Below are 257,733 nucleotides of genomic sequence, written 5' to 3'. Positions count from 1 at the left end.
CAGGAGGTTGGGACGTAAACACACAATCCAGTTAAAATGGTGATGAATGTTTTTTTAGTAGTCCAAAAGGGATGATTTACAGATTAACCCAGTCATGAACAGTGGTGATACAAATGATCTTGGTGGAGGATTGCTTCACCGGCACACGTCAGGAGGGCTCCTGGCTCGTGCCTGTCTGAAAGTACCTCCCTCTTTTAAGGGCCCTCACAGGAGTCGTCTGCCCTCTTCGTCCACTTATATATTCGACCTCTGACACTGCAGAGTAAAGAGAGGAATAGAGGAGAGACAGAGTAAAAACTGATAAGGGGGGGGCTCACAAATTACAAATGGCTCACAAATGACTGTAACAATACTTTTATAGCCTCGCTACTGTATATAGCCTGTCTTTTTACTGTTGTTTTATTTCTTTACTTACCTATTGTTCACCTAACACCTTTTTTGCACTATTGGTTAGAGCCTGTAAGTAAGCATTTCACTGTAAGGTCTACACCTGTTGTATTCGGCGCACATGTCAAATAAACTTTGATTTAATTTGATTCAAAAGGTTGAAAAAGCATGTTATTCATGATCATACCTATCAAGTTGATATTATTATGATTCCCTCTTATACAGAAATAATTACACTTGACCTTACAGATACTGATCAGGAATGATTGGCCATGCGTTTTACCCTTACTGTATGCTCCAACATATCAACATGCTAAGCTAAATCATAACATTGTCTTTTTACAGGAATATGGTTCCTTCCAATCTTATTGAGGCGACATTTCAACAGGTAACACCAGACCAATGCTAATGTACAGTATGACACATATAGAGTGACTTCAGGAAGTATTCACACCCCCTGACTTTTTCTACATTTTATTGTGCTATTGTTGATGATTAGTTATTTGAGAAGGAGACCAAGTCAAGATGTTGGACCGGGTGGATTCAGTTTATAGTAAGGCAGTTTATTATGAGACAAAGATATTTGGCAAAGCGTGCACGGACTCCTTCGTTTAGCTCATAGGGAACTAGCAGAAGAGAGCCCCGAAACATAGTGTACATCCAATTTATACAATGAAATAACAGTGTGTTGACGTTGAGTCTAGTAGGTCCGCTCTCCTGACTGGTCGATGAGTGGAGGGACGGTCCACTCTCCAGGTGGTGTCGACTTCCCATTGGCCCTTGGCAGTGTCCTTTGTCCTCGGAGTCCAACACACCTAAGTGTGTGTGTGTGTGTGTATTTCTGGTAATTCGTGTCTGGGTGCTTGCGATATTCATGGAATGTTGTTCTTTACACCAGTGGTCAGTTCGTGTGGCTAGGGTGCTTTCATGTCTTGACATTTTTGTGTGAGTGCTTAGTCCGCCATCAGTCTCTGGGTGTGGTCGTGATTGGTATCAGTTGGTTGCTCAATATGTCTCTGGAGTTTTGTTGTGTGCTGTTGTGAAACATGTTGTGCAAATGCCCTCCTTATATATCATTAGGTAAAACGTTAGATTATCTTTATTACACTATAGCCTGAATTTTAAATATATTAAATTAAGATTTTGTGTCACCATACCTCATAATGTCAAAGTGGAATTATGTTTTTAGACATTTTTAGAAATTCATTAAAAATGAAAAGCTGAAATGTCTTTAGTCAATAAGTATTCAACCCCTTTGTTATGGCAAGCCTAAATAAGTTCAGGAGGAAAGATTCGTTGAATAGAGCAATACAATCGACATGTACATGCTTGTGAGAGTCTCACCTTTCCACAGAGTGTGTTAGTGTGTATCCCAAACGGTTCGTACGCTGCACACAGAAGTTGGCAGAGGCCGTACCAACTTCAGATGAGTCCCGTGACGCTTGTTGGGGTCGCAGAGAACATCCACCACCGTGTTCGTGAGAGTTTGTAGGCCAAACAGTTCGGACGTTACAGACTTTTTGTGAGAAGACCGATTTTCGGGAGGTCTCATGGTCTGACAAACACCGCTCTAGCTCTGCCACTTTTCACCGTAGATGCGGAAGGGCGATATCGGCAGATGCGATGGATTGAGCACATGGCAGATATCGATAGTTTAAACAGACGGATTTTGATGGGGATTTTTGAATTAGGTTTCCGCGGGGCCGTAGAATTGTACGCTAACTGTTAACATGAATTTTGGATGATTACCTCATTCTGTACCCCAAACATAAAATGATCTGTAAGGTCCCTCAGTCGAGCAGTGAATTTCAACACAGATTCAACTACAAAGACCAGGGAGGTTTTCCAATGCCTCGCAAAGAAGGGCACCTATAGGTAGATGGGTAAAAATAAAATAAAAAGCAGCCATTGAATATCACTTTGAGTATGGTGAAGTTATTAATTACACTTTGGGTGGTGTATAAATAAACCCAGTCACTACAAAGATGCAGGTGTTTTTCCTAACTCAGTTTCCGGAAAGGAAGGAAACTTTTAATGGCTGTTATACGAGAAAACTGGGGATGGATCAACAACATTGTAGTTACACCACAATACGAACCCAAATGACAGTGAAAAGAAGGAAGCCTCCACAGAATAACAAATATTCCAAAACATGCATCCTATTTGCAATGAGGCACTAAAGTAAAACTGCAAAAAATGTGGCCAAGAAATTAACTTTATATCCTGAATACAAAGCGTTATGTTTTGGGAAAATCCAACACAACACATCACTGAGTGCCACTCTTCATATTTTCAAGCATGGTGATGGATGCATCATGTTATGGATATGCTTGTAATCGGCAAGGACTAGGGAGATTTTTAAGATAAAAAGAAACCGAATAGAGCTAAGCGCAGGCAAAATTTTAGAGGAAAAGCTTTCTCAGTGTGCTTTCCAACAGACACTGATAGACAAATTCACCTTTCAGCTGGACAATAACCTAAAATACAAGGCCAAATATACATAGGAGTTGCTTACCAAGACGTCATTGAATGTTCTTGAGTGGCCTAGTTACAGTTTTGACTTAAATCGGCTTGAAAGCCTATGGCAAGACTTGAAAATGGCAGTCTAGCAATGATCAACAACCAACTTGACAGAGCTTGAAGAATTTTTTTAAGAATAATGTGCAAATATTGTACAATTTAGGTGTGCAAAGCTCTTAGAGACTTACCTCTTAAAAGACTCACAGCTGTAATCGCTGCAAAAAGGTGATTCTAACATGTATTGACTCAGGGGTGTGAATACTTATGTAAATGAGATATTTCTGTATTTCATTTTCAATAAATTTGCAAACATTTCAAAAAACTGGTTTTCACTTTGTTATGGGGTATTGTGTAGATGGGTGAGATTTTTTATTTATCTAATTCATTTTGAATTCAAGTTGTAACACAAGAAAATGTGCAACACGTCAAGGGGTATGAATACTTTCTATAGGCACTGTACCATTGTTTATTTAATAATATGCCAGACATAGAAGATCCTCCATTAGTAGTGATTAACAAGTCAAGACAAATCCCTACAGCTCATGGGTATTGGACTTTAAATCACCTTCCTCATCTGTAATGTTCTTATTGATCCAGTACAAAACAGATCTGGTCCGTATCCTGAAAGTCCCCAGGGTCACAGTGCAGCCCAACTTTGTGTACATCATGCCTGACGATAGTGGTCCCACTGGTCGGACCGTGTTCCTGGAGCTAACTCCACCCCCTGACATTCACTACAAGACCAGAGCTGGCAGCAACCAACAGATGAACGTGCTGGGGATCGTCATCTTCTCTGCCACCATGGGTAAAGACAGTTTATCTTCTGTTTTCTTTTTTCTTCTTTTCTGTATCAATGCTACAGTTGAAGTCGGGAGTTTACATACACCTTAGCCAAATACATTTAAACTCAGTTTTTCACAATTCCTGACATTTAATCCTAGTAGAAATTCCCTGTTTTAGGTCAGTTAGGATCACCACTTTATGTTAAGAATGTAAATAGTAGAGAGAATGATTTATTTCAGCTTTTATTTCTTTCATCACATTCCCAGTGGGTCAGAAGTTAACATATACTCAATTAGTATTTGGTAGCATTGCCTTTAAATTGTTTAACTTGGGTCAAACGTTTTGGGTAGCCTTCCACAAGCTTCCCACATTAAGTTGGGTGAATTTGGGCCCATTCCTCCTGACAGAGCTGGTGTAACTGAGTCAGGTTTGTAGGCCTCATTGCTCGCACACGTTTTTTCAGTTTTGCCCACAAATTTTTTATAGGATTGAGATCAGGGCTTTGTGATGGCCACTCCAGTACCTTGACTTTGTTGTCCTTAAGCCATTTTACCACAACTTTGAAAGTATGCTTGGCGTCATTGTCCATTTGGAAGACCCATTTGCGACCAAGCTTTAACTTCCTGATTGATGTCTTGAGATGTTGCTTCAATATATCCACATAATTTTACTTCCTCATGATGCCATCTATTTTGTGAAGTACACCAGTCCCTCCTACAGCAAAGCACCCCCACAACATGATGCTGCCACCCCCATGCTTCACGGTTGGGATGGTGTTCTTCGGCTTGGAAACCTCCCCCTTTTTCCTCCAAACATAATGATGGTCATTATGACCAAATAGTTCTATTTTTGTTTCATCAGACCAGAGGACATTTCTCCAAAAAGTACGATCTTTGTCCCCATGTGCAGTTGCAAACCGTAGTCTGGCTTTTTTATGGCGGTTTTGGAGCAGTGGCTTCTTCCTTGCTGAGTGGCCTTTCAGGTTTTGTCGATATAGGACTCGTTTTACTGTGGATATAGATACTTTTGTACCTGTTTCCTCCAGCATCTTCACAAGGTCCTTTGCTGTTGTCCTGGGATTGATTTGCACTTTTCGCACCAAAGTATGTTCATCTCCAGGAGACAGAACGCGTTTCCTTCCTGAGTGGTATGACGGCTGCGTGGTCTCATGGTGTTTATACTTGCGTACTGTTGTTTGTACAGATGAACGTGGTACCTTCAGGCATTTGGAAATTGCTCCCAAGGATGAACCAGACTTGTGGAGGTCTACAATTTTTTTTCTGAGGTCTTGGCTGATTTCTTTTGATTTCCCCATGAAGCAAAGAGGCACTGATTTTGAAGGTAGGCCTTGAAATACATCCACAGGTACACCTCCAATTAACTGAAATTATGTCAGTTAGCCTATCAGAAGCTTCTAAAGCTATGACATATTTTTCTGGAATTTTACAAGTTGTTTAAAGGCACAGTCAACTTAGTGTATGTAAACTTCTGACCCACTGGAATTGTGATACAGTGATTTATAAGTGAAAGGAAGGAAAAATTCCTTGTGTCATGCACAAAGTAGATGTCCTAACCGACTTGTCAAAGCAATAGTTTGTTAACAACAAATTTGTGGAGTGGTTGTAAAACGAGTTTTAATGACTCCAACCTAAGTGTATGTAAACTTCCGACTTCAACTGTATATGTATCCATCTCTATCTAAATCATTTTAATTTTGCTTTTTTAGGGCTGTTACTGGGGAAAATAGGCGAGAGAGGAGCACCACTAGTTAACTTGTGTCAGTGTATCAACGAATGTGTCATGAAAATCATCAACACTGCTGTTTGGTAAGTGGGGGACGAGCTTTGTAAATAGTTTACATTATCATGGTTCCACTGGCTCAGTGGGTTAGAGAATGGCAACACCAGGTTTGTGGATTTGATGTCCATTCAGTGTGATTTTCTGAGGTTACGACCTGTACACGGGCATGTGGTGAGAAAGGGGTCATTGTCTTGTGGTCAAGCTGTGGTGGAGAAGTCAGGCGACAGTCTTGCTTCGTTCCACCCAGCAGCGAACTGCACATGCCGAGGATTAGTCGAGCAGGAGTAGCTCACCCTGTGCTCAGGGTCAACAGTGACCTATCCCAGGGACCTCGGGCACCACCAGGGCAGAATGACTGGCCCCTCTCATGGAAGCCACAGCGGTTCAAGGTCGACCGCGGTACTGCAGGCATTGTTTGCAGAAAACAGGATCCCCCATTATAGTGTCTCGAAAAAATGACAATGTTCGGGGTCAATCTTTGGGTAAAATCGAATACAACCATGGTACCAATAATTGATCATTTAGTTGCTAATGGCAGCTTGCAGTACCCCAGTCGGCGTTCAACTTGAGTAACTCAATGAAAGGGGGCAGCACTAAAGCTAGCCTGCAACGTCACTTCCTTGAGTATTTCAAACTGTGCCGTCACTAGTTACCACAGCCACATAGTCAGAATTATGGCTAAACCCTGCCTATTTCTAAAATGTATCTTCTTAAAATCAGATTTTAAACCTAACCTTAACCACAATGTTTAACCATAACCTTAAATTAGAATCAAAAAGCAACAAAATAAATCATGAATTTTTATGATATAGCCAGTTTTGACTTTGTGGCTGTGGTAACTAGTGACAACAATATTATGTCTCCATGAGACGCCATCTTAACCAATTTCATTTGGCTTCAATGCGCTATTGAGTCTTCACATAAGTGAATGGTGTCATGTGATCGATGGCTTTGTCCATTTTTATATTTATACGGCTCAAAAAAATAAAGGGAACACTTAAACAACACAATGTAACTCCAAGTCAATCACACTTCTGTGAAATCAAACTGTCCACTTAGGAAGCAACACTGATTGACAATAAATGTCACATGCTATTGTGCAAATGGAATAGACAACAGGTGGAAATTATAAGCAATTAGCAAGACACCCCCAATAAAGGAGTGGTTCTGCAGGTGGTGACCACAGACCACTTCTCAGTTCCTATGCTTCCTGGCTGATGTTTTGGTCACTTTTGAATGCTGGCGGTGCTTTCACTCTAGTGGTAGCATGAGACGGAGTCTACAACCCACACAAGTGGCTCAGGTAGTGCAGCTCATCCAGGATGGCACATCAATGCGAGCTGTGGCAAGAAGGTTTGCTGTGTCTGTCAGCGTAGTGTCCAGAGCATGGAGGTGCTACCAGGAGACAGGCCAGTAACATCAGGCGACGTGGAGGGGCAACAACCCAGCAGCAGGACCGCTACCTCCGCCTTTGTGCAAGGAGGAGCAGGAGGAGCACTGCCAGAGTCCTGCAAAATGACCTCCAGCAGGCCACAAATGTGCATGTGTCTGCTCAAATGGTCAGAAACAGACTCCATGAGGGTGGTATGAGGGCCCGACGTCCACAGGTGGGGGTTGTGCTTACAGCCCAACACCGTGCAAGACGTTTGGCATTTGCCAGAGAACACCAAGATTGGCAAATTCGCCACTGGCGCCCTGTGCTCTTCACAGATGAAAGCAGGTTCACACTGAGCACATGTGACAGTCTGGAGACGCCGTGGAGAACGTTCTGCTGCCTGCAACATTCTTCAGCATGACCGGTTTGACGGAGGGTCAGTCATGGTGTGGGGTGGCATTTCTTTGGGGGGCCGCACAGCCCTCCATGTGCTCGCCAGAGGTAGCCTGACTGCCATTAGGTACCGAGATGAGATCCTCAGACCCCTTGTGAGACCATATGCTGGTGCGGTTGGCCCTGGGTTCCTCCTAATGCAAGACAATGCTAGACCTCATGTGGCTGGAGTGTGTCAGTAGTTCCTGCAAGAGGAAGGCATTGATGCTATGGACTGGCCCGCCCGTTCCCCAGACCTGAATCCAATTGAGCACATCTGGGACATCATGTCTCGCTCCATCCACCAACGCCACGTTGCACCACAGACTGTCCAGGAGTTGGCGGATGCTTTAGTCCAGGTCTGGGAGGAGATCCCTCAGGAGACCATCCGCCACCTCATCAGGAGCATGCCCAGGCATTGTAGGGAGGTCATACAGGCACGTGGAGGCCACACACACTACTGAGCCTCATTTTGACTTGTTTTGAGGACATTACATCAAAGTTGGATCAGCCTGTAGTGTGATTCTCCATTTTAATTTTGAGTGTGACTCCAAATCCAGACCTCCATGGGTTGATAAATTGGATTTCCATTGATTATTTTTGTGTGATTTTGTTGTCAGCACATTCAACTATGTAAAGATAAAAGTATTTAATAAGATTATTTCATTCATTCAGATCTAGGATGTGTTATTTTTGTGTTCCCTTTATTTTTTTGAGCAGTGTATATAGGCACATTGCATGCAGCTCAGGTTTACCTGAAACTGGCCCGGCCATATTGGATGATATCACTTACCACAGAGGTTCTGCTGATATAGGACCGACCTCAAAGACTTGAATGGCTCTTGGCTCTGACATGTTTTTAGAAGCAGGAATAAACTCACATGAGACAACAGGGCAATTTTAGTTTTCTTTTTTTTTGTGAATACAGTTTTCACAATACATAGCATAATATAAATTACAATTTATTTATTTTTATTCTGTTTTACTGGGTGGAAACGGCTCATTAGGAAAAACACATTTGACCTATAGGTAACTGCCCAAATAAGGGAAACACTTGAGTAAATGAGGGATAAAAAGTATATTGAAAGCAGGTGCTTCCACACAGGTGTGGTTTCTGAGTTAATTAAGCAGTTAACATCCCTTCAAGCTTAGTGTGTATAAATAGTATAAAAATGCTGGGCAGGCCACTATTTTGTCTATCATGGCTATGACCCCATAGGATGACAGTGCCCCCATCCCCAGGCCACGAGTGGTCACTGAATGGTTTGATGAGCATTTAAACGATATAAACCATATGCCATGGCCACCTACGTCACCAGCTCTTAACCCAATTGAACCCTTATGGGAGATTCTTTAATAGCGCCTGAGATATCCTTTTCCACCACCATCAACAAAACACAAAATTATGGAATTTCTTGTGGAAGAATGGTGTTACATCCGTCCAATAGAATCTATGCTAAGGTGCATTGAAGCTATTCTGGCTCATGGTGGCCCAACGCCCTATTAAGACACTTTATGTTGGTGTTTCCTTTATTTTGGCAGTTACATGTAGGTTGTATAGAAAGTCTTTGGAGGTGTTTCTTGACCAACAGTGAAACACAGTTCTTCCTTTTTTAATTTCCGGACAGGTATTTTCCATTTGGGATCATATTCCTCGTAGCTGGAAAAATCCTGGACATGCAGGACCCATCTACTCTTGGGAAGAAGCTGGGCTGGTACACCATCACTGTTCTTGCCGGGCTTTTTGTCCACGGCCTCATCCTCCTCCCCTTCTTCTACCTCATCCTGACTCGGAAAAACCCTTTCACTTTCATCAGAGGCCTGCTTCAAGCCTTGGTCATAGCACTGGCCACCTCCTCAAGGTCTGTCTGTGTCCTATTTTCTCATTAAACAATGACCTTTTTCACTGTCCTGGAGGGCTGCAGTGTGCAGGGCTGCAGTGTGCAACCAACAACCAGGGTTGGGGTCAATTCCTTTCTTAATTCAGTCAGTTCAGCAGGAAATGAATTGACATTAAACTCATGTTGAATAGGAAATTGACTTTTTTCAATTTGTGATTAGAATTTCAGTTCACCCCCTGATTTGAAATTAAAGTGACCCCCCCCCCCCCATTCAGCTGAGTCATATAACACCTGATTCATTTGATTCAGGTGTGTTAGTGCTGGGTTGGGACAAAAGCTTGCAAACACTGTGGCCCTCTAGGTCTAGGTGTGAAGAACACTGTCCCAGAGGGTTGAGCTGAATGCATGAAAAAGGTTCCTTATAAACATTGTAATGTTTGATTGATCATCTCCAGTTTCAAACACTTTCTTTGAAACTCTTAAAACTTACTCAAATGCATCTGCATCATGTTGCTATTGATCGACGGTATGGTGTTTAGAGGCGAACAGTCTAGAACAGAAATGCATTAAGAGAATAATAGCCTAAATGTACAAAAAAAAGTATGAAAGCTGATTGTTGTAATTAAGTACCGGTAGTGTAAACGAAACTATTCCCAAAGGAGAATGGTAAAAGTCCTTTAACTCAACTCTCTCTCTCTCTTAAGTTCTGCCACTCTGCCCATTACTATGAAGTGCTTGCTGGAGAACTGCAATGTGGATCGGCAGATAGCGCGTTTCGTGCTGCCTGTGGGCGCCACCATTAACATGGACGGAACAGCTCTTTACGAGGCCGTGGCGGCCATCTTTATCGCCCAGGTCAACGATTATGAGCTGGACTTTAGCCAGCTGGTCACCATTAGGTATGTATGGGGTTTCAAATCACTCCAATTCTCATGTAAACATTCTCAAAGCTACCCAGTCCATATACTGGGTGAAACTTTGAGTCCTAACTCAAAAGCAGTAACCGTTCGGTGTAGTCTTGGTTCTGGGTGCCATCATTATAAGCATTTCACAAAAAGTAACATCCTGACATGACCTGTTTCACACAACTAAATGGGAATGTCACTGTACAAAATGAATGTGATGTTTTTCATGATGAGATTTGGTCACTGTTTTTGAACTTTTTAAAGGGTATAGCTCATATCATATTAACCATAGCAGGACAATATTGTAATACACCTTCTTAGCTGAGTAATTGATTGTGTTGGTCTCTGTTCGAAGTATAACAGCTACAGCTGCCAGCATAGGTGCTGCTGGGATCCCCCAGGCCGGCCTCGTCACCATGGTGATTGTGCTGACATCAGTGGGTCTGCCACCTGATGACATCACTCTCATTGTGACCATCGACTGGGTACTGTAAGTTCACTATGACAACAATTAGTCATTCAATATCTACATAGTGGAACAAATACCACATGTTAATAGTGACTGAAACAGCAGAACATTTTATGTTTAAAAAGTGAATTCATTCATATGTCAAAGGAAACCTTAAATGATTTCTGCATTCAGAAGCAAACGTTTTTTGGTTGGAGTGAGAGGGTTACCTCTGGAGCCTTTGTATTCCCTGTCCTCTCAGAGACAGATTCCGAACCATGATCAACGTGCTGGGAGACGCCCTGGCAGCAGGAATCATCGGCCACTTATGTCAGAAAGACTTTCCTCGCAGACCTACTGGCAAGGTAGGCAGCTGTCACTGTCTAGCCACAACCACATCATAACAATTGAGCTATAGTCCTAAGCTAATGTCGAACTGTTTTCATGTGAGGTATCAGAGGCCCTACACATTTGAGGCCCTGCACACAATAATGATTGTCTTAAATTGATTTAATGTGTCTGCCAGCCAGGGTTACACATTTAACAGTCTGAAATCAATATGTCATGTGAATCTAGACCTCAATGTCTGCAGTTTGTCACTTATTACAGAGATACTGATCTGTGTGTGTGTGTGTGTGTGTGTGTGTGTGTGTGTGTGTGTGTGTGTGTGTGTGTGTGTGTGTGTGTGTGTGTGTGTGTGTGTGTGTGTGTGTTCCTCCCTAGTCACAACCTTCATATGGCACACAGAACTCTCACGACATGCAGAACGGTGTGCCTATGACCGAGCTGCCTCTGCACAAGCAGGACTGCTGCTATGATGTGATGGGGGACACAGTCAATGAGAGGCCTACCATCTACTACAACATCTGTCAAGTTTAACTCCTGGAAAGACATTAACCTCAAATGATGGACAAATTTGGTGTACTTTTCCCCTACTCGTGCCATGAAACGGTACTGAAAGTACCTGCTCCTGCTGTCACCTATCCAGTCTTTTTGGGACAAACTTTTTGGGACTGAACATTTTCGCTTTGTCGGTGACACACTGCAATGGACAAATCAGGGTTTTCCACTAAGACCTTTTATTAAAAAAAATGTTTTAAACAGTGATGAGTTAGGAATCGCCCAAATGTACTACTACGATCTTGTCTATGTGGTATTGACTCTTGCTATTAACTCGAGTCGTCCAACGTCCTGTGGATTCACTGGATGTTTTTTTTCCACTGTTCCTCACCATGGTTTCTGTGGTCCATGTGACAGTCATAATAACAGCATGCAGGTATGCATTTTGAACAACTTGTTTGGCTTGATTTTATTTTTTTGCATGCAAAGGAAGTAGGTCTACTGTCGGGTCATAATGGACATTCTGGGTCAATGGCAATAAACTCATTTCACTCAACTTCGTCTTCTATTTAATGCGCCTAACATTTATTGGCAGTTTCAACAATCTAAAGGGAAAGTACAAGGGGGGGGGGAATGTTGTAGAATTCAAAACACGTCCTCTGATGATCTTTTTTTGTAGTTGACCCCGCTTTTTTTTGTATTCAAAAACCTAAATGTAACGTTGCCTTAAATAAAAAATGTCACTTGTCCGCAAGATTAAGTCATTTATCTACACAGACACCAACCATTTTGTTTGCCAATGCACACAGACGAACTACCATATCATTCTTCCCTTAATCATAGCAACATAGTACTCAAGGAATTACATTGTTTCTTCAGACTCATTTATTGTAGTTATTTGAAAAATAATTTGTTTGTTTTAAGTTGCTTGATTTCTGGTGTATTTATATTCTGTAATCAAATACAACGTCATGGATGTGACTTCCTTTCAGTGATTAATCCAGTTAGTTAGGACATGAGGAAGCCATGAGTATGAAGCCCTTGAACGGCATGCACACGCATGTGCCTCCGGTGTTAGTGAGAGATTAAGTCACGGTGAAGACTTGGACAAAGAAGAAGGATTACGGAGGAGGGTCTTTTGGCTTTAAGTGCTTGAGATTACAGTGTTTGAGATTACAGTGCTTGAGTTTACAGTGCCTTTGTCATCCACAAGGACATTACTGACCTACTAGCCATTTGGGTATGGAATATAAACTTGTTGTAAATGGCATGCTTTTGACTGGTTTGCAAATCTTGTTTGGTTATCTAACAAGGCTGAGGGTTGCCTAAAACTGTCTCAGATTGACCTATCAGGTAGGCATAAAACCTTCTCTCCTACTTTTTGAATTTGTTTTATTTTATTTCACCTTTATTTAACCAGGTAGGCCATTTGAGAACAAGTTCTCATTTACAACTGCAACCTGGCCAAGATAAAGCAAAGCAGTGCGACAAAAACAACAACAGAGTTACACATGGGATAAACAAACGTACAGTCAATAACACAATAGGAAATTTCAGCAAGCCATGACACTCACCATCTCAGATCGTTCTGAAATGGTTTCTGTAGTTAGAGACAGATAAGCATTTCTGCCAAATTATTTTGTTGGAAAGCAATTTAAACTCTGAGAAAATAAGCTTATTGATTGCACCCAAATTTGCCATTTCAATTTATATTATTCATATAATATTCATACCCAAATACCTCATACCCCTGCACATTGTACTGGTACTCCCTGATTGTAGGTCCATTTTTGTGTACTTTATTCCTCGTGTTATTATTTGTCTTTTTAGTATTATTTTATTGTTGATTAGGGCTCGTAAGCAAGCATTTCACGGTAAAGTCTACACCTGTTGTATTTGGCGCATGTGATTCATATAGTTTGATTTGAACCTAACCACTTAACAATGGCTCAGATGTGAGGAATCCAAATAAATGGTGAAAAGCCACCCATGGACTCCACATACCCCACACCAAGCCCACCCCAAAAGTCAGTATACAGTATCAGTTCTCTATGTTTGACAAGTAGTATGAAGCTGCGGCTTAGAGTATTGTTTATTCATTCTATGCCATGTATTCTCAGTGAATTTGGTGATGATTTTGTTCCCTTGTTCAGAGAAGTTAGCCTTTGAAGTCGCTTGCGTTTTCTTCTATAAATTAGTGTTATCCACATTGCTGGTGTCCTGTGTTTATTAAATGGACCCTTTTGCAACTAATTGGAAAGCCCAATAGCTTTTGCTCATGATGAAAATAAAGGATGTGGCCATCCTTTCAATTCAAGCCAGTCCTCAATGAAACCACCATTGGGGAGTGGTCGGGCTCACTTGAACATTCCGTTGGCCCAGCTACAAATCTTTTTAAAAACCTGTTCTAGCTGTGTGTGTACAATCAAATGTATTTATAAAGCCCTTCTTACATCAGCTGTGTGTCACAAAGTGCTGTACTGTACAGAAACCCAGCCTAAAACCCCAAACAGCAAGCAATGCAGTATAAATTGGTGCTTCTATCAGCAAAGTTACAATCCCACAACATGGAATTCTATCGCTAAACTTCCAACATTCTAATGTCAATATGGGTGATTAACAATTGTTTACTTAACTAGGTAAGTCAGTTAAGAACACATTCTTATTTACAATGACAGCCAAACCCTAACAACACATACCAATTGTGCACCGTCCTATGGGACTCCCTACATACCAATTGTGCACCGTCCTATGGGACTCCCTATCACAGCTAGTTGTTATACAGCCTGGAACTGAACCAGGAACCCCAGTGACAGCCCTGAGATGCAGTGCCTTAGACCGCTGCGCCACTCAGGAGCCAGTAGTTGTAGCTGGTGCTTTCAAAGTTGGTTATATTATATATCATTTGAAAAGGTAATGTCATGACTATTCAGAACCACTTGTCAAACAAAGTTTCAAATGTAACAATGTTTCCTTTTTAAAGCAATTTATACTGGTAATTCTGTTACAGTATGTACCCTAGAGGTCAAAGATCTATTGACCTGAACATACCCAAAATGTGTCTGATGGATATCTGTGAATCTAACTTGATGGTTAGTCGAACTGAATAGAAATGAAGAGCGGGCTGGCATGGCTGAGAGTTTTACTTTATGCACAGATTGGTTTCATACAACCGATCTCAACCACCAGCTCCAAAAGTATTGGGACACTAACCACGCTTCCATACACAGTTTATGTGAGTAAAGTCATACAGTATAAAAAACAACCATGACAGCTGTTTTTATTTTTTATTTTTTAAACTTTATTTAACTATGCAAATCAGTTAAGAACAAATTCTTATTTTCAATGACGGCCTATCGGGGAACAGTGGGTTAACTGCCTTGTTCAGGGGCAGAAAGACAGATGTTTTACCTTGTCAGCACTGGGATTCAATTTTGCAAACTTTCGGTTACGCTCTAACCACTAGGCTACCTGCCGCCCCTGTGATGGAAACAGGAAGTTTCAATACAATTGTATAAATGCAGACAGATCACTTTGACATGGTGGAATCTTGTTGTGTAGGTAAAATTAATGAAGTGAGAAATGGCAGTGGAAACGCCTTCATGCGCAAATATTGATATAACTACCATCATCATATCAAAGTAAACTTGGAGTCACCCGAAAACATGGTGTGTAGTCCTCCCACTACAGACTCGGGGGAACCATGCCGTTCATTAGGCTACAGATTAAATAAATGATGATGAACTTCACAGGGTGGTGAAAGTGCACGTGATCTTGATGCTCCTATTCAAGGGTCTTATTCTGGTAACATGATGATCGATGCTTGAATGCAGTTTGACAAATACACATATTCTTATCTATAATAATCTCATCGTGTAGACTAGCCTATCTGCACTGTCTCTGCGATCTGTTGGCTAGAGTGCACATGCCAAGACCAGAGTAGGCACATTTGCTATTTAGCGCAACAGTTTTATGACAAATCTATAGGTAGAGTTGAAAATGCGATGGCATTTTAGATTTTTATTCGGTACATGAAAACTTAAGGGAAAAGGTACATTTTCAGGACTACGTCATCACGCGCTGATTTTTATCTGCAACAAGACAGTTATGTGGAAACACACCACTGGTGGGGAAAGGCACTTGTTTTCTTTACATGGATTTTAGAATATTCGTATGAAAATCTCCCGCCAATTAGATGGAAACCTAGCTACAGAAATGTTTTGTTGTTGTTTTGGCTCTGCACTCCACCACTTTGGATTTGAAATGATACAATGACTGAGTTTAAAGTGCAGACTGTCAGCTTTAATTTGAGGGGATTTTCATCTATGTTGGGTGAACCATTTAGAAAGTTCATTTTTTTTAAACCTTTATTTAACTAGGCAAGTCAGTTAAGAACAAATTCTTATTTTCAATGACGGTTCTACGGGGGAACAGTGGGTTAACTGCCTTGTTCAGGGGAAGAACGACAGATTTGTACCTTGGTCAGCTCGGGGATTCGAAACTTGTGAACAGGGTGCTCCATGGTGGCAGTGGGGTTAAGATACAGACAACGACCATAAGCTACGGACAATGAACACAATTGCATTTTATTGATGGCAATTTGTTTGCACAGAGGTACCGTGACGAGATCCTGAGTCTCATTGTTGTGCCATTCATCCGCCGCCATCAACTCATGTTTCAGCAATATAATGCACGGCCCCATGTTGCAAGGATCTGTACACAATTCCTGGAAGCTGAAAATGTCCCAGTTCTATGGCCTGTATACTCACCAGACATGTCACCCATTGAGCATGTTTAGGTATGCTCTGGATCGACATGTACGACAGAGTGTTCCAGTTCCCACCAATATCCAGAAACTTCACACAGCCATTGAAGAGGAGTAGGACACCAATCCACAGGCCACTATCAACAGTCTGATCAACTCTATGCGAAGGAGATGTGTCGCGCTGCATGAGGCAAATGGTGGTCACAACAGATACCGACTGGTTTTCTGATCCACTTTCCTACATCTTTTTAAGGTATCTGTGACCAACAGATGCATATCTGTATTCCAAGTCATATGAAATCCATAGATTAGGGGCTAATGAATTTACACTACATGACCAAAAGTATATGGACACCTGCTCGTCGATCATCTCATTCCAAAATCATGGGCATTAATATGGAGTTGGTCCCCCCTTTGCTGCTATAACAGCCTCCACTCTTCTGGGAAGGCTTTCCACTAGATGTTGGAACATTGCTGCGGGAACTTGCTTCCATTCATCCACAAGAGCATTAGTGAGGTCGGGCACTGATGTTGGGCGATTAGGCTTGGGTCGCAGTCGGTGTTCCAATTCAACCCAAAGCTGTTCGATGGGGTTGAGGTCAGGGCTCTGTGCAGGCCAGTCAAGTTCTTCCAAACCAATCTTTACAAACCATTTCTGTATGGACCTCGCTTTGTGCATGTGGGCATTGTCATGCTGAAACAGCAAATGGCCTTCCCCAAACTTTTGCCACAAAGTTGGAAGCACAGAATCATCTAGAATGTCATTGTATTAAGATTTCCCTTCATTGGAACTAAGGGGCCTAGCACGAACCATGAAAAATAGCCCAATACCATTATTCCTCCTCCACCAAACTTTACAGGTGGCACTATGCATTGGGGCAGGTAGTGTTCTCCTGGCATCCATGTAACCCAGATTCGTCCGTCAGACTGCCAGATCGTGAAGCGTGATTCATCACTCCATAGAATGCGTTTCCACTGCAGAGTCCAAAGGCAACGAGCTTTACACTACTCCAGCCGACGCGTGGCATTGCACATGGTGATCTTAGGCTTGTGTGCTGCTGCTCGGCCATGGAAACTAATTTCATGAAGCTCCTGAAGAACAATTATTGTACTTACGTTGCTTCCAGAGGTTGTTTGGAACTCGGTAGTGAGTGTTGCAACCGAGGACAGACAATTTTTATGTGCTACACGCTTCAGCACTCACCAGTCATGTTTTGTGAGCTTGTGTGGCGGCCTACTACTTTGTGGCTGAGCCGTTGTTGCTCCTAGACGTTTCCTCTTCACAACATCAGCACTTACAGTTGACCGGGGCACCTCTAGCAGGGCAGAAATTTGACAAACTGACTTGTTGGAAAGGTGGCATCCTATGACGGTGCCCCCTTGTAAGTCACTGAGCTCTTCAGTAAGGCTAATGTTTGTCTTTGGAGATTGCATGGCTGTGTGCTCAATTTTATACACCTGTCTGCAACGGGTGTAGCTGAAATAGCCAAATCCACAAATTTGAAAGGTTGTCCACATACTTTTGTGTATATGTAGTGTATCTACACAGTATAAAACACAATAAGCATGAGTGATCTACGACAGAAAATAGCCTAGTAGCACCACAGAAAAAAAACGAATCGCTAATAATCATGCTAAATTGTAATGGCTTCCGGATGGCAATGTTAATGCTAGCGCTAACGCTAGCGGGAGTATGCAAGCTAGCATACAGACACCATTTGACTCCAAACAACAAGACACCAAATATGGTGATGAATGGAAGCCCAGTGGCCAGCAGTTGGAGAAGCTAGAGGGAGACGGATTTTGGACCAGACTCTGCACATTTTCTAATCAATGAAACATTTGATCTCATTACAACTTTTCCCAAATCTTGAATCTGTTATAAAGAGTGGACACATTTTGGGGTAGACTTGAACCTTTGCCAAAGTTTATAAAAATGGCATTGTTTAGAAGGAGTACAAGTAGGTGTTCCCTAACGGAATAAAAAAAAAAGTTATTTGTCACATGCTTCGTAGACAAGCCGTGTAGACTAAGAGTGAAACGCTTGCTTCTGGGTGATTTTCCAACAATACAGAGTTAAAGATAATATAGAAATAAAACAGAAATAGTTGACACGAGGATTAAATACACAGTGAATAATGAATAGAAATAACAAGTAAAAATAACATGGCTATACACAGGGAGTAGAAAATAACATGGCTATACACAGGGAGTAGAAAATAACATGGCCATATATAGGAAGTCAATGTGCAGGGGTACGAGGTAATTGAGGTAACTATGTACTGTACATATAGGTAGGGATAAAGTGACAAGGCAACATAATAGATTATAGACAGTAGCAGCAGCAAAAAAATGGTCAATGTATATAGTACGGGTAGCCATTTGATTAGCTACTTAGCAATCTTGTTTAGAAATCTTATGGCTTAGGGGTAGAAGCTGTTCAGGGTCCTGTTGGGTCCAGACTTGGTGCATTTGTACCGCTTGCTATGCGGTATCAGATGGAACAGTCTGGCTTGGGTGGCTGCAGTCTTTGACAATATTTAGTGCCTCCCACTGACACCACCTGATATAGAGGTCCTGGATGGCAGGGAGCGCAGCCCAGTGATGTACTGGGCCATACGCACTGATCTCTGTAGCGGCTTGTGGTCAGATGCCAAGCAGTTGCCTTAGCAAGCGGTGATGCAGACAGTCAAGATGATCTCAATGGTGCAGCTGTAGAACTTTTTAAGGATCTGAGGCCCCAATTGTCTCAAGGCTTAAAAATTCTTCTTTAACATGTCTCCCCCCGTTCATCTAAACTGATTGAAGTGGATTTAACAAGTGACATCAATAAGGGATCAAAGCATTCACCTGGATTCACCTGGTCAGTTAATGTCATGGAAAGAGCTTTTTTTGTACACTCAGTGTACATGTGTGTGTGTCTATGTCTGTGTGGGTATGGACATGAGTGAGTGCATGTGTGCTAAGGTGTGGTGAATCAGAGCAGGTGGTCAGTCCAGTTCAAGTGTTCAGCAGTCTGATGGCTTGTAGATAGAAACTGTCTCTGAGCCTGTTGGTATCAGACTTCATGCTCCGATACGTCTCACCGACGGTAAGGGGGAAAACAACTCGTGGCTGGGGTGTGTGGGGTCCTTGATGATGCTGAGTGCCTTCCCAGGCACCATTTCGAGTAGATGTTCTGTGTGGCCTTCATATAATCTCATCATTATATACAGTATCTCTGAGAAGTGTAAATTAGTTAGTAGGCGAATGGAGGAGTGTCCTCGCCTCCTCAATAGCCTTCTCCCACCGAGGAAGAACAAGAGTATCCTACCTGAGACCTTCGTGGAAGAGTTTTGAGATACGCCACACCCCCTTTGAATCAGCTGTTGTTTACTCAGAGGAGGAAAGCATACACATATTTAAAAACATTATGCTACTTATCCTTTTATCTATAAATGTCACAACTAGCTAAATGTCTTTTTACAACTTTACACATTTAATTTGGGATTCCACCCCTATAAACGTAATTTGCATGAGTGAGTCTCATTTCATACATTTGTTTCCACATTTCCTCTCCTCCCCTCCCCGGTTACCTTTGACCTTTTTCAATAGGAGGCGAGGAGAGAACGGAAGATGAATTTTAGTATACCAATTGAGAATCTCCCATTTAAAGGGCAGCAGCCATACTGACAGTGTTCCCCAACCCCTCTCTGTTTTTTAACTGGTCGTTCAGAACAGCACCGATTCTGTGTAATTGAAGGTTAAACACAGTTTTTTTGTACTGAACGCAGCTCAGGCTGAAGTGCATTGGCAGGTCACTGAAACAGTTACTTGCTGCCTTTTCCACATGCCAGGACAAAACAGCTCTGTTTTTACTGCAATCTGACTTTTTTTAATGCTGCATCTGTCAGAGGCCTGGGCTTTTGGGATAGGTAGTTCATCTCTCGTTTCTGGATTGCTGGATCATCAGATGCCTTGAGATGCATCCACCTGCAGTCTCGGAGGCAAGCCGCCTGTCACTAAAACCTGCCTGTCACTAAACGTATTATTCTGTACGTAAATCCGTGCCACTCCATTTAGCATTATACAGTATGTTATGTTATGTTGGCCAAAACTTGTACACACTTAACTACCTTTTGTCATTTCATTATTTTTGGGCTCATAACCAATGACGGTACTAGCAAAGAGGATTTAAATAACTTAGTGTGAAAACTCTGTGATACTAGCACATTTCACGGGTAAGACTTTTTTAGATGGTTGATTTATTGATAATGGCAGCCTTCAATTTGATCATTATTTTCCAGCTCTCCAGGTAGCTGGCTAAAAGGTGTGCATTTTTACTATGTGACTTTTTGCATGTGTGTGTGTGTGCTCACAGACTGTTCTTTCTCCCCAGTACCAGTGGTGAGGCGTCCATGGAGAGTCCATCCTCTACCAACAAGGAGCCCATCTCCAGCTCTGCTGGTTAGTACAGCTGTCACACATGTGGACACATCATTCTCTAATCTTATATATATCTCATAGTCTCTTTCATGGCCTCTCCCAAACACACACATTCTCTTTCACGGTCTGTGTAATGTATTATTCCTCTGTTTTTCTGTTCCTGTCTTTCTATCTCTACCTCCTGCTACTCATTCTCTTTCCTTCTGTCTCCTTTTCTCCTCTGACATCAATAGTAGCATGCAGCTCAAAGTAGTAGCATGCATCAGGCCGCCCCATGCCAATGTTTTAAGAGGCTTAGGCCAGCAATCTAAATGCCTGATCAAGGGAGCGTTATCCATGGTTTTTAGACTGTACTTTTAATTTTCCAACTTAATAACATTGTAATTTTTCTTTGTTATTCCCAGTGCTATATCAATAGTTTTGTCAAGAGGTGGCCCCAATCCCGTTGGATGACAGTCCCCCATCCCATTTACACCCCCTATAGATCCCTCCCTGTAGATCCCTACTCTGTTTAACATATATCCTGATGCCTAGTCACCTTACCCCTATACATATCTAACCCTACCACTCTAGTATCCCTGCACATTGTAAATATGGGTATTGGCACTGACCCTGCAACTGACCCTGTATATAGCTTACTTACTTTCTCGTGTGTTTTTGTTCTACTTGTCTTTTTATTATTTTTTTATTGTACAACTGATATAGATCACTGAATTGTTGGGATTGCGCAAGCAAGAAAGGCATTTCACTGTACATGTGAACGTGACAATAAAAACCTGATTACCTTTTTGAATTTTGTTAATGCTACAACCCTTACATTTTTCATACACAGTTAACTTTGTATATCACATTTTTGTTTATGCTGAATAATTTCAAATTGCCTATTCAGTCTTATCAGTTGAGATTGCTCTCAGGTACGGTATACATCCTGTACAAATATAACCCAAACACAACTACTGACTTATTAAGTCAGAGCCACAGTATGTAGTTTGTGTCACTTGTTGTATCATACTATGGATTAGGCAGAAATGACTCTTGATTGTCGTGTAACTAGTATATACATCATGCATTGCTTTATTCAATTTGTTCTAAGTATTTGTATGTGTGAAATCAAGATGTAGGATACTGTATATCCTACAATTAGTTTGTTATTGTATGACCGCAGCTCACTTGGTAGCCTAATGTGATCTAACGTAAGGTATCATATCATACTAAAGCAGTCGAACTTAATATATTATAAATGGGCCAAAGCATACTGGTGCAATCAAGACTTTGGATACTATACGTCTTACAATTTGGATTATATTGTACGACAGCTATTCCATCAATAGCCTAATGTAATGTAACCTAACGTAAGGTAGCATATCATACTAAATGGAGTGACACGGATTTACGTACAGAATAATATATTTAGTGACAGATACTACTGCAGTGTTGGAGCTAGGAACACTAAGCATTTCGCTACATCCGCAATAACATCGGCTAAATATGTGTATGTGACCAATAAAATGTGATTTGATAGGCGGGTTTTAGTGCCAGGAGGCTCGACTCCAGAGCTGCAGCTAGATACTAGGATAGGATGTATAGGATGTAGTACGGGATGCATTCAGGGCCTTTCAGGAAGATCCTGTGACACCTATGGGGTCTTTGTTCGTGGACGGTTCTAGAGTGAGAGGGAATACTGTAGTGCTTAATACATGAGAGTAAAGTAGAAATGTAATGCAGACATGGTTCGCAGATTTTTCTACTATTCTCTAATTAAATGTATACTGAGATGTAGTAACTGTTCAAAAAAGAGGTCATACCAGTACCCGTCCTAGCAGGTACACGGATGTCAGAAAGAATATCGTATGATGTGACGTCATTACGTTGTAATAATGTTTTTGCAAAGATGGCGGTGGTTGAGTGAATGGGACGAAACAGACCTTTTAGTTTGAAAAATAGATTTATTCTAAGGTATTTCAGTTTTTTTTCCGACAATCTGATTTAAATAGTTTATTTTCTGAAATTCCTTAATAAATAGATTCTTATTAAACGAAGAACTAGAATGGTAATATGACACAGAGCAAAAAGAAGAAACGGGCGAATCGCAGTCTCCTGCTGGCGAAAAAAATTATTATCAAGGATGGAGGAACGGTGAGTTTCCACCTAAATGACAGTATTTGCCATCGTATTTCTTGAGATTAACTAGCAGCATGTGGTATGTCTACAATATGTCACATTTCGCGAGCTAGCTAGCTCCTGCTTGCGGGCGTCCGGGAAGTTCATCATATGCCTCTTCATAGTCCTCTCAAATAACAACATAGCTAACGTTAGCTAGTTGGCTGGCTAGCACCAGATGTGTGGCACTAGCTAGCTAAGTTGGCTAGCATATCAGTATCTTAGACAGTAATTTAGCTAGATGCCATCTGAGATGGACAAGTATTAGCTAGCTGACTACCTAGTGAAGTAACTTAACACTATTGTTAAAAAGGTGGCTAGGCTAATAGGGTTCCATAACTATGGGCAAGCTTTCGTTTGTTTAGTTCGATGATGTTATAGTTATTCAGCAATATGGTAGCTAGCTAAATTCCTACTTACTAAAATCAACAACAACTAAAGTGAAATTTGCCAAGACTACAACACCGCTACTGGTTCTAGTGTCAATTAAGAATTCTGTGTAAGCAGGAAGATGCCCCACTGTGTATTATGGTGAATTATTGCTGAGTTGACCTTTTTAATGTGTCTTCTTTGAAAGTAAGACAGTTGAGTATTACTTGTTTCTTGTTGACATACTTACATAGATATTCCACTCTGTTCACCAGGCACAAGGTTTCGGAGCTCCCAGCGTGTACCATGCTGTAATTGTCATCTTTTTGGAATTTTTTGCCTGGGGCCTGCTTACAGCGCCCACTTTGGTGGTATGTTGTCTTGTTTATGACCTATTATTTAATATAGTTTCATCAGCTGCCAACAAATCATACTATGTTGAAGACCTTCTCCAATGAACAGTCTCAACTCTCTGTCCCTGTCCCCTTCCAATCCAGGTCCTACATGAGACGTTTCCGAAGCATACGTTTCTGATGAATGGCTTGATCCAGGGGGTAAAGGTATGGTGTTTGAACATGTGCTATTATTTTTGAACAGTTCTCTTTCAATTCTGTTACAAATTCTGTGGGTGTGTCTTGTTGTATTACAGGGCCTGCTGTCTTTCCTGAGTGCTCCGCTGATTGGTGCCCTGTCTGATGTGTGGGGTCGGAAGTCTTTTCTCCTGCTCACCGTTTTCTTCACCTGCGCTCCCATTCCACTGATGAAGATAAGCCCGTGGTACGATGGCTCCCAACCTGAGAGAGTTCATAGTTACTGAGAACACCATTTTAAAAGCTGAATCAAGTGTATTATTAACTGAGTGCCATATCCTGCCTCGGGTTTCAGGTGGTACTTTGCAGTTATCTCGGTGTCTGGTGTGTTCGCTGTTACATTCTCTGTGGTCTTTGCCTATGTGGCTGACATCACGCAGGAGCATGAGCGCAGCATGGCCTATGGACTGGTGTGTATCGAACCTTACCTCCACAGTTTCTTCTAATCTTGTTTACCACAGCACCTTTTTTGATTCAGGGATTTGTGGTTCAGTGCTAAAATAGTACATAATTCAAAACCTATTTGCAGATTTGTCCTACTTAAACAAAGCAGAAATTATGCGCCAAAAAAAGGGAAACTACAATTTCATTCAAAGAGTAGTAGTAGCAGAGCTTGGCAGTAGTAAACCTTGTCTACTCTTGTTCGTTAGGTGTCGGCCACCTTTGCTGCTAGCCTGGTGACGAGCCCGGCCATTGGCGCCTACTTGGGCCGTGTGTACGGGGACGGCCTGGTGGTGGTGCTGGCCTCGGCCATCGCTATGCTGGACATCTGCTTTATCCTGGTGGCCGTGCCTGAGTCTCTGCCTGAGAAGATGAGGCCAGCGTCCTGGGGGGCTCCCATCTCCTGGGAACAAGCCGACCCCTTTGCTGTGAGTACCTGTCCACCTCTAAAGGCTCAGCCAGTCGGTGTTATTATTTTGTGTAGCCATTATTAGTGTGCTTTCAGAACGGAAAATGATTTGGATTAGGCAGATGAGATGACCTTCTCTTCAGAGTGCAGGCTTAGCGTAGGCTAAGCTGTATGGCAAATTACATTTGAATTCAAGAAGTGAAGGGTTAGTCTACCAATATACAAATATATTGGCTTGTTAGGGAAACATTCTCAAACCACTTGAAAATGTGTGCTTCACTTTGGCACTATGATCAGTGGTAGCAGCTAGAAATTTGGTGGGTCTCAGAGAGACGGAGGCGGAATATGGACATTTTGATTTCTGTTGCATCATAGTCCTTCTGACTGCTGATGTTGGGGTCATTTTAGAAATCCAAAAGGTTATAGGGGTAATGTGTGTCTGTTTTCAAATGCTGGAAGGGACAATGGTATCAACGTAATTGTTGGCGGGGGGTGGAGGCAGGTATTGTTTATGATTTTAAAGAGGGCTTAGGAATAGAATGTGGTGAGAATGGCTGTGCTGCAAGACCTCGCCCCCCCCTGGCTGACGCCCATGGTTCCCCTTAGGGAAACATTATAGCATCTGTTTTTGTGTTGACACTTTCAACTAGCTACTCATGTTACAAGTGGTCCTCTTCAGTCTTCCCATTTCCCTATGATAGCTCTATCACTTAGGCTACTGTTTTCATTCGATTTCGTAAAAGAACAAGGCCACCTGAGATGTCGTATGCATTTGGGAAGAGAAACTTGACAAGTTCTAATGTGGTTAGTTGTAAATGTAACGATTCGTGTATTCGGACCAACTTGTTTGGTACAGGCCATGTTAGTGTACCTCGTCTTTAATTTATGCGCACTGTTTTCATAATTCCTCTATAGTAGGCTTTCAGCGAGTGGTGGTGGCTCTAATTGCGCATTGAAACCAACGGGGCCCAAAACAGTGCAGGAATAGTACACAAAAAAGAATATTTGAAAAAACACAATTGGATTTACCCAGCATAAGGAACAAACATTCATGCCGCATTTTGACCAGGATGTGGTCTTTGTCAGCCAAATCTGAACTTCCCCTAAGGCGGTTGTTTGAAGGGGCCAAGGTGGTATGTTAGACAGAGGCCAAATAGGGGAACAATTAATTTTTTTTCATAATTTTCTATATTGCTGAGGGGCTGTACAACAACCGTTAAAGCTACATGACACAATGTACAGCAGCTACTCGTGGCACAACGAAACCGGTCTCCCTCAGGCAATGTTGAGGGGGAAGGCTGACGTGTCGCTGAAATACATCAACATCACATGATATAGCAATGATGATTGCAGGGTACTTACAGTGTCTTCAGAAAATATTCACACCCCTTGACTTTTTCCATATTTTCTTATTACAGCCTGAATTTAAAATGGATTCAATTGAGATTATTTTTGTCACTGTCCTGTACATAATGTCAACGTGGAATTATGTTTTTCTACATTTTTACAGAAATGTAAAGATGCAATATGTAGAACTTGCTCCACCATTTCCTGGTTGCAAAAATTCGAATAGTTTGTCTAATTTCAGTTTGTGACAAAACAAGTAGTCATTGTGTAGAGAATCAGAATGACAGATTTATAACACAGATTTCTATGTGAATTTGGTCGGGTCGCCCCAAAAATGACATATTGTAGCTTTAAAGCTGAAATGTCTTGAGTCATTAAGTATTCAACCCCTTTGTTATGGCAAGCCTAAATAGGTTAAGGAGTAAAAATGTGCTTAATAAGTCAAATGATAAGTTGCATGGACTCTGTGTGCAATGATAGTGTTTAACATGACTACCTCATCTCTGTACCCCACACATACAATTATCTGTAAGGTCCCTCAGTCGAGCAGTGAATTTCAAACACAGATTCAACCACAAAGACCAGGGGGAGTTTCAAGTGCCTCGCAAAGAAGAGCACCTATTGGTAGATGGGTAAACAATTTAAAAGCAGACATTGAATGTCCTTTGAGCATGGTAAAGTTGTTAAACTTTGGATGGTGTATCAATACACCCAGTCACTTCAAAGATGCAGGCATCAGGGATTTCACCATGAGGCCAATGGTGACTTAAAAAAACACTTAGAGTTTAATGACTGTGATAGGAGAAAACTGAGGATGAATCAACAACATTGTAGTTACTCCACAATACTAATGTCATTGACAGAATGAAAAGAAGGAAGCCTGTACAGAATATGCATCCTGTTTTTGACAATGCTCTGAAGTGATACTGGGAATAAATGTGGCAAAGAAATCTACTTTTTGTCCTGAATAGAAAGTGTTATGTTTGGGGGAAAATACAACTCATTACTGAGTACAACTCTCCGTATTTGCAAGCATAGTGGTGGCTGCATCATGTTATAGGTATGCTTGTAAACGTTAAAGACTGGGGAGTTTTTCAGGTTATAAAATAAACAGAATTGAGCTAAGCACAGGCAAAACCTAGAGGAAAACCTGGTTCCACCAGACACTGGAAGATGAATTCACCTTTTCAGCAGGACAATAACTTAAAACACAAGGCTAAATCTACACCGGAGGTGCTTACCAAGGAGACAGTGGATGTTCCTGGGTGGCCGAGTTACAGTTATGACTTAAATCTACTTGAAAATCTATGGCAAGACCTTTAAAATGGTTGTCTAGCAATGATCAACAACAAATTTGACAGAGCTTGGAGAATTTTGTTAAAGAATAATGGGCGAATGTTGCTCAATCCAGGTGTGGAAAGCTCTTAAAGACATACCCAGAAAGACTGTAATTGCTGCCAAAGGTACTCCTACAAAGTATTGACTCAGGGGTGTAAATACTTATGTAAATGAGATATTTCTGTATTTCATTTTCGAAGAATTTGCTACAAATTCCAAAAACATGTTTTTACTTTGTCATTGTGGGGTATTGCATCAATTTAATCAATTTTGAATTCAGGCTGTAACACAACAAAATGTGGAATAAGTCGAGGGGTATGTATAGTTTCTGAAGGCGCTGCGAAGATAATATCAAGATTGTGTAAATAAATGTAAGTGTGTTATGATGATCGATCCAGGGAAATAAGCATCATCAAACGATTGACCTACAAAACTTATGCTAACTGAGTATTTATTTTGAGTCCGAGTGAAGTCTCTCTTCTTTTGCTCTTAACACAATCATCACGATTGACGCTGTATAACGCTGAAGGCCCTAGTCACTGATATTGTAGCATAACAATACAGTATGGGGTGTTTGCAGGTCAGGGGCTCCCAAACTTTGTTCCCCAGTGCCACCTTTTTCACATAGAAAAAAAGTTGTTTATTTATTTATTATTGTTTATTAAGGTGGCCTATATTAAATACAACACCAGCTTGACATTGTTTAATTTGAGAGACCTAAGAAAAGTGTTGTTTTGAAGCTAATTTCCTGCAATTCTACGTAGTTTTAACAAGACTCATGAGTTAGGCTATTTAATTATGATAATAATGGATAAGGAAAATATTGGTTTATTGTAATGTATATGAACCCTCAGTGTAATTCTACATAATATACATTTTTTTCGGAAAGTGATTCGATCAGTTGATAGCAACAGTCACGCATTGTATGAGATTACATCCCGAGCACTTTAGGTCGTAGCTCAGCTTATGAACGTCATAGAGACAAACCAACAATATTCCCACGTGCACCAGAATTGCATCTTACTCTTGCATTTCACCACTTGTTTCTATCCTAAAGCATCGCGGATTTATGCGTAGTTTTAGATCTGTATAAACAATCGCGAATTGTACAAAAATGATCCCCCCCCCCCCCCCCCCAAATCAAGGAAGGTCCCGCACACCGCCACGAAACGTTGGCGCCCCATATGGGGGGTGTGTGGGAACCCCTGTTGTAGGCAGTTATGTGTTGGTTTAATTGTAGGTCTCCTGATTCTCCGAAGCGGACCACAGCTGTTTTGTAACTCTACTTCTCTAGTTTACTCTCTTGGGTTGTGGCCCAGTTCTCACAATAGGCCTCCTTTTCGCCACGAGGAGTGGTTGGGTCTTCTTGCACATCCATATCGTTAACACTTGTTATCACCTACCGTCCTAACCCTTTTTCTTTCTGTCTCCAAGTCTCTAAGGAAAGTGGGCCAGGATTCCACTGTTCTGCTCATCTGTATAACAGTGTTCCTGTCCTACCTCCCCGAGGCTGGCCAGTACTCCAGCTTCTTCCTCTACTTACGACAGGTCGGTTATGCATACTGTCAAATATAGAAACAGACGTGTGAGATGCGCGTCAGATGTCAGCCCATCCCCCTATTTCCATTATCAATGTAACTGAGGTCAAGTCCCCTTCATAGTCAGAATATCATTTGGTGGACTTGTCGAGGGGGTTTGACTATGTAGCTCATTCGAAGTATACAACCAAGTTATCATATTTTGCTTGGACCCCTGCTCTTTGCTGCTCATAGCTAGGCCTGTATATAGCTAAATCATTGTCTTTCCTTGATGATAGGCATACTCATTTTGTCTCACGGGCAGTACGATCACATTTCCGCTCTCCCTTTTTTCAGATTATGGGATTTTCACCTGAAAATGTTGCAGCTTTCATAGCTGTTCTAGGACTGCTTTCAATCATTGCACAGGTTAGTTGTCATTACATTTAATTATATATATATATATATGCATGCATATACACACACACACACACAAAAGTATATGGACACCCCTTCAAATTAGTGGATTCGGCTATTTCAGCCACACCCGTTGCTGACAGGTGTATAATATCGAGCACACAGCCATGCAATTGCCGTAGACAAACATTGGCAGTAGAATGGCCGTACTGAAGATCTCAGTGACATTCAACGTGGCACCGTCATAGGATGCCACCTTTCCAACAAGTCAGTTCGTCAAATTTCTGCCCTGCTAGAGCTGCTGTTTCTGCTGTTATTGTGAAGTGGTAACGTCTAGGAGCAACAACGTCTCAGCCGCGAAGTGGTAGGCCACGCAAGCTCACAGAACAGGACCACCAAGCGCTGTAGCACGTAAACATAGTCTTTCCTCGATTGCAACACTCACTACCGAGTTCCAAACTGCCTCTGGAAGCAACGTCAGCACAAGAACTGTTCTTTGGGAGCTTCATGAAGTGGGTTTCCATGGCCGAGCAGCCGCACACAAGCCTACAATCACCATGCGCAATGCCAACCGTCGGTTGGAGTGGTGTAAAGCTCGCCGCCATTGGACTCTGGAGCAGTGGAAACTCGTTCTCTGGAGTGATGAATCACGCTTCACTATCTGGCAGTCTGACGGACAAATTTGGGTTTTGCGGATGCCAGGAGAACACTACCTACCCCAATGCATAGTTCCAACTGTAAAGTTTGGTGGAGGGGGAATAATGGTCTGGGGCTGTTTTTCATGGTTCGGGCTAGGCCCCTTAGTTCCAGTGAAGGGAAATCTTAACGCTACAATGACATTCTAGATGATTCTGTGCTCCCAACTTTGTGGCAACAGTTTGGTGAAGGCCCTTTGCTGTTTCAACATGACAATGCCCCCCGTGCACAAAGTGAGGTCCATACAGAAATGGTTTGTTGAGATTGGTGTGGAAGAACTTGACTGGCTTGTACAGAGCCCTGACCTCAACTCCATCGAACACCTTTGGGATGAATTGGAACGCCGACTGCGAAGCCAGGCCTAATCGCCCAACATCAGTGCCCGACCACACTAATGCTCTTGTGGCTGAGTGGAAGCAAGTCCCCACAGCAATGTTCCAACATCCTAGTGGAAAGCCTTCCCAGAAGAGTGGAGGCTGTTATAATATATTAATGCCCATGATTTTGGAATGAGATGTTAGACAAGCAGGTGTCCACATACTTTTGGTCATGTATCTATATAGTTATTCCATTCTCTGACATGTTATAACGACCTTTGGTTTGGCCATATAACAAGAACTTTCATTATAGCCACTATGAACATTCCAATAAAGTGTTTCTAATTCTGTTATTTTTTGTTCCCTTTGTAAGACTGTAGTATTGAGTTTACTCATGCGTTCCATCGGGAATAAAAACACCATCTTGCTCGGCCTCGGGTTCCAGATACTGCAGCTCGCCTGGTATGGGTTTGGCTCCGAGCCATGGTAAGCTTTTTCAAGGCGACTCAAACCATGAACGCATCTGATCATTCAGTTCAGTGATAGTCACTTTAAAGAGTATCTATCTGTTTTCTCTCATCTCTCTACAGGATGATGTGGGCAGCAGGGGCTGTAGCAGCCATGTCAAGCATCACTTTCCCAGCAATCAGTGCGTTGGTTTCCCGCACCGCTGAGCCAGACCAACAAGGTTTGTACTTAGTTATAACTTTATTTTGCAACTTTCTTTGATTTGTCTTTTGGCCGGGTCATAAATGCAAATGAGAAATGGTTCTGTTAAAGGGGCAGTTAATCAAAATGACTTATTTTTTCCCTTACCTTGAAACCAGTTAATTCTTAGCCATAGACCGCTCTTCAAGGTAAGGAAATAAATATGTACTTTTGCAGAACTATCCCTTGGGAATTAAAAGTTGAATAAAATCCAACTAATACGAAATAAATGTTGGCGCTCATCCCACAGGGGTGGGCCAGGGGATGGTGACGGGGATCCGGGGTCTGTGTAACGGCCTGGGGCCGGCGCTCTACGGCTTCATCTTCTACATCTTCCACGTGGAGCTGGATGCGCCCCCAGACGGCAGCCAGGACACTCCGGTCCACACTCAACCCCACCTTCAGCACCTCCCACAGGTTAGCCCCCAACCCCAACCTTTTCTCCTCCTCATAGTTTTGATACGCAGCCTGAACCCGACGAGGCTTGAATGTGGGTGGAGTTCAACAGCCAGTATACCTCCTCAAAAGTGACCAAGCAGTTCAACAAGGCTCTATCGCTGTCTTAAAAGTGGCTATCATTATTTAGGCACTATGCAATCTTAGAGGTTTGTGGCCACTATTTAACGTTAACTAGTTACCAAGTAGTTCCGTGACTGTTTTTGAATATGCTTTGTACAAGTGTAACCCTAATTTGTTAAGCATTTTCCTAATTTAGTCAAATTCTCTTGTACCTTTTTATTCCCGCCTCCTCTCCTCAGACGTCCATCATTCCTGGCCCACCCTTTCTCTTCGGAGCATGCTCAGTGCTGCTAGCACTCTTGGTGGCCCTCTTCATACCAGAGCACCCCCACCTGGGCCCCCGGCCTGGCAGCTGGAAGAAGCACAGCTCGCCCCACGGGCACCCCCACAGCCCGCAGCCGCCCGGGGAGGCCAAAGAGCCCCTACTGCAGGACACAAATGTGTAACACGGACCTGGCTACTCGGACCTGACTCCCCCCTCTTCAAAACCACACAAAGCAAGAGAGCTCATGTGTAGGTGTAGTAAACAATCAAAAAGCTATATTAAGAGTTACCACTATATATGTATACATAGGAGTATGTTTTTTTTAAAGAAAGTTCTATCCAAAGGCACTATTTGCAATGGCTTATTTATTCATTTTTGTTTTTCCTCAAACTTTGACTTTTTGTTTTTCTTCAACCGTTGTTTTGATGATATTGGACAGGGCAAAGCTCAACTCAGGGACATACCTGTTGGGCTGTTTCTGAACACAGTGTGTTCCACAATCAGAAGAGGGAGTCTCTGCACAATAAAAACAACCTAGAAAGAAAAAGAAGCATCAAAAAGACTGGTTAGTCCTCTAGAGTTGGGCCTTCAGCTTTACGGAACTGTGTGTGAGAAAATGACAATGCGGGGCTGAATCGGAAATCCAGTTTAAATTTCCCCAGATCTCTGCATAAAAAAGCCTTAATCCACAAACTAACCACGGAATGTGAAGACGCGATGGACTTGGAATGGTACAGCTGAATTTTTAAAGCACCTTTGTTTTGACGCTTATATCAAACTGCTGCCTATATGAATTCCTACTACCACTTCTTCAGACTGACTGGTGCCTCAATTGGGGTGGGATACTTTTTGGCGGGACCACAAGGAGATATTGTATCAACCCCTGCTTACTCTTTGACATCACAGAATGTGACAGATTGGCTTGATATTTTGTCTTTTGTTCTCATTTGTTCATGTACACGGCCAAGTCCCTGACATGTATGGATCGTACAGTTACAGAAAATGATCATACAAGAAGGGTTTGCCTTTAAAAAAAAGATCTAATTTACACGAAGGACATCCTATGTCAGACATGTTGCATAGTTACGGAATCCGTAGATCCATCTCGTGGCCTTCTAAAAACCTTTTCACTTGTACAAACAAATTATGTTCTTGTTTTAACTTGCTTATTGACCAAATACCAAAAGTACATATTGAATCATGAAAGTTGTGAAAGTGTGCTCTAGCTATTTATGAGTTGGTGTTGTGTAAAACAGCAATTTTCTTGAAATACTGTATGCAGTTTTCTTTTCCATGTATTGTCATTGTTTTGCTGCCTTTTTATTTTCAATATTACATTTGTTGACTGACCTTGTAAATATACAGTAAGTATACAACCATGCATTTCAATAAAGTGGAATATTTTGATGGATGGTGGAAACTTAGGTAAAGGGAACATGAGCTACCAGTATGATGAATCTCGTAGTCAACACATTTTAGGGTTCCACCCAGAGCCTTTTATTGTATATGATAGGGTACACACTTATCAATATAGTTTTGCTGTAATTGACGACCGGTGAGATGGACAGTTATTTCACCAAGAAAAAGTTCAACGTCAAGCTATATTTCTAGTTTGTCTTCAAATGGTTCTGTAAGCTTGATTTGGTAATGCAACGTCTGTTTAAAGACGACAAACCAACAGATTTAATTGCAGTTGATCAGAGGCTTGACCACTGACATTTTCGGAAAACAAAACTTTAATACAGAGAATAAATATATACATACAATGATTTATTTCGTACAGTTTTTACACAGCAAAACACTTCAGTAGCAATCATATTGACATTCAAATGGCGCAATAACCATAGTAAAAGGTGTTAAGACTTCATCAATGAGCTGGTGATTAGCACGTTAACCAATGAAAAGGGTAACTTCTCAAATGGTTGCACAATGTAAACAAATGGCAGCTTTTCTTGGGAAACACTATTAGGAATGTTTTCACACTGGTTCAAGTGTCATTTGGACCAGGGCTTGAGTATTTTTTTTACATTTTATTTAACCAGGAAGGGCTCATTGAGATTTGGAATCTCATTTTCAAGAGATTCCTGGCTAAGATAGGCAGCACCAAGTCATTAAACAATTAGACAGACATGAACAACTACAGGTAATCTAGTAAAAAAAACTGAATTCACAGGAGAATAACAAAATCATAAAACAGCAAATTAAAAATATTGACAGGTCAAGGAATAAGCCTCAAAATCCTTCATCAATGTTTTAAAAACACCAATCGGAACAAGTTCTTCCAGTTTAAAAGTATTTTGTAAGGCATTCCAAGCTGATGGCGCAGAGTACATAAAAGCCCTTTTGCCAAATTCCGTTCGGACATTTGGAACAGTTAGCAGGATAGAGTCCTGCGGACGAAGAGTACCCACCACATTTCTGAACAATAAAAATGGCCAAATAAAATGGTAGTAAACCCAAAATGGTTTTGTAAATAAAAGTATACCAGTGACTGAGCCTGTGATTAACTAGACAAGGCCAGCCAACCCTGGTATACAAAGTGCAGTGGTGCGTAAGGGTTTTGCAGTTTAAAATAAATCTCAGTGCTCCATTGTAAAGGGTGTCAATTGATCCCAAACACTGAGCGGAAGCATTCATATTCTTTGGTACCTTTCCGCAGATCTATGCCTTGACACAATCCTGTCTCGGCGCTCTATGGACAATTCCTTTGTCCTCATGGCTTGATTTTTGCACTGACATGTACTGTCAACAGTGGGACCTTATATAGACAGGTGTGTGTTTTTCCAAATCATGTCCAACCAATTGAATTTACCACAGGTGGACTCCAATCAAGTTGTAGAAACATCTCAAGGATGATCAATGGAAACAGGATGCACCTGAGCTCAATTTCGAGTCTCATAGCAAAGGGTCTGAATACTTAAGGTATTTTTCTGCTTTTAATATATTTGCAAAAATGTCTAAACATGTTTTCGCTTTGTCATTATGGGTTATTGTGTGTAGATTGCTGAAGATTTTTTTAAATCCATTTTAGAATAAGTCTGTGATGTAACAAAATGTGGAAAAAGTCGAAGGGTCTGAATACTGTCCGAAGGCACAATTGGGTACTTACATTCCAGGGTCTTACATTCCAGGGTACTTACATTCCAGGTTAATGTGCTGTTTTTCCAGGTATTTATTAAAAGGGATCGTTATCAAGCCACTTGATTGGTTTGCCAAAAATGTGGTTTGTTGGTTGGTTAAAAAAAAATCACTTACCACATTTTACTTGCAATTACACTCAATTCTCTGGGTTGGGTTAAATGCAGAAGACACATTTCAGTTGAAGGCATTCAGTTGTACAACTGACTAGGTATCCCCCTTTCCCTTACATATCTATTCAATTCAACCCTGGAATGTAACGAAATTCCAAAGATCTGGAAATCAGCATTTGTCCTAGGATATTTTTTAATCCATTTTAGAATAAGGCTGTAATGTAACAAAAGGTGGAAAAAGTCAAGGGGTCTGAATACCTTCCGAAGGCACTGTATCTACTAGCATGCTAGCAGATACCATAGACTTCCCGTCATTGCTCGTATGCAAGTTAGCAACTTCCTTCAAGTTGCACGCAGACATAAAAATGGTATCTACAAGTTCATCTGACTCTGGGGAAGTAGATAAAGGTCTTCATTGCCAAAATCCTGAAATATCCCTTTAAGCCTATTGGGTTTTGAACCTATTCAATATTCCATAAAATTATCAAGGATAAACATCACTCACCTACCTACACCAGCCCTTTGATCTTGTTGCTTCTGCATATATTGTTTAGTTTTCTTAATTCTAGTCTCCCAAAGGGACTTGATAGAGGTGACGGTGCCACTGCCACCCCAGTCATGGTGACCCTGATCAAATGCAGCTCCCAAAACAATCTTAACTCAAAACGGGACTGGAGTCTGCCTGCTCACTGCTTCCTCAATTAGACAGATAGGGCTTGTCAAGGACAGAGGCAGGAACATGTCTGCTTAGATTTCTTCACTGCAGAAGGAAACGCATTGGTCCTCATAATGATTGACAACATGATTAGCCTTTTTTCCATTTGGACCTCAATTCTTATTCTTTATCAAGCCAAACTGCATGTAGTAAATAACTTTCACATAATTGACAAAAAGGATTAAATACATCTCACCCCAAATAGACTGTAAAGTTCATGGAAGCACCAACAGTCAATGTATATGTTCAAAACAGATGGGAGCACAGCTGTAGTAGTCCTGTAACAAATGGTCAAATCCTGTTGCCGGGCGGTCGCAGCCAAATTAAATAGTACCTTCTAAATTGGACTACTTTGCATGAAGTAAACCCATGTGCTAAATTCCTGAGACATGTCCTCAGTGTATGTTATTGTGTTGATGGAATAGCTTCTTTGCTTTGAAAATCTTGTAACAGAGTAGCAATAGAGCTCATACCTTGTCAGTAGTGTTCCTAGATGAAGCGTGACTCCAGAGGTTTCATTTTAGTCAGGGGTGGAACGCTGAAAATAGTGGTGGTCACAAGCTAAACTTGCCACATGGACTACAGTCCCCCTGACAACACATACCTTCAGAAGACAGTAGGAAAAATGTGAAATAGGGGTGGAAAACATTCAATGGTCATACAACATGTTTGTCCTCTGTTTAACGGGGTGGGAAATTAGAAGCATTTTAGGACTGGCTCTATTCATTCCAAGTCCTGGAGACAAAAACATTGAGCAATGGTCAATGGAAAGATGGTTACTCAGTTAACTAAATATTTTAAATTAACTTTAGGGATATATATTACAGACCTTAAATGTCACCATTAAAATAATTCCCATGGGAAAAATGACTGGGAATTTCCAACATGAACCTGTATCTCTCCCATACTTCCAGGTGACGACAATTATTTAGCTCCTATAGACTGAAGGCTTTATTTTGCCAAGAGTGTCAGAATTCTTGGGGAACATAACCCACAACACTCAGCAAAGCCAATAAATCTTTACACCTCAAATTTATTAAAACTTGTTTTCAGGATCCACACAATATCAGAAACGGTGATTAAGTCAGACAGGCAGTTCTCACACATCTTCAAATAGTACAATCTCCCTAAAATACAGAGACCACAGTACGCATTCCCAAAATCTTACACTAAGGTTGTGTTCGAATACTCATACTAACCACACTATTTGTGACGTAGGTAGTATACGGTATGTTAGTATGGGTATTCGAACACAGCTTAAGTGTTCACTTCCACCCATAACTTAATATTTTCCTTTAAAAAAAAAAAACATTATCAAAACAGCAAGAAAAGCAGCAACTTCGTAACACAAATTGATCAAACTAACAATTGGGGAACCATTGGAGTGTTTTGTCCAGTAGCTGCTGACATCATACAGTGCCTTCAGAAAGTATTCATACCCCTTGACTTTTTCCACATTTTGTTGTGTTACAGCCTGAATTTAAAATTGAGATTTGTTATCACTGGCCTACACACAATACACACTCATAATGTCAAAGTTTTTTTTACAAATTAAAACTGAAAAACTGAAATATCTTGAGTCAATAAGTATTCAACCCCCTTTTTTATGGCAAGCCTAAATAAGTTCAGGAGTAAAAATGTACTGAACAAGTCACATAATAAGGTACATGGACTCATTGTGTGCAAAAATCACATTTAACATGATTTTTGAATGACTACCTCACCTCTGTACCCCACACATACAGATAATTGTAAGGTCCCTCAGTCGAGCAGTGAATTTAAAATCGTTTCAACCAAAACACCTGGGAGGTTTTCCAATGCCTCACAAAGGGCACCCATTGGTGGATGGGTAAAAACAAAAAGCAGACATTGAATATCCCTTTGAACATGAAGTTATTAATTACACTTTGGATGGTGTATCAATACACTCAGTCACTACAAAGATACAGGTGTCCTTCCTAAAGCAGTTGCCGGAGAGGAAGGAAACCGCTCAGGGATTTCACCATGAGGCCAATGGTGACTTTAAAACAGAGTTTAATGGCTGTGATAGAAAACTGAAGATGGATCAACATTGTAGTTACTCCACAATAATAACCTAATTGACAGTGTGAAAAGGAAGCCTGTACCGAATAAATAATTTTCAAAACATGCCTCCTGTTTGCAGCAAAGCACTCAAGTAATACTGCAAAAGATGTGGCAAAGTAATTCACTTTTTGTCCTGAATACAAAGTGTTATGTTTGGGGCAAATCCAATGCAACACATTGAGTACCACTCTCCATATTTTCAAGCATAGTGGTGGCTGCATCATGTTATGCTTGTAATTGTTAAGGACTGAGAAGTTTTTCAGGATAAAAATAAAATGGAATGGCGCTCAGCACAGGCAAAATTCTAGAGGAAAACATGGTTTAGTCTGCTTTCCACCAGACACAGGATAATAACCTAAAACACAAGGCCAAAATCTACACTGGAGTTCCTTACCATGAAGACAGTTTTGACTTAAATCTACTGCAAGACCTGGAAATGGTTGTCTAGCTTCGATCAACGACCAATTTCAGTTTGGAGAATTTTGACAAGAGTAATGGGCAAATGTTGCACAATGCTGGTGTGGAAAGTTCTTAGAGACTTACCCAGAAAGATTAACAGCTGAAATTCCTGCCAAAACGTTGCTACAAAGTATTGACTCAATGGTGTGAATACTTACATAAATGAGATCTGTATTTCATTTTCAATACATTCTAAAAACCTGTTTTCACTTTGTCATTGTAGGGTATTGCATCGATTTAATCAATTTTGAATTCAGGCTGTAACACAACAAAATGTGGAATAAGTCGAGGGGTATGAATACTTTGAAGGCACTATAGCTGATATGAACACTAACAAGCGCATGCTGTGCAATGACACTTTTCATAGGGAATCACTAAACCGCACATTCTCTTGAAAATAGATTTCTAGCATTGATGAGGGAATGTGTGGGGCTGTAAAACTAAAAAAAAGGTGCGAAGAATTTTTTTTTTACAGGGTTATACAGTATTTCAGAAATACAACACGTTTACTAAAAAGGTTTGTTTTCCAACATTCTGCTCTTCAGGAGAAAGCGCTACTGTTCATACCCATCCTATGTCAGTAAGGCAACCAGAAGAGAGCAATCAAACTAAGGCCACACACACAAATAAAAACAGCCAGCAACTAGAGATTAGTTTTACAACGTCGAGTAGTAGGGAACTTGTGGTGTCCGTGGCGTGTGCAGCCATCCATGTTCGGAGGAAGAAAGGTTTGGAAGGCCAAGGGGGCAGGAGTAGTATGGTGACCAGTAACACCCAGTCAAAGTGACTACCCAAAGAGTCAGAGTACAATAGACCAACTTCACATCATCATGGGGGCTGGTTTTGCGTCGCTGGGCCAGGGTACTGCAGGCTCATTTCAGATCCAGGACCATGGAGGCCGGGTTCTCCAAGTAGTCCCTCCACAGGTTGGAAAACCGCGCCATGGTGGCCCCGTCGATGATCCGGTGGTCTGCCGACCAGCTGACGTTCATGACGTGAGCTTTCACCACCTCGTCCCTCGAGTTAAACCTTGGCAGGACCTGGACGGGGCATAAACATGTCAGGAGATGATTATTCATAAAGCAATCCAGACATCCATAACTATCAAATAAATGTAACAAGTCCAGACAACGTCATGAGGCTCAGTCAGGCGTCTGTATCGTGTTGACACCTCCCAGTCAGCTGGCCACATGCCCACTGAGCTGAGAACTAGCACCAACACTCAGCTCCCATTATCAGCTGAGGTCCGTACCCCTGCGCCACTCATCATAGCCAGCATTGACAACACAGCTGATAATGTTAAAGTAATATACATTTTCACAAACCTGGATCTTTCCAAGAGCGCCAATCGCCACCTCAGGAGGCAGAATTACTGGCTTTGCATAAGTGCCTCCAATCTGATTCAATGGAAAACACAAATACATGACATGTAAAGACTGAACAAGCGGCTTAAGCAAGCATAGGTCCCAAATAATGCAACCGCTAGCTGTCAATTACTATTCAAGTTAGCATTAGATGGCTACTAAAATAGCATTCGATGGCTACTAAAAAATGCCAACACGGCTTTTAATTATGAAAACGGCAACATTATCAAATCACACAAGGTTTAAAAAAATATATATAAATCTGTTTGATTTATCAGTATCACTTTAAGCTCATCCTCCCAGCCACTAGTTTCCCCTCCCCAGCTCACCGAGCCGATGTTGGAGAGGGTGAAGGTGCCTCCTGTGAGGTCAGCCGTGCCCAGCTGGCCCGTGGCGCCCAGGGTCTGCATGCGGTTGAGCTCCACTGCGATCTCAAACACACTCAGCAACTGCACATTCTTCACATTGGGCACCAGCAGGCCCTGGCTCGTGTCCATGGCCAGGCCAATATTATGGGATGCCTGGTGGTGGAGGAGGAGATAAAGCAGCACATCTCAGAACCAGCTCGGGTTCTCAATCACTTTGAAGAAAGGATGAGAGAAATGTCATGTCCGTGTTAATGAGTCATTCTATTTCTACGTCCAGCATTCTGCTCGATGTGAGCAAGTATCCCATCTATTTGAATATACACTACATGACCAAATGTATGTGGACACCTGCTCGTCAATCATCTCATTCCAAAACCATGGGCATTAATATAGACAGTTGGTCCCCCTTTGCTTCTATAACAACCACCACTCTTCTGGGAAGGCTTTCCACTAGGATGTTGGAACATTGCTGCGGGGACTTGCTTCCATTCAGCCACAAAAGCATTAGTGAGGTCGGGCACTGATGTTGGGGCGATTAGGCCTGGCTTTGCAGTTGACGTTCCAATTCACCCCAAAGGTGTTCGATTGGGTTGAGGTCAGGGCTTCTGTGCAGGCTAGTCAAAGTCTTCCACACTGTTCACGACAAACCATTTTTGTATGGACCTCGCTTTGTGCACGAGTGCATTGTCATGCTGATACAGGGAAGGGCCTTCCCCAAACTGTTGCCACAAAGTTGGAAACACAGAATGTCATTGTATGCCGTAGCGTTTAGATTTCCCTTCACTGGAACTAAGGGGACTAGGATGAACAATGAAATTCAAGATGTAGGATGGGACAAACCTAAACTTTAAATTAGTAATTTCTCTGAATGGGGGGGACAACCAAATTCACTGAGAACACATTACATAGGATGAAGAAACAATACTCAGAGCTGCACCTCTTAACTACTTGTTAAACATAGAATTGATACTGTATACTCATTGTTGGGGTGGTCCGTGGATGGCTTTATACCATTTCTATGGATCCCTCATGTCCTACTCTTCTTAGAATAATTTTGTTTTTAAACTTTTTTTAAAACTTTTTTTTTTTAAAGGCCAACTTGGGTACAATCAATTAGCTTACATTTCTCACAGATTTAAATTATATTTCAACAAAATAATGGTTGCGGGAATTCTAATCTTATCCGTGTCTAACTACAGGAACAATTTCAGAACAAAATCAGGTTGTGGGTGTTATGGCTTGTTGAAATGACATGGAACAACCCAGCTGTAACCACACTGGGAGCAGTGACAGCCAACCTATGAAACCTCACAAAAGTGTTTGGCGTAGCCCAATACCCCCTACAGTCAACCCTTTAAATAACACCCAAGACGTTGCCAGACCCCTGGTGGAGTTGGCGCGTACACCGCTAGATAAACACACTGAATCTCTGAAAGGCTAACAGTCACATGTACAGGGTTGCAGGTGTGATTGCAGGGTACAGTGAAAATCTTAAGCTCCGACATGCAGGACTAAGTGAAATAAAATGAAAATGCTAATAAAAGAAAACGATAGAACTATATACACATAACTGTAGCAGTGATTAATACATGTCTATTAGGGTGGAGGCAGAGTATAGACTTGAGGTGGTGGGGGGGGACCAAGTGAAATAAAAACAAACATAAAATGAGAAAGAAAACACTAGAAAACAAAGTAGAAATCTGCAATGTTTTATCGGAGCTTGAGGCGAGGCGCCCTCATTAGCTTGCTGCTACATGCCAGGTTGATAGCGTCTCTCCCACTGGATTGTGGAGGCTGCTTAGAGAGCGCCCTGCCACAAAATGGATTAGCAAAACAGACAAAAAGTTGGTCGGATATCCCGTTCAATGTACGTGCGTAAAGCTGGCACCGGACACAGGGCATGCAAACTATGTTGCTAATCAGAAACAAAAGGAGGCCAAAAATAGAAAATAGCAACAAAAAAATAAGGACCTGTAGGACATAGCCATTACTTTCGTTGCGAAGACTGCATTTGGACGCGACGTCACCTCAGAATCGCCTTGGGCAAACTAAGTACCGGAAGGGTGTATGGATAACTTGGAGGTCCTCAACATGTTTAGCCGAGGCTAAAGCCACGAGAAAGGAGGTGTCACAGGAGAGGGTCTTCAGATCCAGACTCCAGTGATTCAAAAGGAGGCCTCTCACAGAGCATTCAAAACCAAATCCCAAGTGGGCGCAATAGGTTGAGAAACCGTAATCTAATTCCTAGGAAAGAAAAGCGTTGAGCTGGAAAGAGACAGCTCATTTTGGGGTTAATTTGAACCAGAGACCGTGTGTTGGATAATGGACACAACCGTGCTAACGCAGCTTGTTCCCTCGACTCTGCTTCCAACCACCAACCGCCTAAGGGCCCATAACCTGTATCACTAGACACCTCATTAGGTACTAGTGAACTACAGACAGGAAGCAGCAATGAATCCCAGTAATGCACAACCTATGGGAGGGGTGCCCCCTTGTGGAATCATCATATTGTTTGGTTTCAATACTTCAAAACCAAATGGTCGGTCCAGGTAGTCACAAAAATAGATGGTGATTTTAATGAATGGAGCGAATTTGGAGCGGCAGTTTAAGAGAGCGGTTGGAAAGGACGTGGAGCGCTGGGAATTTTGAACGCTCAACTCCACTCATATACTCTGCTCCCACCCTGGGGAGATTCAGATGCCCCTCGTTCAAGGGGTACCAGAGGGGCATTAAACATGGAAAGCTTCCAATACACGTTATGCTTCCGTGAGATCGCATGACGCCCGGCCCCCTTATGGGCACAGAAGGCTCCTGAAATGGCTGACGTAGTACTCCGTTTGCTGTAACAAAACATAGGGGCACGGTCGTACCAGTAATGTTTTCGTGGAGCGGCGCACTAGTCAACCAGACCCGTGCTAAGGCCCTCCTAACCCAAACTAGATGCTCGGGGGCTGCTTCCTCAGAGGAGCATACAGTGTGCCCACAGAGAGGGAATTCCTTATCCAAAACAGAGTAAATACGGTCTCAAGAGCACGCCTTCTTGAGGACAAAGTAACAAAGCTGATGCGCATCGCAAGCTGCTCCAAGGAGTTGTACAGTTTTGACTTCCCAACCGCAGCGGCTCACTTTGAGCAGGCCAAGGTCCGCCGCAAACAAGTAAATTAGAGGCAAATTGTGTTCGTCACGCCTGGTCTAAGCAGCTCTGCTGCCGCCCTAGGCAAGATCAACATATGCCGCCCGTGTCTTGTATAGTATAAAGATTTGGAATGGATTGACAGAGTAGAGTAATGATGTGTATCTGGTGCATTTCAGTTGAGCCTACTCAGTAGCACTTGGAAACAAAACATAGTTGTCAACTATTCACATCAGAGAGTTACAATGATGCAATCACTAGGCAGCCAACTGTCTATAGTAGGAAACAGAGTTGGTGTCAATAAGCCACACGACACGATTCACGACCTCATAGTTCAAATTACAATAAACATAATCCAGAAGAACTGTAAAAATGGATATCATTTGAGTTTTGGAAACAAGTGCTTTCATAAAATGCATGACGCGTGCCTCGTTTCACAGGAGCATTGTAAAAATAAGCCTTAACTCAATGAACCAGCCTTAACGAATGTTGTTTACTTACGTTTGATTGTCCAACATCAGTTTTATAATTTATTCATTTTGTGGCCACCTAGTGTCCTCTTTCCACTGCTGTGGTGCTGAATCGCAGCGGGAATGGTGAGTGGGGCGGGCCTGCCCGGTCATGCCTAGAAGGAATCCAGCTTTTGTCAAATTAAGACCAAGTTCAATTTTAGCTAACACAAACCCTTTTCCTAAGCTTAACCTAATTCTCCTAAACTGCTACAAAAAGTCAAATCTGACATTATATTTGACAAATGCTGGATCCCTTCTAGCCATGACCGGCTGGCCCTGGTGTTCGTAGACAGCCATGTTTTGTTAATTATTCCTCCTAATTAAAACGTTCATGCCTAGGCTAAATTAAATTACAGAGGCCGGAAAACAGCTGTGTTTCGTTCTTTATTCATTTAAAATGTTCATACAAATAGCCTATTGGACAGGTCGCTCGCAAATTATATAAATATACTTCGGCATTGTGTTTTATTACTGTGTAGGTGACTTGTTCAAGGCAAAATGTTTCTTTAAAAAAATATATATATATATCCGTTTAAGCATGGTGAAGTTATTAATTACACTTTGGATGGTGTATCAATACACCAAGTCACTAAAGATACAGGCGTCCTTCCTAACTCAGTTGCCAGAAAGGAAGGAAACTGTTCAGGTATTTCAAAATGAGGCCAATGGTGACTTCAAAAACAGTTAGGAGTTTAATGGCTGTGATAACCACATTGAATTTTTCTACTTACCCGGACGGAAAAGGGATACCTAATGCATTCAACCGAAACGTGTCTTCCATATTTAACCCAACCTCTGAATCAGAGGAGGTGAGGGGGGGTGCCTTAAATCAACGTCATCAGCGACTGGGAGCAAGTCTTGTGGGGGTCAACTGCTTGCTCAAGGGCAGAACCGACAATTTCTTTCCCGCCTCGCCGGCTCGGGGATTCGAACAAGCAACCTTTCAGTCGAATTAACTCATGATGTGCAACTGTGTATTTCTCCGCTTGCATCTGAGGAAATGACCTTTTTTTTTTTTTTTTATTGGTTTTTAATAAGCAAATTACATTAGGCCTCACTCCAGAACTTCACTACCATTCCTGTTCCCGTGTCAACCTCTGACTTACACAAAGACAACAAACCTGAGTATCTCTTTATTCATTTGGGCATGGTTATGAACCCAAACCCAGCTTAGCCGTCGTCATCTAGGTCGCATTTTTAGCAATCTTAACTCAGTGCTATAGCCAGGCCAAACAATCCGAAGAATAACAAAACTATTTGTGATTAGGAAACTAGAAGAACCATACAAACTCCAGCACACAACGTCCAGGGGTGAGCACGCTCTACCACAAAGGGGCAGTTCAGTTGGCTCAACGTAAGACAGACAGTCTCGTGTTCCAATTGTTTGTTTTAGTAGCGCGAATCGTTCCTGTCCACACCGAGATGAAGAGCGGAATAATGGAAGGTATTCATTCTAGCCTCACACTTATCACCTGTGGAAGGCGGGGCTTCCAGTGAGGAAAGGATTTCATTGGCCTTGTCAGGAGTGATTTTAGATTGTCAACCGAAGATGTGAGAGCGCAACTCCCCATAGTATGTTGTACCGACGTTGACTGACTGAAAGGGAAGCAATGTCTCCCCAAAACCACCACCCCCTTCCTGCAGCCTTACCTTGTAGGTGATGTTCTGAACAGCCTCGTCCACCGAGGCGTTGAGGATAGGGAAATGGAGAAGGCCCAGTGAAGCAGCCTGCTCAAACAGAGAAGATTATGATCATCTTCAAATAACATTTTATTTGTCACATGCGCTGAATACAACAGGTGTAGGCCTTACCGTGTAATGCTTACTTACAAGCCCTTAACCAACAATGCAGTTAGAGTGAAGACAATATTTATTAAATAAACTAAAGTTAAAATAATAATAACACAAAATACCAATAACGAGGCTATATACAGGGGGTACCGGTACGGAGTCAGTGTGCAGGGGAACAGGTTAGTCGAGGTAATTTGTACATGTAGGTAGGGGTAAAGTCACTATGCATTGATAAACAGCGAGTAGCAGCAGTGTAAAAACGAAGGGGGGTGTCAATGCAAATCATCCGGGTAGCCATTTGATTAATTGTTCAGCAGTCTTACGGCTTGGGGTAGAAGCTGTTAAGGAGCCTTTTGGACCTAGATTTGGAACTCCGGTACTGCTTGCCGAGAACAGTCTATGACTTGGGTGACTAGAGTCTTTGACAATTTTTTGGGCCTTCCTCCGACACTGCCTAGTATATAGGTCCTGGATGGCAGGAAGCTTGGCCCCAGTGATGTACTGGGCCGCACGCACTACCCTCTGTAGCACCTTACGGTCGGATGCAGAACAGTTTCCATACCAGCCGATGATGCAACCAGTCAGGATGCTCTCGACGGTGCAGCTGTAGAACTTTGAGGATCCGGGGACCCATGCCAAATCTTTTCAGTCTCCTGAGGGGGAAAAGGCGTTGTCGTGCCCGGAACTTGGAACTTGAAACTCTCAACCTGCTCCACTACAACCCCATCGATGTGAATGGGGGCGTGCTCGGCCCTCCTTTTCCTGTAGTCCACGATCAGCTCCTTTGTCTTGAGCACGTTGAAGGAGTTGTTGTCCTGGCACCACACTGCCAGGTCTCTGAAGCCCTCCCTATAGGCGGTCTCATCGTTGTCGGTGATCAGGCCTACCACTGTTGTGACGACAGCAAATGTAATGATGGTGTTGGAGTCGTGCTTGGCCACACAGTCGTGGTTGAACAGGGAGTACACGAGGGGCCAACGTGTTGAGGATCAGCGTAGCAGATGTGTTGTTGCCTACCCTTACCACCTGGGGACGGCCCGTCAGGAAGTCCAGGATCCAGTTGCAGAGGGAGGTGTTTAGTCCCAGGATCCTTAGCTTAGTGATGAGCTTTGTGGGCACTATGGTGTTGAACGCTGAGCTGTAGTCAATGAACAGCATTCTCACATAAGGTTACTTTTGTCCAGGTGGGGGAAGGGCAGTGTGAAGTGCAATTGAGATTGCGTCATCTGTGGATCTGTTGGGGCGGTATGCAAACTGGAGTGGGTCTAGGGTTTCCGAGATGATGGCGCTGATGTAAGCCATGACCAGCCTTTCAAAGTACTTCCTGGCTACCGATGTGAGTGCTAAGGGGTGTTAAGTCAGTTACCTTCGCTTTCTTGGGCACAGGGACAATGGTGTGATCCAAACCGCAGCCAGCATGCTATTTACCCAAATCCTCTGGCATAGTACTTCAGGTATGATGTGCAATGATTCTTTCATGACACCCCTGTAATAATGAAGTTTCTGTGCAGGGCATTATAACACTTCAGTCACATAACACAAGCTGCTACCTCTGTCATAACAACAGTACATGATCTGGCATGAGCGTATAACGCTGACATTTCAACGTCATAACGAACACTTCTTATTAGGTGTTACCCCATGCATATTGGCAATAGCGTCACTTTGCCACTAGACATGTCACCTCACAACTTCATATTACATCATGTCAGGAGTCAAAGGTCACCTTGATGAAGAAGGGCATGTAGCTGAGCTTGACCCCGCGACCCTCTGACAGGCCCTTCAGCTCCTTGCGCAGCTGCACCAGCCTCGTCAAATCCACTTCATCTTTATAACCAAAGTGGGGGATCTTCAAAGCTGCAGTCATGGTCTTCACCATTGCTTTGTGGAAACCTGGTCGTTCAGAAGAACACGTTGGAAAAAAAATAGATATGTTTTGATGAAGCTAGTACTATATTGCTAAGTTAACACCTGTCCAGTCAGGTCACTTTAGGCTGTTGCAAACAAAGCCAGAAGGAAGTTGTTTGGAACCTGGACTGAACATAGATTGGGAATTTAAATACAGTGACTAGCTTTTTGAAACCCGTTCAAAACATCACTGCTACTCTAATTATAATAGACTATATTTAACCTGTCTAGCTAATACTATGGGTTATTCTCTGAATCAGAAATGTATCCCAGAAAGCAAACACATTTATTGGAACCATTAACCATCTCTGTAATGCTCCCTCTACCTTTCAGGGGCTCAGTGCTGTCCTTGCCCGTGAAGACGGGCCTGGAGATGACAGGGAGCGGGACACTTGGTGGGGGCTTCATCTTGGGCATGGAGGCCGAGGAGGGGGCGGATGCTGCGGGAGGGGGTGGCTGGATCTCATGGAATGGGGTCGGGGGTAAGATGGCCCCTGTCTGTTTGGCCAGGAAGTTGAGGATGTCTTCTTTGAGGATCCGTTCGTCTCTCCCGGTACCGACCACTTCACTCAGCTTGATCTAAGTAGGAATGGAAAGTAAGCGGCAAAGAGGTAAATAGACTGAATCATCACAAAAGCCTGGACACCCAGTAGTTGGCCATTCCAGGTTTAAAGGGGTGGTGCTCAATCTTGTGCTATAGTGCCATCTTGCAGTGAATGCATGCTTGCATGTGTATGTGTCTGTCTTTTAATAACAACTCACATTGTTCTCCATGGCTAAACGACGGACTGCAGGTGTGGCCTGGGTCTTGTGTCCCTTGATTTCCTGGTGTGTGTGCTCATCGTTTGACATCGCCGGGGTCTCCACAACATCCTCCTCATGGGCCACCTCTGAAAGATCGACCAAAGTCACTATCCCCACCTTCCAACAGAAGCCAGCGTTGTTTTTGAACTTAGATATTTTGGTGTGTTCCAATTTTTCTTTATTATAAACGTGACCCAGGTAATATGAACTGGCTTCAAGTGTCAGTTCTATTGTTCTACACATTTGATACATAAAAAGTTGGGAGATTTCCATTACGCCATTGTTGGTGCTTTGGCGGCATACCTACCCGGACCGGGCTCGGTCTCAATATCCACCAGGGGTGAGCCCACTAAGGCTGTGGCATCAACCTCATAGTAGAGCTTTTTAATGACACCGTCATAGCGACTTGTGATGGTGACAGATGCCTTGTCACTCTGTACCTCACAGATGCTGTCAAACTGGGAGACTTTGTCTCCTTCCTTCACATACCTATGGGAACAGAAAGACAACCTTAACATCTTTCTCTTGGAGTAGCTATGCTTAGTAATCATTGAACTTGTGTGGGCTCTAGTGGCAACTCTTTTAACAAAACGGAATTCATATACAGCTTTGCATGTTGCTGTACTATATTTTGAAATCATACCATTCCTTCACCGTCACCTCCATGATGCCCTCGCCAATATCTGAGAGTTTGAATGGCACAATTGGTCCTGATGTGACTAAAGAAAGCAAATGGTCATTAAAAATGACACATCCATTCTTCAACCTATAACTTCCACATAGCCTTCCGTGCATTTAAGATTGTTTAGTTTACTGTCTGTACGGAGTGTACACTGTCAGCAGTAGCATCTTCCTCATTCCACATCCCTGTGCGCCGATTCCGAAGCCTACTTACCATAACTGGTGTGGAAAAACCTCGAGCTGCACAGCTGAGGGATGAAGAGAGTGTGGGGACGACGGGTGTAGTCTGGTCGGCCAGTTTGGACCCTGGAGCAGCAACGCTTGTACCGATGTGCCAAGAGCTGCGATGATAAACGAGAAATAGATCCATGTCATGATCAGTCATTAGATGGGGTCGCGTTTCAGGACTAGGCTTCGTTAATGGATATACCGTTTCAGCATCTAAAGATATAGCTAGCATGACTTCGTAGCTTTCAACAGTTGACTCGCTGCAGAGCAAGTTTAGTTTAACAATCTAAATGTTACACACACACACACACACACACCAGTACCAGTCAAAAGTTGACGCCTTCTCATTCAAGGGTTTTTCTTTATTTTGACTATTTTCTACATTGTAGAATAATAGTTAGGACATCAAAACTATGAAATAACACATATGGAATCGTGTAGTAACCAAAAAGATGTGTTAAACAAATCTAAATATATTTTATATTTGTGATTCTTCAAAGTAGCCACCCTTTGCCTTGATGACAGCTTTGCACACTCTTGGCATTTTCTCACTCTTGTATTTGTTATAATTATTTGTGTATACATGTTATTTTCATGTACACATATTTGGATAAAGCCCAAAAAGCACACTATCAGATTAATCCAAAATTACTAAACGTATACATTTTATTTTTCCTAATATATCCTAAATATTGGTGCATTATGGTAATGAAAAGCATGTTTCAGTAATGTGTGTTTCATAGTTTGCCATTGGAAAACTGTACTGAGCTCTATTAAAAATTCAGTAACCCAATACATGAAACTGTCATTTCTTAATGCCAAATGACTTGCATAAAACAACCCTTATTTTACCACAAGTACTGTAATTACGTGCATGCATTTTAAAAAGTGGATTTTTTTTTAAACATTTAACATTGGTGTATTAGGATACAGATGTGTGGTTCTAAGATATTTTAGATGTATTACTAAATTGAATGGGATTCTATGCGCAAATGGCATAACATGATATGCATATGAAGTACCTAAATATGTCGGATATGGACCAAAAACTTTGTTGGGATATCAAACAGTATAGCTAAAACAGGTACATGTCAAAAATGGGGGATATCCTCTTTTAAGTGGCGGTTGCTCTTTGCTGAAAAACAAACTCCAGATTGTCACTTAGTAAATTAAATGGGGTTTATAAAGCCATATTTCATGACAACCCTGCTTAGTGAAATACCAGATTTTTACAAAATAATCTATACAAAAAGGTGAAAGCAGTGATCCTAGTAATTAATTAAAGTCACCAGCACAGCACACCCATTGAATATACATTAGAATTAGCTTATTATCATTGCCTTATTTAAGGATCTCATTACCGAAACTGACATAAAATGTGGTAATGATTAGGGCTGTTGCGGTGACCGTATTACCGCCACATCGGAGGTCATTAGTCATGAAGGCAGTCAAATTCCACTTGGCCGTTCAGTCACGGTAATTAGGCTTCTCCAAGCTCTGATGCTGCTTCTGGTCATTAGTAGTCTACCAAACCTGCCAACTGCCTGGCACTCAGCACTCTATTGTCCCTCTAATCACTCTGACATCAATGCAAATGTAATCAGAAATCTAATCAAACACTTCATGAGAGCCCATGAGCTCATGTTGTGCAACATTTCTATAGGCTATGCAATTGCGGGAGAAAACAGAGTGATGGCTGCTAATAAAAAGAGGAGGATCCCATCAGCTTTCTATAGGCTAGGCCTACTATATTTATTTCTCAACTTTCCTAATATTAAGCACATTGCTTATATTTACAACAGGAGAATACCCTACCTGGCTGGCATGAAAATGAACCACGGGGAAAAGCGTCCTCCATTCGCTATTTAAGTGCATAGATGACATGTTTCAATACAGGTGCATGATAAATGTCCATTCTAAATCAAAACAAATGTGTCACATATTATTTAGTATATGTAAAGACAAGATTAAATCAAGAATAGTCCGATGGGTGATAATATTAGCCTATCACTTGTGAATTATGTATTAATCACTTGTGAATGATGCCCAGCATAAGAAACAATACCTGTTTTTTTTTTGTCTTTTTCCAATCAGTTGCACACCTCATGTAGCCCAGCCCATAGAAACCTTATTAAAACATATAGGCCTATTAAGCAAATTAATTCGCTTTACAAGTGGTGTAGAGCCTAACTGGCACATATAAGCAACGAGTAAGTTTCAAGTTTGGGGAAGATCATTTTCACCATAAAAATTCACCTTCATAATAAAAGCATTACATGCATAATTGCATTTGAGGTCACTTTTGATAAATGGTGTTTTCCGCTAATGGAACATTTGCGCTTATAGCCTACTACCATGTGCGCATTGCTGCGCTTATAATGTGAAGAAATAGCCTAATAGTTTATCAACATGTTAAGCTAAACGTTCTGATCTGTTGCGTCAGCCACATTGCATAAAAAAAATGGGTTTTTGATGCTAGTGGTTGTATTCATTTGGGATCTCTCATCCCACAACTGTCCCAGACAGACTATGTATGGAATATTTATTTTACAGAATAGGTTTACTTTTGTACTATGGGGGATAATAGATTGACATAGGCTAGTGCTTTTGCTGTTTGTTAGGCCTACTAAGTAACTGATGAAAAGTAAATGTGGAGAGTTCTTCCAATATCTTCAATATGCACCTCGGAATTGTAAAGGACGCACGCAGTTGCGTCCCCGATGTGTCCGTCTTCACTTGTAGCCTGTGAGAAAGACCTCATCACGTGACTGAGAGCCGAGCCGTGTGAGTGAGTGAGAGATGCTTCGGATTGTGCAGCACACTCGGGGAGAAAGGCACAACGCAGCACTCCGGGCCGCAAAAGGCATGGACTTTTTTAGGGTGCATTACAGCCACAAAGGGGATGTCGCCGTGAAATTCGAGGCATTATCAAGTGCTTGTCAAATTGTGAATGAGAGACTAATGAAGTGTGTACAGCCTGCGCAAAAAAAACAAAGCAGAGCTCATGCCTTTCTAGCGTCTTTTTTCAAATCATCATTGGAGTCACATCATGCAGCCTTAGAGTGTATTAAAAATCAAAACATATAGCCCAACGTTTGTAGAACAACTAAAGTTACATTAATAACTCTAAATTAAGCATATAGGAATACCCATTGCTTTGTTAACCGCTCAGAATAGCCGCATGTGCACTCTCCCTCAAATTGTTTGGAGGAAAATATTTATATTTTATTCAGCTTTGTTCAATTGTATTCTTTATTACTATAAAATAATGCCACGGAATTCTAAGCAAATCTTGTCTGCTAAATTAACTAGTGTAGCCCACAGCCATATGGCATAGCCAGATCAGGACCTAACATAAGGACAACTCAGAGTATGCTATAGACTACATTTTCTTCATATCATGCTTCTTTAGACCTGTCTAAAATACATCATGGATTAATGGTGAAGGTGTAGGCTATATTACATGGATTTAGTAGACTTTTTTAAATGGCTTCTTGGCTATGAATGTAAAATCCAGGAGAAGCTAAATGTGTTTGTTAATTAACGGTCAATTACTGTGAGACCGACAGTTATTTGCTTGACAATCATCGGCTGACGAAATTCTGTGACCGCCACAGCCCTAGTTAATGACACATTTGCGTTTCGGTAATGAGAGGCCCTTAGCTCACTGTGCAAGTAATAGGAGACAGCCATTATGAATTAGCAAATAATTGACCCCATCACTAATGTCCATTCATGCCTTCAAGATGGTAAGTTAATGGTTCTAAGTTCTTCTCAATTTGAGGTTTAGTCATATCGGTGATGAGAACGCTAAGTGTCGTAAAGGGGGTGTTTGAGAATAAGACCCTCATTCTGAAGGCATATAAGTGAAGAAATTAAATTAACTTGTGCTCGTCTAAAGGCGTCCCTGCATGCTTCCGAGCTGAAACAGTTCAGAGGAGTTTGTGCATATATTACGATGAAATGTTGTGATGTTTTTGTTCGTTTTGGACTTCAGTAAGGGTTTTTCAATTCGGGCACACATTTTTTTCCTTTGAGGCCAGCTGAAGTTCGGGAGACAAAGTCTACGCCCCTTCATCCGTGATTGGTCAACAGTAAAAACTCTTCAATAAAAAGTCTGTTGTCATTCAACGAGAAACTACTTGTTTTCATGCACATTTTTTCATTGAGAAATACTGCAAACATCTTAGTTAGTTGTAAAATTGTGTGACTAAGATCTTGGAAAAAACGTTAAAATTAATTACAGATTTCTTGAGTTATCTTGGATTAATTCTGACTATTTTGTGGAAGTGTATACTGGCTACGGCATCTCAAAATGGACAAACAGTACTATTGCAGCCTTTTTGTTGTTTTTCAAGTGAAGGTCTTAATGGAGTATGCGAGCACATTTGTTCATTAGCCGCCCGCCGAACTGAAGCATGCTGACGCCTTAAGGACTGCTCCTTTAGATGATGCATCATGGGTGAATAAAACTATTTTTTTTTTTTTAAATGAGTTACTACACCAACTTGAAAACGTGTTACAGTAACGAGAAACATGTCCACGAAGTGTTTTTACTAATAAATATTAAGTAAACTTCAACTAGTATACAACTTGTATGATTTACTCACCAACTACAGCAACAGAGTGTTTTCTTCAAATAAGTTAGGTTTTTCTAAAGTAAAAATTGTATAAAATGATTCAAGAAATTCATCCAGATACATTTCATTAATGAGAATTTGGGGAGAAAATGTATAAAAATTCTGGCAAAAATGTAAAATGTATTTAAAATGAGACATTGCTATAAACTAAGCATTGTAGTCTTCAGAATGATAGTTGAAGGTGCATTATGTTTTTTTAACTCAATTTTCTACTGCCATGGTTTCATGAGAATCACCCATCCATTTGTGGCAAAGTTGTTTAGCTATTTAACTTATTTAAAGTGGAAACTTTTGTTGCAAAGTAGGGCTGGGCAATACGGCCAAAATATCATATGGTATTTTTCAAATTTTATACAGTATTTTATGTTTTTGATTAATAAAAGTTCTAAATTTGCTTTATGAGTAGTGCGTGACCGTAGGGTGGCAAAACACATTCTAAATGATTTCAATGGGTCTTTCTCCATTCTGATTGTTTTATACTGTTCAATTCAACTTCAACCTAAAATAATTTCCTGCATTTCCATAAATTTCTGCATTCATTTGAGATCATTTCCACACTGCCATGATATAGCTAGCCAGCTAATTAGCGATTAGCATTAGTGCCTAACCTGATTTAGCTTAACTTGCTAAGAAAATACAAAGTAGCTGTTTGCAGATGTAAGAAACACAAACTAATAACGTTGTAATTATAGAACGCTTGTGGATTTATATTAAGATCAAATTGGAAACATTGTTGTCATCAACATTGTTGCATTAACCATGCAGACTGAATGAAAGTGTCTCGTGGTCAAGCAACAACAAATGCGCTGTGTGTGACAGGGGGGTGGGAATAGGTCTGTGTGGAACGCACAAAATGAGTATCAGCCATTGAAAAGTGTAAATTTACTCAATTGTAGCTGGTCCCATCAGATAACATGGCACACGTTAGCCCTATGCTAACCTCAACAGGTCGTACCGATTATAACTTCTTCAGCCTATGAAAGATTTTAGACTTTATATCCACCAATCAATAGCATTTCTTAAAATTAGGGATCCACGAAACAGTAAAAAAAATATAAGAAAAATATAATAATAAATTGGTGAACATAACGGAATCTGCTGATATTTGCGTAAAATGCCAACATTGGTATCGGCCGGTGTCTAATTTAACGGCGATGTTAAAAACCGATGTCAAAGCTACCGTGCATACCTATATAACGTAGGTACATGACGTAATAACGCCACGTAAAATGTTGCGCTACACGTGCAACACAGCATTCCTAACCTAGCCACACAATGTCTGCTGTGTGAATCGAGCAGTCAACAAGTCGAGTAGTGATTTGAAAGAGTAAGAACTTCAGCGACACAACTCAAAGGCGAAATCCATTAAAGCCAAGATAATGGAATTCATTGCCCTTGACAATCAACCGTTCTGTCGTAGGTGATGTTGGCTTTCGCTGACTGGTCGAGCACCGGTACACACTACCAAATGCGCTATTTTTCAGATGTTGCCTTACCGGAGTTACACAGTAATAGTGTCACTGCTATTAGCTTCACGGCATACATACTATGGAACACCGTTTGCATCTTTGTGTGTCAAAAAAGATACAGTAGCACTGTCAAAGCTGTACAAAAAAAAAAAAGTCTGCAAACAAGCAAACACTGGCCACGAACGATGTGTTTACAATACCGCGTTGGTAATAAAGCATCATTTGTTCAACCGCAACTTCTGGGGTTGCTAGCTTTAGCTTGGTACCTAACTAGCACCAATACAACCAGCAGAAGCTGCAGTTATTTTCATTATTCTTAGCAATGATTTAGGAATCCTTGTGAGTAAGTATTAGCTAGGTTGCCACTTGTTTGCCTATTGAAATTGAACTTCAGTTCATGAAAATAAATAGCTAGCCAGCTACTTAACCCTGTTGCTCAAAGCTAACGTTATAAGCAGCCAGCTAGCTTTATCTGGCTAGTGAGGCTCGACCGGACCGGGTTATGTGTTGTGAAGCTAGCCACAATAAGGATTAGGCAAAATAGTGAAATTTGCAGTTTGCCTTCAAAATTAGTGTCATTGACAGTGATGCAAATTAATACTAATAGTAGAATTATGCCATACCTTTATTTTGAAGGCTAACCGCAAAGTCCACTATTGTGGCTAATCCTTAGTGGCTAGCTTCACATAGATAGGTCTGACCATCATTAATCAAATAAGAACTGTCTCATAAATTAGGGTTATTTTAGATGATGACACCTAGCTATAGAGTTAGCTGGCTAACTATAGCTACTGAAACAGATTATGTCGTGTTATTTGACGTGCATCTTTTTTGACACGCAAAGACCCAAACGGCGTTCCATAGAAATCCTGGTTGAGAATGACACGACTGAACTTAATGAACAATGAAACAGCACAGCAAGTAAGTAAAAGAAATTGGTTTTGATTATGGTTTACTGGTAATGGGGACATAAGTAAATGGCAACAAAAGTTTTTGGTAAGTGTGGTGTGTGTGTGTGTGTAACCTTTATTTAACTAGGCAAGTCATTTAAGAAATTCTTATTTACAATGATGGCATACCCTGGCCAAATCCGGACGACCCTGGGCCAATTGTGCGCCGCCCTATGGGACTCCCGATCACGGCCGGATGTGATACAGCCTGGATTCAAACCAGGGACTGTAGTGACGCCTCTTGCACTGAGATGCAGTGCCTTAGACCGCTGCGCCCATGTGTGTGTGTTAACTATTTAACTGTACTAGAATGCTTAAAAGGCCGCTAAAATTGTAAATATCGGTATCGTTTTTTAAGCAAGGAAAATATCGGATATCGGCCAAAAACGTCATATCAGTGCATCACGACTTAAAATAGGTCAACACTGGCCACTAGAAGGATATTTTGAACCTACAAATTCAAGGTTAACTTGTTTCGTTGGTCTGTAACAAAATGTGAGTCAACATTGCACTGATGCATCCTTGACTAGGCAACTAGCTACTACTGTTAAACATTTTCAGTTCTTCATATACATGACAAAATCCCACATTATCAGTTTCACACACACATCCATGTGCTTTTAATGGGGAAAATAAGGTCCTTACATGTAAGTTCATCGTAAAAAAAAAAGCAAAGAGCCTTATGGAAATAGCAGTCTTGTACTGTGGGCCATCATCGCTTCTCAGTGGCAGACACTGCTAAAGCGGTTGACTAGCAATTGATGGTGCACTTTAACCATGGGTTTGAGCCAACTTGGCAGCAAGCTTTTTTAAATGACGGGGGATAAAAAAAAATCTGTTCACTGCCCGTCCTTAATGCTCGATTCAAAACGCATGTGACGAGCTGGATGATTATAATAACGCATAGCCTACAAAACCTTGTAGCACTACATTTTGGCATACACAATGTAATATAGCCTCTGCAATATGATTAATAGGCAAAAGTGTGTGTGCTAGGCTGAAGAAAGAGAAAGCTCCTTATTAAATTCATTCATAATTTTCATTTTCAAGCTGTTGGCTGTAGGCGTCCCTTTTCAACACCTTTAACAGTGCTGGACTTGGGCAGGCGCTCACCAGAACGGAGTTTCTGCACCTCTTATAAAATATTAGCTCAAAAGTATTGTACAGTTCCTGCACCTAAATAAACAGTACCGGCACCCAAAATGAGTACTGATACCTATTTTATTCCAAGTCTAGCACTGCACAGTGTCTTATTTACTTTGAAGAACTACTAAAATAGTGATTGTCAGACAACAGCTCTATAGAGATGAAATGACTTGGAATTAAATAATAAAGTCATCATATAAAACAAATGTAATATACACAACTGAAATATTTTATTAATTTGAATAACTGATGGGCAGTCACTACCATCATGTGACTTTTAATCATTTATTGTTACAGCATTCAACCCGCATAATGCATAGTCCATTTAATTAAAAAATAACATTTAATAATCGTATTTTTTTTTATTCAATCGGACCGACCTCAAAATGTTATCACCAATGTGATTCCGACGTTCACCAAAAAGATCATCACTAGTGAAACCCCTTTAACTTTAAAATGTTTGCAAGTATGGCCCCATTTTTTACCAAGGTATGATGACATTGCTCTCGAAAGCTCTTAAAATCCATAGGTTTTTAAGCGGCTACGGTTGGCTGCGTGTGAACTACAATTCCGACACAGTTTTCGAAACGTCAATAATCACGTACTGATATGCCCCTTGACTTTCATATGAATGAGAAAGAATCTTTCAAATAAAAGATAAACTGCTACAGTAAGTGTTGCACAAATCCATACGCAAGTGTATACCTCCAGTTGACGAACTACACTTCCTCCCCAGTTAAGTTTACACACAGGTGTTCGGAGAACGCTAAATAGCCAATTAGTCTTCCGTAAACAAACGTTGTAATATAACATAGAGATGGCCGTATGGGAACCCTGTCACAAACCCTAATCCTATAAAAAGTGTGTCGTAATTTAACCTTTTGATTTTAGAAATGTATTTGTCGCTGATATGAAAAAAAACGTACCTTGATTCCAAAACCATACCGCAAGCGATGCGTAGAAACTCAACAAAATATTACAGTACTATCGTCGGGCGCTAAAGGTAACGTTAGTTACAGTGGTCTATGAATGGGTTAGGGATGACATTGTATTGGCATTCAAGTTCAATTATTTCAGACACACACATCGTCAACCGTTTGAGTCAAATAAACAGTTGACTATCTGGGTAGTAGTAACCAACAGATAGCAATTATTCATAACTACAAAACAATTAGGAAATAATGTCAATTTCAATCCCACTTCACTGTAACATAGACTAAAATTAGCTTGTTTGCTAGTCAGGCTAGCAGCTGCATGGGAAACGTCTCTAGATTGATGTACAGTAGCAGTATTTCTAAATGCATGATCCTTGTGCATCATCAACTATCTCGCAAAGCTTTCACGTCGGTATACACATTTGGAAAAACTTTAACAAACCTACCAAGCGTCTCATAAATGTGAATGAGCCTCTGGTAACTGCCGCCATCTTTGTTTCTCTTCGTCCGGATCCAACGCACGCCCCTTTCAATGGCCAATCAGAGATCAGTCACTATAGAGATTTTACTGCGTTCATGAGCCAGTCGGAACTAGGAAACACGTGCCATGTTCAACCAGTTAGCAAGTCAGAATATCCGAGTTTCCTAGTTTCAACGGGGTTGTGAACGCGGCATAAATCCACTATATGAGCCAGACATACTTTTGAGGAGATGGGAGCAAGTACCCCTGACTGAGAATAAATAATATTTCCCGTCGGGTGGGAAAGGTGTCACATTGTTACAGGTCAGACAGGTAAAATGGTAGAAGTGAATGCTGAGTTCGAAACAAGCAGCACGTTGAACAAAGTTGGTGAAGATGCATGTCCTGAATGGACAACAGTAGTGTCGAAAACTGGAACAAAAAGGAAATTGTCTGAAATTGGAGTGGAGGAAACGTCTATGAATGATAATGAATCGCTTCTTGTTGAGTAAGAATGCATGTGTGGGAAACGCATTTGAGGTGTCAAATGGTGATGTACACGCTGGGAAAAGTGGAGTGTCAGTGACCAGGAGTGGTTTTATTTTCATTCATTGTATTTCTGAAGAACAAAGGAAGATTGCAGTGGGCCTCAACAGACCCACTGGGTGAATGGAGAAAAACAATAAAGTCTGTTCCACTTATGCCGCTACCATGAGCCGTCTTCCCCAATTAAGGTGCAACTAACCTCCTGTACTACGCATGTGAAGCTTGGTTATGTAAGACACGCTGCGAGAGCTTTAGTCCCCAAACCACTGCTGTGTAAGAACTATAAAGGATTTGTTTCAAGTGTGGGCAGACGGACGGAGTATACTGAATAAAAACAGTGTTGTACTTGTGGGGATCATGATCCTGATTTCCTGGAGTGCCTGGTAAGGGTGAAGGAGATTGAGGTGGCAAAATAATTTAGAAAACAAGTGATGCTCGTGAAGATATGGTAGTGGATGCACCACATGCTGAAGTAAATGTTTGCTACGAGTCAAAAGATAACCCACATTTTTAACACACAGGGTTTGTGGCATTCATTGCCACAGTTCTAAACAGTACAACTCAAGCCTCAAAGAAACGGGACATTGTGGTTGCGGCAGAAAAGTTGTTGGGACTTGTAAAAACGTTTTACTGGCGCTGGAAGACGGCCCACCCTCCCAGGTTCCCCTTGAGCATGTGTAGTGATCAAATCGGTTTATTTTTAAATAGTAAAGTTGTTTGGTTTATTTTATTTTGGTCGTCTATACAATAGAAGAAGTAGATCAGACGGGGAGGGGAAACTCGTATTAACGTGTGTTCTTTGACCATGCGTCGTCGATGGACCGCGCAGTGCATCCTGGACGTTTCTAGGACAAGAGCTCTCCTTCAAGGGGTGAATGAGAGTCATTTGGGCGCTAGCTCAAAAACCCAACATTAGCATACATTTCGTCAACATTACAAATCTTTTCCGAGAATTAATTGGTTATCTGTTATATCGTATAGCTGGGGAATCGTGACGACGTACTTTCGAGGGAAATATGCAGGTTTCTCGACTCATACCCTGATTTTGAGACGGGATTTTGTGACGATTAGTTTAGCAACCGCGTGACGCAGCATGACAACGGGAACGCGATTGGTCGACAATCTGCTGTGTGAGGCGTGACACGATCTTCAATTCATTGCCTAATGGCATTCCGATATCCTCCTTTCTCTGGTTTTTATGTATAGCGTGACCACATCTCCCGGATTGTGCAGGACAGTCTTGCGTTTTTGCCCTTTGTCCCGCAACCAAACAATCAAGTCCCGCATTTTATCAACAAATTCAAACACCACTAATACCAAATAATAAAAAAAAATGTTAAATGTGTTCCGTATTTCAGTCAGACATTCCAACCTGTCTCTTGGAGTCACGTTGCGCTTATGAAAATAAATAAGGATGTGGCAGCCTAAGCCTGCTGGTGACAAAGCCGCTGAGAGTAGTTAGGGGGTGGGGCTGCTGTAATTTTTTTCGCCAAAGGGTGGCTCTCCATGCTCATTAGTTTCTCATGTAACGTACACTACATGACCAAAAGTATGTGGACACCTGCTCGTCAAACATCTCATTCCAAAATCATGGGCATAGAGCTGGCAGCAAGTGTATAGGTCTGCTGTTAGAACCAGTAAATGCCACTTTATCAATCTTGGGTAGCGGAATTACTTTGGCTTCCCTCCAGGCCTGAGGACAAAGTCTTTCCTCTAGATATATGACAGATAGGAGTGGCTATAGAGTCAGCTACCATCCTCAGTAGCTCTCCATCTATATTGTCAATGGCAGGAGGTTTGTCATTATTTATCGATAACAATCATTTTTCCACCTCTCCCACATCAACTTTACAAAATACAAACTTGCAATGCTTTTCTTTCATTATTTGTTTTTTTTTATGCATGAATTTGATGGCTCATTGTTCGTTGTTGGCAATTCCTGCCTAAGTTTGCCCACTTTGCCAGTGAAGTAATCATTAAAATAATTGGCAGCATCAAATGGTTTTGTGATGAATAAGCCATCTGATTCAATGGAAGATGGAGTTAAATTTGTCTTTCTGCCCATAATTTCATTTAAAGTACTCCAATCTTTATATCATTAATCTTGTCTTCATAATACAATTTCTTCTTTTTGTTGAGTTTAGTCACATAATTTCTCAATTCGCAGTAAATCAGCCAGTCAGATATGTAACCAGACTTATTAGCCACTCCTTTTGCCCCATCTTTCGATCATACAGTTTTTAAATTCCTCATCAATCCATGGAGCCTTAACAGTTCTAACAGTCAGTTTCTTTACAGGTGCATGTTTATCAATGATTGGAAGAAGCAATTTCATAAATGCATCAAGTGCAGCATCTGAATGCTCCTTATTAATCACATCAGGCCAACAAATATTTTTAACATCATCCACACGGGTCACAGCAAAATCTTTTGTATGATCTCTTATACACTATTTTAGGCCCAGCGGTTGGAACTGTGGCTTTCCTGGATATAGCCACTATATTGTGATCACTGCATCCAATGGGTACGGATACAGCTTTAGAACAAAGTTCTACAGTATTAGTAAAAATGTGATCGATACATGTGCATGATCTTGTTCCTGTAGTGTTTGTAAACACACTGGTAGGTTAATTAATAACCTGAACCAGATTTCAGGCACTGGTTACAGTAAGAAGCTTCCTCTTGAGTGGACAGCTTGATGAAAACCAGTCAATATTCAGGTCCCCAAGAAAGTAGACCTCTTTGTTTACACCACATACACTCAAGCATTTCAAACATATTATTTAGATGCTGACTGTTAGCACTTGGTGGCCTATAGCAACGCCCCAAAAGAAAAGGCTTTAGATGTGCCAAGTGAACCTGCAACCACAACACTTAAATAACACATGACATAAGATCTTCTCTAAGCATTACAGAGATATGGCTATATACAGAAGTATATACAGCAACACCTCCCCCATAAGCATTCCTGTATCTTCTATAGATGTTATATCCTTGTATTGCTACTGCTGTATCATCAAATGAATTATCTAGATGAGTCTCAGAAATGGCTAATATATGAATGTTAGCAAGTTATTAATTTCATGAGCCTTATTTCTAAGGCTACACATATATGAATATGTGCTATTTTCAGCCCTTTCCTGGGTAGCTTATCAGAGATAGACATAATATAGAAAAGAGCAAACAAAGCAAGATTTAAAAAATCTACATTCAGCAGTCCATTAATCAATTGGTGTGTGTGTGTGTTCTGCGGGGTTGAAGCAACAAACCCATAGGCTTGGTTTGCTCATCCCTTCCAGTCTTCTGGGAGGAAGGGTGGAAAATGAGCCTGTCATAGCAGATGTAAGCAATGTCCCCACTCACTCTGGCAGCTTTCATGGCTGGGATAAGTTATTTCCTCTTTTGGCGCACAGCTTCTGGATAGTCCTCGTTGAGGAAGATATACGTTTCTCAAGTTATTGGCTCGTTCCAGAACATCTATCGTGTCCTTGAACCTCAGGAACTTGACCACTATCGGCCTGGGCCTGTCACCTGGGCCAGTGGTGGGTTTTCCAGTCCTGTGGGCGCTCTCCACCTAAATCTTCCTGTGGTGCATCTTCAATTTCTCAGAGATAATTTCCCTCACTTTGTCCTCAGACTCTGTCCAGGTCTCATGTGGAGATTCTGCATGGAGGCATTGTCAGGCTGAAACAGTAAAGGACTTTCCTCAAACTGTTGCCACAAAGTTGGAAGCACAGAATCGTCTAGAATGTCATTGAATGCTGTAGCGTTAAGATTTCCCTTCACTGCAACTAAGGGGCCTAGCTAGAACCATGAAAAACAGCTCCAGACCATTATTCCTCCTCCACCAAACATGTCAGTATGCATTGGGGCAGGTAGTGTTCTCCTGGAATCCGCCAAACCAAGATTCATCCATCGGACTGCCAGATGGTGAAGCGTGGTTCGTCACGCCAGGGAGTCCAATGGCGGCGAGCTTTATACCATTCCAGCCGATGCTTGGCATTGCGCATGGTAATTTTAGGCTTGTGTGTGGCTGCTCGGCAATGGAAACCCATTTCATGAAGCTCCCAACAAACATTTCTTGTGCTGAAGTTCCTTCCAGAGGCAGTTTGGAACTCTGTAGTTAGTGTTGCAACCGAGGACAGACAATTTTTTACATGCTACGTGCTTCAGCACTCAGCAGTCTAGTTCTGTGAGCTTGTGTGGCCTATCACATCCTGGCTGAGCCGTTGTTGCTCCTAGAAGTTTTCTCTTCACAATAACAGCACAGTTGACCGGTGCAGCTCTAGCAGGGCAGAAATTTGACAAACTGACTTGTTGGAAAGCTGGCATCCTATGACGGTGCCACATTGAAAGTCACTGAGCTCTTCAGTAAGGCCATTCTACAGCCAACGTTTGTCTGTGGAGATTGCATGGCTGTGTGCTCGATTTTATACACCTGTCAGCAACGGGTGTGGCTGAAATAGCCGAATCCACTAATTTGAAAGGTTGTCCACATACTTTTGTATATATAGTGTATTTGCTGCTACTTCATTTAAAAGTCCCTTCCAGTGGAGGCTGGTGAGGAGAGAACGGCTCATAATAATGGCCACAACAGAGCAAATGGAATGGCATCAAACACCTGGAAACTATGTGTTTGATGTATTTGATACCGTTACACTGATTACGCTCCAGCCATTATGGTGCCACCAACCTCCTGTGTTTAATACACATATAACTGAATTTGTCCCAATACCTTTTCTCCCCTAAAATGGGGGGGACTATGTACAAAATGTGCTGTAATTTCTAAACGGTCCACCTGGAAATCATGTGTTTGATGTACAGTACTAGTCAAAAGTTTGGACAGACCTACTCATTCAAGGGATTTTCTTTATTTTTATAGTACATTTTTTTATAGTAAAAATAAAGAAAAACCCTGGAATGAGTAGGTGTGTCCAAACTTGTATATATACATATTAGCTGAACAGGTGGGGCTCAAAACAGCCCCACCTGCCCTGAATGATGGGTCGCCACTGTCCAAGACATTGATTCAGCTTTGATCTAAACTTTACTAAAGGAGCACCATTGTAAGAAGTGGCGGAGGTGCTACGACACCCCTGCAGCCTATGCACCTAATGAGCAATTGAAGTGCACCCAGCCTGCTCCTTTGCCTGTGCAAAATTTGGCGATGCAGAAACGAGAGAGCACAACATCTGGGAATATTTGGCCTAGGAATATTTTCTGGTTGGTCTCAGGGAATGTAAAACAGTTAGGAAGGGTGCACTGGAGGTTGGTGGCACCTTAATTGGGGAGAACAGGCTTGTGGTAATGACTGGAGCGGAATCAGTGAAATGGTATCAAATACAGTACCAGTCAAAAGTTTGGACACACCTACTCATTCCAGGGTTTTTCTGTATTTTGCTATTTTCTACACTGTAGAATAATAGTGAAGACATCAAAACTATGAAATAACACATATGGAATCATGTAGTAACCAAAAAAAGTGTTAAACAAATCTAAATATATTTGAGATTCTTCAAAGTAGCCACCCTTTGCCTTGATGACAGCTTTGCACACTGTTGGCATTCTCTCAACCAGCTTCATGAGGTATTCACCTGTAATGCTTTTAAATTAGCAGGTGTGTCTTGTTAAAAGTCAATTTGTGGAATTTCTTTCCTTCAATGCATTTGAGCCAATCAGTTGTGTTGTGACAAGGTAGGGGTAGTATACAGAAGATAGCCCTATTTCGTAAAAGACCATGTCTTGTGGCAAGAACAGTTCAAATAAGCAAAGAGAAACGACAGTCCATCATTACTTTAAGACATGAAGGTCAGTCAATTCGGAGCATTTCAAGATCTTTGAAAGCTTCTTCAAGTGCAGTCGCAAAAACCATCAAGCCCTATGATGAAACTGGCTCCTCTCATGAGGACCGCTACTGGAAAGGAAGACCCAGAGTTACCTCTGCTGCAGAGGATAAGTTCATTAGAGTTACCATCCTCTGTAATAAGGGTTGTCTAAAGGAGACCAAAATGCGGCGTGTGAAGTGCTCATATTTACTTTTAATGAAAACACTTTGCAAATTAACAAAACGACCAACAACAGTCCCGTCAGGTACAAACAACGAAACGGAAAACAACCACCCACAAAACCCCATGAAAAACAGGCTGCCTAAGTATGGCTTCCAATTAGAGACAACGAAAAACACCTGCCTCTGATTGGAAACCATACCCGGCCACAACATAGAAAATACAACATAGAACGACAATCTAGACAACCCACATAGAAAACAGAAAACCCAAAATACATAGACAATAAACACCCCCCTGTCACCAATCTACTATGGAAAAATGACCTCATACTAAGGTCAGAACGTGACATCCTCAGAAATTGCAGCCCAAATAAATGCTTCATAGAGTTCAAGTAACAGACACATCTCAACTGTTCAGAGGAGACTGCTTGAATCAGGCCTTCATGGTCGAATTGCGGCAAAGAAACCACTACTAAAGGACACCAATAATAAGAAGAGACTCGCTTGGGCCAAGAAACACGACTAATGGACATTAGACTGGTGTAAATCTGTTTTTTGGTCTGATGAGTCCAAATTTGAGATTTTTGGTTCCAAGCGCTGTGTCTTTGTGAGACGCAGAGTAGTTGAACGGATGATCTCCCCATGTGTGGTTCCCACCATGAAGCATGGAGGAGGTGTGATGGTACTTTGCTGGTGACACTGTCAGTGATTTATTTACAATTCAAGGCACACTTAACCAGCATGGCTATCACAGCATTCTGCAGCGATACACGATCCCATCTGGTTTGCGCTTCGTGGGACTATCATTTGTTTTTCAACAGGACGATGACCCAACACACCTCCAGGCTGTATAAGGGCTGTAAGACCAAGAAGGAGAGTGATGGAGTGCTGCATCAGATGTCCTGGCCTCCACAATCACCCGACCTCAACCCAATTGAGATGGTTTGGGATGAGTTGGACCGCAGAGTGAAGGAAAAGCAGCCAACAAGTGCTCAGCATGTGGGAACTCCTTCAAGACTGGAAAAGCATTCCAGGTGAAGCTGGCTGAGAGAATGCCAAGAGTGTGCAAAGCTGTCATAAGGGGTGGTTACTTTGAAGAATCTAATCTAGGTAAAATGTTTGTTTCATACTTTTTTGGTTACTACATTGTACATTAATTATACTGTCATAGCCTAAATGAACAACTCATAATACTTTTATTTCCCTTTTGACCCACATTTTAATCGCATAGACAAGTAGGGGAAATCCAGAATATAAAAAGTGTCACTTAAACACAAGCCACATGCAGGAACCAATGGGATGCTTGAGGAGGGGCGTTCTTGCTGATTCATGAATGGCCACATGCAGGAACATCCAAATTGAGGGCCACAATCAGTCACTATTGGAGAGGTCCGGACATTCGGAATTCAATCAGGGTCTCAACTTACTGTGAGAATGCTGTTCATAGACTACAGCTCAGCGTTCAATATCATAGTCCCCTCCAAGCTCATCACCAAGCTAGGGACCCTAGGACTGAACCCCTCCCTCTCCATCTATTAGGGCTGAGCGTTTAGTGCTTTTTGAGGTTGGTTCGATTTTGGTTCGATTATTAAAAAATAATCACAGTTTTTCGATTATTTTTTTAAACATTAAAATGCACTATGCATTATGTGGGTTGAATGCTGTAACAACACCAAATTAAACAATTCATAAAAGTCCCATGATGGTAGTGGCTGTCCAGTACTTCTTATCACTTATCATTATTTATTTATCATTTATTCACATTACTTTACTTTAATAAAATATTTGTTTTATTTGATGACTTTATTATTTCCTTCCAAGTCATCATCTCATCTCTATAGAACTGTTGCTTATGCTGTCTGACAAAATCACGATTTTAATAGTTCTTCAAAGTCAATAAGGCATACATTTATGACTGTTGAGTACCAACTATCAATCACTTAGATCATGTATTTTCAGGCTTGCGAAGCAACGGCTTTCTATCCCTCTCCATCGTGCATGCTCTCTTCTCTCAGTCTCCATGTCTGCTCCGCACAGACCTGACAAGTTTAAGTGGGCGCGCAATGGATTATGGTCAATGTAGTTAATTACCATGTTTTCTGAGCTAAACTATGTAGAATATTGGCCTGTTGGAAACTACAACTTCCTACTACATTGCACAGTTCAGGCTCTACAGAAACTGCTCATCGAGCTCACATAAAAAAATGAACGAACTGGAATAATTAATAATTTAACCAACTGTGGTCAATTAGTTATTTAAAAAATGAAAAATAACCAACATTTCGGTTAATTGCTCAGCACTAGCAACTGGATCCTGGACTTCCTGACGGTCTGGCCCCAGGTGGTGAGGGTAGGCAACAACACCTCCGCCACGCTGACCCTCAACATGGGGGCTTTTCAGGGATGTGTGCTTAGTTCCATCTTGTACTCCCTGTTCACTCACGACTGCGTGGCCATGCACGACTCCAACACCATCATCAAGTTTGCTGGCGACACAACGGTGATAGGCCTGATCACCGACGGCGATGAGACCGTGTACAGGAAGGAGGTCAGAGACTTAGCAGTGTGGTGTCAGGACAACAACGTCTCCCTCAATGTCAGTAAGACCAGAGAGCTGATCGTGGACTATAGGAGAAAGAGGGGAGAGCACACCCCCATCCACATCGACTGGGCCGTTGTGGAGCGGGTCAAGAGCTTCAAGTTCTTTGGCGTCCACATCACTAAGGACCTAACATGGTCCGCACACACCCGCAGTCGTGAAAATGGCACCTCTTCCCCCTTTAGGCTGAAAAGATTTGGCAGTGACCCTCAGATACTCAAAACATTATACAGCTGCACCATTGAGAGCATCTTGGTATAGCAAATGCACCGCCCTCGACCGAAAAGCACTATAGGGGGTGGTGCGGAAAGCCCAGTACATCACTGGGGCCGAGCTCCCTGCCATCCAGGTCCTGTCAGAGGAAGGCCTGGAGAAATGGCGAAAAAATCCAGCCACCCAAGCCATACACTGGTCACTCGGCTTAAAGTCCGGCAAATGGTACGGGAGCATCAGCTCTCGGACCAACAGGTTCCAAGACTACTTTTACCCCCAAGCCATAGCCAGACTTCTAAATACTCAATTAATGGTACCCAAAGGATCTGCACTGACCCTACACACACTCACTAGACTAAACAGTACACACTATATACACACTCACTCACACACATAACATTTACACACATTCACATACAGGTACACTACATACGCACACACAACGCAGGCATTCCGACACAACACAAACGCACACACATACATGCACATTACATGCAAACACAAACAAAAACACTTTAACACGTATCATTTGCTGCTGCTACTCTGTTCTTTATTTTACTCGTATTATCTATCCTGATGCCTAGTCACTTTACCCTGCCTTCATGTACATACAGTATCTACCTGAAATACCTGGCGACATTGATCTGGTACTGGTACTTCCTGTATACAGCTCCATTCTTGTGTATTTTATTTTATTCCTATTGTTACTATTTAATTTTACCCTGCATCATTGGGAAGGACTCATAAGCAAGCATTTCACAGTAAAGTCTACACCAGTTGAATTCGGCGCATGTGACAAATAACATTTGATTCAATTTGAGTTAGAATAGCAGAATACACAAGGTGCAATTTCCAAACGTGGTTGGGCATCAGCAGTTTTCCTCTTCTAATGTCACTCAATGACAGTTACTCAATTAGCCCATGTCAACAACAAAAAATGTTGATTGGTAAATTAGCTAGCTAGACAAACACTAAACTATCTAAACTTGTACAGTAGTGGCCAAAAGTTTTGAGAATGACACAAATATACATTTTCACAAAGTCTGCTGCCTCAGTTTGTATGATGGCAATTTGCATATGCTCCAGAATGTTATGAAGAGTGATCAGATGAATTGCAAAGTCCCTCTTTGCCATGCAAATGAACTGAATCCCCCAAAAACATTTCCACTGCATTTCAGCCCTGCCACAAAAGGACCAGCTGATATCATCTCAGTGATTCTCTCGTTAACACAGGTGTGAGTGTTGATGAGGACAAGGCTGGAGATCACGCTGTCATGCTGATTGAGTTTGAATAACAGACTGGAAGCTTCAAAAGGAGGTTGGTGCTTGGAATCATTGTTCTTCCTCTGTCAACCATGGTTACCTGGAAGGAAACACGTGCCGTCATCATTGCTTTGCACAAAAAGGGCTTCACAGGCAAGGATATTGCTGCCAGTAAGATTGCACCTAAATCAACCATTTATTGGATCATCAAGAACTTCAAGGAGAGCGGTTCAATTGTTGTAAAGAAGGCTTCAGGGCGCCCAAGAAAATCCAGCAAGTGCCAGGACAGTCTCCTAAAGTTGATTCAGCTGCGGGATCAGGGCACCACCAGTGCAGAACTTGCTCAGGAATGGCAGCAGGCAGGTGTGAGTGCATTTGAGGCGAAGACTTTTGGAGGATGGCCTGGTGTCAAGAAGGGCAGCAAAGAAGCCACTTTTCTCCAGGAAAAACATCAGGGACAGACTGATATTCTGTAAAAGGTACAGGGATTGGACTGCTGAGGACTGGGGTAAAGTCATTTTCTCTGATGAATCCCCTTTCCGATTGTTTGGGGCATCCGGATAAAAGCTTGTCCGGAGAAGACAATTTGAGCACTATCATCAGTCCTGTGTCATACCAACAGTAAAGCATCCTGAGACCATTCATGTGTGGGGTTGCTTCTCAGCCAAGGGAGTGGGCTCACTCACAATTTTGCCTAAGAACACAGCCATGAATAAAGAATGGTACCAACACATCCTCCGAGAGCAACTTCTTCCAACCATCCAGGAACAGTTTGGTGATGAACAATGCCTTTTCCAGCATGATGGAGCACCTTGCCATAAGGCAAAAGTGATAACTAAGTGGCTCGGGGAACAAAACATTGATATTTTGGGTCCATGGCCAGGAAACTCCCCAGACCTTAATCCATTTACATTTACATTTAAGTCATTTAGCAGACGCTCTTATCCAGAGCGACTTACAAAAATCCTATTGAGAACTTGTGGTCAATCCTCGGGTGGGTGGCAATCCTCAACAACCCACAAATTCTGACAAACTCCAAGCATTGATTATGCAAGAATGGGCTGCCATCAGTCAGGATGTGAACCAGAAGTTAATTGACAGCATGCCAGGGCGGATTGCAGAGGTCTTGAAAAAGAAGTGTCAACACTGCAAATATTGACTCTTTGCCTCAACTTCATGTAATTGTCAATAAAAGCCTTTGACACTTATGAAATGCTTGAAATTATACTTCAGTATTCCATAGTAACATCTGACAAAAATATCTAAAGACACTGAAGCAGCAAACTTTGTGAAAATTGATATTTGTGTCATTCTCAAAACTTTTGGCCACGACTGTAGTAATCATGGCCGAATTACCGACCAGGCACACAGGGCCCGTGCCCAGGTGCCCTGACCTCCACAGGGCCCCCATTTATTTTGTTAATCACTCTCGCTCAGATATCATATTAATATGACATAAACCATGGCAAAATGTGTAAAATTGCAGGAAATTAGCTGTAAAACTGCTACATTTTTCTCTCCGACCCATAGCAAAATATGTATAATTGCAAAAAATGTACTGTATTCGCCCTTGGATGACACGCCCTTAAAATCCCCCCCATCCAGGCCTCACTAAAACTCAGACCCTGGCTACGGCTCTGGCTGCAGCCCAATAAGGCGACCAGAGTATTGGCAAGTGGGCGTGTCAAAAAGAAAGTAGTGGACGTGAGGGAAGGAGTGAGTGTGTCGAAAAGAAAGTAGTGGATGTGAGGGAAGGAGTGGGTGTGTCAAAAGGAAAGGAGTAACCACGCAACTACCCTCCTGTTAGAATTTGTACTTCTGTTTTGAAGCCAGATTATGAGTCGGAGTCATAGTTCACTGTTAGTTTTACTCAAATAGTTGTACATTTTCAGTTATAAAACTTACAATTGTTTATTTTTTATTAAATGTACTGATGATGGATGTACTGTTGCTTGTATGCGTTGTATGTGTGGGCTTACTGTGTCTGTCACCCTGATATTGGCTACTAGGTAGCTACCTTCCCACGCCGTTGCGGGACAGTAGTGCTTGGCAACAGTGGCGGTTCTAGACCATTTCAACTGGGGGGGCCAAGCTGGGGCCAGTTGTACTGTTAGAGGGGCCAGTTACATTAGACGTTATTGTTGTCATATCGTTTTCTTCACTGCATTGCAGGAATTAGCAGGCAAAAGACCATGTTCCGCGTTGCCACTGTCTAATAACGGATGTAAAAAAAGAACGATAGCAAAAATGTGTTATGTAAAAATTATTTCATACTCCACATTTAGGGGGGCCACAAAGGGGTCCAAAATTGTTGTCACAGGGGCACAGGGGCACAAGCAGCTCTATACAACACTGGTGCACTAGTCATTTGCACTGGCAAATGGTGGCAACAAATCTGCTGAATTAACTGATTCGCTTTCCATACACTCACTCCTATCGACACACTGACTCGCCTATACTCCGGTCGCCATATTGGGCTGCAGCTACCCATACTTGCACCACAGATAAAACAGTGCCCTCTGTAATTATTGGGACAGTGAAGCATTTGTTATTCTCTTGGCTCTATACTCCACAAGTTTGGATTTGAAATTAAACATTTACTTTGAAGTTAAAGTGCATACTGTCAGTTTTAATTTTAGGGTATTTTCATCCACATCGGGTGAACCGTTTAAAAAGTACTGCACTTTTTGTACATAGTGTTAACATTACAGTAACGGGAGGTTAGCATTCTTTTTTGGGGGGGGGGGGGGGCGTTATGATATCTTTTGAGAGGAAGTCCATTGATGGGAAGTGGGAGAAGATAGAGCTTGATGAAACTTGGCCAACATTCTTCTATTTTTGTTATTGATGAAACATTCGATCTCAAAACAGTTTTCCGTTCCCAAAACTGTAATACGTTACTAACAGAATGCACTAAGTTTTGTAGACTTTACCCTTTCTAAAAGTTACCATTTTTGTTTAGAAGGGAAAGGGCAAACGGCGTTATTGCACACATGCGCATCACAGAGTAGGCGTTCCTAACGGAAATATGCAAATACTTGCTAGAACGCTAGCTCGTGTTGGCCCTGCCCACCTCCTTGCTTTTTCTTCCCACTCTGCTTAATTTGCTCCCATTGGAAATGACACCTTCTGGTCTATCTTGGGTTATTTAACAAAATCTTTGCTTGCACTGAGTGGCGAATCAAGTTCATTTGACTGGAGTTATTGGACTAGTGGTCCACTAGTATATTCAGACTGGGCTACTAGTCTGTAAATCCAGTCAAAATAACCAACTTGATTTGCCACTTACCTTGGCTGTTGATTCACCAAGAACGTTTGATTACACTTTATTTGACAATAAATTAATAACACATTCCCTACATAACGTAGTAACACACAGTACAACAATCGCACGTTGATAATTCCGATATGTCACTTGCGATGAGATAATTTCGTGCCACTTTTTTCTGGGACTCCCTAAAAACACGCCACTTCATTATAAGTTACTTTTCACTAACCCTTTCCCTAACCTTAACCTGTAGCTCCTAACCTTATACGTTAATTATCCTAACCTGCGACGAAAAAGTCGTAGCTGTATGGAAGTGGTTTGTTTTTCGGGAATCTCTTCTTTTCTAGGCTTTTTTTTCCCAGCCATGGCTAGAAGGCATCCTTTTGTCAAATTACGGTCAAAAGTGTATTATTTTTTTGCATTTTTGCTAACCCAAACTCTTTTCCCAACCTTAACGTAGCAGGTTATGAGAATTAGGTTAGGGCTAGGAAAAGGATTCGCTAAAATGCAAGAACAAAACAACAACTTTTGACCTTAATTTGACTAAAATTGGAATCCTTCTAGCCATGAGCCTTTCCCCCCCACTACCAAGTTTGAACAGGGAGAGTGGGGTTCATTGCGTTGCTTGCTGATCACGAGTGCGCATGTGCTAACTATCAACAGACTCAAGAGTAGCAGCTCTGTGGTGGCAGCCTATGCTGAGCAATATATTCCATGGACATTTTTGAATAACATGTGAACATCCCAGTTCAAATATAACCCGTTTTTGGGACCATTGCGGAAGTAACTTTTTTCTCAGTGATAAGAAATTGCTTTAATTGATTAGGCCTAAGTACTACCGCACTGCGCAGTGACTGTTGGGGGAAGTTCGCGGCTGGACTTGCTGTATTGTCTGCCCCAGACACCGCCGAGTGTCTTCTACAAGCGCTGTCCAAGGCTACTTCAGAGCAGACCATCCACATTGGCGTGTTTTCGCATCATTAAAGACCGCAATAATACATTTCGTAGAGCGGTGAAGTCATTGAAAAGTATACATATTTGTCTTATTTTTTCAAAAATGGCCGCAGCAGTGGAAATGGACGGAAGTATAATGGAGGGTGTGAGTATTTCACACGATTAAAATACACTTTCTACTACATATTTTATAAAAATGGTTTGACAGTAAACTTAGGATATGTATTTACTGTGTACATTGTCATGTTTTGTCCTCTTTCAGGGCGGGCAAATTTTGAGAGTAACCGCCGCACTGAGTTGCATCAACGGCGCATCCATCAGAATACACAAAATCCGCGCAGGTAGAAGTACACCAGGATTAAGGTAATTAATTTAATAAATCTTTGCCATAATATCATAGAGGTATGTATAACAACAAACGCCACATGTCATTACTAATAAATGAAAGCTTCACTCTAGTCGCAGTCTATAGCCCTGGGGCGATCCCCGGCGACCCGATAGAAGTTTAGTGAATCAGAAAACAAAGCAAAGTTGGTCTAAAGGACCTTTCTTCTCAAAGCAGATGTAGCATTAACGTACGTCTCCGATAAACAATTGATAACGGTTTTACAGCCTTTATTTGTAACTTGTCTAATTTGTTTTATATTTAACGGCAGATGCCCTCGTACATTTTTCATGTGATCCTTTGTTGGTTAATGCGCAAGCACATGGCTGTTCACTTATTCCTATCAACAACTGAGCTAGCCTACTCAAATTTTCCTTCATTCCCTATGTTATTCTGCACAGATAATATCAAAGCCTACATATTTTTCTAGTGAAATAAGACGTTTGTTCCTTTCATTGTTAACCCGCCGCCCCCCTTCCCCTTTTCACAAGACCACAACATCTGTCAGGGTTGGAGTTGGTGAGAGACATTTGTTGTGGAAATCTAGAGGGTGGCACAGTGGGATCTACTGAAGTCACACTCATCCCTGGGAAAATAAAGGCTGGGAAGCACACCGCAGACCCCCAAACAGCAGGGTAAATCATGTCAGGCTGCTTCTGTTTTTCCAAAGTACACATTCAAATGGAGTATGGGACAGACAGTTTGTGTTGAAAACCTTGTAGTTACTATCAACCTGACATATTTGATACCCGTAGAAACACTATCCAAAACAATATCTAGAAGTGTCTAGAGAATTCAATACTTAATTTCACCAAACAAATAGGGGGAAAAAGGTACTACATTAGTCTCCTATCTAACTCGTACTTCCGTGTCGCTCTGCGCCAGGAGTGTTGGGCTGCTGCTGCAGGTCTCTCTACCCTGTGCCCTGTATGCTGACGGACCCTCGGAGCTCTGTCTGAAGGGGGGCACCAACGCAGACATGGCCCCGCAGATTGACTACACCATAAAGGTATGGTTAACCTAACCTGTGTTTGTAGAGGTGGTTGTAATGGGGGCTTGTGTTCATGGGAAATCATGAATTGGACTTCTCTCAAGTTGTTATATACCCTGTGTCTATAGATAAGCCCGTAGATGGACGGCTTGGTATATGACTGTCACTCGACATCCTCTTATTTGCCATTCTCTTATTGTTGTTAAATGCCATTGGAAATACTGTAATACATACAAATGTCTTCCAGGTATTCAAGCCCATCGTGGAGAAGTTTGGAGTACATTTTGACTGTGATTTGAGAATGAGGTTAGTATCCCTTCCCGTGTTGGAGAGTTGTTGGTAGGATAATACTGCCTGGCCCCCCAGAAAAGGACTGTTCTTCTGTCTCGAATAGGGGCTACTACCCCAAAGGTGGAGGTGAGGTGGTGGCCAAGGTAAACCCAGTGAGTGAGCTGAGCCCCGTCACCATGACCGAACGAGGGACCATCACCAAGATATATGGCAGGTCCTTTGTTGCTGGGGTGCTACCCTATAAGGTACAGCACAAAGGAATGGCTTTGGGTTAGAATTGCCTAGGAATTTTACATTTCAGTTAATGTTTTACCTGTGTAATAATGTAGTACTCAAGTAATGGAGTTGAGTGGTTTTTCATCCTTATTCCACTTGTGTACTTACAAACAATGAATTAGATTTTTCTGGACAGGTGAAGTTTACGCCACGGAGCAGTTCCTTCCACCGATCCATGTGCTACCCTCTATGCACGTGGGAGAAAAAAAATTAAGTACATTTTGAGTGAGCTCATACTTGTTTCCCTCCAGCTCGCCAAGGACATGGCAACGACGGCGACAAGAGTTATCAGGAGAGAGATAAAGGACCTGTACATAAACATCCAAACGCTGCAGGAGAAGGACATGGCCTGTGGGAGCGGCAACGGCATCATGTGAGCTTATACCTGACGTTTTACCGTTACGTGAACCCTCTGACTGTAAACGCTGTCAAAAGACGCCAATACCCGTATGACCTCAGTAAACCTGTATCAGTCACTATGCCAATGTTTTCGGTGACGATCCTTATCAAACCACTTGCACTAGTAGAGGGTGTATTGATGGTGTCATCTGAAATAATGTTGTCCCTAGTTTGGTGGATAGACGAGAGAAGGGTACTTTTAAATTATTATTATAACTTTTTTTTTACTGCCATGGGCGATCTGCCGTCTTAAATGCTTTGCAGTTCTACCTCATTTTTGACATGTTGTCTACCCTCACCAGAATCATCGCAGAGTCTTCCACGGGCTGTATATTTGCAGGGTCAGCTCTTGGGAAGAAAGGTGAGAAATCCACTGTTCTTGTGCTTGCTTGGTCTGTTAAGTGTACAGTACACGATGTGCCACTAGTCGGCAACATCCGACAGAGAATGCCTAGCATGTTAGCTCGGATGTGAAACTGTAATATCTGATTGGATGGTGAGTGAAGTAGTGCTTCAACATGAACATTTCTAAGGCCATACAGGGAAGCTGTCAACGGTGGAGAAATAGGAAAATATAGAGAAAAGGGAAAATCTTGCTCATTGTATTTTGTTTGGCAATAGTGGCTACTATTTTCAAATTGCCATCAGCAGATGCATCCGTAGGTCGTTTTTTTTTAGATTGTCTGTTTCTGCAACAACAGTTTGTTCTCTTGGGAGCAGAGTTAGGAGGCGTGTGCAGTGCACCTGTTAAGGGAAACAAATGACTCAAGCTTAGAGTAAAGGCGTTGGCATGCTTTGAGCTAAGCGAACCGAACGAGTGTGCTCACATACTCCCTTAGGCAATATTACTGTTTGTCCGTTTTGACACGCAGTAGCCAGTATACACTTCCTGAAAATAGTCAGAATTAATCTAAGATGACTCAAGAAATCTGTCGGTTAATTTTGACGTTTTTGCAGAGATCTTAGTCGCACAATTTTACAGTAAACAAAGATGTTTGGTGCAATATTTCTCAATGAAAAAATTTGAATGAAAACGAGTTCTCTCGTTGAATGACAAGTGCTTTATTGAATAATCCCTACTGTGGACCAATCAGACGAAGGGGCGTAGCCATCGGCTTGCCTTGAGGGGAAAAATGTGTGTCCGGACAGACACCATTACCGAAGTCCAACGCTAACTAAAATGTCACAAAATCTTGTCATAATATATGCGCAAACTCTTCCGAACTGTTTTGTCTGGGAAGCATGCAGACGCCATAAGAGGCCTGCTGATCTGGGATCAGTTTTGCCTTTTAGATTATAATGAAAACAATTACAAGGGGGAACCTGATCCTAGATCCCACTTCTGCTCTATTAGACACCAAAAATACGGGTCCAGATCTAAAAAAATAAAAATGTAATTCAATTTGACAACTAATGCCTTTCTCCTATGCCTCAGGTGTGTATGCAGACAAAGTGGGCTTCGAGGCTGCAGAGATGCTGCTCAGGAATATAAGGCACAACGGCTGTGTGGATGAGTTTCTCCAGGACCAGGTTAGCAATGACACACACACCACACACACACCGGTATTTCACAACGCAATGTTAGGTGTCGTCCTGTAAGTGATCTATACTAATTGTAAGTAAAGTGAACTTCCAAGTTGAATAGGTGCTTGACCCCTGTCTTTGCCTTACTCTCCATCTAACAGCAGCCACTTGAACTTACTCTATTTAGTCATACTGAACTCTTTGTCTTACACTTTCTGGCAGCTCATCCTCTTCATGGCCTTGGCGAATGGCACCTCCAGAATCCGCACTGGCCCAGTCACCCTACACACACAGACTGCCATCCATGTGGCAGAGCAGCTCACCCAGGTGGGACCCAAATTTTTTTTTAATTTATTTCCAAAGACGCACATTTTTTAATGTTCATGGTTTTATAAACTTTTATAAAACCAGTCAACTTTTCAATAGAAAGTGTTGTCCTTATTCCCAGGCTAAGTTTACAGTGACCAAGGCAGAAGATGAGAATGCCAGCAATGACACCTACATCATCGAATGCCAAGGAGTGGGTGTCACCAACCCTCATTTCTAGCCACGCCCATGTGTTGTCTCCCCACCCCTTTTATGTTGACATCTCCACCTTCAGTCGTGGATAGAAGAAGAGGCACTGGAGAGACTTGAGGACTCATAGCCGATACACTACTGTGACGTCACTGAATAGTCTGACGCTGCTTCTATTTATATTATGATTTATGGCCCTTGTGGCTCGATATTCAAGCAAATTAATTATTGGTTTAGAAACATTCAGCCACATGAGTTGGTTATCGTTGTCCTTTTCCCCCTATTGCATTAACTATCATTACCCTCTTAGCTTGTATAACTCAGGGTATTAATGCCTTACACTGTTATAATAAAAACCTTCGATTTCTGCGTAGAAGTGGTGTATGTTTCAGCAGTTTGTTGAAGCGCCTTATAGTGCATACTGGCTTTTACGACAAACATATTTTCATGTTCTTTGTCCCTAGTTTATCGTTTTAGTTCCATGCTGCTGTCCTTTCTTAGGTCAATTAATTATATAATTTTTTGTTGATGGTCACTAAGGTAATGCAGACTAGACTGCAGAGGTTTGTTGGCTACTGTATTAGTCATAACATTAAAAAAATAATACAATTTGGAGATTTTTTGCAACTTTTTTTGTAAACATTTACAAATAAAAATCTTTCCCAGAACAGGAGATGATTTTGAGTAAAATATTTTTCACAGACCTGGATAAATTGAAATATGTAGCTAGAAGTTAGTCATCAGTGATAACTCTTATTTTTTAATATTTTTTACTTTTCAAATTTGTATTTATTTTTTACCCCCTTTTTCTCCTCAATTTTGTGATATCCAATTGCTATTTTGTCTCATCACTGCAACTCCCCAACAGGCTCAGGAGAGGCGAAGGTCAGAGTCATACGTCCTCTGAAACATGACCCACCAAACCGCGCTTTTTGACACCTGCCCGCTTAACCCGGGAAGCCAGCCACACCAATGTGTCAGAGGAAACACCGTTCAACTGATGACCGTTGTCAGCCTGCAGGCGCCTGGCCTGCCACAAGGAGTCTCTAGAGCGTGATGAGCCAAGTAAAGCCCCCCCGGCCAAACCCTCCCCTAACCCGGACAACACTCGGCCAATTGTGCACCACCCTATGGGACTCCCGGTCACGGCCGGTTGTGACATAGCCTGGGATCGAACCCAGGCCTGTAGTGACATGCCGTGTCTTGGACCACTGCGCCACTCGGGAGGCGCGACTCATCACTCTTAGTCTGTCATAATGCAAAATATCATTTGTGATTCAAACAAATATTTTAAGGACAGGTTGGCAACAATTTAATTCCAGTCAATAACTTGCTCCAAAAATCTAATTAGATGTGCTTGAGAGAAATTAAATAGACATCGCATGGAGTTGCCTATCAGATATTAATAACTATCTAGCTGACCCAGCTTGATAGCATGGTCTTGTTATACTTGCCACCTAATGATTTAACAGCAAGAAGAACCCTTTGGCACTACAAATGTTGAGGTGCTTAGGCTGTGTTTACGCAGTCATGGTGATCTTATTCCAGATAACTAGCAGAAATAGTTGCAGGTTTGTCTGACTGGAAAGCATGCAGTCTACACTTTCAGTGAAGTGTAGACCTATGGAAAACCTTATGTAACTGCTGGCAAAGCTGACCTTTTTTCCTTCCCGACTGCGGCAACTTGACAGAACCTTTTCAATAAACTCTAAGTAATGAAAATATAATGAGAAGGTAAACTATTGTATGTTTTAGCTTTGCTCATTGAGTGGTTATGCAAGTAAGTGGTGAATGTATGAGGGCTTAAGGGTTTATGGCAAGGCTTGTTGCTCAGCTCCTTTTGTGGCCTGTTCTAACCGCTTTGACTCACCACCCCCAGATGCAGGGACAATAGAGAGGAAAGAATGGGTCTAGCCCATGTGAATGACTATGCAGATCTCTTTGGTGAGGAGGTTGTGACCACTGAGCTTTATTCAATCTCTAGTTATTCACAACAGTCATGTGCATCTGTTGCTTATAGAAGTCACCAACTCCCTAATTTTACTCTCTTGTGTTTTAGATTGAAAACAATGCCGTTTTTATTGGAAGCTCACATACCGAGTTGTATACCAATTTACAGTACATCATAAAACACCCTCTCAAGACAAATCCCTTGGTCTAATACTCCTATGGCTGGGTGGTTCTTTAGAATATACTGTACAGATTAGAGGAAACTGCATGTACAACCATTCCCTTCTTTGAGTTCCGTGTTGAGCAGTGCAGGTAAGCCTTCTCCCTACAGCTACAGGTTCACTTGTCCTGTTTTTCCATGATGTCAGATGGGCAGAGTATCATGTCGTCTCCACATGACCCCAAATACAAACAAGACTCATCAATGCATGGTGTGTGAAATAATACACAGCACACCACTGCAATTAAATGAAAAATGACCAGCATTTATAGGGCAGATCGATATCTATCTATAGAGAGGAAATAAATTAGTGGCTGATAAATCTGAGAGAAACTTGAAATTCACACCGTGGCTGCATTGTAACAGGAACACCATGTGAGGGCCAATCACATTGCAGTAACCTGAGGCGGTTACCTGACCCCACCATCCCTAGCTTTGCGTTCCTCCGGCACACTCAGAGGTACAGTACTCACAAAGCCCCTCTATCGTTTGGTAAACATCGATCATATTCTGGGGTTGGAAGGGGCACAGTGATCCACAGAGTTGTCGCTGAGGCCCCGGGTGGCCCCCAAACCTTCCCTTTTGCTGTACTCCAATGTAGGCATGTCAGACGTTGTGTCCTGGAGGGCCCAAGAGCACAGTGACTGGAGCCAACCTGCAGCAGCAGCACCTCAGCAGGTCTGGATCTCTCTAATAGCAGGTGAGCGGGATCGATGGAAAACATATTCTCTATCTCATTGCTGCCAGATCAACCTTTACTAGCATCTGGGATTGGGATTTGTTTAATGTGGTATCTCTCATTAGCTCCAATTGATTGGCAATAACCATATTATGGGATTTTTTTCTGTGAGGGGAAAAGGTACAGTATTTATTGCAGTCTATGATTGAATGAAGTGAAACAAACAGCTGCTATGACAAATGACATTCTATCACAGATACATGATTGATGGATACAAGAGAAAAGAAAAGACGTGTGGTCAACAATGAAATTACTTGATTTTTAATGACCCGTGATCTGGGCAGGAAAAACTCTGGACGTTACTGAGGTAGCCTCTTTGAAGGACGGTTCACTAAAAACACAAATGTATATGATTTTGTGCTTACCTAAATAAAGTAACAAATAACCCTGAGTACGCACATAGGGTCAATACGTTGAATCAACGTTGAGTCAAGTCATTTGAATGAAATTACGTTGAACCAACATGGAATAGACGTTGATTTGGCGTCTGTGCCCAGTGGGTGTGCATGATGGCAATAAAACGGGTTTGCTTTCAGTCCACTCTCACTCACATCCTCTCATTGTGGGTGACCCACATAAACACTGGTACGAGAGGATGATACCTAATTCTAGTGTCACAGTTTACTTACTTGTGTTTCTATATAAAGATAAATTCCATGTTGAGGGTGAGATTAAGCTGAGATCAAGCTTGGTAGCGTATTGCATTGAGTTAATCAGATAAAACAAGCACCATCCCACATCTGAGACCAAGGGAGTGAATTCGGTTCATAGCCCCGACTCGATGATCCCAAGTCCAGCAAACAACATCTTAGCCATTACTCCAAGAGGTGCAAACTTCTTGACGAGGTTGCAAAGTAGGTGTTTGGCTAAGGTCGCTACAATATTATCTTAAGTTTCAGTTGCTCAACCTATATATTTATTTACTCCTATATACTGTAGTCCATGGGCCAGAGGGCCAAATTTAACATAATTGTCCACTTTGGGGTGAAAGAAAGAAATTAGAATAAATATTGTTATTTATCTTTTATTGTAAGTGCAAAATTGTCCTCCGTAGTGGTCATTGGGATGTAAATATGAACAAATATAACATTAAAGTCAATGGGTACAGTAGGTGAAAAACAGTTGCGACATCCGGGTGTCCGCTACAGAGGACATTTCTTGATAAGCTCTTATTTAATGGGGAAAAAAGTATTACACAGTGCTGACAACTCCCTTAACTATTCCTGAGATATTCACTTACCAGAAAGAATTTGAATATCAAACTCACAAAAATGTTAATTTCACACACTTCTTTTCAAATGTCCACAGAATGTGCTAATTTTGACCTCAGACATTTTTTTAAGAACCAGGAAGATGAAGCTTTCAAGGTCACACCCCCACACGTGATATCATTGAAAGCCTACAATGTCCTCTTAAAGGGACAACAGGACTTAATACAGTGACTGTATGGCCTCAGCGATACGTACCAAGAACTGATGTTCACTAGAGAGGACAAAAATGAATTGCTGGGTCTCAAGAGGCTATGGGCCCTTTAAAAAAGAAAAGCTGCACACTCTAGGAGCAATCATTTACTTCCAATGTTTCGACAGCCAAGCTGTTTTCATCAGGGTATAATCTCTATTGGCCGACCTTGGGGGTTCAAAGGCCATACATGGGGGTACATCAAGATAGAGCGCCACCCATTACAGCTCATTCTATCAACACATGGTACCCCAGCTGATAACTACACCAAATGTCATACAGAACAAGGAAACCCCATTGGGAAAGCTTTTTAGCTACACTGAACAAAAATATAAACGCAACATGCAACATGCAACAATTTCAAAGATTCTACTGAGTTACAGTTCATATAAGGAAAGCAGTCAATTGAAAAATGAATTATGCCCTGATCTCTGGATTTCATATGACTGGGAATACAGATATGCATCTTTTGGTCACAGATACCTTGGGAGAAAAAAAAGAAGAAAAAAGGTATGGGCGTGGATATGAAAATCTGTCAGTATCTGGTGTGACCACCATTTGTGCGACACATCTCCTTCGCATAGAGTTGATCAGGCTGTTGCTTGTGAATGTTGTCGCACTCCTTTTCAATGGCTGTGCGAAGTTGCTGGATATTGGCGGGAACTGGAACACGCTGTCGTACATGTCGATCCAGAGCATCCCAAACATGCTCAATGGGTGACATGTCTGGTGAGTATGCAGGCCATGGAAAAACTGGGACATTTTCAGCTTCCAGGAATTGTGTACAGATCCTTGTGACATGGGACCATGCATTTTCATGCTACAACATGACACGTCAATGGGTCTCAGGATCCTGTCACGATATCTCTATGCACTCAAATTGCCATCGACAAAATGCAATTGTGTTCATTGTTTGAAGTTTATGCCTGCCCATACCACCATGGGGCACTCTGTTCACAACGTTGACTATTGCAAACCGCTTGCCCATCTGCCCGGTACAGTTGAAACCTGGATTCAACTGTGAAAAGCACCCTTCTCCAGTGTGCCAGTGGCCATCGAAGGTGAGCATTATTTGCCCACTGAAGTCGGTTTTAATGCCGAACTGCAGTCATGTCAAGACCCTGGTGAGGACGACGAGCATGCAGATGAACTACCCTGAGACGGTTTCTGACAGTTGTGCAGAAATTCTTTGGTTGTCCAAACCCACAGTTTCATCAGCTGTTCGGGTGGCTGGTCTCAGACTATCATGCAGGTGAAGAAGTCGGATGTGGAGGTCCTCGGCTGGCGTGGTTACACGTGGTCTGCGGTTGTGAGGCCGGTTGGACAGCCAAATTCTCTAAAATGACATTGGAGGCGGCTTATGGTAGAGAAATGAACATTACATTATCTGGCAACAGCTCTGGTGGACATTCCTGCGGTCACTATGCCTATTGCATACTCCCTCAAAACTGTGGCATTCTGTAGTGTGACAAAACTGCACAACTTAGTGGCCTTTTATTGTCCCCAGCACAAGGTGTGCCTGTGTAATGATCATGTTGTGTAATCAGCTTCTTGATATGCCACACCTGTCACGTGGATGGATTATCTTGGCAAAGGAGAAATGCTCACTAACAGGGATGAAAAAAATGCGCAACATTTGAGAGAAATAAGCTTTTTGTGCATATGGAACATTTCTGGGATCTTTTATTTCAGCTCATGAAACATGGGACCAACACTTTACATTTTGAGTTTCTATTTTTGTTCGGTGCATATAGATTTAGTCTATAATCAGTCCCAGCAGCCCATTTTCAAAATGCCCAAGTATGTCTGTTATATGTGGGTGATTCCGCACGAAACTAGAATAAAACAGGACCATGATTTTGGGGATTTTCACAATTGTATCCATAGAAGGGTCCTTTGGAGGAAGGATTCTTGACATATATTTGACGTTTGCATCTTAAAACATAATTGAGAAATAATTAATTGACATTGGATCATTTGACATTTTGGGCTTACCCAGGCCTCCTTTAATAAGACACCATATAGTTCCATCTGTTGGTGCTACATAGCAAAAATTGGTGTCATGCGAAGCTTTACCACTTGCTCTAATATGAGTAGTGTTTTGATTTCAATAACAATTTCTTATATTGATTTATTATTATTGAAAAATATAAACATTAATATTGAAAGCATGCTGTTTTTGATATGGCAATTGTTTTATATACAGTACCAGTCAACAGTTTGGACACACCTACTCCTTCCAGGGTTTTTCTTAATTTAAAAAAAACTATTTTCTACATTGTAGAATAATAGTGAAGACATCAAAACTAGGAAATAACACATGGAATCATGTAGTAACCAAAAAAGTGTTAAACAAATCAAAATATATTTTATATTTGAGATTCTTCAAAGTAGCCATCCTTTGCCTTGATGACAGCTTTGCACACTTTTGTCATATACACTGCATTCTAACAAACTGCCGATAATGAGGGCATCAACTCACATAGCTAGTGAAGTATTAAAGCTTCAGCCTTTATAGATGATGTCTAGTTCCACTATTTATGGAAAAATTGTATATTTTAGTTTAGGGCTTCTGCAATATGTAATGGTTAGTGGCTGCTGAGGGTTGTCAAGGGCATCAGCAATAATCCAATTGCTGAAAGGCTGGCTTTTTTTCTAATCACCAGTTGCATAATTTCAATTAAATGTGTCAAGCAGCCACTGAACTAATGGCTACAAAATGATTAGGTAACATACTTCATTAAATAACATGTAAGGTTGAAGGTTACAGAGCATCGTTTTAAGGTGGTCAGGGACAGAAGAGCTTATGAAACACCAATGTTCCTTTTGTGTTTACCTAAATCTTTGCATTATCATGCTGAGACAACACAACAAATGGCAGAGCACACCTTTCAATTTGGAAACTTGGTTATTCACCAGCAGTTTTCCTCTTGTTATATGTCACTCACTGACAGTCACTCAATTAGCCCATGTCAGTTAACATTTTGAGATTGGTTACTTAGTCTAGCCAGCGATCTTAACTTGTAGTAATCATGGCCGAATTACCGACCGGGCACGCAGGGCACGTGCCCAGCGGCCCTGATCTCCAGGGAAACTGCAATGAATTTTGTTAGTCACTCTCATTCAGATATCATATTAACATGGCATAAGTTATGGCAAAATGTGTAGAATTGCAGGAAATTAGCTGTAAAACAACAACAAAAAGTTATGTAAAGCAAACATATTTATTTACCTTTTGTTAAAGAAGCACTTTCAAACTTTTAAAAAATAATTTCAGCCAGTAGTTTTGAGAGGTGCTCAGGAGCCAAAAGTTGTCCCTGTTTTATTTGTGTAAAATGTCATCAAATTGTGCAAGCTGATTCCGGTCATCAGTCGAGCGGTGTTTCCTCTGACACATTGGTGCATCTGACATTAGGGTTAAGAGAGCAGTGTGATAAGAAGTAGGCGGGCAGGCGTGTCATGTTTCGGAGGACTCTGGAGCAGTGGAAATGATGAAGTGATGAATTCCCCATCTGGCAGTCCAACGGACGAATCCGGGAGAAGGATATCATAAGGTGAATGCACCAATTTCTAAGTCGCTCTGGATAAGAGCGTCTGCTAACAGAGGAGAACGCTAACAGAGGAGAACACGGATGCCAGGAGACTATGCACTATGCTACCTGCCCGAATGCATAGTGCCAACTGTAAAGTTTGGTGGAGGAGGAATAATGGTTTGGGGCTGTTTTTCATGGTTTGGGCTTGGCCCCTTAGTTCCAGTGAAGGGAAATCTTACGCTACAGAATACAATTACATTCTAGACGATTCTGTGCTTCCAACTTTGTAGTAACAGTTTGGGGAAGGCCTTTTCCTGTTTCAGCATGACAATGCCTCTCCGCACAAAGCGAGGTCCATACAGAAATGGTTTGTAGAGATTGGTGTGGTAGAACTTGACTGGCCTGCACAAAGCCCTGACCTCAACTTCATTGAACACTTTTTGGATGAATTGGAATGCCGACTGTGAGCCAGGCCTGATCACCCGACCTTACTAATGTTCTTGTGGATGAATGGAAGCAAGTCCCCGCAGCAATGTTCCAACATCTAGTGGAAAGCCTTCCCAGAAGACTGGTGGCTGTTATAGCAGCAAAGGGGGGGACCAACTCCATATTAATGCCCATGATTTTGTAATGAGATGTTCGACGAGCAGGTGTCCACTTACTTTTGGTCATATAGTGTATGTAGAATGTTCTATTGTTGTTTAATAGTCATTTTCAATTAGTATGCGAACATTTTAATTTGTGTCAACATTATTTTATCAGCCGGCGAACATTCTATTGTAGCTACAACATATATAAATATGTGAAAAACATAGAAAGCTACTTTGTTGGAGAGGTTATCATATCAATTTGGTCAGGGGCTTGTGGGGAACAATTTAATACGATTAACCCTTTGCTACCCAAAAGTGTACAAATCTTTCTGCTTGCCATGGACCAATAGTTCTCGGCGGTTTACATAGCATTTTATAAACTGGGTGGTTCGAGCCCTGAATGCTGATTGGCTGAAAACCATGGTATATCAGACCGTATACCATGGGTATGACAAAACATTAATAATGTTGGTAACCAGTGGTGTAAAGTACTTAAGTAAAAATACTTTAAAGCACTACTTAAGTAGTTTTTGGGGGTATCTGTACTTTACTATTTCTATTTTTGACAATTTTTACTTTTACTTCACTACATTCCTACAGAAAATTCTGTACTTTTTACTCCATACATTTTCCCTGACACCCAAAAGCACTCGTTACATTTTGCATGCTTAGCAGGACAGAAAATGGTCCATTTCGCAAACTTATCAAGAAAACATCCCTGCTCATCCCTACTGCCTCTGAATTGGCTGATTAACTAAACACAAATGCCATGTTTCTAAATGATGTCTGAGTGTTGGAGTGTGATCCTGGCTATCCGTAAATAAATACAAAACAAGAAAATTGTGCCGTCTGGTTTGCTTAATATAAGGATTTTTTATTATTATTTGTACTTTTACTTTTGATACTTAAGTATATTTAAAACCAAATACTTTTAGACTTTTACTCAAGTTGTATTTTACTGGGTCATTTTCTAGTAAGGTATCTTTTACTTTTACTCAAGTATGAAAATTGAATACTTTTTCCACCACTGTTGGTAACCAGTTTAAAATAGCAGTAAGGCACATCGGGGTTTGTGATATATGGCCAATATACCACTGCTAAGGGCTGTGTCCTAGCACTCCGTCATGCCTTAGCACAACCCTTAGCCGTGGTATATTGACCATATACCACACCCCCTCGGGCCATATTGATTAATTAATCTTTGTTAACTCAGATGTAAAATATTGTGTAATTTGGTCAGTTGGATGCAGAATCTGCTCATGGGAAATCTAATAGCATCTCATTCTCATTATGTTATTTTGCATATCCTGTCAGCTATAACTTTGTCAATAATTCACTGGGCCATGCTGAACAGGCATACAAAGTGTGTTACTCATATAGGCCTGTTTATACAGTGTTACTTACACATACTGTTATAGAGTTTTTATTATACTGTTTACTGTGCCCTTAACTCCATTGTTGAGTATAGGCACAGTGATTTTGATCGCTGATTGGTTGAGGTAGACATGACCTGGCAACGTGCCTTTGTGTGGTGATTGGATGGTTACCATGTGACGTCCCGATCCGCAATCATGGCAGGGAAAAGATTTGTGCGGTGTCGGAAATAAGTGAAGAGGACGTCTGTTGTTTGTTGATATTTTCCTCCGTTGTTAACGCAGCGCGGAATGAAACCAAGAGGCATGCAAATATTTTTTGGTGCAGGGCTTCACTTTATCCTTGGGCATGGATTTCGAATTGGAATGTCCAAATGACGTCTAATTTATTCTTTCAGCCTAGACAGAGTAGAGCAAAGTGCGTGGCTAGCAACTAGGATAGCTTCTGTCTATCCAGCTAACTTCATTACTGTACTTTAAAAAAATATATATATCTATATATATATAGAATAGTCTGATACCGTTATCTAGCTAACTTTTTCCCAGTTTACTCGTTAACTTATTTGCAACTTGTGTCTGTGTCGATGCCTCTCGACAGTCTTAAACATTCTGCTATTCTTTCAACTTTGTTTAAAATGGCAGACGACATAGAATTGATAGGAGCTTCTGAATTTATAAAAGGTAAGTGGAAATCAGGTAGTTGTGTAAACTTGCTAACGTTAACTAACAGTTATCAAGTTTGCCAACTCAATAACGTTAGTATTTCGCCAACCTGGCTACTGACTAGTTAGCGCGAGCGAGCCTTTGCACCTCGCGAGCCAACGTACTGGTCAGGCTCCTCTCTGTCTGTGATTGACACATGTGTTCGAGAACTGCTAACTTGATTACTCATATTTTCAAAGTAAATGAAACTAGCGAATTAACCTCCATTTTGAGTTTAAAACTGACATTTGATTGAACGTAGCAAGCTTCGTACGGCAAGTCAGCTACTTTTTAATGACGGCTTGCGGGAAGCGAGTGATACAGTCGCATGAGTAAAAACAATGTTGCCATAAACGCATTCTTCCTTTGTAAAGTGTGTGGTGGATGGCGGTTTTTATGGTCCCGCAATGTTTGTTGTTAAATGTGTCCATGTTTTTTTCAGATCGATTATATTTTGCTACCCTAAGAAGCAAACCAAAAAGCACTGCAAACACGCACTACTTCTGCACGGATGACGAATTTATCTATGAAAAGTAAGTTTTGTCCTCCCTCCCAGAATCTCTTCTCACTTTCATTCGCTTCAGTGCATTTGATTAGCTACACTTTATTGCGCAGCGGCAACAAGTCGCTTGGGCTGTTGAGGAGCTTTCTTTGCAATTATGTAACAGCTTTTCATTATACGTTTTCCAATTCAGATTAATAAAACCATTGTGTTCCACTCTGCTTGGGGTTGACCAATGGTTTGCCTAAGTCTAACCCTCCCCGCTGAACAGAAAAGTAAAACCAACTAACTGTCTGTGGTTACAATATACATATATTTAATTGATAATACATATAACAGATGGGGTTAATTACTGAATAGGATAGCTTAGTCATCTCTGTATTAGACATTTCTATTTAGAATATCAAGAATTGAAATATGTTTAAGTAGTCTGACATTTTTAAATGTTCATTATATTTCAGCTTCTATGCAGATTTTGGACCCCTCAACCTAGCCATGCTGTATAGATACTGTTGTAAACTCAACAAAAAGCTGAAGGTAAGTCATGTGCCTCTATCTCAAGCATTACCTCCCTCAGTAAGAATGTACAATATGCATCTGCGACAACAAAACCACTTGTGGAATTCTACCTCCCACACCCTAATTGACAACTGCAAGGTTTGTGACATTTGAAAACATGGCAACGCATACAGTAGTGTGTTTTATGGGGTTAGTTATTAGATAATTACAAAAACCACACATTTTTCCCTCGCCTAGAGTTTAGTTACTTGCAAGGACAGTAATAAATTCATAGGCCCTCCCAAACATTTTTCTGTTTGGCAGTGCCTCGCATTGTAAAACTTGAAGGGTAGGAATGGAATGAATGGACAAAACAAAAGTCCTCAGACCGTGTAAATTAGGGCTTTGGCAAAGTTATTTGTGTTCTTTTTTTAGCCACCCTACACCTGTCCCAAAGCTGCGATGTCACTTTCCGTCGGACAGAGAGAGTCATTGGAGATGCCAGGATAAGCTGGTCCTCATTGCACCCAGTTGGTCAGCAGTTTTATTGGGCTGACACAACACCACAATCTAGTCCAACTTGTAGTATAAGCTACAGCTATATTCTTGTCTATTCTGGAGCCTCCAAAAAGACTGATTAGATAATACTGTTTGTCATGTTTGGTGCAAATGAAATCGGAGTGTTATCACTTTTGGTAACAGGAGAGGCATTTTGTTTATAGGTCTACCTTTGTTATTATTTGTTGATGTGCATTAGAATTCGAGTTCAATCAGGGCCTGGCTTTTATCCAGGAGTAATTACATTGTTGCGGTTTATGATTTATAACTCCATTTTATGCCAAGATTTTACATGAAGTTAGTTTGTTAGGCTAACCTGAGTATTTATGAGTTCTTATTGACATTCCGGGTACATCAATTCTCCAGATATGTTGCTTGTTCAGCCATCTCAATTATCTTCAAATTTAAGTGGGGTCTAGGAGATGTGAAGCACTAGCTAGGTCTACTCAATTTTAGTTTTCAATTGCCCTTTTAAGGCCAAAACCTTTACAAGACCCTAGTCAAGGGGAGGTCCCATCGCTTTTGTCTAACTTGGTTATTCTCAACTGAATGGGTCCAGGGTGTCTGAGTAATAAAAAAAACATGTATTTATTTTTATTAAAAACAAATACTCCAGTCTGACCTTAAATGACATAAACCAGGTAGAAATTGTGTAGAAATTCTGAATAATTAAAAAAATAATAATGTTACCTCAGACTTTTGTTCATTCTTCAGTCACAGTATCTTTAATATAGTGCTGTTAGCAGTGCTATTTTGGTTGATTTTGTGGTCTCAAACCAGAGTTTATTAACATTCTTCATCAAGAATATTAGTATAATTTAATTATTGAAAATGAAAGAGATGGGCATGTTGTTCCATTGACGTATAATTGCTACATTTACCATCAATTATAGCATAAAAAAATAGTTTTTCAGATTGTATTTTGGTGATTTATTTTTTGCGACTGAAACAACTTGGTACAATTTGGGTCCCGAGGCAAAACCAGTTGAGAACCACTTGTCTAACTCATGTCTTTCTACCACCTTGTGCATGTAACTCTCAGATAGTGTCATTAATAGAGGTTCTGCGTCTGTCTTTTTGTCCTGTCAATTTTCCGTCGATGCAGACAATCTGTAGGTCTGTCATATGTAGATGTTGGTCAATGTTGAAGGTAAAGTCTCAAGCAAGCATGATGTTTTTACCACTGTCATCCCCCCTATTTCTGTCCATGCCACCGCGCTTCGCCCTCCGGTGTTTGTTATGAACAGCTTGTTGCCTTAGGGACGGCATTCCTTTGAACCTCACTGGTTTGGATCTGCTGCATGACAAGCTGAGTATCGTCTGGAGAGAAAAAGACAAGGAAAAGTGGACAACCCTGATTGAGAAATGCTGAAATTGTACAGTTTGGAGGCTGAAATGTCCGAAATGAGTCAGGTTATCCCTTTGACAATTACGCTTTGACCATCCCACACCTGTTGGACCTGAGTCCATTTGATTTGTGTTTTTGCCCCCACTCACCTACCCTGTTTCCACATCCTCTCACCACTCATGCATGTGTCTGGCCTGGCCTCAGTTTCGTCTAACTTAACCTGTTTAGTGATGCATTTCAACAGTTTTTTTACCCTGACCGTTACCCAGAGAGGATCAAGGAAGTGTAAACATCTCTTGTGGTCACTGCTCACTACATTTGAAGTCAATAGATTCAATCCGTTTCCCAAATAATTTCATAAACATTACAAAACCATAAATCAAATCCATCCACGTGTATTGCTTCAATATCTTGGAGGTTTAGGCCTACTATTTTAGGTCTAGGCCTACATCTTCTAGCAAACCTTGTTAGATAGTCTGAAGTATTTTACATATGAAGTGAAAACATTACAGCAGATTAAGTCTGTTTTCCCCCGAATCCAATATAGGCTATGTTTTCGTGGTTACATTTCTCTGTCATATAGCAATTTACTTTCTCTATTAAGACTAGCATATTGGTGGCATGAATGCAACAAGTAGATCACTTCCCTCAGGCCTAGATGATGGTATTGATTCATGACCAGGCCCGATGTCTTTTGCTATGGTAAAATATTCCTCCCACACCGTCCAATGGAAGTTGCTGCCTCTGTTTTCCTCTGAGGAAAAGACTGAGGTCATCCTTACAAGCCTCTGCAGTTTCATTTCCATACCACACTTCAATTAGTATAGAGACTTGAGCATGGTGCTCCTCACATTTCTGGTTAGGCCTATATAGCACCGACTGGATGTGTGTCTATGGATGTGTCTATGGATGTGTGTCTTCTAGCTTGCCTTTGCTGCTTCCAAGTGCTTTGGCCCCCTCGGGCAGTGATTCTGAATGAAAACACTGACAGCGGCACAGACACTGTCACACACACCTGCAGCCCACCTGTCCTGCCAGCGGTGGCGACGTCCTGTCTGCATCAGTACATATCAGGGTTTTTCTGGATCAAAAAGGGGCTTAGGTGGTGGTCGCTGCAATGGGTGTGTGGCAATGGGTGTGTCGGCCCCCATCTTGCGGGATTTAGTGAATTCTTAAGCCAATTTCCTGCAATTCTACAAATTTCTCCATGGCGCTGAGAGATTTGTGCAGTTTTAAAGCAAATTTCCTGCAATTCTATGCATTTTGCCATGGCTAATGCTGTTCTTTTGCTGAAACATAAAATCAATACTGCGAAATTCATTGGTTTTGGATTTTTTTTTCAATTCTCCCTGACTGTCTAGCTAGTGATTGTTAGTTCTCAAAGATTTATAATTCTAAAACAAATTTACATCTGATTTTAGTCATTTTAAGTTTACACTGAAAGCCTTTTTCCATCCTGAAAATGACGTAAAAAAAAAAAGTTTTTTTCGTTTTTTTCCTCTATTTTTTTTACAGTTTGTCCTGGGCGGCCCGAAAACACTTAGGCGGCCCGCCCAATGATTTCAATGGCGGAAAAAACCTTTCATATAATGTAATATCATATACAAGCCAGAACTAGATGTGCTTTCAGGTCTATTAATTAGCTCCAAAACTGCCATGTTCTTGCATCTTTCTCTTGAGTAGAAAATAGGAAGCTGACGAGTTCATCGTTGTTGATTTCTATTTACTGCCACTAACTGTTTTATATAGGCCTAGCGTATGTTTATGCCACATATAAATACATGATCATGCATAGGTTGTACAGTACTATGGTCACCTAACCATTGTTGTTTAGACATGGTTTAGTAGAGTTTGACTCATCCAGTGTTTGAATATCTTGATCAATTGTTCTAATCTAAATGGCTTTAATGTGAAGTTTTAATCGTTTAGTTTTTTTCCTTACGTGTGTTTTCTCCTTTTTGTCTGCAGTCCTTCACACTGACCAGAAAGCGACTCGTACACTACACCAGCTTTGACCAGCGGAAAAGGGCCAACGCTGCTGTTTTAATCGGTGCCTATGCTGTGAGTATCCTCTCTCTCACTCTCTGCAGGGAAAGGAAGTTATGCAAGGGGAATAGTGTATTTTGGTGCATTACGTCATGCTGCACCTCCCTAAGTAATGCAGCTCAACTGCACATTTCCCCTAGTGTATTGTTTTTATTTTGTTTTGGCGCTATTGTTGTCAATCAAGGCCTTTTTTGAGTGCTTCTTTCAGCCAGTGCAGTTTTAACCATGCTAGCCAGGTCTGAGTCAGAACAGAAACGGATAGGAGCTGCTGATATATATAGTCAGTCCTATTGTCCTCAATGTCCTGCCATAATGGCCCTATCTTCCAGCCCTTTTGAATGCCCAGCAGCTCCTGTTGCACTAGGCCCTATTCATTTGGCCCCTTGCTGCCATCCATGGTTGAAGGCTGTCCTTTCGCTTCCAATCAGATACCAGCCTTGACTGTAATGTGTGACGGCATCCCCTGCCAGCTGGCTGCTCTGTCACGTGGCAGTAAACGAGGGGATTTATCTGGTGCTTCTGTTGCTGTGCTGTGATGATGACATGCCTTATGACAGATGCCGTAGATGACATGATGATTATCTCCGGCAATGTGGGTCAGTAGTGTTTCACTCAGTGGACTGTGCCCAGTCCTTACCCCAAGACGGAGGGGTCAGCGTCGGTCATGACAACCTTTGTATGTAACTTAAGGCCCTACTCAGAATATTTCCATTGTGATGCCCAGCATCTAGAAGCTTTAATAAACCTGGACTTGACCCTCCTCTAAGGTAAACACAATATAGGCTATATCAGGCTTCATTCTGGTTTCGGCCCTTAATGGCTAAACGCATGATTGATAAACCACAGTTGTTGTGTATCTCAACCATGTTTACAGTTTCTTAACTAGCTAGCCTATCTAAATCCTCAAGTAATATTATATTGCTGGCCTGGGTTAGATTGAATAGGGCCTTTTGTCTATAGCACTCTTTGTCTTGATAGCAGCCCAGGCAGGCCACATAGCTCTGGGAGGAGATATTAATAAGCAGCGTTGCAGCAGGGGGCATGCTGGATTATAATCTGGATTTGGCTTCCTGTCCTGGATAACAGTGGCAGGAGATGGTTGGTCCTCCCCAAACAACAGACACCCCTGAAGTGAACCCTGTATAACTTACTGTCCTATGCACAGCTGTACTTAAGGTTCCATGCTAGCTTTGTCCTCTCAGCATGTCTAGACACTAGCCATATTGATGCACACTAGCCATATTGACACATGGTCAGATGCTCTTCAATATTTATCCATGCTCGAAGGAATTTGATGTACAGCACTTTCTAACTACAAATAGGATTTGATCCACTCACCTTAAAGGATAAGTTTACCCAAAATCCACAAACTCCCAAGGGATTCCATACATAGTTAAGTGGAGTTATCCCTCTCCCCCCCCCTCTCTCCATGTAGTGCTGTACTGAAACAGCTGCAAAAAAGGGTCACGTGACTCGTGACGTTGCTGGATGCAGGCCTCGCACTGCTCCGTTGCTAGTGAATTGATGATTCAGAAATTGTGTACTGTTATATTTAAAGGTAAACAACAACCTACAAATCTGTCTGACGTCAAAATTAGGTATTTTTTTCAAAAGTATTAGCGGTTTTGAGTCAGGAAATGTGTACTTTTACACTTGAAACATTTGCCCTAATTGATATAATTGTTTTATGTTGGTGACTGCCACAGTAGCTGAGATGGATAACAACTGTGCATGTGTGCTCTCGGGGTAATCCCTGCTATGTAGAAACTTCACATTATGACCTTATTCCCAGATGTGTTTTTTTCTGAGAAGTGTAGACCGCGTTACACATTAGTTATACAAGGTAAACAACAACCTACAAATCTGTCTGACGACAAAATACTCGCAAGTTGTGAAGAACCCTACTGGAATGTCGCCGACGGTGTCGTCGAACCGTATTTATTTGAGCCTGAGTATTTGGATGTAGAATTGAGGCAAATTGAGCTTCAGTTGGCCGTCGCTGCCCTAGCTGCCGCAGCAGTAGCTGCACCACTGACCCAACCCATGCCCAGGATCAACACAGACTGGTGGTGCAGTTTTGGCAATTATGCTCCAATTCCTCGAATGAGGAATGTTTGTGCTGCAGAGATTTTGAATACGTTATGTTGAATACGTAATGATGAGGAGCAGTTAGTTTGCTTTTGCAATCACAGGGATTTTGATGCCCACAAACCCTGGTGTCCTGGATTATATATATTTTTCATATCTAATGAGTAAGTAGCTTAACTTTACTTTATTGAATGATTGTTTATCACAAACATCTGAGCGGGACCGTTACTTGGTTGCTGTTTTCATATTAGTCCAAAATATTAAATAGCCTATGTCTATTTATCGCAATGTAAGGTGGCACAATGTCGGTTGTCTCTCACCCTATTCATTTATGACGGGGGGTATGTGCATTCGGAAAGTAATCAGACCTCTGGACTTTTTCCACTTTTTTTTTAATTTTTTTAAGTTAGACTTATTCAAAAATGAATATAAAAAAAATATATATGTATGTATGTATGTATATGTATATATATGTGTATGCTAATCAATCTACACATAATACCCAATAATGAGGCAAAAACAGGTATTTAGATTTTTTTTGCAAATGTATAAAAAAAAGATACCTTATTTACGTAAGTATTCAAACCCTTTACTTAGTACTTTGAAACAACTTTGGCAGTGATTACAGCCTTGAGTCTTCTTGGGTATGACGCTACAAGCTTGGCACACCTGTATTTGGGGAGTTTCTCCCATTTCTTCTCTGCAGATCCTCTCAAGCTTAGTCAGGTTGGATGGGGAGCGTCGCTGCATAGCTATTTTCAGGTCTCTCCAGAGATGTTAGATCGGGTTCAAGTCTGGGCTCTAGCTGGGCCACTCAAGGACATTCAGAAACTTGTCCTGAAGCCACTCCTGCATTTTTGGCTTTTTTGCCCTCGGTCATTGTCCTGTTGGAAGGTGAACCTTTGCCCCAGTCTGAGTTCCTGAGTGCTCTGGAGCAGGTTTTCATCAAGGATTTCTTTGTACTTTGCTTCGTTCATCTTTCCCTCAATCCTGACTAGTTCCTGCCGCTGAAAAACATCCCCACAGCATGATGCTGCTACCACCATGCTTCACCGTAGGGATGGTGCCAGGTTTCCTCCAGACATGACACTTGGCATTCAGGCCAAAGAGTTCAATCTTGGTTTCATCAAACCAGAGAATCTTGTTTCTCATGGTCTGAGTCCTTTAGGTGGCTTTTGCCAAACTCCAAGTGGGCTGTCATGTGCCTTTTTACTGAGGACTGGCTTCCGTCTGGCACTCTAGAGCTCTGTCAGCGTGGCCATCAGGTTCTTGGTCACCTCCCTGACCAAGGCCCTTCTCCCCCGAGTGCTCAGTTTGGCTGGTCGGCCAGCTCTAAGAAGAATCTTGGTAATTCCAAACTTATTCCATTTAAGAAGGATGGAGTCCAGTGTGTTCTTCAATGCTATAAAACAATGTTGGTACCCTTCCCGATATCTGTGCCTCGACACAATCCTGTCTCAGAGCTCTACGGACAATACCTTTTTGACCTCATTGCTTGGTTTTTGCTCTGACATGTACTGCCAACTGTGGGACCTTATATAGACAGGTGTGTGCTTTTCCAAATCATGTCCAATCAATTGAATTTACCACAGGTGGACTACAGTCAAGTTGTAGAAACTTCTCAAGGATGATCAATGGAAACAGGATGCACCTGAGCTCAATTTTGAGTCTCATAGCAAAGGGTCTGAATACTTCTGTAAGTAAGGTAGTTGTGTTTTTTATTTAGAATTAATGTGCAGAAATTTTTTAACCTGTTTTTGCTTTGTCATTATGGGGTGTTCTGTGTAGATTGCTGAGAAACATTTTTTTATTTAATCCATTTTAGAATAAGGCTGTAGCGTAACAAAATGTGGAAAAAGTCGAGGGGTCTAACTACTTTCAGAGTGCACTGTATGCTAACCTGTAGAGCACCTAGGCCTTATGTTTACATTATATGGTGCAATGGTAATAACACCTCGAACTTCAAGAATTAAACTCCACTGAACTTGTTTTGACGTATGAAATCACTTGGGAGTTTCTGGATTTTGGGTAAACTTTCCTTTTAATGGGGATACAGCTATTTAAGGGATTTATAAATGAATGATATGTACCAATTTGATTCTTGAAGAATATAACTTATAAATGCCTCATGAGCTTAATTTAACTGTTGTACCCCATCAGAAGCCAAACTATATAAGTTGTTTTACTCTGTTTGTAAACAAAGCAGGGTTTGGAACGAAAATTATTTTTCAATAGTTTCGTTCTGAATGGAACAATACATTTTTTTCCCATCCATTCCACATTTCCAACAAGCAAAAAGTTCTGAACCAGTTCAAACCATAAAGTAACATTTTATATCATTCCTTTTTAAACCTGTTTTTATATCTAGCTCAACATTAATCAATCAGTGCTTCTAGAGCACCAATCAGTGACTTGCATCCTTCACAGCGTTGGCTTAACGTTGAACCAGAGATCGCTAACAAGCTTGTGTGTGCAGAGCGGCAGCAGAATACATTTCCTGTATTGGCCAATAGGAGACTGATAACGTTGTGGGAAGAGTATTGCACTGATGGTGTGTCTAATCTGTCACTCGGTGACCCTAATTAAAGCTGCTATCACTTATTCCTTCGTAGACAATCTCTCCAGGGTAGATGCACAAAACGAAGCGCTGAGCTAAATTTTGCCTGAACCTTGACCGATGCCCAAGATGAACTTTTCATTCATTGACACTGAAATATCACGTTCTTTCACAACCAGGCCATATAGTTTCTCCCAGCTGCACGAGTCATTAGCTCTCAAATGCACACTGAAGACATAGCATTCAGAAATCAATATAGTTCCTGATGAACTGCGTTTAACCAATTTAGATGGGATACGGGATGTGATGTTTGTCTGCGTTGTTATAACCTCTGTAGCTACATCATGTGGATTGTGTTGACTTTAATAAGGAGAGAATGTGCTGGGAACACGGCAGGGCGGTCTGCTACTCCCTGTGTTTTCTTTCCAAGTGGGTCTCCATTGATCCGGTCACATGATTGTGTGGGCTCTGTTGAGCCCTCCTGGCCCTGCTCTCATTACAGAAGTTTGGTGCTGCGCTTTAATACAAATGACCCGCTTTCAACCCGAGAGGATTATATGTGGGACAAACAGCTGGCCCACATTCTGTATGATGGATCACGTGGGACAACACACTCCCACACCAGCAGAATAGTTTAATCTGGTGCGTTTTTGATGGATCCGATTGTCTGACTGGTGAATATTTCATGAAGCGGGAGCAGGAATAACAAAGCTCTGTTCTACTTGCTGAGAAGACGCCGGCTTCATGCACTGTTTGGCCTCCATGTCACCAGACCCACTGACACACAAGCTGCATTCACAAGCCCACTCTCCCATACATGCCCCCTAGTCGAGACTAATCATCCAGTCAACCTTTGAAAATTGGCACTCTAGGCCAGATTTGCTAATTGTTCACGCCAGGGTCCTGTTACAGCAGTTGGGTGTAAGAAAGTTGGTCTTAAATGCGAGGTCGGTGGCGTAGCTACGTCTGACTTTGGGATCAGAATTGACACCTGTTGCACCAACCAAAAACAAGACTAGTCGTAGCTAAGTCCGGCGTAAGCAATGCATGCTAGGCAGCGGCCGTTACTAGGCTGTTACCATCCTCGTGGCAGTTCTAAACTTTGCGAGGCATGTCCCATCACTTCGTAAAGCCCACCACAATGCATGACTTTTCTTAACCACAACTGTACGGATCAATCAGTAATTACCATGGTAATGACTATCACTGAATTCCGAAAATAAGTAGACTGCCATTAAAGGCATTTATCGTGTTGCTTACTGAAACTCCCAAAGTCATCCAACCGTTTTAGATACTTTAAAGCAACAGCCGTGTGTTGTCAACCGTAATTTCAGCACTGTTATGATTGGGACAGCGTTATCGCGCTGCTTTGAGACAACCGTGGGGGGACTTTTCACAGAATCTTCATTTTGAGTATTTGGTTCCAATTAGGCTGGGAAAATGTTAGCCAAATTCAGGAGCGCGGTCATGATGATAATCTAGTTTGCTTGTCTATCAGTTGTCAGAACATTTTGCTAGCATGTAATGTAGCCTATGCTAGCCTAGTATAACAGGTGGATCGTTTTGCTCTTCACTCATGTAGTAGCCTGGGCTATATTCCGAGTAAAAACCCTTGTCTGATGATCAATCAACGTGATTCTGTTTCACTGAATCTCCGTCTGTATTTGGTTATTGGATCTATTAGTTTGCTGATATCTGATCAGACACATTTAGCGTGCTGTAATATAGCGTATAAATCAAGTGTGTTATTTTTGTGATTGACTCGCGTATAGGCAACTCAAAAAGCCCACAGAGGTTGTGAAATATGAATACGAAACTCGCGTCCTTTTGAAAATATAGATTGCTATTTTCTGTGCGTGTCATGAAAGATTGTCCCAGTTGAATGCCCTATGCCTTCTCTCTACTAGACATAGAATGTACGCCCCAGGCGTAGCACGTAGACGGGCTAACGCCCAGGTTGTGCAACAGCTTTCATTTTTATGTCTGCCGTAGAACACATTTTACGTCGGACTCTACGTCGGACGTAGAGTTACGACCAACCGGTCCCAGGGCAGTTTTCACCGGTTGTTTCCAGAGGAATGTTCACATTGTCTTTATTTACTTTGTCCAGAGTTATTTTTTTGCAAGCCTCTACATTTTTTTTTTGTACATGTAATAATTAGCTAAATCTGGTCCTCTACATCCAAATGTTATGAACACACCTTGTACTGACGTGCTGCTCCACTCTGTCGTTGCTACTCCTTGTATGGATGTGGGACGCTGAGGTGTTGAGTTCCGCGGTGTTTCATTTTTAGCGTTGGTTCAGATGAGCTACCTGCTTTGCTGACACGGCTGGGAGAGCAACACGTTCATGAATGGATGACTTACCTAGCGTGTGCTTTTTATGTCCTCCATTTGGAGAACCCCTGGTGCTGAGACGTGGCCTACTGACCCCTATGCTGTTGCCTGTGGAATCTCATCTGTGTGACACATTCTGTGTCCTTGTCTCCCGTCCATGTTATGTTAGTGCTTTAACCTGAATAAATCGGGAAGCTGGAGGATTACCAAAATCCTGGAATGAAAGCTGTGTGGTTTCAGTAATTCAGTCATGGTTTATGAACTGCTTCCCCATCTCTCCCTCTCTCTCCCTCTCTCAGGTCATCTACCTGAAGAAGACTCCAGAGGAGGCCTACAGGGCTCTGATCTCAGGCTCCAATTCTTCATACCTTCCCTTCAGGTAAGACCAGCCATGTCCACACTATCACACAGCAGCATGGTTTCTTACCACCGAAACCATCATTGGATATTTGCCTTGGAAGCACATCTTGGCTAATTGCCTTACCTTTTGTATCATGGTTGAGCTTACAGAGGTGTTTTTGTTTTACATTGTGTCTCTGCAGTCGTTATTGTTGGGCTTTAAGCAGCTCGCGTACCTTTCGTACTGTGCTTGCTCTGCCTAGTGTATGGGACTGGTTCATTGGTCTGTTTCCCTGCCTTGTCTGGTTTCCACCTCCAGAGGCTTCCCCAGTTTTTGTTTGTGTCACCTGAAACTGTGACGCCCCGTCTGTCCCTGGGACATCTGATACTCTGTAATAACTCTGTCATGCAACCCGACAGCACAGACATGGGTCACAGCTCCACAGTATAATCAGTCCTCTGTGACGCCTCTCTCTCTGTCATCCTCATCGTCATTTTCCCTTAATCCTCTTATTAACAGGGTGCATGTCTTCCAATAGATTGGGCCTATTTGTATATGTATGACGCATGACATGTGAGGCTAAAATAACTTCCGGAGTTTCTCGTGTCCATCAAAACCAGTTATTAGACCTGGAAAAAGCAGACGAATTGGTGTGCTCTCGGATTGTAATAATACTTCATATAGTAAGGTCTTTTGGTAGTCCCAGGCTTGTGGCATTGACCCAAAAAAATCTAGATTCTACAAGTTTAGCCTCCAATTGTTTTTAGTCAGTTATTATGCCTGCCTTCTCCAAAACAGAACTCGTATTTGTTTTACTCTGCATATTCCACCCACTCCATGAACATACACATCCTCTCTCTCCCCAGCATAACATGTAGTTAATCTGCTTTCTCGTGGCATAAGATATCTGTGCCTGTTGTGGATCAGCGGACTCACTCTTTAAAAGGATTGTGCTACATTTTTAGAGTGGGCGTGACAAAAATTGAATAAACAAATCTTTTCCCATCACTCGCCATTGTTAGGTGTGTAAAATGGTTTAATCTTTGTTAGCCTGGTTGGTTTCACTTGTCATATAACACAAACAAACAAGCAGTTTTCATGCATCTGGAGGGAGTGTACGGTTTAGAATGGATAGCTGGATTAGATTTTGCCTGGCTACCCAGACTCCTTGCTCAGGCCAAACGCTAAACCACGCCCATGGACATTAGCAGCTTCTCCGCAATAAGTCTGGATCAGAGTACGTCCCTGACCCTTCACCGAATGCGAACGCGAATTGATACTTTGATTGGTTAGAGACAATCCAATCGCTGATGACTGTTTTGTAAAATGCCCCTCTTCACCTCAGTCAGACTGCCTTAATTGAAGTAATTTGAAGTGTGTAGTGAACCCGCAGAGCAGTGGAAGAATTTAGTGTGAGTTGTCAGGCTAGATTAGATTAGCGCCGCTGCTTTAATTTGGTACTATTATTTATTATTTTATTTACCTTTTTATTTAACTAGGCAAGTCAGTTAAGAACAAATTCTTATTTTTAATGACAGTCTAGGAACAGTGGTTTAACTGCCTTGTTCAGGGGCAGAATGACAGATTTTTACCTTGTCAGCTCAGGGATTTGATCTTGCAACCTTTCGGTTACTAGACCAACGCTCTAACCACTAGGCTACCTGCTGCCCCATAGTGGGTCTGGTGGGGCTTCTGTAATCCCAGCTGGTCATTTGGGGTCAGTCGACGTGGTCACGGTTTGTTGATGGAATTGTCCATTGTTTGATCGTCTATGCATTGAACAGGCCACAGATAACAGGAACAAGGCTATAGTCGTGTGTGTGTGTGTGTGTGTGTGTGTGTACGTGCTCGGTAGCGAATAGCCTTACCTCATCAGCTCCTTCCTATTGAACTGTGGAGTGAGTCACACCCTCATGATCAGTCCCATCCGCATTCCAACTCAATTTCACATGGTGGCGAGGAATTAGTGATGGGGTTGGGGATATATAGATGTGATGTGTGGGAGCAGGAACGGGACAGAGGGTGGGTAAGTAAAGTGAAGGCATGTCAAGAGCTGTTGTATCTGCTCTCTGCCCCTACATTGACCTGTAATTGCATTCTGTACCTGTCTTGTACACATGGTCTGTGATTCATTGCTTTGTGACATGGGTCAGCAGCCAGGCTCTATGGTCGATTTTGGGCATTGTTGGCCTGAGTTATGATTGTGACAGATATCCACCCTTAGGGCTTGTCTCAACCTGTCAGTGTGTTTGGTGAGTTGAAGCTGAATAATATCATATAGTCCCATGGACTCCCCCTATGTTGGTAGCAAACAGATGCGAGATTAGGATATCTCACTGAACCTAGTTGTCCTTGCTGACTTCTCTCTCTTGTCAGTGCTCGGTTACAATTTAGGCCTATCGTCACGACATTCCTATGTTCTCCGACTACCCTTCCACTCCTTTATTTACTCACTAACTTACCACGAAGCATTGTGTCTATCCACCAAAAGAAAATACCGATCTGAATACAATGTGTACGACTTTGGAGAGTCTTCCTGGCCATAGAAGAATCATAGGCGCTGCAGTGTTTGCAGTTAGCCCCGTTATCTCCTGTCTGTGGCGATGCCTCTATTGGCGCTCTCTGGTTTAATTGGGGCCTTGTGTCGCCCACAAAGATGGCCTTCTTGCCGGGGCCACGGGGCTGTGTGAATGGAGAAGAATGGAGCTTTGTCAGTTTACTTGACCAGCTCTAATGGCCCCTAGCTAAAGGGATGGCACTTATGTAACTTGTTGTGTTGGGTGGAGAATGAACGAGTAGAGATTGGCGAAGAGGGGAGATGGTGTTCTCATTCGATAATTATGCTCTCTTGTCCCGCACTTTAGTTGGGAGCATTCCCAGCTCCGCTACAGCCCTATTTCTACGTACTTGTGTAATGAAGGCTGGACCAATCCTCCTCCCACCACTCTGCGTTGCCAGCACAATTTAGTTTCCTTTGAACTTGATTTGATGGGTATCGCTGGGCTACTTTTAGAAAGTCTATTTCTAACTGGGCCTTTGACCTTATTCCTCCCACCTCTCCCCAGTGGCTCCCTCCAGAGGTGTGTGTGTGTGTGTGTGTGTGTGTGTGTGTGTGTGTGGTGTGTGTGTGTGTGTGTGTGTGTGTGTGTGTGTGTGTGTGTGTGTGTGTGTGTGTGTGTGTGTGTGTGTGTGTGTGGAGAACAGTGGGACACAGATGCTCCACTGATCCTCACCTCCCATAGTTAGTAGCTGACTGTGCGGACTGGAGTTTGGTTTTTGGATGGGGTTGTTACAATGTTATGAGAGGGAAATGGACGGACCTACACACACTCACAGTAGTACATAGACACACATTACGTCAGGGGTCGCCAACATTTTGTAGCATGAGTTACTTAAAAAAAAAATTAAACATGTCGCAAGCTACAAATGTATTTTTCTAGCTTTCAAATAGGCACGTTCTTCTCTTCTCCCCTGCAACTCTTCCCTTGGTCCTTAGTGCACTACTTTCTCTTGTATGCTGTTTTCTGTCAATAAACCTGGTAAAATAATGGTTAATAAACCACTCTAAGGGGTATTTTTCATTTTTTTCTTCAAAATTTTATTTTCTCAGTTGTAGATTTCCTGGTTTAAGATTTTTTTTTCCAATTACAATTGTTCGTAAAGGAACAATGAAATTGGATGTTCTTAGGCCATGTCAATTATTAAATCACAATCTTTTTTTTTTCTGGGCTGGGGTCTGGGAAAAAAACAAAAATAGATGTTTTTTGTGTGTAATCTCCCTTTTTAAAATTTTTTTTTTAAATTGCCAATCTAGCGAGTGAGCAATGTGCCTGTCTAGCGACGGTTCTGTACTGCTGCTGCCTATTTCATGGCAGAGTTTGCAAATAATAGATACAAATGATATACTTACTCATGATATACTTCTGCTAGGTAAGCCTACTTTGCAGTTAACATTTAATTTGAAAGGTTTTGGGGAAAGTATTTCTGTCAACCCACAAGACAGTTATCACATCAACTGGCTTCACACGGTGTGATAGACAAATGCACGCACCATGTGTAGACGGACGGGGGCAATGTTGCTGGAAATGAATTTGCAGATATTGTGTTAGGTCTGGCTTTTTAAGCCAATAGTGGCTAACCAGGGGTGGGATAAAGTCAATATTGTGTTGATTACACGGTAGCTTGCGGTGTCTGATAGTTGTGATATTTGTTTGACAGTTTGCGATGGAACACATGAAAAATGTAGTATACTTTCGGAGTTGTTTGGCGAGCTACTCATAGGTGGGTTGCGAGCTACTGGTAGCTTGCAATCGACCTGTTGGAGACCCCTGCATTACGGTTTGTAGGCACACATTATGGCAGGGGTCTCCAACCTTTTCTAGCATGAGAGCTACTTAATTTTTTAAAAAACTTCGCAAGCTACTAGTTTTTTTGACTTTCAAATAGGCACACTCTTCTCTTCTACCCTGCAATTTTCCCGTGTCCTTGGTGTACAACAGATGTTTTCTGTCAGTATTCGGTGCCTTCAGAAAGTATTTATACCCCTTAACTTTTTCAACATTTTGTTCTTCCAGCCTGAATTCAAAATGGATGAAATATATATTTTTTAAATCTCACCAATCTACACATAATACCCCATAATGACAAAGTTAAAACATATCTAATTTGCATAAGTATTCACACCACTTTGGAAGTGATTACAGCTGTGTTTTTCTGGGTATGTCTCTAAGAGCTTTGCACACCTGGATTGTACAATATTTGCCAATTTAAAAAAAAAAAAAATAGTGTTTTCTTTAGCACTGTCAGGTTGGTTGTTGATCATTGCTAGACAGCCATTTTCAAGTTTTGCCGTAGATTTGAAGTCAAAACTGTTACTCGGCCACTCAGGAACATTCACTGTCTTGGTAAGCAACTCCAGTCTTGTATATTTGGCCTTGTGTTTAAGGTTATTGTCCTGCTGAAAAGTGAATTTGTCTTCCAGTGTTGGTTGGAAAGCAGACTGAACCAGATTTTCCTCTAGGATTTTGCCTGTGCTTAGCTCCGTTCCTTTTCTTTTTTTAACCTGAATCTCCCTAGTCATTGCCGATGACAAGCATATCCATAACATGATGCATCCATCACCATGCTTGAAAATACAGTATGAAGAGTGGTACTCAATGATGTGTTGGATTTGCCCCAAACAATGCTTTGTATTCAGGATATAAAGTTCATTTCTTTGCCACATTTTTTTGCAGTCTTACTTTAGTGCCTTGTTGCAAACAGGATGCATGTTTTGGAATATTTGTGTTCTGTACAGGCTTCCTTTTCACTCTGTCAATTAGGTTAGTATTGTGGAGTAACAACAATGTTGTTGATCCATCCTCAGTTTTCTCCTATCACAGCCATTAAACTCTAACTGTTTTAAAGTCACCATTGGCCTCATGGTGAAATTCCTGAGTGGTTTCCTTCCTCTCCGGCAACTGCTTTAGGAAGGACGCCTGTATGTTAGTAGTGACTGGGTGTATTGATACACCATCCAAAGTGTAATTAATAACTTCACCATGTTCAAAGGGATATTGAATGTCTGCATTTTTATTTTTACCCATCTACCAATAAGTCCTCTTCTTTGCGATGCGTAGGAAAACCTCACTGGTCTGTGGTTGAATCTGTGTTTTGAAATTCACTTCTCGACTGTGGGACCTTACAATTATGTCGGGTACAGAGATGAGGTATTCATTCAAAGATAATGTTGACTATTATTGCACACAGAGCGAGTCCATGCAACTTATTATGTGACTTGTTAAGCAAATGTATTACCAATTTGGGCTTGCAGTAATAAAGGGGTTGAATACTTATTGATTAAAGACATTTCAGCTTTTCTTTTTTAATGAATTTGTAGAAATGTCTAAAACATAAAGTAGATTTAACATTATGGGCTATTGTGTGTAGGACAGTGACACAATCTAAATGTAATCCATTTTAAATTAATGCTCTAACACAAAATTGCTAATTTTCTTTTTTTTTCCAGTTAGCTTTCTCCTGTTCTGGGATTTTTCTCCATTTTTCTTTTTTTGTTTTACACTCAAGATTACAATTCTTCATAGAGAACAACAAATTGATGTTTTTTAGGTCTGTTTTAAATTGTTATTCCCCATCTAGTGAGAGTGGAATGTGTCGGTCTAGCAATGTTTCTGCTGTTATGCCTACTGCTGCAGCACATGTTATGGCAAAACAAACATGTTATGCAAAAACATCGCCACCCAGTTGATACCAATAATCACGATATACACTACCAGTCAAATGTTTGGGCACACCTACTCATTCCAGGGTTTTTCTTAATATTTACTGTTTTCTACATTGTAGAATAATAGTGAAGACATCAAAACTATGAAATAATACACATGTAGTAACCAAAAAATTGTTAAATCAAATTATATTTTAGATTCTTCGAAGTAGCCACCCCTTTGCGCCGATGAAAGCTTTGCACGCTCTTGGCATTCTCCTTCGAATGAGTAGGTGTCCAAACTTTTGACTGACACTGTAGTTCTGTCAGGTAAGCCCACTTTGCAGTTAACACTTAATTGAGAAAGTTTTAGGGAATGTCTTTGTACCAACAAGACGTATCATTTAGCATCACTAATTGGCTACACACAGAGTGATAGACAAATGCGTGCACCAAACAGACAGACGGGGGCAATATTGCTGGCAGATATTATGTTTAGGTTTTTAAGCCAGTGGGGGCTAACCAGGGGAGTGATAATGTCAGTGTGGCTTTGATTGGGTAGTAGCCAGGAGCATGAGGTGTCTAATACTTGTGAGATTTGTTTGACAGTTGGCAATGGAAACCATGAAAAAAAATGCATGTACTTTCAGAATGATTTGGTGAGCTACTCATAGGTGGGCTGCGAGCAACTGGTAGCTCTCCATCTACCAGTTGGAGACCCCTGCAGTACGGCATATAATCACATACACAAACAGTTTCAGCCTTTTGTGTCTGAAACGCCTTGTTTTGTGTTGTGAGTGGTGTCACGGTAACTGAACTCCTCGTGTCTCTGACACACCACTTTGTGTAGGTGGCCTCTTGAAGGCTCTTGGTTGAACCTTTGCTATTCACTTTGATGCTCCTGTCAGTAACAGAGCGCTCCCAGCCTGCAGCAGCACTCCGACCTAGAGAGAGGAACGAGAACAAACAGCTGAATTTGACCCAGATTCTTCTGCCAGCTACAATATGCCTATGAAATGAGGAATTAAGTACATGCGCGCATAATGTGCTATTTGAGATTTTGTGCGTGCGAAATTGTGTGTTTGTGAAACAAGGAAGCTGTGTTTTATAGATTAATACATTTTTTTTTTTGTCAGCATTGGAGAATGCCAAATGAGCTGAGGCCGCAATGCAAGTGCTTTGATTTCGTGAAAAGCTGTCTCTAGAAAGATATGTCTTCCCATATTCACTGGTCTCCTTTCTTAGGGCCAATTTTCTGCACGCAACATCTCCTTAAGAACGTGACGAACGTCTTACGTTTTCAGTTTTCACCATGAATATATACATTGATCTCCTCATTGCCCTGTCTCAAGCGTTCTTTCCCAAAGTAATGTCTTTTTGTTCTCCTTTGTCGTTGGCCTATCTAGTATCCAAGGTCACTGTGTCACCTGAGAAGTGGATGGTGACATCACTTGTCCTGGCTCAAGGACTTATTCAATTGGAGCATTCCTCTTGATGCCCATGTCCCACAAAAGATGAGATGATGAAATGTTTGGATTTTATGTTCAGATATGGACCAGTGGTTTCTGATTTGTGTGTGTGCAATGGGGATGTTTGCTGTGTTTTGATAGGGGTGAGTACTAGCTAAAGTTTGGGGTCACCTAAAAAATGTCCTTGTTTTTGAAAGAAAAACAAACATTTTTGTCCATTAAAATAACATGAAATTGTTCAGAAACAGTGTAGAGTGTTAATGTTGTAAATGACTTGCAGCTGGAAACAGCAGATTTTATTTATGAAATAGAAAACGTAGGCGTACAGAGGCCCATTATCAGCGACCATCACTCCTGTGTTCCAATGGCACGTTGTGTTAGCTAATCCAAGTTGATCATTTTAAAAGGCTAATTGATCATTAGAAAACCCTTTTGCAATTATGTTAGCACAGCTGAAACTGTTGTTCTGATTTAAAGAAGCAATAAAACTGGCCTTCTTTAGACTAGTTGAGTATCTGGAGCATCAGCATTTGTGGGTTCGATTACAGGCTCAAAATGGCCAGAAACCAATAACTTTCTACTGAAGCTCGTCAGTCTATTCTTGTTCTGAGAAATGAAGGCTATTCCATGCGAGAAATTGCCAAGAAACTGAAGATCTCGTACAGTGCTGTGTACTACTCCTTTTACAGAACAGAGCAAACTGGCCCTAACCAAAATAGAAAGAGGAGTGGGAGGCCCCGGTGTACAACTGAGCAAGAGGACAAGTGCATTAGTGTCTAGTTTGAGAAACAGACGCCTCACAAGTCCTCAACTTGCAGCTTAATTAAATAGTACCCGCAAAACACCAAAATACACATACTGAACAAATGTATAAATGCAACAATTTCAAAGATTTTACTGAGTTACAGTTCATAGAAGGAAGTCAGTCAATATAAATAAATAAATTACGCCCTAATCTATGGATTTCGCATGACTGGGAATGGGCACAGCCATGGGTGGGCATAGGCCCACCCACTTGGGAGCCAGCCCCCCTCAGACGGTCCCGCAGGTGAAGAAGCCGGATGAGGAGGTCCTGGGCTGGCATGATTACACGTTGTAAGGCCAGTTGTATGTACTGCCAAATTATCGAAAATAATGTTGGAGGCACTTTATGGTAGAGAAATGAACATTACATTTTCTGGTAACAGCTCTGTTGGACTTACCTGCAGTCAGCATGCCAATTGCACGCTCCCTTAACTTGAGACGTCTGTTGTGTTGTGTGACCAAAACTGCACATTTGTGGCCTTTTAATGTCCTCAGCACAAGGTTCACCTGTGTAATCTGTTTAATCAGCTTCTTGATATGCCACACTTGTCAGGTGGATGGATTATCTTGGCAAAGGAGAAATGTTCACTAACAGGGATATGAACAAAATTTGAGAAACTTTGTGCATATTCAACATTTCCGGGATCTTTTATTTTAGCTCATGAAAATGGGACCAACATTTTACATGTTCGTTTATATTTTTGTTCCGTATAGTTCCCATGTTTGTGCTTCAGTATATTGTCGTTCCAATCTCTCCAATGTGGTAATTGCGACACTTGATAACTCACTCCTCTTTCAATTAATGTCTCACTCACTCCTTCATCTCTTTGATTTTCAGAGACGCCTCATTTGGAAGTTGCACATACAACCTGACTATTCTCGACTGCTTACAAGGAATCCGGAAGGTGAGTTTTGTGTATTTATGGACTTAGTGAATTTCCAGTAAATCGTAATGTTAAATAGAAAGCCATCTTTTGTGTAGCTGATTTTGATTGCTTTCCTGCTGCGCCCTCTTTTCCTCCCTCTTTATCACCATTCTACATACTTTCTTATATCCATGGCCAAGCCAACACTTACTTGCTGACTACAGCGGCCACTCGCTTGCGTCCATCATAACCAACTATATTCATTTGTGGGCAGGTCCAAACAGACGTGTAACATTCATGGACATTTAGCTAGCTAACTTTTGCTGGCTAGTTTGTTCTGGAAGATTAACACTAGGTTGTTATTTTACCTGACATGCATATGGTCCCCTTTTTTCTTTAGCTGGTTCTTTGTAGAATTTTGATCCGTAGTCATACAAAGTTGTGTGTTTTTCTCTACTCCAATTCAATCCACAGGTAAAAAGGGAAACCTAGTTAGTATCCAATAAGGAGGGGATTTGTGGCGCATCTCAAATAGATCCAAGTTCTATTTTAGCGCTTGGCTACACAGACGCTCGTTCACGCGCGGGTGAAATGATTGAATAACATGTATGTGTACATTTTTCTTTTGCGACGCTAGCGCACTCAACGTGGTCGATAAGGTTAGCAGTTGTCTGTCTCTCCGTAGCATCCTGACCTAGCATTTAGACGGCAATCCCAGACTGAGGGCAGAGTTTTGTAGTCCGGCAGCGGGAGACTTATGTTGTGCAGTTTCTGGGTGATGAAGGGCGTGTGCTAGTTTGTCTCTATATGGGGGGGACAGTTATGTAACCCTGTAGGTGAGCGGTAGGAAGGTAGCACAGTCTCATGTGGCACTGCAGGTACAGTGACAAAGGCAAAAACCCACAATAACCACTCTATAGGTTACATCAGCCACGCTGGGGACTTAGTGTGCCAGCAGTGTCATTCCGGAAAGACTTGTCAGACAGCCATCATATAGGAATGTCTGTGATTCCTTGGCACGTTGTAGTATTTTCCGTCATCTTCCACAAAAGGCCCTAGTACACACACACACACACACACACACACACACACTACGTCACTCCCCAAAGACCCTGGGAATTTCCCTTCCCATTGTGAGAGGCAGGGAATAACAACAAGTTAGTCTGTGGCAGTATTGAAACCTTAGACTCCAGTCCCATATATTTGCAGTAAGGATTTTGGGTAATTTAAATTCACTTCCTGAATGAAATTGGCACCAATTCTGGTATATATCCCTCAAAACAACTTTCCTACTTCTGCTGTTACTGTATTGCTGGTTCTTACACTAGAAAAACCTGGCCTCTTTGGACCCTCCTTCAGGCCAATGAGGAGTCATTTTGACTCAACATTCTAACAGCCTAATAAATACATTGCATGTATGCAATCAGAAAAATAATACTTTGGTTTCATTTATGGAGGTCTTGGGTAACATTAGAATACAAAAAAAACAACATGATTTCAAATTATTTGGCTAATTTCTGTTACTGTAGGCTATCTGTTGCCATGTGGTCACATGTGGAGCGCATGGAACAGGGGTTAGTCTTGTAAAATATTATTTTGAAAAAAGAAATAGTTTCTATTTGGCAATGGTAAGTGTTTTGGAAAGCTCAGAATCTGCTCTTTCTGATACTATATAGAAATCAAAACGTCTTACCTGCCTGTGACTCTCTAGGCTGATTTGAAAAAGTAGCCTTTTTGTCCTCTTAACTGCTTATAACACATTTGAAATTCTAACAACTTACGTGTGTGAAATACAGACATATTTAGGAAAAGTCCAGGACGGAGTGGAGCATAACTTTTAAAAATGGCAGAGCTATTTAAATTGTAAATTCATATTCATTCATTGTATATAGACTTATTTTTCTACTGTATTATTGACTATGTTTGTTTTACTCCACGTGTAACTCTGTTGTTGTATGTTGTCGAACTGCTTTGCTTTATCTTGGCCAGGTCGCAATTGTAAATGAGAACTTGTTCTCAACTTGCCTACCTGGTTAAATAAAGGTGAAATAAATAAATAAATATTGGGTCAAAATGATCCCCTTGACCATTCTAGTGTTAAGCAGCCATTTCCCCATCTCTTTATGGCCCTGTAATGCTACTAAGTGAGTAAGTCTCACTAATGTATGGTGTTGGATCAGGTGGCTGCCTACTGTGTTAATTACAGGCTGTTTCTGTTCTAATCACTGTGATCTGTTCCATGATTCACTCTTTGGCTGACTGCTCTGCTCTAGTAGAGGGACCCGGTGCCCCTGTTAGCATGTCACTGTGCTAATGAATTAATCACTTGACACACACTCTTATGTGACAGGTGTGCAGGGCGCGCACAAACAAAGGTACATAGTGTATTCAGACCGCTTGACTTTTTCCAAATTTTGTTACGTGACAGCTCTATTCTAAAAATTGATTATATTTAAATGTTTTCCACATCAATACACCATAATGACAAAGCGAACGCAGGTTTTTAGACATTTTTGCAAATGTGTTAAAATAAAACACATTATTTACATAAGTATTCAGACCCTTTGCTATGAGACTTGAAATTGAGCTCAGGTGCATCCTGTTTCCTTTGATCATCCTTGATGTTTCTACAACTTGATTGGAGTCCACCTGTGGTAAATTCAATTGATGGATTTGGAAAGGCACACACCTGTCTATATAAGGTCCCACAGTTGACCGTGCATGTCAGAGCAAAAACCAAGCCATGAGGTTAAATGAATTGTCCATAGAGCTCCGAGACAGAATTGTGTCGAAGCACACGTCTGGGGAAGGGTGCCAAAACATTTCTGTACAATTGAAGGTCCCCAACAACACAGTGGCCTCCATCTTTCTTTTGTTTACATTTTCTTTTTCATCCCTTTTTCTCCCCAATTTTGTGGTATCCGATTGGTAGTTAGTCTTGTCCCATCGCTGCAACTCCCGTACAGATTCGGGAGAGGCAAAGGTTGAGAGCCATGCGTCCACCGAAACACAACCCAGCCTAGCCACACTGCTTCTTTACACAATGCCCACTTAACCCGGAAGCCAGCCGCACCAATGTGTCGGAGGAAGCACCGTACACCTGGCCCGCCACCAAGACGCTAGAGCGCGATGGGACAGGAAGCATGGTGGTGGCAGCATCATGCTGTGGGGATGTTTTTCAGCAGCAGAGACTGGGAGACTAGTTGGTATCAAGCAGGGGAAAATGAAAGGAGCGAAGTACAGCCATCTTTGATGAAAACCTGTTCCAGAGTGCTCAGGACCTCAGACTGGGGCGAAGGTTCACCTTCCAACAGGACAACGGCCCTAAGCACACAGCCAAGACAATGCAGGAGTGCATCTGAGCTCCCCATCCAACCTGATAGAGCTTGAGAGGCTCTGCAGAGAAGAATGGGAGAAACTCCCCAAATACAAGTGTGCCAAGCTTCTGGCGTCATACCCAAGAACACTCGAGGCTGTAATTGCTGCCAAAGGTTCTTCAACAAAGTACTGAGTAAAGGGTCTGAATACCTATGTGAAATTTCATTTTTTGAAATTTTTAATACATTAGCAAAATTTCATAACCTTTTTTGCTTTGTCATTATGGGGTATTGTGTGTCGATTTGAGGGGGTGGGTGGGACATTTGAATCCCTTTTAGAATAAGACTGTAACGTAACAAAATGTGGAAAAAGTCAAAGGGTCTGAATACTTTCCAAATGCACTGTAGGTATGTACCCTCACAGACAGGTGGGTCGGGTGGTCACCACAGTGTAAATGGTTCAAAGGGATTTCCTTCTTTCTAAACCTTAGCGTGGTACAGAAAGAGGCATTTTTCACCATAGTTAACTCTGGTTTGCTGAGAGGTTAATTGTCTATTAAACCTGCTGCTCAGGAGAACTGAGAAGAGTTGCGTAACACAGACCTGGGGGGAGAGCAGCTCAGACAGTTGTCAACACTACAGACCTGACAGAGAAGAGGGGATGGAAAGAGGCTGTCAGCGCAGTGAACATGCCCACTGCACGCTCACGTGTCCAATGTTTGTGTGCATCTCAGTTTCCCTGTCTCAAATGGATAGTATCCTACTTTCTGCCTTTCCATGGATTTCTTTTAGTATGTAGTGATTTTAAATGCAGTAGGATACGTTTCTGAGCCAAGGACAAACTTATCCTTGAAAGAGCGCGTACACAATATACTCTACATGGACAGTATGTGAGGGGCGTGGAGGTCTGTTTGGCAGTAGCTGTGTTACTTTGATTTACTGTTAATTCACAGGCTGGAGAGCTTGATCGGGTGGTTTCTTTAGAACTCAACTGGTGACATGAAATGCGATAATTAGTTTAACCGGTTTTGATTGAAGAATAAAGGCCTGGACAGTAAAGACCAGATCTCTCCTATCTATCTGAACTTTTGTTGAAGTAAAATAGATCAAATTGTTTTTAGAATCTGTGACTCATCTAGACATGGGAATCCAGAACTATGAACTCTTGTGGCTGATCAATTAAACCAGTTGATAATTGATTTCTGGTGGATAAAGAAAACCAGTCAACTCTTCTGGGACACTACCAGGACTGGAGCTGAATAGCCCTTTGGAGAAGCAAAACTTTTAAAAAAAATATTGGCTCAGCCGAACTACAGTGAGGGGGGAAAAAGTATTTGATCCCCTGCTGTTTTTGTATGTTTGCCCACTGACAAAGAAATGATCAGTCTATAATTTTAATGGTAGGTTTATTTGAACAGTGAGAGACAGAATAACAACAAAAAAATCCAGAAAAACGCATGTCAAGTGCTCCTAATCTCAGCTTGTTACCTGTATAAAAGACACCTGTCTACAGAAGCAATCAATCAAACTCTCCACCATGGCCAAGACCAAAGAGCTCTCCAAGGATGTCAGGGACAAGATTGTAGACCTGCACAAGGCTGGAATGGGCTACAAGACCATCGCCAAGCAGCTTGGTGAGAAGGTGACAACATTTGGTGCGATTATTCACAAATGGGCTCCATGCAAGATCTCACCTCGTGGAGTTGCAATGATCATGAGAACGGTGAGGAATCAGGCCCAGAACTACACTGGAGGATCTTGTCAATGATCTCAAGGCAGCTGGGACCATAGTCACCAAGAAAACAATTGGTAACACACTACGCTGTGAAGGACTGTAATCCTGCAGCGCCCGCAAGGTCCCCCTGCTCAAGAATGCACATATACAAGCCCGTCTGAAGTCTGTCAATGAACATCTGAATGACTCGGAGGACAACTGGGTGAAAGTGTTGTGGTCAGATGAGACCAAAATGGAGCTCTTTGACATCAACTCAACTCGCCGTGTTTGGAGGAGGAGGAATGCTGCCCATGACCCCATGAACACCATCCCCACAGTCAGGGCATTGAAAATGGGTCGTGGATGGGTATTCCAGCATGACAATGACCCAAAACACATGGCCAAGGCAACAAAGGAGTGGCTCAAGAAGAAGCACATTAAGGTCCTGGAGTGGCCTAGCCAGTCTCCAGACCTTAATCCGATAGAAAATCTGTGGAGGGAGCTGAAGGTTCGAGTTGCCAAACGTCAGCCTCGAAACCTTAATGACTTGGAGAAGATCTGCAAAGAAGAGTGGGACAAAATCCCTCCTGAGATGTGTGCAAACCTGGTGGCCAACTTCAAGAAACATCTGACCTCTGATTGCCAACAAGGGTTTTGCCACCAAGTACTAAGTCATGTTTTGCAGAGGTGTCAAATACTTATTTCCCTCTTTAAAATGCAAATCATTTTATAACATTTTTGACATGGGTTTTTCTGGATTTTTTTCTTGTTATTCTGTCTCTCACTGTTCAAAAAAACCTACCATTAAAATTATAGACTGATCATTTCTTTGTCAGTGGGCAAACGTACAAAATCAACAGGGGATCAAATACTTTTTTCCCTCACTGTATATAAAATTCACTAAATAATTTCAACTTCATTTTACAATTCTGCGAATCACAACCCCCTAATGCTTACCAATGATAGTTCTACAGTGTATGGCTGGTACAGTGTAGTACTGACTTCACACGCTTAATCAGACAACTCCCTATTTGACACACATGCTGCAAATGTCACAGGCCTTAGACAGGAGACGCACAGTGGTGTGGGGTAGAATACTGGGAAGGAGCACGGTGGTTCCACGTTCTCTACTCACAATTACCCTCAAGACTTTGGTTGGTTGCTGACTGTTCACTATGCATCTATCCTCACCAACACTATAATTGAGTTGGCGGGTTAAAGTGCCCACATGAATTATCCTTAGTAATTTAGCCTTGCACCTAGCAAATGCGTCACTTTGTCATGCCGGTAACCCACTTATGTTATTGTTGCTTTATTATCCCTATCCTTGTAAGCCCACATTATCATCAACATGGCTTTGTTTGATGCAGCTGATAATGACTGTCTGGGTCACTGCCGTCCTCCGCTGTAACAGTATCTGTTCTGAGCGACGCAGATTGTAATCGGTCATCATGACCCTGCAAAGGCTTTTGTGCGTCAGGCTTTCCGGTGGACCGCAGGCTTGAGGTGAATCTAGTTCTAGGGCTGCCTGGGTCACTTCAGTTTTGCTTGGTCATGAATGAATTGAGACACACACACACACACACACACACACACACACACACACACATATTAAACTCTCTGTTCTTTTCTTTCCTCTTCAGGCCCTGCAGCATGGATTCTTTGACTTTGAGACGTTTGATGTGGACGAATACGAGCACTACGAGGTAATGATGACATGTTGACCTTGGACCTGCTCCAATTGTAAGCGTCCACCCATCAGTTTGAACGGCAGAGCATCTGTAAACCGCGAACGGCAGCACCCCTACAATAGTCACAATCTCACACTGTTACGCAACGCTGCGGTTGACTGATGAGCTGACGTGCCCTTTTAGTTTAATGAGAACGTCTTGTGTGAGTGACATCAATTATTTTGACCCAACTAGGCAAAACCGGACAGAATATTGTCTACTACTACTAAAGTGTGTGGCACGTAGTCACAAAATTACTTTTTTGATAATGTTGATGTGGCAGTCTAGCCTGGTCCCAGAGCTGTTTGTGCCATGGATTAACAATGACAATAGGAGTTGGCAAGGCGGTACAAACAGATCTGGGACCAGGCTAGTGGGAGCCATCAGTTTAGGTTGATACTGAAGATGGCTACTAACTGGCCAGCCTGGAAAGTCTGAATAAAGCATTTAGTGTTGAAGTAGAATTTCCAGTCAGAGCAAAATATCCATATCCCTTTTCTTCTGGGCCCCTGTTGGATATGTTGAGTCCTCTTCTCTATCTCTCTCTCTCTCCGTTATAGCGAGTGGAAAATGGAGACTTCAACTGGATCGTGCCTGGGAAATTTCTAGCCTTCAGTGGACCCCATCCCAAAAGTAAAATAGAAAATGGTGAGATGGGTTTTGGATTCTCCCCGTGACCTTTTTATGGACCCTTTTTCTTTAAGAATCAACAGCTGTTCCAGAGTAATTTAATAGTGTTGTCTCGACCAATGAACCTTGACAAGGTTCAGGTTTAGATTGGAGATTTTGGTAGACTTTCCCTATGCATCCGTTTTCCCTTGTCTGTTCTCCTCTGTAACAGCAGATGGAGTCATTGGCATAGTAATAAGTTTGACAACAAACCAAAGATTGCTCTGAGTTTAACAAGGCTTTGGTTACTTTTTGTCTTCACCGGCAGGTCTAGAATTAGTTGTCCTTACCTAAGTTTTACACAAATTAACTGTCCTTAATCTCTCCCCCCCCCCCCCCCCCCCCCCCCCCAAACCAGGTTACCCTCTTCACGCTCCAGAAGCATACTTCCCTTACTTCCGACAGCACAACGTTACCTCGGTCGTCCGGCTCAACAAGAAGATCTACGATGCCCAGCGCTTCACGGATGCCGGCTTCGACCACTACGACCTGTTCTTCGTAGACGGCAGCACGCCAAGCGACGTCATCACCCGCCGCTTCCTGCACATCTGCGAGAGCACCGACGGAGCCGTGGCCGTCCACTGCAAAGGTGAGACATGCGCGCGCACACACTGCAGTATATGTTGAGATATTTCACATATCTGATATCTGAGGTGTGCTTGATTTGGCTTGCCTGGCATATGGGGACTGCACTATTTGGACTGTTTCCATTGTGTGCCTGGCAAGCTAAATCAAACGCACCTTACATATTTTATGTCTGGTAAGAGGGATTTTAAAGAGTTCACTCTCCATTGGAATGTTATTTGGCTGCCAAGTTGGCGGAGTTGATCAGTAATGCAACGCTCAGCTGTAGGCTATATTTTTGTATTCTTTGCCACCGAACGCAGGTCTGCAGGTCTTACATTAGGGGGCAGTGTTGTTCAATGTATGCCCCTTGTCAGGTGTATTACTTACCAGTGTTACCATAGTGCAGTGATACTGTACCTATGTCTTATGTGGTGAAGCCTATGTTCCTAAAAGTCTTATTTATAGAACAAATCTGATGATGACATTATAAGGTCATCTCTTTCTTTATGTCTCTGTCTCTTTATCTCTCTTATCTCATCTCTCTTATCTCATCTCTCTTTTTATGTATCACTTTTATCTCTCTCTCTCTCTCTCCCTATCAATCAGCTGGCCTTGGGCGTACAGGCACTCTCATAGGCTGTTACCTGATGAAGCACTACCGCTTTACAGCAGCAGAGACCATCGCCTGGATCAGGTTCTGCCGACCAGGCTCCGTCATCGGCCCCCAGCAGCACTTCCTGGAGGAGTAAGTATTCCTTATAGCTGGTCCTAGATCATTTTCCTCTAGCTTCTTGTAATTCATATACATTATAAGCCTTTGTAAGAGCAATTGTTAGAATCCACAGTTTCTCAAGCAAGCAACTGTCTTGACGTAGTCTTTGTGCCCTTGATTGGCAATTTGTCTTGTTCATTCAGAGTTGAGGGGGAATTTAGGGGGGGGGCCATGGAAATCTTCAGAGCCAATGAAACGTTTGTGCCTCAGTTTATGGCCTGATAACATGCACTGCTGTAGATTTTGTCAGGGGAGAATTTATAATGTTATTTTTCTTAAGTGTTCTTTAATCTTTATACCAGTTCATCCAAATGTGTTGGCTGACCACTTTTTATTCAACTTGCTGACTAAACCAGAAAGTCTGGCGCTCGTGTGTGTTGTGAAGGGGGAAAACATACTCCTCCATGGGGGAGAGTCTAACAGGAAATGCAAGGACAGATGAAAGATCTTACACACATACCAGTAGGATGCTTGGACAGCTTTTTGGTCTTGCTCAACTGCTGTTTTGTGGGTAGAGTGTGTGTTTGTGGGTGTGTTTTAAACAGTACTCGGGTCTTGTTCCCAGTCCACCCATCATCTGTGAAGCTGAACAGATTCCTGTCCTGGTTATCCACAGCTTGTTGTTGGTTCTTTTCTCTCCAAAGCTGTCTGCCATGTTCTGGGTGAACAAAGGGGTAAAGATTAAATGGGGTAAATTGTTGGTCAAATCTGTCCCCCCACCCGCCATTCTGCCCTTCAACAGCAGTTGTAGTATTATCTCTTAGCATCGATTCCATTGTCCTGGGATATAAACTGTCTCTCTGGTCAGGCCACAAGTGACATGGTCTTATAGACTTAAGGTCACACGGACGGTGAGTATGTCCTAATGCCACCTCTCTCTCTCTCCCTCCTCACTCCCCCCCACCTTTCCATATTTCGTCTCCCGCTCGTCGCTCTCTCCGATCTGTTTCTCTGTCAGGAGGCAAGCAGCCATGTGGATGCAAGGAGACGTGCAGCGTTCGCAACCGAAGCAGCCGAGGGGCGTGTCTCGCCTCACCTCCAGCATGGATGACCTCGCCCTCGGCCCCACCCACACCACCATCACCACCAGCCCTGCTGGCATCCTCAAGTCCCACAGCATCGACCGCCTCCAAGAGGTCAGTGCCATCCCACAACCCTTCCGAGGGTCCTGTTTGTTAGGCACTAAAAGGAATAAGTAGTATCTAAACTTGACCAATAAGAAACACTTGTTTCACCTTAATCAATACAACCCTGTGTTCACTTAGGAAATTCCGAATTGTTTCAACCCTGTTTTTAATCTGTTATTTTCTGTTTGGCGCCTAATGAACCCGACCCTGATAATGCCCCATTTCCCCATGGATGTGAAACATCTGAGGCTACAGCTATTCCCCCACTTTTGACGTAAAACCATTCTAGTGTTCCTTCTAGAATCTTCAGTTATAGGTGGCCTACTTCCCTTACCCTCACACACCCTTACCCTCTCTTCTCGTTAGTGATGCAGTGTTTGGAGCTGTAGCGTGCGGATGACTAAGTATCGTCTACTCGTGTGGAGGCTGACTCGATTTCCCTGCAGAGTGTGTGTGTTCATGTGAGCGTCTGTGCGTAGTCGGTGGTTGTCCGTAAGTTCTGGGGGCTGTGAGGACAGACAGTAGATGTTTGCTTCTAAAGGCTTCCGATCTTGTAGTCTTATCCCAGGGTCAAATTATTTCTATCAAAGGAATCACACACAACTGTTGACCTGAAGAAAATCTGAGACGTCTAGGGTGTATTATTTCGTACTTTAATGTAAACTCAGCAAAAAAAGAACTGTCCCTTTTTCAGGACCTTACCTTTCAAAGATAATTTGTAAAAATCCAAATAACTTCTCAGATCTTCATTGTAAAGTGTTTAACTTGTTATGGCTTGGGGGCAGTATTTCGACATCTGGATGAGAAGCGTGCCCAAAGTAAACGGCCTGTTACTCAGGCTCAGAAGCCAGGATATGCATATAATTGGTAGATTTGGATAGAAAACACTCTAAAGTTTCCAAAACTGTTAAAATAATGTGTGAGTATAACATAACTGATTATGGCAGGTGAAAACCTGAGGAAAATCCATCCAGGAAGTGGGATTTTTTGATGTGGGTATTTTTCAATTGAATGCCTATAGAGTATCTAAATGGTTAGGACCCATATTGCAGTTCCTATGGCTTCCACTAGATGTCAACAGTCTTTAGACATTGTTTCAGGCTTGTTTTCTGAAAAATGAAGAAGAATGAGACCATTTTGTCAGTGGAGTGTAGAATCAAGCAGTGCTGGTTTGCGCGCGTGACCGAATGCGTGCCCTTCGTTGTTTTTCCTTTCTATTGAATACGCTATTGTCCGGTTGAAATATAATCGATTATTTAGACAATAGACAACCTGAGGATTAATTATAAACATTGTTTGACATGTTTCGACGAACTTTACCGGTACTATTAGGATGTATTCGTCTGCATGTTTTGACCGCCTTGAAGCCTGTGGATTACTGAACAAAACGCGCCAACAAAACAGAGTTTTTGGGATATAAAGAGGGACTTTATCGAACAAATGAAACATTTATTGTGTAGCTGGGACTCTTGTGACTGTAACCAGATGAAGATCTTCAAAGGTAAGTGATACATTTTATCGCTATTTCTGACTTTCGTGACTCCTATACTTGGCTGGAAAATGTTAGTCTGATTTTGTAAGCAGGGCGCTGTCCTCAGATAATCGCATGGCGTGCTTTCACCGTAAAGCCTTTTTGAAATCTGACAAAGTGGCTGGATTAACAAGAATTTAATCTTTAAACCGATATATAACACTTGTATTTTATGAAAGTTTATTATGACTATTTCTGTATTTTGAATTTGGCGCTCTGCAATTTCACTGGATGTTGTCGAGATGGGTCGCTAGCGGAACACTTGTACCAGAGATGTTAAATATTGTTTCCCATGCTTGTTCAATGAACCATAAACAATTAATGAACATGCACCTGTGGAACGGTCATTAACTTATCTCGGGTAGGGGGCAGTATTTTGACGTCCGGATGAAAGGTGTGCCCAAATTAAACTGCCTGCTACTCGGGCTCAGAAGGTAGGATATGCATATTATTAGTAGATTTGGATAGAAAACACTCTGAAGTTTCTAAAACTGTTTGAATGATGTCTGTGAGTATAACAGAACTCATATGGCAGGCAAAAACCTGAGAAAAATCCAACCAGGAAGTGGGAAATCTGAGGCTTGTAGTTTTTCCAAGTGATTCCCTATACAGTATACAGTGACTTAGGGTTCATTTTGCACTTCCTAATGCTTCCGCTAGATGTCAACAGTCTTTAGAACTTTGTTTCATGCTTCTACTGTGAATATGGAGCGAACAAGAGGGCCTGGAGTCCGATGAGTGAGGAAATGACATGAGCTCAGAGGCACGCACTCAAGTGAGTGTGAGCTGTGTTCCTTTTCTTTTTTGAAGACATTGGAATTGGAATATTACTGAAGATTTATGTTAACCTCTTACATCTAGACGTTCCGCTAGCGGAACACCTGCTCCAATATCCAATGATAGGCGTGGCGCGAATTACAAATTCCTCAAAAATACAAAAACTTCAATTTTTCAAACATATGACTATTTTACAGCATTTTAAAGACAAGACTCTCCTTTATCTAACCACACTGTCCGATTTCAAAAAGGCTTTACAGCGAAAGCAAAACATTAGATTATGTCAGCAGAGTACACAGCCAGAGATAATCACACCCATTTTTCAAGCTAGCATATAATGTCACAAAAAACAAAACCACAGCTAAATGCAATACTAACCTTTGATCTTCATCAGATGACAACCCTAGGACATTATGTTATACAATACATGCATGTTTTGTTCAATCAAGTTCATATTTATATCAAAAACCAGCTTTTTACATTAGCATGTGACGTTCAGAACTAGCATTCCCACCGAACACTTCCGGTGAATTTACTAAATTACTCACAATAAACGTTCACAAAAAACATCATTATTTTAAGAATTATAGATACAGAACTCCTTTGTGCAATCGAGGTGTCCGATTTTAAAATAGCTTTTCGGTGAAAGCACATTTTGCAATATTCTGAGTACATAGCCCGGCATCACAGGGCTAGCTATTTAGACACCCAGCAAGTTTAGCCTTCACCAAACTCCGATTTACTATTAGAAAAGTTTGATTACCTTTGGTGTTCTTCGTCAGAATGCACTCCCAGGACTGCTACTTCAATAAGAAATGTTGGTTTGGTTCAAAATAATCCATAGTTATATCCAAATAGCGGCGTTTTGTTCGTGCGTTCAAGACACTATCCGAAGTGTAAAGAAGGGTGACGCGCACGACGCATTTCGTGACAAAACATTTCTAAATATTCCATTACCGTACTTCGAAGCATGTCAACCGCTGTTTAAAATCAATTTTTATGCCATTTTTCTCGTAAAAAAGCGATAATATTCCGACCGGGAGTGGTGGTTTTTGTTCAAAGAGAGAGAAAATAAACAATGGAGTCGACTCGTGCACGCGCCTCAGTTTCATAGTACTGTGACTGGCCACTATCCAAACGCGCTAATGTTTTTCAGCCAGAGCCTGCAAAGCCACGATTCAGCTTTTTGCCGCCTTCTGAGAGCCCATGGGAGCCGTAGGAAGTGTCACGTAACAGCAGAGATCCCCTGTATTGGATAGAGATAATCAAGAAGGCCAAGAAATTGTCAGACAGGGCACTTCCTGCATGGAATCTTCTCAGGTTTTGGCCTGCCAAATGAGTTCTGTTATACTCAGACACCATTCAAACAGTTTTAGAAACTTTGGAGTGTATTCTATCCAAAGCTAATAATTATATGCATATTCTAGTTTCTGGGCAGGAGTAGTAACCAGATTAAATCGGGTACGTTTTTTATCCGGCCGTGAAAATACTGCCCCCTAGCCATAACAGGTTAAAAACATCCTAAAGATTGATGCTATACATCGTTTGACATATTTCTACGAACGTAAATAGAACTTTTTTTTTTTCGTCGTGACATTTTTGCGCGCTTCCTGCATTTGGAGTAGGCGACTGAACGCGCGAACAAAAAGGAGGTATTTGGACATAAATGATGGACTTTATCGACCAAAACAAACATTTATTGTGGACCTGGGATTCCTGGGAGTGCATTCTGATGAAAATCATCAAAGGTAAGTGAATATTTATAATATTATTTCGGAATTTTATTGACTCCACACAATAGCATGTTTGGTTTCGTGTCTGAACGCTTTCCTCAGATTATTGCAAAGTGTGCTTTCGCTGTAAAGTTTTTTTGAACTCTGACACAGTGGTTGCATTAAGGAGAAGTGTATCTATAGTTCTTTGAATTACAGTTTAATATTTTAATATTTTATCAACGTTTATGATGAGTATTTCTGTAAATTGATGTGCTCATTCACCGGAAGTTTTGGGAGGCAAAACATTTCTGAACATTACACACCAATGTATAATGGGGTTTTTGGATATAAATATGAACTTTATCGAGCAAAACATACATGTATTGTGTAACATGAAGTCCTATGAGTGCCATCTGATGAAGATCATCAAAGGTTAGTGATTCATTTTAGCTGTATTTCTGGTTTTTGTGACGCCTCTCCTTGCTTGGAAAATGGCTGTGGTTTTTCTTGTCAAGGTGATGTCCTAACATAATCTAATGCTATGCTTTCGCCGTAAAGCCTTTTTGAAATTGGACAATGTGGTTGGATTAACGAGAAGTGTATGTTTGAATTATGAGATTTTTGTTTTGAATTTGGCGCCCTGCTATTTCACTGGCTGTTGAATAGTGTGTCCTGCAGGTGAGACGGTCACGTCCCACATACCCCAGAGAGGTTAAGACACAGCTTACAGACAGTAGGCAGTTAAGGTCACAGTTATGAAAACTTAGGACACTAAAGAGGCCTTTCTACTGACTCTGAAAAACACCAAAATAAAGATGCCCAGTGTCCCTGCTCATCTGCATGAATGTGCCTTAAATTTTTTTTATTTATTTTTTTTTTTACATTTTAGTCATTTAGCAGACGCTCTTATCCAGAGCGACTTACAAATTGATGCCTTAGGCCTTAGGCATGCTGTAAGGAGGCATGAGAACTGCAGATGTGGCCAGGACAATAAATTGCAATGTCCGTACTGTGAGACGCCTAAGACAGCGCTACAGGGAGACAGGACGGACAGCTGATCATCCTCGCAGTGGCAGACCACGTGTAACAACACCTGCACAGGATCGGTACATCCAAACATCACACCTGCGAGACAGGTACAAGATGGCAACAACAACTGCCCGAGTTACACCAGGAATGCACAATCCCTCCATCAGTGCTCAGACTGTCCGCAATAGGCTGAGAGAGGTTGGACTGAGGGCTTGTAGGCCTGTTGTAAGGCAGGTCCTCACCAGACATCACCGGCAACAATGTCGCCTATGGGCACAAACCCACCTTCGCTTGACCAGAAAGGACTGGAAAAAAGTGTTCTTCACTGACAAGTTGTGGTTTTGTCTCACCAGGGGTGATGGTCGGATTCACGTTTATCGTTGAAGGAATGAGCGTTACACCGAGGCCTGTACTCTGGAGCGGGATCAATTTAGAGGTGGAGGGTCCGTCATGGTCTGGTGCGGTGTGTCACAGCATCATCGGACTGAGCTTGTTGTCATTGCAGGCAATCTCAACGCTTTGCATTACAGGGAAGACATCCTCCTCCCTCATGTGGTACCCTTCCTGCAGGCTCATCCTGACATGACCCTCCAGCATGACAATGCCACCAGCCATACTGCTCGTTCTGTGTGTGATTTCCTGCAAGACAGGAATGTCAATGTTCTGCCATGGCCAGCGAAGAGCCCGGATCTCAATCCCATTGAGCACGTCTGGGACCTGTTGGATCGGAGGCTGAGGGCTAGGGCCATTTCCCCCCCAGAAATGTCCGGGAACTTGCAGGCGCCTTGGTGGAAGAGTGCGGTAACATCTCACAGCAAGAACTGGCAAATCTGGTGCAGTCCATGAGGAGGAGATGCACTGCAGTACCTAAAACAGCTGGTGGCCACACCAGATACTGACTGTTACTTTTGACCCCACCTTTGTTCAGGGACATATTATTCCATTTGTTAGTCACATGTCTGTGGAACTTGTTCAGTTTATGTCTCAGTTGTTGAATCTTATGTTCATACAAATATTTACACATGTTAACTATGCTGGGAAAAAACGCAGTTGACAGTGAGAGAACGTTTCTTTTTTTGCTGAGTTTATTTATCAAACCAGCACTAGACATACTATAGGGGTGGGAGCACTATTTCCGTAGACAGCTGTTCTTCTTATACACAACACGGCCATGTTTTGCTTTGTTTCATCGTGATCTACTGTACATGCTTAGGCGCACATCTTACGGGTTCATGCGTTGTCTCCACAGAACGACTACATTGGAGAAAACGGGCTCTGCATGACCCAAGGAGATAAACTGCGTGCCTTAAAGGGCCGGCGCCAGCCCAGGTCGGCCACAACGGGAGCCCTAAGGTAAGAATTGCCATGGATACCTCAAACTTCCCCTTTAAGATCCTCCCGCCTTATTAGTTGGCACCTTTTTGAGATCTCAGTTGAAGAATTCAGCCTTTCCTCCCTTAGCGGTATAGCTTTCCATGTTTTGATGAACTCTGTCCTCTTCACTACGGAAAGTAATGCATATTTAAGGTTATAACCCACAGGTAAAAATTCTGGGAGGCATGAAAACCACCCCGCTGGCGGACAGTTGTAAACTGTGGAATGATTTGAATTTATCTGTCTAGCACCGTCTTCTAGCTCAGTGGTTCCCAACCGAGGAACTCTGAGGTGTGCCGCGAAACTTTTCCTAATCGTGGTGATTTTTTTAAAACGCTCACTTATAAACAGCACATGTGGAATGCACATAGAATGTTGACTTGGCAGCGCGAGTGCCAGTCAGATAATACATTCGATGGTACATGGTTACACCTGTAAGTCCAGTGTGCTGTTATTACATTTGTATCATTTGATGGGCGCGCATCACGACCGAAGTAGTCTGTATCGTTTTACTTCATCTGTGAAAACCATTAGCACAGGGGCATGTCTGATTAGGCTGAACCCGAGTCATTTATTTCTTACTCTATACCACAGCCTCTTGCCATAGAAACAGAACATGACTTTGTGTCTGTGGTTGCACCTTTTATAATGAAGAAAACTGCTAGTCTCTAGCATAAACTGTTTACTAAAGACTTATTTTACCTGACCTAAAACAATGGCACATTCTGGCGCAGATTTCAGGACACTCTTAAAGAGGTACACGCATTAACCATTATGAGTAAGGAACTATGAAAATATTTCAAATAAAAGGTATTTAATCTATATTAAAAAAAAATAGATATAATATATAATAATATATATATATATATATATATATATTTACAGTAGATCACGATTTATATAAATTATATATATATATATATTATATGTATATATATATTTACAGTAGATCACGATTTATATAAATTATATATATATTAATATTAATTAATTGGGACGTTTTAGGTGTGCTGCAGAATTTTATATCATGTCAAGGTGGGCCACGGTTCAAAAAAGATGTGGGATCACTGTTCCAGCAAGTAAGACAGTCTGTGGCTCTGATCTGTTTTGGGGCACAGGTTTCCATGGTTATCTAGCTGAAATAACACAGGCACTGCCAGGCAGGGCAGGATTTTCAGAATAATGGCTCTGTTTCACGCTGGGGTTTCTGAAAAATACTCGATTTGGTTTTCCTCTAGAAAGTCATTTTTAAGCTTTTGTTTTAGTCATGTAGCCTACTGGATGCTCTCTTCCAAAATGACTTAGTAATCACTACTTTCCCCCTTCTCTATGCTCTAAGTAAATATACGTGTGCAAACATGCTGCCTTTGGACGTGTGAACCCTCCATCTTTGTCTCCCTCTTTCTTTTTCAGACTTGAAGACATGAAAATGCACACCAGGTCACCGTCCCAACCTTTTAGGTACCATTACAATTGTGTTGACTTTGCTGTTTGTCTGTCTGTCTATTCCCAGTTTTCACTCACACAGAGTGAACTGCTGTCACAAAACACACAATTGATACAGTCTCATCAATATACAGTGAGGGAAAAAAGTATTTGATCCCCTGCTGATTTTGTTCGTTTGCACACTGACAAAGAAATGATCAGTCTATAATTTTAATGGTAGGTTTATTTGAACAGTGAGAGACAGAATAACAAGAAAAAAATCCAGAAAAACGCATGTGAAAAATGTTATAAATTGATTTGCATTTTAATGAGGGAAATTAGTATTTGACCCCTCTGCAAAACATGACTTAGTACTTAGTGGCAAAACCCTTGTTGGCAATCACAGAGGTCAGATATTTCTTGTAGTTGGCCACCAGGTTTGCACACATCTCAGGAGGGATTTTGTCCCACTCCTCTTTGCAGATCTTCTCCAAGTCATTAAGGTTTCGAGGCTGACGTTTGGCAACTCGAACCTTCAGCTCCCTCCACAGATTTTCTATGGGATTAAGGTCTGGAGACTGGCTAGGCCACTCCAGGACCTTAATGTGCTTCTTCTTGAGCCACTCCTTTGTTGCCTTGGCCGTGTGTTTTGGGTCATTGTCATGCTGGAATACCCATCGACAACCCATTTTCAATGCAAGGAGGTTCTCACCCAAGATTTGACGGTACATGGCCCCGTCCATCGTCCCTTTGATGCGGTGAAGTTGTCCTGTCCCCTTAGCAGAAAAACACCCCCAAAGCATAATGTTTCCACCTCCATGTTTGACTGTGGGGATGGTGTTCATGGGGTCATGGGCAGCATTCCTCCTCCTCCAAACACGGCGAGTTGAGTTGATGTCAAAGAGCTCCATTTTGGTCTCATCTGACCACAGCACTTTCACCCAGTTGTCCTCTGAATCATTCAGATGTTCATTGGCAAACTTCAGACGGGCATGTATATGTGCTTTCTTGAGCAGGGGGACCTTGCGGGCGCTGCAGGATTTCAGTCCTTTACGGCGTAGTGTGTTACCAATTGTTTAATTGGTGACTATGGTCCCAGCTGCCTTGAGATCATTGACAAGATCCTCCTGTGTAGTTCTGGGCTGATTCCTCACCGTTCTCATGATCATTGCAACTCCACAAGGTGAGATCTTGCATGGAGCCCCAGGCCTAGGGAGATTGACAGTTCTTTTGTGTTTCTTCCATTTGCGAATAATTGCACCAACTGTTGTCACCTTCTCACCAAGCTGCTTGGCGATGGTCTTGTAGCCCATTCCAGCCTTGTGTAGGTCTACAATCTTGTCCCTGACATCCTTGGTGAGCTCTTTGGTCTTGGCCATGGTGGACAGTTTGGAATCTGATTGATTGCTTCTGTGGACAGGTGTCTTTTATACAGGTAACGAGCTGAGATTCTCAGCTTGTTACCTGTATAAAAGACACCTGGGAGCCAGAAATCTTTCTGATTTGAGAGGGGTCAAATACTTTTTTCCCTCATTAAAATGCAAATAATTTTATAACATTTTGGACATGTGTTTTTCTGGATTTTTTTGTTGTTATTCTGTCTCTCACTGTTCAAATAAACCTACCATTAAAATTATAGACTGATCATTTCTTTGTCAGTGGGCAAACGTACAAAATCAGTGGCATTAACATCTCGGTCATTCAATTCAGTGCAAAGTAAAGCACAACTCAACTGAAGCTGGAACTAGACTACATCCAGCACAGTGCTGGATGGACAGAGAGGTAGTCCTTGATGATCTTTTTGGCCTTCCTGTAACTTTGGGTGCTGTAGGTGTCCTAGAGGGCAGGTAGTTTGCCCCTAGTGATGCGTTGTGTGGACCGCACCACCCTCTGGAGAGCCCTGCGGTTGTGGGTGGTGCTGTTGCCGTACCAGTGATGCAGCCAGACAGGATGCTCTCAATTGTGCATCTGTAAAAGTTTTTCAGGGTTTTAGGTGACAAGTCATATTTCTTCAGCCTCCTGAGGTTGAAGAGGCGCTGTTGCGCCTTCACCACACTGTCTGTGTGGGTGGACCATTTCAGTTTGTCAGTGATTTGTACGCCGAGTAACTTTTTAAGATGGTGCCGACAAAGGGGGCTGCCTCGCTTCTGGTTCTTAGGAAACTTTGCGGCATTTAGTTTTTTTCTGTTATTTCTTACATTGTTAGCCCAGAAAATGTTGTTATTACATACAGCTGGTAAGAACTATTGGATATCGAGCGGTGGTAACTCACCAGCACGACCAGGAATACGACTTTCCTGAAGCGGATCCTTTGTTCGCACCACCCAGGGCAATTGAACTGATTCCAGAGGCCGACCCAAAACAACGCCGGCGGAAAAGGGGTACTCGGAGTGGTCTTCTGGCACAACTTAGGTGTGCACACCACCCACCGCTTCCGAAGTATATTACTCGCTAATGTTCAGTCCCTGGATAACAAAGTTGACAAGATCAGGGCAAGAGTTTCTTTCTAGAGAGACATCAGGGATTGTAACATACTCTGTTTCATGGAAACATGGGTCTCTCTGGATATACTATTGGAGTCGGTCCAGCCATCTGGATTCTCGGTTCATCGCGCCAACAGGAATAAACATCTCTCTGTGAAGAAGGGCGGAGATGTGCGTTTCACGATTAACGACTCATGGTGTAATTGTGATAACATACAGGAACTCAAGTCCTTTTGTTCACCAGACCTAGAATACCTCATAATCAAATGCCGACCGTATTACCGTCCAAAAGAATTTACTTTGATTATAGTCACGGCTGTGTACACCTTCCATCATGCCGATACCGTGATGGCCCTCAAGGAACTTCACTGGACTTTATGCAAACTGGAAAACATATAGCCTGACGCTGCATTTATTGTAGCTGTGGATTTTAACAAAGAAAATTGAGGAAAAGGCTGTCTAAATTCTATCAGCTTATCGACAGGCTGTTTTAGCTACTCGCGCTGCTAAAACACTAGACCATTGTTACTCCAACTTCCGGGATGTATACAAGGCCCTCACCCGCCCTCCTTTTGGCAATTCTGACCACGACCCCATTTTGCTCCTCCCTTCCTATAGTCAGAAACTCAAACAGGAAGTACCCGTGCTAAGGACTATTCAAAGCTGGTTTGACCAAACAGAATCCACGCTTCAAGATTGTTTTGACTGGGATATGTTCCGGGTAGCTTCCGAGAATAATATTGACGAATTCACTGAAACGGTAACTGAATTTATCAGGAAGTGTATAGGAGATGTTGTACCCACTGGAATTATTAAAACCTACCCTAACCAGATCATCAAGGACAACACCCACCCGAGCCACTGCCTGTTCACCCCGCTATCATCCAGAAGGCGAGGTCAGTAAAGGTGCTTCAAAGCTTGTACCAAAAGACTGAAAAACAGCTTCTATCTCAAGGCCGTCAGACTATTAAATAGCCATCACTAGCACAGAGAGGCTGCTGTCTATATACACGGACTTCATTGGCCACTTTAATAAATGGAACACTAGTCACTTTAATAATGTCAATTTAATAATGTTTACATATCTTGCGATACTCATCTCCTATGTATATACTGTATTTTATACTATTCTACTGTATTTTAGTCTATGCCACTTTGACATTGCTCGTCCATATATTTATATATTCTTAATACCATTCCTTACTTATATTTGTGTGTATTGGGTACATGTGCAATTGTTAGATATTACTTGTTAGATATTGCTGCACTGTCAACTAGAAGCACAAACATTTCACTACACCCGCAATAACATCTGCTAAACACGTGTATGTGACCGATTTGGAGAGGAGAGGCGGCTTGGATTGTGAAAAGAGTTGATGGAAATTGAACTCCCTCTTTTGTGCTAGAGTACGGCCCTTAATAAGTGTTCCTCAAAGAGGAGCGAGCGAAGAGTGCTCTTCGACAGCTCTCTCCTCCCACTACTTTAGCCATCTTCCTTTCACCTACTCAAATGTGTGTGTCTCCGTGTGTGTGTCACTGAAAGGCAGAGGATAATCACGCTAGCACATCTCCTCTAGTTGTTGTACTCCTGAAATAAGAGCGTCCTTCAGCCCAGTACAGACTGATAGTTCACAGATGACCACGAGCAGCAAAGACAGACTGCTTTTATGAAGGAGCTGGGAGTGATGCCTCGTACCAGAACCAGCTTTTTTTCTGTCTCCTATTATCTTATTCGTTCCCACTCCCTTCACACTTCAATTATATTATACTAATATCAAAGATTCAACTATGGTGCTGTTGAAGTGCCTTACCTAATAAATAGTCCTTCAGATACCGTTCTGTAACATTGTCTGGTGTTACTGGGTACATCTTTCACTGGGGGTCGTCGTTAAAGTCTTGCCCATACGTTGTTTGTTTCTAACAATGGGATTTGCACTGTAGGTCCTTAATGTCTTTAAGGGGTGTACACTATCCAATTTGTGTGCCCGACGAAGATCATGTTTTCTATGTGTGTAGTAGAAGAAACTATTGTGTATGTTGGCAAAAGTTGTTACTTCTGTTAACAGCTGTTAAGTTTGTTACTCCACCTCACAATATTTACGTCCAAATCATCGTTCTCTTTCTTTCTCCCAGCAGGATGAACCTCGGAGTGGGCACTCAGGGCACCATCTCCCCTCTCAAGTCCTCCAAAGTCCCATCATCCTCTGCTTCGGCCAGCGCCAAGAGAATTGGCAGCAGCTCCTCCTCCTCGGCGTCCAACCTCAAGAGGTGAGCCTGCACCCTCCCCCCTACGCACCCCTCCCCGGAAACTTCTTACCCTTTACTCCTTTTTTTTTTTTTATCTAAACACTTCTTTCTTTCTTCCCTTTTCATCCTGCGTAGCCTCCCATCCCTCCATTTATCCACTTACCCTTTCTCTTGCCTCCTGTAGATTGGTTTATTCTATAACCTTTCTCTCTTCCCCCTCTTTCCTGCTCTTTCCTGTCCTGTCATATCTTTCTTGGCTGTCTCAGTCCCCTGGTTGTGTTTCTGCCTGTCTGTGACTACCCAATGCCCTGAGAACCAGTGGAAGGATATGCAGGGCAGAACAGTGTGTGTGTGTGTGTGTGTGTGTGGGGCTCACTAGACCGATTCACATAGAGGGTTGATGTGTTGCAGGCAGTGTGCTTTCCCAACAGACCGACTCTAAATCCCCCGCATTTTGCTGTGCAAGAGACCGGCACAGGCAGATGCACATAACCGAGAAAATATGCATCATCAACCTCTCCCCCTTGAGCAGTACCGGATCTACTTTGCTCTGTGGAGGATTTGTGAATGTTTCTTTTTCTATTCTACTGCGTGATATAACTGTGAATGTGTAGGTAGGTAGCCATGGCAATGAGAACTCCAGCTTCCCCCCTGGTGAATCTGGCAAAATGCCTGCAGTGCCGAAGGTGTGCATTACACTAACATGGGGTAGTCAGGCTCCTGTATCAGACTGCATGTTGACAATATAGATTGTCTATGTCTGACTCAATCCCCTATTCCACTGTTAGCTGATTGATTAACACACAACCGGTTTATACAGTCTCCTATCAGAGCCAATGTACCGTACCCAAAGGTAGCTGCCCTCTCCTTAGCCTGTGAAAGCAAAGGCAGTGGCTATCCCCTTGTCAGTGTGTTTGTTTGGGGTGTGTCCCTGTGTATTTACATGTTCCCACTCCTGCTACCTTTCCCTCCATATATTTGTCCACCCCCCCCCACACATCTCAGCTCCTCCATCAACTCCAGGCTAGCCAGCTCCCTAGGCAACCTGTATGCAGCCAACGGCGGTGAGGACAATAAGAAGCCGCCTTTCGTTCCCACTTCATCACCACCCTCCTCTTCAAGCTCGTCCATCGTCACCATCACTCCATCGGGCCGGACGGCTCCTGGTTCCTGCTACGTGGCTAATGGCACGCTTGGCACCAATTACCACCACCAAGAGGCCAACAACAATCAGTATAATTCCTCCCCCGCCGGGATCTTCAGCCACGGTGGCCTCGCGGGGGCCCCACACCATGCTGCAGGCAGGCTGGGGCCCGGGCCTGAGGTGTATGGCCCCTACAGATCCCAAAAACGGGGCTACTCCGGCCTGAGCAGACCCTCTGGCCGCTACCTCAGTCGCTCAATCCCCGTAAGTGTGTGTGCTCACCACCTGAAAAAACAAAACTCCAACAGTAGCATCTTTTTGGTATTTCCACTGTGACCCTTTTTTGACCTCTTTTGACCTCTTGTGTTTCCCCTCTGCACTTCTCCGTCAAACACGAGTTTCCTTCCTTTTTGTGCGGATGTTGTCATGTTATGATTGTAGCCAGTCGTCCTCTTCCTGCTGCTGCTGTAGCTTCTCCGCTGTCTGTGTGTCTAACTCTCTGGCTGCTCCACTGAACTCTATTCCTTGTCTGTCTTCATGGTGCTGAATAAGGACCTACAATGGCCTAGTTCCACTCTAAATGCCTACTTCATACATACCAACTACGGCTATTAGGCCATTTCACACCAGCCACCCATCTAGAGTTGAAAGCATTTACTGGAACATTTGGGCAGAACCCTAATTAGTGTTATGAACAATGAAGTTCCTCTTCCATTGTGTATTGGTGGGGAGACATTTTGCTAATTCACTTTATTTCCTGACCTGTTCAATGGATACTTGGGGATTTTGGCAATGAGGCCCTTTATCTACTTCCCCAGAACTTGTGGATGAAAATTGTATGTCTCTGCCCGCAGTTGATGGAAGTTGCAAAATAACTCTAGCGCAATTGCTAACTAGCGTTAGCACACGCTAGTTAGCATTGGCTTGCAGAACAGCCTCTAACTTCCTCCATACTGGACACAGACATAAGAATGGTGTACACGAGTTCATCTGACTCTGGTGAAGTAGATACAGGGCATCATTGCCAAAATCCCAAACTATCCCTTCATCTTATTCACCTCTATTGAGTGGATTCTAGCATCACATACCAATTAAAAATAATAAAGCTCCGCAACAGAAACAACACTAAACTGGAAATGCACTTTAACTACTAACCAGGTTGATTTTGTATAAACAAAGGGCTTTTGTGCACTGGCCTCATGATTCCTCCTGGTTGGGTGATTGGCTGGTTCCTTCTGGTTGGGTGATGGCTGGATGTCAATATGGTTCCTCCTGGTTGGGTGATTGGCTGGATGTCAATGTGGTTCCTTCTGATTGGCTGGATGTCAATGAGGTTCCTTCAGGTTTCTGGCTTTAACATAAGGAAATGTAATAACAGAGACATCTAACAACACTTTTTAAACATGACACTAACTTCTAACGCGTGTTGCTGTTTGATAGACGCAAGGGGGGCGCAATTACGCAGTGGATCTGTGTGACTGCAAGCTTAGTGTGGCCAAACGTTTTTTCATCGTTTTTTCTCTCAACAGCCCACGTGTCCCCCCCCTCAAGTGTTCCACAAGGATGCTGGCCCATGTTGACTCCAATGCTTCCCGCAGTTGTCAAGTTGGCTGGATGTCCTTTGGGTGGTGGACCATTCTTGATACACACAGGAAACTGTTGCATGTGAAAAACACAGTGGCGTTGCAGTTCTTGACACAAGCCGGTGGGCCTGGCAGCTGCTGCCATACCCCATTCAAAGGCACTTAAATCTTATTTCTTGCCCATTGCCCTCTGAATGGCACCCATACACGATCCATGTCTCAATTGGTTAAGGGCTTGTGAGTAAGCATTTCACAGTATGGTCTACACCTGTTGTATTCGACGCATGTGACAAATAACATTTGATTTGTCTCCAGGCTTAAAAATCCTTCTTTAACCAGGCTCCTCCCCTTCATCTACATTGATTGAAGTGGATTTTAATGGTTGATATCAATAAGGGATCATAGCTTTCACCTGGTCAGTCTGTCATGGAAAGAGACGGTGCTCCTAATGTTTTGAACACCGTGCAAATTCTAAACTGTTGTTATCCACTTGTAGAAGCTATTATTGGAGTAAAGCGCATTCATCCATCCCTCAGAAGGAAGCATCTCCCTCAGTTTTGTCTTAGCCCAACCCAGAGGGAAATCCTAACCTCCCTTCCAAAAAGCAGTTGTTAGTTGTGGTCCAGTGCCAGACTCAGTCATACTATAGAGCTCACTCATTTCCTGAGATGCGAGCCCAGTAATTCTCCTCCTTCCTTTACCATGAACTCATGGAGGCCTTTCATAGGCCCTGACCACAAGGGCCTGACATCTGAGGCTAGTTCCTGGAACTTCCCACACTTGCGCCAGCAACGCCAGTGCCAGAATTCTCACCCACTGCTTCTCAGCCAACCTAGATTGTTGCACCGTTATCATTCATTTAACATTTTAGGATTGACTGGCTCAAAACCTGCTACTCTTGCACAGATATCAAGTTAATTCACGTTCAATCCCCATCACCTTGCCTATGCCTACTAAATAAGTAAAGGATAGATGAATGAATGAATGAATATCTTCCAATATACACCCCTCACCCTTCCTAGGTGATGGTAACACACATACCATACTAGCAGCCACAACCACCAGCCCACAAACGGTGTGAAAATAAGGTAACAAGTGATGTGACAGACAGTGCTTATGACAGTGGTGGAAAAAGTACCCAATTGTCATGCTTGAGTAAAAGTGAAGATGCCTTAATAGAAAATGACTCAAATAAAACAGTCACCCAGTAAAATACTACTTGAGTAAAAGTCAGTATTTGGGTTTTAAATATACTTAAGTACAGTGTATTCAGACCTCTTGACTTTTTACAAATGTTACGTTACAGCATTATTCTAAAATGTATTAAATAAAAAAATGTTAATCAATCTACACACAAACCCCATAATGACAATGCGAAAACAGTTTGTTTTCATTTTTGCAAATGTATTAAAAATAAAAAACATACCTTATTTACGTAAGTATTCAGACCCTTTGCTAAGAGACTTGAAATTGAGCTTGTGCATCCTATTGCCATTGATCATCCTTGAGATGTTTCTAAATCTTGATTGGAGTCCACCTGTGGTAAATTCAATTGATTGGACATGATTTGGAAAAGCACACACCTGTCTATATACGGTCCCACAGTTGACAGTGCATGTCAGAGCAAAAACCAAGCCATGTGTTTGAAGGAATTGTCCGTAGAGCTCCGAGACAGGATTGTGTCGAGGCACAGATCTGGGGAAGGATACCAAAAGATGTCTGCAGCATTGAACGTTCCCAAGAACACAGTGGCCTCCATCATTCTTAAATCGAAGAAGTTTGGAACCACCAAGACTCTTAGAGCTAGCTGGCTGCCCGGGCAAACTGAGCAATCGGGGGAGAAGGGCCTTGGTCAAGGAGGTGACCTAGAACCCGATGGTCACTCTAATAGAGCTCCAGAGTTCCTCTGTGGAGATGGGAGAACCTTCCGGAAGGGCAACCATCTCTGCAGCCCTCCACCAATCAGGCCTTAATGGTACACTGGGCAGACGGATGCCACGCCTCAGTAAAAGGCACATGACAGCTCGATTGGAGTTTGCCGAAAACCACCTAAAGGACTCACCATGAGAAACAAGATTATGCTGTGGGGATGTTTTTCAGCGGTAGTGACTGGGAGACTAGAAAGGATCGAGGGAAAGCTGAACGGCGTAAAGTACAGAGCGATCCTTGATGAAGACCTGCTCCAGAGAACTCAGGACCTTCGACCGGGGTGAAGGTTCATCTTCCAACAGGACAACAACCCTAAGCACACAGCCAAGACAACGCAGCAGTGGCTTCGGGACAAGTCTCTGAATGTCCTTGAGTTGCCCAGCCAAGGCCTGGAGCCCGATTGAACATCTCTGGAGGGAGCTGAAAATAGCTGTGCCGCGATGCTCCCCATCCAACCTGACAGAGCTTGAGAGGATTTGCATAGAAGAATGGGAGATACTCTCCAATTACAGGTGTGCCAAGCTTGTAGCATCATACCCAAGAAGACTCGAGACTGTAGTCGCTGTCAAAGGTGCTTCAACAAAGTACTGAGTAAAGGGTCTGAACACTTATGTAAATGTCATATTGCAGTTTCTTCTTTTTTTTTATACATTTTCAAAATGTCTTAACCTGTTTTTGCGTTGTTATTATGGGGTATTGTGTAGATTGATAAGGGGATTTAACAAAAAAATCAGTTTTAGAATAAGGCTGTAATGTAACAAAGTCAAGGGGTCTGAATACTTTCAGAATGCACTATATCAGAAGTAAAAGTAATTGCTAAAATATACTTGAGTATCAAAAGTAAAGTAAATTATTATTTTAATGTTTTTTTTATGTACAGAGAGCCAGGGTCACACTCCATCACACATAATTTACAAAGAAGCATGTATGTTTAGTGAGTCCACCAGATCAGAGGCAGTAGGGATGACCAGGGATGTTCTCTTGATACGTGTGTGAATTAGACCATTTTCCTGTCCTGCTAAGCATTCAAAATGTAACCAATACTTTTGGGTGTCAGGGAAAATGTATGTAAAAACGACACTATTTTCTTTAGGAATGAAGTGAAGTAAGAGTCCTCAAAAATATAAATGAGTAAAGTACAGAAACCCCAAAAACTACTTAAGAAGTATTTTTACTTAAGTACTTTACATCACTGCAGAGGGGCTGGTTGAGAATGGAGAATATTGTATTACTGTCTCCTTGTTTTGCCAGTCAGTGGAGTTGTTCCTTTATCAGAATTCCAATACCCTATCAGAATCCCATGACCTTCTCTCCCTTCTTGCACAATTCATCTCATCCCCATCTGTTTGCCAGTCCTGCTAATTCCTGCTCTCTACCTCGCAGCTTCCTGCTCTTGCCCACACACAGACACCCTGTCTGTCTTGTCCACCATAAATCTATTCATTAGTCCAGGAAAATGCATTTGACATTTAAATGATTGTCTATTTTAATGGCTTTTCTATACCTTTGTAACCAACCGTTCAAGTGTAACCTGTTAGGAATAGAATATTTCACACAGGCTTGTTAGATAACAACCTTCACCCTTTGTTTTTTTTGTCGTCAACACTTGAACAATTAGATGCAGTGATTTGCTTTTCTATTTGCATTAGAGCCAGAGGCTGTGTTATAATCCACTGTGATTCACTGTCATATTTTGTCTCTCTGTCTCCCTTCTCCGTCTCTTGCAGTCCCTTCAATCTGAATATGTTCAATACTAAAGCGCTGGTTCTGCGTTGACCAAGACCAGACAGACACCTTGACACTGGACCTCTGACCTGGATGGGATGGAGTCTCCCACCCCCTTTTTTTTCTCTCTCAATATCTCCCCCACTCTCTCCCGCATACTGAAAGGAAAATTAATAAACCGTGGCATCTGAATGGGTGTGGTCTTTGGAGACGGGCACATCGACAGCCACAAACTCCCAAGGGCTCATGGAACTTTGAGTTTTGGGCTTCTTCTGTCTGCTTCAGACGGCCTCGATCCACCCTAACTGCAGTCACTGTTTGGATAATGCTTACAAAGGGCGATTTGTTTACCTAGCTTTTGTCTTTTATTTTTTGTTTCTGGCGAGCTATAATTAGGCGTGGCCAGGCTGTGACTATGTGAGTGCTCTTTCTTTAAAGCTGAGATCCGGCCATATACATAGGCTGTAGGTTCTAGGCTTTCCTGCGTCACATATCTGTTTTCTTTTATATGTTTATGTGCTAATACTGTATACACAACACATGACTTGTACTGGGGGGGAAAAAATGTATTTTCTTTTTTAGACGAGAAAGGATTTTATACATGAAATATGACAATTTTGTTGCCTGGATAAAGAAATGTTTATTTAGAAGTGGGTTAAAGAACATGTTTTGGTTTATGACAATTCTATTTTTGTCTCTTGAGTGTAACTACTTCACTAACAATATATCTAGATCAAAATATGTGAAATTAATGGAGAGGCGGCGTACGGTATTTTGCGAGCCGAGTTCCTTATCAACAAAGTATTTACAGGACCAGGCTCAGGGTAAAGTGCTCTCCTATTTACGATTGTGTTTTGTGCGTGCGTGACGGTGTACGTCCGTGTGTAGTAGCATCTACGTACCATAGACTATGAGAATATGTATGTATGTGCCCATGTGAGCGAGTGTTTGCGCGTGTGCATGAAAGAGGTTGAGTGGTGACCGTGTGTGTAGGGGGTTGTCTAGAGATCATGTGTGCAGTCCTCTGGTGATGGGATCAAGCGAAGAGATGTGAATGGAAGAGAATTACATATAGGGAAGAAATGAATGCTGTCTCTTCACTATTCTAAAAATATTTTTTGTTTGTTTTGATTAAATCAATTCAATCGACGGGTGGGTTTTGGTACCCCCTTTTCAATTGGAACTAATTAATAATGTTCTCCTCGTTGCAAGCCTACAGGAGATTTGCATATAAATGGGACAACGATAGTATTTATCCTATCATGATATGATAACTAAAGTCATACCTTCAACCAGCGTTGTGTAGGCCTTGTGACTATGTACTGTATGCTTAGCATGACGAACTAAACGGATGATTCAAACCGTGGTCATTACTAGAGGAAATTTGAGTTGTGGTGTTGGACTGACACCACACAAGCCTCAGTCCCTACAGTATACTGTTCATGCCAGGCAGCTCAGCAACCCTCTCCACAGACACTGCACTCCACAGACACTGCAATCATGCTCTTTTTAAAGGGAAAATGTTTGATTTTAATGAGCAGATTTTCAGTGTTATTCGGCCCACATTGACTCGCTGTAGATTACGAAACTTGATTCGTGGCAGCCTATTTTTAAACACACACACACTACTGTAGAACCAATTATGTTAGTTGTTTTATAATTAAGGCGCAGTGGAAGTTCATCGCTATTACTGAAATATTTCCATGTTGTGTGTCGTGTTTGTGTTGAATGTAAAAACAAGTCAGAGACTGTTTTTTCCTGGCTTGTGTGTATTATAATTAGTTCAGCTTGTAGATGGCGAGAACTTTTCAGCTTTGCAGGTAGAGGTTCCTAAAAAAAAACTGAAAAGCACAACTGTCCCCCAAAAATGCTTTCTTTAGAATGTCATATTGGGTGCACAATGCAGCGGTCATTATCAAAGCTGGTTTTCTACCAATGAGTATGGCATACTGTGGCCCAACTAAGTACATTTTTCTGTTGGACCTTGTAACAATGGATCCATATATTTGGATGCTTCTTATTTTTTTTATTTTATGTAGTAGAATATTGACGTTGATTTGGGTAACAAAAAAAAAAAAATGGGTACAGAAGCGTCTGTTTATCACTGATTTTATCATTTTTGTTATTATTTTAGGCCTCTGTACAGTCCTGGCAGTGAAATTATTTTGTTTCAAAATGGAGAATCTTAATGCAAGTATTCTACCTCCATGAAATGTACAATTTTAATAGCAGAAAAATTCTTACTTGCATATATTTTTTCAAGCAGTATGTTATGAAAATGTTATAACTTTAGATTAGTATTTTTTCATACAGTAGACACATTTGCATTTTAGTATGCTTACTGTATGTACACAGAGCAAAAATATAAACGCAACATTTTAAAAGATTTTACTGAGTTCATTTAAGGAAATCATTCAATTGAAATAATTGCATTAGGCCCTAATCTATGGATTTCACATGACTGGGGATACAGATATGCATCTGTTGGCCACAGATACTGTACTTTAAAAAATAGGTAGTGCCATGGACCAGAAAAAAAACAGTCAGTATCTGGTGTGACCACCATTTGCCTCATGCAGCGCGACACATCTCCTTCGCATGGAGTTGATCAGGCTGTTGTGGCCTGTGGAATGTTGTTCCACTCCTCTTCAATGGCTTGGCTGTGCGAAGTTTCTGGATATTGGCAGGAACTGGAACACGCTGTCGTACATGTCAATCCAGAGCATCCCAAACATGCTCAATGGGTGACATGTCTGGTGAGTCTGCAGGCCATGGAAGAACTGGGACATTTTCAGCTTCCGGGAATTGTGTACAGATCCTTGCGACATGGGGCCGTGCATTATCAGGCTGACACATAAGGTGATAGAGGCCCATTGTTATGCCATTAATTTGCCGCAATCACGTCACAGTATGTCTGTGCATTCAAATTGCCATCGATAAAATGTAATTGTGTTCATTGTCCATAGCTTATGCCTGCCCATACCATAACCGCACCGCCATCATGTGGCACTCTGCTCACAATGTTGACATCAGCAAACCGCTCACCCCCACGATTCCATACACGCTGTCTGCCATCTACCCGGTACAGTTGAAACTGCGATTCAGCCATGAAGAGCACACTTCTCCAGTGTGCCAGTGGCTATCGAAGGTCACCATTTGCCAACTGAAGTCGGTTACGACGCTCTACTGCAGTCGGGTCAAGACCCTGGTGAGGATTACGAACACACAGATAAGCTTCACTGAGACAGTTTGTGCCAAAATTCTTCAGTTGTGCAAACCCACAGTTTCATCAGACGGTACCGCAGGTGAGAAGCCGGATGTGGAGGTCCTGGGATGGCGTGGTTACACGTGGTCTGCGGTTGGATATACGGACATATTCTCTAAAATGAGGTTGGAGGTGGCTTATGGTAGAGAAAATGAACATTAAATTCACTAACTCTGGTGGACATTCCTGCAGTCAGCATGCCAATTGACATGTGTTGTGTGACACAACTGCATATTTTAAAGTGTCCCCAGCACAAGGTGCACCTGTGTAATGACCATGCTGTTTCATCAGCTTCTTGATATGCCCCACCTGTCAGGTGGATTATCTTGGCAAAGGAGAATTGCTCACTAAGAGGGATGAAAACAAATGTGTGCATAAAACTTGAGCAAAATAAGTTTTAGTGCGTATAGCACATTTCTGGTATCTTTTTGTTTCAGCTCATGAAAATGGGACCAATACTTAACATATCGCGTTGTATATTTTTTTGTTCAGTGTATATATTTTACATTTACAGTTAATGCAGGTTTCTAAAGGAAGTAACAAAATAAAAACGCATTTTAAAGATTCTTGCCTCTGTAAATTATTTATTGTACTTGCTCTTTTTTTCTCTTCAGAACTTGCCATATTGACAGATAAGAGTACATTTGTATTTGAAGGAAGGAACACAAGCTCCGACTGATTCTGGTTGTCTTGGTTTCACAGCTGTATAGCCTTTCAGCTGTCAAACAGGTAAATAATTTGTTTGAAAATGCTAACCGAACATAGCATATTTTCTTAAAATAGTGCACTTATTTCAAATGACTAGCTAGGCACATCAACACAGAGCCTTCTATTGCAATAAAGGGCTTTGTATCATCTTTGCTTAGGCAGGGTAGTTCACCTGAATTTCTTATCTTGAAAGAGATTGGAAACAGCCAGAGACAATTGTTATCTTCGATGACCAAATACAAAATTGTAAAATATTGAACGAAGAAATTAACTTTTTGGAAGCATTGTTTCTAGTCTAACTATATTTGCCATATGTGAACATGTGACGATTTTAAATTTCATTACTAAATAAATCAAGAGTCAATTAGTTTCTTATGGTTCATAAAGATACATTTCAAGATAAGGAAGCATTGCATGTTTTTAGGTGAACGTTCCCTTTATACATCAGTGACAGAGGTTTTTAAAAAAATAGTTTTTATTGTTTCTGCCTGTCCTTTTACCAATTGGTACTCCTGTGTGTGTCTGTGAGCACAGTCTTTAAAGGGACAAGTCAGTAATGAATTCTGCATGCGTTTGAATTGCTAATGACGTTTAGTTTTTCACAGCTTCATAGCTTGGTGCCAAACAGCCCTGTTTTGATTACATAACTATAACAAAAAAAACTGTGAAATTGACTTTTCTTGTTCTTTCCTGTTTTCTCTCGACTTTTCTCCCTTAATAAAGTGGTTGTTTTTGTTTTATTATTTTTGTTTTTGTAGAAAACTATAGTGAGAGCTTAGATCATTTCCTGGGTGTGACTTGGGCAGTTTCCATTTCTCATTACAGCATGTTTAGAGAGTCTTCCTGTGTACGTGAAACTGCCTTGTAAAGGAATCAAATCAAATTGTATTTGTCACAAACACCGAATACTGCAGGTGTAGACTTTACAGTGAAATACTTACTTACAAGCCCTTATCTAAAAATCCAGTTAAGAAAGAAAAGTGTTAAAGTATTTACTAAAATAAACTGAAGTAACATGTTATTATATCTTTTTTTTTATTGAAAAATCATTAAGTTGCAACAATAAAATAACACTAGCGAGGCTATATACAGGGGGTTACCTGTATGAGGTACACATAATAGGACTGTTGGTTATTTTTATTTTTAGAGAACATAATTTGCTCTAAATCAGCCATTGGAGATTGTGTAAGGTGTAACCTATAATGTACACTACAGTATGATTATTTGTGTGGTTTTTATACGAAGTTGTTTTGTGTGAGCTACTGTATGGTTCGAAACCCTTTGCTGAATCATTTAAAACATCCAAATGCATGGGGCTCTTCCCATTTCAGTTTGTTCCAATCCAGGCCATGTTGATTCTCTTTCATATAAGTGTCTTGTAGCTATTGAAATGCTGCAGTCATGGTGGATAATAAGAGGAATGCCATTGACTGGTATGGGTTTTGGCTTTGTATACACCCTTCAATGATCTATCAAAACAGTGGTGTTCACATTTCCTGCCTGTTATATAGGCCGCGTTTCAATCTGGCAAATGGTGCATTTCAAATGTTTCGCTTGCATAAGTGCATTAGATTTGCACAGCAGTTAGTCCAGTATGGAGGGAGAGTTAGGTATTCGGGTCTGTCTTTTTTTTTTTTTGTGCACTGGATGAATTCTCAGTCAGGATTGCCATCAACTGAACAGGTTATGCCCATTTCTAAATCAAGTGTTAACTCCCCTCGGCCTCCTTCCAGGACATCCTGCTGTATCAAATCAAACACTCTTCAAAACGCTTTCTGGAAATGGCCAATCTGCAACTGATTGAAAACCAGCCTTGGTGTTGGTGGAAAGACATTTTACTAATATTGTAGGCCTATAATAAAAAGGGATTACAGAAAACAGTCAATCTCCATTTTATTATATTTAAGAATATATTATTTTTCAACAAATGGATGTTTTAGCCTGGCTAGATGTTCAAAAGGCTTCTCTGACTCTCGTCTCATTAAATGTCAGGCAGCCAGCCATTCTATGTGGATGCATTGGTTTTGTGACTCAACTCCTATATAATCACATATTATGGATTTTCCTTATTCAAGTTTAGTAGGATAGCCTATGCTATATTCCTTTAATGTATGATATAGGCCTATTTGCGTTTCCATCATAATTATTGGAAATAGCACATGAAAATCATTCAATGTTTATTAATACGCCACATGCAGTAGGCTATATGTTTAGGGTAGGTGTTATCATGAACCTGCTCTCTGCTCCAGTCGTCTCATACGTCTTTGTTGATCTAGTGTCTGCAGCATCACCACAGGCGCTCAATGCAACTGACTGCTGCCTCAATATGGAAACTAATTTCCACTGAGGGAGAACAGACTAACATCAACAATATTGCAAAATGACCACTTACCGTTTTTTCGTATGAAAAACATATTTTATTCTTCGAACATGCAAAACGACTCGGCGCAACTGGCAGACTGCGATGTGGGACACAATGCCAAAATCAGTCTTGCGGCACTCTATTCTCTCATGTGCCTGTTTGGGACCATTTTAAACCTTTTGGTTGTCTACCTGGTCGTGACATTTAAGAAACTTCGGACGGCTAGCAATGCGTTTATTGTGAACGGCTGTATAGCCGACCTGTTGGTGTGCGCATTTTGGATGCCGCACGAGGCGGTGGGAATTTATTCTGGAAGCCCTTTCCCGGCTGGGTACCAAGCCTTCAAAGATGCACTCTTATTCCTCGGCATCACTGTCTCTCTTCTCTCCCATTCCCTGATCGCCGTCAACCGATACGTGTTGATTACCAAATCACCAGTGACCTATCTGTCCATCTACCAAAAAAGACGCATAGAATGGATGATAAGCGCGTCGTGGCTTTCGGCGCTGGGATTTATTTTACCCTGGATCACATCTTTACGTTACCCACAGGAAGGATGCTCATATCTCCCGGCTTCCGCAGCATCACTGCTCAAAGGAGGGAAGCCCATTTTCTCTGACCCATTTGCAGCTGGTACCCTGGCGTTGACTATTATTGGTCAGACAATGGTTGTTCTGTATTGCTATTTAAAAATCTTTCGAAGGGTGCAGATCAGTGTGAAGAGGGTCAGCATATTACATTTTCCTATAGTAAATAACCTTCCCTATTCGTTCCCCAGAAAGGACAAACGTTTGGGGTTCTACGTGTTGGCAGTGTGTTTCATATTCATACTCACTACACAGCCTCTTTTCTGGGTGTTATCAGTAGCACTTTTTACCACAGTGCCATTGGCACTAAGGACTTCTTCATGGATGTTTTTCTGCACTCTCTTTGTTACAAACCCTTTTCTCTACACGTGGAAGAACGAGGAGTTTAGAAAATCTTTCAGATCCGTGCTCAAGGGAGAATTTTGGAGAGGGTCTACAGTTGGGGTTGAGCCCATCACAATTAATACAATATCTCACCTTCTGCCGAGACAAAACAGTAGAAGGGCATTTTTGGCTGAGATAAATTGAACAGCATCTGAACTGCAATGACATTGGTCCCTGTAAGGATACAAACCCTACAGTGTTTTAGAAAGCTTACCTGGCAACTCAATTGAAAATGACGCTATTGGTTGCTCAGATTTGTAAAACATTAGTGATGCTGTTAAGGTATAATTATTAATATTATTAGTATTATTATGTAGTGCCATTATGCAATAAATTGTAGGTCAACCAGAAGAACACTCAACAAATGAACAAATAGTTTGTAAAACATTGTGTATCAAATTCGTTTTTGTTTATATTCATGTATTTTTCTATATACATTTTTATGCACCATGGTTGTACTAAGCCTTTATGCAAATTGTAAATCCGCTTATGTGTTCATTTGAATAAAGCTGAAAATGAAAGTGCAAGAAAAACGTTTTGTCACATTTGCCTATTACACTTGACTAGGTGCAGTGTCCTTGTGTGTCCAGATGCACCTGAGGTCACCATCAGTGCTTTCTCATCTGGGAGCAGCAGGGATGGCCACCCCCCTTTTACCATTGAGTGGGAGAGAAAAGGGAATCACTTGCCCCAGAATTTTCACTGACACAAAAATGGAACCGTCACGGGCTGGCTTCAATAGTTTACCAGTGTGTGGCCAAGAATGTGTTGTCCGAGTCAAGGAAGAGATGACACTGGAGGTGCAACCTAACAGTACAACTACTTACTACTTTAATCCGTGCAAACATCCAGGGGTGCAACATCTCTAAGCGTATGCATGCCTCATCTGATGATGGTATTGGAAATAATATCCCTAACGGTCGTTGTTTACGACAGTGCATCTTTTGATGAATCATTTTACAATTTGCATTTTAAAACGATAGCATTTTGACAGGTATATGCTTCCATATCACTTATGTTGTTTTTCACAGCCTGTTTGTGCTCTTTGTAGACGGATCAGCGAACACGAGTATCCAGGCCTACCCGTTGCAGACCATTTCCTACAGGTTCAGCTGAACCTGACCTGCTTGTCGGACATGCACCCCAAAGCCAAGCAGTACACGTCTGGACCAGGATCCCAGATATGATACTACCCAAAGAGGCCATGATTACAAACAGCCATTCAATCATTAAGAACTTCCAAAAGCACCACAAAGGCATCTGATTGTAGAGTGAGTCACCACGGTGGGAATACAGAGGGAGCATTTTTTAATGCCTCTGTACAAGGTATGAAGTAGCCACCAGTATATTGTCATACTGTATTTGCTGCCTTGTAATAATTTCCTCAATCAATAAATTGATATAAATTCCTTAAAGCATAGCATTTTATACAAATGTATAAGTATTATGATAGCAAACGGTATCAAGGAAATAAGTGGTCAAAGAGTACTGATTTTATGAATTGTTAGTCAATTGTAAAAAGGAAACTGGTTTTAACCTGGAAGACTAACTAGTCAGAGCTTAATGCTGTTAATCTTGCCAGTTCTACATCTTTAAACATCTTAGTAATACAGGCTTGTGCATGTTTTGCACCGCATTCCCTGAAATGCCATGTTATCGAACTGTGGTGTCCCTCTTTTGTCCCTGCAGCATAGCCTGAGTCTAAGGCGTCCACTCAGTTGGCAGCTACAATGACTGGCTGTCTGGTCAGCGGAATCACTGGAGGGTCCGTGGCAAGATTCATGCTGGCTAAATGGCTCAACTGATGTTCCCTTAAATCACCTCATTGTGTGGGATTTATTCTTGAGCCATTCAGTCTCATCCATAGTGCCTACAGTCAAATCAAACTTTGTCACATGCGCCGAATATATGTGTAGACCTTATCGTGAAATGCTTACTTACAAGCCCTTAACCAACAGTGCAGTTCAAGAAAGAGTTAAGAAAATATTTACCAAATAAACTGAAGTAAAAAGTAACACAACAAAATAACAATAACGAGGCTATATACAGGGGGTACCGGTACCGAGTCAATGTGCGGGGGTACAGGTTAGTCAAGGTAATTTGTACATGTAGGTAGAGGTAAAGTGACTACACGTAAATGTAAATAATCCGGTGGCCATTTTGGTAATTTTTTTGTCTGTTTTACGGCTTGGTGGTAGAAGCCATAAATAAGACTGCTGAACGATTAACCAAAATGGCCACCGGATTATTAACATTTACAATTCATACAGCGAAGAAGCTTAAAGGCCCAATGCAACCGTTTTTTATATCCATATCAAATCATTTCTGGGTAATAATTTTAAGTACCTTACTGAAATAGATTTCCATTCAAATGGGCAAAAATATATTTTTAGCAAAAAAATCGAGCAAGAAATTTTCTAGCACTGTCTGGGAGTGGTCTGAATTGGGAGCGGGAAACTGAAACTAGCTGTTATTGGTTGAGAGGTTTGGAACTCTTTGTTTTTGGTCTATTAACCAATTTACCGCATGGTGATGTTACCACGGAAAGCCCAAACTCCTGCCCATGCAAACCTGATGATTAGAAGCTCCTGTATAGATTGTACTCTGAGTGTACAAAACAGTAGGAACACCTTCCTAATATCGAATTCCACCTTTTTTTGCCCGCAGAACAGACTCAATTCATTGTGGCACGGACTCTACAAGGTGTTGAAAGCGTTCCACAGGGATGCTGTCCCTTGTTTACTCCAATGCTTCCCACAGTTGTGTCAAGTTGGCTGGATGTCCTTTGGGTGGGAGACAATTCTTGATACACATGGGAAACTGTTGAGTGTGGAAAAACCCAGCAACGTTGCAGTTCTTGACAGACTCAAACCGGTGCGCCTGGAACATACTACCATACCCCCATACATATTTTGTCTTGCCTATTCACCCTCTGAATGGCACACACAAATAATCCATGTCTCAATTGTCTCCAGGCTTTAAAATCCTTCTTTAATCTGTCTCCCCCCTTCATCTACACTGATTTCAAGTAGATTTAACAAGTGACGTCAATAAGGGATCATAGCTTTCACCTGGTCAGTCTGTCACAGAAAGAGTAGCGTAAATTCTAGACTGTTGTTATACACTTGTACAAGATATTGTTGGAGTCAAGAGCATTCATCCATCCATCCATCCCTCAGAAGAAAGCATCTCCCTTGGACTCTGCCGTAACCTAACCTAGAGGGAAATCCAAACTTGTTTTTGTATACTCAATGTATTTTCAAACAGCAACTATCAGGAACAGTGGAGGCTCCTGAGAGGAGGAAGGGGAGGACCATCCTCAATGAATTTCATAAAAATTGTGAAACTTTAAAAGTTATCCTTTTAAGATAAAACTATACTAAATATGTTCACATGTCAACAAATAATTTATTAAAACACAATTAAGGTCTATAGTAACCTCAACAGCACTCTGTAGGTTAGCACCATGGTGTAGCGGTCCCGTGTGGCTCAGTTGGTAGAGCATGGTGTTTGCAAAGCCAGGGTTGTGGGTTCGATTCCCACGGGGGACCAGTACGGTAAAAACAATGTATGAAATGTATGCATTCACTACTGTAAGTCGCTCTGGATAAGAGCGTCTGCTAAATGACTAAAATGTAAATGTATGTCAAATGTAGCTGGAGGACAGCTAGCTTCTGTCCTCCTCTGGGTACATTGACTTCAATACAACATGTAGGAGGCTCATGGTTCTCACTCCCTTCCGTAGACTTAAACAGTAATTATGACAACTTCCAGAGGACGTCCTCCAACCTATCAGAGCTCTTGCAGCATGAACTGACATATTGTCCACCCAATCAGAGAATGAATCTAGTACTGAAAGCATAAACTACAGCTAGCTAGCACTGCAGTGCAAACAATGTGGTGAGTAGTTGACTCAGAGAGAGAAAAAGAAAACCGTTTTGAACATTAATTTCTTCCAAAATTAATAAAAAAGAGTGAGACAGAGAGCTAGCTATATTTGATTGTATTTTTGTGTTTAAACTTTCACTTTCACTTAGCTAGCCTACTCAAACACCCGGCTCAAACCGAGAGGGATGCTATGTTAGCTAGCTGGCTATGGCTATCCAACACAAGTCAAGGTAAGCTGTTGGTTTGATTAATTTATTGCCACTGGGGCCAACCGGTATAACTGCTAAACTAATTTCTGACTGTACACTGTACTGCATGATTGTAGCAGGTTTACTAACACGTTAGTTCTAGTAGTTCTAGTTGACTATGACGTGACAACGATGTAGGCTGTGTGTAGCGGTTAGCGGTCATGATATGAAGGTTTGGCTTGGAAAGTTTTTTTGGGCTGACGAGTTGTGCATCGAAGTCCACAAGCAAAGGGGAAACGTGAGAGGAGGAGAGTGCATAGATAGTTGCGAGAAGGAATTATATATAAAACAAGCAAAGTGATCATGCTGTTTTTGTGGCTGCTATGAAAGTGAACTGTTTGCGTGTGATCCGGTGTGTTTTCATTCCGACGATTCTGGTGGAAAACATTTCTTAAATGGAAGCAAACAATGAAACGGGGATAAAAATACCTGAATTTGTCAAATATAAACTCTTGTTTGCAACTGTTGGACTAATGATTACACCCTAGATTAGCTAGATGCAGGCAAGAGTGTGCAAGGTGGTATTGAGCGTAACACGATCACCTTGATTACTCAAAATTCTCTCAACATTTGCACCTACATTGTAAACTTTCATTCATTGGCTAGGTTGTAGCAACCTCATGATGGGTACAGGGAACATTTTAGTATCATGTTGTAGCCTAAACCTATCGATGTTACATTGAACTGGATGAATGGAATATGAATGACAGTCATCCAATATGCTGTAATAGAAATATGGCCATGCTCATTAAAAATAATATAATCCTCCCTCATCTTAAAAGGCACCGATCGCCACCGATCAGGAAATAACTCTGATCAAAGGTTGGCATACTTTTACAGCGTTCGATTCATCAGCTGTACGATATGATATAAAAATGTGGAAAAACGTAATTTTGCCTGCAATGGGCAGCTATGCTTGTAATAAGCAATGTATAGAGGCTAATACTGAAAGTACTTATTTTAATCCTAGTTATTGTACTACACACACTACATGGCCAAAAGTATGTGGACACCTGTTTTTCGAACATCTCATTCCAAAATCATGGGCATTAATATGAAGTTGGTCCCCCCTTTGCTGCTATAACAGTCTCCACTCTTCTGGGAAGGCTTTCCACTAGATGTTGGAACATTACTGCAGGGACTTGCTTCCATTCAGCCATGAGCATTGGTGAGGTCGGGCACTGATGTTGGGCGATTAGGCCTGGCTCGCAGTTGGCGTTCCAATTCATCCCAAAGGTGTTCGGTGGAGTTGAGGTCAGGGCTCTGTGCAGGCCAGCCAATTTCTTCCACACCGTTCTCAACAAACAATTTCTCTATGGACCTCGCTTTGTGCACGGGGGCATTGTCATGCTGAAACAGGAAAGGGCCTTTCTCAAAGTTGGTAGCACAGAATTGTCTAGAATGTCATTGTATGCTGTAGTGCAGTCTCGTTCTGTGAGCTTGTGTGGCCTACCACTTCGCGACTGAGCCGTTGTTGCTCCTAGATGTTTACACTTTACAATACCAGCACTTAGAGTTGAACGGGGCAGCAGCAGAAATCTGATGAGCTGACTTGTTGGAAAGGTGGCATCCTGTGACGGTGCCACGTTGAAAGACAGTGAGCTCTTCAGTACGGGCCATTCTACTGCCAATGTTTATCTTTGGAGATTGCATGGCTGTGTGCTCGATTTTATATACCTGTCAGCAACGGGTGTGGCTGAAATAGCCGAATCCACTAATTTGAAGGGATTTCCACATACACTTGGCCGTGTAGTGTATATGGTTACCAATCACTGTGGGTGGAAGAGTGAGCCAGGAAGCAATTTGTTTGTTTAGTTGTTCTAAGAAACAATAGATATTGCAATGGTCTGCACGACTAAGGACTGAAGTCCTTTTCAGATGCCCAGCTTCATTAATTAAAGGAAATGTTTTTTTGGTCTGTATAGTATTGCCCATATTGATATTTGTATCTATTTTAATGATAACAAGCTGTTATGAAATAAATTAAATATCTTTCATGAAATGAATGAACTGACTAAATGTAATGGTTATTGCTGCTTGTTTTCAACAGAAGTAATTAAAACTCAGTCTATGACAACATGCGCATGGGTGTTACTTTAATGCTAGTTCATATCTTTTGCAAGTATGATAGGCACCCATCCCCCCCAACCCAAACATACACTTCTTATATTTGTGTATGTTTCAAAGAAAGAATATTATAGGCACATGGGTGTATGAAGAGTAATCCAGATGCACAAACTTTGAAGGAAGAGACTTTTTCAGAAGCAGGACATTCAAGGGGGCCTTTTCCTTTCAGTTGTTTCCTACCAAGTAGCAAGAGATCGAAGCGTCTTCTCTCTCAGATGAGCAACTGTATTTTTAGCTGCCAGTGTTTTGTTATTTATACACAAAAATATAAACGCATCATGCAACAATTTCAAAGATTTCACTGAGTTACAGTTCATATAAGGAAATCAGTCAATTGAAATAATACAGATATGCATCTGTTTGTCACATATCTTTTTTTTAAATCGGAAAACCAGTCAGTATCTGGTGTGACCACCAGTTGCCTCATGCAGCGTGACACATCTCCTTCGCATAGAGTTGATCAGGCTGTTGATTTTGGCCTGTGGAATGTTGTCCCACTCTTCTTCAAAGGCTGTGTGAAGTTTCTGGATATTGGCAGGAACTCAAACACGCTGTCGTACACGTCGATCCAGAGCTTCCTAAGCTAGCTCAATGGGTGACATGTCTGTTGAGTATGCAGGCCATGGAAGAACTGGGACATTTTCAGCTTCCGGGAATTGTGTGCAGATCCTTGCCACATGGGGCCATACATTATCATGCTGAAACATAAGGTGATGGCGGCAGATGAAGGGCATGAGAACGGGCCTCAGGATCTCGTCACGGTATCTCTGTGCATTCAAATTGCTATTGATAACATGCAATTGTGTTCCTTGTCCGTAGCTTATGCATGCCCATACCATAACCCCACTGCCACCATGGGGCACTCTGATCACAACGTTGACATCAGCAATCCGCTCGCCCACCCTTCTGCCATCTGCCCGATATCTAAAAATGGTACCGACAAAGAGGGCTGCCTCGCTTTTAGTTCTTAGGAAACTTTGCAGAATTTTGTTTTTTTATGTATTATTTCTTACATTGCTAGCCCAGAACATTTTATGTGTTATTAAATACAGCTGGGAAGAACTATTGGATATCAGAGCAGCGGTAACTCACCAGCACTACCAGTACTACCAGCATTATGACCAGGAATATGACTTTCCCGAAGCGGATCCTTTGTTTGCACCACTCAGGGCAATTGAACTGATTCCAGAGGCCGACCCAGAACAACGTCGGTGAAGGAGAGGTACTCGGAGCGGTCTTTTGGTCCACACCTCCCACCTATTCTGACTATCAGGGATTGTAACATGCTCTGTTTCATGAAAATCATTGCTCTCTCAGGATATACTGTTGGAGTCTGTCCAGCCATCTGGATTCTCAGTTCATCGCGCTGACAGGAATAAATATCTCTTGGGGAAGAGGGCGGGGGTGTATGTTTCACGATTAACGACTCATGGTGTAGTTGTGATAACATACAGGAACTCAAGTCCTTTTGTTCACCCGACCTAGAATACCTCACAATCAAATGCCGTCCGTATTATCTCCCAATATAACTTTCTTTGGTTATAGTCTCTGCCGTGTATCCTCCCTTAAGCCGATACCACGACGGCCCTCAAGGAACTTTACTGGACTTTATGCAAACTGGCACCCACATATCCTGAGGCTGCATTTATTGTAGCTGGGGATTTTAACAAAGCAAATTTGAGGAAAAGGCTGCCTAAATTCTATCAGCATATCGACTGTAGTACTCGCGCTGCTAAAACACTCGACCACTGTTACTCCAACTTCCGGGATGCATACAAGGCCCTCCCCCGCCCTCCTTTTGGCAAATCTGACAACTCCATTTTGCTCCTCCCTTCCTATAGTCAGAAACTCAAACAGGAAGTACCCGTGCTAAGGACTATTCAACGCTGGTCTGACCAAACGGAATCCACGCTTCAAGATTGTTTTGATCACGTGGACTGGGATATGTTCCGGGTAGCTTCCGAAAATAATATTGATGTTAACACTGAGATGTTGAGTGAGTTTATCAGAAAGTGTATAGGAGATGTTGTACCCACTATGACTTAAAACCTACCCTAACCAGAAACCGTGGATAGATGGCAGCATTCGTGCAAAACTGAAAGAGCAAACCACCGCATTTAACCATGGCAAGGTGACTGGAAATATGGCAGAATACAAACAGAGTAGTAATTCCCTCCGCAAGGCAAACAAACAGGCATAACGTCAGTATAGAGACAAAGTGGAGTTGCAATTCCACAGCTCAGACATGAGACGTATGTGGAAGGGCCTACAGACAATCACAGACTACAAAAGGAAAACCAGCTACGTCGCGGACACCGACGTCTTGCTTCCAGACAAGCTAAACACGTTCCTTGCCCGCTTTGAGGATAGTTACAGTGCCACCGACACGGCCCACTACCAAGGACTGTGGGCTCTCCTTTTCCGTGGCTGACGTGAGTAAAACATTTAAACGTGTTAACCCCCGCAAGGCTGCCGGCCCACATGGTATCCCTATCCGCGTCCTCAGAGCACGCACAGACCAGCTGGCTGATATGTTTACGGACATATTCAATCTCTCCCTATCCCAGTCTGCTCTCCCCACATGCTTCAAGATGGCCACCATTGTTCCTGTACCCAAGAATGCAAAGGTAACTGAACTAAATGATTATCGCCCCGTAGCACTCACTTCTGTTATCATGAAGTGCTTTGAGAGACTAGTAAAGGATCATATTACCTCCACCTTACCTGCCACCCAAGACCCACTTCAATTTGCTTACCGCCTCAACAGGTCCACAGACAATGCAATCGCCTGCACACTGCCCTATCCCATCTGGACAAGAGAAATACCTATGTAAGAATGCTGTTCTTTGACTATAGCTCAGCATTCAACACCATAGTACCCTCCAAGCTCATCATTAAGCTTGAGGCCCTGGGTCTGAACCCCACCCTGTGCAATTGGTACTTGGACTTCCTGATGGGCCGCCCTCAGGTGGTGAAGGTAGGAAACAACACCTCCACTTAGCTGATCCTCAACACTGGGGCCCCACAAGGGTGCATGCTCAGCACCCTCCTGTACTCCCTGTTCACCCATGACTGCGTGGCCAAGCACGCCTCCAACTCATTCATCAAGTTTGCAGACAACACAACAGTAGTAGGCTTGATTACCAACAACGACGAGAAAGCGTACATGGAGGTGAGGAATCTGGGAGTGTAGTGCCAGGAAAACAACCTCTCACTCAACGTCAACAAAACAAAGGAGATGATCGTGGACTTTAGGAAACAGCAGAGGGAGCACCACAATATCCACATTGACGGGACAGCAGTGGAGAAGGTGGAAAGTTTTAAGTTCCTCGGCATACATATCACCGACAAACTGAAATGGTCCACCCACACAGACGGTGTGGTGAAGGCGCAATAGCGCCTCTTCAATCTCAGGAGGCTGAAGAAATTTGGCTTGTCACCTAAAACCCTCAAACTTTTACAGATGCACAATTGAGAGCATCCTGTCAGGCTGTATCATCACCTGGTACAGCAACTGCACCGCCCACAACCTCAGGGCTCTCCAGAGGGTGGTGCGGTCTGCACAACACATCACCGGGGGCAAACTACCTGCCCTCCAGGACACCTACAGCACCTAATGTCACAGGAAGGCTAAAAGGACAACAACCACCCGAGCTACTGCCTGTTCACCCCATTATCATCCAGAAGGCGAGGTCAGTACAGGTGCATCAAATCTGGGACCGAGAGACAGAAGCTATTTTTCAATCTCATGGTCATCAGACTGTTAAATAGCCATCACTAGCACAGAGGGGCTGCTGCCTCACAGACTTGAAATAATTGGCCACTTTAATAAATGGAAAACTAGTCACTTTAATAATGTCACTTTAATAATGTTTACATATCTTGCATTACTCATCTCATATGAATATACTGTATTCTATACTATTCTACTGTATCTTAGTCTATGCCACTCTGACATTGCTTGTCCATATTTATATATTCTTAATTCCATTTGTGTGTATTGGGTATATGTTGAGAAATTGTTAGATATTGCTGCACTGTCGGAACTAGAAGCACAAGCATTTCGCTACACCCACAATAACATCTGCTAAACACGTGTATGTGACCAATAAGATTTGATTTACAGTTGAAACCGGGATTCATCCATGAAGAGCACACTTCTCCAGTGTGCCAGTGGACATCGAAGGTGAGCATTTGCCCACTGAAGTCGGTTACGCCGAACTGCAGTCAGGTCAAGACCCTGGTGAGGATTACGAACACGCAGATAAGCTTCACTGAGACGGTTTCTGACAGTTTGTGCCAAAATGATTTGGTTGTGCAAACCCAAGGTTTCATCAGACGATCCCGCAGGTGAAGATGCTGGATGTGGAGGTCCTGGGATGGCGTGGTTAAGCGTGGTCTGCGGCTGTGAGGCCTGTTGAATGTACTGCCAAATTCTCTAAAATGAGGTTGGAGGCAGCTGATGGTAGAGAAAATTAACATTGAATTCGCTGACAACTCTGGTGGACATTCCTGCAAGTCAGCATGCCAATTGGCATGTGACATAACTGCACATTTTAGAGTCTGTCCCCAGCACAAGATGCACCTGTGTAATGATCATGCTGTTTAATCAGCTACTTGATATGCCACACCTATCAGATGGATGGATTCTCTTGGCAAAGGAAAAATGCTCACTAAAGGGATGTAAATAAATTTGTGCCCAAAATTTGAGAGAAATAAGATTTGTGTGTATGGCAAATTTCTTGTCACGGTTCCCCCCGGTACTGCTGCTCATTCTGTTCACCAGTTCCTGAGGTCGACGTCACCGGCCTTCTAGGCTGCAATGAACTGTGTCATTACGCACACCTGGTTCCAATTCCTCACTGACTGTATTTGTGTAAATGTGCACTTTGTTTCCCCATTGGGCTGTCGATTATTGTTCCCATGTCTGTTGGTCGTGTGAGTACCTATGCGTTGTCTCAGCCTGTGCTGCGTGTTTTGTGCATTTGTGTTTTTACGGGTCTCGTCCCGTGTCGTTCTACGAGGTTTACCCTCGCTCTTTTGTTTGGGTACATCCCAGTGTTTTGTATACGTGTTTGTTTTGGGTGTATTAAAAACCCCGATGATGTATTCCTGCGCCTGTCTCCAAATCCTTTACACCAGCGTGACATTTCTGGGAACTTTTATTTCAGCTCATGAAACATGGGACCAACACTACATGTTGCGTTGTATATTTTTGTTCAGTATAGTTTTATATAAACTACCCACTGGGCACAGACGTCAGTTCAGCGTGTAGTTTTGATTTACATTTGGTTGAGATGTCAACAACATCAATTCAACATGAAATCAACAAAACATTTCACCATGTCATTGGATTTTGGTTAAAAATTCAGTGAAAAAAAGACAATGCCCTTACATTGATGACTTTTTGAAAATCCAATACATTTTCCATGTTGATTCAATGTCCTCACATAGATATTTTCGGTTGAAATGACAAGGAAACAACATTGATTCAACCTGTTTTGTCCCCAGTGGGATAGTTCTATAACAGCAAAAATCAAGTATTTCTTAAACTATTTTACCTCAGCAATTTAACAGCATTATTTTCATGAAACCCTTTCTTATTCATCAAAACAACCATTGGTGTGAAATGAGACAGAATCTTGGCAGTATCAGACACCACTTCATCACATTATGTCTGTGAGGACAGCTATTTGTTGATAGAACCACAGTGTTCATAGCAAATTCCATTGTCCCTTGACCCACGGAACACTAATAGTCATTACTCTGATACAATATGCTTGGACTTTCCTCTGATGCTGTCCCGGTTGCATAACTCTGCTTTGTCAAAATGAAAGTGCACTTTAGCCTATATTTAGAAATTGGGGGGGTTGAGATGAGTTTAATCAAGTTGGTGAATGGTTCTGTTTTATACCACCAAGATTAACAGTATTTCCAGAACATTTAACTGAACTATGATGGTACTAATGTTAAATAGAGTTCCCTCATAAGACATTTTTTTCAACCTAAGCTCTTTTGAGGATTGTTGTAATTGACTAAATATAATGTTTATGCTACATCAGAGTATGGTCTTTGAAAAAATGTACACTATGTACAGTATACAGTATGCTTTGTTTTGGTATTGTGTGTGTGTGTGTGTGTGTTATATTACTGTCGGTAACACGTCTGTCCCATTTTGGCTGGTGTGGGTGAGGACAGAAAGAATATCAATGATTTACACATGATTCAAACTAAATGTGCTCACCATTTCTGATGTATCTATGCAAGTCTGGATCTGGAGCTCCAACACTGTTGTATTGAATTTGAAGGCCTCTAGATATCAAATAATAAAATATCAACCACTAATCTTCCCTAATATGCCTTGTTTTATTTACATTTACATTTACATTTAAGTCATTTAGCAGACGCTCTTATCCAGAGCGACTTACAAATTGGTGCATTCACCTTATAATATCCAGTGGAACAACCACTTTACAATAGTGCATCTAAATCTTTTAAGGGGGGGGTTAGAAGGATTACTTTATCCTATCCCAGGTATTCCTTGAAGAGGTGGGGTTTCAGGTTTTTAAACACACACATCTAGATTTCCAAGGTTGTCCTATTGATTGTTTGTTTCACTGTGACCACATGAACAGCTTTCTCTCCAGGTCACAGTATTTCAGTGACAGAGTGAAGTGGATTGATCATATGTCATGTTCTCCTGCCTCCTCACGGGACAAGGACTGACCGGCTTCATGTGGTGTCACCATGAATGGGTCTGCAATGGAATCTGTTACATGGCCCACAATAGAGGCCATGCATATGTGGGAGAACACTACAGTCTGGAGAGCACGCTGCTCTTATCACATGGGTGTCTTTGTCCTCAGATGCATTGGTGTGGTCGTAGAAATACATTCCATTTATATTACTATGGGTGTGCTATACTTTGATGTGTTCAGGCTAATGGAGATTGACTTGAGCAAAATATGTGTCTTGTATATGACAGACATGCAGGCAAAAATAAAATAAATCCATATAGTTCATGTTTGGAATATCTATATTTTAATTAACATAGCATGTCTATGATTTTCAAAGAGATCTTAAATGTGATTCTCCTCAGCTAAAAGATCATTTCATTACATGTTTTTAAAGGTCCAGTGCAGTCAAAAACTTGATTTTCCTGTGTTTTATACAGTTGAAGTCAGAAGTTTACATACACTTAGGTTGGAGTCATTAAATCTCATTTTACAACCACTCCACACATTTCTTGTTAACAAACTATAGTTTTGGCAAGTCGGTTAGGACATCTACTTTGTGCATGACAAATCTGTCTGTAAACAAACAATTGTTTACAGACAGATTATTTCACTTAATTCACTGTATCACAATTCCAGTGGGTCAGAAGTTGACATACACTAAGTTGACTGTGCCTTTAAACAGCTTGTAAAATTCCAGAAAATGATGCCATGGCTTTAGAAGCTTCTGATAGGCTATTTGAAATCATTATCACCTCCAAAGGTCTGGTTCATCCTTGGGAGCAATTTACAAACGCCTGAAGGTACCACGTTCATCTGTACAAACAATAGTACGCAAGTATAAACACCATGGGACCACGCAGCCCTCATACCGCTCAGGAAGGAGATGAACGTACTTTGGTGTGAAAAGTGCAAATCAATCCCAGAACAACAGCAAAGGACCTTGTGAAGATGCTGGAGGAAACAGGTACAAAAGTATCTATATCCACAGTAAAACGAATCCTATATCGACATAACCTGAAAGGCCGCTCAGCAAGGAAGAAGCCACTGCTCCAAAACCGCCATAAAAAAGCCAGACTATGGTTTGCAACTGCACATGACGACAAAGATCGTACTTTTTGGAGAAATGTCCTCTGGTCTGATGAAACAAAAATAGAACTGTTTGGCCATAATGACCATCTTTATGTTTGGAGGAAAAAGGGGGAGGCTTGCAAACTGAAGAACACCATCCCAACTGTGAAGCATGGGGGTGGCAGCATCATGTTGTTGGGGTGCTTTGCTGCAGGAGGGACTGGTGCACTTCACAAAATAGATGGCATCATGAGGAAGTAAAATTATGTGGATATATTGAAGCAACATCTCAAGACATCAGTCAGGAAGTTAAAGCTTGGTCACAAAAGGATCTTCCAAATGGACAATGACCCCAAGCATACTTCCAAAGTTGTGGCAAATGGCTTAAGAACAACAAAGTCAAGGTATTGACTGTGGCCATCACAAAGCCCTGACCTCAATCCTATAGAAGATTTGTGGGCAGAACTGAAAAAGCATGTGCGAGCAAGGAAGCCTACAAACCTGACTCAGTTACACCAGCTCTGTCAGGAGGAATGGGCCAAAAATTCACCCAACTTATTGTGGGGAGCTTGTGGAAGGCTACCTGAAAAGTTTGACCCAAGTTAAACAATTTAAAGGCAATGCTACCAAATACTAATTGAGTGTATGTAAACTTATGACCCATTGGGAATGTGATGAAAGAAATAAAAGCTGAAATAAATTATTCTCTCTACTATTATTCTGACATTCCACATTCTTAAAACAAAGTGGTGATCCTAACTGACCTAAAACAGGGAATTTTTACTAGGATTAAATGTCAGGAATTGTGAACAACTGAGTTTAAATGTATTTGGCTAAGGTGTATGTAAACTTCTGACTTCAACTGTATATGTTTCCACACTATGAGGTTGGAATAATACTGTGAAATTATGAAAATTATGATAATGCCCCTTATGTGTAAGAGCTGTTTGAAAAGGCTGTCTGAAATTTCAGCCTGTTGTAGTGGAATAGAGTTTTGTCCTTCCGCGGTGATGTCACCATGTGGTAAATTAGTTAATAGACCAATATTAACTAATTAGCTAATCAACAAACCTCTCTGCCAATAACAGCTACTTTTCAGTTTTCCCCTCCCCACTCCATTCCCAGACACTCCTAGAATTTGTTTTAAGAAATTGCTCTTTAATAAGAAGCAATATTTGTTTTTATTTGACCATTTTTTCTTGAAAATAATCACAGTAAGGTACCTAATTGTTACCCAGAAATGATTTGATATTGAGATAACAACTGCCGCATTGGACCTTTAAGGAAACCATCTTGAGTTTGATTTAAACCAGCAGAGGGGGTTGTTATTCACAACCATAGGAGAGAGAGACTGACTGAAGGCCATGCAATGAGAGGCCCCAGTAGTGGGGTAATTCCTCCGTGACATACTTGGAATTGTAAGTGGGTGTGTTAAATGTTTTTTTTTCTTCACCCTGTTGGTATCCCTCCCTATTCCAATTTATAAATCCACAGACTCTGGACTCTGGGCTGACCAGACCCATCATCCACAGCACAGCATAGCAGGACTAAGGGAAGTTACAGTCTAGCTCAAATCAGTTCCTTACAGGTTTTTTTATTCAGCCTATCCAACACAAAAATGTATCTCATTCTGTTATGGGTATTGATACTACCAGTAACAGGTAAGCAGTGATTCTATTTTTATCATTAACATTTCACAATCAATGTGACATGCCTTCAAACTATGTACTGTAGGTAGCCTACTGTGTGGCAGTGTTTGGCATTTTAATAGGATTGTGGGTAGCCTTGGGATGTAAACTCACCTGAAAATGTCAGTATTGTACTTAACGACATGTACATATTTAAATGCAGCCGTAGTAGGCGAAATATGATAATTTACTAATAGGCTTATAACCTAGAATTCAGATTGAATTTAAAAAAAAATAAACAATCATGAAGTTTCCTTAACCTACTTTATAGTTTTGAAATATGTTATTAATTATGAATGTGAATTGTAATTCATTGTTATTTTTCATTTCAGCATTTGCATTTCATATGGAGCTCAAACCAAAGAGTGCACTTTTGAAAGTTGGTGATAGGCATGAGCTGCAATGCTCGGTGAAGGATTGCAATGAAAAGGTTTCCATCTCCTGGGCTTTGCTGGAGGATAAGCCAATGTTTGCAAAAATACACACCTCCGGGTCGGAATCAGTGGCGGTCTTTGACCCTGTGGCGACAGCACATGATGACACACTTCTCTGCAAAGGCAGTTGCGGAGAATCGACCAAACAACACCGTGCTGTTGTCAAAGTATACTGTACGTCCAATCTACTTAATTCAGAATAAGCCAGCATCAGCCATTGTTATAAGCCAATAGAAATGTATAATACATGCTTATAAGTTCTTTATTCATTGTTATACATATTCTGAATGCTTATGAATTGTAATGCTTATCATGCTTAAATGCTTGTACACGAAATGCAAATGTATTAATACATTGTTTATTAATGCTTTAATAATCATGCAATGTATTGTAAAGTAATTACTGAATTAAATCAGTCCAGTTTAATCAGTTTCAAATGCACATGTTTAAAGTAGGCCTTTGAATTTGAATTTCAAACACTGCATGCAATAAGATCGCAATTTGATATTCCAGCATTTCCAGAGGCCCCTGTCATATCAGGCCATGACCGACTTCTCTTGGGCCAGACCAACACTCTGACGTGTGAGGTGACAGACGCTTATCCTGCAGAGCACCTGAAGCTTGAGTGGCTGCGAGGGGACAGCACGCTCCAGACAGATGCAGAGTCTGTTGTGTCCACCTACACGTTCGTGCCCACCCCCGAGGACAAAGAGGCGAGCTTCACATGCAGAGCCACTCACGATCAGGATGGTGTGCCCGATGATGAGAAGACCAAGGAAACCTCTGTTTCTCTCACAGTGCTTTGTAAGTTACTACTGCAGCGTGACTGTTAGGCAAAGGGAAGCTGCTAGTGATGCATTGATGCATGGTTGACATATGATTAATATCAAATTACCCATATAAGCGCTGATCTTAAAGTCAGTGTTGTTTAGGCAGTTATTCTGCAACGACCAAATGTCATCCATAGTTCACAATTGAGGCCTACAACAACAACATAATTTCTATATATTGTTTTTCAGATGCACCACAGATTACGTCAATATCTGAGCTGACTGTTGTGAGAGTTGGCTCCAGTCCCACGTTGTTGTGCCATGCTGAAGGGAACCCCAGACCAGAGATACGGTGGAAGGCCATTGGTCCGCACGGACAGGCTGTCATAGTGGGGCAGAGCGAGGAGCTTGTCCTCACCGAGATGACACTGGTGGATTCTGGTCAATATGAGTGTGTGGCGAGCAACACCATTGGAAACATCACAGCCAGCGTGAACGTCATTGTTGAAGGTAGGATAATAACTACCCGACTTTCTAAAAATGAAAATGAATTTCTCCTCGGTCTTGTATTTTGGATAAGTTCTGTTTGGTGTCACTCTATGATAGTGTAATAGTAAGGAGTCATCTTTGTAGCTTTGTCTAAAAGTCTGTTTGGGGGAGCAATCGCAATAAAACAACCTCTTAAATAGCGAGCTCAACTTCTGTCTGCCCTCTGGCAGCTCCCCCAACAAACACCTCCATCACAGTGAGCCCAGCCAGTGAGGTGAAGGAAGGGGAGAGCGTGACGGTGTCCTGCCTGTCAGACGGAGCTCCGGTGGGACGGATGGTGCTGAGGAGATTCTCTGAGGACCAGGATGTAACTCTTCAGTCCAGCAACGGCTCCTCCACCTCCTTCACCCTGTCCTCTGCCCTGCTAGCGGACTCTGCTCTCTACCAGTGCGAAGCCTTCAATGAGCACGGCAGCCAGAAAGTCAGCACCTTGCTCTCCGTTGAAGGTGAGATTCTTTTTTAAAATGTATATTTCGGTAACGTAACATTGTAAGTTGACCTTAGGCTTTGTGCAGTAGTTATTGTAACTACTTTGGTAACCAAATTAGAATTACACAATTGTAGCGTTGTACATGAAACAATGGCTGGATTCTAATAATGGAAACTGGAAAAATGATGTTTCAAAATAGTTGCCAGTATAGTTAGAGTTTATTACATGTAGGCCTAATTACACCCATGTAACTGCATAATATATTTAAATGTAAAGTGTAACCAAAAGCTGTACTGTTGTACTGCAAAAATACTCCTTCAGTTGAACTATAACAATGTACTGTCACGTCTTGACCAGTTTAGGGATTATTTGCTATTGTAGTTTGGTCAGGACGTGGCAGAGGGTATTTTGTTTATGTGGTTTCGGGGTGGTGGTGTATGTAGTAGGGTGTTTGATTTATTATTTCCTGGTTTTGGTCTATGTTCTATGTTTTGGTATTGCTATGTTCTTTCTGGTTTGTTGTATTTCAATGTTTAGGTTGATGGGGGGTTGGACTCTCAATTGGAGGCAGGTGCTTTCTCGTTGCCTCTGATTGAGAGTCCTATATATGGGTAATTGTTTGGTGTGGTGGGAGATTGTTTCTTGTTTTGCCTGTGTGAGCATGACAAGACTGTTTTGTTGTTCGTGCGTTCTTCGTTTTATTATTTTGGTGTTCTCTTTATTTAAAATAAATAACAAGATGAGCATCCACATTCCTGCTGCGTTTTGGTCCTCTATTCCCGACGACAGCCGTTACATGTACAGATAAATCATGTAAGCGACATGTCCTGAAGAAAAGGGGAAATTTGTCTTAGTAAATGCATTGAAACCCAATTTCCCTGGGGAGCAAACTGAGTGTTGAGTCACCAAGCCATTGAGTCACCAAGCCTCTTCTGTGTACAAGAGCCCTAGAAAAGTGACACAGCAGATAACAGAAACAGCCAATGTTCTGTACACATGCATACAGACGTTTGAGGGACTCCAATGTGGATTGCTGTTATTTTTACTCCGTGTATGTGTTTCCCACCTCCGGGTACGATGACATGAGTGGGTTTGAATACAGGACATACTCAGAGTAATAATTAAAACCATTACTGGGATGAAGTAGTAGATGATAAAGATTATAATAATGATCATGATCATGTGGAGTAGAGGGCTCTGGGTAAATGTTCATTGTTTTACCGATCAGCTGATTTCTATAATGATACCTGCCTTTGCGATGTAGTTTGACTCTTTTTAATATACTCTTATGTTTGCTTCGTTTTTTTTCTGTTGTGGATTAAGTTGTGGCTAGATTTGATTTCGCTAAGAGATTTTCTTTGAGGGATAGTGAATTGGTTTTAAAAGAATTGAATTAACTGAACTGAATTGAACTGAACTGAAATGGAGCAGATCTGAATTGAGCAGAGTCATCTATCCTCTCTCCTGTGGTTCTTTTTTCTCAGCGTATCCCCTGGAGGTGGAGATGGTATCGGGGGTGATGGCTGAGATAGGATCCAACCTGGTGCTCTCCTGCCTGGCTTCGGGCTGTCCCCAGCCAGCCTTCTCCTGGAGGAGCATGCTGGACATGCCCGTCCACAGCCACGCACGCAACCAGGACTCCCTTTCCCAGCTCCACCTGGGCCCACTTGGGCTGGCCCATGAGCAAGCCTACACCTGCGAGGCCAAGTGTGGCTCTGTCATCAAGGCCAAGCAAGCAGAGGTCAAGGTTTTCTGTGGGTATACTATACATCCTCAGAAAGATGACTTGGCTTCGTTTAGTTCAATCTATTTACTGTGAGTTTGTATGTTATGAGAAGGAAGAAAGAAATGTGCTTAGAAATAAATAAAATAAATGTGCTTGTCATTGGCCACTTTTTTACAGAAGTCCAATGCCAGTTTGATATAATTTATTACATTTTGTTTGGAAATGTCCAGATGAAAACAAAGTTATTTGGGGTTGATTGTAATTTGCCTTACACTTGTTCAGTGGTACCAAAGCGTGGCACAATACATTCTACAGGTTTATGTTGATATAGCAACTGTTTTGCTCAGTGTGGGGTAATGCTTAGGTTCACGTCACTGATTTCGAAAGAGTACAGTGACCCTTTGTAGGAGGTTGGAAGAATAAGCATCCTCTTATGAAACCAAACTTAAGACTTAAAGCCTGAATGATCACTCGAAACCATGCTGCTCTCCCACACAACATGGGCAGAAGTCCAGTTTGTTTTTTGCCGGAATGCACTGGTATCAGTGGTCTGGTTCAATGTGGGAGAGAGATTAACATAAAGTGAAGAATGATAAAAAGTACTCCAGGGTCACTGAAGACTTCTCATATTTCCCGTCGGTGAAATGTAGAGTTTCGCAGAAGTGTTGTCATTGCATTAAAATGGGTATAAGCTTTAGTGCATTCTAGGCCATTGACTCACATGATTCACAAGTTATGCTGATTAATGCCTCCCTTACTCGCAGTCTTTTTAAAAGTCTGCTATCTTATGGAAATGTGTCAGGTCCCCATATCGGCACGTCACAATCTGAAACACCCCATCTTTAAACCTTCAAAGTGAAGAGTCTACCCATTAACATGACTGACTAACTCGCTCACAGCTCTATCTGGTCTTATGTACTTTTAGTCACATATTGATATTTTCATCTACCCATTTCTCTCTCCTCCCCCAGCTTTCCCCTCGGACCCTATCATCGAGAACCCTGGACCCTTTCTGGAAGACGGGAAGGCCACCTTGTACTGTTCTGTAGCCGATGTCTACCCAGCAAGTCACTTGCAGATTCAATGGCTCGATGGGGAAACTGAGCTACGCTCCGGGGTGGGTCAGTACTCCAGTGAGCTCCAGAATGCGACGTCAACGTTATCTTTTTTGGTGAAACCGGAGGATCAGGGGAGACGGATCACCTGCAGAGTCGGTCTTCAGATGGACGTAGTCCATCAAAGCCGGAGAGAGAGGCAGGCGGTGACTGTACTGGAGCTCCACTGTAAGTGGTTGTACAGATTATTGACGTCTAGCTCAAATCATGAATTTTTTATGCCATTGGGTGGATAAGTTTCTTGATGGTCCTAGAGAGCCGATGGGTGGTGCAGGCCTTTGTTCCACCCCAGCATCATAATCATAACACACCTGATCCACTCATTGTGTTCTGAATGGAGGACCATGAACAGTTGATTGCTTAAATCACTGGTATTTACCCTGGGGTGTCCACACACTGCCCTTGGAGCTTTAAATTTAGGGAATCTGTCATGCCGAACTTCAGTCCTTGAGGTGTTAATGGCGGTTGTGTAGTGCGGTTTTCGGAAGCCTTATATGTGTTTTTCGAAACCTAAACTGAGTCTGATGTTTGCTGTGCAGATGCCCCCAGGGGAACCACCATCACAGTGAGCCCAGCCAGTGAGGTGAAGGAAGGGGAGAGCGTGACGGTGTCCTGCCTGTCAGACGGCGCTCCAGTGGGATGGATGGTGCTGAGGAGACTCTCTGAGGACCAGGATGTAAAGCTCCAGTCCCACAACGGCTCCTCCACCTCCTTCACCCTGTCCTCTGCCCTGCTAGCAGACTCTGCTCTCTACCAGTGTGAGGCCTTCAATGAGCACGGCAGCCAGAGAGCTAGCACACACATTACAGTCAAAGGTGGGTGCCAGGCTTCCGGCACACACACACCACATTCTTCTTTTATTTCACTACCATGCATTCGTACTGGCAACCGCAGGAAACTTTCCCTAACCCCAGTTCGTTTTTTTGGTTCTTTAATTAAGTTACTGTTCTCTACACCGACAGACCTTTTTGTTTTCACTTCCTGTTTAGTATTGTTTGCTCTCATGGGTTGGAGCGTGGCCTTTTCCTTGTCATGTCACAGCTGTCGGTATCTAAGAACATGATGTTTAAGTTAGCCATTGGCTGTAGTGTTGTCACACCATACCAAAATACACTTATAAGACACTTCACACTGCACAGGAACTCAACAACATGAAATGGCATAACGTAATTCTAGATAATGGTTCTATAGAGCTTGTCTCATTGACATTTCACACATTGCTGTCAGTAATTTCACACATTTTGCTCAGGAATCTACTTTATAGCGGACGGTAATGTTATGTTGTATTGCAAACTGCCAAAAGACTGAATGCCTTACAGTATTTCGCACTATAACTGCCCTGCACCATATTCATATTTGTTTTTAATTTGTTTTCTCAAGGCAGTGTCTTCCCTCATTATTCAAGTGTGTTCTATTTAACTTTTGTCCAGCACCTCCTAGGAATACAACAGTTCTGGTCTATCCGTCCACTGAGGTTCAGGAGGGCCAAAATGTCACCGTATGCTGTCGCTCTGTTAGTTTCCCCCCACCTGTTGTGGTTTTGAGAAAACTGGACAATGGCACAGAGCTCTACTCCCTGGATGGGAACTTCCTGCTGGTGAACCTTACGCCCAACGATACAGGCCTATACCAGGTGAATGTGACCAATGACCTGGGCTACGAGACTAAGATCTTCAGCATTAACGTCATGGGTGAGTGAAATGGTTCAGTGTAGAGAGCACTTTATTTCCCTTCACCGCTTTGAACCCCATGTTCAACTGAGAAATTGGAAACAGAGAACGGAGATATCGCTATCTCCCCAAAACAAACAACAGTGGAATTTGAGAACAGTGAAGCTTTAAAAAGTCAAGAAAATTCCATCCACCCATAACAAACACTGGTGTCGTTTGAGAGGACTCGAAAGCTGTAAAAACATAAAATGCTATTTTTGGCCAGTATGCCTCGTCCTCACTGTCTCCCTGTTCTTCCCATCTTCCCTTTGCCTACAGAGAAGCACTCCAGTCCTTCACCCGACTGGAACCAGATAGTCATTCCTGCTGTCTGCGTGGGTATGATGGTGACCACCACAGTCCTAGTCCTGGACAATCTTAGGAGAGCCAGGAGGAAGGGCTCCTATGAGCTGGCCAAGTGTAAGCCCGGCACTGCATAGACTAGAGGAGTCTAAAACCTGTGGCCCGGGAGCCAGATTGCGGCCCCCACTCGTGCTACCAACATGAACATGTACTGTCTAAAAATGGTTCCTCAGGCAAAATAACATTGACCCTCCTGGTGTAAAGACATACCAAGGGACAGACTCACCTGGGGTGAACTCCTTGCCTGAAAGGGTACAGACGAGAGGCTTGCCCATTGTCCCGTGTCCAGGCCTTTGGCAGTGTCTAGTCTTGACAGTTCATGCAGCTTTAGTATTCCGATCATAGAGTTCTGATCATGGAATTCCGAACGTGTCATGCGTCTGTACCTACATATAAATGTGTCTACTGTGTCCACAGTGTGTCCGGATTCCCTTTCCCTGCGCTATATTCAAATGTCAGTATGCATTCTACAAACGGTGGAATAGGCTAAATATGAAAATAACACAACAACTGATGGCAGTAGCTAACTACTCTAGCTAACTAGCCAGCTAACCTCTGTAGCTAGACAGCAAGCTAACAAGCAACGCTAAAGGGATTGCAAATGGGTTAGCATATCTCTAGTCAAACAAAAAAATAATTTTTCTAAATATTAGCTAGTTGGCTAGCATTTTTGAGGCCAGCAAACACGTTCCTCACGGGCTAGGAACGTATTTCCTATAACGTTACAATGAAAAGGTGCCTCTCGATCTGAACACAATCAGACCACAAAGCAACTTTTGTGCATCTAGACCCGTCTTTTCAATGCGATCTTCGTATTCTGATAGCAGAAGTCGCATGTAAGTGTCAAGTGTAGACACGACCTCAGTCAAAGGACAAGGCCTTATGACCTTTGGAAGTGACTAGAGCAGGGTAAGAAATAGAGACGCACCTTTGTGGTTGGATGTGGGGTCTTCTGGATATGTGTGTATGCGTCAACCATTGACTTAGTGTGTATGTTTGTGTTTTACGGTGTATATCCGTTGGGCCTTAGGTTCCCATTTCTATAGAAACCGACGCAAAAAAATCTGTAATAGGTGTAATAATCTAACTGCATCTCACTGTAATTTGCTCCTTTATAATTTCTTGGCAGCTTTCATTTAAACCCATTGATGTCTAAGTGTCACAACAGAAGGATGAATGCAATATGTTACGTTTCTTCAAACTAAATCATACAATGAAATTAGCAGTGATAAGAACTTGAACTTAAAAAAAGTGAATACAATGTATTGACATTGTATATATGAACTTTGAACTATATCAGTATGATGTGTGTCAGAAACAACACAATGGTTTCCCAAGGAAAGGAATAGACAGTGTTGTGGTAATGTAATACAATATGAAAGCAACACGTATTTGCCTCGTTGTTTTGACTGTTATATAGGTCTCTAATGTGGGCTACCCTTATTAGAAGTGTTTGTATGTGTGGAGAGGTTGCAATGTGTGTGGGGTATTTTTGTTCCCCACCATTTACTTAATTTTTGTGGGATATGAGAGCCGGTTTGGTACGTGTTTAAAAAGCAGTTGTTTTTTTTAATCAAAGCCTGTATATAACTTTATTTGTTTTGTTTATGACTATTCGTAATCACTATTGAAGCGGTGAAACGTTTTTCCCTATTTTCTGTGAGTTGTGTTTGAATTGTAAGTTTGTTTCATTATTAATAAATATTTATTTCCATAACTAAAAGCTGTTCATTGAAATAGTAGCTTTGGGTTTTGGCATCTCCCGTTGCAGTGGAGAAGCCAGGGGAAGTGAAGACAGTTAATGGGGGCTTTTGTGTGAGTCAGCATGTCCAGCATGAATTTCACTTTCAGTTCCTGGAAGTAGTACTATGAGTGCTGTGACTAGTTAGAGCGAAACTCTCTTTCCTGATTGTCTCCCACTTGCAATCCAAGGTGAGGATGAAGAAGGGCAAATGGATATGAGACATTGAAATTCAAGTCAGTGATCAAGCCTTGTTGTGGAAAAATCTTTTTTGACTATGAACTCAAATCGATATCTTAACCAATGTACTGAATCGACCACAGCTTTCAGGAAAAACTCAACCTCTTTTAATTATAGTATCTATTCTTAATTACAGGGAACATTGAGTTTCTCAATTACATAGTGAAATGCTAATGAAAAGAGCCCCACTTGGCTTACGAAATCTGATTGCAAGTTCAGAGAGTCCTAGGTATGGGTTCAATTTCACACCTTAAAGATTGAACGTTTGTATAGTTTTTTTGTTGTTGAACGTTTTGTATAATTTCAGCCAGTAGTTTTGAAAGTGGTGCTCACGAGCCAACAGTGGTCCACGTTTGTTGTGTACTATGTCATCAAATTGTGTACTATGTCATCCATTTAGTCTGATATGTTACGTCCTGCAAATTATTATAAATGTGTTTTTTTTTTCAATTCGTATAATATGTTAATAATCCAATTTGTACTATATGTTACACATTTATTTTGCTTAAGATCCAAGAGTGCATCTTTAAGTATTGAAAAATTCTTTTTTTGTTTTAGGAAAAGGTTCAAAAATATCTATAGAAAAAAATGAAAGAAAAATGTATAGAATTTTAAACAAAGGCAGTTCCTACCTTTGGTTAGGTTACTCGTACAATATGTTAAGAGTTTAAATTAAGAAAAGTTACAAATGTAATCCAGAGGACTTGTGTAAGAGTGTCATTGTGTCATCATGGTGGATACACGAGTCCCTGGTTTAAATACAATGATGTAGCTAACTGGAAACATTCGTCATGGGACTAAAATCACAATGGCCTATTTGGGCGTGACAAGCACTTGGTTTATTAAAAACATGTGGACAAATCGTTAGCTACGGCTGGCAGTGGCTAGCTACAGGCTTGTAGCCTTGTTATTCATTCCATTTGGCTAGCTAGTCAGACAACAAGATAACATACTTGAAAATTGTCAGGGGTCAATAATGAACGGATATTAGAAGTGTACAGTCTGAAATTATTGACACCCTTGATAAAGCTAAGCATTAATGACTGTATAAAATAAATAATAAAAATCTTAGCTATATTGTATGTTCAATTTTTTGGGGAAATTATATTATTATATACTAATACAATTACTCAGAGATAGAGATTTAGTTTAACAAATAATATTTTGTTTTCTAAAAAAGTCAGGGGTCAAAACGATTGACACCCCTGTTTTCAATATCTTTTAATATCTCACCTTGCGAGGATAACAGCACTGAGACGTTTATGAGTTGGTGGGATCTTAGAACATTCCTCCATACAGAATCCTTCCAGATCCTTGATATCCTTAGTCTGCCCTTATGGACTGCCCTCTTCAATACAAACCACTGGTTTTCAATGGGGTTCAAGTCCGGAGGCTGAGATAGTCATTGTAAAAAGTTGATTTTGTGGCCAATTAACCATTTATTTTGATGTGTGCTTGGGGTTATTGTGTTGCTGGAAGATCCACTTGCGGCCAAGTTTCAGCCTCCTGGCAGAGGCAACCAGGTTTTTGGCTAAAATGTCCTTGTATTTGGTAAAGTTAATGATTCCGTTGACCTCAACAAGGGCCTCAGGACTAGTGGAAGCAAAATAGCCCCATAACATCAAAGATCAACCATTTTACAGTAGGTATGGGGTTGCTGTTAATGCATTCTCATTTAGACTCTACACCCACCACTGATGTGCGGGGCCAAAGAGCTCTATTTTCATGAAATTTACCTCATACCTAGGGCTCTATTCAATCCGTATCACGGCAGTTCAGCTTTACAGCATGATTGAAATGTGCTGAAAACGTAATGGCAGTGTTCCCGCGTTAGCGGAGACTGCATTCAGGGTGAATGCTGCAAATGTTGGCTGAATCGGAAAGTACATTTACATTTCTATCACGCAATCTGTAACACTTTAGTGATACAGGTTGAATAGAGCCCCTAGTTGGCTGGGGATGTGTCACACCAAACTAAACTGGTGAATCATTGAGTTTCAACATCGTTGGTGTCCATGAGCTTCCATGTTCTGTCTTTAAAGATAGCCATTGATGTCTTGAATCAAGCGCATATTGAGCCCCTATAGACACTGATAGTCGTTCTCAATGTGCTTAATAGGGCAAACAAACGAGGGCGGATAAATGAGGGCCAAGCGTTACTGCTTTAACAAGCCTGTATCATGTTCCCAGCTCCTTTCTTCAGCACATTGTCTATTGATTCTCTTTTCCCTTTCCTCCATAATGGCTAGTCACCATGGAAACAGTCCCAAAGCTTGGCTCCAGAAGGAAAGAGGGGTGTCAGGGTTGTTAATACCCAGAGGACAAAGATGTGTGAGAGAGTAGGGGAGGTGCAAATGGAACATTGAGGTCTGTCTTAGAGAGGTGGCAAAGTAAGAGACAAGGTTTCTCCAGGCCACTGCGGTCTTCCAAATGTAGAGAGACCCGTTGGAGCGGAGCACCGTTTTAGGTGTGAAGAGGAGCTCCTTGGGTGTAGGCCTATTTTGGGATCCAAAGAGTATGGGTTAGTAATGCAGTGCTGAATGTGAAAATAACCAGCAAAGTCCTTCTGTGGAATGAGTTAGTGTTTGCAAGCGGTTCCATTGAGATACATTTACTGTTGACATTGATGGGGTAGAAAATACTGCTCTTGATTTATACTGAACAAAAATACACATGCAACATGTAAAGTGTTGGTCCCATGTTTCATGAGCTGAAATAAAAGATCCCAAAAATGTTCCATATGCACAAAAAGCTTATTTCTTTCAAATGTTGTGCACACATTTGTTTGCATCCCTGTTAGTGAGCATTTCCTTTGCCAAGATAATCCATCCACCTGACAGGTGTGGCATATCAAGAAGCTGATTAAACAGCATGGTCATTACACAGGTGCACCTTGTGCTGGGGACAATAAAAGGCCACTCTAAAATGTGCAGTTTTGTCACGCAACACAATACCACGGATGTCTCAGGTTTTGACGTACCGTGCAATTGGCATGCTGACTGCAGGAATGTCCACCAGAGCTGTTGCCAGAGAATTGAATGTTCATTTATTTACCATAAACCGCCTCCAACGTCGTTTTAGAGAATTTGGCAGTACTTCCAACCGGCCTCACAACCGCAGACCACATGTAACCACGCCAGCCCAGGGCCTCCACATCCAGCTTCTTCACCTGCGGGATCGTCGGAGACCAGCCACCCGGACAGCTGATGAAACTGAGGAGTATTTCTGTCTGGGGGAAAACACATTCTGATTGGCTGGGCCTGGCTCCCAAGTGGGTGGGCCTATGCCCATAGATTAGCGATTAATACATTTACTTCAATGAACTGATTTCCTTATATGAACTGTAACTCAGTAAAATCCTTGAAATGGTTGCATTTTAGAAGGGCCTTAGTCAGAGAGGTTACCAAGAACCCGATGATGACTCTGACAGAGCTCCAGATTTCCTCTGTGGAGATGGGAGAATCCGCCAGAAGGGCAACCATCTCTGCAGCCCTCCACCAATCAGGCCATAATGGTAGCGTGGCCAGACAGAAGCCACTCCTCAGTAATAGGCATATGACAAATCTTGTAATAAATAATGTGGATATTGAGCAAATTGAGATGACTAAACTGCTTGGAGTAACCCTAGATTGTAAACTGTCAAAACATATTGATGTAGCAGTAGCTAAAATGGGGAGAAGTCTGTCTATAATAAAGCGATGCTCTGCCTTAACAGCACTATCAACAAGGCAGGTCCTACAAAACCTAGTTTTGTTGCACCTTGACTATTGTTCAGTCGTGTGGTCAGGTTCCACAAAAAAGGACTTAGGAAAATTGAAATTGGCTCAGAACAGGGCAGCATGGCTGGCCCTTGGATGTACACAGAGAGCTAATATTAATAATATGCATGTCAATCTCTCCTGGCTGAAAGTGGAGGAGAGGTTGACTTCATCACTACTTTTATTTATGAGCGGTATTGACATGTTGAATGCACCGAGCTGTCTGTCTAAACTACTGGCACACAGCTCGGACACCCATGCTTACCACACAAGACATGCCACAAGAGGTCTCTTCACAGTCCCCAAGTCCAGAACAGATTATGGAAGGCACTCAGTACTACATAGAACCATGACTACATGGAACTCTATTCCACATCAAGTAACTGACGCAAGCAGTAAAATTTGATTTATAAAACAGATTAAAAAAACACCTTATGGAACAGCGGGGAATGTGAAGCAACACAAACATTGGCACAGACACATGCATACACACACAACACACACACACACACACACACACGATAACATACGCACTATACATACACATGGATTTAGTACTGTAGATATGTGGTAGTGGTGGACTAGGGGCCTGAGGGCACACAGTGTGTTGTGAAATCTGTGAATGTATTGTCATGTTTTTAAAATTGCATAAACTGCCTTCATTTTGCTGGACCCCAGGAAGAGTAGCTGCTGCTTTGACAGGAACTAATGGGGATCCATAATAAATACAAATGCAGCCCGCTTGGAGTTCGTCAAAAGGCACCTAACGGACTCAGACCAACACTCTACTCAGCAAATTGGATGCAGTCTATCACAGTGCCATCCATTTTGTTACCAAAGCGCCTTATACCACCCACCACTGCGACCTGTATGCTTTAGTCGGCTGGCCCTCACTCGCTACATATTCGTCGCCAGACCCACTGTCTCCAGGTCATCAATAGTCTATGCTAGGTAAAGCTCTGCCTTATCTCAGCTCACTGGTCACGATAACAACACCCAACCGTAGCATGCGCTCCAGCATGTATATCTCACTGGTCATCCCCAAAGCCAACACCTCCTTTGGCCGCCTTTCCTTACAGTTCTTTGCTGCCAGTGACTGGAACGAATTGCAAAAATCGCTGAAGCTGGAGACTTACATTTCCCTCACTAACTTTAAACATCAGCTATCTGAGCAGCTAACCGATCGCTGCAGCTGTACATAGTCCATCTGTAAATAGCCCACCCAATCTACCTACCTCATCCCCATATTGTTTTAATTTACATTGCGGCTCTTTTGCACACTAGTATCACTACTTACACACCATCATCTGCTCATCATCATCTGCTCATCTATCACTCCAGTGTTAATCTGCTAAATTGTAATTACTTTGCTACTATGGCCTATTTATTGCCATACCTCCTCATGCCATTTGCACACACTGTATATAGACTTTCTTTTTTTCTATTGTGTCATTGACTGTACGCTTGTTATTCCATGTGTAACTCTGTGTTGTTGATTTGCAACAATTTCTAAAAACCTGTTTTTGCTTCATAATTATGGGGTATTGTGTGTAGTAGATTGATGAGGGAAAAAACTACTGAATCCATTTTAGAATAAGGCTGTAAGGTAACAAAATATTTAAAAAGTCAAGGAGTCTGAATACTTTCCGAATGCACTGTATAAAGACTCTTTAAATTATACCTCTTGATTTGAGTGTGCTTTTATTGGTTTCCGATGTAAGCAGCCCTGTACTTATTCCTGAATAAGGGTTGAAAAAGAAAATAGTGTCACGACTTCTACCGAAGTCGATGCCTCTCCTTTATCGGGCGGTGTTCGGCGGTCGACGTCGCCAATCTTCTAGCCATCGCCGATCCATTTTTCATTTTCCATTTGTTTTGTCTTGTTTTCCCACACACCTGGTTCTCATTTCCCTCATTATGTGTTGTGTATTTAACTCTCTGTTTCCCCCATGTCTTTGTGTGGTATTGTTTATCTGTTTTCATATACAGTGGGGGAAAAAAGTATACTGCTCAAAAAAATAAAGGGAACACTTAAACAACACATCCTAGATCTGAATGAAAGAAATAATCTTATTAAATACTTTTTTCTTTACATAGTTGAATGTGCTGACAACAAAATCACACAAAAATAATCAATGGAAATCCAATTTATCAACCCATGGAGGTCTGGATCTGGAGTCACACTCAAAATTAAAGTGGAAAACCACACTACAGGCTGATCCAACTTTGATGTAATGTCCTTAAAACAAGTCAAAATGAGGCTCAGTAGTGTGTGTGGCCTCCACGTGCCTGTATGACCTCCCTACAACGCCTGGGCACGCCTGATGAGGTGGCGGATGGTCTCCTGAGGGATCTCCTCCCAGACCTGGACTAAAGCATCCGCCAACTCCTGGACAGTCTGTGGTGCAACGTGGCGTTGGTGGATGGAGCGAGACATGATGTCCCAGATGTGCTCAATTGGATTCAGGTCTGGGGAACGGGCGGGCCAGTCCATAGCATCAATGCCTTCCTCTTGCAGGAACTGCTGACACACTCCAGCCACATGAGGTCTAGCATTGTCTTGCATTAGGAGGAACCCAGGGCCAACCGCACCAGCATATGGTCTCACAAGGGGTCTGAGGATCTCATCTCGGTACCTAATGGCAGTCAGGCTACCTCTGGCGAGCACATGGAGGGCTGTGCGGCCCCCCAAAGAAATGCCACCCCACACCATGACTGACCCACTGCCAAACCGGTCATGCTGGAGGATGTTGCAGGCAGCAGAACTTTCTACACGGCGTCTCCAGACTCTGTCACGTCTGTCACGTGCTCAGTGTGAACCTGCTTTCATCTGTGAAGAGCACAGGGCGCCAGTGGCGAATTTGCCAATCTTGGTGTTCTCTGGCAAATGCCAAACGTCCTGCACGGTGTTGGTCTGTAAGCACAACCCCCACCTGTGGACGTCGGGCCCTCATACCACCCTCATGGAGTCTGTTTCTGACCGTTTGAGCAGACACATGCACATTTGTGGCCTGCTGGAGGTCATTTTGCAGGGCTCTGGCAGTGCTTCTCCTGCTCCTCCTTGCACAAAGGCGGAGGTAGCGGTCCTGCTGCTGGGTTGTTGCCATCCTATGGCCTCCTCCACGTCTCCTGATGTACTGGCCTGTCTCCTGGTAGCACCTCCATACTCTGGACACTACGCTGACAGACACAGCAAACCTTCTTGCCACAGCTCGCATTGATGTGCCATCCTGGATGAGCTGCACTACCTGAGCCACTTGTGTGGGTTGTAGACTCCGTCTCATGCTACCACTAGAGTGAAAGCACCGCCAGCATTCAAAAGTGACCAAAACATCAGCCAGGAAGCATAGGAACTGAGAAGTGGTCTGTGGTCCCCACCTGCAGAACCACTCCTTTATTGGGGGTGTCTTGCTAATTGCCTATAATTTCCACCTGTTGTCTATTCCATTTGCACAACAGCATGTGAAATTTATTGTCAATCAGTGTTGCTTCCCGAAGTGGACAGTTTGATTTCACAGAAGTGTGATTGACTTGGAGTTACATTGTGTTGTTTAAGTGTTCCCTTTATTTTTTTGAGCAGTGTATTTGATCCCCTGCTGATTTTGTACATTTGCCCACTGACAAAGAAAGGATCAGTCTATAATTTTAATGGTAGGCTTATTTGAACAGTGAGAGACAGAATAACAACAAAAATAACCAGAAAAACGCATGTCAGAAATGTTATAAATTGATTTGCATTTTAAAAAGGAAAATAAGTATTTGACCCCCTCTCAATCAGAAAGATTTCTGGCTCCCAGGTGTCTTTTATACAGGTAACGAGCTGAGATTAGGAGCACACTATTAAAGGGAGTGCTCCTAACCGCAGCTTGTTACCTGTAAAAAAGACACCTGTCCACAGTAGCAATCAATCAATCAGATTCCAAACTTTCCACCATGGCCAAGACCAAAGAGTTCTCCAAGGATGTCAGGGACAAGATTGTAGACCTACACAAGGCTGGAATGGCCTACAAGACCATTGCCAAGCAGCTTGGTGAGAAGGTGACAACATTTGGTGCGATTATTCACAAATGGAAGAAACACAAAAGAACTGTCAATCTCGCTCGGCCTGGGGCTCCATGCAAGATCTCACCTCGTGGAGTTGCAATGATCATGAGAACGGTGAGGAATCAGCCCAGAACTACACGGGAGGATCTTGTCAATGATCTCAAGGCAGCTGGGACCATAGTCACCAAGAAAACAATTGGTAACACACTACGCCGTGAAGGACTGAAATCCTGCAGCGCCGGCAAGGTCCCCCTGCTCAAGAATACATATACATGCCCATCTGAAGTTTGCCAATGAACATCTGAATGACTCAGAGGACAACTGGTGAAAATGTTGTGGTCAGATGAGACCAAAATGGAGCTCTTTGACATCAACTCAACTCGCCGTGTTTGGAGGAGGAGGAATGCTGCCTATGACCCCAAGAACACCATCTCCACCGTCAAACATGGAGGTGGAAACATTATGCTTTGGGGGTGTTTTTCTGCTAAGGGGACAGGGCAACTTCACCGCATCAAAGGGACGATGGACGGGGCCATGTACCGGCAAATCTTGGGTGAGTACCTCCTTCCCTCAGCCAGGGCATTGAAAATGGGTCGTGGATGGGTATTCCAGCATGACAATGACCCAAAACACACGGCCAAGGCAGCAAAGGAGTGGCTCAAGAAGAAACACATTAAGGTCCTGGAGTGGCCAGTCTCCAGACCTTAATCCCATAGAAAATCTGTGGAGGGAGCTGAAGGTTTAAGTTGCCAAACGTCAGCCTCGAAACCTTAATGACTTGGAGAAGACCTGCAAAGAGGAGTGGGACAAAATCCCTCCTGAGATGTGTGCAAACCTGGTGGCCAACTACAAGAAACGTCTGACCTCTGTGATTGCCAACAAGGGTTTTGCCACCAAGTACTAAGTCATGTTTTGCAGAGGGGTCAAATACTTATTTCCCTCATTAAAATGCAAATCATTTTATAACATCTTTTACATGGTTTTTCTGGATTTTTTTGTTGTTATTCTGTCTCTCACTGTTCAAATAAACCTATTATTAAAATTATAGACTGATCATTTCTTTGTAAATGGGCAAACGTACAAAATCAGCAGGGGTTCAAATACTTTTTTCCCCCACTGTAGTTGTATTTGTATTAGGTTCTCGCTACAGCACAACATAAAATTGGTGAACATATTAAATCAAATCCAATCAAATCAAAGTGTATTTGTCACGTGCGCCGAATACAACAGGTGTAAACCTTACAGTGAAATGCTTACTTACAGGCTCTAACCAATAGTGCAAAAAAATGTATTAGGTGAACAATAGGTAAGTAAAGAAATAAAAACAACAGTAAAAAGACAGTGAAAAATAACAGTAGCGAGGCTGTATACAGTAGCGAGGCTATAAAAATAGAGAGGCTACATACAGACAACGGTTAGTCGGGCTGATTGAGGTAGTATATACATGTAGTTATGATTAAAGTGACTATGCATATATGATAAACAGAGAGTAGCAGTAGCGTAAAAGAGGGGTTGGGGGGCACACAGTGCAAATAGTCCGTGTAGCCATTTGATTACCTGTTCAGGAGTCTTATGGCTTGGGGGTAAAAACTATTGAGAAGCCTTTTTGTCCTAGACTTGGCACTCTGGCACCGCTTGCCATGCGGTAGTGGAGAGAACAGTCTATGGCTGGGGTGGCTGGGGTCTTTGACAATTTTTAGGGCCTTCCTCTGACAGCGCCTGGTGTAGAGGTCCTGGATGGCAGACAGCTTAACCCCAGTGATGTACTGGGCCGTACGCACTACCCACTGTAGTGCCTTGTGGTCTGAGGCCGAGCAATTGCCGTACCAGGCAGTGATGCAACCAGTCAGGATGCTCTCGATGTTGCAGCTGTTGAACCTTTTGAGGATCTCAGGACCCATGCCAAATCTTTTTAGTTTCCTGAGGGGGAATAGGCTTTGTCGTGCCCTCTTCACGACTGTCTTTGTGTGTTTGGACCATTGTAGTTTGTTGTTGATGTGGACACCAAGAAACTTGAAGCTCTCAACCTTAGATTTTACATTTTAGTCATTTAGCAGACGCTCTTATCCAGAGCGACTTACACCTTCTCCACTACAGCCCAGTTGATGAAAATGGGGGCGTGCTCGGTTATCCTTTTCTGTAGTACACAATCATCTCCTTGGTCTTGGTTACGTTGAGGGATAGGTTGTTAATCTGGCACCACACGGCCAGGTCTCTGACCTCCTCCCTATAGCCTGTCTCGTCGTTGTCGGTGATCAGGCCTACCACTGTTGTGTCGTCTGCAAACTTAATGATGGTGTTGGAGTCGTGCCTGGCCATGCAGTTGTGGGTGAACAGGGAGTACAGGACGGGACTGAGCACACACCCCTGGGGGGCTCCAGTGTTGAGCATCAGCGTGGCAGATGTGTTGCTACCTACCCTTACCACCTGGGAGCGGCCCGTCAGGAAGTCCAGGATCCAGTTGCAGAGGGAGGTGTTTAGTCCCAGGATCCTTAGCTTAGTGATGATCTTTGAGGGTACTATGGTGTTGAACGCTGAGCTGTAGTCAATGAATATCATTCTCACATAGGTGTTACTTTTGTTCAGCTGTGAAAGGGCAGTGTGGAGTGCAATAGAGATTGCATCATCTGTGGATCTGTTTGGGCGGTATGCAAATTGGAGTGGGTCTAGGGTTTCTGGGATAATGGTGTTGATGTGAGCCATTACCAGCCTTTCAAAGCACTTCATGGTTATGGACGTGAATGCTACGGGTCTGTAGTCATTTAGGCAGTCATTCGTGTTCTTGGGCACAAGGACTATGGTGGTGTGCTTGAAACATGTTGGTATTACAGACTCAATCAGGGACATGTTGAAAATGTCAGTGAAGACACCTGCCAGTTGCTCAGCACACGTCCTGGTAATCCCTCTGGCGCCGCAGCCTTGTGTATGTTGACCTGTTTAAAGGTCTTACTCATGTCGGCTACGGAGAGCGTGATCACACAGTCGTCCGGAACAGCTGATGCTCTCATGCATGCCTCAGTGTTGCTTGCCTCGAAGCGAGCATAGAAGTGATTTAGCTCGTCTGGTCGTGTCACTGGGCAGCTCACGGCTGTGCTTCCCTTTGTAGTCTGTAATAGTTTGCAAGCCCTGCCACATAAGACGAGCGTCGGAGCCGGTGTAGTATGATTCAATATTAGCCCTGTATTGACGCTTTGCCTGTTTGATGGTTCGTCGCAGGGCATAGCAGGATTTCTTATAAGCTTCTGGGTTGGAGTCCACCACCTTGAAAGCGGCAGCTCTACCCTTTAGCTTAGTGTGAATGTTGCCTGTAATCCATGGCTTTTGGTTGGGGTATGTACGTACAGTCAATGTGGGGACCACGTCCTCGATGCACTTATTGATAAAGCAGTGACTGATGTGGTGTACTCCTCAATGCCATCGGAAGAATCCCGGAACATGTTCCAGTCTGTGATAGCAAAACAGTCCTGTAGTTTAGCATCTGCTTCATCTGATCACTTTTTTATAGACCGAGTCACTGGTGCTTCCTGCTTTAATTTTTGCTTGTAAGTACGAATCAGGAGGATAGAGTTGTGGTCGGATTTACCAAATGGAGGGCGAGGGAGAGCTTTGTACACATCTCTGTGTGTGGAGTACAGGTGATCTAGAATTTTTTTCCCCTCTGGTTGCACATTTAACATGTTGATAGAAATTAGGTAGAACTGATTTAAGTTTCCCTGCATTAAAGTCTCCAGCCACTAGGAGCGCCGCCTCTGGGTGAGTGGTTTCCTGTTTGCTTATTTCCTTATACAGCTGACTGAGTGCGGTCTTAGTGCCAGCCTCTGTCTGTGGTGGTAAATAAACAGCCACGAAAAGGTTGGGCATGTGGGGCGGGCATTGATAGTGGTGTTGTTCAAGAATGCACTTAGCCAGTTTAGGGTCAGCCTTACTCTAAGAGTTCCAGAAATGACTTTTTCAAAGTAGATAATCAGATGTACAAAGCATTTTCATCAATTAGCTATGATAAAATCAATGGAGTTTAGCTAACAGAACATGTACTTTAATAACACACGTGTCACAAGCAGAGTTCTAAAATCCCACAGCAAACAACCACAGAGACAGGCCAAAGTACAACAATGAACATACAGAGTATTATTACATGTAAAAAGGCTGGGATTTAGGGCTATGAGCACCGGGGAAACTAACACAGCAGTTGATTCACTCATGGAGTGGTGGCCAATGTTCGTCCTACTCTTTCCGAGCAGGGTTCATTTGTTCGGCCCTACCCAAGCAGGGTTTGTTCATTTGGCTCTACCTGAGCAGGATTCGGCTGTTCCTCCCAAGCAGGGGTCATTAGTTGATGACTAGTCGATGGCTGATTCGGTCATCAATGGCAGGTTCGGTTGTCGGTGGCTGCTTGCTGGGCATTCTCTCGCTCTACGCCAGGCCTGCTGGATTGTAGTGTTGGGTGTTGTCTCTCGCAGGTGTGTCAGGCCTATCCCCCGTGTCTGTAGTCGTGGGGGACACAAAACATACAATTAAAGCATGTACTGGCCAACAATTGGAGTCACACTCACGTTTGAAACAAGTGCTTCCTTTAGAAGTGCTATAGCGACCGGTAGATTTGTATATTTTTACCAGAGTAGGCATGCAGCAGCAACGAGGTGGACATCTGTCGGTCGAGAGGTTCCCCTGGTCTGAATGGCATCCTGACGGTATGTTCCTTTTGACTCTAGTTCTGAGGAATGTTTAGCAATTAGTTTGGATAGGAGGTGATAAGGAATTGGCAACAACTGTCTCAAGTCAACGTAGTCTATGCCAATCTGGGGGATCACAGCACACCATGCAATCAAACAAATAGTTCATGCAATTCAATTTCACAGGTGAGAATGTCATGCATTAATAAGTTAAAGCCAAGGGAAACCAACACACAGCACACGTGATTAAAAGGCACTCATAAATAGACGTGATATAAAATAATAAGACCTGCTGATAAGTAATATAAAAACAATGGCAAATTCTAGTTGAATAAGAGTCAATGTCACTTGTGACACACACTCAAAACCTTAATGGGAGTACATTACACTTCTGTACATGGTGAAGCACATGAGCTGCTCCTCTTTCTTCACTGTCCTATGACATGGTGGATAGTGGTATTAAAGGGGAATGAACTGGACAACTTATGCTGCTTCAGACTATTCATCTTCCGAGGCAATTAAAGGAGATAAATCTCTTGCAGCTAACACTTGAAGTGCTTTTCCGTTTTAAAGAGCTTTCCTGTGGGGAGCCTTGAGTTGTGTTGAAGTGTCATACTGGATCCCAATGACCATTAACCTTGTCGTGAAGAAATGGTGTAAATTATGTAAGACCAAAGAAGGATGTTCTGCAGATGTTCACCCATCTTTGACTTGGGGACAATGATTTGTGCTGGGGGTATTTCCTGGCCTCTGGAACGGGAGGCACAAGTCTTTGCTGTTTTGCTTAGACGAACTGAAGCTGCTATCTAGAGTTGATATTTTTTTTACTTCCACTTCAATAATTTTATGGGGGGGGACCCCCATGATTCAGCAGATGTTGGTTGACCCAGGGTCGTTTCATACAGCCTGATCCCAGATCTTATTTTGCTGTTTTGCCAATGACTATAGGAGTTGGCAAGATAACACAACAATATCTAGGACCAGGCTATGTTTCATGTGGAGGGCTAATTTAACTGTTGGGCTCCAACACAATGATTATCTGAACAACATATCTGTAGTGCCAGCATATTTTCCCCCGTGTATTATGTTCTGTTGATTAAAACAAAACACCTGCTTTTGACTATCTTCTCTCCCCTTCTTTGTAAAGGGGATCTGGTTTTCTGACCTCCTTTCATATTTTTATTCATTTTGTCAGACAGGACACCGGAAAAGTAGAAAGGAGGGAATTGGGAAACAGATAGAATGGCCGAGACAGAGCTTGAACTCCGGTTGCCAGGGGGGCATGTCGTCCGGGTTTGGGTTGTCGCTCTCCACTCCAGCACACCTGATTTTGATTCTTGTTTGTGTTGTTTGCACGACAAGACTGGATGAGAATTCCTCATAGTTTATACTTACAGCATACATTACAACAGAGCAAGCAGCCTTTTGGGGGCTCTCAGCGAGATTTGGCAGTGGAGAGAAAAATGTGCAGCTTTAAAGTTAATCAACTGCGATTCAACACATTCTACCATGGGGCGGAGAGAAGATATTATAGTTCAAATCAAACAACATTTTATTGGTCACATACACATATTTAGCAGATGTTATTGCGGGTGTAGCGAAATGCTTGTGTTCCTAGCTCCAACAGTGCAGTAGTGTCTAACAAGTCAATACAATACACACAAATCTAAAGATTTAAGTAAAATAAGTTTAAAGCTAATTAGCTGCATATCTAAACATTTTGCCAAGGGGTGCAGAGAAATGTTGCCGTTAAGGATCGTGCCCTTTTTTCCAATTTTCGCCTAAAATGACATACCCAAATCTAACTGCCTGTAGCTCAGGACCTGAAGCAAGGATATGCATATTCTTGATACCATTTGAAGGAAACACTTTGAAGTTTGTGGAAATGTGAAATTAATGTAGGAGAATATAACACATTCGATCTGGTAAAAGATAATACAAACATAAAAATGATGCGTTTTCTTTTATTTTTTGTTCCATCATCTTTGAAATGCAAGAGAAAGGCCATACTTTCACATAGGAGTCTAGGTGTAATTTAGATTTTGGCCACCAGATGGCGGCAGTGTGTGTGCAAAGTTTCAGACTGATCCAGTGAAGAATTACATTACTGCACAATATTTTGTATCAAGTCTGACAGGATTTTGCCCAAATGTGCCAAATTGGTCAATTGATACATTTTCAAGTACAATAACTATAGAGAACATCCAAAAATGCTATGGTAATGAAAAATCTAAGTTTACACACTCCCAGGAATGTCATACATGATGGATCATTAGCTTATACAATAACTTTCTGTAGACCCCAGTTCCTACATTTGAACATAAAAATAGATTTTATCAAACAAAACTATGCTACATTTTATCTCTGGGACCCTCAGGATGACAAATCAGAGCAACATTACTGAATGTAAGTACATTATCTACCTTCAGAGGTGAATGTATCAAACCAGTTGCTGTGATAAAAGTTTTTTGTTGTTGTGCACTCTCCTCAAACAATAGTGTAACAGTGTAGGTTCCGTCCCTCTCTTCGACCCAACCTGGGCTTGAACCAGTGACCCTTGCACACATCAACAACTGACACCCACGAAGCATCGTTACCCATCACGCCACAAAAGCCGCGGCCCTTGCAACGCAAGGGGAACAACCACTTCAGGTCTCAGAGCGAGTGACGTCACTGATGGAAACGCTATTAGCGCGCACCACCGCTAACTAACTAGCCATTTCACATCGGTTACACTAGCATGGTCTTTTTTCACTGTAATAGCTACTGTTAAGAATTTAAGCTTTCTGCCCATATAAGACATGTCTATGTCCCGGAAAGTTGGCTGTTGTATACAACATCATTCTAGTCTCATTAGCGCACTTTAGCAACAACCGTCCCAGTTTCGGGACTTTGCCATGGGGTGCAGAGAAAATGTTGCAATTTTAAAGCTAATTTCTTGCAATTCTACACATTTTCCCATGACTTATTCCATGTTCATATGATCTCTGAGTGACTAACAAAATCAATGGTGGCCCCATGGAGGTCAGGGCCATTGGGCAGGTGCCCTTTGTGCCCGGTCAGTAAATTGGCCATGATTACTACAAACTTTAAATAGCTAGCTAGACTAATTTACCTAGCAATCTAAACATTTTAGCTGACATGGGATATTTGACTGACTGTCAGTGACTGACATAACAACAGGAGAACTACTGATGCACTACCAAATTTCAAAATTGCATCTTGCGAATTCTATTATTATAATTCCTCTACAGTAAGTTGAGACCCCAGCTGAGTTCCCAAAAAGAATAATAACTGCTTATGTCGCTTATTGGCTGAGCCGGCACTGCCTTACAATTGACTTGTAATATTTCATGACAATGCTCGCCAGTTTACTCTTTGTGTGAGTGCACTTCTAAAACAATCATTATTATTAGTCAGTAAATGTCTGAAAATGTGTCAAGAGAGACAAATGTATGGGAGTAAAAGGGAGGTAGAGTGTTTATTTTTTCCAATTACCCGTGTGCTCACGTTCCCTCTTGCATGTTCCCCCTGCCCTCCCCCAGATCTCTGAGGCCTAACCAAAGCTTGCTGACCCATGCATGTTTGAAGTTCCAAGTAAGTTCCTCATGAAAATCAATGAGGAAAGCAAGCACTTGTGTCTCTAAATAACAACATGGCCAGGATACAGAGGTCACATGAGTATTCAAAGTGACACCGAAGTTATGCTTGCTTTCCTGTTGCCTGCTGCAGATGGGTTGATTAAAGAGCTATCTCCGGTGGAACTGAGCCTTTTAGGCGGAAGTACCAGCTTGACCCATTGAATGGAAACTTTGCTTTGCCATGTTCCTGCCTTGGTTAAAGTAGTTGAAGCAATGATGAATGAAATGCTTGGCCAAGACTTGCATGCTTACTTAAGCAGAAATCTGTACCGTACTTTGTGTTCTCTGCTCTTGGAGAACAACATGCTGCATAATTTGTGATGACCTAGAAGTCCTTGTGTATGCTTCTCCCTGTGAACGAGGGAACTAAACATTTGGTCAAATGGACATCAATGCATGCCTTTTTAAGATCACTATAGGACAGGCAACTAGATCTCATAAATTCACTAATACAAATTTGACATGCATGCATTTGTATGACAATTTATCATAAGCACAACAAACGATTTCAGCACAAAAGAGGTGGTTTCTATAACTGATGGTTTAGATTGTGATTTTCACCATCTTGTAAAGGAAGAGACTCACATTCTTCAGGACTTTTTAGAAATGGATGTGTGCAAACTAAAACTAGGCTGACTTACACTCTGACCCAGTGTCTGGTTGCTGGAGAAGTGCCAAGGTAAACACAGTTGTGCTAGTCAGACTTGCCTTTGGAAAGATGAACTATGTGATGGTGGTCTGATAATGAAAACATCAGATCTGGGCCATTTCTCAACAGGAGGACACTCCAGTTCTCTATCCAACTCTATACTGTGCTATACACTAAATTTACTATGGATTTTGCAATAATGCACAATGCAAGATGTTAAACACATAGCTCGTACCATGGACACAAGGGCCGAAAAGGAATCCTGGCAAGGTTGGGTAAGCCACGTGATGTTACATCCCACACACAGTAGAATAATACCAAAACAGTCTTGTATGGTTGTTTTGAAAAAGGCACATTTATTTTCAGATTCTAGAACATAGGCAACACAGTGACAATAGAATTGGCTTATGCAGAAACAGACTAGTACCTATTAGGCAGCACAAGAGCCATGCTAGTCTCCCTTGGATAATGTGCATTCATGTCAGATGACACACAGAATCAGTGTGACAGGATCTTTTACAAAATAACCTCATGTACATTTGTACATCTGAGGAGCATCTATTATTCTGTAGACATAAAACATGAATTTGTTCCTGTTTTATGTGTTAGACAAGATCAAGTGGCTTGTTGTTTTCCAGACCACTTCATGTTAATGAGACCAGAAGAACATGGGTTTGCCATTCATTGCCAGTCACGATTTATGTGTTATTTTTCCAAACAAAGCACTTGTTATCATATTGTCGTAATACATATTCATGAAGTTATTGAATGAAAGACGTATTTTAAGATATTGTCACTTATTTCCTGCTTGGGCTTAAGTGTACCAACAGTTGAATAAGGATTACAATTTCAGAGGCTAAATGAAGGGTAGGCATTAAGTGATTTTTTGGGGGGGCATGGGTAACAAACTCATGGCACTGCAACGTCACAACCAGTTTCGATGCCAGTTCCCATACTTAAACAAAAAATGTACAAAAATCACACAGAAAAACAATTGCTTAACTAAATCAATCCTGTTAAAACAGCCAACATCGTCCCAGTGGCAATTTACGGGATGGTCATGGGTGTTTAGCTTTTTAGGCCCCCCCCCCCCCCCACTGTTTTTTGTACCAATCAGTACTTGGATTTGATCAGTGCTGACACTTATTGGGCCTGTCTGGTTCTTAGTAACTCAGGCAACAAGATAATTGTTCCTATTTGGATCAACAGACACAGTTACCATGGAAACATGTCCCCTCTGGAAGTACAGTTTTTATGTTCACAAACATCGCTTTTTTCAACTGTTTGATATTCAGTCCTTACGCCCAGTTTCTCATCATTACCTACGCTTGTTGGTTCATTATCTCAGAATCCAACAGCTCTTATGTTTGTGAAGTGTCTCTTTGTCACCTACTAGTCCACTTTTCCCCATTTCTTCTCATTTATTTCAGTAGATAGACACAATGAATGCATTGTCCATGACACCTACATTGAATAACATGTAACATATATCGCACAGACATAATCCTTCTTTTGGCAAAGGAGGGAAATAGTGTTGGTGTGAAACATGGAGGAGGAGAGGAACTTCATTCGATCTTTCTTTAAGCACATGAAGTTATCAAACTTGAGATGATGGTTATTTCCCAGGATGCCCTTATTGCCATACTGTGGTATCCTCAATGGGATTCATGCAGTATTCTTTTGTAATAAAATCCAGAAGAACAGGAAATGGTTCAGAGTGCCTATGCTTCAGTTATAGACCCCCATATGTTCACCCCCACTCAGCACATACTGGTTGAATCAACGTTGTTTCCACATCATTTCAATGAAATTACGTTGAACCAACTTGGAATAGATGTTGAATTGACATCTGTGCACAGTGGGCCAGCACTTGCAGCACTATTCTCACAGTGGAAGAATCAATGTTTTGTAGTGTTTGCAGCTCAATTATGTATAGCCAATCTTAATTATGTTTTCTAAAACTACGTACTGGCTTTTATTTATGTTATTCAACAGCCTACACAGAAATGTTGATTTCATCCCATCAGCATTGAGGTCCAGCTTGCTTATCCAGAGCTTGGGCGGTATCTAGTGGTCAAAAAGAGGAATACATTGGCAGATTCTTCATATTGCCGGTTGTACCTTCCTTTTACCAAACTCAGTCTAAAGTTTCCCAAAAGTGCATGACATTATTGAGGGGTTCATTTGAATACATTTCTGATCATAACAAAAGTTGATAAAATTGCAATCCTTTTCAGTTTTCTACTAGAATATGAAAAAAATGACATGGGGTAGCCTATATGTTTTTCCTTTAAAGGCAAACTGTGAGCTAAGTTGCAATTATGTCAACTTTTCTTACTATATTTTTAAACGAGGAACCAACAAAACGTTGTTAAATTGAAAACTTTATTTCAAAAAATGTGTATTATGCCGATAAGATTCCATTAGCATGTTTTTGTGTTTCGTTCATATGCAAAGCCTTCTATTGCATATGAAAAAAATGACATGGGGTAGCCTATATGTTTTTCCTATAAAGGAAAACTGTGAGCTAAATTGTAATTTTGTCAACTTTTCATACTAGATTTTTAAATGAGGAACCAAGAAAACGTTGTTATATTTAAAACCTTATTTCGAAAGATTTGCATTATGCCGATAGGCTTCCATTAGCAGGTTTCTGTGTTTCATTCATATTACAACAAATACATTATTTTGTTGAATAAATCAGAAATATGTGTGTGTGACAGGTTTAAAAAAAAAAATTGTTGTAATGACATTGCATTTGTAAGCACTATTGTGCAATCAGGGCAACGTAACCTACTCAGGGTAATGGACTGTAGGCTGATCTGATGGGGTCAGTACAGGTGCATCAATGCTGGGACCAAGAGACTGAAAAACAGCTTCTATCTCAAGGCCATCGGACTGTTAAACAGCCATCACTAGCCCAGAGAGGCTGCTGCCGACATACAGACTTGAAATCATTGGCCACTTTAATAAATGGAACACTAGTCACTTTAATAATGCCCCTTTAATAATGTTTACATATCTTGCATTACTCATCTCATATGTATATACTGTATTCGATACTATCTATTGCATCTTAGCCTATGCGCTCTGACATTGCTCATCCATATATTTAGGAATTCTCATTCCATTCCTTTACTTAGATTTGTGTGTATTAGGTATTTGTTGTGGAATTGTTAGATATTACTTGTTAGCTATTGCTGCACTGTCAGAACTAGAAGCACAAGCATTTCGATACACTCGCAATAACATCTGCTAACCATGTGTATGTGACCAATACAATTTGATTTGATTTGATGTGATGGTGGAACAATATCTATATGATGGGGCGCAAAGCCTTATATTACAATGAAACACTCTGGGGAACAGAATCTGATGGGAGTCCCTGAGTCCCTGTGTGTATGTATTGATATGTAGGCTATTTGTGCCGTTTTTAATGTAATGTATGTAGTTCTGTCCTTGAGCTGTTCTTGTCTATTAATGTGCTGTATTATGTCATGTTTTGTGTGGACCCCAGGAAGAGTAGCTGCTGCTTTTGCAACAGTTTTGATTGATTGATTTCATTTATTAGTACATTTTTTAAATACATACTGTACATAAGGGTGCTCCAGCTGGTGACGCCTCCACATTCAATTTAAGAAAATCATCAAGGATAACGCTAAGCTTAAAAGCTTATTTCCATTGCGGTCCTTTTGGAAGGGGAACGGGGGATGCAGCATGTTTAGGCGGCAGTTGTAGTTGCAACAGACAATGACAGACAGAATTGTTGTTTGTTTCATAAAATGAGCTAATTAGTACAGTTCCATTCCTAATAAACAACTATAGGTACATCTCCCTTGTCTCACATACCCTTAATATATAAAACAATCAATCCCTTATATATATACAAGACATTCACAATGTGATACACAATAGGCACCAAAAGGCAGACCATATGCTATCCCGGGCATTTCCTTCTCAGCCACGTACTATAATCTTTCTACTCACTTTCGAGACATGCTACTGTTTAGCAATTTTTTCAGTGAGAACTTGAAACTACCCATTGAAGGTATAAGTTTCAAATTATTTGGAAAACTATTCCAAAGAATGGCAGCTGAGTAAAAAAATGTGAATTTCCCCATACCACTATTAAATCTAAAATGGACAATATCAGTTTCACTCTTTCAGTTTCACCAAGTTAAAGTAGTTACATAGGTACCTGAGGACCATACTGTGGACAAACTTATGGACAAGACACAATTTAATCTGAGAGACTCTCTCGTTCCACTTTGAGCAATCTAAGGCTTTCAAAGTCGGAATGGTCAAGATTAAATCACGCTTTAGCTTTATCTGTGGGGCACTATTGTACCAGGAAGAGCACGCATAGTCGAAGTGGCACTGAACAAGAGCCCCTGCCAATGCCACCATTGCATTCTTATCCAGATATTTGGAGGTTCTTGCCAGAAACCAAATTTGATGGTTCACTTTGGAGATTTTTTGTGCCATCCTCTCTTCTGTCAGATGGTTATCTAGCACACATCCAAGATAATTAACAGTATTTTGCTGTGACTACTAAGTCATCTACCACCACCTTAACATCAGGGGATTTCCTCAGTTTCACTTTGGAGCCGAACAAGATGGACATTCCAAGGTGAAGTGACAGCTTATAGCCATTTACTGACATTCCGAAGTTCAGCACTGAGGGCTTTCTCAACCACATTTTTGTCTTTGTGGGAAACCAACAGCGGAGAATCATCTGCATAGAGGAAAAGGTCACATGTACAGGCAGATTTCAGATCATTTATATACAACAAAAAGAAAAGTGGACCCAGCACACTCCCTTGGGATTTTCCGCAGTTCAAGATTTTGGGTTTAGACAGGGTCTCATCCAGATTCACCATCTGTTTTCTTCCTTGCAGATAAGAGCTAACCCATTTTACGGCTAAGTTACTAAAGCCCATGGCTCTTAGTTTGATTAAACAGAATCTCATGATCCACTGTATCAAACGCCTTTTTGGAGAGCTAACATAACCATACCACAAAAGTTCCCTCCATCTACTTCCTTCCTGATGTAGTCAGTTAGATATAGTAGGCAAGTATTGGTGGAATGGGATTTCCTAAAGCCAGATTGGAGCTCATATAGTAGGTTGTGTAAGGAAATATCTGCTAATATCAACCTGCTCGAACATAATCTTTTCCATGACCTTAGATAAAATACACAGGATTGAGACAGGCCGGCTGGGATCCTAATGCAATACCAAATACCATATCTGATAGGGGGTTCTCAGCACATTGATGAGAACTCTGGGGGTTCTTGGACCTCCATATGGGAACCCCAGAAATATAGGATTGCCAACTGTATCCATACACCAACATACCATTCATTGGCTTTATTTGAGAATCTGTCTGAAAACCACTTGTACCATAACTGTAGGCAGGCAGTACAGTCCCTATAACATGTATTACATGTTTTGGTAGCGCAAGCGCCCTCTATTGATCGGATCTGTTGGCTGAGAGCTGAGTTGGTGGTTTTAGCTCAAACCAGCAGTATTTAGCTAGCTAGCTTGGCACAACCTGGGTGGGACTGCTAAAATGTTACCATTATCTATAAAAGACGACGAGTACAAGCCACCCAAATTCAACCTCCTCGCCAAGAGTTCAGGATGGTTCAGGTAAATTGTCTTATTTGTGTGTTCTTGCTGTATTATTTAGGTCTTAATTAGCTTGTTAGCTAGCTATTTTGGTTCTATGCTCACTGCTAGCTTAATTCAGATGTGAAAATGTGATGCCAAAGATTATGCTGTAGTTACCTAGCTAACGTTAGCTACCAAAAACAGCTTGCTAGGGGTAGGGGACCATCCACCTTGGTTGCTGACCAAGTTGATATTTGTTAGTTAGCTCCATAGTCAAAAATAAGGCTAGGTTAGCTGTCTAGATAGCCAGTTAGCTTCAGATGCACGAATGTCTGGCCAACACAGCTGGAAGTTAGTTACTTCCGACTTACTTAGCTAGCCTAGCGGGGTTTGTATATTATTAAATATTTGTGTGCTGTCAACAACATGCTTGTACAGGAAATGTATGCAATTTTGCACATTTGACATATGTAGCTACTTCTCATTCTTATTAACTGGCTCTACTGTTTTGATCAGCGCAAGCTAGCAAACGTTACTTAGGTAACGTTAGCTTGGTTGATAACTCGCGCTTGCTGCGATTCTAACTCAGTGAAATTTCTTTTTTTCCAGATCAATCCTATCTGATAAAACATCACGCAACTTGTTTTTCTTTCTCTGTCTGAATCTGTCCTTTGCTTTTGTTGAATTATCGTACGGCATATGGAGTAACAGGTAAGTTCTGTATCATTCGATGGGAAAATCCTAACAAACGCAACTCTTATTTCAGGATGTGCCACGTATGTCTAAGCAAGCGTTGTACCAACAGTGCCCGTTGCTTGCACTGCCTCTATCAGTGGGAATGCACCACCAACTACATTATAACATCTAGCTAGACACATACTATTCCCTAGTTATGTGTTTTGAAATGGCTATCCGTCTTGATAGCTGTATTTTATGCATGAATTTCTGCCAGGACATCTTATCTGCAACATGTGTTCAAATTGTTGCCTGGAACCAGCTGCTAGGGCTAGGGTTAAAATGTCACTGTCATAAAATCCACGCGTTCCCATAGACAAGTAACTAGCTAATTAGAACTAATATGTGCAGTAATGTTTTATCAGCCATAACTTAGTCGTTCATAAAAACAAAACTTGTTTTTTTTGTGTGTTATAGTGCAACTTTTACCCCCGGCAATTGCAAAGCTTGGGGGGATATCTGGTGCGGGTGACTGTCTAGTCTAACAAGTTTTTTTGTGTGTGTGTGTGTGTGTGTGTGTGTGTGTGTGTGTGTGTGTGTGTGTGTGTGTGTGCGCTCTCAGTTTAGGTTTGATATCAGATTCCTTTCACATGTTCTTTGACTGCACTGCACTTTTAGCCGGACTTGCAGCCTCCGTGATTTCCAGGTGGAGGTCGAATGACTCATTCTCCTATGGGTACGTATGCAGTCAATGTAGACTATAGCTTCACTTTTTGCGCCTTCGCTAGCAAAGGTAACGCTGCCTCCAAAACTGATAAGGAGTCTCTGCTAATGTTTACGTTTTGACGTTTGTGATGTCTTACCAAGCGTATATGGTTACCTGTATTATTTTTGATCTTATGCCTTTATTGATATCCAGAGTTGCCAATCCTGCTGGTGATCGCTAAATCTGCACCTTTACCTTTAGTACATATTTGGATGTGTGTATTGCTACTAATGTAACAAAGGTGTTGCAGCTGTATGGAGTGATTTCAGTTCAAACTGAAATTGTATTCGACTTCTATAATTCTGAAATAGGATTTCGTATTTGTAATGCACGAATGGAATCATTGAATTCATAATTGACCTTGTATTTCATGATTTGATACGGAATTAAATGAATATTGTATTCCGTTTTAAATTGTATTGAATATTTCAGTTTAATATTTTCAGTTTCAATATGGTAGATATTGAATTTGTCTGTGTATCAAGTTTACAAACTATAATTTCAAGTTTAGCAATATATAATATATTCAACTTCTCAGAGGCTTTCAATTCTCTAAATTCAGATTCAAAAACCAGAGATGTAATCCTGGTACTTTTCCAGACAGGAAAGGTAGTCAAAAGCTATCTGTTCTCATCTGTCTGTGGTAAAGTTTCTGAAGCCAATGTGTCATGTTGAATATTCTTTTCCAATGAATTTGTCTCTACTGTTTGAACTGTTTTGGCTATAAGCTATTATGACCCCATTCCTGAAAGCTAAGACTCTTGGACATGGACGTGCCTTCTGTTCCCTTCTATGATGATCACAGCCCGCATAGGACATGTTAGAAGGAAGTGTCACAAGTTTGACTTCCATAAAAATATAGTAAATAGCCCTATCATAGCCTTTCTACGTCCTATTTCATTTTGCTCTTGTGACTGACTGGGTTTGAACCAGGTCTCCTATATGTCACAGGAAGCTATCACAAGTCTTCAAGTCTGCAGCAAGGTTACTCCTCAAAAGAGCGTGGTTCATCAGACCACCTTGGTCACATTTCCTACTCAGAGTTCACGGCACCAAACTGTCTGGGTTCGAAATCAGGCCTACAATTTTCTGTGGCAAACAGAAGCAGAAGGATCTGTGCACTCCATTTTAATGAGTGCAACAGAAGTGGTTTGGCGATCCATGCATGTGATGAGCAACCTTGCCTGAGACCTGAAGACTTGTTTTACTGATGGGGTTCTGACCCAGGTATCCTGAGCACCAGACAATGCAACGTTTCAGGTCTCAGACAAGTCACTCATCACATGAGCGTTGTCACCGAACCACTTGCGTTAAACTTCACCCCCTTTGACCTCCTTGAAGAGACCATCCAAGTCACAGGACTAATGCCTAGGCTTTAGCTCAGCAGTCCAACAGTCTTAACCCTGTCAGTCACATGTTACCCTTATAATGATGACCCTTGCTGGAGACTTAAAGCTACACGATATATGAGAAAGTATGTGGACACCACTTCAAATTAGTGGATTTGGCTATTTCAGCCACATGTTGCTGACAGGTGTCTAAAATCACACCGCCATGCAATCTCCATAGACAAACATTGTCAGTAGAATGGCCTGTGAAATTTTTGCCCTGCTAGAGCTGCCCCGGTCAACTGTGCTGTTATTGTGAAGTGGAAACATCTAGGAGCATCAACTGTGCTGTTATTGTGAAGTGGAAACATCTAGGAGCAACAACTGTGCTGTTATTGTGAAGTGGAAACACCTAGCAGCAACAACTGCTCAGCTGCGACGTGGTAGGCCACACAAACTCACAGAACAAGACCACTGAAGCGCGTAGCACGTAAAAATCGTCTATCCTCGGTTGCAACGCTCACTACCGAGTTCCAAACTGCCTCTGGAAGGAACTTTTGCACAAGAACTGTTCGTCGGGAGCTTCATGAAATGGGTTTCCGTTGCTCACACAAGTCTAAGATCACCATTTTGCAATGCCAAGTGTCGGCTGGAGGGGTGTAAAAGCTCGCCTCCATTGGACTCTGGAGCAGTGGAAACGCATTCTCTGGAGTGATGAATCACGCTTTACCATCTTGACAGTCCGACGGACGAATCTGGGTTTGGCGGATGCCAGGAGAACGCTGTCTGCCCGACTGCATAGTGCCAACTGTAAAGTTTTGTGGAGGAGGAATAATGGTCTGGAGCTGTATTTCATGGTTCGGGCTAGGAAATCTTAAAGCTACAGCATACAATGACATTGTTGACGATTTTTGTGCTTCGAACATTGTGGCACCAGTTTGGGGAAGGCCCTTTCCTGTTTCAGCATGGCAATGCCCCCGTGCACAAAGCGAGGTCCATACAGAAATGGTTTGTTGAGATCGGTGTGGAAGAACTTGACTGGCCTGCACAGAGCCCTGACCTCAACCCCATCAAAGACCTTTGGGATGAATTGGAACGCCGACTGCGAGCCAGGCCTAATCCCCCAACGTCAGTATCCAACCTCACTAATGCTCTTGTGGATGAATGGAAGCAAGTCCCCACACCAATGTTCCAACATCTAGTGGAAAGCCTTCTCAGAAAAGTGGAGGCTGTTATAGCAGCGAAGGGGAGACCAACTCCATATTAATGCCCATGATTTTGGAATGAGATGTTTGACGAGCAGGTGTCCACATACTTTTGGTCAAGTAGTGTATGTCTTCATGTTGCTCATCACATAAGCGTGTCTAACCAAACCACACTCTTTTGATGAGTAACGTTGCTGGCTCTTTAAGACTTGTATTTGTGTAGCAGATGGAGATCTGTGACACTCACGATGGCTTGGAATGCTTCGTATGAGCTGAATCAGGGGGGAGCGGTACTTGCTAAGCAGGCAGCGTGATGTCCTTTACGATGGTGCTACTGGACTCTGATCTACAGTTGCGCTCAAGTCAACCACTGGAGTTGCTGTAGAGTGAGTTTGTGGGGTGAATGTAGCAGATGGGGATCTGTGAAACTCACTCATCAGCCTGAAGTGTCGCCCCTTGTGCAATTGAAGGCCTTTTTCAACAGCGCGGTGTGTTGGAACTCTTCAGGAGGGCGGTCACGTGTGTTTTGCGAGGCAGAGGACCTGAGTTCGAGTCTCTGAGTTGAATCAGGGGGAGCGGTACTTGATAAGCAAGCAGCATGTTGTCCTTTACATGAATTTCCTGAACTTATCCCTATAGGCTTTAGCTAAATGGGCTAACAGTCTTGTGACATGCAGGATACCTATTTCGAACCCAGTCAGTCACAATATTAAATAGGGAGTGAAAGTATTTTTTTTGTTTTTTTTGACCCAATAGCCAAAATGCTTGAGCCGTTAGCGCCAAATTCATGCGCAGAAAATGTATTCAACATGCCACATTGGCTTTAGAAACCATCAGAAGCTTCTGTTTACCATAGAGTTTAATCCTCTGTTTTCCTCTACCTTTCCTGGCTGGCAAAGTACCAGGATGTTATCTCTGGTTTTGAATCTGAGTTTAGAGAACTGAATTTAAAAATAAACTTTCATTAACTTGAAATTATAGTTTGTAAACTTGATACACAATTAATGCAATATCTACCATATTGAAACTGAATATATAAATATTGAATTTGAATATTCAATTACATTTAAATACATTTAACTCAATTCAATATTAATTCATTTCAGTTTCAAATCAAATACTATATCAATTTATGAATGAAATGATTTCATTTGTGCATTACACGTTTAAAAAATATTACATTCAAATTCAATATCCTAATACAAAATTATGGAATTCAAATACAATTTGTTGGCACTGAAATGGCTCCAGCTGTTTTTAAATCACATTGATTAGCCTCTTGTTGACCTGTGTGTACTGTACTTCCCTTTCTGTTTTCAGATACGTGAGGGCGGAGGTGTTGGCAGGGTTTGTGAATGGCCTGTTCCTCATCTTCACCGCCTTCTTCATTTTCTCAGAAGGCGTAGAGGTATGCCACAGAACACAATGGGTTTGATTTGGAGTATTTCACATATTGAAAACAAAATAGATTTTGATAGTCCTTATCTTATATTGTCTAAGCACTGTGATTCAACAATATTATCAACTTTTATTTAAGATGACCAATTCTCAATAACGATGTTGATTTGACTGGTCCTGTCTCCTGCGGCATCTGACAGAGGGCTTTGGAGCCGCCACACGTGAATCACGATCGTCTGCTCCCCGTGTCTGTCGCTGGGCTGCTGGTGAACCTGGTGGGCATCTTTGTGTTCCAGCACGGGGGCCACGGCCACTCTCACGGAGGGGATGAAGGTAAAATGAGGACATCTCATTCTCTCTCTCTCTCTCTCTCTCTCTCTCTCTCTCTCTCTCTTTCTCTCTCCCCGTAGTCACTTTACACATCTACCATATCACTCCTAATCTTTATTCTCTCGCAAGTGGTCACTCCACACTTTCCTGATAGTCCCTGTACTTCTTCTTTGCGCTTCTATGCTAGGTCTAAAAGCATATAGTGTTGGGGTGGAGCCATAGGTTGATTCAACTCATCCACCCATCACTTGTGTCCCCTAAAGTTCCTTTACTTGGTGGTCCCCCAAGTTGTTCTCTCAAATTCCCTCAGGCTCACTGCCTAACCCCTTTCCGCTCTTAAGTCACCAGTCCCTGTACCCTTTTCAAACACGCTAATAGCTTGCCTTGTATGTGGCGCGATACTAAACTCAGCGAAAAAAGAGCGGTCTTCTCACTGTCAACTGCGTTTATTTTCAGCAAATTTAACATGTGTAAATATTTGTATGAACATAACGAGATTCAACAACTGCGACATTAACTGAACAAGTTCCACAGACATGTGACTAACAGAAATGGAATAATGTGTCCCTGAACAAAGGGGGGGCTCAAAATCAAAAGTAACAGTATCTGGTGTGTCCACCAGCTGCATTAAGTACTGCAGTGCATCTCCTCATAGACTGCACCAGATTTGCCAGTTCTTGCTGTGAGATTTTACCACACTCTTCCACCAAGGCACCTGCAAGTTCCCGGACATTTCTGGGGGGAATGTCCGGGAACTCACCCTCCGATCCAACAGGTCCCAGACGTGCTCAATGGGATTGAGATCTGGGCTCGTCGCTGGCCATGGCAGAACACTGACATTCCTGTCTTGCAGGAAATCACGCACAGAACGAGCAGTATGGCTGGTGGTATTGTCATGCTGGAGGGTCATGTCAGTAGGAGCCTGCAGGAAGGGTACCACATGAGGGAGGAGGATGTCTTCCCTGTAACGCACAGCGTTAAGATTGCCTGCAATGACAACAAGCTCAGTCTGATGATGCTGTGACACACCGCGCCAGACCATGATGGACCCTCTACCTCCAAATTGATCCCGCTCCACAGTACAGGCCTCGGGGTAACGCTCATTCCTTCAACGATAAATGTGACTCCAACTATCACCCCCAATAAGACAAAACTGTGACTTGTCAGTGAAGAGCACTTTTTGCCAGTCCAGTCTGGTCCAGCGACAGTGGGTTTGTGCCCATAGGCGACGTTGTTGCCGCTGATGTCTGGTGAGGACCTGCCTTACAACAGGCCTACAAGCCCTCAGTCCAGCCTCTCTCAGCCTATCGCGGACAGTCTGAGCACTGATGGAGGGATTGTGCGTTCCTGGTGTAACTCGGGCAGTTGTTGTTGCCATCCTGTACCTGTCCCGCAGGTGTGATGTTCAGATGTACCGATCCTGTGCAGGTGTTGTTACACGTGTTCTGCCACTGCGAGGACGATCAGCTGTCCGTCCTGTCTCCCTGTAGCGCTGTCTTAGGCATCTCACTGTACGGACATTGCAATTTATTGCCCTGGCCACATCTGCAGTCCTCATGCCTCCTTGCAGCATGCCTAAGGCACATTCACGCAGATGAGCAGGGACCCTGGGCATCTTTCTTTTGGTGTTTTTCAGAGTCAATAGAAAGTTCTCTTTAGTGTCCTTAGTTTCCTAAGTTTTCATAACTGTGACCTTAATTGCCTACAATCTGTAAGCTGTTAGTGTCTTAACGACCGTTCCACAGGTGCATGTTCATTCATTGTTTATGGTTCATTGAACAAGCATGGGAAACGGTGTTTAAACCCTTTACAATGGAGATCTGTGAAGATATTTGGATTTTTACAAATTATCTTTGAAAGACAGGGTCCTGAAAAAGGGACGTTTCTTTTTTTGCTGAGTTTAGTTGTGGCAGGAAATTGAGTTTCACTACATGCACATTACTTAAAGCTGCAGCACATGATATGCAGCTGAGCTTCGCATCCGATCAGAGGTGACAAACACTCCTCTGCAATGGCCGTTAATTTAGTTCACCATTCTGCAAACGTCATTGCTGCTGCTTGTGCTCACCTCCGCTCCACCTTTTGTGGTTCTGCTCTTCTCTGTCAGGGGAGATTGACTCTGCTCTGCCTATAGTGTGGTTTTGGTCAGTTTTAATTAGCTATATATGCGCTCAACAATTGAATGGGTAACCTAACGGTTAAGGTTTACCAATTAAATTGTTGGGGACATGGAGTGCAACTTTATTTTTAGAAAGTATACAGTGCATTTGGAAAGTATTCAGACCCCTTCCCTTTTTCCACATGTTCTGACGTTACAGCCTCTAAAATGGATTCAATAAAAAAAGTTTCTTATCAATCTACACACAATACCACAAGAGAACTGGTTTTGGAATTTTTTTTTTTTTTTTTAACGATACCTTATTTACATAAGTATTCATACCCTTTGATCATCGTTGAGATGTTTCTACAACTTGATTGGAGTACACCTGTGGTAAATTCAAGTGATTGAACATGATTTGGAAAGGCACACACCTGTCTATATAAGGTTCCACAGTTGACAGTTCATGTCGGTGCAAAAACCAAGCCGTGAGGTCAAAGGAAATGTCCGTAGAGCTCTGAGAGAGGATTGTGTCAAGGCACAGATCTGGGAAAGGGTACCAAAAAATGTTTGTACAATTTGAAGGTCCCCAAGAACAAAATGGCCTCCATAATTCTTAATTGGAAGAAGTTTGGAACCACCAAGACTCTTCCTAGAGCTGGCCGTCTGGCCAAACTGAGCAATCGTGGGAGAAGGGCCTTGGTCAGAGAGGTGACCAAGAACCCAATGGTCACTTTGACAGAGCTCTAGGGTTCCTCTGTGGAGATGGTTGTCCTTCTGGAAGGTTCTCCCATCTCTGCAGCACTCCACCAATTAGGCCTTTATGGTAGAGTGGCTAGACGGAAGCCACTCCTCTGTAATAGGCTCATGACAGCCCTCTTGGCATTTACCAAAAGGCACCTAACAAAGGACTTTGACCATGAGAAACAAGCTTCACTGGTCTGATGAAACCAAGATTTGAACTCTTTGGCCTGAAGACCAAGCATCACGTCTGGAAGAAATCTGGCACCATCCCTACGGTGAAGCATGGTGGTGGCAGCATCACGCTGTGGGCATGTTTTTCAGCAGCAGGGACTGGGAGGCTAGTCGGGAACGAGGGAAAGCTAAACGGAAAAAAGTACTGAGATCTTTGCTGAAAACCTGCTCCAAAGCGCTCAGGACCTCAGACTGGTGTGACACCCAAGACAACACAGGAGTGACTTCAGGACAAGTCTCAATGTCATTGAGTGGCCCAGCCAGAGCCTGATCAAACATCTCTGGAGAGACCGAAAATGGCTGTGCTGCGACGCTCCTCATCCAACCTGACAGAGCTTGAGAGGATCTGTGGAGAAGAACGGGAGAAACTCCTCAAATACAGGTGTTCCAAGCTTGTAGTGTCATACCCAAGAAGACTCAAGGCTGTTATCGCTGCCAAAGGTGCTTCAAAGTACTGAGTAAAAGGGTCTGGATACTTTTGTATTTTTCAAACATTTCTAAAAAACAGTTTTTTGCTTTGTCTTTATGGGTTGTTGTGTGTAGATTGATGAGGGAAAACTATTTAATACATTTTAGAATAAGGCTGTAACGTAACTGGGGGAAAATGTGGGAAAAGTCAAGGGGTCGGAATACATTCCCACTGTACTTTCCCTTAGTCGGCACCTCTACAAACATTGAGTGCTTTTTACAGAACACATTCCTCAAGTAGGGAGCACCCCTAATGGACCCCAAACACCAAGACCAAATGATTCGTCACTCGCCTTTTATGTTCAATAGATCTGACAACACAAACGTATTTGTAGGTGTAATCTGTGTTTTATGGTCTTTTGCAGGTCACAGCCACTCTCTGTTCAATGGCAATGCAGGTCACGGACACAGCCATGGGGGGCATGGGCAAGAGTCCAAACATGAAGCTGGGCACGAGCACAGCCATGGAGATGGACACGGGCACAGCCATGGACACGGGCACAGCCACGGCGGTCACGGCCACTCCCACGAGGACCCCCACTGCCATGGTGATGCAACAACACTCTCTGGCACAGAACCAAATGCCTGTAATGCAGTATGAGAATCATTTTGTTCTAGAATTGGTAGTTATTTCAGTGGCATCCAATGTTTTTACATCTTAATTTAGGTAAATACGCAAAACCATTTTGAGGAGAGTGAATATGCAGTGTATGATTTGCGGCAACCGGCAACAATTTCAAAAAAATCGGGTTTTTGTCACAATTGTTGGTGGTTTTGTTGAAGCCCATTTTTTAAAATGTTTTCTGCATCTGTGTGTTTGCTTTAGAAGTCCAATCCCAAATCAATTCCTACCTGGGTCTTTATTGATGCCTCCTTTTTTTTTTTTTTAAAGCTCTGCACACAATGGATAAGTGGCCCAAATGTGCAAAATTCCACCTTGCCTAAACCACTAGGTGGCGCTATTGCCACATTGCTGATGCTGTCTGCTCAAGTGGACTCAATGATATCGGGGCAGGGGGATTAGTTTATTAGGCCTGAACGTTCACTATGCAGTTCTTGACTGTTCGCTCTACTGTCTATCGCTGTTCACACGATTGAGTATTTGCCAGAACTTGATATGTGAGCTGGAGCTTTAAGCATATGTGGCAGCACTTCACTCCCCTTTCATTGTGTCCCAGCAGAAGTCTCAATGAACCTATCCAGGTAGTTGAAAGGCTGTTGTAAATCTCATTTGTGGTTTGCCCTGTTTTCTATAGTCAATACTAATTGTCTGTTGTATTTAATTAATGCATGGATTTATTTATTTCAGATGAACTGCACACGCCAGGGAAGGGCTCCAGCAAACAGATTTTGCAAGGTACTGAACATTGAAATGACTTGACTAATTTTGATGCAGCTTTTTACTCGTCTTTGTTCACCTATTGTACAGTGCCTTCGGAAAGTTTTCAGACCCCTTGACATTTCCCACATTTTGTTACATTACAGCCTTATTCTAAAAAGGATTACATACACATTTATTCTCAGAAGTCTACACACAATATCCCATAATGACAAAGCGAAAAACAGGTTTAGAATTCTTTACAAATGTGTAAAAAAAAATATTAAAAAATTACCTTATTTACATAAGTATTCAGACCCTTTTCTATGAAACTCGAAGTTGAGCTCAAGTGCATCCTGCTTCCATTTGATTGGAGTCCACCTGTGGTAAATTCAATTGATTGGACATAATTTGGAAAGGCACACACCTGTGTCTATGAGGTCCCAGAGTTGACAGTCATTGTCAGTGCATAAACCAAGCCATGAGGTCGAAAGAATTCTCAGTAGAGCTCTGAGACAGGATTGTGTTAAGGCACAGGTCTGGGGATGGGTACCAAAACATTTCTGCAGCATTGAATGTCCCCATGAACATAGTGGCTTACGTAATTCTTAAATGGAAGAAGTTTGGAACCACCAAGACTCTTCCTGGAGCTGGCCAAACTGAGCAACAGGGCGGGGGAGAAGGGCTTGGTAAGGGAGGTGACCAAGAACCCGATGGTCACTCTGACAGAGCTCTAGAGTTCCTCTGTGGAGATGGGAGAACTTTCCAGAAGGACAACCATCTCTGCAGCACTCCACCAATCAGGCCTTTTAAGGTTGAATGGCCAGACGGAAGCCACTCCTCAGTAAGACATCCTGCTTGGAGTTTGGCAAAAGGCACCTATTTGGCCTGAATGCCAAGCGTGACATCTGGAGTAAACCTGGCGCCATCCCTACGGTGAAGCATGGTGGTGGCAGCGTCATACTGTGGGGATGTTTTTCAGCGGCAGGGACTGAGAGACTAGTCAGGATCGAGGTAAAGATGAACGGAGCAAAGTACAGAGATCCTAGATGAAAACCTGTTCCAGAACGCTCAGGACCTCAGACTGGGGTGAAGATTCACCTTCCAACAGGACAGCGACACTAAGCACACAGCCAAAACAACACAGGAGTGGCTTCAGGACAAGTCTCTAAATGTTCTAGACTTGAACCCGATCGAACCTCTCTGGAGAGACCTGAAAATAGCTGTGCAGCAACGCTCCACGTGCAACCTGACAGAGCTTTAGAGGATCTGCAGAGAAGAATGGCACAAACTCCCCAAATACAGGTATGCCAAGCTTGTAGCGTAATACCCAAGAAGACTCGAGGCTGTAAACGCTGCCAAAGGTGCTTCAACAAAGTGCTGAGTAAAGAGTCTGAATACTTAGGTAAATGTATTGTAAACCTGTTATTTTTTTATTTTTTATTAACACAAAATTAACACTCTTGTCAGCCTTGGTAAACCACCATCTGACACCTTAATTGGCTATAATGTTGTATGTGAGATTGTAGTTATACATTTTCATCCAGTTCAAGGAAAGAATACTGTTTTTTAACGCATAGTCCTAGGCAACCTTACCCTATCTATCTGTTTGACGGTATTTCCAACATCTCTGCAAAAAAAACCTTTGCAATGGTGTGAGATTTAATGGGTCTGGTAACTTGAATTTGGTGGGGAAATGTCAAGGCACCATTACATCTGAGAAAGAGTCCAGGAGCACTGTCACTAAACTCCTTTGTCCAGGCTTCTGTGGGAAAGGGCTGAAAGGAGAAAGTAGTTTGTCCCTTTCACCCGGCACATAGAGAGCAATGAAGAGAGGGAGAGCGAATGGGCCCTTTGGGAGGCCTGCTTAGGGGAAACACTGGGCCCACACAGAATTTGGGGTGGCGTAGGGGGCTCTGGAGAACAGAGGAGGAGGGGGATAGGAGAGGGGAAGGGGGAGCTGACAGTGCAGAAGGTGACTTAACCACTGTTCCCTTTTGGCCATTGATTGAGGACCTTTCCTCTTTGGGTGGCATTGTTATGAAGCTCGAACCCAGGAGGTTGGTTGATATTTCTTTGTCGAGCTCAGTTTTCCGTTCACAAAGTGCAGGGTACTTTTGGCATGGAATGACGTCCTCGTCAACATTCCTTTTCAACTCCACAGTTTTCCCCGAAGAAAAAATGTATATGACCTTGGATGTGGTAGGGTTTTGTCACTAATGTTATACACCCTGCCAGATTGTAGCACTAGATTGGATTTAAGAGAATTGCCCAAATCAAAATGATAGCTTATAGGCACAGTTGCAAATTATAATTTTTCATTGACGTGCTCCTGTAAAAAAAATTGTTTTTGTGCTGCAATGAATGTGTTACACAATCTCAACTTCCGAAGGCTAACCCCAGCCACACTCCAAAATGGAATTCCATTCATGTTGCATTTCAATTGAATGACTAAACAAAAGTGGATAAAATGGAGTTATAAAAAAACGGTCATTGACTACTTTTTTTATTTAAATGTTCTGATACTGTATCTAGTCATGGCGTTGAATGTTAAATAATTATTTTTTTCTATTTTCTGCATTGTAGAATAATAGTGAAGACCAACTATATGAAATAACACCTATGGAACCATGTAGTAACAAAAAAAATCAAAATATATTTGAGATTCTTCAAAGTAATCACCCTTTGCCTTGATGACAACTTTGCACACTCTTGGCATTCTCTCAACCGGCTTCACCTGGAATGCTTTTCCAACAGTCTTGGAGTTCCCACATATGCTGAGCACTTGTTTTCCTTCACTCTGCGGTCCAACTCATCCTAAACCATCTCAATTGGTTTGAGGTCGGGTGATTGTGGAGGCCAGGTCATCTGATGCAGCACTCATCACTCTCCTTCTTGGTAAAATAGCCCTTTCACAGCCTGGAGGTCATTGTCCCGTTGAAAAACAAATGATAGTTCCACTAAGCGCAAACCAAATGGGAAGGTGTATCGCTGCAGAATGCTGTGGTAGCCATGCTGATTAAGTGTGCCTTGAATTGTAAATAAATCACTGACAGTGTCACCAGCAAAGCACCCCCACACCATCACACTCCCTCCATGCCTCACCGTGAGAACCACACATGGGAAGATCGTCCGTTCACCTACTCTGCGTCTCACAAAGACACGGTGGTTGGAACCAAAAATCTAAAATTTGGACTCATCAGACCAAAGGACCGAATTCCACCGGTCTAATGTCCATTGCTCGTGTTTCTTGGCCCAAGCAAGTCTCTTCTTCTTATGGTGGCCTTTTTAGTAGTGGTTTCTTTGCAGCAATTCAACCATGAAGGCCTGATTCACGAAGTCTCCTCTGAACAGTTGATGTGTCTTGTTACTTGAACTCTGTGAAGCATTTATTTGGGCTGCAATTTCTGAGGCTGGAAACTCTCATGAACTTATCCTCTGCAGCAGAGGTAACTCTTGGTCTTCCTTTCATGTGGCGGTCCTCATGAGAGCCAGTTTCGTCATAGCGCTTGATAGTTTTTGTGACTGCACTTGAAATTTTTATCATTTTTATCTTTGCTTATTTGAGCTGTCCTTGCCATAATATGGACTTGGTCTTTTACCAAATAGGGCTATCTTCTGTATATCACCCCTACCTTGTCACATCACAACTGATTGGCTCAACCACATTAAGTAGGAAAGAAATTCCACAAATGTACTTAACATGGCACACCTGTTAATTGAAATGCATTCCAGGTGACTACCTCATGAAGCTGGTTGAGCGAATGCCAAGCGTGTGCAGAGCTGTCATCAAGGCAAAGGGTGGCTACTTTGAAGAATTTCAAATAAAACATATTTTGATTTGTTTAACACTTGTTTTGGTTACTACATGATTCCATGTGTGTGTTATTTCATAATTCTGCTGTCTTCACTATTCTACAATGTAGAAAATAGTAAAATTCATGAAAAACCCTTGAATGAGTAGGTGTTCTTAAACTGTTGACTGGTACTATATATCTATATATTGTGTTTGCTGCGGGACAAATAATTTGTAGATAAGGATATGAAATGCTTAAGACAACCCATGTTGTTTTACAGGGGTGTTTTTACATATCGTAGCTGACACTCTGGGCAGTGTGGGAGTGATCATCTCAGCCCTCCTGATGCAGAAGTATGATCTGATGATCGCTGACCCCATCTGCTCCATGTGCATCTCCATTCTCATCGGAGTCAGGTCAGTTGACCTCGCACAGTAGTACAATTCCCAACAGGCCACACACTCATTTTACAAATATTCCTGTAAGAGAGAAACTTGAAGGCCATCTGTCACACTGCTGCAGGAAAGTACCCCACGCACACACACTCGGGGCTACATTTACTGTGTCGTTTTCACCAGTACAATTTGGAACTGTTGTCTTCAGGATGGATTAAAATGCCTTCAAAGTAAGCTCAAAACAGTAATGTAATTTTATTTTTAGGCAATATTGCCTTTCTTTGTTTGATTTCTGCACTGGTGCAAACACTTCCTTAAACACCACAATAGTTGTTTTTTTTTTACCTCAAGTGTCGGTCACTTTGATTGTTTTCGCCTTGCCATCGTAACAACCGAACAGCAGAGCAATTTCACAAGGATCCCCATCCATTTGAACGCTCCACATGTAGGGCTAAACCCAGGGAATATTGCACACTGGCTTCTCCCATGATGATGAGTATTGGTATTCTGCTATTCAGCAAAATGTCTTTAATGGTGGGTCGGTCTCCACCGTAGACCCACTTCTCCTGGTGCTGCAGAACAAGATGAAACGACAGAAGGCAAGCATGCATTCGGGCATGTTGTCTCACCACTTCAAACTGGCCACTGTTAATCTTTCTCAAACGCTGCCAACACCACTGTAAAGTGCAGAATTACAGGACTCGTACAGTGGGGTGGAGTCTTTGTGGCTCCGAGAACATATGGCATCCCAGAAATCATGCTCTGTCCTGCTTTGTAGCATTCTTCAAACGTTTACTGCCAAGATGTTGCCAAGTAGACTTTTTATGCAGTGTTAAGAGTCATGCTCTCTCTACACTAAATAATGCCCAGCATTGATTTGAATCTTCTGTGTAGCCTACATCTGACTTAGGGAGCTTTAGTCGATATGACTCATGATTTACATCAAGCTTCAGGAAGTTTCAGCAACCAGTAACTTTAAACTGGTTTCTTCATTTGGGGTGAAGACCGACCGAGCAGACCGAACTAGTCGCACTTGCAATAGAGAACCAGTCAGTCCAACAGACAGGATGGGAGGGCCAAGAATTGTTCCTTGACCACCTGGCCATTCCCAGCAGATAGGTGGTGTAGCCCATCTTTTACACAGTGCGTGACCCTATGAGAAGCGAGAGAGTGACATTATGGCATCTAAATAATAGATTTAGCTTTTCAGATGTTGTTCCCCAGTGGTAGATGGACCTGCAAAACTGCTGAAATCCAGAGGGATTTCGAAAAAAAGATATTTGGTGAGGAATGGACTTGAATGACTCTTGAGACCCAGAAAAGAGGCATTAGTTCTTAGTGGCTCGCCTGCTCATGTGTTTCTCAATTCTTCACTGTCTTCTGTTAGTCGTACAGTAGGGACAAAGTGGTTGGGGAGAGGGCCCCATTATGCAAATGTAAACTCGGTGAGTAAAGCCTCTGGTAAACTTGTTCGCCATCTCTGTCTTTTGAGCCTTTTCTTTCCTCCTATCTGGAATGTGGTCGTGATCTGTGACTGTTCCGTTTAAATGTGTGAACAAAGCCATCCTTTTAGTGTGGATTTCTCCCCTTTTTCTTGATCTGCCTGAGTGGGGTTTTGTCATTGAGACTTAAGCCGACGCGTTTTTCTCCATAGCCATCGGTGAAAGGCAAAGAAATTAACAGTTCACATGTTGGACAATGAGAACAAACGAACCCACCTAGGCTTATTCTACAGCATGTTGCGTTCCATCTTGGGACAGAGCGAGGCTCGTAAAAGAGCCATTTCAATACAGGTGCGATATGGAACAAGTGAGGGAAGAATGAAGAGGGAGAGGAGCAATTAAATGGCAAATAAAATGAAGCAGATGTAAGCCCCAAAATAAGCAGTGAAAAACATACAACTAACCTCCAACGTTGTAAAACCACCTAATCTGCAGCTGATATTTGGCTATTATTTTCAGAATGTTTGTACTTTTTGCTTTTGTTAAGCGGCTGGACGGGAAGAAATGGAGAGCGAGAGAGTAGTCAAACAGGGGAAATGTTTTCAAATCCCTTTGTGGACATTTTGTTGGACCCCACCCAGATGGTTGTGCGGGATCGGAGATTAATTTCCACGGGCCTTGATGCGTGTTGTTTTGTCGTGAATATTTGTTTTGAGTGTAATCACCTTCCTGTTAGTGTAAGTTCTGTGTGAAGTTATTTTGGGACCTCGTATTGTGACATCTTGATAAAAACGTTTAGCACGGCAAAGAGTTCTGGATTCATTCCAGAACAACTCAAAATGAAAGATGTGTAATTACTTGGAAGTATATTCCCCACCGTTCTGGAATGGCCATCATCCATTTGCGGGATTCAAGATTCAAACAATATTGGCCTACAGATATCATTTTACTATTTGATTACCCAGTGAAATGGACCGTAGATCTCTCTCTGTTATTGGACCGGCAGAAGGACAGTGGGTTGTTTGGAGAAATGGAAGTCGGTGTGTGCGGCCTGAACCTCAGCTGGTTGACCATGTTTTATTTTCCTTTGCTGACATTGACCACATTTGGAGGCTGGAGGACTATTAAGGGGAGGTGCGTAGCTTTCCCATCCTCCCTGAACGGCCATACTTGGAAGTACCCTTTTCAGCTTGCAAAAACTGTACAGAACCAAGCACAGACCCCTTGCACGTGTGTGTTTGCCTTGGGCCGTCCCAGTGTGTTTCTTTGTGTGCCTCGGTCAAGGCCTGGTGGCTGCTGGCCTCGCACCAAAGGAGAATATCTGGGTTGGCTGTGGACAGATGGAACAGTCTGTGCAGCCTGTGATTAGTGAGTGGAGAGAGGTGGTTAGAGGCCCCTGCGGGCCCCTTGGCTCTCTCTGTGGGGCTGTGGGTTAGCTGGGGCCTCATGTGGGACTCTGCTGCAGGGACCAAGAGCCCGGCTGAGGCTCCTCCCTCCCTGCTGGAGGAAAAGGAGCCAAAGGCTGGGTAATGACTCCCAGGTGAAAGCCTGGAAACCAGATAAGGTAGGCGTGAATAAATTAGGACACACTATGTAAATACGAGTACTAATCAAGGCCTTTTGGGACAGTGATTTGGCTCATTTTGAAATGAGGATAACTATTGGAATGATGAAGAGACGACGGTGTGCAAAGACTAATTGGCTTTGAGTTGCTAGTGTGGCAACTCATTGTTAGATGTTTGAACAGTACATACCCAGGTGCCATACAAAAGTGAATTGATTACATATAACGGGTGAGTGCTATACGTTAACTTGAATGCTGTTTATTTTGACCCAATTATTGAAGGCTTGAAGTTGAAGCTTTTTTTTTTCTTCTCTCTCTCTCATCACTTCAAACCTCGTACATCATTAGTCAAAGTGTACTCTTACCTTTGACCTCTGTTACATCATTCCCTTGAGGTTTTCCCTTTCATGAACTAGACTTGGCAGAAGAGCCATTGTGTTGGCCGGTAATGAAGGTGATGTTTCAGGCCAGGGCTTGAGGTTAGGTAATGAACCCTTCCACATAACCACTGTGAAAGCCCTCCCCTTTCTGATGGTCACATAGGGCCTTGTTTTCATTGCTCCCTCTTTAATGCTGTCACGTTTCCTTGAGTTGAGGAGACATAAAGAGTTGAAAGGCACAAAGTTGAGACACTCCTTTCGTCAATTCCAATAACCAGGTTTCCATCTAACTATTTAATGCGGATGAATTACCTGACGCATAAAAAAATGTCATGACAGGGCTGATGGAAACAGGACATGTCTGTACAATTTCATACATTTCGATACCATTTGTTCGTTCGACGTGATGGGATCTTGTCGGTAAAATTAATTATGCAAGAAATGGTGGTGGAAAATCTAACCTATCGAAGTAAACTTGGAGTCACGCCATATGTCACATTGTAGGCCTTGTACCACCACAATATGGATAAGCATGAAAAGTTTATAGGCAAATAAAGTTAAGTGCACGGTGATCATGCAATTTCCCAATCGGCTAAATATCGAGGGTATTCGATAGCTGGTGACATGGTGCTTGGCTGCCAATTTAGCAAATACAATTATTGCTCTTATCCATATCTCATCATATAACCTGTCCACTTTATCAGCGAACTTGTCGAGAGCATGCGTCAAAACCAGACTGGGCAAATTTGCTATGTTATCGTAAAAGTTTGATAAAACCATTGGTAGAGTTGAAAATGCGATGCAAACTCTTAAAATAAATGAGTTTTATGTGCACAGCTTTTTATCCACCACAATTTACTTTGATGGAAACACCCCTCATTGTTTTTATGCAGATTTTTGAATATTCGCATGAAAATCTGTCGCCAATTGGCTAGAAACCTAGCTACTGGTCAGTTTCACTCATTTTATTACATAATTTAAAATGTAGAGTAGTTTCTGCCTCCCCTGTCTACTAAAACCACACCATTTTGTTTAAGGTAACCATCCTAGTGTAGCTGACTGTAATAATAGGTGTTTCATGCTCCTTTGAATCAGAGGGACTTCTGATGGTTTTAGATGTGGGGAGAAGATTTCACTAGCATGTCATGCTTAACCCACATGTCCTACATTGCCATTGGCTCTCCATTTAATAACAGGTTTACATGTTCTTTTGAATTGTTATTTCACCTCTTTTCAGTGGCTTGGGTCAGTATCGTGTTCAAGGCCATGCATCTGAGATTTATGTATCCATCTTAAACTGTATTTCTAACTTCTCAGCCCATGTTATCCATGGCAGGTCTGTGTCCTTTTATTTTTTTAGATGTTCTCATGATGAACATAGGCGTTCATTCAGAATGGGTGGACGTAGGCTTCATTTTCTTCTTGTCGTGGTAGAGCTTCCCTAGTTTTGCTTCATTGTTCAACTCCAAGACTGTTCGCTCCAAGGCCTTGAAGAATGTGGGTCTGACTCCCTCTCTTTACAACTCGGGGAATTCCAGAACAGTGTTGACACTTTGGCAGCCCCTCATTGGAAGAGCATTTTTTTTTTCCCATTGGGAAGAAACAGGATTTGGTTCAACCTCATCATGCAGTAATGTCAGTATGAGTCAAATGTTGCCTACTGTTAGTATTGGTTGCCTGGTGAGTGAGATGTTCCCACTTTTTTGTTGTTGTGGTAAATCTCCCTTGACTGAGGGGTTTAGGCCTATACTGCTCTTGCTACTGTTATTGAATGACTGCTTATATCGACAATACTTAGTGGTTGATTATTATTGTGTGCCTTGCTAAAGATCCTGTACTTGTTAGACGTCCACTAATTGGTGAAGAAATGTTTGGTGAATTGGTTTCCAAAACGCCAATACCAGGGATGTTACACATTGGCGCTTTGAGTCTTGGTTCAAAGCTCGAAATCAGGGATGTCAAACTCATTCCATGGATGGCCTAGTATCTTCTGGGTTTTTGGTTTTTCTTTTCAATTAAGACCTAGACAACCAGGTGAGGGGAGTTCCTTACCAATTAGTGACCTTAATTCATCAGTCAAGTACAAGTGAGGAGCGAAAACCCGCAGACATTCCGCCCTCCATGGAATAGTTTTGACACGTGCTCTATTAATTATTAATATATTATGATTAAGTTTGTGTGGTGACTGAGTCAGTGCTGTTGAATCTACACAGGAAGGCTGGGGACAATAGTATGATTTCAGAGTAGGGCATTCCCCTCGTGCTGGGAGCTTTCCTGTTTTTAACGATAGCTACTGAAGGATGGAACTAAATAAGAGATGTATATCCCTACCTTCCCTAATTGAAGTAAACTACTGGACAACAACACAGGCTTTTACTTCCAGCTTATACATACTATATACATTTTACAATATTTTTTTGGTTTTGTGTTTAGTCCCATCCTTCAGCTACTAGTTGGTTTTTGATTCAATGCAACTTCGTGATTGAAGACAGTATTGCATTCTGGAAAATATCATAGACTGTTTCTATAACTTACCAGTATGAATTCAATATTTTCATGAATCAAATCAGGGAGCAAAACAAGAGACAACCTCCTGACTCAGATTCTATACTGTTGGTTATTGGCTGCTTCCACAGTAGCATACAGTACATCGTTCAGTACACCACACGTATTACACAAAATGCTTCTGTGTGCTGAATTGTTAAGTGTGTTACCACAGCGTTTACTGGCCAGGAGTGCTGAACAGTCAGGAAATGGATGGATCACTTACCGGCTCCTCATTTGGCTACTGTTAATGTCAGGCTGGCACAAATAAAAGCTTCTCTAATTGCTGCCCAGACCTTCATAATCGTAACTAATCAACTGGGGAAGAGAAGGTCACTGGCATTTCACAAGATGCCTTTCCTTCCACTTATTACCAATTTTTTTTTTTGCCATTGGCCTTAAATTTCCCTGCGCCCGTGGAAATTGAATTTTAACATATCAAAATCCCCCTGTTTAACCCTCTAGATTGAGGGGGGTGGTTCTAAGCTAACATATGGAATTGTTTTAAGATGGTCAAACTAACGATTATTTAGCTATTTGATTTTGACCTTAATTTAAAGACTCCTTTATCTAAAAAATAATATATACAGTTGAAGTTGGAAGTTTACATACACCTTAGCCAAATGCATTTAATCCCAGTAAAAATGTCCTGTTTTAGGTCACTTAGGATCACCACTTTATTTTAACAAAGTGAAATGTCAGAATAATAGTAGAGTGATTTTATTTCAGCTTTTATTTATTTCATCACATTCCCAGTGGGTCAGAAGTTTACATGCACTCAATTAGTATTTGGTAGCATTGTCTTTTTAAATTGTTTAACTTGGGTCAAACGTGTCAGCCTTCCACAAGCTTCCCACAATAAGTTGGGCCCATTCCTCTTGACAGAGCTGGTGTAACTGAGTCAGGTTTGTAGGCTTCCTTGCTCGCACACGCTTTTTCAGTTCTGCCCACAAATGTTCTATAGGTTTGAGGTCAGGGCTTTGTGATGGCCACTCCATTACCTTTGTTGTCCTTAAGCCATTTTGCTACAACTTTGGAAGTATGATTGGGGTCATTGTCCATTTGGAAGACCCATTTGCGACCAAGCTTTAACTTCCTGACTGATGTCTTGCGATGTTGCTTCAATATATTCACAATTTTACTTCCTCATGATGCCATCTATTTAGTGAAGTGCACCAGTCCCTCCTGCAGCAAAGCGCCTCCACAACATGCTGCCACCCCGTGCTTCACGGTTGGGATGGTGCTCTTCAGCTTGCAAGCCTCCCCCTTCTTCCTCCAAACATAACGATGGTCATTATGGCCAAACAGTTCTATTTTTGCTTCATCAGACCAGAGGACATTTCTCCAAAATGTATGAACTTTGTCCCCATGTGCAGCTGCGAACCGTAGTCTGGCTTTTTATGGCGGTTTTGGAGCAGTGGCTTCTTCCTTGCTGAGCGGCCTTTCAGGTTATGTCGATATAGGACTCGTTTTACTGTGGATATAGATACTTTTGTACCTGTTTCCTCCAGCATCTTCATAAGGTCCTTTGCTGTTGTTCTGGGATTGATTTGCACTTTTCACACAAATACATTCATCTCCAGGAGACAGAATGCGTCTCCTTCCTGAGTGGAATGACGGCTGCGTGGTCCCATGGTGTTTATACTTGCGTACTATTGTTTGTACAGATGAACGTGGTACCTTCAGGCGTTTGGAAATTGCTAACAAATTCACTACATGGAACAATAGATGGTTCCAAAAAACATCTAAAGGAAGTTTGTTCTGATGTGTCTGTGAGATATGTGTGTGTGTGTGGAAGATCAGGAAATGTATCCCCTTAGTTTAAGTGTCTAAAATATCTCCATAGACTTCCATTCATTTTTTAATTTTTTTTTAAAACTGGTACCAGGGACTTTCAGACGAGGTTTGTGGGTATCCTAGAGCAAAATGGAGAGAGACACCTTTCAATAGTGGTCATAAGCGTTTGGATACTAGACATTTTCGTGATAAGACTGATTTTCGGGATGTCTCATGGTCTGACAAACACCGCTCTAGCTCTGCCACCTTTCACTGCAGATACAGAAGGGCGATATCAGTGTATTGAGAAGCAGCCCATGCAAAAATCTTATCTTAAAGAACAGACCGATGTAAACTAAACTCTTTCCCATTTGTTTATTTAGCTTCAATTCAAAGACCGTTTTGAGAAAATGGTTGTCATTTGACAAGCTATTACAAAATGACAGTCAAAACAAAGTTCATGGCTGTTTTTATGACATGTTACACAATTATTTTTGTCAATCTGTTTGGCTGCAGACTAGTGCAGTAGAAGTAAATAAGGAGTCAATGTGTGACTTTAAATTTCTTCAAAGGTTCTCTTTTCCCGGCAGCCATAATCAAGTCTTTGATTTCATAATAACATGTTGGGTAGGGGAACGTTGGCTACATTTCGACCGGACCCTTAAGACTCAAAGGCAAAGCTGAAGAATGTACAGTAGCCTATATGCCGACGAGCTGGTTAGTGTAGTGTGCTACTAGCATGTAGTGCAAGTGAGACTGTAGACGTGGAGGAAGAGCAAAGGGAAAGTTTTGCCCACGTTGACATGCACCGAGTGGGGCTTCTGGTGGGGTGTAGGGGATTCAGGGATAATGACGGGGAGAAGAGGGGAGTGAGTGGGGTTTTGGGAACGGGGAAAGCTGCCAAACCCTCTGATGGCTCACACATGCCTTGGTGGTCGGCCTTGTGGCTTTGGTATAGGGGTTAGGCGGGACATGCAATGGGATTTTTTTTTTTTTTTTTTTTACTGTGGCCGCGAGATGGTTGCGAGGAGACAAAAGGAAGGATCAAGAGTGGCTGGCGTGGCACTGTCCAGCCTCATGAAGTCATTGTTCAACTATGCTAGTAGTCTCCGCTGCAGCCAGCAGGGTCTGCAGTGCAGTTCTCCTGCTCTCTGAAAGCAGATTCTGTGACATTTTGAATTGATGGCAAAACCTTCCTCTTTGACCTAGGCCTGCCATTTCGGAGGAATTCCAGACAACTGAGGTTTGTTGGACCGAAAAAAAATATTAAAAAATTAAATAAAAAAACTTGGCCAGAAATATTACCAATGTTTATATATTACCACTAATTAAAAACATTTGTCACTCCACTGTTATAGTTTCTCCTTCCTTAGTTGAATTAAGGTGGAGGAATTCTCTCAATGCCCTACCTGCGTAGTCTTGAGTACCAGTTCCTTTGGCAAGCTTGCCACTCCTTGTCATTGATAAAGAATTTCTAACAAAGTCAAAAACAAACATTTAGCTGTTAGCTAGGCAAGTTGTTGTAGTTTAGATTTTAAGCCTCTATGATATTTTGTGGTTCTAATTGGTGGTTCTATGTATTTACTCTGAGAATTTATACTGAGCTAGCAACTTTTGACACAGGTTTGTCTGGGAAAACACGGTTTCTTAGCAACCGGATACCAACGTGGAGACTGGGTTTGCCAGGTCTAGCTCAAATTTCTAGCACAATCACCACTCAATCTGCCCACAAGGCTTGAAAAACTAGCCTCAAGAAATGGATGCACAGCGAGAGGAGTTGTCATATTTATACAAACCCCTTTTTCCATAACGTTATCGAGCGAATTAAGGAATATCAACATAAGAAGCAAGACTCGGTTGTCATCAATATAATAATTATTGTGAGCTAACGTCACGTAAAAGGAATTTGAATATGCCGCGAGAGAAGATCATTTATCTTTATTAAACTTGGCAGATCCCTTTTCGCATAACTATATAGTTTGAGTGATGAAATTTGGACAGAGGATCACAATCCCAAACATTGGGCTATTTTCTGGCAATTGTGCCATCATTATGAGCCAGATGGTAAGACTACAACCCGTTTATAAATGGCCTATTTGCAAGATTGACTTGTCATTTCAATAGGCTAAATCTGGGTTTATGATTGTAATTCTATTTTGCATAGCTAGATACAGGTAGCCTGTAGCCCCTTATAGGCCTACATAATATGGCCTACAGTAGCCTGGGCAAGATCTAAACTGAACAAGTGCTTGTGTTGCGCAGTAACCTGCTGGAATAGGCTACTGAGGATGGTGTCGTCATTTTCAATCGCTGAATCAAATATGAATATGAACTGAATAGGCCAATGCTTGTCTTTTTTTTACCTGTAGCCTAATCTGACGTTTTCTAACAGCTGATCGGCAATTGCAATAGAGCTTTGACCATGATCACAATTGATAACTTCCAATTGAATTAACTAAACATGGCCATTAATAATTGCATAACACAACGCTACAACAACAAACTGAAGTCATACGGTATTTACAAAATGTTTGCTAGGCTACACAAAGTGGCACATTGATTTGCAATAACTCCAGAGATTTCGTAATTTCAACATTTATTGTATCAAATGGAAGGCTACATAAATCAGTAGGCCACTTGATGGCCAACATATGCAAACGTTTCATTGTGGTCTTTTCCCCATAACCGAAGCATGCAATGGAGTTCCATCACTTCCATTTCAAATTTCCACTCGCGCAGCGCTCAAACCCAAGAACTGAGCATGCGGAAAACCCTTCGCTTGATACAGTTTTCCATAAGCGAAGTCGACACAGAATGCAGTTTTAAACAACCTCCGAGCGAATTTATCTAGTGCGCCATACATTTTCCAGGGCTTTGTCGCCTTTATTTATTTTCTATTGCGTTAATGTTTTATGGACAAAGGGTTGGAAATAAGTGTCTCCATAATGATCTAAATAGCCTACATACAACCAATGATTTATATATACATCATTGCATACAACTGGTAAAAAGTTGTCAAGACGTGCACGCTGCTGTCTCCTCGCCAGCCTGCTGCAGCGATTTCAACACACACCCCTCCGGCCCTCGCACTCACTCACTCACTCACTCAACAACAGCCTCCTCACTGTCTGATAGTCCGCAGCAGCAGGTCACCGTGAAATGTATATTTTTTTTTTAATAAATGCAATGGCTGCCGCAGTGCAATTTAGAAGTACCCCAAAAACCCGCGACCAATACATTTTCACCCGCACATCGTTTTCAAAGTAGCCCAATTTACGGGAAAATTTCAGATAGGACAACCTTGTGGGGGAAAAAGTGATGGTTCCAATACTTGCGTAATCGTTGTGATTGGAGGATAGCTGTGAGGGTGATTGAATCAGGATCAAATCTTCATCTTTCCTAGAGCTCATTAATGTTCATATTTGAAGATGGCAGAAAGGACATTTTATTTGGCACATGACATGGCATACAGGGACAACTGGAATGCGTTTTTAACCAAGCAAGCTGTCATTGTCCAGGGTTCATATTGTTCAGCTTGACTTGTGCCCCAGAAGCACAATATCGCTTTGGACAGATTTGGCATGCCTTGGCCCTGGGCCTGCCAGTGTTGACAGGAAAACCTTGGGGAAGTAAGTCACGCTGACCTGATATTTTTCTCCCTTACCCTCTGTGTCACAGTGTAGTGCCTTTGCTGAGGGAGTCCATTGGGATTCTGATGCAGCGGACTCCGCCCTCTCTGGACAATGCCCTGCCAGAATGCTACCAGAGGGTAAGTGCTGCACAACCATGCCTCAACCATACCCTGATGTCAATGCTGAACATGTTAAATGTTTAACAAGAGGAAATGGTCATATACATCTAGGTGTGAACTGTGTGTGTTTGCAGGTGCAGCAGTTGCAGGGTGTGTACAATCTGCAGGAGCCTCACTTCTGGACCCTATGCACAGATGTCTACATTGGCACAGTCAAGCTGCTAATTGCACCTGACGCTGACAGCAAATGGATTCTAAGCCAAACGCACAACATTTTCACACAGGTAGGAGAGGAACCCATCCTTTTGTAGTCACACACGGCCATTCTCCTACAAATACACACACTGATTAGCCAGCAGCTGATGGGAAACCACAAAATCACTAGTAACATTGGAACATGTGTCATTTACTTATTATACAATGGGTGGGTCTAATCCTGAATAAGATTGGTTAAAAGCGCATTCCAGTTGTCTATTCCACAAGTTACCACCGGCTAAATCTATGATGCCTATATACTCTGTTCCATCTGACTGCGCAATCCACTGTCTCATCAGCCCAGCCAGGCAAATTATAAAACTTGATCTCCACTATAAAAACCATCTAGACATTCTCACATTTTTAAAACTAACATTTAGTTTTCAACAGCAGAGTTTTGTATAAACCTTGCTGTCTGACATTTGCAACATTGTTTCAATATTCGATCTTTGTCCCATAGTAATGAACATGTAGGGTTCGGAGTCGGGACGGGACCAGGCAGCGTTTCTCAGCCAGTCAAAATCATGAATCAGCTGGCATCATTTTTATGGATATATACAAAGAAATGTAAATTGAAAAAAGGTCAAACGAAACGAAGTGCAGCTAGTTTGCAGTGATTGTGATAGCTGTGTTGTTGGCTAGCTCCTCTGAACAACAGTGTCCTGACGAGAAACAGTGTCCTGACGAGAGAGCACATTTTCTATGCCAGGTGAAATCGCGCCTCATTAGCTCATTTGTTATGGATGTATCCAAATAAATGTCACTAGAAAACAGCTTATGCATATGCAAATATATTGGCACATCCTCCAAATATCGGCTTCGAGGGCATTATCACTTAAATAACCGCCAACTGGTCAGCAGACTAAATGAAGTCGCTCCTTGGTTTATTGGACAGACAATCGGTCTATTCAAGTCCAGGTGGAAGGTTTGAGAAACGGATGTAGCAGCCGAGTATTAAGAGCTCTGCCATTACCACTAGACCATCTTAACGTTATCGTTAGAATTACATTACACCTGTACTAGGTAACGTCAGGCCACAGAAATGTCAGATATTAAAGGAAAACATCTCCACTGTTGTCACAGGTGTTGACGCAAAACGTGACTGGTTTTCCCCATTGTACTTGTCCACAGGCTGGAGTACGGCAACTGTATGTCCAGATAGAAGTGGCAATGATGTAGGACTCGTTCCTCGTATCTCCCTGGGACCAAAGCCTCTGTGTGCTGCTGTGGGGTTTCCTCCCCACTCTTTCCCCCCCTAAACCCCGCATCTCTGGGTTTTAAAGTCCACATCACAAACCAAGGACCAAGACGGAAGCAGCTACAGGACAAGTACACTTTGACTCTTGAGAGGACACAAGAAAACGGGGGAAACCAAAACTTACCAATTATGATGTGACGTCTGCGGGGAAAACGAGAACTTTGCACACACCCACTTTCACCCATTCTACTGTTTAGGAAGTGTTCATCTTAATGTCAGAGACCCATTTTGCTTTTATCATTCCCCCCCCATTTTTAAGATGGGATTTTAATTAATTTGTAACTATTGTCTGCATTAAAGTACACTTCAATGGACATTCGTGTTAAGCCCTGCAACCATGTAAGATCCATAGATAGTCTATTTTTATACGTCCATATCAGTCACACACAATTAACATGGGGCATATTCCATTTGGCCATTTAGTTGCACTTTGCACACTTGAGCCATTCAACTGTCATTCTGGGTTTCTTAAGTGCCTTTTTCACCAAATCATGGATGATCTGGAAGTCATTCGTTCACCCTATGAGACTGGAATCATGTCCCTTAAGACCCAAAAAGGAATCAGATGACCAACATGGGTCATGTTATTCCAACCCTTTGGTTCCATCCTTGATTCAGCATCCCTTTGAGGGTTGTCATGGTATTTTTCCTAAGGGAATATTGTCATAATTCCCTGGACGGCACAGTGGCTTTATTTGAACCTTGAACAGCTGCGTACGACCTTGTCAAAGAGGATGGTTAAAACCTATGTAAGCCTAAAACCCATGATTTCATTGCCCTCATTGGTCTTACTTTAATGTAATGGGCCAAGTGTGCAGTTGGCCAGTTCCATTCTTATTTTGAAATGTAATAAATGATTTTACTGCATATAATTAAATTTCTCTCATTACTGGCGGAGGTTGAAATTGGATAGTAGTTTAACTTCACCTTGAGGAAAAGGTTTGGCACAGATTGCACATCAATGTTTATTCTTAATTTGCATTTGTTTGTTACAAGAATATTGGAGAGAAGAGGTGGTGTAAATTTTTTTTTTTTTTTTAAGTCTTTTGCTCAGTTTGAGCTGTCATCCATGATTTCTTATTTTTGACCAAATGTCAAACTGTTGCATATCAAGTAGGGCTCGACTATCTGTAGCACTGAAGCGCTACAGCTATTCAGCATTCACGGTAAACGCTGCATATTACGGCTCAATTGGAAATTACCTTTTTGTTTTACATTTCAAAAGCTCTGAACTTCAGCGATACGGATGAATCGAGCCCTTTATCTGGAGGAGGAAAGGGAGTTGCCTTATTCTTTCAAAATCTATCCAACTCAGGACAACAACATGGGAACTAGATGATGAATTCTAAGTGTCATTTTAAGCACATCGGTATTAATAAATCAGTGAAATATATGCTTTGGTCTATGTAAAGAAATATGTAAAAATTCTGGTTTCACAGACCCAGATAAAGATGGCGGTCCAGGTTGACTTTTTGGCAGTAGTGCTGCGCATATCAGAAGATTACGCTTCATTTTCCAAGAATTCAAAACATCAAATTACAGGACAGCTTATTTTTTTTTTTATCAAGACAGTAATCTGACTCAGTTATGTTCCTCCGTGACCTTTTTCTTCATTTCCTCTTCAATCATGGTAATAACATTTTGATGCCATAGCCAGCGAGCGTTAAGGTAATTTGGCAAACCCTGGTTGCAAGGCAATGGCGTGATTGAGCTAAAGCACGGGGGATGAGGGATTGCTGGGTCCGATACCGATTTTTAGGGAAGCAAAAGTAATGGATTACCTATAAAATGCATTTGGAAAGTATTCGAACCCGTTCCCTTTCACATTACAGCCTTATTCTGAAATAGATTAAATACATTTGTTCTTAATCTACACTCAATACCCCACAATGACAAAGCAAAAAATGAAATACCTTATTTACATGTTCAGACCCTCAATTGAGCTCGGGTGCATCCTGTTTCCACAACTTGAACATGATTTAGAAAGGCACACACAAGGTCCTACAGTTTACAGTGCATGTCAGAACAAAAACTTTTCAATGAAGGATGCAAACTCTTATTTGCTGAATGTTAAATACAATGTCTTTTAATGTATGGCTCATCAGGCTCGAATTTTCATGCTGATCAAATCCAGAGATATTTATATGCTTTAGAATGACAGTTCCGGTGGGAAATACCGGGTGACTTGAGGGAGAAGTTATTCTTGGGATGACACATGGTCCCTGTGTTAACTGTGTGGAACTTTGTGTGTGTGTGTGTGTACTAGGTCGTTTGGAGATCCTGAGAGTCATTGAGGCGCTGTGTGCGCATTAGGAGGTGTACGTTGAGCTGTCGGTCATTCGGAGGTCCTGCAGTGCATCGGGGGTGGCGGCTGACAAACGCAACATGTCTACCTCCAGCGGGTGCAGGTGGCCCGTCACGATCATGGAATGCAGCGGGCCGCCCAGGTCACATGACGCCAGTTGGCGGAGTGTCCCCGCGCGGATGACCTGGTCCTCTGCTCCCACCCTGGCCAGACCCACACATATGGTCTCCTCGCTGATGGCTAGATGAAGAGAGGGGCAATTAGTGGTTTTTCTTTCACATTGTCACGTCAAACTATTGTTTAATCAATCATTCAATTCAACATGATAGCAACTCACCTAGGTCATCTCCCCGCTCCCTCCGGTTTTGTACTATCTCCAGGAGCTGCTCAGCCGCCTGGCTTACAGTCATAAACCTGGGCGGTTCATAAATCTTACGGCCCCTTTACAAGAAAAAGAAACAAGGACGTTACTTATGGAGTAATGCTACACGTTACAATGGGTTCATACTGCCCAGACCTACAAGTGCTGTGGAGGAGACTTCTTCAGAATATAAAAGCTGAATCTAATAACCAGGTGTAGACAAAGCAAGCCCCTTTTGTTACCAGTAGAGCCATTCAAAAGGAAGGAGAAAAGGACATGCCATTATGCCAAGCATTCAGTACTGTGCTGAGTAGCTCAGACAGGGCTATTCTCAGCTCTTTCAGCACTTTGAAATCAAGCAGGTTTTTTTCTGGCAATGTTTCACTGTGGCTGTTCTGGTGCTAGATCAGAACTAAAATAAAGGTGGAGTCTCATGTAAATCTCCTACAGTCATAAAATGCTTACAAAGCAAGCCAGAGATCTATTTGATAACTAGGTTACTGGAAAGAAAACCTTCACAAATGTGTCTAAATTCCTTGGCCGGAGGGGGGGAAGACGGGGTATTTTTTTCCTTCGGCTAATACTGTATGGTATGAATCTCTCACTGCGCAAACATTTTAATATTGACCAAAATCATAGGGCATGTGTTTATTCCATTTCCTAGTAATAATATATATGCACCAGTAAACCTGGGAGAAATTAAGACTCTTTTCTGTCTTAAATGAAAACCATACTTTTCCCCCATACACAACCCTAACATGGCAGATTACTGAAGTCCATTTCAGCTTTTATAGATTCACATATAAAACAACTTCCGTGCAGGCTCCTGTTGGGAAAATAATTGCAGGACACCGCAAAGTGAACGAGGAGTTGACAACCTTCCTGCAAACCAATACATGATACAGTAACGCATTAGTGTAGCAGGAGATTAACTGGCGTCCAAAACAGACGTGTCTGTTGATTCTCAAGTGTGAGACAAAGACAACGTGTTTGGGACCGGTTGTATGTCATCTTTTTTGAAAACACATGCAGGAGATTAAAATATTAAATGTATTTCCCGAATCTGGCCCAATGAGACAACACTGACAACAGATTGTGTGTCCAAGTCAAACAACCCACTTTTTTTTTTTTTTTTTGACTCACTGGCCTGGCCCGTCTCCAGCTGCCAGTATAAATGTATGTTAAGTGAACGTCTGCAATAAACCTCAACTCTGCTCTGTTTCAGAGTCCTGCTGGATAGAAACTCCACTGACCAGATATAAATCAGACAGCCCACTCCCAGACAGTCCAGTGCAGGAGGGGGAAAGGAGAGACTTACCTCATGAGGTTTTCCATGGACTGCTCTTTGACTTTGATATCTGCGGACAAAAAAGGAGGGCTGTAGAGGTAATGAACCATTTCACAGATGTGGACAATTCCTTTTCCCCTCAAACTGGCCATGAACAACACATCTTGACAAATTACCCAAGGCCAGCTTGAGGAACTAAATATCCCTTTAAGTCTTCCATGGTCACCTTTAAGCCATTCCATTTTCAGGAAAATGTTACACTCCAGGAAAATTCAAAACCTCACCAGAATAATAATCATACATCATTTTGTTGAATAATATGAACGGTCAATAATCCTTACACAAAGACCATCAAAATCTTACCCAAACATTATCAAAAAAAAAAAAAAGATTAATCAGTATTAATCAAACAGGAACAATGGTCCTGCTAGTTTCATTACAGTGATGAGGCTTCCCTCTGTCATGTAGATGTATGGAGTGCATGTTGTCCGGGGAAGTCATGATAGATGACCCAATCAGAGTTGTGCGTGCGTCTGCTTTTGTTGTCTGCGCTCGTTCTTCATCCTTTTAGAATCGTGCCCTTTGCTTCACGGGTGTGGAGGTGACTTGGCTAATGCCAGGCTTTCCGATCCACTATTGAATAATGGGGTTCATATCGGTGAGCTCACAAGCGCGCACACCCTTCTGCAGCTGGGGCCGCACCTGGGGACACATAGGGAACTTAGCCCACAGAGACAATAAGGGTGTGACCCAAAACCGTCTCCGCTTCAACCAGTATCCATTACCTCGAATTATAGGGCTCTCCCATGTGAGGTTCATAGGGAACCGGGGGGGGGGGGGGCAACCCTCTGCGTCCAAACAAAAATCTCTTGCTCAAATAAACATAAATTATGAGCGTTCGGGCCATCTGCCTCTGCAGTCACAGCCGCCTTCCCATTACAGAAACCAACTCCCCAGTCTACTACTGTGACTGTGATTGAGGACTGTTTAATATGCACCCAGGGGATGACACGCACAGGAGGGAAAAGGCCTTGGAGTAGAAACAGTCATAATGAGGGCTTTGTTCGGTCCCAGCCTCCCAGAGATGAAAGTGTGTAGAACTGACTGGCTGGCGCACAGACACACTATATCCTCCCCTCCTTTCCCCCACCTGGAAGGCAGACCCAGCACCTTGACTGGAAGTAGGTCTGGAAGAATAAGAGCTCTGAGGGACTGTCTGGAGAATCACTCAGACACACGGATGTGACCTCCCATGTTTCCTCACCATGTGCTCAGGTGTGACCAGACCCAATGTTACTACGTAGCGTAAGCGGTCCATAATGTTTACAATGCGTTACGGTTACGGGCATACTGTATGTATGCTATTCTGTAGGGACGATACCAGTATCGCGATTCTCGTTAGTATAGCGGCAAAGAAAACAAAACACAAAGCGGATTTAACTTCTTGATGAAAACAGCCCTAATGTTGGGAACAAACATTATGTTGTCATCCAGAGTCACATGTATTTATTTCCCAAGCTACAGCACACAGTTTTTTTTACAAACAGCTGGTTTTTAAATGACCAAAGAGAGTTTTTACTGCTTCGTGTTTTAATTTTTGCCATGGGAAAAAATATTGGTGTCGTCTCAGCCCTACTATTCTGTACAGATTTTCCACTTTGTATTTTTTTTTTCAAGGTCCATATTAGGACAGTCACTTGACTCCTAATATGGTCACTGCATCACTGGATGTTTGTAGTGATTTGGTTGGTTACTATAAGAGATGAAACTGTAGGACTCACCAAGCAGACATAGTGTGTGCATCCCCAGGTCCCTGTTCTTCTTGATTTTATCATAGAAGCTTTCCGGTCTCCAGGTGTCTGTCCAGAACACAATGGACACCGTCTCTCCAAAGTTGTACAGCTGTCCAAAAGTAATGTACATAACGTGATTTAAGACTTGTCTTCCAATCAGGGTTTATTGAAAATATCTTTGGACAGCAGCATTGGGTGTGAATGGTCAGTTTCTCAAATAAATAGTTTGTAGTTCTGGTTTACTTGTCTGGCAATGTGTGGATGTCTGAATGCTCATCAATTGTGTGTGTGTGTGTGTGTGTGTGTGTGTGTGTGTGTGTGTGTGTGTGTGTGTGTGTGTAGAGCAAAATGATGTCTCGTGAGCAGGCCGTGATTGCTGCAGCAGACTGGATTGCACTAAGTGTCCCAAGGTGCTTCCTGTTATTCAGTGTGTGAAAAATCACATGGCACTCTGAGCCACGGCATGCTTGATACAGCACGGCGACCCAAAACATGCCCTGGGACCTAACTCACCCCTTCCCCCAATAAGCTAACAAGAGCACCGCAGTGCAAGACCAGTACACCGTTGACTTGAGCTAGACAAAACACTTTATGGCTGGTCTGAATGTATTTTCTAAAACATTTCTTACCATTTAAAAATCTGAGTTCGAGAGCGATTGTAATACCTCATTTTAGCCATCTATTTACATCTCATTTGAAACTAATGTCAAATTGATATGCTGAGGTTTGGCAAAACATGCTAATTCTCCACCCACATATTCCCAGTAATTTGAACTCGAGCTGGTCATTTTCTTTAAACAAAATTGGTAGTGCACCAGGGAAGACAATTAGAATGCACAACCAATTGAAAGGTAAATTATACAGGCACATACAGTATAGAATAGAGCACCCCTCCCCTGAAGGATATGGTGAAACACACTAGGTTGACAGGCAGGGAACACACAAAACCTTGATCCCTGCGATGGGCACGTCCTTCATTAGAATAGCAAAGCTGCCTCCTCTCCTGTCATTGCTCACTGGCAGTGGCTTTGAGTTGCCAGATCACTTCCAATTAGTGCGTCTGATGCACGCCCAAGGAGCGTCACTACCCACTAATGACAACCCTGGTGCGCTAACACTAACGTTAGCAACACAAATCCGCGAGGTACTGGAAAGAGACTACACTAGACGCCCCCCCCCCCCCCCCCCACATCAGAGGCAGGGTGGGACAGCTGGGGGGCCACATGCTCACAATGCTCCCCCTGACAGGTCAATGCAAGGGCCACATATTGGATGTCCTGGGCTGAGCTGTGTATTAAAGAGAGATTGGTGCTGCTCTGCCGTTTCAGTCCATAGACTCCGCATGGATATTCGTTCCCAATGGCAATTATGCTCTTTGATTGCCTTCATAGGACGTTGCTACAGAATGGTTAAGATGATGGGCCATAGAAGACCAGATGTTATAAGCTCTTTTTTTCTATTTTTTTTTAAGCAAAGTAGACGACGTTTCTGCTAATCTGTGTGTTTTAGTTTCCAATAGGTCTTCAAGTGGACGTACCTGGAGGCCGCAGCATCCAACTGCGTTCATGATAGAGGCGTTATGGATGACCCTGTACTGTATCCCAGCATTCACTGCTCTCAGGACCAAGTCACTGTGGGTGGTGGCGCTATAAGAAAAGATGCATCAAGTGTTAAGAACATGGCATGATGCTGCCTTTAGAAACCTGACAACAAAGTCCAAGCTTTGACCAAAAATGTCACATTGCTGCTCCATTTCCATTCCAAACCAACTGGCAATTTGCTACAGTAAGGATGGTTATGGTCAGTGAGACTCATTATTCGACTGCCTGATTTATTTATTTCAAAGGCCACACTTGGCCCCAAACCGAATCCTTGGTTTTAGATGTCATTAACTTTATTAAATCCCAACATTTCTTGGAGCAAATCGTGACCGTGATGGAGAGTGGAGAATTTGACTGAACCTCCCCTCCTCCTGGTCAGTGGTTTTGGATGGAAAAAGAGCAGAGCCAAACATTCTGCTTTTTTTTTTAACCTTTATTTAACTAGGCAAGTCAGTTAAGAACAAATTCTTATTTTCAATGACGGCCTAGGAACAGTGGCTTAACTGCCTGTTCAGGGGCAGAACGACAGATTTGTACCTTGCCAGCTCGGGGATTTGATCTTGCAACCTTTTGGTTACTAGTCCAACGCTCTAACTACTCGGCTACCTGCCGCCCACCATGACGTTGAGCACCATTAAAGTAGCTCTAGCAAATGGGAGCGCTGTACAATGAATCAGTGGCTCTTTCCAGAGACGTTGCAGTTCGGTCCAACTACTCCCTCCCCAGAACGTTTCCCCACCGGCTCAGAGAGCAAATGGCTGCAAAAAAAAAAACACTTTTCTTAATCGTGTGGTGCTCCGTTGAGCATCGATGTCACACCAAACCATGTTGTGAGATAGTATTTTTGTAGCAATTTCAATTAGTTCCGTTTCCATTTGTATGGCAAGCAAATGGAAACTGCAGATGATAGTCATTGCGGACTGAAGCATACCAAGGTCGTGAGACTTAAAATATTTTTGCGGCAAGGGATGTTGTTCAAATCATGACAAGCATCAACTTCCAGCAGGCTTTCAAATGGCAAAGAAGAAAAACAGTGTGATCGCCAAAGGAACATTCTCCACTGAAGGTTCAGGGTTCTCTTTAGTTATTGATTTATTAAAGCCATGTTTTGTAAATGTAATTTTTATTTTTAATGTAGCCTATCCTTTTGTTTACAACTCAAATAGAAAAAGGAAGGAGTGAGTGGTGTTGATGAGCGTTGTTTACAATAGTACTCCCGTAGCCCTATCTGATATGTCTTACTGACTTACTCATTCCTACTTGATGTGTGCCTCCCTCAGAGAAAAACTGAATGCAACGCTGTCATTTCAACCAGATATCAACCTGTTTGTAATGACGTTTTATCAACCAGATTTCAACCGGTTTGTGATGACGTTATTTTCCACCCTGCTTGTAACTATGTTATTGTACACACTCCCTCAAAACGTGTTGGTACTTTCATTTTCATGACATAACTTATTAAGGTGCGTGTACAGTATGTGTGATAACACCTCACTTGTTATATCACACTGTACATACATTAGAGCAACTTCATTAGAGCAGTGCAAACAGGGGAAGTGATATGCCGTGTGTGTGTTTGTCCCGGTCAGTGGAGGTTATCATGAACTTAACAGATGGAGATCTCTCCTTAGCGTGTCTGATAAATCACACACGCCCGTCATAATGCAAATAAATATATAGCTCATTCCAGTTATCAGAAGCATTTATAAAATAAAGGTCCCGCTGTGTCATGTGTTAGGACACTTTACGATGCGCTTACGACATTGTTATGATGCGTCATGAACGACACTTCATGTAAAGCGTTACCGATTTTGTATTGCCTACTGCCTGGGAGACGGAGGGGCTAGTGTAACATTCCTAGGCGCCTTACGATCTCCCAGAAGTCCTTCAATCCTATTAGAGCAGTGGTTAGCAAGTTTATCTACGGCCAGGGACTGCAATTCTATCGTTCACTGCAACATCATTTGAAACTAGCCTACCAGTAATAGTCATAACATAATGAACGACTTTTCAAACATGAAAAACAAGTACAGTAATCAATTACCCAAATGGATCTCCCACCACAAGAAATGCCACATCACTGACGTCAGCCCCTTTCAGGATCTCATCAGCCTCCTGTTCCACCATGTCTCTGTCGGCCAGTATCAGCTCCCGTCCATAGTACTCCTCCTAAGGTCATAGATCACACTTACTCACTACACATACTGCCTTTGAATTTGCTTTAAAAACGGTGGATGTACATTATCTGATGGCAATGATAAAACCTTGATCTCCATCCTGCCAGCTTGAGCTCTGTTTAATGAACGTACACTGTCTATAAACTTGTGACTTTTACTCAATTTTAAGAAAATGAGTAGGAAGTGTCAACGCCACACACTCTATACGATTTCCAGCCACTCATTGGTCATTTCAACTAATGCAACTTTAATGTCATGGAATACTCTGTATAATATCTTTAACTAGAAGCAAAGACAACATGCACTTCAAGAGGTATTGTACCCTGATGCAGTTGTATCACATGCTCTGGACTGCATCAGTGCCGACTTCGAAATGGGAGGGATTGTTGTAGCACAGACATGCACAATTTCACCACATGCATGCCATAGTGTTACATAATATTCAACCTACCAATGCATCTTTCCCAACTGTCAATATGGACGTGTAGGCTTCCAAGTAGACACGACTGCATTGCTTTACAATTTCTAGCCCCTTTACGGTGATGTCCTTTGCATCTCCCAACCCAAGCCCAATAAAGTACAGCATCGCAACGTAGAAATATCACACTTTTTATGAGTTAGTTATATTGGTGGCTAACACCCCACGTCATCACAACTGTCTTAATAGCAGACTAAGGCTAGCTAATTGCTAAACCTAGCAGAAAACAGACCGCTGCCGTTTTAAAATGTTCCGTTAGTTATGCCATAAAATATCTAAGCTGGTACCTAGAATACGCTTGCATTTATTATCAGATTCTCTCTTGAATACAAGCCGCTACTACAGTATAGAACTTGAATCCACTTGTCACTAAACGCACGTGTAAACACTATACGATTTCACATACGTCTTGACGCAAAATACTCTTGATTTTACGACACAGTTGCATGTCTTCCTGCAACGTGGGTCCGTTCCAGCCCGGTATTAGAACAGTGGGAGAGCACTTGTCGGTGGATCATCAGGTAGGCTACTTTCGGATTACTTATAAAGTTTGACTTTTTTCCATTTCCTTGTAACTTTAACGTTTTTACAAAGTAAAAGTGAAAAATGAATAAAATCCAAAAGTGATGGCATAGTTAATAAGTGCATGTTCCCGAGTGGCGCAGCGTTCTAAGGCACTGCCTCTCCAGTGCTAGAGGCGTCACTACAGACCCTGGCTGTATCACAACCGTCCGTGATCGGGAGTCCCGTAGGGCGGCGCACAATTGGCCCAGCGTCGTCCGGGTTAGGGGCAATTGGGGGGGAGGGGGCAGTGCCCCTGTGACAACAATTTTGTACCCCCTTGTGGCACCCCTAAATGTGGAGTATGAAATAAATTTTACATAACAAATTTTTGATATCGTTCTTTTTTTACATCCGTTATTAGACAGTGGCAACGCGGAACATGATCTTTTGCCTGCTAATGCCTGCAATGCAGTGAAGAAAACAATATGACAACAATAACGTCTAACGTTAACTGGCCCCTCTAACAGTACAACTGGCCCCAGCTTGCCCCCCCCCCCCCAGTTGAAATGGTCTAGAACCGCCACTGGTTAGGGGAGGGTTTGGCCGGGGTAGGCCTCATTGTAAAATAAGATTTTTTTCTTAACTGACTTTACATTTAAGTCATTTAGCAGACGCTCTTATCCAGAGCGACTTACAGTAGTGAATGCATACATTTCATTTATAAAAAAAAATTAAAAATTTGTACACACATTTTCACTTTCTAATGTCACTCTTTCTAAGCATTTACTAGACTCCCTATCAGAATTTATTTAGGCAGAGAAGATCATGGGGTTGTTTTTTGCGCTGTTTGTCCTGTTTAGTGAATGGATACTGTTGTCAAGGTTACAGGCATTGCCTCGGAACTCGACCCCACAGTTTCTCTAATCTGACTGGAATGCGTTGAGAGTTTTGATTCTAGCTGATTCATTAAATGTATTGTAAAACAATCCACAGGGAGCAGCACTTTTTATGGAGCTGGTTTGGGCAATACCCAAGCACTTGCATGTTAATGGGAAGGAATGTAGGTGTTTTAGCACCAAAATGTATCAATGTGGAGGCCTGGTATTGAGTCCAGTTTATTACCTCATCAGTGTACAGTGTTCACAAAGTTGCCCAGAGAATGTGGCGAAGACCTGTAAAGCATCTGTTAAGCAACTTCCTTCCCTTTAATAATGTATTTGACATTATCTGACCAGGTTTCATTATATCAATATAATGTTCAGAAATATGCAGCATTTTGTCACCAAATGGAGAACTTGGGCAATGGGAACCTTGATTTATAGTTAGGGTTTGAGGGTAGAGGCCAACAGTGAGGGGCTTTGTGGGCCTCTGCTTGTCTCTACAGCTCTTTCAAAGAACTGCTTCGAATGGACAGAGTGAGGGAGACACTGCCATTGTGCTGAGATGGGGAAGCTGTGTGTGTGTGTGTGTGTGTGTGTGTGTGTGTGTGTGTGTGTGTGTGTGTGTGTGTGTGTGTGTGTGTGTGTGTGTGTGTGTGTGTGTGTGTGTGTGTGTGTGTGTGTGTTTCCTCCTCTTCCCTCCCACCACCACCTACAGAAAAAAACAAAATAAGACATGCCTTTTCCTCTCACCTATTAAACCCGGAGTTTGTACTCATTTGTCAGAGTTTCAGCTAACACATAATCCATGAAAGTGATGAAAATTCCAATAAACAGAAGTTCTCTCTCACAAGATCAGAGTGTGATATCACTGATACCCAGAGGAGCTAGAGGTAATTAAGGCTACTTTTATAATCATTTCCAGACAGATATGAAATGTGTTGAGATTGCTAATGGCTTCCTACCTGTCGAGGGAGCTGTGGGTAAAAGAGGAAGTGCGACAGAGGGCAGACATGCTGTACAACAGACTGGAAAGATCGTCTAGAGCTGATAGCCTGCCGTGGTGTGCAAAAACAAATAGAAGGTATTAGCAGAACTGTCTGGGGAAGAGTTCTGTGTTGGAAATTAAATGAGCACCCACCTAAAGGAAATTATCATCAGGCATTGCTTTCCTGTGGCTCAGTTGGTAGAGCGTGGTGTTTGCAACGTCAGCATGGTGTGTGCAACGCCAGGGTTGTGGGTTCGATTCCCACGGGGGGCCAGTACAAAAAAAAATAATGTATGCAATCACTACTGTAAGTCGCTCTGGATAAGAGCGTCTGCTAAATGACTTAAATGTAAATGCGTTGTTTTGCTGAGGACACGTATCCAAATGTACATCTTTCAAGACCAAGGTGGTCTTCAACACCAATTGAAGTGAGAGTTGAAGGAATTGGAACACAAGTCTAAGACATATTAACCATCTTGTCCACTCTCCACCACTGAACCACTTGGCAAAAGGTTTCTTTTATTCCCTTTGAATAAAGGGCAATTCCACAGTAGCGGAATTAAAATGTATGCCAAACAAAAACCATTGATTTATACACTACTTTTGAATTAAATCACAGAAAATTTTACACAAAAACACATTTACTGGAAGAACTGTGGAAATCCAGTTTTCTATGTGACCACATTTTCCAAAAACTTTGTTAAATATCTCCTCCTAATTAAGAGATTAAGATTCAAAGATGTCTGCAGAAAAAAAATGTAGGTGTCAGCTATGACATGAAACCTTGAGTTAGAAAAAAAATCTCTTATCATTATTGAACTACAGTAAATGAAGAGGATTTACACCGGTAACATCGTTGTGGTAACATAATTGCATAATTATGGATGTGAATGTCATTCTTTTCATGGTGATGTATCCTAAATGGATACACAAAGGTATTTTGGGTATTTTTCTACACACTGGCTATTATTTAATGAGCTCCGCAACCAAGACTGGACTAAATCTGAAACAATCATAGATGTTTATGTTTCACAGGTTTACACATCAAAGTCCAGCACAGTAGAGCTCAGTACAGTGCAGTAGAGTTCACTACAGTACATTAGTGTACTCGAGTCTAGTGTGCTCTACTGTGTACTGAACCATACACTACTTCTCTGTACTGTACTGTTCTGTACTGAACTGATCTTCGGACCGGACCAAATCTGAACCAATCATGAACGTCTATGTTTGGACCAAATTAATGCTGGTCCAGACGTCTGTGGACAATGAAACAAGGCTTGTCCAAAACGGACCGAAAAACAACGTCTGTAGGCATTCAATTCAAGGCCAGGGCGGACTGACAAAATTTCTACTTCTTTTCAACGTCCATGGACTTCCGGTGTCGGTCGTTGCTCAGTGGGTGAGGATGCTTGTTTCAGTAAATGGAAAGAGCGGGGAGAGGTGACATTAATTGGAGAGAGAAGAGAGAGAGGGAGGGGTTGTCCAGACTTTTCACACTCTTGCTTTGACCAGACTTTTCACACTCTTGCTTTGACCAGACTTTTAACACTCTTGCTTTGACCACCAGACGACAGAAAGAGAAAGAAAATAGTTATGAGCTGAACATAACATTATGCCAGTGGAAGGGAGGAAGGACAGTAGCAGGTGACCCAACTGTGGTTTGTGACTACTGGGAATTCCCATTGTAGCCAATTTAATTGCAGAAATTCTGTTACCGTTTTTTTTGTTGTAATTCTGTTACCAATTTGGTAACATATGTCTCCCAAGAACCAGTTACTAGCCTCGACCCGCTAGCTTTTCTGAACGCTGTGTCACCTGCTCGCCTAGCGTAGTAACTACCGAACAGAAATATGACTCACCTACTGCTGCTCTTTTGACCCTATAATCACTCAGCTCCACAGCTGATGCCCCCTGTACTGTTTCAATAACACGGTACCTCATTTTGTTTACCTGTCAGCCCCAGCCTCGAACTCAGGTCCTGTATGTTCCTAACTCACCCGCTCTGCCCATTCATTGTCATTTACCCGTTGTTGTCTTAGCTCTCCTGATCAACACCTGTGATTGCTTTATGCCTCTCTCTAATGTCAATATGCCTTGTCTACTGCTGTCTTGGCTAGTTTTTACTGTTTTATTTCACTGTAGAGCCTTCAGTCCCACTCAAAATGCCTTAGATAGCTCTTTTGTCCCACCCCACACACATGCGGAGACCTCACCTGGCTAAACTTGTCCCTCCAGAGACGAAACCTCTCTCATCGTCCTTCAACGCCTAGGGTTACCTCCACTGTACTCACATCCTACCATACCCTTGTCTGTACATTATGCCTTGAAAATATTCTACCACGCCCAGAAATCTGCTCCTTTCCTTCTCTGTCGCCAACGCACTAGATGACCAGTTCTTATAGCCTTTAGCCGTACTCTTATCCTACTCCTCCTCGGTTCATCTGGTGATGTAGAGGTTAACCCAACCCAGTATCCTGGAAGGATATTGACCTCATTCCGTCAGTAGAGGATACCTGGTTATTATTTAAAAGTGCTTTCCTCACCATCTGAAATAAGCATGCCCCATTCAAAAAATGTTGAACCAAGAACAGATATAGCCCTTGGTTCACTCCAGACCTGACTGCCCTTGACCAGCACAAAAACATCCTGTGGCGTACTGCATTAGCATCGAATAACCCCCGCGATATGAAACTTTTCAGGGAAGTTAGGAACCAATATACACAGGCAGTTAGGAAAGCAAAGGCTAGCTTTTTCAAACAGAAATTTGCATCCTGTAGCACAAACTCCAAAAAGTTTTGGGACACTGTAAAGTCCATGGAGAATAAGAGCACCTCCTCCCTGCTGCCCACTGCACTGAGGCTAGGAAACACTGTCACCACCGATAAATCTACGATAATCGAGAATTTCAATAAGCATTTTTCTACAGCTAGCCATGCTTTCCACCTGGCTACCCCTACCCCGGTAAACAGCTCTGCACCCCCCACAGCAACTTTCCCAAGCCTCCCCCATTTCTCCTTCACCCAAATTCAGATAGCTGATGTTCTGAAAGAGCTGCAAAATCTGGACCCCTACAAATCAGCTGGGCTAGACAATCTGGACCTTCTCTTTCTAAAATTATCCGCTGCAATTGTTGCAACCCCTATTACTAGCCTGTTCAACCTCTCTTTCGTATCGTCTGAGATCCCTAAAGATTGGAAAGCTGCCGCGGTCATCCCCCTCTTCAAGGGGGGTGACACTCTAGACCCAAACTGTTACAGACCTATATCTATACTACCCTGCCTTTCTAAAGTCTTCGAAAGCCAAGTTAACAAACAAATCACCGACCATTTAGAATCCCACTGTAAATTCTCCGCTATGCAATATGGTTTCCGAGCTGGTCATGGGTTCACCTCAGTTCAAGGTCCTAAACGATATCATAGCCGCCATCGATAAAAGACAATACGATGCTGCCGTATTCATAGACCTGGCCAAGGCTTTCGACTCTGTCAGTCACCACATTCTTATCGGCAGATTCAACAGCCTTGGTTTCTCAAATGACTGCCTCGCCTGGTTCACCAACTACTTCTCAGATAGAGTTCAGTGTGTCAAATCGGAGGGCATGTTGTCCGGACCTCTGGCACTCTCTATGGGGGTGCCACAGGGTTCAATTCTTGGGCCGACTTTTTTCTATGTATACATCAATGATGTTGCTCTTGCTGCTGGTGATTCTCTGATCCACCTCTACGCAGACGACACCATTCTGTATACATCTGGCCCTTCTTTGGACACTGTGTTAAAAAACCTCCAGACGAGCTTCAATGCCATACAACACTCCTTCCGTGGCCTCCAACTGCTCTTAAATGCAAGCAAAACTAAATGCATGCTCTTACATTTTACATTTTAGTCATTTAGCAGACGCTCTTATCCAGAGCGACTTACAAATTACAACAGATCGTTGCCCGCACCAGCCCGCCCGTCTAGCATCACTACTCTGGATGGTTCTGACTTAGAATTTGTGGACAACTACAAATACCTAGGTGTCTGGTTAGACTGTAAACTCTCCTTCCAGATTCACATTAAGCATCTCTAATCCAAAATTAAATCTAGAATCGGCTTCCTATTTCGCAACAAATCATCCTTCACTTATGCTGCCAAACATACCCTCGTAAAACTGACTATCCTACCGATCCTTGACTTCGGGCGATGTCATTTACAAAATAGCCTCCAACACTCTACTCAGCAAATTGGATGTAGTCTATCACAGTGCCATCCGTTTTGTCACCAAAACCCCCATATACTGCCCACCACTGCGACCTGTATGCTCTTGTTGGCTGGCCCTCACTTCATATTCGTCGCCAAACCCACTGGCTCCAGGTCATCTATAAGTCTTTGCAAGGTAAAGCCCCGCCTTATCTCAGCTCACTGGTCACCATAGCAGCACCCACCCGTAGCACGCGCCCCAGCAGGTATATTTCACTGGTCACACCCAAAGCCAACTCCTTCTTTGGCTGCCTTTCCTTCCAGTTCTCTGCTGCCAATGACTGGAACGAATTGCAAAAATCACTGAAGCTGGAGACTTATATCTCCCTTACTAACTTTAAGCATCAGCTGTCTGAGCAGCGTATCGATCATTGCACCTGTACATAGCCCATCTGTAAATTGCCCACCCAACTGCCTCATCCCATATTGTTATTTATTTATTTGCCCCTTTGTACCCCAGCATCTCTACTTGCACATTCATCTTCTGCACATCTATCACTCCAGTGTTTAATTTGTAAATTGTAATTATTTTGCCACTATGGCCTATTTATTGCCTTACTTCCCTAATCTTACTACATTTGCACATACTGTATGTAGACTTTTCTATTGTGTTATTGACTGTACATTTATTTATACCATGTGTAACTCTGTGTTGTTTGTGTCGCACTGTTTTGCTCGATCTTGGCCAGGTCGCAGTTGTAAATGAGAACTTGTTCTCAACTGGCCTACCTGGTTAAATAATTTTTATTTTTAAATAAAGAAATATTTTAGAGTTTTAATCACTTAATAATTTATAAAGAAAATTAATATCAGGAAAAACGCTATACCTAATTGATAGGTCTACCTTTACTTGTTACTCCTGTGAACTTTTGTTATCCCCCTCATGAGGGAGAGAAATTAGAAAATAACTTAAATATTTGTGGGTTTTTGGTAACAGAAGTGTTTCTTAAACTTACAGAAAGCAGAACTTTTTTTGTTAAACTAAATATACATTTTGATATTATTTGGCAGGGGTCTTCAACATTATTGTGTTTGATGTATTTCTAATAACTTTTAAGACTTTTTCTGGTAGATGTTTTCTAAGATCCATTTTCCATCTGTTTGACAAGAAATCAAAGCCTTTGCTTATTCCAAGTTTTTAGGATGGGAAATGGTAAAATTTTGTTTTACACATGCCTAAATTAGAACATAATTTAGACTCTTAGCTTTCATTTGACACCCACTTTGACATGTTCATATGAACTTCACATGTTGGTGCTCATGGGTCCTTCTACATGGAAATTATAAACATGTTTTATTTGATTCCATTTTTTTGTTACTTTGTTTCCAGTATGGCAGCAGAATAATTTGTTTTATATCAAAGAGTATAACCCTAACCCTAAAGTTGATTAATTAAATATATTTTAGAATGTAAATGAAAGAAAATGACTTATCCAAGGGCTTGCCAGTGATTCTTCCTTGCCATTTGTAAAGGGCCAAAAAGAGCCCGTCGGCAGACATTGTGCGTGGCAAAATGGGCTCACTGAACCCTGGAAATGGGATTTGCAGCATGCCCGGATCTCTCTCTTTCTCCCTCTGCCCATTCCAGCACTGCCTGCCACGCCAGCCTACTCCCAGACGTTTCCAGGGAAACTCCGCCAGGCCAGCATCTGAAAACAATTTGGTTCTTAATGAGAATTTACTTCACACAAGGGGTGTGGGAAAATGGGGGGGGGGGGGGGGGGGACGGAAGGAGGATTGGAGTTCTGCTCCTTGGACACTCAACATTGACTGCTCTGTTTATGTACAGTATTTTAAGAAATTAAGCTGATGCTTTAATTGAAACTAAAGTTTATGGCCCAAATGTCTGGGTCAAGGTTTTATTTTTCTATTAAGAGTAGGTCTTTTGATGCTTCTCAGCTCACATCCTCTGAAATTCCTATTTATCTTTTCCTTATGAAGTACATTAGATGTATTGATATTTTCCTTATGAAGTACATTAGATCTATTGATATTTTCCTTATGAAGTATATTAGATCTATTGATATTTTCCTTATGAAGTGTATTCGATCTATTGATATTTTCCTTATGATAGATCTATTGATATTTTCCTTATGAAGTATATTAGATCTATTGATATTTTCCTTATGAAGTATGTATATTAGATCTATTGATATTTTCCTTATAAAGTGTATTCGATCTATTGATATTTTCCTTATGATAGATCTATTGATATTTTCCTTATGAAGTATATTAGATCTATTGATATATTTTTCTTATGAAGTACATTAGATCTATTGATATTTCCTTATGAAGCATATTAGATCTATTAATCTTTTCCTTATGAAGCATATTAGAGCTTTTGATATTTTCCTTATGAAGTATATTAGATGTATTGATCTTTTCCTTACAAAGCATATTAGATGAATTCCCTTGTCTCCCCATATAATTGTACCTGAAAAGGTTTTGATTACAGAATGGGTAGATGATATTATAAACTTTTGAAGTGTGACACTTCTCCCTTTCTCGCAATAATATTGGGTGTCTAGGCTTATCAAACTATCACCTCTCTGTAACTCACCTAATATTGCACATGTATGTCTCTCTGATTAACCCTTTAAGTGGAAAACAGCCAGGCTTAATCTCTGGGACATTCCTCCCCAAACTTTAAATTGCAGCCCAATTAATGGCAGTGGTTGTTGTTTTAGTGGCTGATTATGTAATGGCATTCTGTGCTCCTCTGTGAGGTGATTAAGTTTGCCATGGGGAGGAGTGCCAGCTTCCACTGGCGACTCTCTTTGTCCCCTGGTCCCTTTTCTCTTCCATTTTGTTTGAGTCCAGTCAGCCAGTGGCAAATTGTCCCTGCAGCAAGGGGCAATACGGTTGGACGGTACTGTGGTGAGTGTCCTCCTCCCACACACAAACTAACTATTTCCCAGTCCTCAGCTACTTGGTTAAATGTACTATAACCCAGCATAGAGGGGGGCTTTCAGAGTAAAGAAGCAACTTCTATTGTATGCCAAAAAGAATGTTAGGCAGAGGGGGATGGGGAGAGATGTATAGAAAAAGTAAGATAGTGTGGACTAAAAGAGAGTGGGGGACATGTAGGTGTATGAATCTAGCTAATTTAAAAAATGTCATTGAAATAAGTTCCCTATCTTACTGTATTTTACCATGTTAATATAATATATGCCACTTGGTAGATGCTTTTATCCAAAGCCACTTACAATTAAATGATTGCATACATTTCTATGTGATCCCTCTGTTGCTCAGCAACTCACTGCCTTCCTGAAGACAAATAATATATACGAAATGCTTCAGTCTGGTTTTAGACCCAATCATACTACTGAGACTGCACTCGTGAAGGTGGTAAATTACCTTTTAATGGCGTCAGACCAAGGCTCTGCATCTGTCCTCGTGCTCCTAGACCTTAGTGCTGGTTTTAGACCCTATCATAGCACTGAGACTGCACTCGTGAAGGTGGTAAATTACCTTTTAATGGCGTCAGACCAAGACTCAGCATCTGTCCTCGTGCTCCTAGACCTTAGTGCCGCCTTTAACACCATCGGTCACCACATTCTTTTGGAGAGATTGGAAAGCCTAATTGGTCTACACGGACAAGTTCTTGCCTGGTTTAAATCTTATCTGTCTGGAAAGTTATAATTTTGTCTCTGTGGGTGGTGTGTCCTCTGACAAATCAATTGTAAGTATCGGTGTTCCTCAAGGTTCTGTTTTAGGACCACTATTGCTTTCACTATATATTCTACCTCTTGGTGATGTCATTCGGACACACAATGTCAACTTTCACTGCTATGCGGACTGCACACAGCTGTATATTTCGATGAAACATAGTTAAGCTCCAAAATTGCCTACCCTGGAAGTCTGTGTTTCAGACATAAGGAAATGAGTGGCGGCAAATGTTTTACATTTAAACTCGGACAAAATAGAGATGCTAGTTCTAGGTCCCAAGAAACAAAGAGATCTGCTGTTTGATCTGACAATTAATCTTGATGGTTGTACAGTCGTCTCAAATAAAACTGTGAAGGACCTCTGCGTTTACTCTGGACCCTGATCTCTCTTTTGACGAACATATCAAGACTGTTTCAAGGGCAGCTTTTTTCCATCTTCATAACATTGCCAAAATGTGAAACTTTTTGTGCAAAAATTATGCAGAAGCTAATCCATGCTTTTGTCACCTCTAGATCAGACTGCTGCAATGCTCTACTCTCCAGCTACCCGGATAAACCACGAAATAAACTTCAGTTAGTGCTAAATACTGCTGCTAGAATGATCATATAACTCCAGTGCTAGCCTCTCAACACTGGCTTCCTGTGAAGGCTACGGCTGATTTCAAGGTTTTACTGCTAACCTACAAAGCTTAACATGGACTTGCTCTCCGATTTGGTCCTGCCGTACATACCTACACATATGCTACGGTCACAAGACGCAGGCATCCTTATTGTCCCTAGAATTTCTAAGAAAATAGCTGGAGGCAAGTCTTTCTCCCATAGAGCTCAATTTTTATGGAATGGTCTGCCTATCCATGTGAGAAACGCAGACTTGGTCTCAACCTTTAAGTCCTTACTGAAGACTCATCACTTCAGTAGGTCCTATGATTGAGTGTAGTCTGGCCCAGGGATGCGAAGGTGAATGGCAAGGCACTGGAGTGACGATCCGCCCTTGCTATGTCTGCCTGGCTGGCTCCCGTCTCTCCAATGGGATTCTCTGCCTCTGACTCTATTACAGGGGCTGAGTCACTGGCTTACGAGTGCTCTTCCATACGTCCGTATGAGGAGTGTGTCACGTTGTGCAAGGCTTTTTTTATAGCTAAACTCGACTTGAGTGGGTTGAGCCACTGACGTGATCTTCCTGTCCCGTTTTGTGCCCCCATGGGCTTGTGCAGTGGAAGAGATCTTGTGGGCTATACTCAGACTTGTCTCAGGGTAGTAAGTTGGTGGTCTGTTGGTGTGGGGTTTGTACTTTGGCCAAGTGGGTGGGGTTATATCCTGCCTGGTTGGCCCTGTGCAGGTGTATCGTCGGACAGGGCCACAGTGTCCCCCAACCACCCCCATCTCAGCCTCCAGTATCTATGCTACAATAGTCTATGTGCCGGGGGGCTAGGGTCAGTCTATCCTATCTGGTGAAATTCTCCTATCTTCTCTGGTGTCCTGTGTGTACTTAAGTATTTTCGCTCTCTTTCTCTCTCTCAACCTGAGCCCTAGGACCATGCCTCAGGACTACTTGACCTGATGACTCCTGGCTGTCCCCAGTCCACCTGGTTTGTGCTGCTGATCCAGTTTCTGTTGTTTTGCCTGTGGCTATTGAACCCTGACATGTTCACCCTCTACAACCACTGTGATTATTATTCAAACCTGCTGGTCATCTCTGAACATCTTGAAGAATGATCTGGCCTTAATAATAACCATGTACTCTTATAATCTCCACCCAGCACAGGTTCCTCTCTAGATTTCTTCCTAGGTTCCTGCTTTTCTAGGGAGTTTTTCCACCGTGCTTCTACATCGGCATTGCTTGCTGTTTGGGGTTTTAGGCTGGGTTTCTGTATTAGCACTTTGTGACAAGAATGGCTGGAATGGAGTGAATGGAATGGTATTAAAGCATATGGAAACCATGTGTTTGATACCATTCCATTAATTCCGTTCCAGCCATTACAATGAGCCCGTCCTCCCCATTAAGGTGCCACCAGCTACCTGTGTAGTGCAGTATAACAGAATTAGTATTAGTATAACCAAATTTTGCAGAGCGACTGAGAGCATAACACAGTACACAAACTGAACGCAACTCATATAAACAGCGGCACCCACAACAATTAGAGTAATAAAGAATTAAATCCATTAAAATAAATAAACAGCAGGCTGGCTGCCTTGTGTTCCTATGCTCCAATCTGGGCATGAAATTATTTGTTTCCTTCACTGGCTGCAGTCAGACCTCTCCCACGGCTTACAGTGGGGAAGTCACCAGTCCCCTATGCCAGGTTGTTTTTGCTGACTGTGAACCAGACATATCAGGGGAATTGTCAAGAATGTCTTTTTTTGGAACTGGTCTGTTTCCATAGCCCCCGATGCCCTCAACAACCCCCAAGGCTCACACTGTGGAGAAACTTGTTGAAATAGCAGAGGTGGTATTGTACGATTGGAATTAGTGTAGAAGAAGAGCACAGACAACATTTTTGTCTCGGACTTCAAAATGTATTATTAATTAGTCTGACGTGTATGGGGAATTCAACTGAGTGAAACACGAGACAACGATTATTTCTCCCAATTGCGTCACACTGACTGAACTGACAAGAAAAATTGTCGTGGCAGGATAGTCATGTTTCAGCGGAGAAATAGTCGTTGGACTTGGAAAGGTCCTTACACACATATCATAACAACAACACATATCCTAACGACGGATAAAACCAACGTACAAACAATGGAAGGTCAATGTGAGAGCTGACATAGCTGTTCACTATGTGGATGACTAACAGGAGAAAACACCTCTGACACTACGAGAAGAATTCAATTTGTTTTCAGAAATGGGATGCACAGGCGAGAATGGCTCATTTCCTGGTGACATCCAGGCATCCTGTCACTAGTGTGTCCTCAGCACCCCAAAGCGATACACACATCCTTCCTAAAAAATGTTCAGCCAGTAAGCGAAAGTTGCTGGTTCGAATACCCGAGCTGACAAGGTGAAAGTCTACCCATGTGCCCTTGAACAAGGCACTTTACCCTAATTTGCTCCAGGGGCACCGTACTACTATGACTGACCCTGTAAAACAACATATTTCACTGTACCTATCCCATGTATTACACACCGACTCAGTTCAACAGAAAAGTTGAAGAGGTGAGTTTGCAATTGTGAAATGTGACGTCTGAAATATGACTTTGGTAACAGTGGGATGTTCTCTGGGCAAAAAGATGAGGGATAGAGGAGAATAAAGTGCAGGAAGGTGAATATGACAGAGGTAGCTAAGGTCATAACTTTACTGTAACCTTCCTCAATGTATCTGCTGTTGAATAATAGCATCCAATCATACATCCCTTAATAGGGTTTTTAAATGTTATGACCAGATGTTTCTAGACCTGGATCTCCTGAAAACAAAAGGAGAACTCTACAGTATGGGGCATTTGGAAATGTTTTCGAAGCCACACAAAATTCCCAACTACAGGAGTATATAAGGAGTAAAAGAAACGTGGAAACGTAAAACCAAGTACAAAAAGATTCCGATTGATTTAAAAGCTTCAACTAGCCAATGTTGTGCAAACCTTGCAGTGACAAAAAGCATCTAGTTAATCTGGCCCTATATGGTAAATGAGCCAGTATGGTTGTGCTGGAGCAGAGCAGAGGCCCCAGTGTGTGGGTGCATCCCAGTAGAATGGCCATCTCCTTCTCTGGGGTACTTTTAGCATTCACTGGAGCACTCATTACAAATGCAAAGCCCCAGTGTTCAAGACCATGGGGCTTGAATGAGCCCCCTTTGTGCAGTAATTGGAGATCTTTCTGTTGAGGCTAACAAAGAAGTGCTGGTCCTCCTCTTCTCCCTCTCTTTCCCACTATCTCCTTCCCTTCATCTCTCTTCACTACTGTCATTCTCATTACGCTCTCCACGCTCTTTTCCTGACAGTTGTATAACTTGTTGCATAAATACTGTACAGTATAAGCAAAAACTTTGAGCACAAACGTCTAGGATTGACTTATGTTTTATGGAAAATCCTCTTAGAAAGTCCATTGTTACCTTTGAGCACTTGTGAACCTGTTTCTCTATCTGCCAAATACTGTAGGTGTTTGCAGGTACAGTGCCTTCAGAAGTATTCACACCCCCAGGGCTGGATTAATGCAGGGGTTTACCGAAGCTGAAGCACCTGGGCCCAGGTCCGTGGGAGGCCCAAAAAAATAAGGAAATGTACAGTACCAGTTAAGAGTTTGGACACACCTACTCATTCAAGAGGTTTTCTTTATTTTTACTACTTTCTACATTGTAGAATAATAGTGAAGACATCAAAATTATGAAATAACACGTATGGAATCATGTAGTAACCAAAAAATGGTTAAACAAATCAAAATATATTTGAGATTCTTCACAGTAGCCACCCTTTGCCTTGATGACAGCTTTGCAAACTCTTGGCATTCTCTCAACCAGCTTCATGAATAATGTTTTCCCAATAGTCTTGAAGGAGTTCCCACATATGCTGAGCACTTGTTGGCTACTTTTCCTTCACTCTGTGGTCCAACTCATCCCAAACCATCTCAATTGGGCTAAGGTCGGGTGATTGTGGAGCCCAGGTCATCTTATACAGCACCATCACTCTCCTTGGTCAAATAGCGTTTACAGAGCCTGGAGGTGTGTTTTGGGTCATTGGCCTGTTGAAAAACAAATGATAGTCCCACTAAGCCCATTCCAGCCTTGTGTAGGTCTACAATCTTGTCCCTGACGTCCTTGGTGAGCTCTTTGGTCTTGGCCATGGTGGAGAGTTTGGAATCTGATTGATTGATTGCTTCTGTGGACAGGTGTCTTTTATACAGGTAACAAGCTGAGATTAGGAGCACTCTCTTTAAGAGTGTGCTCCTAATCTCAGCTCGTTACCTGTATAAAAGACACCTGGGAGCCAGAAATCTTTCTGATTGAGAGGGGGTCAAATACTTATTTCCCTCATTAAAATGCAAATCAATTTATAACATTTTTTACATGCGTTTTTCTGGATTTTTTTCTTGTTATTCTGTCTCTCACTGTTCAAATAAACCTACTATTAAAATTATAGACTGATCATGTCTTTGTCAGTGGGCAAACGTACAAAATCAGCAGGGGATCAAATAGTTTTTTCCCTCACTGTATATATTTTTTTTATGAACACTGCCAACCACAGGAGGATTCAGGAAACCGCTCTCAATGAGTGTAGACATGTCACGTCCTGGCCAGTATAAAGGTTAATTAGTATTGTAGTTTGGTCAGGACGTGGCAGAGGGTATTCGTTTTATGTGGTTCGGGGTGGTGTGTTTGTTGAAGGGGCATTTGATTTAGTATTCCGGGGTTTTTGGGCACTGTTTGGTTTCCATGTATTCTATGTTCAGTCTAGTATGTCTGGTTCTATGTTGGGTTAATTGGGGTTGGGACTCTCAGTTGAAGGCAGGTGTTGTCTATCTGCCTTTGATTGAGAGTCCCATATATTAGGGTGTGTTTGTGTTTGTTATTTGTGGGTGATTGTTCCGTGTTCCGTGTATAGTGTAAGTAAGCCTAACAGGACTGTCAGTTTATCGTGAGTTTTGTTTTGTTATTTTTGTATATCCATATTGAGTTTATTAAATGTTCAAAAATGAACTATATCGACTCTGCTGCGTATTGGTCATCTTTTTCCGACGATGATTTCGTTATATCGTCCTCCGACGAAGAAATCCCTGACAAGACAGCCTGCTGCTGCCGCTCCGCTAATCTTCAGATGGGGGGAGGAGGTAGGGAGCTGGGGGCCCTGCCTTGATTGGGTAACTGATTAATAAAAAATACAAATAAAGACTGCATAATAAATACATGTTACTGGTAAATTGTGTGAGTCAGGGGCTGGGCACAAGCCCACAGAGGGCCCAAGTTTTTATTTAACATTTTTATCCAACCACAAGAGCCCATTCTCTATTTTTTTTAAAACAACGCCCCGGGGCCTATGATTTCTTAATTCGGCCCTGCACACCAATCAATCAATCAAATGTATTTATAAAGCCCTTCTTACATCAGCTGATGTCACAAAGTGCTGTACAGAAACCCAGCCTAAACCCCAAACAGCAAGCAATGCAGGTGTAGAAGCACGGTGGCTGTGAAAAACTCCCTAGAAAGGCCAGAACCTAGGAAGAAACCTAGAAAGGAACCAGGCTATGAGGGGTGGCCAGTCCTCTTCTGGCTGTGCTGGGTGGAGATTAGAAAGAAAGAATGAAAAACGAGAGAAAAAGAGAGAGAGAATTAGAGAGAGCATACTTAAATTCACACAGGACACCGGATAAGACAGGAGAAATACTCCAGATATAACAGACTGACCCTAGCCCCCCGACACATAAACTATTGCAGCATAAATACTGGAGGCTGAGACAGGAGGGGTCGGGAGACACTGTGGCCCCGTCCGGCAAAACCCCTGGACAGGGCCAAACAGGCAGGATATAACCCCAACCCACTTTCCCAAAGCACAGCCCCCACAACACTAGAGGGATATCTCCAACCACCAACCTACCATCCTGAGACAAGGCCGAGTATAGCCCACGAAGATCTCCCCCACGTCACAAACCAAGAGGAGGCGCCAACCCAGACAGGAAGATCACGTCAGTGACTCAACCCACTCAAGTGACGGACCCCTCCTAGGGATGGCATGGAAAAGCACCAGTAAGCCAGTGACTCAGCCCCTGTAATAGGGTTTGAGGCAGAGAATCCCAGTGGAGAGAGGGGAACCGGCCAGGCAGAGACAGCAAGGGTGGTTCGTTGCTCCAGTGCCTTTCCGTTCACCTTCACACTCCTGGGCCAGACTACACTTAATCATAGGACCTACTGAAGAGATGAGTCTTCAATAAAGACTTAAAGGTTGAGACCGAGTCTGCGTCTCTCACATGGATAGGCAGACAATTCCATAAAAATGAAGCTCTATAGGAGAAAGCCCTGCCTCCAGCTGTTTGCTTAGAAATTCTAGGGACCATAAGGAGATCTGCGTCTAGTGACGATAGCGTACGTGTAGGTATGTTTGGCAGGACCAAATCGGAGAGATAGGTAGGAGCAAGCCCATGTAATGCTTTGTAGGTTAGCAGTAAAACCTTGAAATCAGCCCTTGCCTTCACAGGAAGCCAGTATAGAGAGGCTAGCACTGGAGTAACGTGATCACATTTTTTGGTTCTAGTCAAGATTCTAGCAGCAGTGTTTAGCACTAACTGAAGTTTATTTATTGCTTTATTCTGGTAGCCGGAAAGTAGAGCATTGCAGTAGTCTAACCTAGAAGTGACAAAAGCATGGATTAATTTGTCTGCATCATTTTTGGACAGAAAGATCCTGATTTTTGCAATGTTTCGTACAATTGAAGTCGGAAGTTTACATACACTTAGATCGGAGTCATTAAAACACGTTTTTCAACCACTCCACAAATTTCCTGATAAAACAAACTATAGTTTTGGCAAGTCGGTTAGGACATCTACTTTGTGCATGACACAAGTAATTTTTCCAACAATTGTTTACAGACATATTATTTCACATATATCACAATTCCAGTGGGTCAGAAGTTTACATACACTAAGTTGACTGTGCCTTTAAACAGATTGGAAAATTAAAGAAAATGATGTCATGGCTTTAGAAACTTCTGACAGGCTAATTGACATCATTTGAGTCAATTGGAGGTGTACCTGTGGATGAATTTCAAGACCTACCTTCAAACTCGGTGCCTCTTTGCTTGACATCATGGGAAAATCTAAAGAAATCAGCCAAGACCTCAGAAAAAATATTGTCGAACTCCACAAGTCTGGTTCATCCTTGGGAGCAATTTCCAAACGCCTGAAGGTACCACGTTCATATGTAGAAACAACAGTACGCAAGTATAAACACCATGGACCACGCAGCCGTCATATGGCTCAGGACGAGACGCGTTCTGTCTCCTAGAGATGAACATACTTTGGTGCGAAAAGTGCAAATCAATCCCTGAACAACAGCAAAGGACCTTGTGAAGATGCTGGAGGAAACAGCTACAAAAGTATCTATATCCACAGTAAAATGAGTCCTATATCGACATAACCTGAAAGGCCACTCAGCACGGAAGAAGCCACTACTCCTAAACCGCCACAAAAAAGCCAGACTACGGTTTGCAACTGCACATGGGGACAAAGATCGTACTTTGGGGAGAAATGTCCTCTGGTTTGATGAAACAAAAATAGAACTGTTTGGCAATAATGCCCATCGTTATGTTTGGAGGAAAAAGGGGGAGGCTTGCAAGCCGAAGAACAACATCCCAACCGTGAAGCACAGGGGTGGCAGCATCATGTTGTGGGGGTGCTTTGCTGCAGGAGGGACTGGTGCACTTCACAAAATAGATGACATCATGAGGAAAGGAAAATTATGTGGATATATTGAAGCAACATCTAAAGACATCAGTCAGGAAGTTAAAGCTTGGTCGCAAATGGGTCTTCCAAATGAACAATGACCCCAAGCATACTTCCAAAGCTGTGGCAAAATGGCTTAAGGACAACAAAGTCAAGGTATTGGAGTGGCCATCACAAAACCCTGACCTCAATCCTAAATTTGTGGGCAGAACTGAAAAAGTGTGTGCGAGCAAGGAAGCCTACAAACCTGACTCAGTTACACCAGCTCTGTAGGAATGGGCCAAAATTCACTCAACTTATTGTGGGAAGCTTGTGGAAGGTTACCCGAAACGTTTGACCCAAGTGAAACAATTTAAAGGCAATGCTACCAAATACTAATTGAGTGTATGTCTGACCCACTGGGAATGTGATGAAAGAAATAAAAGCTGAAATAAATCACTCTCTCTACTATTATTCTGACATTTCACATTGTTAAAATAAAGTGGTGATCCTAACTGACCTAAGACAGGGAATTTTTACTAGGATTAAATGTCAGGAATTGTGAAAAACTGAGTTTAAATGTATTTGGCTAAGGTGAATGTAAACTTTCGACTTCAACTGTAGATGGAAAAAAGCTGTCCTTGAAACAGTCGTGATATGTTCGTCAAAAGAGAGATCAGGGTCCAGAGTAACGCCGAGGTCCTTCACAGTTTTATTTGAGACGACTGTACAACCATGAAGATAAATTGTCAGATTCAACAGAAGATCTCTTTGTTTCTTGGGACCTAGAACTAGCTTCCCTATTTTGTCCAAGTTTAAAAGTAGAGCATTTGCCACCATCCACTTCCTTATGTCTGAAACACAGGCTTCCAGGGTAGGCAATTTTGGGGCTTCACCATGTTTCATCGAAATGTACAGCTGTGTATCGTCCGCATAGCAGTGAAAGATAACATTATGTTTCCGAATGACTTCACCAAGAGGTAAAAAATATATAGTGAAAACAATAGTGGTCCTAAAACGGAGCCTTGAGGAACACCGAAGTTTACAGGGATTTGTCAGAGGACAAACCATCTACAGAGACAAACTGATATCTTTCCGACAGATAAGATCTAAACCAGGCCAGAACTTGTCCGTGTAGACCAATTTGGGTTTCCAATCTCTCCAAAAGAATGTGGTGATCGATGGTATCAAAAGCAGCACTAAGGTCTAGGAGCAGCTTTTTCTAAAAATGATTAGAGCAATGCGAGATTCGATATAGGCCGATAGTTTTTTATATTTTCTCGGTCAAGGTTAGACTTTTTTAAGAAAGGCTTTATTACTGCCACTTTTAGTGAGTTTGGTACACATCCGGTGGATAGAGAGCCGTTTATTATGTTCAACATACGAGGGCCAAGCACAGGAAGCAGCTCTTTCAGTAGTTTAGTTGGAATAGGTTCCAGTATGCAGCTTGAAGGTTTAGAGGCCATGATTATTTTCATCATTGTGTCAAGAGATATAGTATTAAAAAACTTGAGTGTCTCCCTTGATCCTAGGTCCTGGCAGAGTTGTGCAGACTCAGGACAATTGAACTTTGGAGGAATACGCAGATTTAAAGAAGAGTCCGTAATTTGCTTTCTAATGATCATGATCTTTTCCTCAAAGAAGTTCATGAATTTATCACTGCTGAAGTGAAAGCCATCCTCTCTTGGGGAATGCTGGTTTTTAGTTAGCTTTGCGACAGTATCAAAAATACATTTTGGATTGTTCTTATTTTCCTCAATTAAGTTGGAAAAATAGGATGATCGAGCAGAAGTGAGGGCTCTTCGATACTGCACGGTACTGTCTTTCCAAGGGAGCTAGTTTCTTATGACTAATGTTTTTTGTTTTTAGGGGTGCAACTGCATCTAGGGTATTGCGCAAGGTTAAATTGAGTTCCTCAGTTAGGTGTTTCACTTATTTTTGTACTCTGACGTCCTTGGGTAGGTGGAGGGAGTCTGGAAGGGCATCTAGGAATCTTTGGGTTGTCCGAGAATTTATAGCACGGCTTTTGATGATCCTTGGTTGGGGTTCTGAGCAGATTATTTGTTGTGATTGCAAACGTAATAAAATGGTGGTCCGATAGTACAGGATTATGAGGAAAAACATTAAGATCCACAACATTTATTCCACATGACAAAACTAGGTCCAGAGTATGACTGTGGCAGTGACTAGGTCCGGAGACATGTTGGACAAAACCCACTGAGTCGATGATGGCTCCGAAAGCCTTTTGGAGTGTGTGTCTGGGGACTTTTCCATGTGAATAGTAAAGTCACCAAAAATTTGAATTTTATCTGCCATGACTACAAGGTCCGATAGTAATTCAGGGAACTCAGTGAGGAACGCTGTATATGGCCCAGGAGGCCTGTAAACAGTAGCTATAAAAAGTGATTGGGTAGGCTGCATAGATTTCATGACTAGAAGCTCAAAAGCCGAAAACACCGGGGGTTTTGTAAATTGAAATTTGCTATCGTAAATGTTAGCAAAACCTCCGCCTTTGTCGGATGCGCGGGGATATGGTCAGGCCTCATTTAACACACCCCTTTACTTTTTCCACATTTGTTGTGTTACAAAGTGGGATTAAAAAGGATTTAATTGTCGTTATTTTGGTCAACAATCTACACAAAATACTCAAAGTGGACGAAAAATTCCAAACATTATTAATTAATGGTGTCACGTCCTGACCAGTAGAAGGGGTCATTTGTCATTGTAGTATGGTCAGGGCGTGGCAGGGTTTTTTTTTTTGTGTGTTTTGGGTTGGTTTGTTTAGAGGGGATTTGTTCTAGTTTTCATTTTCTATATTCATTTTCTATGTGTGGCCGAGTATGGTTTCCAATCAGAGGCAGGTGTCTTTCGTTGTCTCTGATTGGAAGCCATACTTAGGCAGCCCTTTTTTTCCTTTGGGTTTGTGGGTGGTTGTTTTCTGTATGGCCTGTGTGCCTTACGGAACTGTTTCGTCGTTTGTTTATTTTGTTTGAGTGTTCTCTCTAAATAAATAAAGAAGATGAGCACTATACCCGCTGCGCCTTGGTCTGTCCCTTACGACCGTTATGACAAATGGAAAATAAAACACATCATATATTTTGATTAGATAAGTATTCAACCCCCTGACTCAATATATTTTAGAATCCCATTTGGCAATAATTAATAAAGCTGTGAGTCTTTCTGGGTAAGTCTCTAAGACTCTAAATAAAATAAAAATAAATAAAAAATTTAAAATTGAACACAACAAAATGTGGAAAAAGTCAAGGGGCGTGAATTCTTTCTGAAGGCACTGTCCATGGAACTCTCTGACACCCCAGGTAACTCAAGGTAGCAATGAAACCAGATAAAAAAAACAGATAAAAGAACGCGACGGGGACTGTGAAGAGACAGACATTTTTATATATTTTGTATTGTATTGTGTATTGTATTGTGTATTGTATTGTGTAGTGTTATGTATATTATGCATTTATTTGTTGTTTTGTTTCCTGTTTGGACCCAAGAAAGAGTAGCTGCTTAAGGATCCTAATACAATTTGTTTTTAAATGCATACATAGTTAGTCCATTATCTGACTTGTTAAGCACATTTCTACTCCTGTAGTTATTTAGGCTTGCCATAACGAAGGCTTGCCATACTTATTAATTCAAGACATTTCAGCTTTTCATTTTTTTATAAATTTGTACAATTTTCTAAAAAATAAATTCCACTTTGAAATTTTGGGGTATTGTGTGTCAGTCACAAAATCAAAATGCTATACATTTTAAATTCAGGCTGTAACACAACAAAATATGGGAAAAGTCAAGGGGTGTGAATACTTTCTGAAGCAAAACATTTTTGAGGATTAAAAATAGCCTACTTCTATTACAGCTAGACAAAACAACAAGAGAATCCAAAAGTTCCTGTCCAATTTTTGGTCAAGTTCTTTTCCCATCTCCATACATAGTGCAAACATGTCCTGCCTGAGCTGGAAGGTGGAAACATCTAGAATCCACTTTCAAAGCAGAAGATTATGTGGGAGATCAAGACATAAAATTTGATCGTAAAAGACAGTGGGATAACTAAAATGAGGTAGTAATTGTTTAGCAATTCTAAATATTTGGGTTAAGCAAGAGGCAAGATACCAAAGGGCACTAATAAGATTGTAAGTGTATCAACTGAAAGTGTATTTGGAGACATTTTTGAGTGTTATATTTCCAAGAGGTAACATACTGTAGAACAGCAGAGGTCATAGCACTGAACCAAGAGCAACGCTTGGGTATTTTGTCAAATGATTTGTCGTCTGTCATCTAGCCAAATGTACAAATTGATTCCGGTCTGGTAGATAGGATTAAGGGGATAGAAAGATAGTGGAGGTGAGACATTTTTTGTTGCAAGAACTTGGGGGAAACAACGTTCAGATAGAAATACGTTTTTTCATTGACAGAACAAGCATGATCTGATCAGTTAAGAATGAATTCCAATGTGTGAGACATACCGTTAAGTGTCATTTCACAATGTTGCCATTCTATTAAACATGGCATGTTGTAGATTGCCTGCTAATGGAAAATGACGGTGATACAGGAGACAATACGCTTCCGTTGTTCTTTTCTCATTCTCACACAAAAACACAAGGTCCAGCTGTGAAAACAGTCATTGCACAAATTTCTATTGGAAAAAGAGCAGAAATACTGTATTACAACCAGTAACAGCAAAGTGCAGGACACACCATATGAAAGGGCAGTTGTTGTTATTGTTCAATAGGTTTTTTTTTTGCTCTCATCCTGAAGACACCTCAGCTGGTCGACAGCTCTTGCATTGTTCTCACCCGGGCTGAAAAGAACTTGAAGACCATAAACATCTCCCCGGTTATGAATGTGACATTTGAGGCCTTGTTGAAAGAAATACAATGCAACGCTCTTACAATGGAACCCCGCGCCTCTCATAAAAAATAAATTGGCTGTATTTACATACTGTTATTATTACCCTACTGTCAATCACCGCCATGCACAATATACACGTTAACGTCCGACTCAGTCTGAAAGGTTAGTCTCACTGGGCACCTGTTTCCCAGGAAATCCAAGGCCAGCTGTCGACATAGCTCAGGCTGTACTCTGCTTACACTTTGTGTGTGTGTGTGTGTGTGTGTGTGTGTGTGTGTGTGTGTGTGTGTGTGTGTGTGTGTGTGTGTGTGTGTGTGTGTGTGTGTGTGTGTGTGTGTGTGTGTGTGTGTGTGTGTGTGTGTGTGTGTGTGTGTGTGTGTGCTGTATATCTATTCTAAAAAATATTCTGTAAGAAATATTGTGAAATGTATAACCTACTTACCACTAAAGATTCAATATTTACTACTAAATATTCGACAAAACTTAAAACTAGAGATATACAGTGCCTTCGGAAAGTATTCAGACCCTTTGACTTTTTCCAAATTTTGTTACGTTACAGCCTTATTCAAAAATGTATTAAATAAAACATTTTCCTCAGCAATGTACACACAATACCCCATAATGACAAAGCGAAAACAGATTTCTTTTACATTTTTGCAAATGTATTAAAAACAGAAATACCTTATTAACATAAGTATTCAGACCCTTTGCTATGAGACTCAAAATTGAGCTCAGCTGCATCCTGTTTTCATTGATCGTACTTGAGATGTTTATACAACTTGATTGCACCTGTGGTAAATTCAAATGATTGAACATGCTTTTGAAAGACACACACCTATATATATAAGGTCTCACAGTTGACAGTGCATGTCAGAGCAAAACCCAAGCCGTGAGGTCGAAGGAATTGTGGGTAGAGCCCCAAGACAGGATTGTGTCGAGGCACAGATCTGGGGAAGAGTACAAAAACTGTCTGCAGCATTGAAGGTCCCCTACAACACAGTGGCCTCCACCTTTTTTAAATGGAAGAAGTTTGGAACCACCAAGACTCTTCCTAGAGCTGGCCGCCCGGCCAAACTGAGCAATCGGGGGAGAAGGGCCTTGGTCATTGAGGTGACCAAGAACCTGATGATCACTCTGACAGAACTCTAGAGTTCCTCTGTAGAGACGGGAGAACCTTCCAGAAGGACAACCATCTCTGCAGCACTCCACCAATCAGGCCTTGGTAGAGTGGGCAGAGTGGTAGAGTGGTAGAGTGGGCAGACGGAAGCCACTCCTCAGTAAAAGGCACATAACAGCTCGCTTTCAGTTTTCCAAAAGTCACCTAAAGACTCTCAGACCATGAGAAACAAGATTCTCTGGTCTGATGAAACCAAGATTGAACTATTTGGTCTGAATGCCAAGTATCACGTCTGTAGGAAACCTGGCACCATCCCTACCGTGAAGTATTGTGGTGGCAACGTCATGGGAGACTAGGATCGAGGCAAAGATGAACGGAGCAAAGTACAGAGAGATCCTTGATGAAAAGCATCTCCAGAGCGCTCAGGACCTCAGACTGGGGTGACGGTTCACCTTCCAACAGGACAACAACCCTAAGCAGACAGCCAAGACAACGCAGTCCCCTATCTACATTGACGGGACAGTAGTGGAGAGGGTGGAGAGTTTTAAGTTCCTCGGCGTACACATCACGGACAAACTGAAATGGTCCACCCACACAGACAGCATGGTGAAGAAGGCAGAGCAGCGCCTCTTCAATCTCAGGAGGCTGAAGAAATTCGGCTTGTCATCAAAAACACTCACAAACTTTTACAGATGCACAATCGAGAGCATCCTGTCGGGCTGTATCACCGCCTGGTACGGCAGCTGCTTCTGCCCACAGCCGTAAGGCTCTCCAGAGGTTACTAAGGTCTGCACAACGCATCACTGGGTGCAAACTACGTGCTCTCCAGGACACCTACACCACCCGATGTCACAGGAAGGCCAAAAAGATCATCAAGGACAACAACCACCCGAGCCACTGCCTGTTCACTCCGCTAACATCCAGAAGGCGAGGTCAGTACAGGTGCATCAAAGCTGGAACCGAGAGACTGAAAAACAGCTTCTATCTCAAGGCCATCAGACTGTTAAACAGCCATCACTAACATTGAGTGGCTGCTGCCAACATACTGACTCAACTCAAGCCACTTTAATAATGGGAAAATTGATGTAATCTATTTATCACTAGCCACATTATATTATATAATGTTTTCATAACCTACATTATTCATCTCATATGTATATACTGTACGCTATACCATCTACTGCATCTTGCCATCTTGATGTAATTAAATGTATCACTAGCCACTTTAAACAATGCCACTTTATATAATGTTTTCATAACCTACATTACTCATCTCATATGTATATACTGTACTCTATATCATCTACTGCACCTTGCCATCCTGATGTAATGTATCACTAGCCACCTTAAACAATGCTGCTCTATATGTTTTCATACCCTACATTACTCATCTCATATCTATATACTGTACTCTATATCATCTACTGCACCTTGCCATCCTGATGTAATGTATCACTAGCCACCTTAAACAATGCCGCTTTATATGTTTTCATACCCTACATTACTCATCTCATATCTATATACTGTACTCCATACTATCTACTGCATCTTGCCTATGCCTTTCGGCCATCCCTCATTTATATATTTTTATGTACATATTCGTATTCATTCCTTTACACTTGTGTGTACAAGGTAGTTGTTGTGGAATTGTTAGGTTATATTACTTGTTAGATATTACTGCATGGTCAGAACTAGAAGCACAAGCATTTCGCTACACTTGCATTAACACCTGCTAACCATGTGTATGTGACAAATAGATTTGATTTGATTTTGATTTGAGGAGTGGCTTCGGGACAAGTCTCTGAATGTCCTTGAATGCCCCAGCCAGAGCCGGACTTGAACCCGATCTAATATCTCTGGAGAGACCTGTAAATAGTTGTGCAGCAATGCTCCCCTCCAACCTGACAGAGCTTGAGAGGATCTGCAGAGAAGAATGGGAGAAACTCCCAAAATACAGGTGTGCCAAGCTTGAAGCGTCATACCCAAGAAGATTCAAAGCTGTAATCACTGCCAATGGTGCTTCAAAAAAGTACTGACTAAAGGGTCTGAATACTTATGTTAATGTCAGTTTTTTTAGTTTAGATTTTTTTGTAATAAACTAGCAAAAATG

At 42.0% G+C, this 257,733-nt stretch overlaps 9 protein-coding genes and 1 non-coding gene across 17 annotated transcripts in view; 7 read left to right on the top strand and 3 right to left on the bottom strand.

Annotated features, from left to right (window-relative positions):
• The window catches only part of LOC106613596 (excitatory amino acid transporter 5), a 19,592-nt gene extending 7,512 nt beyond the window's left edge, over window positions 1-12,080 (top strand). Inside the window, exons 4-11 of the mRNA XM_014216020.3 lie at window positions 733-775; window positions 3,505-3,712; window positions 5,417-5,516; window positions 8,926-9,159; window positions 9,843-10,037; window positions 10,399-10,533; window positions 10,754-10,856; window positions 11,215-12,080. Coding sequence (XP_014071495.1) covers window positions 733-775; window positions 3,505-3,712; window positions 5,417-5,516; window positions 8,926-9,159; window positions 9,843-10,037; window positions 10,399-10,533; window positions 10,754-10,856; window positions 11,215-11,370 — 1,174 coding nt within the window. The 3' untranslated portion in view covers window positions 11,371-12,080. The remainder of the gene's footprint in view (window positions 1-732; window positions 776-3,504; window positions 3,713-5,416; window positions 5,517-8,925; window positions 9,160-9,842; window positions 10,038-10,398; window positions 10,534-10,753; window positions 10,857-11,214) is intronic.
• A 10,301-nt stretch (window positions 12,081-22,381) lies between these two features.
• LOC106613595 (solute carrier family 71 member 1) lies at window positions 22,382-33,021 on the top strand. The gene is made up of 12 exons (XM_014216019.3): window positions 22,382-22,657; window positions 23,326-23,421; window positions 23,548-23,610; window positions 23,700-23,827; window positions 23,936-24,050; window positions 24,291-24,509; window positions 28,610-28,723; window positions 29,050-29,121; window positions 30,496-30,608; window positions 30,713-30,810; window positions 31,081-31,247; window positions 31,589-33,021. Exons 1-12 carry the CDS (start codon window positions 22,577-22,579, stop codon window positions 31,793-31,795), a joined length of 1,473 nt encoding a protein of 490 aa, XP_014071494.1. The 5' UTR covers window positions 22,382-22,576; the 3' UTR covers window positions 31,796-33,021.
• A 3,572-nt stretch (window positions 33,022-36,593) lies between these two features.
• On the bottom strand, window positions 36,594-58,609 carry LOC106613594 (lipoamide acyltransferase component of branched-chain alpha-keto acid dehydrogenase complex, mitochondrial). Its single transcript, XM_014216018.3, has 11 exons — window positions 58,500-58,609; window positions 48,900-49,026; window positions 48,648-48,723; window positions 48,312-48,493; window positions 47,963-48,090; window positions 47,527-47,779; window positions 47,019-47,185; window positions 45,152-45,229; window positions 39,818-40,009; window positions 39,450-39,521; window positions 36,594-39,164 (listed from the first exon to the last, which is right to left on the bottom strand). Exons 1-11 carry the CDS (start codon window positions 58,542-58,544, stop codon window positions 38,997-38,999), a joined length of 1,488 nt encoding a protein of 495 aa, XP_014071493.1. The 5' UTR covers window positions 58,545-58,609; the 3' UTR covers window positions 36,594-38,996.
• LOC123724999 (small nucleolar RNA SNORD94) lies at window positions 39,262-39,400 on the bottom strand. The gene has a single exon (XR_006757475.1). It is a non-coding gene; the product is annotated as a small nucleolar RNA SNORD94 (small nucleolar RNA).
• Window positions 58,610-73,042: 14,433 nt separating the features above from the next.
• Window positions 73,043-78,121, top strand: LOC100195223 (RNA 3'-terminal phosphate cyclase). The gene is made up of 11 exons (XM_014216017.3): window positions 73,043-73,508; window positions 73,626-73,726; window positions 74,240-74,383; window positions 74,634-74,757; window positions 74,987-75,045; window positions 75,134-75,275; window positions 75,558-75,679; window positions 76,008-76,066; window positions 77,141-77,235; window positions 77,452-77,556; window positions 77,678-78,121. The coding sequence occupies exons 1-11, from the start codon at window positions 73,467-73,469 to the stop codon at window positions 77,774-77,776; spliced, it is 1,092 nt and encodes a 363-aa protein (XP_014071492.1). The 5' UTR covers window positions 73,043-73,466; the 3' UTR covers window positions 77,777-78,121.
• A 9,675-nt stretch (window positions 78,122-87,796) lies between these two features.
• LOC106613592 (dual specificity protein phosphatase CDC14AB) lies at window positions 87,797-142,615 on the top strand. Of its 6 annotated transcripts, XR_014378983.1 has the most exons (17): window positions 87,797-88,292; window positions 88,756-88,846; window positions 89,277-89,352; window positions 93,188-93,280; window positions 100,547-100,626; window positions 109,901-109,967; window positions 116,603-116,665; window positions 117,250-117,337; window positions 117,717-117,947; window positions 118,532-118,670; window positions 119,656-119,833; window positions 126,126-126,229; window positions 127,664-127,711; window positions 132,292-132,426; window positions 133,411-133,813; window positions 138,789-141,098; window positions 141,144-142,615. XR_014378983.1 is itself a non-coding variant. In XM_014216013.3 (16 exons), exons 1-16 carry the CDS (start codon window positions 88,196-88,198, stop codon window positions 138,816-138,818), a joined length of 1,920 nt encoding a protein of 639 aa, XP_014071488.3. In that variant the 5' UTR covers window positions 87,797-88,195; the 3' UTR covers window positions 138,819-142,615. The 6 variants fall into 6 exon arrangements, 5 of the variants coding, with proteins under 5 accessions (XP_014071488.3, XP_014071487.3, XP_045543338.2 ...); XM_014216013.3 differs by having other exon boundaries at window positions 132,295-132,426; window positions 138,789-142,615; XM_014216012.3 differs by having other exon boundaries at window positions 138,789-142,615.
• Window positions 142,616-144,831: 2,216 nt separating this feature from the next.
• On the top strand, window positions 144,832-146,999 carry LOC106613990 (G protein-coupled receptor 88). The gene has a single exon (XM_014216884.3). It carries the CDS (start codon window positions 145,163-145,165, stop codon window positions 146,234-146,236), a length of 1,074 nt encoding a protein of 357 aa, XP_014072359.1. The 5' UTR covers window positions 144,832-145,162; the 3' UTR covers window positions 146,237-146,999.
• Window positions 147,000-161,616: 14,617 nt separating this feature from the next.
• On the top strand, window positions 161,617-168,563 carry LOC100526765 (vascular cell adhesion molecule-like protein). Its single transcript, XM_014216011.3, is given in 10 exon segments — window positions 161,617-161,821; window positions 162,181-162,456; window positions 162,796-163,086; window positions 163,302-163,562; window positions 163,772-164,047; window positions 165,516-165,785; window positions 166,729-167,040; window positions 167,412-167,687; window positions 168,303-168,404; window positions 168,407-168,563. Coding segments are annotated over 10 exon segments (2,223 nt in total). The 5' UTR covers window positions 161,617-161,778; the 3' UTR covers window positions 168,523-168,563.
• A 24,604-nt stretch (window positions 168,564-193,167) lies between these two features.
• Window positions 193,168-221,902, top strand: LOC106613589 (zinc transporter 7). Of its 2 annotated transcripts, none has more exons than XM_014216007.3 (11): window positions 193,168-193,341; window positions 193,912-194,013; window positions 194,600-194,713; window positions 198,597-198,684; window positions 198,875-199,007; window positions 202,911-203,093; window positions 203,855-203,902; window positions 207,941-208,076; window positions 219,440-219,530; window positions 219,647-219,796; window positions 220,899-221,902. In XM_014216007.3, exons 1-11 carry the CDS (start codon window positions 193,262-193,264, stop codon window positions 220,944-220,946), a joined length of 1,173 nt encoding a protein of 390 aa, XP_014071482.1. In that variant the 5' UTR covers window positions 193,168-193,261; the 3' UTR covers window positions 220,947-221,902. The 2 variants fall into 2 exon arrangements, with proteins under 2 accessions (XP_014071482.1, XP_014071481.1); XM_014216006.3 differs by having other exon boundaries at window positions 202,911-203,132; window positions 220,899-221,339.
• A 1,179-nt stretch (window positions 221,903-223,081) lies between these two features.
• dph5 (diphthamide biosynthesis 5) lies at window positions 223,082-231,687 on the bottom strand. 2 transcript variants are annotated; one of them, XM_014216010.3, is made up of 7 exons: window positions 231,435-231,687; window positions 230,418-230,542; window positions 228,310-228,418; window positions 226,761-226,881; window positions 225,010-225,049; window positions 223,668-223,771; window positions 223,082-223,570 (listed from the first exon to the last, which is right to left on the bottom strand). In XM_014216010.3, the coding sequence occupies exons 1-7, from the start codon at window positions 231,474-231,476 to the stop codon at window positions 223,335-223,337; spliced, it is 777 nt and encodes a 258-aa protein (XP_014071485.1). In that variant the 5' UTR covers window positions 231,477-231,687; the 3' UTR covers window positions 223,082-223,334. The 2 variants fall into 2 exon arrangements, with proteins under 2 accessions (XP_014071485.1, XP_014071484.1); XM_014216009.3 differs by having other exon boundaries at window positions 231,002-231,442.
• Between the last annotated feature and the right edge of the window lie 26,046 nt (window positions 231,688-257,733).

The sequence above is a fragment of the Salmo salar genome, chromosome 10 (assembly GCF_965601325.2).
Source record: "Salmo salar chromosome 10, fSalSal1, whole genome shotgun sequence".
NCBI classification, from domain to species: Eukaryota; Metazoa; Chordata; class Actinopteri; order Salmoniformes; family Salmonidae; genus Salmo; species Salmo salar.
This window is presented reverse-complemented; position numbering and strand designations above follow the sequence as displayed.

What these genes read in the sequence shown, in the direction of transcription:
- dph5 (XM_014216009.3), bottom strand. Translation starts at nt 231,136, where the DNA reads ATGCTGTACTTTATTGGGCTTGGGTTGGGAGATGCAAAGGACATCACC. An exon ending in GTGGTGGGAGATCCATTTGG is followed by an intron (nt 228,419 to 230,417) that starts GTAATTGATTAC and finishes CTTTTCTTATAG; the next exon opens with CGCCACCACCCACAGTGACT. An exon ending in GCACACACTATGTCTGCTTG is followed by an intron (nt 225,050 to 226,760) that starts GTGAGTCCTACA and finishes TTTTGTCCGCAG; the next exon opens with ATATCAAAGTCAAAGAGCAG.
- LOC106613594 (XM_014216018.3), bottom strand. Translation starts at nt 58,544, where the DNA reads ATGGCGGCAGTTACCAGAGGCTCATTCACATTTATGAGACGCTTG. An exon ending in GAGGTGACGGTGAAGGAATG is followed by an intron (nt 48,494 to 48,647) that starts GTATGATTTCAA and finishes CTGTTCCCATAG; the next exon opens with GTATGTGAAGGAAGGAGACA. An exon ending in ACATGCCCTTCTTCATCAAG is followed by an intron (nt 45,230 to 47,018) that starts GTGACCTTTGAC and finishes CTGTTTGAGCAG; the next exon opens with GCTGCTTCACTGGGCCTTCT.
- LOC106613595 (XM_014216019.3), top strand. Translation starts at nt 22,577, where the DNA reads ATGACACAGAGCAAAAAGAAGAAACGGGCGAATCGCAGTCTCCTGCTG. An exon ending in AACAAGCCGACCCCTTTGCT is followed by an intron (nt 24,510 to 28,609) that starts GTGAGTACCTGT and finishes TCTGTCTCCAAG; the next exon opens with TCTCTAAGGAAAGTGGGCCA. An exon ending in TCTTCCTCTACTTACGACAG is followed by an intron (nt 28,724 to 29,049) that starts GTCGGTTATGCA and finishes CCCTTTTTTCAG; the next exon opens with ATTATGGGATTTTCACCTGA.
- LOC106613990 (XM_014216884.3), top strand. Translation starts at nt 145,163, where the DNA reads ATGAAAAACATATTTTATTCTTCGAACATGCAAAACGACTCGGCGCAA.
- LOC106613592 (XM_014216012.3), top strand. Translation starts at nt 88,196, where the DNA reads ATGCCTCTCGACAGTCTTAAACATTCTGCTATTCTTTCAACTTTGTTT. An exon ending in GACGAATTTATCTATGAAAA is followed by an intron (nt 88,847 to 89,276) that starts GTAAGTTTTGTC and finishes ATTATATTTCAG; the next exon opens with CTTCTATGCAGATTTTGGAC. An exon ending in ACGAATACGAGCACTACGAG is followed by an intron (nt 116,666 to 117,249) that starts GTAATGATGACA and finishes TCTCCGTTATAG; the next exon opens with CGAGTGGAAAATGGAGACTT.
- LOC106613589 (XM_014216006.3), top strand. Translation starts at nt 193,262, where the DNA reads ATGTTACCATTATCTATAAAAGACGACGAGTACAAGCCACCCAAATTC. An exon ending in TACGGCATATGGAGTAACAG is followed by an intron (nt 194,014 to 194,599) that starts GTAAGTTCTGTA and finishes GTGCGCTCTCAG; the next exon opens with TTTAGGTTTGATATCAGATT. An exon ending in TGGCACAGAACCAAATGCCT is followed by an intron (nt 203,133 to 203,854) that starts GTAATGCAGTAT and finishes TATTTATTTCAG; the next exon opens with ATGAACTGCACACGCCAGGG.
- LOC100195223 (XM_014216017.3), top strand. Translation starts at nt 73,467, where the DNA reads ATGGCCGCAGCAGTGGAAATGGACGGAAGTATAATGGAGGGT. An exon ending in CTGGGGTGCTACCCTATAAG is followed by an intron (nt 75,276 to 75,557) that starts GTACAGCACAAA and finishes GTTTCCCTCCAG; the next exon opens with CTCGCCAAGGACATGGCAAC. An exon ending in GTCAGCTCTTGGGAAGAAAG is followed by an intron (nt 76,067 to 77,140) that starts GTGAGAAATCCA and finishes CCTATGCCTCAG; the next exon opens with GTGTGTATGCAGACAAAGTG.